The sequence below is a fragment of the Acomys russatus genome, chromosome 7, assembly GCF_903995435.1.
Source record: "Acomys russatus chromosome 7, mAcoRus1.1, whole genome shotgun sequence".
Classification (NCBI taxonomy): domain Eukaryota; kingdom Metazoa; phylum Chordata; class Mammalia; order Rodentia; family Muridae; genus Acomys; species Acomys russatus.
In genome coordinates, this window is record NC_067143.1 from 61,809,489 (window position 1) to 62,097,846 (window position 288,358).

At 47.8% G+C, this 288,358-nt stretch overlaps 2 protein-coding genes and 1 pseudogene across 2 annotated transcripts in view; all 3 read left to right on the forward strand.

The window, feature by feature from the left end:
- Mical2 (microtubule associated monooxygenase, calponin and LIM domain containing 2) overlaps nt 1–71,203 on the forward strand; it is a 224,421-nt gene extending 153,218 nt beyond the window's left edge. The window contains exons 18-31 of the mRNA XM_051149233.1: nt 2,528–2,714; nt 4,787–4,875; nt 6,435–6,537; nt 20,916–21,099; nt 24,592–24,773; nt 31,736–31,810; nt 36,042–36,214; nt 36,539–37,766; nt 44,987–45,087; nt 48,918–48,998; nt 51,667–51,760; nt 63,991–64,090; nt 68,129–68,202; nt 70,972–71,203. Coding sequence (XP_051005190.1) covers nt 2,528–2,714; nt 4,787–4,875; nt 6,435–6,537; nt 20,916–21,099; nt 24,592–24,773; nt 31,736–31,810; nt 36,042–36,214; nt 36,539–37,766; nt 44,987–45,087; nt 48,918–48,998; nt 51,667–51,760; nt 63,991–64,090; nt 68,129–68,202; nt 70,972–71,156 — 2,856 coding nt within the window. The 3' untranslated portion in view covers nt 71,157–71,203. The remainder of the gene's footprint in view (nt 1–2,527; nt 2,715–4,786; nt 4,876–6,434; nt 6,538–20,915; nt 21,100–24,591; nt 24,774–31,735; nt 31,811–36,041; nt 36,215–36,538; nt 37,767–44,986; nt 45,088–48,917; nt 48,999–51,666; nt 51,761–63,990; nt 64,091–68,128; nt 68,203–70,971) is intronic.
- Nucleotides 71,204–84,881: 13,678 nt separating this feature from the next.
- On the forward strand, nt 84,882–228,467 carry Parva (parvin alpha). The gene is made up of 13 exons (XM_051149238.1): nt 84,882–85,126; nt 184,430–184,519; nt 185,320–185,390; nt 190,028–190,130; nt 200,122–200,262; nt 207,752–207,867; nt 212,790–212,848; nt 215,343–215,362; nt 216,464–216,525; nt 217,003–217,071; nt 219,695–219,796; nt 220,993–221,065; nt 228,056–228,467. Exons 1-13 carry the CDS (start codon nt 84,991–84,993, stop codon nt 228,130–228,132), a joined length of 1,119 nt encoding a protein of 372 aa, XP_051005195.1. The 5' UTR covers nt 84,882–84,990; the 3' UTR covers nt 228,133–228,467.
- Nucleotides 228,468–251,318: 22,851 nt separating this feature from the next.
- On the forward strand, nt 251,319–251,489 carry LOC127192306 (40S ribosomal protein S29-like; annotated as a pseudogene).
- The last annotated feature ends 36,869 nt before the right edge of the window (nt 251,490–288,358 follow it).

Here is a 288,358-nt window from a genome sequence, read left to right on the forward strand (position 1 = left end):
TGACTGCCAGCTTCCTCTCTGTTCACCCTATGATATCTGCTTTGTCTGGGATCTGAAGAGTTAGCCTCAGATGCTCTTGGTTAGGGTACCTCTGCTCCAGGAGCTGGGGGTCCATGCTCGCTTGCAGTTCCCTGGGCCCCCTGCTTTGTTCTCAACTCTGGGAACAACCAGATCAGACATGGCTCCCAAGAGCAGTCTTGGGTCAGGATGGAAGTCATTGTTTTATCACTTAAGACTCAGTGTTACTTGAGGCAACTTTTTCCAGAGAGTCCCGGCAGCCTAAACAGCTGCTAGGTCTGGCCACTCCTCTCAGAGGTTGAATTTGGAAGGCAGCAAGGTCTTGGAGCCTCTCTGAAGAGCCTGGGGACCATAAACAGGACTTCTGGTTCTTGGGCTATGCTTTATTGCACCTCCCATCAGAGTAGGCAAAGCCTCCCCTGGGTGGTCTGTCAGCACTGCTGGAAGGAAGGGCATCAGCGGGGCTCGGCCTGGATGTGTGATTATTCCGTCACCTGTTTGAACTGTTCAGTGATGCTGGTCTGTAGCCATCCCTCCAGAGCGCTGTCTTCCCGGATGCTGGCTTGGCTGCTGAGCAGGTTACAGAGCAGGGCTAAAAGACCCAGCTCTACTCTAGACTGGTTCCAAGGCATGACACAATGCAATGAGCTTCTGGGCTTGCTTTACGTATTTAAGAAAATATGGATTGTTGCATCTTGGGAAACAAACCCCAGATCTGTTAAGAACATACTCTATCCCCCAACCCCTGGCTGTAATTGCATTGTCTGTGATGGTGGTGCTTTGTTTGTTTGTTTGTTTTTTGTTTTTCTGAGTTGGGGGCAGGACCTCGTTCTACAGTCCAGGCTAACCTCACTATGTCATAGATTTCACTATATCATTCAGGCTGGCCTCAGATTCATAGCAATCCTACTGCCTCAGCTTCCTGAGTGTTGGGATGCCACGCATGTGTCGCTGTGCCCCCACGATAGCTCTGTGATTTGACAACCCTCCATAACTCATAGGAGTAGAAATAAGCATTTTTTTTTTCCTTTTGCTACAACCAGCTTTGGGGTTCTTTCCTTCTGTCCATTTCTATAAGTCTGGCCTCCACTTCCTGGTGGTCCGGTTTACCTCCGGAGACTCTACTTTCCTATGTGCTGGAACCTTCTTCCACCTTGCCCTGTGTTCCTGCTGGGTGCTAACTGCCTTTCCTTTTGTCTGTTTCCTCACCTCTGCTCTTGGCTAGCTGACAGTAGGGAAAGTGTCCAGCGGAATAGGGGCCGCAGCTGAAGTCCTGGTCAATCTGTACTTGAATGATCACAGACCTAAGACACAGGCCACCTCTCCAGACCTGGTAAGGAAATGCACTGTCAGCTTCCGCCTGAAGATATTTGCCCAGAGTATGGGAGGATCGAGGTACCCCATCTCAGGGAACAAGGGGGGTGCTGGAGGTAGGTTGGATCCAGCAGAGACTGGGGGAAGCCGCATTACCTCAAAGACTAACTTCACTTGGGACCTTGTGGCTCATTGTCCGAGCGAGGCATGCACCCTGCTGTCTGTGCCTTTCCAGATCTGTTCGGCATCAGGCTCTGCCGGTCTGTCTGTCGGACAAGTTCCCTGCTTTCAGCATTTAGTGTTCAAGTTGAGCAGACCTGGGAACTGAGACATCTTCTTCTCTCTGGCTCTCTCCCTCCTCACTCTAGGTGGCATGTTGCCATTAGCAACCCTGGCCACTGACTGTTGCTCCAGGCCTTCCCTCCTCCCACTGCGAGTGGGGCGGGGAAGACTCAAGCACCCCTTCTCTGCACACTCTCAAATAGATTTGAGGTTACACTCAACCCTCACTTGATCCCCATCACTACAGGAGGGCAGGGACATGTAGCCCACCCTGTCTTGGTTTCTCTTCCTGTTGCTGTGAGGAGCTGCCCTGACAAACACAGCTTTAGGGGAGTTTAGCTCACAGTTCAAGCTCACAGCCCATGCTGGCAAGAAGTCAAGCAGGAGCCTGAGGCAGCTGGACACGCTGAGTCCACAATCAGAAAGTGGAGAGGATAAATGCAAGCTTGCTGCTGTTCCATCTATACAGTGCAAGCTCCCAGCCCGGGAATGGTACCCACTCATGGGGGGAGGGGCATGGGGTGGGAGGCTTCCCACCCCAGGTAAACTAATCAAGGTAATCCACCATAGGCATATGGACAGGCCTATCTCCCAGGTGACACTAGATTCTATCATGTTGACAACTAGCACTGGCCATCGCTCATCATCACTGTAGTGCCCAGTGACATTTACCCTCTAGGACAGACTACAGGAAAGCACCACTAGGTAGACACATTTGGGCAAGATGTCCGTCCACTCATTTTACTCAGCCTGGGAGAGTCCGTGCAGGACTGGAGGCTATGTGGAGGGTGACATAAGCAACAGCCAGGAGCACACAAGTCCTTGTGATTTGATTAAGAATGGCAACAAACCGAGGCCTGGCCTTTGGAGACTTATTCAGCCCTAGCATTTTGCTTTTTCCTCCTGGCCCCAGGAATCCGTGCGAAAGACATTTCCCCGGAGCCTGGGTGGCAGCGACACCTGCTACTTTTGTAAGAAGCGCGTGTATGTGATGGAGCGACTGAGCGCTGAGGGCCACTTCTTCCACCGTGAATGCTTCCGGTGCAGCGTCTGCGCCACCACCCTGCGCCTGGCTGCCTATGCCTTCGACTGCGATGAAGGTAACCCTGGGGCCCAGGACAGCACGGGCCTCTGGCCTCAGTCTCAGATGTGACCTTGCTCTGGGGTTCCAGTCCTCTGGAGGTTCCAGGATACCCAATCCTTACCAATAGGGAGTAGGGTATCATCTGGAATGCTACTTCGGGAAACTGGGAGATGTGACTGTAGAGAGCAGAAGCCACTGACACAGCGGCACCAGGCACCGTGACACCTACTGTCTGCTGAGGGCTCTCACCTATCTCACTCAACCCCACCACTTTCCATGATGCCTGTGAGGCCAAAATAACCAAAGCCAATCAAACTGTGTGACATGCCTAGCATGTAGTAAGAACTTAAATAATGCTGGTATACTAATAAAGTATGTGGGGCTGAGGAGATTGCTCAGGAAGTTACTTGATTCTCTTGCAGCCATGAGGACTTGAGTCCAATCCCAAGCACCCCTATACTGTTTTGCTTAAGTGGGGCCAGGTATGGTAGCACACACCTTGAATCCCAGCACTAGAGAGGCAAAGTCAGTTGGTCTCTGCGGTTTGAGGCCACCCTGGTCTACACACAGCGAGCTGCAGGCCAGCCTGACTACATAGTGAGATTCTATCTCAAAATAAGTAAATAGAAAAGAAAGAAAAGAGAAGCAATGTGTTCTGGTGCGTTTATAATCCCAACACTGAGGAAACCACACAGGCAGATCCTTAGGGCTCTCTGGCTGGCCACCCTAGCCTACTCGGTGCGCTCCAGTGAGAGACCCTGTCCCAAAACAGAAGCAGAAAGCCGAGGTAAATGGTACCTGAAGAACTATACCCCCCAACACCTACACACAACTACACACACACACGTACTGACCTGCTTACACACACACACAAAGTATGAATTATAAAACTGGCGTTGATATTAGCACTTCTTTGAGTAAGTGGCCTACCAGAGCTCATCAGCAAAGAGTTACATTTACTGTGCAAAGAGATCACTTCCTTTTCTTTTCTTCCTCCCCACCCCACCCCCCTCCAAGACAGGGTTTCTCTGTGTAACTTTGCTTAGTTTATGTGAGTCCTGGACTTGCTTTGTAGACCAGGCTGACCTCGAACTCACAGTGAGCCACCTGTCTCTGTCCACCCCCCAACACACACACACACACACACACACAAATGCTGGGATTACAAGCATGCACCACCGTGCCCAACTAAGAAATCACTTTCAAATAACCAGCCTTTGGTTTTATACTGTCATATAGAATGTGGGACGCTATGACACAGTGCTTATAATTATGTGCCTTAAAACTATCTTATCTAGGGCAAATTGGGGCAGTAGCAACCACTCACCACATAACCATGGGGCTGTTACTTAAAGCCTCCATCTCTCAACTTCCTCATCTGCAGAGGGAGGAAATGATAGGACCTGTGTGGACGTTGTACACCAACGATCCCAGCTCTCTAGAGGCAACAACAGTAAGACCCTGAGTTCCAGACTAGCTTGGCCTCCATATAGAGTCTCTGCCTCAGAAGAGCAAAACACAGAAATAACAGTTCTCAGTTCAGAAAGATGTGAGACTTGATGAGTTAAGTTATATGAAGTATTTATTCAGTGTTATCATCACCATCACCATTTTTATTGTTGTAGAAGTAGGAAGCAGCGCTATTCTAGAAGCTACCCAGTGGTTCTGGGCAGTGCCATTTTACCCAGCATGCATCTTTTACTCTGCCTGCATCTTTTCTCTCATCTCAGGCCAGCTGTCCCCACCCTCAAGATTCCAGAAAGGACTGAGAGGCTGATACTCACAGAACTACCTGGTTTTCCCCTGACAATAGGCCTTATGAAGAAATCTGACTTCTGTTTGGGTTGGGAGTCACCTGGGGGTCTTAGCACCACTCGGGGAGTCCCCCATTGCTGGCATTGTCTCTGAGGGAGGCAGCAGAATGTAGCTGCCTTATCTCGGAGCCACTTTAGGGCAGGCAAATACATCCCTGCTTATTTCTGAACAGTGCTTGCCTTATCTCCATGGCTGTTGAATTCTGACTGGACAGTGATTGATGCTTGTTCCAGTGGTACGGTCTATAGAGAAAAACTGTGTCTTTTCTCCCAGGCAAATTTTACTGCAAGCCCCATTTCATTCATTGTAAAACCAGCAGCAAACAACGCAAGAGGCGGGCGGAGCTAAAGCAGCAAAGAGAGGTATGTTGCCCCCCCCACCCCCCCGCAATGCTGGGAGAGCAGAGAAGTTCCCTCCACCTTGATGAGGTCTCTAAGGGCAACTGCAGAGTTAGACAGCTCCAGAAGGATAGAGCCCCCTACTTGCGTTCTAGCATGTTCATTTGTCTTAGTATGTTCGGCAGCCTCTGGCAGCGGGCCCTGTTTCAGACACCAGCTCCCGGAGAGGCGGCTGGCTTCCTCTGAGAAGTTAAGTGCTTGCTCTTGGGTCAAGACCGGGCTGTATGCTGAATTATGCAAAAGCCGTGTGGTCCTACTGTGCCCAGGAGCCACAGGGCACAGCTTGCAAGATGGAGGCCAGGTTTCCAGGTCCCTTCCAAGGCTTTTAAGGCAGTCACTGACTTTCTTGATGGTTTGTGGTAGCGCCCCCATCTGGCAGCTCTTGGGAAATACTTTCTCTCCAGTTTGAAGACTCACCTAGCGCCACCTGAAACCCACAATGACACAGTCGTAGGTTCACTATGGGAAAATAACTCCAGTTAATGTATGGCAGTTGTTCAAGACTACTGACATTGGGGGAGTTGACATGGGACTCCATCTCCTCCCAGATGCTCCCTATGTGAGCAGATCCCACCTCTGCAGCTTTCTAGGCTTCTTCTTCACCAACAGTATATCAAGAACCATTCTCCATGACATTGGGATTCTTTTTTTTTTTTTTTTTTTTCATTTTATTCTATGTGCATGGGTGGTTTTTCTACATATATGTCTGCGTACCACATGTGTGCCCAGTGCCTATGGAGGCCCGAAGAGGATGTCAGGTCCTCTGAAAAAGCAGCCAGTGTTTTTAACCACTGAGCCATCTCTCTGGCTCCTATATACTCCCAGCACTTGGGAGATTGAAGCAGGAAGGTTTAGATTTGAGGCCAGCCCGGTCTACAGATAAAGTTCAAGACCTGTCTAAACAACTTAGCCACACTCTAATGCAACAGAAGGGTCGCGGGAGTGGGGGGTGGGGGGGCAGGGCGGTGAGGAGAAGGTGGGGAAAGGAAGAGAAGAGAAGCAGGGGAGAGCTGACATTACAGGAATCAAACTTTTTTTTTTTTTTAATTGAGACAGGATCTCACTATGTAAACCTGACTGGCCTAGAACTCAACAGTTAGTTAGTTAGCCCAGTCTGGCTTCAGAGACACAGAGATCTACCTGCCTCTGCCTCCTGAATGCTATGAGCTAGGAGTATAGTTTATAGTGCTATTAAAAGATTGTGTTTTACCCATAGTCAGTAATCTATTTCAGTAGTTCCATCCTGGTAGGCTTTTACACCATTTCATACTTCTATCTTGGAAAGATTTATTTTTTACAATGAATATATTTGCATACAAATCTTAATCCCTATTTCTATTTTTCATGTAGTATATATTGATACAAGTAGGCATGCAAGGCGAAGGGCCTAGATATTTTGAAGGCTGGTAAATGGCATTGCGAGTTTGCCCCTAGCCACATTCAATACCAAGAAAAGGAGCTGTGTCTGCTCTGCTGCTCTGAGACTCACGCACTAAGGGCCCTTGCTTTACTGTCTTCCTCAGGAGGAAGGGACGTGGCAGGAGCAGGAAGCACCTCGGAGAGACACTCCCACGGAGAGCTCTTGTGCAGTGGCGGCCATCAGCACCCCAGAAGGCAGCCCCCCAGGTATCTCCACCTCCTTCTTTAGGAAGGCACTGAGCTGGCCTCTCAGGCTGACAAGAGGCCTGCTCGACCTGCCTCAGAGCCTGCTGAGGTGGATGCAGGGACTCCTCCAGGCTGCTGGCCACCATGTCAGGGACAATTCTCAGAACTACCGCTTCACAGCTGAGCTCCTGAGCCTGGGGCTGCTGCTGTCGTGGGCCTTCTCCGAGGTCTTGGCTGCCATGTACAGGGAGTCTGAGGAGTCCCTGGAGAGCATCCGCAGCTGGCTGCTCAGTTTCATCCCAGCAAAGCTGAAGTGAGATGCGCTGCCCCACGGTGCCTTAACATTTCCAAGTGTAGACTGCGATTTTTGTAGTTTGCTCAGACTCTGCCCAGCATCTTTAACCCATTAGCTCCAAGCCAAAGAGTCCCACACTGGCCACCTCCGCCTGACTTTGGCAGGATTAAGCATCTATTCACGGTGCTAGGGGCCAGGGACAACATGAAGGATTTTCTTGTTTGTTTTTTTTTAAACAACTTTATATTCTTTTTTATTTTTTTTTATACCAAAGTGAGCCATATTTCTGGGTTTACATTTCAATTTTTAACTTTTCTATGACCTGCCAAAAAGAAAGCACTATTTTTCTACAAGTATCAATATTTCTAACTGTTTCAACTTCTATTGCCAGTTTTACAAGGTCCTTGAACTTGGCAGTGGGTTGAGATTTATTGCCGCCAGCAAAGCTGGTGAGCAGAGACTAGAGACACAAAAGAAAGGCTGCCGTCACGTGACCAGTACCTTCCACTTTTCGGCATCCTGATGCTTCCCGTTCACAGTGGGTGCTGAGTTTGTTTGTTTCAAAAAACACATATGTGGGGTGGAGGGGACACAGTAAAGTTAAAAGAAATAAGTAGGAGAGTGGAATAACCCAAAATTTACTAACGCACACAGCGATGTGCCAATGCTATCTGTCCTCGGGATAGGGGAGAGGAATTTTGCTCATATCTTTTAAAATCAAAAAGTAACTTTGCCTCATGCCCACCAAATCGCAGCCAATGGCATAGAGTCACGTGGTTACCAGGTTGCAGACATACATTTTCCTCCCCGCTAATGGGCACTGCAGTGAAAGCCTATCGACCCTGAGTAGCTCTGCCAGGCTGATGCAATGCTCAGGACAAACTATTTCAGATGGTGTTGTTTTCACCCTCATCAAGTCCCCCCAGCCCAGGCTGCAGGCTGAGCCAAAGCCACTCGTGCCCGTTATGGTCCGGCTGCCTCTAGAAAGCATGGTCCTGGTCTGTGAACCTTGCCGTTGGCATCCTGGATGCCCAGTCACGTGGCTGCCGTGTGTATTTCATTGACATGGTCAGAAACTCTTCTTCCAGTGCCCCAGAAAAAGAAGAGTGGCTGGTCTTTGGGTGGCTTCAAGCTCACGGTGTTTTTGACTCTGGAAAGAGCCCCACCCCACTCTGTGATGCTCAGCTGCAGCAGCAGGTTGAGCAACTGGACGGCTGATAAGGGCCTTCTAGGTACTCCAGGTGTCTGCAGACACTGGGTACATGACAGCTATGGAGAGCTGCTACCACTGGCTCACCCTTTAGAGATTAGGAAGATCTGGTTTCAAGGCATCTTGAAAGCTTTGATATAAGTTTCTATAGGGTGGGGAAAGAGGGGGTGCATTTCCTAGAGACTCCACCCTGAAGTCATGGGAAAGACAGGGCATGGCTGTGACCAAGTCCGTGGGAACCAGCACCTCTGACCTTGTTGTAATTGTTGCCAGTGTGGTGACGTACATTGTATCTGCCCCGCTTACAGCTGGGGTTCTAATGGTCACGCGTGATGGAAGGAGCCCTTGAGTCCTATTATGTTTCATTGTGTCACATGAATTCTTGAGGTCATGTTATACTGATTTTTCTCCAGCTCTGGGTGGGCTGGGACACTTTGTGGAATGCTCTGGGAAGCCAGAGTGAACTCTCTTTAAAAAAAAAAAAAGTCATTTATAGCCATATGGAGGCTGGTTTGAATTATTTCTGGTAGACAGGGTGTGTCTGCCACAAGGCTGAGACCGCTGTGTGTTCTGAGACCTTGAACCTTCCTGGTGAGCGAGAGCAAGGGCAGGTCCTGGGAGACAGACACTCTAGAGATGAATTAGCCTCGAGGATGAGTTTGAGACCCCCAGAGTAAAATGGAGACAGAGGGGCTACTGGGGGGCAGAGGGTCCTGGGAACATTTGTGGACTAGAGTGGGCGTTCTGTTAATATGCACCCTGAGCCTCCACACTCGGAAACGAATAGCTGGCCACCACCAGGAAGGATCGTCTCTCCCTAAGGCAACAGTCCTCTGTGGTGGACAGTGGCTGCTCTGTTTCTCACCTCCAGTGCCTTTTCCTGTTGTCAGTTGGATTTGTTTTACCCCCTCGCTAAGGCCTTCTCTCTGTTTTTCTCTTTCCAACCTCACACTGCGGCCGCCAGTACGTTTCAGCCTTCCGGTCCTACACCCACTCCTTGGCTGACACTTCTCTGCTCTCTAAGGTGACTGATTTTCTTGGCAATTTTCAGAGAGAGGTACTAACCCCCTAACCCGCTTTCCGCACCCCATCCTCTGCGTCGGTGGTACTGGTTGCACTAACTCTGAGCGTCTTGCATTACTAACGGACTGCCTAGAGGCATGAGTGGCTGATAGCATGGGGGGGGGGGTCAGCTTGACGTCTGCGTTCTGCCTCCCCCTCTTATGGAGCCCAGCCAGCAGCCTGGGCCCACAACAAGTGCATGCCCCCCCACCCCCCCACCCCCCGCCACCCAGCCTGCACCCTGGGCTAGCCAGCCTCTGCATGCTTTCTCAGCTGCACTTTCAGAGCCTTTTGTCTTCTTGAGAGGGTTCCGTGTGAGACAGTATTGTAAAAGGAGGGCTCTGTCACCTTTGGAAACGTTTCCCCTCAGTGACCTCTTTTAAAAAAAGGACACGTCTAGGAGTATCTTCTTCAGTCAGTTCTCACACAAAGATCACCAATGCCTTTGATTGGAACCGTAAGTGACACGGTTTGCTGCTGCTTTAAAAGTATAATTGTTCCCAGACTCTGTGGCCAGCTTGACCCATGCTCTGTGCTGTGAGTACAGTGAAGCTACCAAGGCTTTCCTCTGGTTCAGCATAGTTAGTGCTAGGGGCTTGCTGTGCCTTTCACGTGCCTCTGGCTCTTAGGTCCCTACTGTTTCACAGGCTTTAATAAGAGCAGCCATGGTCACACACAGGGAGCAGGGCTGGATTTCAGAAATAACTCAGGCCAGCCACTGTCAATGCTCCTGTACATCTATCTAGCCTGCACGGTCTCTCTCTCTCTCTCTCTCTCTGTCTCTCTCTCTCTCTCTCTCTTCTGCGCTCCTTTACCTGGAGCAGCAGGATAGTCATGTGCTACTACAAGAAGCAGTCGCAGGAAGGGAAGACAGCAGATATGGGTCCCGCACACATCTTCAGACTGCAGTCAGAGTCTATCTCCCATGTAGCTAGAGCTACCCTGCCCTGCATGCTGCACTTGCTTGCTGCATTGGCACAGAGCCCAGCCAGTACAAATTCCTCTCCTCTCCTCTCCTCTTTTCTTCTCTTCCAGCATTCCCCTCTCTAAAATGTCAACCAAAGAGAGCCCCCAACCCACTCCCCACCCCCACTCGCAGCCTCCTCAGGCTCCCCATCTCATGGCAAGGCATGTCGGTGACCCTAGAGAATTCATTTACAGTGCCATATGGAACCCTGTATTTTACACACAGCAAACGATGTTTAGGTTTATTTATGATCTTTAATGCTGTAAATGAAAATAAATATGGTTCTTTATAAAACTCACCGTTTCCTCTCTTCTTTGCCGTGGAAGCTTCTAAAACCTCAAACACAGGGACCGGTTTAGGGGAGCCATCCTCCTCTAAACTGCTGGCAGGGGCTTGCACTTGTGGTGGTGACCCGGGACTCTATGGGGCTATGCCAGGGCAATCTGAAATATTACCCAAAGGTAATATTTGGAAAAATGTCACCAATACTCCGGTGTCAGGCTTTGGGGTCTTTTCCTGAAATGTCTGATACTTTGCTGTTCTAGATGCTGGGCAGAGGAGGAGAAGGCCATGTGACTTCAGCTCTTAGGACCAGGCTATGCTGACAGCTGTCCGGGCCCATTTTCCTGACACTTGCAAGTCATGGCTTTATATGAGGGCTTTACCAAAAGCCTCGCATGTTTTGGTTCTTACAGAGAAAAAAGAAAAAATGAGTCTTTCCATGGTTCGCACTGGTTCGCCCAAGTAATGAACACAAAGTAAGGAGGAAGAGGTGGGCATCAGTCCCTTGGAGGCAGTGAACCAACAATTGTGCTCACCAGCCTTGTACTATAAGGTCCTACCCACCTGGCGGCTGAGCACAGTGCCCAGCGGGCTCTGTCCAACTCCACTCTGTTTAGGGGAAGGACTTGGGGCGGGGGTGGGGGGCTGTTCTCCCTTGACTCGTCCAGGTGGTGCCAGATCTCTGCGAGGACTCCCTTTGCAGCAGCTTCTGCCCCTGCTAGACCAGATGTGGCTGAGCTTCTAGTACTAGCATAAAAAAACAAAAACAAAAACAAAACAAAACTGCTGTGGCCTCTGAGGGCCTGGGCATCTCCCAGAGAGCATTTCTGGGATTCCAGTCTCCGGCTCAGCTGCTGGTGCCCAAATCTGCTTTCAGTGCCACCACAGGTTGTGGCCCAAGGTCCCTACCTCCTTCTCTTCCATTCAAGGAAAGCTATTAGGGCCTAGAAATCAGGGACGCAGGGAGGGAAGAACAAATGACTAACCCTTTCCCTAGGCAACAGTTATTATTGTCCCAGGCAATTATCCCAGGTCCAAGAATGTAGCAAAAAGGCCCTTGTGCATCCTTGGTGTTTAAGAAGGACGCATCATCTTCGATTGGTGTTTTAATTCTGATTCATCTTATCTACGCTCCTGCTCATCTTCCCTAGTTTTCCCGAGCAGCTACTGTGTGCTAATGAATATGGTGCCAGTCTCTATTAAATCCTGAAGGCTCGTGTTAAGTCTCTGATAGAGTCCTCTGATAAATAAGCTTAATTGAACTGTTTGATTTGGCGTTCTCAGACCTGCTTGGAGAGTATCTTAGTTTGATTGGGTTTGACTATGATATCCTACATAATTGGTATTTGATAGAATATTTCTTGATTAAAAAACAAACCATGAAGACTTAAATGCTTGCGGTGGGGAGAGCAAATCTAAGAGTTTGGTAGGCAAGCATTCTACCAATGAGCTCCCTCCCAACCCTAAGACTGAACGTTTTTAAGGTAGTCTAATAAAATTAAATATTAGTCCCTGCACTACTCAGGCAAGGAGGCCACGCCTGCAATGCCTTCACTTGAGAAGTAGGGACAGGGGAATCAGGAATTCAAGGTCATCCTTGGCTACATAGCAAGTTCAAGAAAAACTTGGGCTACATGAGATCCTATCTCAAGAAAATAACTGCCCTCACCCACCCAAGAAGTTCCTAACAGGGCAAATTTGTGTTATACATGTATTAAATACAATTGAATATTTGTTAGATCATGCAAAAAATTCATATAGGAAAAACATGAAACGATTTTGACCATTTACATGTTAAATGTTTTTAAGTGTGTGTGTGTGTGTGTGTGTGTGTGTCAAAGTGTGGGTTTGTACACATAAATACAGTGTCTTGGGTACCAGAAGAGACTATTGGGTTCCCTGGAGTTGCAGCTAAAGGTGGTTGTGAGATGCCAGATGTGGATGCTGGAACCAAACTCTGGTCCTCTGGAAGAGAAATAGGTATTGTTAACCACTGGGCTACCTCTCCAGTCTCAACCCTCTACATTTTAAAAACAGAATAAAAACCAGGCATGGTGGCACACATCTTTAATCACAGCAGTCAGGAGACAAAGACAGGCAGATCTCTCTGAGCTCAAGGCCACTCTGGTCTACACAGTGAGTTCTAAGACAGCCAGGGAGACCCTGTCTCAAAATGCAAATAAATAAACAAACAAATAACACAAGCAAACCAATCATATAATTGTAAAAAATAAAATATTAACTAGGCAGTCAGACTGGAGGGAAAAAAATCTGAATTAAATACAGTAACGCGGAAGCTCATTGCCAGGTATTTAACTGGTTCACTTAAAGCTGCTGTTTCTAGGCACCTCCCACAGTGACCCTGGTGAAGTTAATCTTTACTGAGCCATGACCCAAGAGTGAGTAAAGGCTGTGAGCAAATAGTTCCCAATTAGGCAAATTCAGAAAGTAAACACTGAAGGGGGGGGGGGCGAGGAAAGCATTTGAGTAAATGTCCTCTCTTGGAGTTCAAAAGAATGTAAATGACTCTGTGACCCCACCTAGTCAGAAGCGAAACAGAGGAAGCAGTGATGGTGAGGGAAAATACCAGCTTAGGCGGACAGCAGAGACAGTCTCTTTCCTGAAAGGCAACATAGCAACCAAGATTGCCCTTCAAACAAAGACTCTGTCCTTTGGACCAGGAAGGAAGAAATCTCCGTGTCCCTTGAGTGGTAAGAAGAGTGAGCTCAGCCTCAGAGGAGGTGGCTGCTCCTTATTGGTGTGGACTGCTTGGTTTTTCACAGTTTTACACCATCACCACCCTGAAAATCTTTAAGTCAAAGAGCTTCTGCCTCCTTCACTGCCCTGGGTCAGCTGCTATCTGCCCAGCACTTTCCTGGGCCCATCCCTGGGTCAAGCTTCCACTTCCTCCTTGTAGCACCATGAGGTCCATGAAGAAAGGAAAGAGGATTTCTAGGAAAGATCACTGGTGCTAGACAGTGATTTACAGTGGTTTCCGCCACTGTGAGGGAGCAGAGAGCACCATGGCCCAAGTTAGGCCAAGACCCTGTGTGGTAAGGATGCAAGGACGTGGCTGGAATCCTAGCTTTGCCCCCTGGAACTTTGCTCCCGCCGCCGTGTCCCGCGTGAGCCCCCACCGTGCACCAGAAGCTAAGAAAGCCTCTTGCGCTGGGATTTGGAAAGGTGGAATGGATAAGTCAGCCCAGGTCAGTGCCTGGGACTCTGCAGTCGGGGTGCTCTGCTGAGCTCTGGGATTGCTTCTGGGAAGGCTTCATTTTGACAGTGTAGTTAATCTGGATCCCCTATAAGGTGGATAGACACTAGACAGAGGCCCCCCCAGAGCATGCTGGGAGGCACCATCTTTCCTCTCGTGTACTGTCATCCCCAGCCTCTTCAAGACTACCAGCTATTTCCCCTCAGACAGAGGACTCAGCTCTAGAGTTCTGCCTCCTGTCACCCGTCAAAGCTTTGCGTGGGGAATGCCCGGACCTCAGCTAAGAGGAAACACAGGCCCTGGCTGTGATGTTACCTGTCTCTCCCCCACCCCCCATGACTGCCTGCACATCCTTAGGCATCTCCATCTCTGATCCACCTCCAATATCAATGTTTTTACAAACCAGTCTCCCCTGTTAACTGTCTCCCTCACAGCAAAGAGCAGTCTCTCCTCGTTCCCCTCTCAAAAGCCGGGAGCCATGCTTGAGTTTGCCTTATCCTGGACCCACACCTAGTCCACTTAGAATCTTCCCTGAGGACAGAAAAGTTTCTTTGGGCTGGAAAGGTCTTGCTGGGGTCCAGCCACAGCTAATGACAGAGCTCTGTAGGAACTGCATGTATATACTGCGTGTCACGCCATCCCTACACAACACTTCCACGTCATCCTCTCCTTGCCTCCTGAGGGCTGTCACCCTCAACATGCAGTAGTGTCCATATAGCAGCAGGCAGGTTCGGGTGCCCCCCCACAACCCCACCCCACCCCTGCCAAGCCCAGATACACGTGAATTGGTAGCTGTTCCCATGGTAACTTTAACACCAAGGTGTCACAAGGCCACCAGGCCACACACATCCTCTCTCCTCTCTCACTGTCTAACATAGGAGTCCAGGTGACACTTGGAGACAATAGGGTCGCATAGGGGATGTCCCGCCATTATAATCCGGGCTCTGGGTGGGCCAAAGGCATTGACTGCTATCTTTGATCCATTGAGCGCACGTGTGGCTAAAGCGAAGGGCCCACCCAATTAAAACGGGCAGACTCTCAACCGTGCGGGAGGCCAGAAGTGCTATCAGTCCTGTCTCATCAACCCACACCAGGCCTACCCAGGTGTAGACTCCATTGTGGATCTGTGACAATGCCTACCACACCCTCTGCCCCGAGGGTGCTAGGAGGAGATTCAGCTTTGCCTAGCACCAGCCTGAGATGGAAGATAAACACAGCTCCAAGGCTGCATCCCTTCCTGACAGATGCCTGCGGAGGTGGGGAGCTACCCTGCAGAGACCCCAGGTCATCCTTCCCCATCTTGTTAACAGAGTTATTAGGGACATACACATAATACACACACGTGCACTTACACGCACTCAGACATGCATTCACACTCGCACACACGTATACTCTCACCCGTAAACACGCGTGCAAACACACTGGGTCTATGACACCTGGGAAAAGCACAGGAAGGCAGAAAGATCAGTCTTCCAGGTGGAGGCCAAACCCAGATGCTCAGGGCTACCTATCCATACCCTAGGAGTCCTAACAAGACAGGCTTAGCCATTTTTCCTCAGTAGGCCAATTAAATAGGCAAGTAACAGAGAGAGAAAGATGTATTCAATATGACTACATTAGGAAAAAAAAACACATCTAGTGAACCACCACCATCCACCTCACCCCTCACCCCATCCACTTCTCTACCCCTCCTCCCAGCCCAGTGCCCCCAACACACACTACCATCCATCTTTGAGGTCTTAATGGAGATCTGTGTTTATAGAGGCCAAGTGGTATGGAAGACTAAGCAATACTGGCAGAGGTGTGGCCCCACCTATCCGTGTCTTGGCTTCTGTCTCTCTGCCATGGTGACCTGCAAAGTGTCAGCACTGTATGGAGTCTCTTTCCATGAGAAAACCACCAGGTTTTCCTTACCCAAGCGTTGGACTCTAGGGAGAGCCCAGTGTCTTGAGATCCCTTGTCTCAATAGCGTAGCCGAAGGGGAGGGCACATGTGTCTCTTTTAGACTGTCTTCATGTCTGCCAGGACATGACAATGACTCTCAAAGAAACGAGAGCATTGGTCCTGGCAGCACAAAGCTGGAGGCTGAACTGACTAGGCACAGTGCCTGTTAGTGACAGGGCGGAGGTGGAAAAGGAGAGCCATAGTCCAAGACTATGCCCCGCCCCCCTGCAGCCAGTACACAACTGCCCACCCTGCTTGCTGCTGAGGAGCACACAAAGCTGTAAGAAAGACATTGCACCCCACCCCTCATCCTAGTGAAGGGGATCTGATAGGAACCTGCTCTGGCGGCTGGTGTCTGATCTCAGGATGCATACGAGGCTGGCATGTCCCTCGTGTCTGGCTCAAGGGTTAGGATGAAGGGTCTGAAATGAGAATAAGTAAACTCCGCTGAGGCCCACAGGATAAAGTTCGGCATAGTTCCCTTTCTCTCTGGGCAGAGGTGTGCCCTCCATCCGGGAGAGCACGGCTTCTCTTCCATGTCCATCTGTTAAATGAATGTGTCTCCTTGCTTAGGCTCTTGCTGGGGCCAGCCAGGGCCCTCTAAAGTAACACTATCTGTCTTGGTTTTATTCAGCAGAGGGTGGAGCTGTGTATACACACACATATATACACATATACACAGACACACACAGACATGCACACCACACACATATCCAGTCACATACACACACAGAAATGCACATACACAATCACACACTTACATATATACACACACTCAGACACATACACACAAAATCACACACACATACACACAGGCATGCACACACACTCACATACATAATCACACACACTCACATACACATACAATCACGCATACATATACTCACATATACACTCACGTGTATACACACACACTAAAGCACACAAGCACTAACATATACATACACATACTCAAACATGCACTCACACTCACACACATACATACACTTTCACACACACACATATATACTCTCACACATTCACAACACACACACACACACACACACACACGCACACACACACACACTGGGTCTATAACACCTGAGAAAAGCATAGCAAGGCAGAAAGATCAGGCTTCTGGGTGGAGGGCAGACGCAGATGCTCAGAGCTACCTCAGTCACCACTGAACATCCCCACATTCTCTACTTCCATAGGACACTGTGAGGAGTCATCACTCTCAGAAGCTAAGGACCTTGGCATTGCCAGGGTCGCATCTTCCTCCCAGAGCAGCTCTAACTCCCCTGGTACCGTGTGGAAGTACTGCCTGCCCGTGCCCTCTGTCATCCTGCCAATGCCTCATCTCCCCTCACTGATCAGAGCCCACCTTACAGGAGGCTAGGGAGGGGCACTCTGTGCGTAGCATCACAGACATCTGCCTGTCTGCGCTGGCCTGCGTGCCTGCCTTCCCTGCTCCGCACTGTTACAGAGGTGTAGCCCCTACCAGCTACATTGTCCAGGGTGCCTTGAACTAGCTCCCTGTTGGGTTTGAGACCAGGGTGCACTGGTGGAAGGGTGGGGTCTGATCAAGAGAGGAGCCAGGGTATTATTACTCCTGACACTCATACCCCTAATATTATGGCAGTGGCCTTGGCTTCTGGGGTCTGGTAAGGCTTGGCCCTTCATTTTGGCCCATCTAGCGTCGCCATGTCTCCTGGCCTGCCTTGCCCTTCCTCTGCTGAGCTCTTTGGCTGGGCTTGCATATTCTCCTTTGGATCCTGATGTTTTTAGTTCCCTCCACACATGTTTTATTTTCAACTTTTGTCCATCAGGGTGAAGGTACCAAAGGGAATTTCTTCAAGCCCCAAACCAGAAGTAACTCTGGTAGCCAGGACCTTGAACATGTCTCTCAAATCTCAGTGGTGTGTGCAGCCTCCTCTTCTTCCTCCTTCGTGTGTCTGGGACTTGCTGGGTGACTGTAAACTGAATGTCTAAGGATGGGATCCAGGTCTGTCCCTCTGTGTACCCTCTGCCAAGGATCCGGCTGACAGGGCAGCAGCCATCAGAAACAAGCTTTTTTCAGCGGAGACATGAGTGACAACTCAGCAAGGCCACTCAGACTCTTGGGTCACAAATATTCACTAGTCTGAGGGAGACAAGTGTCATATGACTGGGGCAGGGGTATGTTCTGCCAACTCTTGGAAGGGCTACAAAGTCAAGAACAGAGTGTCACTGTCCAACCAACCAAATGGTTCCGCCGTGGTCACAGATGTACAGACTGACAACGTGTGACCATCTGTGGGTGGCTTAACCTCTTCAATGCTTCCGTAATTGCAGCAATAAAATGGGAACCACAAAATGCTTTGCATGAAGTGTAACAGAATTAGTACAAGGCAGTGCTCAAGCTATTCCTGGCATATATTGGGGCCTAGTAAAAGTAAGCTGCCACTGTTCATATTACAACCATCACTATAAACACGATCAAATCCAAAGCCACCACCATCAGCACCCCACCATACCTACCGCCATCACCATAACCACCACCCAAACCACAACTACTGTTACCATAGCTACCATCACTATCATCTAACCCACAACCACTTTTGTCACCCCTATCAGCAAAACTACAACTACCATCCCCATCACCCCAACCATCACTACCGCCACGACCACCATCACCATCATCGTTAGCAAAGCAGCCAGTAATATTCCCCAGACACCTCACTTCCCAGTTGGGCTAGTATAAAAGCATAGGCAGCCTTACACAAGTAGGTTTGCATGTACACCAGGAGACTAATAGTCCGCTAGTTGAGTTGGCCTGTACTCACCTTTGATTTGACCTTGTAGTATTTTACAACTTACAGAAAGCTTAGAACTTCTTGAATTGTCTTTACAGGCAGGAAATGCAGCTAAGAAGCAGATAACTCTTCCAGAGAGAGAATGTGTGTGTGGAGCGAAAAGAGGGATTTGAGTGGAAACATGAAGAACACAGTGTTTAAGGGCTGAGGTGCAACAATGAGGAAACAGGGAAAGAACGTGTCTCTCAAAGTAAAGAAGAGTGAGAATCCAGGGCCAAAAGGGAACCTCAAAAAACAAAAAACAAAACAAAACAAAACAAAAAAACCAAACCAAAACAACCAACTTCTGTGTACTGGGTTCAGCAACAAATAGCCTTCAGGGAATTTTCTAGGAGTAAGAGGGTAGACAGGTAAAAGTCTCATCAGGATTGTAGGAGACTGATAAAGGGAAAAAGAAAGCTTGTCCAACTCTTCCAGGATTGGCTGGAAATGCGAGACGAGTGAGTGGGCTGGAGGTGGCACCTCCTGTATATTAAAAACAAATGGGACTGATCCAGTAGGCAAAGTCAAGACCACTGGAAAGAGAAGACAGCGAGCCGTATTGGGGGTGAGAAGTGAGGGGAGCTGAGTCCAGCTGAGGTTTAATTCTAGAGAGGAAACTGGACAGCTGCCTCCCTGTGTCCAGAGAAGGCTCACCACCCAGCGACTGGCCAGGCTGGAGGTGGGCTCGTGCTCCGCAGGCATCTCACGAGCACCGGCTTCATGAGACATGAGTCCAGCAGCAAACGAACCAGACAAAGCACCACCCACATCCTAGTCCTGTAAAGAGATGACAAAGAAAGTAAAAAGGAAATTAAACAGCTCATTAGAAGGTGAGATTCACTATGAAAAATAATAAAGAGAGCAGAGCGCTGAGTGTGTAGCCACATTGAGCAGGACAATTCAACACTGAGGTGACACTTGACCGAAGCTTCAAAGCTTTCCACCAGTGAAGGGAGTATCCAGGGACAGCACTAAACAGCAGACTCCAGGGCACCGTGAGAGGCCTGAGGTGGCGTTTGCCTAAAGTCCTGAGGGCACAGCACAGTGGTAACACAGTAGGAGCAGAGCAAGCCAAGGGACAATGTGAGGAGGTAAGGGAACAGAGGCCACAGAGCTGTGGGAAACCTCTTGGGGGATTTTTGAGCAGGGGTGGCATTCTCCAACTTGCATATTTATGGTTAATTCTTCTGAAAGGTTAAAGGGGTGGAGCTCAGCAGAAAAGGGTTGGGGCCCAGGTAGAGACTTTTTAAAAAAAATAATTTAGACAAGATGTGATGGGGCCAGGCTGTGGGACATGGCAGGGCATCATTCCTGGTGCATTTGAAGGAAGAGTCATTGGCGCTTGTAGAGGGCTTCGTGAAGGGTGAAATAAAGGGTGGTTAGCAAGGATGCCATTAGAGTGCCAACCTAAGCCACCTAGACTCCATACTTGTAGAGGGCTCTGTGGGGGATCTGGGTGGTGTCAAAGATGCCATGCCACCTTAGGTCCAGGAGGCTCCAGTTGCCAATGACTTAACTTGGGGTAATGATGGTGGAGCAGGTGTTGGGGAAAGTGAGGATGGACTTGTTGCACATGACGCATCTGCTAGACACAGGCATGGAGTCATCAAATAGACAACAAGAGACCCACATCCAGATGCAGGGGGATCATCTAGGCTGCTGATGCAAAGCTGGGAGTCCTCCCTGTCCAGGAAGACACTGGACAGAGTCTGGGAGCCCAGAGGAGACTTTTCTGGAAGAACTTGGCAGCTAGGTTACAGGTCAAAGAGATGAGGGCTGAAGGGCTGCAGGGATGACTCAGTGGTTCAGATCCCCAGAAATCCACGGAAACACCAGGTAGGAGTGGTCTCCCCTGTAATCACAGCCTTGGAAGATTACTAGCCAAGATTTAATGGTAAGATCCTGTCTTAATGAATAAAGCCCAAGAACAGTCAAGGATGAGTCTAGATATGTCAACCTCAGGCCTCCATATTGCAAATATACACACATACATACACACCCACACACATCTGCTCCCACACACGTAAGGCCATCCATCCATGCATGTGTTTACACACGCACGCACGCGCACACACACACACACGCGCGAAAATGGAAACATTTCAGGGGTGGGATTTGCCTTTGTTTTTGTTTTGAGGCAGGGTCTCACTGTGCAGCTCTGGCTAGCCTAGAATTCACTGTGTAGAGCAGGATGGCCTCATAAATTCACAGAGATCCTCCTGCCTCTGCCTCCCAAGTCCCAAAGACATGCGCTACTATGCTTGGTGGAAACATTTTTTTAAACAACACGTTGGTAGAGTTAGTTTGAACAAAGCAGTCAGAGGCTCGTGAGCCCGCCATGGATCCATCTCGGCCCCTCCCTCCAGGTTAAATGGGATGGTGCCTGCATTCATGCATTACACACATCAGGAGTGCCCTAAGCATCAGGGCATCTGCTGGGCTGAGAGGTGGCCCTTGGCAATGGCGCAGAGGATGGGGAGGCCTGTCCTTGAGCATCTGGATGGACCAGAGGCTCCCTTTCCAGCGTCCTACCCAGACACCCAGAAGAGCCGGCACCCTGAAAGAGACCATTTGTTCTGCTATCTGTATAGGCCCTACTCTCTTGGCAGATGAGCCCACCTCTCCCAAGAAGCCAAAGAGTGTCCCTGAGCCCACACCCAGAGTCATGGAAGTTGAAGCCACCTCTCCCCGACCCTCTGAATGGACTTCAGTGAGGATCAGCCCTGAGGAGGAGGATACAGTCGGGCAGGATGTGCTGGCTGTACGTGTCCTCGTCACCAGTGAGGACAGCAGGTATGCCCAGATTGCTGAAGGGATGGGTGGGAAGGCTGCATTTGGGATCTCTCTTCTCTTCCCTGGGAACTCCTGGCAGAAGAGACTCTCTGGGCCTGATTCCTCGTCTGTTAATGGGGACTGTGACAGTGGCTTGCCTCTGACGGAGCATAAGACTCAAAGAATCGACACATGCCAAGTACTGCTTGGTGCATAGTAAATCCAATAAGACTATGTAGTCATTATTTTCTTAGAGCAGGGAAAGGCCGCCATGGCTCTACTGTCTTCCGGAGGAGTCACCGTGATGCAGGCACACTAAGGGGCCACTGTCATGCAAGCATATTAAGGGGCCACCGTCATGCAGGCACACTAAGGGGCCACTGTCATGCAGGCACACTAAGGAAGGGCTGCAAATGAGTGACACCTGTCCCAGGGAGGCTCCTGGGCCCTCCCATGCTAAGACGGGTAAAGAATGCAGTTCTTAAGCACCTAGCATTTGATCCACACCAATCGTGGTTAGGAGGAGAGCAGCCTCTCCAGCCTCCACGCACACTGAGTGCACAACCAATAGTATCAACTGCTTATTAATGCCTACACTCTGAGTGTGTAACTGTGACTCATATACCAGGTGAGGTCCTTGCTATGAGACACTTTCACTACCTGGGTGGGCAGCTAGGGAAAACAAGGAAGCATTTAACAGGAAAAACACTACCCATGTGTCAGGCAGAGAAATATAGCACGGAGTTGTGTTATAAACGGGGTTGGGATGGCTACCCTAGACTGGATAGCCAGGAAAGGTATCAGTTACCGAGTCCCATGGTGAGTGCCAAAGCATCTCCAGAGTGAGTGGGTTACGGTCTTTCATCACGTGTGGGCCTGAGCTAAGGGGCCTCTGTGAGACTGTGCTGGTCATGCTAGGCTCACCCAGATGGCTTCAGGATCTAGCTGGGTGTCATCTAGATCAGCGGGAATGGCATATGAACAGAATGGAAGGTCAGTGTGGCCAGAAGCCAATAAGGGGGTAAAGGATGGATTATACTAGGAAGCTGGGGTATAGTTCAGTCATAGAATACTTACCTAGCATGTACAAGGCCTTGGTTCAATCCCCAGCCCCGGAAGGAAAGAAGAATAGAGGGAGGGAGGGTGGGAGAGGGAAGGAGGGTGGGAGGGAGGGAGGGAGGGGGAGGGAGGGAGGTTGGTAGATTAGTTATGAAGAGGTTAATGAATTTATATTTTATTCTGGGAATAATTGAAAGAGTTAAATTCTAGATGACTCATCATTAACAATTTTAGATATCTACAGGCTTTGGTGTGGAGAGCAGAGAAGACAGGATGGGTGACAGTGAAGGAGACCTGGTAGGAGCCTGTGGCTCCTGGGGATTGGGGGGACACAGGTCAGAGCCATGATGATGAATTTGCTGATAGTTTAAACATGAGCAGGAGAGGGAGCAGCAGGACACCTCCTCAGTCTTCACCTAAATTACTGAATGGATGGTCCAGACATCTCTAGGGATGGCTGGGGGTCAGGAGCATACAAGTTGTGGGAAAGCCGAGTGCTCAGTGCCGGACCCATTGGGCTAGATGGGGGTGCGTCTCTGCGGACACTGAGTCTGCATTAAGTCCACAGCTTCTGAGGAGCATCTTTCTCTGCCACTTGAACCCCTGCAGTTTTCTTTCCTACACACGCATCGACACAGCCATGCTGGTGGGGGAAAGCTGCCTGCCTGTTCTGTGCCTCCCTAGGGATAAGATGTTTGGCCTCAAGAGCTAAGCAGCTGCATTTTTGTTTGTTTGTTTTGTTTGTTTTGTTGTTTGTTTGTTTGTTTGTTTGTTTTGGTATTTTGAGACAGGGTTTCTCTACCTAACAGCCCTGGCTGTCCTGACACTCTCTTTGTAGACCAGGCCTCAAACTCACAGAGATGTGCCTGCTTCTGCCTCTGCCTTTGCCTCCCGAGTGCTGGGATTAAATGGGTGCATCACCACACCCGCCCAGCAGCCGAAGTCTTACTGATCTTCGTTGACATTTGTGGGTTTGGTTTGGTTTGGTTTCGGGCAGAGTCTCATGTGGCCCAGAGTAGCCTTGAACTCACTATACAGCTGAGGCTGGTCTTAAAATCTTGATGCCCCTCCAAAGTGTTAGGGTTACAGGTGTGTGTATCCACACCTAGTTTACAAAGTGCTGGGGGACTGAAACCAGGGCTTTGTGCATGCGAGGCAGGTACTCCACCAACTTACCTATACCCGTAGCCATAGAGCCATGGCATGGGAGGCAGGAAAGTGAGAGAGAGAAAGAGAGAGAGAGAGAGAGAGAGAGAGAGAGAGAGAGAGAGAGAGAGAGAGAGAGAGAGAGAGAGAAGTAGTAGTTCAGGAGGCCTGGTCTGGAACCCTCCCCCCGTTCTGTCTAAGACTGCAGCCTTCTTGGACCATCAGGGCAAAGTGCCCCAGACTGGGAGCCTCATGGAAAGTCTTCTCACATTTTGGGGGCCGGGGAATGCTGTATGACAAGACTTCTTCTGGGGAGATGCAACACATGTCTACTCACCCCAGATAGGAGCCATGACAGACTGAAGGTCAGATACCACCAAAGTTTAACTTGGTGAACCTTGGGTTTTATTGGAGCTGCCTACAGGAATATGGGTGAGGTGTTACTTCAGGAGCAGAAATGACAAAGACAGTTGCGTCACCAATGCCCACCCCAGGGTGGGTGACATCTCACAAATCTGAGAAGCTGGGGCACAGTGCACAGCCTGCAGCCAGCTCAAAAGGTTGGAGAGTGTTCTTTCCAGGTGCCTCGTTGGTCTAAGCCTCTCCTCAGCTGGTTTCTGTTCCATTCAGGTGGTCTGGCCACTGAGCCTTCCTTCCTGAGTCTCCTTGGCTGCTCAGCTCGCTCTCTCGTCTGAGGGAGACTCTTGGCTTTTGTTGCTTACTCTGGTGGGGCGGGGTCTTGTGAGTCTGGTCAGATTCAGGGACTTCCTGAAGCTATTTTGACTTGTAACCTTCCTGCTTAGGGAGTTTCCTTGCAGGATGGAATAGCTCAATAGTGGAGTAAACTCATACAAGTGTGAGATGAAAGAGGGGCAGAGGAGAATTCTACTAGGGGCTCTCAGGGAAGGGTCTGTCCCAAGCCTCTCTATGGCCTGTAAATGGCATCTTCCTGTTTGCAACGGCAGCCATCTTCTATGTACATTTTATGTCCCTGTTTCTTCTTATAAGGGCACCAGTCATAGGGTTAGGGCCCACCATATTGACCTCATTTTAACTTAATCACCTCTTTAATGGTCCTCTCTAAGAGCAGTCATGGGCTGAGGTATTGGGAGGGGGCTGCCCTCTTAGCATAGGAATCTAAGGGGACATAATTAAGGACATGACAGAGCTAAGTCTTCGCCCAGACACAGAGGTCCCTGAGCTGACACCCTTGTTCCAGCCCCGAGGGCTGTCAGAGAAGGTGATGCCATGCAGGTGGGAGGGGGGATGACTAGGACTTCCTGTCTACCTTCCTCTTCCTTCTTCCAGCTCTGATACAGAATCCGACGATGACAGCGTCACGGGCCCCTGTGAAGAGGCTGGTGAGGAAAGACCCCAGCTTCCAGAATGCCCACCTCCGTCAAAGACCCTAGCCCGGCGCACCTCCCTGCAGGAGCCCCTGACCCGGCCAGTCTCCCTACTACACCACAGGGAACCACAAGCTATGTCTGGTGAGTCATAGGCTCCACCAGGCTTCAATCAAGGACACAGAGAGGGAGCAGGGACTCTCAAATCCCAGGGGATGGAATCCCTGCTGAAGGAAGCCCATGGGGGGGGGGGGGTCAGGGCAGGGGGTGGGGCGAGGGCGGGGTCAAGATCAGACTCTATCTCCGGAAGCTTCAGACTCACAACAGGATGATGTCTAGTAGTTCTGGGCAGCTATTGGGGGTCGCTGGCTGTCGCACATAAGGAAACCCAAGTCTCCTTTGCCCCGTGACAGCCTCCTTGTGTCTCTGGGGCCCTCCAGCATTCCATAATCTCCAAGAGAAGAAACATGGGTCTGGGTGCTATGTGAGCCTAGGTAACTCAGTCTCCTAGGCCCACCTGAACATGCACCTCCCAGGGTGCCCCAGGAAACATTACCGGTGTGTGAGGGAGTTAGATGAAGTGCGCCCAATCTTGACCTACACTGTAATGAGAGTACTTTCTATACCTGGACCTTTTCCGCAAATGACCCCTTCCCATCTCAAGGCTGACCTGAGACGTGAGTAGTGTGTAGCTCATTCTGTGGGATATGCTATGATCTCCAGCCAGTGACCAGTGTGGCCAGGGCTGGTGATTCCACTCCCTAAGCTCAAGCCAGCTAGGAACATGCCTTTAGTGGCCAAGCTCTTGACTCAGCAACGTGTGAGCAAATCATTCGTCCCTCAACTTCCTGGGGACCCCCCCCCCCGCGGAGAAAAAAGGATAAAAGAAATCTGCCACCTTAAATAGCCTGTAAGAGCTGGTGCTCAGCCTGTGCTGCAGTGCCCTCTGGTGGCCAAAAGCAGAATCTCAGGCTCATCCTCTCACCAGGGTCGGGGTTTCCTAGAAGACCCCGCCTGGGGAGACCTGGGCAAAACAAACACAGAATCATGTATAGACTTTTCTGAGCCTTGGAAACTCTGAGTTTAACCTTCAGTGTGAGCCTTTAATAAGTAGGAAGTAGATGGCACGGTATGCGGCCTGAGTTAGCAGGATTGCTACAAGTTTTAAGCCAGACCAACCTGGGCTCCAGGGAAAGACTCTGTCTCAAAAAACAAAACAAAAATCTAAGCCTGTGCCTGAGCCTGAGCCTGAGCCTGTGCCTGAGCCTGAGCCTGAGCCTGTGCCTGAGCCTGAGGCTGTGCCTGAGCCTGAGCCTGAGCCTGAGCCTGAGCCTGTGCCTGAGCCTGAGGCTGTGCCTGTGCCTGTGCCTGAGCCTGAGCCTGAGCCTGAGCCTGTGCCTGAGCCTGAGCCTGTGCCTGAGCCTGAGCCTGAGCCTGAGCCTGAGCCTGAGCCTGTGCCTGTGCCTGTGCCTGAGCCTGAGCATGAGCCTGGGTGTGAACCTGAGCCTGAGCCTGAGGAGACAGGAAGTCTGGCTACCCTTCAGCCTTCTCTTCACTGCTCCTCTCTCCTCAGTGGAAGCTTAAGCACCTTACCCAGAAGCTGTAAATCAGAATTATGTATTTGTTTGTATGAAAAAACAAAGCTTCTAGATTAAGAATAACAAAGTCTATTTAGGAGATAAAGACTCCAGAGAGGCAGGCCATAGTTCCAAACAGCCAGTGGCATGAAGGAAGAAGGGGGAAAAAAAAACAAAAAACACTTTGGTTTGTAGGTGTGCACTGACACAATTGTTCTCCATGCTTGTCTGAATTTGTGTCTCTGCTGCCGTGATAAAAACACTGACCAAAAACAGCACGGGGAGGAAAGGGCTTAATGGGCTTACAGGTGGGTTATGGACTGTATGTAACTGAGGGAAGCCAATGCAAAGACTCAAGACAGGAACCTGGAGACAGGAACTAGGGCAGAAGCCATGGAGGAGCACTGCTTACTGGCCTGCATCCTCAGTCTTCACAGCTACCGTTCATAGACAGCGGAGGCCCAGCTAACGACGGCACCACCCACAGTACGCTGGGGCCCTCCTACACCAACTTGCCGTTGAGAAAATACCCCATAGACATGCTCATAGGCCAAGCTGAGGGAGGGGATTTCCTCTTCCCAGATATGTCTGTTTCTGTCAAGCTTGCAAAAACCTAACCTGCACAACGCTTAACTACAGAAAGCTTCTGGTTTACATCAAATGGCTGATGTTCCTTGTGCTCGCCCTGGGAAAGCTCACCCCACTGTGTGATGCTCTGCCTTACCACAGCCCAGTAGCAATAGACCCAGATGGCTACAGAGTGAACCCTCCATAGACCCAGCCAGCTACAGAGTGAACCCTCCAAAGCCCTGATGCCCAGGAAATCTTTCCTCCTTCAGTTGCTTTGCAGTGCTGTGCACTACAGTGGTGTAATAAGCCCATCACTTTCCAAATAGCACAAGGCAAACCCCCCTAGTGGATCTCATGGAGCTTCACCAGCCAAGATGCTCACAGACATTGCTGCTTCTTGGTGGATTCAGAGCAGCCTGGGTAAGAGCCAGATATTGCTTTCAAGACACCTGGTCTGTACAGCCATGACCACAGTGGTGTTATCCGTAACAGCCCCCAAGAGGAGCCAAAGCCCTCTCCATCTCTCCATCTCTCCATCTCTCTGGGCCTTTTTATTTGGTTGTCTCCAGGCTTGCCCTTTTATAATACACGAGTGAAATGTAGAAAGTTAGTGGCCTCGATGGTCCTTTTCCTGTTAGTACAGTTTACCATCTCTCAGCAAGAGATCACCACGATCGCCTGGGCATGGCCAGGAGCCTTCCATACCTTCCAGGCTCTTCAATATCGACCCTTCCTGAGGTGAGGGTGTAAAGCGATTTAAACCTCTGTGTTATGGTAACTCCAGAAAACACTCTCTTAAACTATCTGTGTCTTGATCAGTTTTCCATTGTTGTTGGGGGGAGGGGGAAATGCCTGAGACATACAACTTAGAAGCAGGCAAGACTCTGGCTTGCTTTGGCCAAGTGTCAGTCCCTGGCTTCTTGGCCCAGTTGCCTTTGGGTCTGTGGTGGCCAGTATATCATGGTGGGGGAAGAAACACTGCTCGCCTGGTAGCATCTCAGAGGTGAAAAGAAAACAAGGAAGGAGCAAGGGTTCTCGTGTCCCTTCAAGGCCACCATCCCAGTGACCTAACTTCCTTCCACTAGACCCAAACCTCCAAAGCATCCACCTCCTCTCCCGGCACCCCAGCTATTAACACAGTAGCCCTTTGGGGGACACTTAAAATTCAAAGCCTAAGAACCCAGTGTAGTGGTGCATATAAATCTGTGAAAAAAGAGAATCCCAGATCCCCACCACTGCAGAGCCAGGCTCTGTGAGTCTAGGGCAATACTGAGTATCTGCATTTGACAGAAGAATCCCAACTGCTTCAATGATGCAGGTCGGAAGAATACCTGTGCTTTGAGCATCACAGTACGGCTGCTTCCTGCTGTCATGTGACAGCAGCTAAAGATCAGGGAGAGCACTGCTAGTGTGTGCCCGAAAGAATCAGATCAAAGGCATCTGGCTCAATGCCTGCCCTTTACTCCTTTTCCCAAAGCAGGCTGTGCACTGTGAGCTCCTAAAGCACTCCCTTAAAATCAATGCAAAGTGGGGCCTGAGAGAGCGCTTGCTGCTTTTGCAGAGGATCCAGGATCAGTTCCCAACACCCACATCGTGCCTCACGACTGCCTGTAATGCCAACTCCAAGGAATATGACACACTCTTTTGGCCTCCGATGGTACCAGGCATGCACATGGTACACAGACATGCATACAGGCAAATACTTATACACATTTAAAAAAAACCACACAAAACATGAAAAAACCCACACACAGAGTTAATCAATACACACAGAGCACTAGCTGGAAAAAAGAGAGTCAGCTGAGCTGTTGAGAGAGCTCAATAAATAATTGCTATAAACGCTACTTAGAAACGTTTTTATTTTGCCAAATGTGGGTATGCACACCTGTAATCCCAGCAGTAAGCAGAGAGAGGAGGGCTGCTGCTAGCCTGAGGTCATCCTGCTCTGCACAGCCAGACCCAGGCCAGCCAGGGCTACATAGTGAGACCTCAGAAAACACAAAGGACTTGAAAGGGGAGGGAGACAGAGACAGAGACAGAGAGACAGAGACAAGAGACATACGGAGAGAGAGAGAGAGAGAGAGAGAGAGAGAGAGAGAGAGAGAGAGAGAAAGAGAGAGAGAGAGTCGCTGTTTCTTTTGCTAAGAAGTGATGTCCCCAAGGGGGCAGAAAGACTGAAAGAGCCAGGGGGCCAAGGAGTTTGCTGTGAGATCCTTTCTCCTAGTCATGTTAGATGATATACTTATAAGTCTCACCAACATGACAAGCTGAGCGAGGACATCAACAATTGACATGCCAAAGTGGAGCGGAGAAAGAGCATGTGGCCTCACCCCTACACAAAGAACTAGAGTCAACTGAGGGACACTGAGAGTGGGTGAATAGTCTTCCCCTGGGAAGAACATGATTGCCCAGTATCAAATGGTCAACCCTGAGACCTGTATAATACGCATACGTGTATTATACAGGCAGAACAGATTATATTTAGGAATCTATATGTATATGTGCATATATATTATTTGTGCATGTAACAACAGTTAATGAAAAAAGCAAGAGGCCATGAATTTGAAGAGAGCAAGGAGAGGTATATGGAAAGGTCCCGAGAAAGAAAGGGAAGAGAGGACTGACATAATTATAATTTCAAAATTAAAAGAAACACTGCTACTCCTCACTTGGGCCCACAGGCTACTATAGAGCAAGATAAACATCTGGCCTTTATGCTTGAATTTGCATGCATCTTTGTCCAAGCTTTGGGCCAGATCCCTGCATGTTGACCACTTCAGGCAAAAGGCCTGAGGATGAGAGTGACCCTGGCTTTACTTTTAGCCTTTATCATGTCCTGTTTGGAGTCCAAAAGGAAGCCTGCCAGTTCCTGGTCATTGTCCTAACCCTACAGTCACCTTTTCGATTCCAGAGCAGCAGAGGGGAACGGGGATCACCGGTGGTGAGGTCACACATGGCCTATCCCCAGGCAACTGTGACCATCAAGTGGGTGTGGCTTGTCCTCTAAGACTGCTTCCAGTCACTCTGCTGAGTCAGACAGAGCACCGATTAGCCAGACCACACTTTGACTTTGACCTCTTGCCACCTGACCCAGATCTTTGCCTGTTAAACCGGAGCTCACATCAGTGTTCCGAAGATGGGCTCAAAGCCTTGCTTTCTGCCCCCATAGGGATGTTGCTTAAAACTCTTCCCTGCATTTTCAACCATGACTCCCACTCATTTTCTCCGGGACAAGCTTGACATGTGGGAACGTGTCTGGGGTGACCCACCATGGCCAGGGAATTTAGAGGAGGAAGGGTTTATTTGGGCTTTGGGCTCTAGATGGCTGAAGAGTCCAGCCTAGCAGCCAGCAGCCAGAGCAAGAAGCCGGGAGCTCACACCTTCAGTGGCAAACACAAAGCAGAAAGTGAACTGAAAGTAGGGTGGGGCTATGTATTCACAAAGCCCATCCCCCTCAGTGATACACTTCCGCCAGCAAGGCCACTAACTAGGGACCATGTGTTCAAATACCTGAGACACCTGAGCCTATGAGGTTATTTCTCAATCAGGCCACCAGCCGTGGAGTCAGGCCTCTGACCTAGGACACCAGTTGTATTATGACCTCACTATTGTCCTTGCCATGGTAAACTTGTGCCTGGGTGCCCTGTTGTCACCGCTGGTGCATCTGAGCCATCGGGTCCACTATCCCACAGAGTTTAAAGCCAGGACCCCAAGGAGCCCAAGAACCTTGTCCTGAGAAAGGAAACCCAAGGTAGTGGCTGGCATGGTCAGCTCACAGGGCCAGGGGGTGAGGTGAGGGAGCCTTCACTGGAGAGGTCTTGGATTCAGAGAGTTCTGTGTTCAAACCTCCCCTGTCCATACTCCCACACCCAGACCCCTCCCAAGGGTATCTTTTACCCCCGTACCTCCCAGTTCTACCTCCTGCCCCTCCCTCCTCTGACTATGACAGCAGCACAGGATCCCACACCTGTTCTCAGGCTCAGACTGTCCAGTGCCTGTGCTCAAGGGTTAGCCAGGCAGAGGGGAAGCACCCAGGATGCTGCAGGCCTGCTTCCATTGGACCCCAACCTTCCGGAGTCAGTCCTCACCTCCTACTCTCCTGAGCAGGGCTATACAGTGCACTCCAGGCCAGGTGGGCTGTGAGCCTCCCACGACTCTCCCATCCACCACCACCCCCCTCACCGTAGGAGTGCAAGTGAGCAGTTGCACCCACAAGGCAAAGTGACTAGTGTGGCGTTGGAAACAGCACATTACGGGTAAAATTGTGCCCCCTGCAATTACATACATGTGCCTCTACAACCAGAATTTGTTTTTTGTTTGGGGTTTTTTGTTTGGTTTTTGGTTTCGTTCTGGTTTTGGGTTTGAGATTATAATTTAATTACAACACTTGCTCTTTTCCTTTCCTCCCTTCAAACCCTCCTATATATCCAACCCAGATATTCTTTGAACTCATGGCCCTTTTTTCATTGTTATTGTATGCATATAGGTATTTATACATATATTCCTAAATATAGCCTGCTGCATTTGTATGATGTTACTTGACCGTTTAGCACTGGAGAGCCACTTGATGTGCTCTTCCCTGGGGAGGACACCTTTCCCGCTCCCAGCTATTTGGGTTTCAGGGACCAAACTCAGGCTAGCTGCTGTACCATCTCCCCAGACCCCTGTATAACTATTTTATGAAGAAGGAGGGAGGGAAGAAGGGAGGAAGGGAGAGAGAAGAGAGAGAAGAGAGAGAGAGAGAGAGAGAGAGAGAGAGAGAGAGAGAGAGAGAGAGAGAGAAGGAAGTGGGATGGGGCTCAGCAAAGTTCACTGTGATAAGAGGAAGCGTCTCAGTCCATCCTCAGGGTTTGCCTTCTAACTTTTGGTGAGTAAGTCATAGGTGATAAATTCCTCCCCTGCACAATGAACAGACAGCTAACCCCCATCTTCCCGACCCCTTTCTGTTCTCCACCACAGCTCTGCAACGGGCCCACAGCCTCCAGTCCCCAGCCCCAAGCAAATACCAGAGCTGGAGAAGAGAGTTCCAGTCCAGTGAGTCATGAGGTGGGGGGAGGAGGGGGAGGAAGGGGGGAAGGAAGGGGGGCTGGGCAGTGGTTCTCACTCCTTACATGGTGTCTCTCTGCCATAGCCTGGGATAGGAGGGCAAGAAAAACTATTAGCTTGACTTGATTTCTACCGCTGACTAGAAGTATCGCCAAGGAATTTGGGGCCTCCCCATGCCGCTCCCTCTCTTCTGGCATCCCAGGGCCGTAAGATTCTATCTTTTCAGCAGACTAGAGCCCTAGCAGTCATGAGCTCCAAGCTTGAAATGAGAAAGAGAGAGCTGAGAGCCAGGTGCTGGTTCTGTCCCAGGAAAAGGACTAGAATCCCCCCCCCCTTTGGTTCCATGTTATTGTGACCAAGGCATAAAGGTAGCCGCTTACACTAGAATATGAACTAGAAATATGAGTGTAAATGCATTTGCACCTGTAGGCATGCATGTGTGTGTATGTCTGTGTGTGTGCGTGTGCACACACACGCACACACACACAGTTTGTTTCTTCAGAACAGATCTTGTCCTGTCTCCTGGGTGAGTTTCAGAGCTCCCACAAGTGGCATAGAGACGGTGCACACACAGTCACACAGCAAACAGAAATCTTCCAGAATTCTTGAGAGAGAAGCTGAGACTCCATCGTGCTTTGGGCCTCTCCCTCTCTTCTTCCCTTCTGCCTTGTACCTACATTTCTTCTGCCTCACTCTGCCCAAGGCTGACCCAGGATGGCCTCGGGCAGCATCCCTAACTCTCCCCCCTTCTGAGTCAGTATGATTCCTGGTCAGTGAGTCATTTCCTACCAACCCCCAGACTCACCACCTCTCACTGTCTACCTGGGACAAGAGCCAGCTCTGGAGCTAGACCATGCCTGGGCACCTGGGAGCAAGCTAAGATGACAAGCCTAAATCATCTGAGCTCCCCCAGGGGCCAAATGTGAGAGGACAGAGGGAGCTAAGGTTTCCTAGAGTCTTCCCACCTCAGAAGCATTATGGTCCTGCTGTCGAGCCAGTCCTCCTGGGTGCTCAGGCCATGCCAACATTTCTGAGTATCACCAGTGTCAGGGGCCTAGTCAGCCCTTAGCAAGCTCCCAGCATGGGCTGAGATAGAGTGCAAACAGCAGGGACAGAGGTTCTAGAAAAACGAGACAGAATTCCACCCCTCAAAGTTAGGGTTTGGTGCCGTACAGACTGACCTGGAGACGTCAATGTTCAGTTATTAATGAATATAGACTTCTGGTCTTAAGCCCAGAGAAACGCCGGGTGTGGACAGGGATTGAGCCTGTCATTTCTATGGCCTCGCGAGGTCTTCAAGGTCTGGTCCAAAGAAGATTTTGTTTGTGTGTGAGAGGGAGGAAGTTTGGAAGCTGGTTGGATTAGGCGCAATGAAACAGCATATGGGTTCGAGTTTGCGAGCCGCCGCCCCTAGAGGGCGCTCCAAGTCTTTGAGAAGGCTGAGTCCTTCATGGCTAGAAAGCAGTGGCACCTGCAATCTATGTCATCCTGACAATCCCCAAAGTCACGGACCCTTTGCCCCAGAGGTTTATCAGTAAACAGGATATAGAACATAGGCACCCACTCCAAGCTGAGCATGCTTAGAGTGACCTCCACCATCCGCCGGGGAAAAGGCTACCACTACCAAACGAGCAAAGAGGAGGCAGCAGAAGGAACTGCTCCAGGCGACACAGAGGCTGTCATCCTGTCCCAGGCCTGCTTCTCAACCCTTTGCACACATACACACACACACACACACACACACACACACACACACACACACACACACACACAGCCTTCAGCATCCAGACCCTATGCCCCACAGAGGACAAAGTAGCATGACTGGGTCGTCCCAGAGTTCCCCCTGCAAGCATAGGAAAACAGGATTGAGGTAGACTAAGAATGAGCTCCAAAGCCCAGAGCTAGAGAAACCCTGGCTGGGGTGGGTATCCCACTCCCTGTGAGGCAGATCGAGGGGCTAGTGGTATCTTTGCTGGGTAGTTTGTGTGCAAGGGGAGGGAAATGGGTGTGAATCATGCTAAGCGAGCATTTGTCTGCATGGTGGTATGTACCTTTTGGATAAGGACCCTGGAGGTAGGTAATTTGCTCATGTCAGCTGTAAACGTGAACAGATTGGGGTCCTGGGGGTCCCCTGTACCATCCTTTAGAGGAGCTTAAAGGCACCATCAGTCTCACAGGAGCAATGTCCCATCTCTCAGCTCCTCACTGGCCCTTTTTTCCCCTCCTGGAGTCGTGCTTGGCCTTTGGGCAATGACTTGGCCCAAGGACAAAGACAGGGAAGAGTCTGGGCCTCCCTGCTTCCCTTTCTCAGGCCCTCCACAAGTTCTGGCTTTAAGATGCTGGATAAGGATGCCGTGACTGGAGACTCCATAGCCAGGCCTGGCAAGAGAGCAGAGGGCAGCAGCTTCTGAGTCACAATCTTATAACTCCCAAGCCCTTGCTGTCTTAAGTTTGTGTCTCAAGGTGTCCCTGGCCCTGTGTTGCCAGGTCCCCTGTGACTCCTCAGAGGAACAAAGGGACAATCTGTGAAGCTGAGGGGACTTTTGAGGCTACTTACGGAGCCTGATTCAGCGGATGGCAGGGAGAAGAGAGTGAGGGGGCGAGGAAGAGGGGGAGAAGGAATTTGGCAGGAATTTAGTAACTGGGGGCAGGACAACAGCTGACTCACAAGCATCGCCTTTTTAGGCTGGAGCCATTATGTTGTGGGCTGAGATGGGGTGCGGGTGGTGGGCTGGAGGCCAGTGCCTCCCCTTTGTCAGCTCCTGGAAGCTAATGGCCTTTCTCCCAGGATCTCTCTGTTGCCCACCTTTATGGCACCTGTGTTCCCCCAGCTACTGTTTCCCTTAGAGACATCCTGGGGCAGGGGTGGGGTACCCTATGAGAACTCACAGACCCCCCTGTGTACAGCAGCCATCTTTTTAGAGCCCACGCCTGGTATGCACTGCCAAACATGTTAGCCTTTGTGTGAAGAGGGCAAGAAACATACTGAAAGTCTACCAGTGTCCCCCAAAAGATGTGTGGGGCTCTTTTTGGGTGGTAGTAAGTCAGGCTTGGCTTTTCTTTCCGACACAGAGATCCTTGACTCCATATCATTAAGTTCCTTGAATTTGCTCAGAGTAAAAAAAAAAGCATAGTTTGAGTGCCTGAGCAGGGGCCTATCACTTTGGGTAAACTGAGGCCTGGGAATCGTGTTGATCTAAGAAGGAAGCTAGAACACCAACCGGAAGTCTTGAGTGGGCTACCTGAGCCAATCAAAGCAGAAAGTTGGGGTACTAGGTGAGAGAATAAACTACGGAGACATACAGTGCCAGGATGTGGTAAAGAAGGTGGCCACGGGTCCAGTGGCTTGTGACCACTGCCTGAGGCTGAAGGACAGAGTATGCCCATGAAAGGCTGTGTGATTTTTCTGAATCTACCTGAGTACACATTATCTGAAATGCTCCATCCTGGAGATAAAATAGTTGATATCTCAGATTTAGGGTTACTAAGTTGCCGGGGCAGTATAAAGGCACAGGAAGTGCCTGCATATGCGAGCCTGAATGACCGCCCGGGCTACGGTGTAGAATACTGATTTTGCAAGACAAGATTTCAGCTGCCCACAGAGGAGAACTGGGCTCCTCCCCAGAGGTCAGGCACGCTCCTTTCTCATGCATCTCTGAACAGACACAGAGCTTCCTGTCCCTTCCCTGAGCCACATTAGTTTGGCAAGGACCCATCAATTCTGTGTGATTCGAACCATTGATATGGGTGTAACCCCCCTCCCTTGGGTTCCCATAAAATCTTAAGCTAACCACCTTTGTCTGAGAGTCCCTCCGGGGCACACGAGTGAGAGAAAGAGCACACTTCATTAGGACCAAGCATCTAGCCTGTCCGTGCCCACAGCTAATGGTCTGACATCTTGTGGGAAGAAACCTCAGATGATTTATTGACGGAGAGATTTAGTGCAACCCCAGCTCCTGACCACCTCGGCTTCAGTAAATGCCTGTCTGCAAGAAGCGCTCTGTCGGGTGTGGTCTGCCATGGAACAATCTTACAGAAGTCTGAGTCGCTGACTTGTGTGACTTCTCCTCCAGGGCCCTGCTGCCCAGTCCCAAGCTGTGGCCACCATGAACTTCTGAGTCCATCCCAGCATCTTCCTTCCTAAAACTGAGGATCCGCCACCATCTCCTCTCTTTATGCAACAACAAGGCAGTAATGGAATATGTTCTTTCCCTGATAGATTCGACATCCATGAAGCAAAGAACACCATCGCCTCCAGAGGAGCCTCCTCCTCCTCCTCCTCACCCTCCTCCTCTTCCTCCATCTTTGCCATCCTCATCTTCCCAGCCGCCATGTTCATTTTCTTCAGCCAGTGTACCTGGGCACACCACAGATAATCCCTCCCTTCCTCGGGTAAGTGCCCTCTAGGGCCCTGCACAGGAGATGGGAAAGCCATCTTAGGCTACTCCTGTGAAAGGGCCAGTCCACCTCCCAAGGGGTCATGAGCCCCAGGTTGAGAACCACTATTTTAGAGTGTATTTACAGACTGTAGATAGATGCCAGCAAGTTCCAGACAACCACTTAGAACAAAGAGTGGCCTTTCTGGGACTTCCTTCTGACTGGGTATCTAAGAGCAGGAGAAGAGAAGGAAGTGGCGTGTACAGTTGACACTTACCTTCTCCTAGAATAAACGCTAGGAGCTTTAAGTAACTGGTATTTCTGCCCATCCCCCCACAGGTGCCAGCTTACAACCTCCACTCCCCGCAAGTCTCCAGAGGTGATCTCAGCCCCACTCCAATCTACCTCAGACGTGCCCGGGCTCAAGGGATTGCAAAGGAAATTCCCCTCTATCTGCCTCATGGCCCCATGTTGGAGAACACAAAATACTCTCCGGTGAGCCCTGGTGAAGACCTCAGAAGCCCAGAGGGCTGCCAGGAAGCACAGGCTCTTGGGAGCACCAAAACCACACCCAAAGAGTCCCACCCCATTGCAGGGAAGGGCCAGAATTTGCCCAGTCAAAACCCAGGAGTGAGTGAGAGTCCCCTGAGGGAACAGACATGTGGCCCGGAGACGTCCAGAGAAAGGAAGCTGGGCTTGAAGAAATTGGTCCTCACCCAAGAGCAGAAGACCGAGCTGCTAGACTGGAACGGCTCTACCCCTGCGCACAAGGCGGCGGAGCAGTTCTCCCAGGAAAGTGCTGAGGATGGCAGAGGCCACAGCCTGAAACCCATCTGCTCCCCCACCCTCTCTCAGGCAGTGAAAGAGAAGCTGCTATCCCAGATGAGGACCCAAGGGGAAATGCAAACCCCAGCTGTCAAGAGAGAAGTGCGTCCGCCCAAGTCCCCCCTGAAGGCCATGGCAAATGCCATCCTAAGATCCTGGCTCCCCAATTCTGAAGGTGGAAAGAAGTCCTGCCCCAAACCAGAGTCAAAAACTTTGCCTCGCGGTCAGCAGCATGCTTTCACTCGTTCCTTTAGCTTCCGGAAACCCGGTTCCAATAAAGATGGAGACCAGCCGTCTCCAGGGAGACACATGGCCAAAAAGGCTTCTGCCTTCTCTCTGACTTCTCCAACATCCAAGGCTGCCCAGGCCTCAGACCATAGCCTTTCTGACTCCATCCTCCGCACCCGGAGTTTGTCCTCTCGTCCAAGCAAGATGTTCTTTGTAACCACGTCCCCTCCGCCCCGCAACAAGATTGAAGACGTCCCCACGCTCCTGGAGAAAGTGAGTTTGCAGGATGCCACTCACGCTCCAAAGAAAGGAGCCCCCAGTATTTCATCCCCCGGCCACAAAGATAAATCCTTTGTCCAGGAATGCAAACAAAGAGAGGACATCAGAGACTTCTTTAATAGCCACAGGGGGTCACCTGGGAACAGAGTCCCATCCTTGGAGAAGCTAGTACAGTCTTTTGGCAGCGGCTCCGTGGGGCAGGTGGCACATCCTTCCTCCACAGGGCAAGATGCACGTAAGTGGCTTTCCTAGTGGTCTAGTCAAGTTCATGCTGGGCAGCTAGTGGTCTCGCTGGATTAACAGCCAGACACTGCACTTTGATTTGCTTCTCCAATTCATTCTGACAGAAGTGGGAAAAGATGGGACTGGTGAGATGGCTCGGCTGGCCTTAAAGGCTCTCGTACCAGGCCTGATGACCCGAGTTCCATCCTCAGAACCCACATGATGGAAAGAGGGAACAGACTCCCCCAAGTTGTTCTGTGACTGCCACACATGTGCCTCCCTCCCCCAGTACACAAAGAAATGGATGTAACTGAGAATAAAAAAAAAAAAGGTTTAAGGAAACTTGAAAATTTTGTATGAGAAATCTGAAAAAAAAAAAAAAAGTAAATTATGTTACACAAATTAACAATAATCCTACCAGTTTCCTTCTATGTGACTATATGAACATTTTTACTGAGATATACATACAATTGTGTGTTTTTTAAAAATCAACTTTATATTCTAGGTATTATACAAATTACCACAAGTCTCATAAGTGTCATTTAAAAGAATGTTCTATTTAATGAGCCATTACTTGATTGTTTAACTTATAAGTATATTGTAATATATATTTATATATACATATACAAATATATTTGTAGATGAATGTATTTATACCATATGGATGGTGCTGGTTGGACATTTGTACACATGTACCTTTTTGTTTCCTTTGAATTACTTACCACTTTTCTGTATGTTTGATTACCAATGAAAATAGAGACTTTTATATTTCAATCTGGTTGTTGCTAATTATTTAATCAATATATCAAAGACTTAGAGTAATCAAACAGTACGGAAATATATAACAAAACCCAGAATGTGTTATTGTTTCTGCACCTTGCCAAAATTTAGTATATTTCTTTAGGGGTAGTTTAAACACATACACGATGTCCTTTTTTTTTTTTTTTTTAATGTGAGTATGTGGGGGGCTGGAGAGATGGCTCAGAGGTTAAGAGCACTGTCTGCTCTTCCAGGGATCCTGAGTTCAATTCCCAGCAACCACATGGTGGCTCACAACCATCGATAATGAGACCTGGTGCCCTCTTCTGGTGTGCAGGTGTATGTGCAGGCAGAACACTGTGTATGTAATAAATAAATAATTAAAAAAAGAAAAGAAAAAGAAAACAAAAAACCCCAAAAAACAATCAAACAAATAATGTGGGTGTGTGAGTGCATGGTGCACGTGTATGTATGCAGATGTGTGCATGCACGTGCACTCTAGGCACACTCTAGAGGTTGCTGAGTGTCCTGGCCAATTATCCCCTGACTAAGATAAGGTTTCTCACTGAAGTTGGAACTAGGCTGGTAGTGAGCAAGGCCCAACAGTCCTCCTGTCCACTCCCCTATAATGCCAGGAGTACAAGAGTGGAGGCAGCAGCCCTGTGCAGCTTTTTTACGTAAGGATTAACCCAGGTCCTTATATCTGCACAGCAAGCAGCATTCTTACCCTCTGAGCTGTCTCCTAAGACAAAGATTTCTTTTGTTACTGAATGTTCATTTGATTGCTTTAAACAAATTGTGATCCTACTATTTTCAGTTTTCAAAAACCATGGTTTTTTTTTTTCAACCTTTTAAAATATTTTAACTCTTAGGGGAAAATCAGTTTTCAAGTGATTAACTATCTTCTTTGCACACTTCTTTGCATGAATTAATGAGAGAACTTATCTGCAGCTGAGTTTGGAATAAGCATAGGCAACTTGAGATATAATGGTTCTTTTAAAGCCACACACCCATACAATTTCATTTGTTGTGTGTGTGTGTGTGTGTGTGTGTGTGTGTGTATATATATATATATATATATATATAATTTTTAATGTATTCATTTTTACTTTATGCATATGCATGCTCTGTCTACATGTATATCTGTGTACTATGTGCATACCTGGTGCCAATAGAGGCCAGAGGAGACTGTCTGGTCCCCTGGGACTGGAGCTACAGATGGTTGTGAGCCACTGTGTGGGTGCTGGGAGTCAAACCTGGACCCTCTGCAAGAGCAACAAATGTTCTTAGCTGGACCATCTCTCAAGCCCCATGTGAAATATTTTTAATAGATTTATCTGCGTTAAAACGAAAGGGCATATAGCTGGATGTAGCAGTGCATGCCTGTAATCCCAATACTCACATGTCCGAAGCAAAAAAAAAAAAAAGGTGTGAGTTTGAGGCCAGCCAGGGCTACATAGTGAGACTTTATCTTAAAAAAACAAAACAAAACAAAAAAACATAGCTGGGAACTTGATCTATTTTTATAAACATGAACTTATCCATCTGATTAGAAATCTTCTGCATAGCTGAAAAACAAAAAACCATGTCAACGGAGTAAAAAGGCCAAAGAACTGGGAAAATCTTTGCCAACTATTCATCTTTCCTCTTTGTCTCTGTCTCTCTGTGTGTTGGAGGGCAGGTGCATGTATGTGTGATATACATGAGTAAGTGTGTAAATGTGGGCCTTCACGTGCCATGGCACACAGATGGGGATCAAAGGACACCAATGGGGGTTGGGCCTCATCTCCTATCTTGTTTAAGACAGAGTCACATTTTTGAGATTTTAATTGTATGTGTGTGGGTGGGTGCTTTCCTTGCATGTATGTCTGTAGAGCAAGTATATGCAGTGCCCCAAAAGGGTGTCAGATCCTCTGGAAGTTGAGTTTTAGACTGTCATGTCTCGCGTGACAACTGTAGTTGTGAGCTCGCGTGTGGGTGTTGGGACCTGAACTCACATCCTCTGGAAGAGCAGGAAACAGAGGTGTTTCCTAGTTGCTCCTCACCACTGAGTACACCAGGCTCGCAGGCCTTCAAGCCTCCACAGGCTCTCTTGTCTCTGCCTCCCATCTCACAGTGGGAGCACGTATGTCTCAACACCAAGCCAAAGGAAGGAAGGAGGGGCAGGAGGGAGAGAGGGAGGAGGAGGAGGAGAGAGAAAGAAATGAAAGGAAGAAGGGAGAAAAGACGTTCACCATATAACACTACTACCTTTACTAAATTTACTAGTTCTCAAAGTCGTTTTGGTAGCATACTTTTTCTTGTTGTTTTTTGTTTTTTGAGACAGAGTTTCTCTGTGTAGCCTTGGCCATCCTGGACTCCCTTTGTAGACCAGGCTGACCTCAAGCTCACAGAGATCCACCTGCCTCTGCCTCCCTGAGTGCTGGGGTTAAAGGCCACTAAACCCAACTGGTAACAGACTTTTTAGCTTCTTGAGCACGTTTATAATAATTTTAAATACTTGCCTGTTAATTTCATTGTATCCGTCATTTTTGTTTTTAACTGAATTTTTCTCACTTATCAGACACCAAGAGAGAGATAGACTTTATGAATATTATGTTGAAAAGTATTTGGATCTTATTTTTAAATGTTAAACAGGGAATAAAGAATGTCCAACAACAGCTGAGCACAGTGGAGCACGCCTATGATTCCAGCACTCAGGGAGGCAGAGGCAAGTGGATCTCTGTGAGTTTGAGGCCAGCCTGGTCTACAAAGCAAGTCCAGGACAGCTAAGGCTACACAGAGAAACCTTGATCTAAAAACAAACAAACAAACAAATAAACAAACAAGAACATTTACAAGCAGTAGAACAACACTGAGATCACCCTGTTGTCTCCAAGCCTTGTCTTCACACTTGTTAGGTGTGTCTATGATAAGCATTACTCTAGCACAAATCTATTCCCTGTTAATAAAGTGAAAGTTCCCTGTGATCTCGGCACATGCCCCCAGGTATCTGTGCTCCTTTGACCAGGGATAATCTAAGCACTATCTGCCCTGTGAAAGAGTTAGAGGTTCTCAAACTGTGGGTTGCGATCCCTTTTGCAACCCTCTACCTCCAAAAACAATATGTACATTTATGACTCATAACACCAAAAAATGTTCAGTTGTGGAGTAGAAACAAAAATAATTTTATGGTTGGGGGTCACCACAGCGTGAACTGTATTAAAGGGTGGCAGCATTAGGGAGGTTGAGGTCCTCTGGTCCAGAGCCTGTTAAGCCTGCACCTTCTCTGCAGTTATATGCACACCAGGATGTTTCTTCTTCTTCTTCTTCTTCTTCTTCTTCTTCTTCTTCTTCTTCTTCTTCTTCTTCTTCTTCTTCTTCTTCTCTTCCTTCTTTCTCTTCTTCTTCTTCTTCTTCTCTCTCTCTTCTTCTTCTTCTTCTTCGCCTCTCTCCTCCTCTCTCCTCCCCGCCTCCTCCTCTCCTCCTCCTCCTCTCCTCACCCCCCTCCTCCGCCTCCTCCTCTCTCCCCTCCTCTTCCTCTTCCTCCTCCTCTCTTCCTCTTCTTGTTTTGTGAGACAGGGTTTCTCTGTGTACCCTTGACTGTCCTGGACTCACTTTGTAGACCAGGCTGGGCTCAAACTCACAGTGATCTGCCAGCTTCTGCCTCCCTAGTGCTGGGATTAAAGGCGTGCACCACCACGCCCGTCGAATGTTTCTTCTTATGCATCTTTGGGTTCCCCTTAAGGAGTAAATGCATGGGGACTTTTATGCTGATTTCTAAAGTTCTTTTTTCCCAGCATTCCCTCCCTCCTCTCCAGGGCTCCATCCTACACATTGCTGCTGCCTCTGCTGGGCCAAGCTGAACTGCCTGTGGTCAGGAGAGAACCTCAAGGCAGAAAGCATGTGTGGCCGTGGGATTTCCTGTGTGGGTGTCTGCTCTTTTGCTGCTTCTGCACTGCCTGCTAATATCTGGGAAATAATGCTTCATATATTTTGTCCTGAATTCTACTGCTTTCTGGTGGGAAGTCAGTTCCAAAGTCAGTCCCTCTAACGTAGCTGGAGGGTAGCAATTTGGCAAAATGTTTGAAAGTTGCAAATGAAAAGTCAACTTCAGAAAGACTAGAGGAGACTCAGTGGCCTGAAACTGCGAGGTGCCCTTCTTACGGAAGGCCGAGGAGATACACCACGCTTAGAAGCCATTTTACTCGCATACAAGTTTGCCTTTTGAAACTAGGAAAATGTTTCAACTTCCCATTCATATTTCTCCGATGAGGAAAGGTCAAGAGGGCAGTTTTAGTAACATAAAAGTGTTGTTAATTGGGTCAGTGATAACAATGAAGATGCTGAAGACAATTGCGATGCTAAGTATCCATTGTCAATTGGCTGGCTGTGCAACCACCTGGGGGACACACCTTCGGGTCACCTGCAAGAATGCTTCTAGAGAAGATTCTGTGGGGAGGAAAGACCTGTCCTGAGTGTGGACAGCACCATCGAATGAGCTGCACTCGTGGACAGAATAGTAAGGGCTCTAAAGAGGGACGCGGGGCAGCCCTCATCTCTGCTCGCTAGGGGTAAGCAGGTAGCCTTCCACCACCATGCTTTCCCCACCATCATAAACTATATCCTCACCATGAATAAATCCTCCTTCTCCCAAACTGCTTCTTTTTGAGACAGTCTCAGCTTGGGCTGACCTCAAAGCCTCTACGTAGCCAAAGATGACCTTGAACGTCTGGCCCTGCCCTCCGCTCCCAAAGGGCAGTGCTGGGATCTGATGTGGAGTCTTTTGTGCATGCTAAACATGTGCTCTATCAGCTGAGCTGTGCCTCCAGCCCTTAAGTCGTTCTAACATCAAATATTGGTCACAGCAATGAGAGAAGTAGTGAATAAAGCATTCTAAATGTTCCCATCCACTGGGTACCATTGGAGCTTTGATTAGTTCTCTTTGCTTTTCCGCAGCATGTAGGGATCATGGCGGTAGAACTCAAGGGTGTAAAGTCAGTCGGTTCCTCGAGCACCTTACACTCAGTGCTACACTGAGCAAACAGTGGTGATTTAGTGGCTGGAACAGGATGCAATCTCCGCCCAGAGAGAGCGCAGCAGCCTCCTCCTGAGATGATGCCACTCTCTGATTCTATCTTTACCTGAGCTTTCCCATCTGGCAAATTAAAGTGGAAAACAGCAAACTCCCTCCCCTGAGAGGCAGGGTTGCTACATGCATGTTTTGTATTATTTTGCTCAGAATAACAGCGTTATGTAAATGTGTTGCTGTAGGTTAAAATTACCCTTATTTTGTAACACTTGGCTGCTCCCACTGGGGTGAATAGTTGAAAATTATAGGGAGGCTGGAGAGGATGTTAGCTGACTTGGAATTGCTTCCCTCCCTTCTCCCCACCCACTCCATAGTTCTATGCAGACACAAGCTGCCACCATAGAGAGACCCTTTCCCAGCACGACATGCAAGCTGGTTCTGCTGTGCCGTGACCGGCACGGGTTAATGCTGGTATTGGCATAGGCTCCATCAGGTGTATGTGCAGGGGCATATGTTCTTGCTGGGGAAAAATGAAAGTCTCTTGTGGTACCTGGACGCCCCATCACACCTGGTCCCCAGCCAGATCACAGAAAAGTGTTTGGTCAACGTGGGCACATTGCTGTCCTCAGCCGTCCAGTTCATGTTTGGAATTGGGCATGGCCCCAGAGCTTTAGCTTCCCCAACGGGCCCTGCTTTGTTGGGCCATCCCTATCTTAAACTGCTTTTTCCTGGCATTTGAATCATCCCTTCCATGATGTGATAATATCTGCAAGTTGGGAAAATAAAAGTGGCATTTGTTTAGCCATAATTAATGAAATATTTATGTTGCATGAGGCTATGTGATAAAATCCTTAGGCTTAGAGCCCTTTTGCTTCTGATTACATTTGGGATTTTTTTTTTCTATGACCAGACATTCTGACGCCAGCTCTTTTACACTGAGCAGATGTCGTGTAGTAAAAATAGGTGCCAGATGCTGCAAGCCGCAGAAGGGCGATTTGTTTAAGAGCTGGCGCTGACTTTTTTTTTTTTTTTTTGCATTCAATTACTCTGTAGAACAACCTTACTGGAGCATTTAGGTAACTCAGCTAACTTCAGATATATGCATTTTCATAATAGATTTTGGATCCAAAAACCTTGTAAGCAAGGATCCCGCCCTGTAAAGGGTGTTTAAGGAGTTCCTTGATTTCTGCATAATACCTTGTTTTGTTTTGTTTTGTTTTGAATGTGAGAAGAGAACTGCAGAGCTTTTGGCAGGAATCCAGAAATGTAATTAACGTGGAGGGCCAACTTTTCAGTGGCCCTGAGGTCCTGCTTTCCCAAGCTCCTGGCAGGTGCAACGAGGGGTGGGCAGGAAGAAGCAAACGGCTGAGGGAGGGGGAGAGGCAGCTGTGAGGCACGGAGCGGGGGAGGGGGGGGGGGGGGGGGAGCCAGCAGTTTGGTGAGTTCTCTGGTTCTTATTTCAGGCCCTGAAGCTCCAGTGACAGAGGCCACCTCTTCTTCCTCTTCTACTGCCTCCTCCTCTGCTGAGGAAGACCTTGAGTCCCAGCTCTCCTCCAGGATAAAGGTAATATTACTTGCAACACCATATAGTGTCCTAGGTGTTGAGGGCTCAGTTCCCATCCAGGTTTCAGAGCCAATGTGGGCTCCAGATGCAGGCAGGGCGCTCCATGGGGATCAGGCCACTTCGCATCTGACAACCACCTTTCTTTTTATCTGGAACCCTCCAAGACTTTTCTGAAAGAGAGAGAAAGAAAGAAAAAGAAAGAAAGAGGAAGAATGAAAGAAAGAAACCCTCAGAGTCTCAAATAGAGGAAGGAAAAAAGAAGACATATTGACTTGAAACCATTTGGCGAGTGCAATGCTTAAAGTGGGTTTAATATGTGGTCCAATAAGCAAACCATTGAAAATTTCAACAAGCAGATGTGTAGCTCCCCAAGGGAAGCACGACTTCATTTAAGAAGCGCTGGAGGCAGACTGCATGGAAAATGTTATGTTTATTCTAATCGGAGCTATGAACCGAAGCATGCAGTTGCACAGAGACAGGGATGCACCAAGGCTCCTACTGTGGAAGGCACAGACTGCGTGCCCCTGGGAACGCAGCCACCCGCTTCGCTGACTGGATGTGAAGATGTCTAGAGAGCACTTTCCCAAACCAATGCAGAGAAAACATAAATGCCACAGCTCTGTAGATGTGTCTATATGTCTAACACACACACACACACACACACACACACACACACACACACACACACTGGCCTCGGAAGCCCAGTGCTGTTCCCCCACCCCCACCCCACCCCCCCCCCCCTACCCCGGCAGTATGGGACTAGAGCTTGTCCCTAGGACTAGGAGGAGTGGAGCACTACATGGCAGGTCCTCGCATGCTTCTGGGGTGGGCAGCGGAGCAGTCCACTGCTATGGCACTGTTTGTTTTTAGAGCAGCGAGCGCCTGGTGAGGGAAGGGGAGAACCAAACTTACTCACTCACACTCACCTTTCCCATATCTAGCAAGAGAAGCTCTGGCTTCAGTTTGTCATGAGGGGGTCGGGGTGAGGCTCCAACTCCCTAAGGTGCATGTGAGCAAGTGGGTGCTTGCTCACACACACACGGGGGAGGGGCAGGGATCTTTCTTTCTTTCTTTCTTTCTTTCTTTTCTTTCTTTTTCTTTCTTTTCTTTCTTTCCTTTCTTTTCTTTCTTTCTTTCTTTCTTTCTTTCTTTCTTTCTTTCTTTCTTTCTTTCTTTCATGTAGGCTTCTTGAGTTAATTCAATCCTCACCAGAAATGAATTGTATGCGAATTATGTTATGCTGATTTCTGAGGGTTCCTCACGGGCCCCTCATCCCCTCAAATGACCTCCGAGTTAATTCTACATTCAAATGAGACAGATCACAGCCTCCATTTTCTTCACCCTCATGGAGGAAGCACAGGTTAGCACTGGCATGTGGAAGTAGCAGAACTGACATATCCCCCAGATAGCCTCCCAAACAGCTCCTTGCCATCTTGCTGCCCTAGCGCATGGCCTTTGTCACTTCAGAGTGCCAGGTGGGAAAAGCACGCCCATGCCCATGCCACCTCCATCTAATAGGCCCCGCCCTTCCAGGAAGCCTTCAAGCAGGTGGGGAGGGTTTGGCCTCTAGGTCTCGGTTTCTTTGGCTGCATTCAGGTGGGGCCCCAGCACAACAGAGGCTGCTCAGCTGAACCAAGGCACAGGAAGCTGGAGGCAGGATGCCTGAGACAGGAGACTTGTGGCAGCTGACCCTTGCTTCTTCCTTCCTCTTCCGGGACTGCTGTCTTCTTGCCCAGCCCTTGGCCTCTCTCCTTGACTCTACACCACCACTGCTGCTGTGAACATAATAAAGAACCCACGTGTAAGGGTCTGAGTGCTTGCTAGAATGTGCTTTAAATTGAATGTAAGGAATTGCTTTCTATCCTTAACCTTGCGTTTTGCTCTGCTGACTCTTAAAAGAGTGTGTGTGTGTGCGCGCGCGCGCGCGCGCGAGTGTGTGAGCGTGCTCACATTGAGGATCAATGAAGATCAAACCCAGGACCTCACACATGCTCAGCAAGCATGCTGCCACCTAGCTACACTCCCCACTCTGGGGAGGGGATGCTTCTGGAAGGCTTCATGCACGACTGTGGTCTACCCCTCTCCAGATGTCCTAGTTTGCGTTCTTTTGCTGTGATGAACACAATGGCCAAAAACAGCTTGGTGAGGAAAGGGTTACAGCTTACAGTCTGTCATGAGGGGAAGTCAGGACAAGAGCTAAAGGCGGAAGCCTGCAGGCAGGAACCAAAGAAGAGGCTGTGGAGGAATGCTGCTTACCAGCTTGCTCTCCATGCCTTGAGCAGCCTGTTTTCTCATACAGTCCAGTACCAACTACCCAGGAGTGGCACTGCCCACAGTGAACTGGGCCCTGTCCCATGTCAATCATCAATCAAGAAAATGCCCTCCAGACTTACCTACAGGCCCTCTGTTGGAGGCATTTTCTCAATTGAGTTTCCTTCAGATGACTCAGCTTGTGTCAAGTTGACAAAAGACTAACCAGAACACCAGAATGTGCAATCAGGTGCTTCTCCTATGGGCCCTACCACAGAGCAGGGGCCCTTTACTGCCTCGGACCTGGCATAAGGAAAGGCAGGATTACCTCCTGGAAAATACTCACCTGGGCTCAGTTCCTAGCTCTGCCCATTTCTAATTGTGTCGATTTAGGGAGGTTGTCCTTTTGAATTTTGACGTCCATGTTTGCTTTTGTTTGTTTGGTTGGTTTGGTTTTTATTTATTTATTTATTTATTTGGTTGGTTGGTAAATTTGGGTTGTTTGATTGGTTGGTTTGGTTTTTTGGTTTTTGGAGACATGGTTTCTCTGTGTAGCCTTGGCTGTCCTGGACTCTCTTTGTAGACCAGGCTGGCCTCGAACTCACAGAGATCTGCCTGCCTCTGCCGCCCGAGTGCTGGGATTAAAGACGTGTGCCACCACGCCCAGCTGATGTGCATCATTTGTGGAGATGTATATTGTGAGGGATAAAGGAGACACCATAAAGTTCATTGTCTGACACACAACACTGTACAAATGCTAGGATTTACAGTGTGGGGTCATGTGCACCTGAGGTGTTTGTAAATAAACAAATCGGGTGTGTCTGTGTGGGCGGAGTGAGATCAGCTCGGGGCGGAAAGCACCAGTGATACCCAGCACCTCTCACCCTGGCCTCGACTTTCTCCAACATCCTCACTGATTAATAGAGGGGCCTCCAAGCTGAAGTCCAGAACCTGAGCTTCTGCCTGGAGGTTATCCCAGAGACAAAGGTGGGAGCATGCTGTGACCTAAAAGCCAAGATTTCCTCCCAAAGATCTTAAGGATTCTCAAAATTCTAGAAGAACAAAGTCCACCCCTGAGATGGAGCACTTGGGAGGCAAAGACAAGTAGATCTCTGTGAGTTCAAAGATAGCCTGGTCTATGTGGCAAGTTCCAAGCTAGCCAGGGCTACATTGTGAGACCTTGTCTTAAAATAATAAGGCTAATGCTACTGCTGCTTCTGGTGATGATGGTGATGGTGTTGACGACACAAAAGTCAAGTGGAATGTTGACTTCAATTTATTTTTAATTTTTTATTATTAATTTATTCTTGTTACATCTCAATGGTTATCCCATCCCTGACTTCAATTTTTTTATTCCCAGCTTAATTCTAATGCCACGTGTGGACAGTGACATATTTCACACAGTACAGAGACGGGTCACTGTCATCATTGCAGAAAGTTCTATTAGATGCCATTGTGCTAGACGCTCAGCAGTGACTTGGGGCTATGCCTGGAGAGGGCAGAGGGCTATGGTGAGGGTTTGTAAACTTTAAGCCCTTCTTCTTAGCTTGTTTTCCCCCCTTCTCCATTGGTTTGTATAGGAAAAGGTACTCAGAAGAAGGAGGAGGCTGGAGAAACAGCTGGCTAAGCAAGAAGAATTGAAGAGACTCCATAAGGCTCAGGTCAGGACGCAGCAAACAGAAGGATGGGTGAGGGTGGGAAAGTCTGTCGGGAGTCTGTCTGCACTTGGGGGGATGGGCCAGAGGAAAGTGCGCTTCCCTTTTCTAAGAAGGTCCTGGCTCAATCCCCAGCAGGGCTCCGAGGTGAGGAGCTCAGGGGCTGACCTATTCCCATCTGTTGTTTGAGTCCTGCAAAGTGAGGCTGGCACGTGGCCTTGGCTGTCATCACATGCCCCCAGTCCCTCTAAAGCAGTGGCCTTGGTGGTGTCTTCAGTGAGGACAGAAGCCATCCACCAACCCCTTGACTGGGTCTGTGTCACCAGTGAGGACAGAAGCCATCCACCAACCCCTTTACTGGGTCCCTGATAAACTGATAGCTCCTGGGCTCTGACTTGATTTCAGGATTAGCTGAAAGCATAAGCACCTAGCACTTCCTAACCTGGTGATTTGCTCCAAGCATTTCTGCCCATGCAGGGCTGACTGGCTCTGGCACAGATGAACAGCATGAAGTAGACGGCGTGAGCACTGTCCCCTCTCCCCTAGGGACTCCAAACCGAGCCATGAAGAACAGTTGGACATTAGTATGGAAGGATTTAGACCGATCACACCTGCTGATCCTCACGGCATTCTGTATCTTTCCCCACTGTGCCCTTTATCTGGCCAGGAACTCATGTGCAGTAGTCAGCTTTCTGTTACTGTAACAAAATGCCCAAGACAATTAACTGAAGAAGAGGGAAGTTTTGTTCGCATTTATACAGTCACATTAGTCCATGGTCAGCTGGTGCCATTTTGCTTTGGGCCTGTTAGGGGCACAGCACATCGTGGCAGGGAATATGGGGTGGAAGCAGCTGTTTACCTCATGGCTCCAGAAGCAGAGAGCCTGAGAGAGGGAGGGGGGGCCTCAGATCCCCTTCAAGGGCACACTCCTGGTGGCCTAAGTCCACCTTCTAGAAGCTTCACTGTCTCTGGGTTGCACCCTCAGCTTGGAACCAAGACTTTTAATTAAAGCAGACTTTTGGAGAACGAACAGTGTGTTTGCCTGCTTGGGCTTCCATACCCTGGGTAGCTCAAACAACAGATGCTTCTTTTCTGCAGGCTGAAAAATCAAAATGAAGGTGCTTCAGGCTGGGGCTTTGCCAATGCCTTTCTGCCTGGCAGGGAGACAGCACCTTCCCACTGCATCCTTACATGGTCTTTTTGAAGTGGGAGGACGAGGAGGGGGCGGGGGCTTCCTCCCTTCGTAACTTCAGTGGTCTCCTAAAACACTTTGTCTCTAATATAGTCACCCTGGGAGTTAGGGTCTCAACCTATGAATTTAGGGACAATTCATTTTATTCCAGAACAGCATGACAGTCAAACCGTATCCCTTCCTTAGCAACTCTACTCTTATCAGCAAGAAGAGATGGCTTGCTGGGCGTGGTGGTGCATGCCTTTAATCCCATCACTCAGGAGGCAGACGCAGGTGGATCTCTGTGAGTTCGAGGCCAGCCTGGTCCAGAACAGTCAGGGCTGTTACATAGAGAAACCCTGTCGTGGGGAGGGAGGAGAATGGGGGCTGGGGTGGGGCCTTTATCAAGACACAATACTCTTTCAAAAGCAACAAAGAAGAGTATGAATCAGGTGTTGTCAGCAGAATTCCCTTCTAATTTATGTTTTTGGGGCTTCAATACTCAGAGCTGGGGCATGAAGAGCCAGAGGTGGCTGCTCAGGCCCTGTTTGGGTCCATTGGTGCTAGGGGTGCCTTCACCGTCACGCCTGTGATTCCAGGGGAGAGTTAGAAGCATGGGAGTTGGGGGAGAGGGAAGCACACAGATGCACCACCTTCCGGATGGTTCATGATTTCTTTACTGTGCCCGTTCAGCTGTGTGTTAGGTCTGTCCTGCCAAAGGTTGTGCCGCTGGGTAGCCCAGTGCTTGAAAACACAGGGAGCTGATGGAGATGAGCAAAGCTAACCAAAAAAAAAAAAAAAAAAAAAAAAAAAAAAAAAAAAAAATTGACCTTGCTCAACTTTATTTCCTAAGAGACACCAAGAGAGGAAGTAACAGCTAGCAGGGAAAGTGAACACGCCCTCCCAAACCAAACGTGTTGTTTGTGGAGCTGTGAACCTTACGGGCTCAGCACCTGGTGTTCTGCCTTCATCACTGGATGATAACAGAGCCACGGGCACTTCTGTTGTGGCAGTGTCCTGGGCCTCACCAGCAGTGCAAGGCAAGGACAGGTGCTGTTTGTAGCTAGGGTGGGGTTCAGGGTGATCCAAAAAGGGTGAGCTCAGGGGTCCCTTTTCAGGGTTCTGCTTCCCACAAGATAGAACCTGAGCCCCCTAGCCTGTGATGAAGGGACAGCCCTGACCACCAAGCCCATGGCCACAATCCAGAACTCAGGAAGATCCCTTAGCCAGCCAGGAGCCTCTCCCTTAGGGCTGCAGTGTGGTGGGCCTTGTTAGAGGGCGGTTTTGACTCCTGTGGACATCAACGGCTCATAAACAGATGCTGTGCTCTGTGGCTCACCCTGAAGATGGAAGCATTAAGGCCCGGAGCTGGGGAGCTCCACGGTCTCTTCCGAGTGAATTAGGTTAATAACTACTCTAGTGACAGCTAGTAGCAGGTTCATCCCCTTCTTGGGCTTCGACATCTACAGAGGCCCTTCATGACATGTGCTCTTGGTCTTGCAGGCCATCCAGAGACAGCTAAAGGAGGTGGAAGAGCGGCAGATGACATTGGAGACCCAGGCCGTGGGGCTGGAGAAGGTGCTGAGAGGAGAAGCAGGTACCGTCGGCAGGTCCACGGCTGCAGGTCCACAGCTGCAGGCCTAGGTCTGGGTCTAGAGTCTGAGAGGAGCACTGGCCTTGCATGGGGGGGAGGACAAAGAACACTCAACACCTGCAGGGGATAGGTCAACACAAACAGATGATGCTAAGTCTGCTGCCTTGTCCTTTAGGGGGAAAAAAAGATTTACTTATTTTTTATTTCATGTATGTGGGTGTTTTGCCTGCATGTATGTCTGTGCACCATTGAGTGCAATGTCCACAGAGGCCAGAAGAGGGCCTCAGGGTCCCTGGAACCAGAGTTAAAGATGGTTGTTAGCAACTCTGTGGATGGTGGGAATCAAACCCTTGTCCTCTGGAAGAGCAGCAAGTGCTCTTAATCGATGCGTCGACTCTCCTGTCCCATGCCTCATGAGTTAAGCAAGAAGCTGCTGCTTCGCTCTGAAACTCCCCCTGGGATCCTCTGGAGACTTCTATCTGCATGAATGATCTTTGAAACTCAGAGGCTAAGAGAAATCCAGGAGGAGTATTCGAGTGTTCAAGCAATTTTTGTAATGAAGTAAAGCCCCGAGTTCAAATCCCAGTTTTTGGGAGTGGCTCAAATGGGTAAAGTGCTTGCTGTGTAAGCATGAGGACCTGAGTTCAAATCCCCAGGCCACATGTACAAATCTGGGCACGGCAGCCCATATCTATAACCCTAGTACTGGGGAGATTGAGACAGGATGATCCCAGGGACTTGCTGGCTGACCAGTTTAGCCAAAAGGAACAAACAAAACAATGGCTCCAGGTTCAGTGAGAGATTTTGACTCAGAAATAATGTGGAAAGTGACCTAGGAAGAGACACACCATAAACTTCTGGCTTTCATATGCATGAGCACACAAGTGAAGTGCAGGAGTATACATGAGTGTGCATGCACACACACACACACACAGGCACACACACACACACACACACACACACACACACACACACACACACACACCTATTCCTCAAAAGAGCCCTGGACAGGGTATACGGGATGACACAGAATCCCAAGCACAATGCGTTCCTTTTCTTACTGGACCACACTGTGGATGTCCTTATGCAGAGAGCCTGCACTGCATCACCTGGAACAGACTTTCTTTGCTATGATGATGATTGCTTCTTGCTGCTGCTTGGACAGAGTCTCTGATATCTCTCCAGCCACACTTGGCAATTCTGGTGGTGTGAGCTGCCCTCGTTTGGTGCTTTGTATAATATTCCCAATTAAGGAGGCTCTAGTATTCGTCTTTAAGAACCTCTTGTTGTAGTGAGAAGCCTGGGAGTGAAAAGAATTAAGCCAGCAAAGGTAGAATGTCTTAGGCGTTGCTACCAACACATCGCTGATATGAGGCACAGTGGGAACCATGACTCAGACATGTCACAGAGCCTGTGATGGGCCAGGGAGGCTGGCCAGCTGTGGTGCTCATGGCACAGGTATGAGCGTGGTCCCCAGAACTCACCAGGTATGATGACTCACACTTGTAATCTCAGGCCTTATAAAATGGAGGCAAACAGACCTCTGGGGCTCACTGAGCAGCCGAGCTTAACTGGTGAGCTCCATGCTCTAAAGCCAAGGTAGACAGCACCTGAGGAATGAGGTCCAGCGTAGACCTCTGCCCTCTCTGCCCTGCACACATGCACACACACACACACACACACACACACACACATACACACACACGTGCATGCACCTTTATGCCCTCACATACACATGGACTCTGTATTTAAATTTGTTTCCCTTCATGCAGAGTTAGCAGTGAAGGGATGGAACTCAGCCAGCATATTGCTTGCCCAGCAATTGATGAGGTCCAGGGATTCCTAGCACCACAAACAAACAAAAACCTATTACTCAGTTGGGTGGACATGGTCCTTTGAAAATCACTCACTCAACCGCTCAGATTCCTTACCTGAAAAGTGGCCTAACCCCCACAGTACCTGGTCATTTTGAGAACTCAAGCACCAGTGGCATCTATCCAAGTCTCCCATACATGTAGACAGCCAACAAACACCACCCATCAGTCTACAAAACATTCTTGTCTGCAGAAGATACTTTAAAGGAAACACCTGTCTCCACAATCTCTAGATCTGCCGGAAATTTGAGTCGTAGACACCACCAAACATTTAAAGTTCATTCAGAGCATCTTCCCCCTACCCCCAAGTCTTCAAAATGTGAGGAGAAGGAAGCCATTTTGAGCCATAATATGGTGGCTCGCTATCAGCTTCATCACAGGCGAATCAGGCCAGCCGAAAGATGGATTCTGTTTTTCCCCCTTTCTATCCTCAGGAAATGAATGACCTCTTAGGTTTATAGGCCTTCTTCTCATTGGGTGACCTTGTGATGGTGACAGGTGGAAACCAACAAAGAGCTAAAGACAAAAAAAAAAAAAAAAAGAGTCCAGTCACAGAGAGCAGCCTCAGAGGAAACCAAGTGGAGGCTTGGCCATCAAAACGAAGACATGCTAACTTACAGTAGCATTGGCGCAATGGCCACACTCCACTGCAGTTCAGTAGTCTGTGCAGTCAGTCCCTTGAAGAGATTGCCCTGCCGCTTGGAGAATGACCGATGCTTATTGGGTTAAGTTGTATTTGAGCTGGCCTCTGCTGCTCCCATTCAAGTGATTTAATGAGAATTATTTAATAGGTATTATTAGGATAATTAGACAATGATCACAGTTAGGCAATAATATTGAGCTATCAAGGTTGTGAATAACCAAATTTAGAGGCAGGCCTGCAAACAAGGAGTGGGCTGCGGCAGCTAGGCCCTCTGTGATGACTGGAGGCAGCCTCAAAGGGTCTTTTGTGCCTTGCAGTTATTCATTAGGGCCCATTGAATTGGAGGACTGTGCAGGGGTGCAGGGTGGAGGGGAGCAGACCAAGAGCCCTGCCATCTAAGTGAAATGAGCTCTTCATTGTCCTGACAACAATTCTGGCTTTCTTTTAATTTCTTTTTTTCCCAACAGCCAGAAATGAGTGCCCCCCCTGCACCCCCACAAGCATGGGGTCACCCGCCCCCATTTGTTCAGGAAAAGGAAACAAAGTGAAGCAGAGAGCTAACCATCCACCCCAGATGACAAATCCAGACACACAAGATGTCTGTGCCTGTGGTGGGCATCTTGGCAAAGGCAGCAGAGAACGCCTATGGTCTCCTGTACCCAAGTCACTGATGGAGCAGGATCCTCAGTGACCTGGACTCCCTGAGCCCCCACCAACTTTGTCAGCTACTTAGACTTGCCTAGGTAGAGAGACACTAGACAGTGTCAAATGTCATGATATGGCCCTACAGTCGACTACCATGCAGATTTAGGTAGGCAGGTGGAGTCTGAGATTTCTTCCCACATGTGGAGACAGGTGAGATTGATGGCAAGATGGCAAAAGAAAAGCGGCTTCAAAGGATGACCGGTTTATTCCCCACACCGCCTTGCTCCTTTCAGCCCGCTGCCTGCCTACATTGGGTAGAGCAATGCAGGTGCAGGAGGCTGCCAGCAGAGGGCAGCAGCACATACATGATGAGTGATTTCGGACCCAGCCTAGACAGGAAGAGAGAAGTAGTTTGGCTGCAGCTACTCTGTGGTTTTCATCTTGACTGCTGCTGAGGAACCCGAGAAATGCCAGTTTCCTGCCCCATGTGCCAGTGAGGGATTCTGGATGGAGCACAGGGATGAGTCAGGTGTTCTTGAGAGGATCTTGACATCACCAGCATTCTGCAGTTACTGCTCTGTCAAACTTTCCCATCTGTAAAATGGGACTAATAAACCCTCCTTCTAGAGATGATAGAGATAGGTCAGAGAGTACATGATAAGGTCGTGGAGGAGGGTGGATCGGTTGGTAAAGTGCTTGCCGAGCAAGCCTGAGGACCAGAGTTCAATCCCCACATCCTCATAAAAACCTTGGTATAACAGCCCAAACCCAGGGCAAGAGGACCCTGGCGCTGGCTGACCAGTCAGTTTGGCAGTACCATGAACCCTACATCCCAGTGAAAGACCCTGTCTTAAGAAGGTGGGACTGCATGTGGTGGTGCACGCCTTTAATCTCAGCACTTGGGAGGTAGAGGCAGGAGGATCTGAGTTTGAGGCCAACCTGGTCTACAGAGTGAGTTCAGGTAAGCTAAGGCTACGCAGAGAAACCCTGTCTTGAAAAACAAACAAACCAAAAATTAAAAAAATAAAAAAAGGTTGAGGAAGATGCCTCGTGTCAACCTCCGACCTTCATGAATGCACGTGTGCATGCACACGCGCACACACATACACACACACACACACACACACATACAGGATAAGCAAGATCATTTTAATGAAGCACTTGATAACCTGGCCTGTCTTAGAACATCAAATGGGTGAATTCTTCTCTTTCCTTTTGAGTCCCCCATCCTTATAAATCCCAGTCAGGTAGCCAATCATTGCTCACCCATCCATTCACAGTCATTTAGCTTTCTCTTCTCCAGACAGAATCTCAGCTGCCTTCCAAAGACATGTAAGGTCCATGAGCTTCACATGTTTGTCCCTATAAGCATCTTGAAAGGAGTTACACTTAGTGGCTCAGGCTTGTAATCCTTCTCAGGAGGCAAAAGCAGCAAGAGGATCACAAGTTCAAGGCCAGCCTGGGCTACACGGTAAACCTGACTCACAAAGGAGAAAGAGGAGGAATAATTTCAATGTAGATATTGAGAATTTGTGTTACATGGACATACTTATAAATCTCATGTGTGCATAAGGGCGTTCATGTCGTGGCACGCAGAGGGCAACTTGCGGGACTTGGTTCTTTCCTTCTGCCCTATGGAGGCTTAGGTTGTGAGGCCTAGGTTGTGAGGCTTAGGACGAGTGACATCTCACCAGCTGTCGGGTTGTTTTTAAAGCGAGTGTGTGTGTGTGTGTGTGTGTGTGTGTGTGTGTGTGTGTGTGTGTGTGTGTGTCCAGCTCCTCATGGAGGCCCAAAAGAGAGCATTAGGTCCCCTGGAGCTGACGTTAGAGGCAGTTGTGAGTTGCAGGGCGCCAGCCAGCAAGTGCTCTTCCCCACTGAGCCAGCCCGCCAGCCTCAGGGTCCACTTTCCTCCTCACTGCCGACAAAGCAGCACCTGGGCAGTTCAGTAAAGAAGACAAAGCCTGTGGTAGGGAAGGCTGCCCACTTGACAGCCAGCCATCACTTGGGCATGGGCTCTGGGGGACAGATGTCCTTCAGATAACCTCTACAACTTCTGCTTCTCTGAGTGGAGAAGCAGTGAGTCCAAGGGCAAGCTGACTTCCACGCGGCTGACTGTCCCGCCCAGCAGGACCAGTAATTACGGGGTCGAGAGGGGAGCCATACCTGAAATGATGAGACGAGAAAGGAAGAGGCGAGACCAAGTAGCGTTCCTATCAAGTTCTGTTTATTGAATCAAAAGCAAAAGCTTATGTGGTGTGGAGGCAGGAACTAAGCAGTAGGAGGGGCCCGAGAATATCTAGCTAACTATCTCTCGGGAAGTCCTGAGCTAACCTGCTAAACAACATCTGCAGAAGCTGAAAGGAAGTTATGCAGAGGCTGAAAGAAGGAAGTTAGCTTTGGAACGGGGCATCAGTATTTTTTCATAGTCAGTAGACTCTTTTAGCCTTGAATGACCCCGGGCTGGCTCCGAACAGCTGACTTCTGGGCCTCCCAGAAGCAGTAGATTGGAGTTAACCTTGCATTTAAATAGAACATTGTCAGAAAGGAACCAGACTCTTACAGAGGTTCTCCAGGAGTCATTCAAATCCAAAAGCTATGGAAGCAAGCCAACAGTTTGGCCCAGTTTCCCCCACATCTGTAGAAGCCATTGCTGAAGTTCAGCACTCCCAAGAAGGGGTGCTTGTCATTCGTTGCACAGCAGACAGCAGGAGCAGCAGCATGGCGGTACAAGACACCTGTCCCCAGGTCACAGGGTGTGACACAGTAGGTTCTGATAACACATCAAAGCTAGTGCCATCGCCAGGGAGCACAGGATAACGAGTACAGCAGCCTTTATCCCAAGCAGGAAATGAGTGGGCTGTCAGTCAGTGCAGCGTGGGCTTCTGAGCTACGCACGGCTCTCTCCTTGTGGAGTCGCAAAAGAGGCCCCGGGCTTAGGTGCTTAAGCCTTGTGCTTTGCATACTTGCAAAGACACACACACACACGTGCTCCCATTGCACAGAAGACAGCCTTATTTACAAGGATCAGTAGCCAGGTGTTACGTGTCCGTTGTCCTACCATGAAGACACAGGTGTATCCAGCGTATGACCCACGGCTGCTTGCGCCCAGGACAGCCCAGCACAAATCATAAAATCAGACTGTGGGACTGGGAGGTTGTCTGCGTGTTTGTTGGGTCTGTAACTCACAGGTGTAGTTCTCTGGAAGAAACTTTGTAAATGGCGACATCAATGTCGCAATGTCAAAAGGTTGGCCACTGACCTCTTTGGCAGGCTGTGTTCAAAGACTAGAGACAACCCTCTTGAGTTGATTGTTTAAAATAAATATGTACAGGAGAAGTGATCAGGGCAGACAAAGATATGACAGATGTTCAAAAGATAAAATAATTCAATGAATCATTCAGTTGATTATAAGTGTGTGTGGCACACTACCAGGCTAAAAATTAAGGAAATCCTTGTGATGTTTTCAATAGTGAGAGCAAAGACCATCTGTAAAATCTTAGTACCCATGGCCCAGTGAGCTGGCTCAGGGGTTTAAGACACTCACCACCACACTTTGTTCTGATAACCTAAGTTTAGTCCCCAGAACCCACATAGTAGAGAGAACTAGCTCCCACAAATTGTCCTGTGACCTTCACAGGTGTGTGTGCGCGCACACACACACACACACACACACACAAACACACACACACACGATAATAAATAAATAAATGTAATAAAAAGTTCAGTACCTACTAAGAACTTTAAAAAAAAGTCTTTCAGCATTACAACTTAGTCCCAAAATCCTACAGCAAACATCTCTGGAACATCATTGTCATATGCAAGGCCCTATGGGAGACAGTTACACTCTAGGCTCTAGGGCCTGGGCCTGATAGAGGCTTCTGTGAAGGCAGCCAGTATGAACTGAGCCAAGAGCTGATAAGAAATCAGGAGACATGGGTTAACATGTAGTACAATTGGTAAAGCACTTGACTACTGTGTATGAGGCCCCGATTTCAATCCCCAGCACCCCAAATAAACAAACACCAGAGCTCAAAAGACCTAAGCCACAGCCAGTCTGAGGTCGATGCCCCACACAGTGCACGGAAGGTTCTGTCACAACCTCTCTAAGGCCAGCCAGCGTCAGCGAGTGTGGCCAGGGTGTTACCGAAACTGCAGTGGAGATTAAATTGGGACTCCTCAACTGCAGTGGAGATTAAATTGGGACTCCTCACAGATTCTAAGGAGGCAGGGAAAAAAATCACATGCAGCAAACAAGCCTGGAGTTGGAAAAACCACACACCAATCCACGGTCATGGAAATGGCAGCACCTAAAGAAAACCAGCATGGGGCTGGAGAGATGGCTCAGTGGGTAAGAGTGCTACCTGCTCTTCCAGAGGTCCTGAGTTCAATTACCAGCAACCACATGGTGGCTCACAACCATCTATAATGTGATCTGGTGCCCTCTTCTGCAGATAAAGTACTCATATACAATAAATAAATACTTTTTTTAAAAAAAGAAAAAGAAAACCAGCACGACTTTAAACAGATTACACATCTGTTTGTTATCTCTCCATTCAGAAACAAAAAAACAAAAAAAAAACAAAAAACAACTGAGGTCTATATGCCAGCGCCCCAGGTCAGCAAAGACGAGGCTAGACCAGGCTTAGTGGCTTGAACTCAACCCAGAGAGTCAGGACTTTCAGTAGAGACTGTCATAATTTGCTTTGCGTTTTGAGAGCAATCAGGCAAAATTGGGTCAGTATAAATGACAATGAAGAACAAGTTGCTTTGTGTTGAGCATTAGTTTGTTTGGTCCATTGGTTGGCTGGTTTTTGAGACAAACATCTGTAGCCCAGACTGGCCTTGAACTTCTGATCCTCTCGTTCCACCTCCCGAGCACTGGGATGCCACCACATCCAGACACTGCATGCTGACTTCACTATGGCAAATGGAACTGTTCCACTGTGTCTAAGAAGTTCCAGAGCAAAGAAACTTGACAACAGGACCCAGTGGAAGATAAGAGGAAGGGCCAGATAATTGAAGTGTCTTACTCCTGGCCTTCTGACCACATCCCTCTAGCTGCAGCCTAGCCCCAGGTGAGAGGACTCACAGCCCTGTGGAGGAAAGGCATTGACTGTAACAGCTGCAGCCACTGAGCCAATGGCCGACATGGGAAAGCCAAGAGCCTGCGTGGGCAACACACACTCCCTTCTTTGTGGGCGATCCATGCCACTGCGGGCGTTTCCATTGTATGAGCAGGAAAAAAGTATTAGTAAGTTGCTGCTGCTGCTGGTTTCACGTTGATAGAAAACACAGTGCTAGCCGTACGCCTAGACGCAGGAAGAATGGCTAGGGAGTTTTGCAAAGGGGCAATTCCCAGAAGGATCACTGTGTATGGAGCATGTGCTGAGCGTTTCCCACGCACTGTCTCTTTTAACGTCCCTAAGCAATGTACGAGGTGGCGCTGTCAGCATCCTCACTTCAAAGCAGAGGTATGAAGCGACTCGCAGAATATCACAGGGCTGATTGAACCAGAAGTCCATGCCCTTTTCACTTTGCTGACAGGAGAGGAAGTGCTGTCTAAACTTCACAGGACCCACAAGGGCAGAAGGTGGTAGGACAGTCAGGAAGTGAAAATGGTGGACAGACGTTTCAGTGAGCTACTGGAATTAAAAAAGCAAGATATGCCGGCACTCGGGAGGCAGAGGCAGGCAGATCTCTGTGTGTTTGAGACCAGCCTGGTCTCCGGAGAGTTCCAGGACAACCAGGGCTACATAGGAAAAAAAAAACTGTCTCAAAAAAACAAAAAGAGAGGGAGGGAGGGAGTAGGAGGGAGGGAGAGGAAGGGAGGAAGGGAGAGAGAGAAAAGAAAAGATTCCCCTGTATCTGATGCTTCGAGAAAGCAGGTTCCCTGGTATCTCAGTTACTTTTCTGTGATAAAATACCTTGACAAAATAAACTTAAGAGTTTATAGTGGCCGGGCGGTGGTGGCACACGCCTTTAGTCCCAGCACTTGGGAGGCAGAGGCAGGCGGATCGCTGTGAGTTCAAGGCCAGCCTGGTCCACAAAGCGAGTCCAGGACAGTCAAGGCTACAGAGAGAGACCCTGTAAAAGAGTTTACAGTCAGAGGGATTGAGGACATCGTGGTGGGGAACGTGTGCGTGATGCTAGAGCAACAAAGGCGTGGTGGCAGGAGTAAGCCTGACTGGTCCATTTGTATCTGCATCCAGGAAGCAGAGAGTGAACAGGAAGTGCAGTTAGCCTATAAAGCCTCAAGGCCTGTCCCCAGTGACTCGCTTCCTCTATCGAGGCCTGACCTACCAGAGGTTCCACAACCTCTCAAAACAGGTAGAGAACCACGTGTTCAACTACATGAGCCTCTGAGGCACATTTTATGTTCAAACTATAACACCTGTAAAACTTAACAAGAAGCTGTATCTACAGATTTCCCCTACAGAAGGGACTTTGTGTACAAAAGAACAGACGGCTTTAAAAAATTGAACCAAAGCCCATGAAATCCCAATTAGTGTATTGATAAAGGAAAATTAAGTGGCTCAGTTCATCTTGAGCATGTTTGCTCTGCATGTGTCAGGGGGAGTCATTGTGACACGCAGGGAGGCCCACCATAATAAGACATAAGATGGGAGCAAGGACATAGCATCCAGGACACAAACTGAAGTAGATCAGGTGGGTCGGTGTAGCAGAGCAACTGAATTTGAAAAACAAAAGCAAAAGATTCCCTACAGACAGCAAAATAGTGCTTTAAATCTGTTTCTTTTGGACTGGGGACAAGGAAGGGGAAGCCCAGGGCTGGTGGCAGATGGTGCCATGTTAGACGATAAAGAGAAACAGCACTTCCAACTCGCAGCTTTTCTGTTTTCTCTATCGTGGAAAACGGTTCTTAATATAGAAACATTAAACAAACATCTAGAAGAAACTGACTCTGAATAGATGATAAAATGGGAGCTCTGTGAGTTTAGATTCTTTTTTTTTTTTTTTTGAGACAGGGTTTCTCTATGTGGCTTTAACTGTCCTAGACTCGCTTTGTAGACCACCAGACACCAGCCTCGAACTCATAGCAATCCACCTGCCTCTGCCTCCTAAAGTGCTGGGATTAAAGGTGTGTGCCATCACTGCCCGGCCTCGGTTTTGATTTTTCGAGACAGGGTTTCTCTGTGTAGCCTTGGCTGTTCCTGGACTTTCTTTGTATACCTGGGTGGCCTTGAACTCACAGAGATCTGCCTCCCCGAGTGCTGGGGTTACAGGTGTTGCACCACTGCACCTGGCTAAGAATTTACTATTTTTAAAGTTGAGTGTGTGTGTGTGTGTGTGTGTGTGTGTGTGTGTGTGTATACAGGTGCCACACTGCTCTTGCAGAAGACAGGAGTTTATTTCCAGCACCCGTAATAGACAGTTTACAACTACTTACAACTCCAACTACAGAGCATCCAAACTCCTAGACCCAAGCGCACTCACATATACTCATCCACACAGAAAAAAAAATTTTTTTAAAGAGAAGTGTCAGTTGTATAAAATAGTCAAAAAGATTTCCCTTTAACAGAAAAACAAACAAGGAGGTATTTAATTCCTTTTAGTTAGTTAATTGGTTAATTGTTAGGTTTTTAAGACAGGGTCTTGCTACATAGTCCAGACTGGCCTGGAACTTACTGTGTACCCCAGGTTGCCTTTGAATTAATTATTGGTGCTTTTCCTGCCTCGGCCTCCCAAGTGCTGGGCTATCGGGCGGGCGTCCCTCTCCACACGCAGCTTAACAAGATGGTATTTAATGAGATGCGTATGAAGTCTTGACTTGGGTTAGGAGAAGGATTCGCTACCTAAACAAAGCAGGGAGCACTGCTGCACCATCGCTGCTGTGGAAGCTGGGGTTTGTGAGTGATTTGAACTCCAGTGACCAGGGCTGTGCTTGGGAGGCAGCGGCAGGTGGATCTCTGTGAGTTCAAAGCCAGCTTGGTCTACAAAAGTGAGTCCAGGACAGCTGGGGCTACACAGAGAAACCCTGTCTCCTAAAACCAAAGAGAGAGAGAGAGAGAGAGAGGTAGGTAGGTTGTCTGTAACTCTGGATCACAGGACAAAGGTGGGAGAGTCCTCCGCCCTCCTCTATTTTCCCAGAGGATCACTTTGTTGTGGTCTGAGTTGATCTGATCACAAAGAGTATCAGACAGGATTGTTTGATAGATACACGGGAATTGTGTCCACTCTCTTGAGATAGCTAACATAACATACCCCCCTACCCCTGACTTTGGTATAAACCAAATTAACAAAATGCCTTTGCAATCTTGAATTAGGGGCTGAAGAGAGGGCTCAGTAATTAAGAGCACTGGCTGCTCTTCCAGAGGACCCACGTTTGATTTCCCAGCACCACATGGCAGCTCACAGCTGTCTGAAACTCCAGTTCCAGAGGCACTGTTGTCCTCTTCTGGCCTCTGTGAGCACCAGGCAAGCACATGGCACACGACTATGCCTCTGTTCAATAAAGGGGACTATCTGTGCCGTAGTAATTAGGAATACAAGCTTATCTCCCCCTGAGACTCAATCCTAATTGCACTTTTTTTTTTTTTTTTCACCATTTGGCTTTTCGTCAGGAGAGAGAAATCCAAAATGCCAATCACCAGCCTATGATCAAATGTGGTGTGAGCATCCCGGCCTGGGTAGGGACCACACAGCACCTGGGCACTCTGTATGAGGTTGATTTGCAGAGGGGTGAGGAGGATGAGGAAAGGGCACCAGCAGGCAGCTAGGGCTTCTCCGTCGCAGAAACATACCTCAGGTTTATGGACACACAAGTAGGCAGGAGATGAGTCCTTTATAGTAGGGCATTAGTCATTACAGGCATGTGACCTTGGATTTGAAGTAGCCATGGCCCTCGTGCCCAGAAGGACTCCCCCAGAGCAGGCACAGGTGGGTCTCATTTTCGATGCCCATGACCTTGAGGCATCCACAGGGTGCCAGGAACTGCTTTCCTGCTGAGCCCTGCTTGCCGCAAACATGGCCCGCTAAAGTGGCTTGAAAGCAGTTTGATCATGGGGCGAGAAATGCCAATCTAACCCATTTGTCCTTGATTTCTTAAGCAGATTCAGGGACACAGGACAAAGACCAGCTTTTGCAGGAATGGTTTGAGACGGTTCTGGAGAAGAATAGATTAACGCGATGTGAGTCGGAGCTACAGATCATGTAAGTAAGGCAACACAGATAGCAGTGAGTGCTAACAGCCCTGTGGCAGGAGTGGGAAGGCTCACCGTCCTTGGCTGGAGTCCCAGGGTTGTTCTCCTTTGTGCATACGGAACAGTGATTGAGGCAAATTGGTATTTTGTGTCTTGCATATCATGCTGGCATTAGTAGAAAGGCTCTTTAGTTGTCCGCTCTCTCTGCGGAGTTCGGTGGCTAACATAGGTTTCAGTAGCAGGTCAGGAGCTAGAAGGCTGCCTGGTCCATTTGCGACCCCCAATCACACACTGTCAGTAGAGAAGCTGTGCTTGGCCCCTGGGTGTGAGTGATGGGAAATTTGTTTGACCACTTCCTGGTAGTTTTAGCAAAAGAAGGGCTGAACCCTGGGTGCCTGGGATCTGTCTGTGTGTCTTCTTGGAGAAACAGCTGGGGGCCTGGTCAGAAAGAAGGAGCATGGCTCATCACGTGTTTCTACAGCAGACAAAGAGCACCATACTCACCAAAATTTGAGTGAGAGAGAGAGAGAGAGAGAATAGCATTGGGTATAAACCACCAAGCTCCAGAATTATGCTGGGTGTTTTCATTTACATTGTTTCATTTTCACTCCAACCCTGAGAGGTCATCTGGGGGACTTTAGACGGGGTCCACTCTTCCATGCCAGGGGTTCTGAACCAGAAATAGGTAAGCTATCCAAACATTCCCTTCATTATTAATAGTGACCAGTGGCTGATGATGAGACCCCAGGCAGGCTTGCTAACTCGTCTCTTAGGGCCCCTGACAAATTATTACCAAGTAGATGACACACAGCAATTGAAACATCTTCCTTTCAAAAGTCCACATGAAGGTATCGAAGAAGCCTCATGTCCCCCAAAAGTGTTCACAGAGACTCTTTCCTTGTCTCTGTACTTTCTGTGGCTCCGGGCATTCCTTTGGTGATGCTTGGGTCACTCCAGCCTCTGAGGTCTCACAAGACCTTCTCTGTGTGTCTGTGTCTCCTCTATGCCTGCCTCTTAGAAAGTCTTCACGTTGTATTTTTGGCTCACAGATATAATCTAGGATGTGACCATCTCCAGGTCCCTAGCCATGTCTAAGAGACCTCCTTTAATGTCACATTCGCTATTTCCAGGGCTCAGAATGTAGACATGTCTTTTCTCTTCAACCCATTACAATAGCCAAATCTTAGAATTGGATATCTTTGTTTTGTTTTGTTTTTGTTTTTCAAGACAGGGTCTCTCTGTATAGCCTTGACTGTCCTGGACTCACTTTGTAGACCAGGCTGGCCTCAAACTCACAGGGATCCACCTGCCTCTGCCTCCCAAGTGCTGGGATTAAAGGCCTGCACCACCACACCCGGTGGATGTATCTTATGTAATGAAAAAAGGAAGTGGACCTACTTGAACCTCAGGGGAAAGCCTTTTTCCTAGACCTCAGGTCTGAAGAGTGGAGGGGGGGGGGGTGCTATCCCCAGAGGCCATTCGGCAATGGCCAGGAAGTTGTGTTTGGTGGTCACACATGGGGCTGTGACTAAAGGCTAGTATATACCAGCCGAGGATGCCAAGCTTTCCTCCTGTAATTCCCAGGACAGCCCCTCCTCCCACCAACAAGGAAGCAGCAGCCTAGAGGGTTGATGGTGTCAGCACTGTGTCAATTTACCAAGGCCCACAGCAAAGCTCAGGGTACTTGAGAACACATGCTTCTGAAGACAGGCTAAGCCTGGGAGTGAAGGAAGAGTGACGTGAACGTGCCTCATCTACCTCAGAGAGGGGATGGGAAGATTGGAGGAGGAGGCTAGGAGTTACACTCTACCTTTCTCCACATACATGGAGGGGAAGGCCAGGCATGGAGAAAGGGGGCGAGATCCTCGCTAGCAATCACTTGCTTCTGAACTATATTTTTTTTTTTTTTTTTTAGCTGATGAGTATAGTAAGCCCCAGAGGAATTAAGTAATATGTCTATATCCACCTAACTACAAAGTCCTTATATGCAGCCATGCAGTCTGCACTGGGAGTAGGTCTGAATTAGAAAGTCTTTTCAACAAAAACTTATTAAGAACATCTTCTTTATAACAGGAAACTCAGCTGCCAGTATCTATAGAAATAGATGCAAGCCTAGAATCCTAGCACTTTGGTGGTTGGGGGGGGGGCCGAGGCGGGGGTGGGCCGGGGTGGGGTGGGGGCGGGGCATGCAGAGAAATGAGCACGTGGCACAGTGGCAACAGGGAAGCCCATCAAGGGCTCCGTGAAGGATGCAGGAGTCTGTCTTGGGGAGGAGGGAGGCCAGCTGTGGCTGCAGGCCAGAGCCAGCAGCTTCCCTAGAGAGCATCCTGGCCATGGCCCTCCTCCTCAATAAGAAGTCAAATAGGACAATCCTGGTGTGTCCACTGGGATAGAGGCACGTTGGAAGGTAGGATTTGGTTGGAGAAAGACCTGTATGAACAAGGAGAGGTATCTTAGAGTGACATATCCGTTAAGACTCTTTGGGATGCTAAGTGCAGACAGATGAGTGGTGTGTGAGATTCCTCAAGGCTGACACCTACGAAGAATGCGAAGACCAGCAAGGAGACGGGTAGCAGCAGAGTCTTGGGCCCTTCTGAAGTTCTGATTCTTTGTAAAAACAAAACAAAACAAAAACAAAAACAACAAACAGAGGAGACTCGGGCAGGAGAAGTTCCGGACGTGGTGTAGCTCCGAATCTCAACCGAGCCACAGGAGCATCAGCGTTGAGGCAACCCATCCGAGCTTCCATGTTTGGAAGGACTAGTCAGCCAGCTCTCCCATCTCTCCCAGAGGCTAGGAGTCACCCAGGAACAACAGGGCTTCAACATGACAGTGCAGCTGATTTGACAGCAGCCTCCATGTCACTAAGCCTCTCCCAGAGAGTTCTCTCTGCGATCATGAGCTGCCACCATTCAGAGCTCCTACAGAGGGCCCAGAGATGGTCAGTGTCAGTAATAAGGCAGAACTTCAGCCCAAACAACTTTAGAAGTGAACGTAGTGCAGGAGGGCTGGGGACGTAGCTTAGCTGATAGAGTGCTTGCTTAGCACACACAAAGCCCCCGCTTCAGTCCCCAGCACCACTGGTGTAGTGGCACACCCCTGTAATATCAGCATTGTATGTAGGGATAAAAGGGTGGGGGCGGGGGTTGGCAGGAAAAGCGGAAGTTCAAAGTCATCCTTGGTGGCAGGACAAGTCTGAGGCCAGCCTGAACCACACGAAACCCCCATCTCAAAAAAAAAAACAAACAAACAACAACAACAACAAAAAAACCAACCTAAGAAACAAAATAGGAAAACCGATGGCAAACAACAGGGTAGAGTAGACCGACTCCCAATACTGTCACAGGTGCACATGCAAATACAGGTTAGATCTGGAAGAGAAAGTCCCAACAGGGAGGGCCGGAGGGCCCTGCCCATTCCCAACCCTTGGCCTTTGTGGCTCAGGTACAGTGGCTCTGCCCACCTCTTCTCTCTCACCCTTTAGCTTCTGTGAGGGCGCATGTACTGCTGTGTGCTTTGAGCCCTCGGGGGACACTCAGTGCTTTCCCCCTCAACACTTTACTCTCTCTACAGTCTTTTCTTTAGGACCATGTGACTCTATCACCACATCTGTCAGGACCCTCATTTCTCTGGTGAATTCCAGAGTGGCATTTGGGAGTCCCCCCACCCCTAACAATGCCCAGGACCAGTATTTGGAAAGCTACTCAGCCAGAAATGCCTGGAGCATCCCCAGGCTTTGAAAAGTCACATCTCCAGTTGGCTTTCAAAGAGGATTCTGCCCCATTCTCCTCTATTCTGGTCCCCGCAGAGGCAGACCCTAAAGAGCAGTTTGGTAGCTTTCGACATCCCCACCTCCCATTTGGCTCATCTTCTCTCAAACCCAGCATGTCTCAGCCATCTTTCTAGGCACCTCTAGTGGTCCCCACAGTAGTGGTGCCCTCTATTTAGATATATTAAAATATGCCCGCTTTGATGGGGGACTGGGTCCCTCCATTCTCAAGACTCCATATAGTCCCTATTAATGGCTGGAACATTTTCTTGCACCCAGGGCCCAAGAACTAGAACTAGAAGATCGTCAGAGCCGGCTAGAGCAGAAACTACGACAGAAAATGCTCAAGGATGGTGAGTATGGGGCATATTTGGGGGCCCCCCTTCCCCCGCTGAAAACACACGCGCATCCCAGGACATTCGAACAAGTCATGCCACAGATACGAGTGGAGAACCCACCCCCACCCCCACCTTGCATAGGCACCAGTCTGAGACTCAGAGGAAAGCACAGAGCCTGCCTGTTCCTTGTCCACCCCTGAAGCCCCTTGCCCCCACAGTTGACGTCATTCACCTGTGAGGTCCACATTTCCTTCACCCCATGTGTTGATAGGAATAAAGCAATTTATCTGATTTTTACATTGATTTATATTATGGTATAACCTTGTGTAGCCCAATCTGGCTTTGAACACCCAGTGCTTCTGATTTTATATATTTATTAGTTTTCTCATGACCGTGACCAAATACCTAAAGAGGGTTTTATTTTGTCCTACAGCTTGAGGGGATGCAGTCCATCACAGCTGGAGGGCTTGGTGATTGGTGGTCTGTGGTAGGAGGAACACACAACACATATCTACTTTTAGCAGATATGGAACAGGAAGCAGGACCGGGTTTTAGACCTCACTTCTCCCCTGACAGTGACCCGGTTCCTCCACTAAGGCCTCGCCTCCCAAAGGATCAGAAAGCCTTCCAAAACAACGCCACCAGGTCAGGAACCAAGCGTTGAAGCACACGAGCCTATGGGAGAACATTTTCTATTAAAACCATACAGCTCAGCTTCCCACCTGCTGGCGTGCCAGGCATACACCACCGTGCCCCGCAAGCACACTGTCCATGTATTTTCTTAGTTATCCATTCACTTAGCAAACATCTTTGGAGAAGGTAGTCTAGGCTTGGCACACGGCAAAGACCAGCCCCTCCTCACTGGGAAGTTGTGATCTCAGTGGGGAGACCGATAGCCAGATCCATCATCAGGGGTGACTGAAAAGTTGTTGAGGCTACAGAGGAAGGCTAGCCTGGCGCCACTGGACAATGGAAATGGTAATAAGAATATTAAAAAAATACATATATATGTGTGTGTGTGTGTGTGTGTGTGTGTGTGTGTGTGTGTGTGCGTGTGTGTATTCATTCGCTGCTGTCATGGCTGGGACAGCAACATGGCACCGTGTATGAAACAACTGTCCCACCAGCATTTTATGCATTCATTGGCTCTAGCCAGGAGACTCTGTTGTGTGCCTGTGGGTGTGTGGGCCAGATATGTGAGGACTCCCTTACGCTGACATTGTACAGGTCTAAAGAAACAAAGATACTTCTAGATCTCTTAGAACCAGCGTTATCCCAACCTTACTAGGTGGGTTGCCTGGTAGTGTGCATGCCCATCACATATGAGATGTGATACCAGTTTTTAAAAGATGTATTTAGGTATTATATGTAGTGCTCTGCCTGCATGTGCACCTGCAGGCCAGAAGAGGGCACCAGATCTCATTCTAGATGGTTGTGAGCCACCGTGTGGTGGCCGGGAATTGAATTCAGGACCTTTGGAAGAGCAGCCAGCGTTTTTAACCTCTAAGTCATCTCTCCAGGCCTAGAAATAAAAATTTTTGTTAAGTATTTTATCCCCATTTTAATATGTGAAGGCCAAGTCTCAGTGAACAGAAATAATGAGCTCAAGGTGAGAGCTGGCCTCTGATTTAGCGACCTCTCTCCCTCCCTCTCTCTCTCTCTCTCTCTCTCTCTCTCTCTCTCTCTCTCTCTCTGTGCCTCCCACGTGCTGGGATTACAGGCATGCACCACCATACCCAGCTCAGACTATTTCATTTCTTTTTCCTCTTTTATTTAAGAAACTGCATTTTTATTTGTATATGCGTGTGGGCTGGGACCACGCCTGTCACAGCCTATATGTAGAGTTCAGGGGACAATTTGTGGGAATCAGTTCTCTCCTTATACTGTGTGGGCCCTAGGAACTGAGTTAGACGTGGCAGCAAACACCTTTATCTGCTGAGCCATCACTAGGTCTAAGAAACCCTAGAAGGCCACACTGTGTAGCACTATTAAGAAAGGCATACAAGCCAGCCATAGTGGTGCATGCCTGTAATCCCAGCAGCAAAGAACAAGAGAGATCTTGCCTACAATAAGGTTGAAAACAAACACCAACTCCTCAAAGTTGTCCTTAGACCGCCACACTCATCCCATAGTGGTGCAGGCCTATAATCCCAGTATTTTGGATCCAGAGGCCATAGAATGAAGAGTTCAAGACCAGTCTTATATACCAAGTTTGAGTCCATCCTGGGATACAGGAGATCGTACACATGCACACACAGACACATACACCCACGGACGCACATATACACACACATGTACATGCACACATATATACATGCGCGCGCACACACACACACACACACACAAAACAAAAGGTACAATTTATCATAATGTACAAATGACCAAAGTGTTATTCTCATTGGCATAGGAGCCCCTGACGCAGCAGTTTGCTTTGCTGTGGCTCAGATGTGCTTAGAAAAGCAGCTTTCTCCTGTGCCTCCTCCCCACTACACACACACACATACACCCACAGACACACACTTGCATACACATGTACATGCACACACACAAAACACACGCGTGCGCCTGCACACGCGTTCTCAAGGTGAAATCCGAGCTGACTCCTGCACAAAGCACCTACCTTTCTCCTCTGCGGCTTTAGGGGCCTTGCCTTGGTGTTAAATTCACTTCCTCGGAACCACAGGACATAACAACCCCAGAATCACGTGAACCCCTGCCCTAAGGACTCTCCTGGCCCCAGTCTTACCCGAGCACTGATTGGTGGTTTTTTCTCCTTTTCTTTAGAAAGCCAGAAGGATGCGAGCGACCTGAAGGAGGAGCAGGAAATATTGCAGGAGATGATGCAGGTGATTGAGCAAAGAAACGAGCTTGTGGATTCTCTAGAGGAGCAACGCGTCAACGAAAGAACCCAAGACCAGCACTTGGAAAACTTTGCTCTCTCCAGAGGCTGTCGGCTCAGCAGGACTTGAGGGGCCCCTCCCCCTCTGAAGTCAGGCAGCCAGGAACTCCACCCTGAATTTAGACTCTACAGATAAAAATAAAAATAAATAAATAAATAAGTCTCTCAAATGAGCTCTGCATGCTAATTCACATCTGTAATCCCTGCTAAGAAAAGCTGAGGCAGGAGGAGTGCTGTGAGTTCCAGGCCAGCCCTAGGTTGTACGAAGAGACCCTGGCTCAAAAAAATGAACATCCCTTAGAGTTTCCCAAGCTTCCCCCCCCCCCCCCCCCCCCCCCCCCCCGCCGAGTGAAAATGGTGACAATATATAACGAAACAATGACAAAGGTCCTTGGACTTGGCAGTGCCCAAGAGCCAGTCCTGGAGTGGAGGTGTTCTTGGCAGGTGACCAGTGTTGTTTTCTCCCTGGAAAGTCAGACAGACTTGACCCCACCCTCACCCCCTCACCTCCTCCCTTGCTGCCTTGGTTGGTTTTCTTTGTTCATTGAGTTGCATGTTTTAAGGCTTTTAAGAAATACCTTTTCATTAATACGCCCATATTTGTCTTTTTTGCATGGCTGACCAGTTTCCAAATGTCAGGGCGCAGCAGCAGCAGTTTAAAGATTAGCTTAATATTTAAATTGTGTTTCCAGAGAAAGCAGAGAAACCCTGAGATTACTGATTAAATAAAGCCAATAACTCATATAGCAGGTGTTAATTCAATCCAGGGTGAATTTAATTTATCAGGTATATTTATAAGCCTTAATATAATATACATAAGCAATGAGAGTTGAACAAAAACATTTGAGCTTTAATTTAATTTTTTTTTTTTTTTTAAGAAAAAAGGAAATGAAACTTTAAGTTCATGCCAGCAGGATGCTTGGTTTTCACCAAATCCACTGCCTTAGAGAAGCCTGTTGTTCCCACAATGCTCTGCTTCTAGCCCTGGACCACAATAAGTGCTTTTAGGAAATGAATGGTTTTTGAAGTGCTTTTTGAGTGAGTGGTGCTGGTGGCAGAAGGGACGCTTTCATTTGCTGATAAAACATTGGTGAGCTGACACTGCTACTAAAAACAAACACAGTGTGGGGCCAGGGGAAGGTGCTTCTCCGTGGTCACGGTGGTCATCAGGTAAGTGCAGGGCCTCCTGGAGACAAAGACAAACCACTTCTGACTTCCAGGTAAAACCCGAGGCAGCGCCCTCGTTTATCTAAATCCAAACTGAAGTGTGTGGGGGGGGGGGGGGAGGGAGAGAGAGAGAGAGGGGGGGGGGGGGAGGGAGAAAGAGAGAGAGAGAGAGAGAGAGAGAGAGATGGGTGGGAGGGAGTGAGCGAGGGAGGGAGGGAAGGAGGCAGAGAGCTGATTTAACCTGCTAGTAATGAGGGAGACTAAAGGATTCTTACCTGTGTATCCGGCCACTCATTTCCATGAGTGTTTAAATATTTCATTAGGCAAAGGTGCTTTGTAGCTGCTGGCTGTAACTGTTGACTGGACTTTTCTCTCTCTAGATTAACCTATTAACCACTTCCATCTGAGAATCTGAGATGCTGTCTGTTTGTCTGGTCCAACCTGCCTGGGAATAAGCCAGATCTAGGTGCATGTTGCTCTTGTCTGACCGCAGTTAGCCAGTGTTTGGAGGAGGACGACGACGAGGAGAACGAGGAGGAGGAGGAGGAGGAGGAGGAGGAGGAGGAGTTAAGTAGAACCCTCTATGGCACACCAAGGTTCAACAGTTGTCTTTACTCTTTTCTCCTTTTTCTTTTTTCATTTTTATTTCTTAGAATTAAGTCTTCTAATGAATTCAATTCTAACATGAGGGAGCAATGGGGGCATTTTTTTTATATCCCTACTTACATACAAAAATGACATTTCTGGCTAGTGATTATTTTCATGGCTAGTGAACATGTGACATGATTTCCCACTGTTCTGATGCTCCTGGGTTATCATTTGGAGAGGACCTTTCAAAACCAAGACATTACCGCATAAGCAGCACAATGTCAAGATGTTATTAAGATGAATTGATATCATCAAAATAATGTTTTCAGCCAGGCACGGTGGCCCACGCCTTTGATGCCAGCACTCAGGAGGCAGAGGCAGGTGGATCTCTTTGAGTTCAAGGACAACCTGCTTTACGTAATGAGTTCCATGTCAGACCAGGTTACAGACATAGACTTTGTCTCCAAAAAAGAATTTTTTTTCCAGCTCCCAGGCACTGAGACGGCTATTGGATGCACAGGAACGAGCTCATTTTGAAAAAGCGACGTATGTATAACTACAGTTTCATCCTCCCAGCTAGATGGGAGTGTGCTGCATGATATCTGTGTGTGTTTAACAGGACATTTAGGTTTGTGGTGCTTAGACTGTCATTGTTAAGAAGAATTGGCCCTTGCTTTAACTAGTTATTAAAAAGATTCTCTATGGATGGCAGGAAGAGGGTGCTTCTTGGTCCTCTGTTGGGTTATTAAGCTATGGCTTCAAAAAGGACTTGCCTTCCTTACAATGGAGAATGTTCTAGACCCTCAAAATATACAAGGAACATCTTGAAGATGTGTTGTTTGTTTGTTGTGCAATGGGCTAGGATTGTAAAAGGATTCTGTACTCTAGAGAAGCACCTCAGGGGGAAAGTCAAGAATAAAGGGACATCAAGCTCCAGCCTTGGGTCATATTTCACACTCAGTCTCCCACAGCTTCAAAATCAAGCCAAACCGGTTTTAATAGTCACAGGCTCAGAACTTCACCCAAGGTGAAACAAGTGTTCTTTTTTCGGTTTGGTTTGATTTTTATTGTTTTTGTTTGTTTGTTTGTTTGGTTTTGGATTTTCAAGACAGGGTTTCTCTGTGTAGCCTTGTCTGTCCTAGACTCGCTTTGCAGACCAGGCTGGCCTCGAACTCACAGTGATCCACCTGCCTCTGTCTCCCAGGTGCTGGGATTAAAGGTGTGCGCCACCATGTCCAGCAAGAAATGTCCTTTTTGTTTTGTTTTGTTTTGTTTTGTTTGAGACAGGGTTTCTCTGTGTAGCCTTGGCTGTCCTAGACTTACTTTGTAGACCTGGTCTCAAACTCACAGCGATCCTCCTGCCTCTCCTCCCAGGTGCTGGGATTAAAGGTGTGCGCCACCACGCCTGGCAAGAAGTGTTCTTAAGTGTCCAGCTGTTGATGTACTTCAGCATTCTCTGACGGCCGGTGGGGTGTGAATGCTAGGCTGTAGAACAGAGGCTACCTGTCTTCGTCTCCAGAGAGGGACATGGGTCACGAAGTCACTGCCGCCCCCAAGGAAAAGCACGACGAGATTAAAACAGTGTGGGGCCAGGGGTCGTGCAAAACACAAAATCTCCATCTACTTCCCTTAGAACAAGCACTTCTTTCCCTGACTACTGTAATCTGGCAATAAAAATAAGCTCGTGTCGCTAAAGCTGTGAAAAACCCTATCAGGTTGTAGCGTTTCCTCTAGGCCTCCTTGTTGGCAGCATCAGGCTGCTTGGAATCAATCAATGGTGAGCTACAGCAAGTTAATTACCGCTGAGAAAGGAAGTGGCAGGTGGTGCCAACTCTGATGAGCTGCGATGCAATTGATGTTTTCGGCATGGGGTGGGGGTAGGGGGGGGGGGGTGGGAGCGGGCGGCAAATGACAATTTGGTGATGTCTCTCTTCCCAGGCAGCAGATTGATAGGCTTCTCCTTCCAAACTGAAAATGGCAGCACGCCCCACCCAGGTGGCTGATCAGGAAAACTACCTCAGGGGGGCAGAGGTGGCAGGGGCCAGCTGGCGAAAGTTGCCCAAGGTGGGGGAGATGCAGTGTGGGAACTGATTGTCCTCAGAAGGTTCATGCAGGGCAAAGTCTCCTGTTTCACCTGCCCTTGAGATCATCTCGCCTCAGTGCTGACTAGCTTATAAAAGATTAATCTGCTGCAACAATTGGTAGCTATTCATGTTGATGGAAACGTGTCATGTGTGCATGGCTCTAAATACCGAAATGAGCCCTCAGATAAATGGTTTTGTGTCTCAGGAATCAAAACATATTCATGTGGGCTTGCCTGGCCCCTCTGAGGGCAGCATTCATTTCATCTCTTTCTTCTTGGTGAAAGAACCTGGACAAAGCCTTGATTTCGTGTGGGGAGCCTGGAAATTAGCATGGGACCTCTCGGTACACTAGGCACCTGGAAGGATTTGCCTGCTGGGCCTCTCATTGGATTCCAGTGGGAGAAGTGGCAGGAGCTCAGCTCAGGTGTGTTCCCTCAACAAAGAGAGCTATTTTTAATGTCATTGTAGGGGAGGGATGGGGCTGTCCTTACCAGCTTGCTTGGTCCTCTCATCCTCTTGCTCAGAGAAGGCTGGTTTTGAATCCCACTTACTCATCAGGGACATGCCTTTCTGCACAGAGCTGACCACTTCCTTCTACCCATGGTCTTTGAGGATCAAGATTCTTTTGCCTCCACTCTCAACCTCAGCACATGTAAATCTATATAGAATGTAACTAATAGTGGCCCTGAATGGCCACACCAGGAAATCAGTGGGTCAGTTTTGGGAGCACTCCGCATTCCCTCAAGCCCCCTGTATCATGGGAAAGCGGGAAAGTGGGAAAGCTTCGTCTGATCCACTGTTTGAAGGGATTTGCATTTCTCATTGGCAGCCAATGGGAAATGTCCACAGTCATCAGGGCCTTGTAGGCACTGACCTGTAAGTCAGTGACAGAGACAGAGACAGCGACGGCCACCTTGGAAGAGCTTGGCTGGTGGTGTTTGGGCATTTGTTGGGACTCAGCTGCCTTCTTGATGGTCCTGAGTTGCAGACAGACTGTGCCTTTCTCTACCTGTTACCTACAGAGTGCTATCCTGAGCCTTCAGGAGCAGGCAGGGCCATGTGCCCACTCCCTCTCCCAGCCCATTTTTGCAGAAGGAGTAGGGGGAGAAGACGGAAGAATGGAAGAAAAGAGGGAAGGTCCTGGGTTTGACCCTCAATGAGAGAGGGAGAGAGAGAGAGAGAGAGAGAGAGAGAGAGAGAGAGAAGCCATGGCAACACAGTTCCCTAGGGGAGCCCCTGGACCTGCCTCCCACTATCTTGACAGCCACCGTGAATTCAGTTTGTCCCACCTGTCGGTGTTATTAACTCTGCCTATATATTATCCTGCAGAAAAATCCAAATCTTAAGGTAAGCATTGCCTCAACTTTCAGAGGATGAGCCTGAGACACAGAGGCTCAGGCGCTCAGCTAATTGCCATTGTTTAGGTCTAATGTAGTGACCCAAGCCAGCTGTGGCCTCAGGCATCTGTGGCCTCCGGTGTCTGGGGCCTAAGCCTCCAGGTTGTGCAGCCCTACGTTGTATCTACCCAGCCTCCAGCCTCTTCTTACCTGCACTTTCCTTTTCTGCTTTTGGGAGGCGGGGGGGGGGGGGGGGGGTATCTGTCACCAGCCCTCCCAAACAACATGCTAGCACACAGTCAAGGTAAATCTGGGAACACAGCCCAAGCTGACACTTGATCCAGTATTTTGTGCTTCTTTGTGTGTGTGTGTGTGTGTGTGTGTGTGTGTGTTCCAATGTGCAAATGATGGTCCAAAACTATCAAGTTACCAAGCTCTGCTGCACCTCACCAAAGTCCAACCTGCTTGTCATGAGTTGCATGCTGTAACTAGGGTAACTACAGATGTAGCCTGACATTAGTCATGATCTCACTTAAAATACAATGCCCTATTTTTGTTTGTTTGTTTGTTTTCTTTTCTTTGTAACTGGACTGTGCTGTTCTCTAGCATGGACTCTGTAGAGGACAGTGTCATGTTACTTCCTAGGCTAAGGAGGTGACACGTGTTTATCTCACATGCCGACAGAGTTGTGAACCTGGGTTAGGATGCAGGTGTCTTGGAACCATACCGCATCCTAGGCTGGCATGATGGGCCATACTGTGGTCCCAATACCTGGGGGGTGGGGGGTAGAAGCAGAGGGACCAGGAACTCAGAGTCAGCCTCTGTCATAATGTAAGTTCCAGGACAGCATGGGACCAAAGGATGCTGTCTCCAACAAACTATGTGTGGTATTGAGAGGAGGAGCTGAACAGATGGCTCAGTGGGTAAGAGTGCTTGCTGTGGAGGCTTAAGGACCTGGGTTTGTAGTCCCAGCATCCATGAAAAAGCCAGGCATGGGCTGGAGAGGTGGCTCAGAGGTTAGGAGCACTGTCTGTTCTTCCAGAGGTTCCGAGTTCAATTCCCAGCAACCACATGGTGGCTCACAACCATCTGTGGTGGGATCTGGTGTCCTCTTCTGGAGTGCGGACACACATATGGGCAGAATACTGCACAAATTATAAATAAATCTTAAAAAAAAAAGAAAAAGAAAGAAAGAAAGAAAAGAGAAAGAAAAATCCAGGCATGGCTGCACTTGTGGGAGAGAGACAGGTTTACTGCCCAGCTGACCTAGTCAAAGGGCATGTTTCATGTTCAATGACAGATCCTGTCTCAAGAGAAAGAGGCTGGAAGTATTAGAGGAAGACACAGTGTCATCCTTTCCTGAAAGCATCGCTGCATGATCTCTCTCTCTCTCTCTCTCTCTCTCTCTCTCTCTCACACACACACACACACACACACACACACACACACACACAAAGCATACACACACACACATATACACACACGATGATAAATAAACAAAATTTAAAGAAAGGATCACATCCTGGTGCTAAAGGGCACAGAGGAATGTGAAAGGAGAGGACCTGAGAGAGGGTTTGGGGAGAGCGGGAGAGGAGGCGGCCCTTGCAGGCTTTTAAGGGAACTGCATAGAGGGTTAAGACATTCCAGAATGAGGGGGGATCTTGGTCATTGGAGAAGCCCCCATGGTTCTGTGCGACAGACACAGGAGCCAATAGCCTGATGTTGAGCCATGGTGGCACATGACTCCAGTCCCCTCCCCATTCTATATTGACAATAGACAATATGGCCACAGTAATTTGGTGTGCACGCAGGTATATGAGCATACAGCACTTGCATGCATGTGTGGGTAAACAAAAAAGACCCGAGTAGAGTAAATTTGGAACAATCCAGCAGCTCACTGTGTACATCCATTCTAAACACAGCCCTAAGGGAGAGGCCGCTAAGCCGGGACTCTACCTCCAGCTCAGTGCCGCTCACTGGATGCCCCAGAAACTCGGTGTGTCCCTGATGTCTCCATCTGTGACATGGGGCGGGTCCTCCCCCTCCCCTCCCCTCCCCTCCCCTCCCTCAAGGGTTCCTGCTGTATGTAGTCATCGGTTTTAAAATGGGAACGGGAGGGCTAGAAAGATAGCTCAGAAGTTAAAGACGCTTGCTACTTTTGCAGAGGATCTGAGTTTGATTCCCAGCACCCAGCTAACAACCATCTGTAACTCCTGTTGGGGGGAGCGGGGTCTGATGTCCTCTTCTGGTCTCCATGGGTATCTGGCATGCACATGGTGCACAGACATACATGCAGGAAAACAGTCATATACATAGAGAAAAATAACTCTCAAAAGAAAAAAAAAACTTTGAAAAGTGCAAAGGGCCAGCATTGAACTCTATAACTGGATTCGGTGGCTCAGGCCCAACAGCAGAGCCAGAAATGGGCCCATCGAGTCTCAGGTCAGAAGGGGCAGTTGTCTGTAAGGAAGACATAGGCAGATGCCAGGTCACGTGGTGCTCTCCTTCCAGAACTGCCCCTGGATAATGGTTTGCAGATAGACTGCTCTGGGCTCATCTCTCTGTCCTGGCCTCTGATGAGCTGCTGTCCAGCCCCCTCCTTGCCAGCTAGTCAGCAACACTTCAGGCTCACTCTTCAGGGTTTCCCAGCGAAGCCACCTGCAGGGTTAGTTCCATCTCACACACACTTCCGGCCTTCCTCCATGAAAGGCAGTGTCTCTGCTCTCAGTAGCTTTAGCCCAGCAAACAATGGGGCAGGCTCTCTTTTTTCTTGCTGGCCACACAAGTCTGGAGATGGCACATGGAAGGAAAGAGTTACTATCATAGCAGAGAAATCCTGGTTCCAAGTCATGGTGACCTGGGAAAGGGCAGAGGAGAGAGAAGAGCAGATAGGGGGTGGCAGTCCAGCCTACAGCGTGAGGCCCTATGATAAAGCAAACCAAGAAGAGAGAAGCCCAATGGCCTGTGACATGGACCACATGCGCACAATATCCGCCAGGATCCGTGTGTTCACCTTGCCTCACTGGGCCTATAGTGGCTCAACACCTGCTTCCTTCTGTCCTCAAAAGCTTGGTGCCGTATGTGTGCAGTTCATTGAGAGACTCCTGAAGGGTAGCTAAGAGCATCATCTGTTTCAAGAACCTGGAGCATATACCCCCCAAAGCCCATCTGTGTAACTCTCTGGGGGACAGTGTCTAAACTGTAACATTCACTTGTAGGGGACCCTTCCCCTGGCATGGGCCTTTAGAGGTTTATTACAGTCTGTCTTGAGATGGCTAGCTAGCCTTCAACCTTATGAAGGTTTTAAAGGAACATTGTAAAGCACAAGAAAAACACTGTAAACGTAAAAATGACAGCCAAGTGACAGGTAGAGATTATGCACGCAGTTGATGAACTCTGTCTGAACTGAGCTCCGAGATGCCAATTTTCTCCCCATTATCTTAAACCTTCGCTCCCTTCCCAGTGCCCTCCCGGTGGTGATGCCGTGTCGAGCTCGAGCTCTAACGTCAACCGTATTGTTTTACCTCTTCACAACAAAGGGCTGGACCGGAAGACATTCGATACTGCTTATTCACCTCCCAGTAGCAAGGCTTCCTCTTTGGTATATTTTAATTTGATTTATACGTTTTAAATCCTACAAAGACTTTTTTTGTTATTTTGTGTGATTATTATGCTTCCAGACCCATTTGTAGCTTACTCTTTTTTTTATTTACTCACTACATTTTAAATTTTAATTATTGTGGGTGTGGGTGGGTACGAGCCTCATGGTGCCAGTGTGGAGAGCGAAGAACTTCCTACCACATGGAGCTCAGGGACACCAGGAGCTCAGGGACACCGGGAGCTCAGGGATACCAGGAGCTTGGGTCACCAGGCGTGGCAATGAGTGTGTGCGTGCGTACGTACGTACGTGTATGTGTGTGTGTGTGTGTGTGTGTGTGTGTGTGTGTGTGTGTGATATGCATGCACGTGAGAGTTTGGACACCTATGTATCTACCTCTATCATTTTCCACCTAACCACCTTGCAAGAGGGTCCCTCAGTGCAATGGATGCTTGGGGCCTTGGCTAGGCTAATTGGTCAGCAAGCTCTTCAAATCTTCCTGTCTGTCCCTTCAGCCTCAGCGCACAGCCATTCCCTGCCTTTTATGTGGGTGCTTGTAGTGAGAATATTGGTTTCTTTAAAAACCCATTTATGTTATGTAAATACGTTTTTGTTTTAATCCCAGGCGTGGAATATGGGGCGGCTTCCGATTGTCCACAGCAGCTGACTATGATTTGTCTCATGCAGGCAACCAAGCTGCTGTGAGCTTGTGAGTACAGCAGGCCTCTATGTCAAGAAAACACTGTTTTGCTTTAATACTCTCAGGCCTCTGGCTGGTACTATCTCTCCATCCCTTTTTCTGCGATGTTCCCTGAGCCTTGGGAGGAGGGTATTTGGTCTAACCCTCCTTCATTCCTCATCCTTCTTTGCATTATTACCTTTCCATGGGTGATTAGGAAAATAAAAGCAAAACACAACATAAAAGAAAAGTTGGCTTTCCTTCTGTACACTCTATTTTAGCCTGAGTTGGTTATTAACAGATTTTCTCTGTGGATTATTATTATTATTATTATTATTATTATTATTATTATTATTATTATTATTATCTTTATTTTCCCTTCATCTACTAGAATGGTCACTATTTTAGAGCTCTAACCAACCCCTGGCCCCACCTTGGTACTACCCATACCTTTTCATTACTTATCTTTAGGAGGATGGCCACTCTAAACTTCTCAGCTGTCTTCCTGAAAGTGGTAGAGGCTCTGGGGACCATCTGTTATCTGCAGGCTCACCTCTCTGGGATTTCCCATTAGCCACGTAAAATCATGGCCTTTGCAATTCAGAACTCTGCCTCCTCGTCCCAGTCTGAGATTAGAGGTGTATACCACTACACCTGGCTGAGGTGAGAGCCACAGAGAGACTAAATCACTCCAGGATCCATTCACAGACATCCTGCCAGTGTAGTGATTCAAAGCCAAGTCATCTACCACTACATGAATCACCTTCTAGAACATACAGGGGACAAGACCACACAGAGCATGGCTGGGAGAAGCACAAGCAACCAAGACATATGATCCCCACTCAAAAAAAAAAAAAAAAAAAAAAAAGCTTGGTGATGGTTCAGGGCCTGTGGATCTTTGAGTAATATGGGCCACTCAGAGACCTAGAGAAGAGGCCCACAGAAAAGATCCTCCAGAGGACCATGACTTCATTTAAAAAGTTAATCAGGCTAAGGAGGTAGCTTGGAACCTGACTTCAAATTCTCAGCACCCACATAAAAATCTGATTTGTGGGGCAAGAGAGATGGCTCAACAGTTAACAGCACTGGCTGCTCTTCCAGAGGAGGGCTTGTTTGACTTCTGGCACCCATGTGGCAGCTCAGAACTGTCTACAGTTCTAGCTCCAGAGGATCCAATGCCCTCTTCTGGACTCCAAGGGTACCAGGCATGCTTGTAGTGTACCATACATGCATGCGGGGAAAACAGCCCCACACATTTTCTTTTAAAGCTGAGTGTGGCCATGTGCTCCCTAGCACTGTAAGGGCAGAAGTAGGAGCATTGTGGGGTTTGCTGCCACCCACAAAGCTCCAGGTTCAGTCAGAGATAGTCTTCAAGAGAATAAAGTTGGGAGACAAAGCAAGGGACCTGTGCTGATAGGGGTGACAATGGACAATTTACTGTCCAAAATGCCAAAAGCCTCAACATGCATTCTCCAATCCTAGTCATTCCATTATGATCCCTAGACGGGCAGACAGACAGACAGACAGACAGACAGACAGACAGACAGACACACACACACACACACACACACAGGCACGCACCACTGAGAAATACGTCTCCATCCAGATTCAGAAACCTTAGCAGCAGCCACATCTGATCCCACTCCAATACCCCATAGAGACGATGTACAAGCTCAGCCTTGCTGGCAACACAGCTGGTTTGGTGTTCTGGGAGGCAGCACTCAACCATCAAGATAGACCTTCCTTTTAGGTTTGCTGAGTGGCTTTCAAAGTATAAAGAAAGCCATAAAAAGTAACAAGAGGGTTGTATATAGATAAGCGCATACATGGGCAACTTAAAGATCTCCATGAATCACCTTGAGGATGCTATGGGCATCTCCCCTGCACACAGAAAGTTGTCAACAATTTATGAGAGACTCACAGAATGTTAGAGTCAGACGTAGCCTTAAATACTCAGCACCAACACGTGGACCACTTATATGAACATCACCTGATGTGAAGTTTTAGCAATCCTTATTCTTTGATTTCACTTCTCATTAATTGAGTCAGAACCTCTGAGTTCTGGTCAATACTCTAAAAAGGCGGTAGCATATTGCAGCTCCCCCAGGCCACCGTCAGACTCAAGAATCACTATTCCATTCCAACTGCCTCGTTTAGTAGAGGAAGACATGATGGAGACTCAGCAGGCTTTTGAGCTGTGTGGATTTGACACCGTAGTCAGAGCTTACAGCGCCGCAGATGTGAAAAATGTCTTCTTGTGTCTGAGATCCTGGAAAAGAAGGGTTAGTGGTATAGTCAAAGCACAACTTCATTGTGTCTCTTGAGTGTGTGTGTGTGTGTGTGTGTGTGTAAGAGAGAGAGAGAGAGAGAGAGAGAGAGAGAGAGAGAGAGAGAGAGAGAGAGAGAGAGAGAAGGCCCTGTGTCCCTATGTCCCTTCCAGTGCATGTTGTGTTGCTTAGTTTTTGGTCAACCTGACCAGAGTCATCTAAGAAGAAGGGACCAAAAGCGAGAGAATACCCCTATCAGATTGGCCTCTAGGCAAGCCTGGGAGGCACTTTCTTGATTAATGATTGATGTGGGAGGGCCCATCTCACTCTGCCATGTGCCACACCTAGGCAGGTGGTCCTGGGCTATATAATAATAGCAAAGTGAGGAAGGCAGGGAATGCAGGAGAAGCAAGGCAGTAGAGAGCTTTTCTCCACGCTCTCTGCTTTCAGTCCCCGCCTCCAGACTCCTGCCATGACTTCCGTCCATGGAAGACAACACAAGGGGTGAAATAAGCCCTTCCCTCCCCAAGTTGCTTCTGGCTCTCCTCTGGAGCAACAGGAAGTAAGTTAAGACACACGTGCCCCACCCTCATCGACATGCGTGTCACTCATCGACATGCCTCTGGCTGAAAACAGATGCCCCTGCCAGGATGCTGTGTGATCAGCAACCTAGTGCCCAACTGCTGGACCACGGTTTCTCCAGTTTAGTTCAAGCCCTTGCTCCCTTCCGGACAGCGGGAGTCCATCAGTGTGTGTAGTACACGTGTTGTAGAGCACCCTCCTTGGAGCATAGCAGCCACTGTCTTCATCTAAGTAGTGGTGAGAACTTATGAGGGACCCAGCCTGTTTATTGACTCTCCCTTATAGAAGGATGGGGCAGGGACAGTTACTGGATTCTCACTTCAGGTCTGCCTACTCTCTCTTGCAACCCGCATAAGTAACTCTGCCCTAATTCCACGTGGGCTGTGGGGTGCTAGAGTGGCAGACTGTTGAAAAATAGTTGACAGGGTTTCCACTTATACAGTTAGAAGCCATCCTTGCTGGGGTAGGAATTTGCAGGGGTGCGGCTGTTTCGGGGGCTACCCACACCCTTCACCCAGGCTCTGTAACTAAGTCTGATGAACTCGTTGGCCCTCCAAGCTTGACTTCAGCGGCAATTGTAGTTTGTTGGTAGTGTTCTGTTAAGGAGGGGCAGATATTTGCTTATGCCTCGCCAGAGAAAGAGCTGTGGAAACAGTCCGTAACTCCGTAACCCATAACTCTTCTGGCTGATGAACTGCCAAGGTGCCCTCCCTCTAAGTATGGGAAAGAGAGAGTGAAACACAAGAGCCCAAAGAAGCACAATAAAAGTAGGTCTCTTAGACATCACTGGCAGTCTGTAAAACCGCCCTGTATGGATCCAATGTCAGGCCAAGGGAGTCTGGAACTAACTCTATTGCTCTTGGCTAGGTAGGTTAGGATGAGTGTCTCCTGGGAGTTCATGTTGTGCCTTCTACAGCTGGTCTTGTCCTTCCATACAGTTACAATGCCAGACCAACAAATGCCTTGCAAGCATGAGCTGGGCCTCTGTTGTCATGGACTTCCAGCTCCAGTTGAGTGTGGAGAGAAGGTGGAAGTCTGCAGATTGATGCAAAAGTTGAACGGGGAAGTCTGTTGGGACCAGAGCCCATTTTGGTTCCTTGAGTTCTTTATGCGCACAAGATACTAGAATGCTAACAATGGAGAGATCATCCATGCAGTAGGTAAAGCAAGTGCACCCAGGCAACTGGCAAATAGGAAGATCGCAGGGTTGATGCCCTGCAGATCCTGACTTGTGCTGTGTGTGTGTGTGTGTGTGTGTGTGTGTGTGTGTAAAGTAGGGGAGAAGTGAAAGCTTCCAGGCTCCAGATTAGGCCTCACATCCCCCTAGCATGCACGTGCCCCTGCGTTCATAGCCCCCAGCAAGCAGCAGGCCAGGGCATCCTTGCAGCCGGGGCAGCCCCGGGCGCAGGGGCCCCCAGGCGCAGCAGCTCCTTGCAGGGCGGAGGGCGGCGCGAGGGAGGGAGCGAGGGACGGGAAAGGCAAGCGAGCTGCCTCAAATGCCTGGAATAATTCCGCTTCCGTTTGGAAAGCCGCAGCCTCAGTCCCGCCGCCGCCGCCCGCCGTGGCCGCCCAGCTCCAGCTCCAGCTCCGGGTCCTGCCGCCATGGCCACATCCCCGCAGAAGTCGCCCTCAGTTCCCAAATCTCCCACCCCCAAGTCGCCTCCGTCCCGCAAGAAGGATGACTCGTTCTTGGGGAAACTCGGAGGGACCCTGGCCCGGAGGAAGAAAGCCAAGGAAGGTAGGAACAGCCGAGGCCGCCGCCGGCGCTGTGGGGACCCAGGAGCCAAGGGGTGGAGGGGACCCCTGGCAGTGCCCGGGCGCACCTTGTAACGTCCCGGCGTCGCCTGCCAGGCCCCGACTGGGTCGGTGTCATCGCTGGGCTACAGGCATAGCCTAGGCTTCGGGTGGCTGTTGTCCCAGAGCGGAGGCCCAGCCAGTCCCCTGCACCCTCCGCTAGGCCGCTGTCCCCGCCCTCTGCGCGCCCGAGGGCTGGCATTTGCCAAGTTTCTGCAGCAAAGTTTTCATGGGCGCCGTCACAACCCCGCTCTCAGCCTTCATTGGTCTTTGCAGCGCCGTCGTTTCCCGGGCGCCTTCAGGTCCTTTACTGCTGCGGCGCTGGCTTCCTTGGATCTCTCGCGGGTCCCTGGGCTTGTATGGACAGTACTGATTTGTATAAAATGTTAGTTGACTGGATGAGAGAAGGACGGGACGAGATGGGGCGAGAGGGGGTGGGGGATAAACTCACTACACCTAAGGGCCGTGACCCTGCTGTGAACCCAAACATTCCATTCCAAGCTTTTTTTTTTTAAATCACTTTCTTTTTCTCAGCAGGATGAACAGGAGCAATCTCGGTGTTCCCCCCCCCCCCCCAGGATAGTTTCTGTGTAAAATACTTTTTTCCATAGGCAGAGAGTTTGCAACTGCTTTGGGGTGTATAAAATGAAGTGTTGCTTCTCAAAAATCAGTTTGTTTTGTTTGTTTGTTTTTGACAGGGTTTCTCTGTGTTGGCTTGGCTGTCTGAACTTGCTTTGTAGACCAGGCTGGCCTCGAACTCACAGTGATCTGCTTGCCTCTGCCTCCCAAGTGCTGGGGTGGCCTGGCTAAAAATCAGTACGATGATAGGTGTGTGAGTAAAAGCTGTAGGGTTAAAAATGTTTTCTTTTTGGTAGTGCTGGCGTTGAGTTGAGAGGAGCCGGGTCTGCTGCCCCGGTACCACCCTCTTGTTCCTTTTCTGTTTCTCAGACTAACCTTGAGCTTAGTCTGTGTGGTCCTCCTGCCTCGGCTTCCAAAGTAGTTGGGATTCCAGGCCTGCCTCATTTACTGTTGATTGATTGATCATTGGTATGCTACTGGAGGTTGATCTTAGGGCCTCAGTGATATTAGGCAGGCACTCTCCCACTGTGTGATAGCCCAAGCCCCCCAGATCATTTCAGGAGACTGCTTAGTGGGTCAGAGGTGATGATGGACTAGGAAGAGTCTCATGTTCTTAGTCTCTTGAAGTCTGGAAACCACTTTGGCACTTAATTAGCAAATCAATGCGTGAGCTAAGTGTCTTCGGTCTAGATTGCGGCATGAGTGCTCCCCCTTACTCTTATACCCAGTTCCCCCTTCTCTCTGGGGGAATTGCTCCAAGATGCTCAGCAAATGGTCAATACTGTGGGCCTGATATATAGCACGCTTTTTCTTGTGTATCTATGGTAAAGTTTAACCTGTGTGCTAGGCACAGTAAGAGGTTAACATGAGGAAGGAGGAAGTTGGGGTGGCTCAGTGGGTAAAGGGACTTGCCATTCCAGAGTGATGATTTGGATCCTTCATAAAGGTGGCAGGGAAGTAACCGGTAGGTTGCACTCAGTATTACAGGCATTGCAGTGTTGGGACAGCCAGGCTGATCCTTGAACCAATAACAAAGATGGCTACAAAGTTACCAATGCCTAGTAGCATATACAATGTGGTTCCACAGGACTCCTATGCCTGGCTGGAAGGTGTGGAATGAGGCAAAAGTTCATCATGCTAGTCAGCATGGTGTGCACCATAAAACTTCTGGAATTTTCCATTCAGCATTTTGCAACCACAGTTGGCCGCTGGTCTCTGATACCACAGAAGTAGAAATTATGGGCAGCTGTTCTGGTAAACCATTGATTGATCTATGTACAGTGCGTGAGTGATCGTGAGATCCTAGGTTGGGAGCTCCTTTTCCTAGCTTGTGTTTCTGATATTGGTGCATCCACCTGGTGAATGGCAGCTCAGAGTTACTGAGGCTCGTAACTGGCCAACAGCGCTCAGACCACTGTTACCAACTAGGAGAAAGGTTTATGTTAGCCCAAAGATGATCAGCCTGTGCCCGATGCAGACCCTTGGAGTCTGATGTGGCATTGACCCTTTTGAAATCGACTGTCCTACTTTCTGGAGTCTTCTCTTGACCAAGCCCAGGATTCTCTGTCCCTGTATGCAGCTGGTTCTCAGAGACATGATCTTAAGGCTCTCTGGCATCCTGTCTTTTCCGTTCAGCAGAGCCTTGAGAAAACAGAAGGTCAACTTGGATGGGATTTGGAAAATAATTAATGAAGGAGCAGAGAGAATGACATCCTGTGGGAGTGAAGTTCTGGGTTTTTTGTTTGTTTGGTTGGTTGGTTTTCTGTTTTTGTTTGTTTGTTTGTTTTGTTTCCAGGATAGTTCCTGTGTAAAATACTTTGTCCCATAGACAGAGTTTACAACTTGTTTTTGGGTGTATGAAGTGAAGTGTTGCTTTTCAAAAATCGGTATGGTGATAGGTGTGTGAGTAACAGCTGTGGGGTTAAAAACGTTCTCTTTTTTGGCAGTGCTGGCGCTGAGTTGAGAGGAGCCGGGTCTGCTGCCCCGGTACCCCCCTCTTGTTCTTTTTCTTTTCCTCAGACTAACCTTGAGCTTTTGTATGATGTTTGGCATGAACCCAGCCACTCCAAGGACCAAGGCCGTGGACCTATGGGAAAGCCCTACGTCAGGCTCAGAGTGACGGCAAAGCCATCTTCTGGTCTGAGTGTAAATATTGGCAGTATATACAGGTATGAATGTTATGAGCAATTGGCCAGTGTGTATGGAAACTAACAACCAAAGCTTCTTCCTCCTGGATGCTGAAGCCTGAGACTGCTCACCTACACACACCTCCTACCAAGCCTGGCCAGCCGCTCCCCCTGTGCTGCCCATAAAAACCAGCTGAAGTTCTGAGTTACCGAATAGGTGGGTCTGCTCCGCCAGAGTGCGCATGGCCCACCTGACCCCAGCTTCCCTATGAGTGAGACTGTGTGTCTGTTCTTTCTTCATTCCTTCGACACCCAGCCAGGTTTCTGTGACACAAGCAGCATGCGTTGCAGTAAAGGACGCAGTTATTTACAGAGCCACAGGCAAGATTGCCAGAGCCAAAAAGGGATGCTACAACAGCAGGCAGGGCTAACATTCCCATGTTGTGACATGATGTCACCTACAAAGCTGACGATTGAAAGCCATCATTGAGTTATCTCTATGATTTTTGTGTCAGGCAGCACTGTTAGCCATCCTTGGCTGTGTGTAGCCTAAGGCCACAGGATGGAGGGTTGGTAATAGGGAAAAGCTGTTGCTTACACACACACACACACACACACACACACACACACACACACACACCTATGCCCATACAGAAAGGGGCAGGAAAGGTAACTGGAACCCATTTGGAGTTAGAGCCTGATTTTTTTTTTTTCCTTGATTAAAAAAGTATGTGTGTGAGTGCTTTGTTTGCATGTCTGTACCACATGTGTGTTTGGTGACCATACAGACCAGAAGAGGGCATCAGATCCCCTAGAGCTGGAGTTACAGAGGGTTATGAGCCACCACATGGGCGCTGAGAGTCAAACTTGGGTTCTTCATAAGAACTTCAAGTTCTCTTAACCTCAGAGTTCACTCTTGATTTTGTGGTTGCCTTTTGTGGAGCTGGGACTCCAACTTAGGACTTTCTTTGTACATGCTAAGCAAGGCCTGTACCACCGAGCTACATCCTCAGTGGGCTAGCGTGTCCCCTCCCCCTGCCCTATACATGTATACGGTATATGTATAGGAATACATTTATATTTGCAAGTGTGTGAAGGACGGAGGCCAGTGTTGAAGGTCTTCCTCAATTGCTCTAGACCTTTCTTTATTTTTTATTAGTGTATGCTCTCCTGACGTGTGTATTGGGGAGCACTCTGCCATGGGCCTATGTGGAGGTCACCAGGAGGTCACCAGGCTTGCTGAACCATCTCCTTTCCCAGCCAAGCCATCTCAACAGCCTTTTACTTTACTTTTTAAAAACAAATCTCTTCTCTCAATGAGCCTGACACTCACTGGTTAGGGTAGACTAGCTGGCACCAAGCCCAGGGATCCTCTGCCTCTGCCTCCCTAACGGTGGGATTGCAGGTGCACGCTGGTGTGCCCTGCTTTTTAAGTGGGTGGTGCAGGTCTGAGCTTGGGTTGTCATGTGTGTGTGGTACACTCTTTATTGAGTCATCTCCCTACACCTCCTCGCTCTCTCTTTACTTATTTTTATTTTGAAACTAGATTTCACTTAAGGCTGGCCTTGATTTTTTTTTTTTTTAATCCTTCTACCTCAGCCTCTTGAGTAAGCAGGGTTCTAGGCAGGAGTTCCAGCCAGCTTACGAGAGCTTCAGACAGGAACTGTAGTCATTAGGGACAGCTACTGTTAGGAATGTGCAGACAGAAGAGGAGAGAGTGGAGCAAGGACTCATGGTCTTTCTTGTACTTGAACAGAAAGGGCTGCCACCCGGGCCAGAAGACTGAAGGACACAGAATGTGAGGGCTGGCTCTTACATATTCAGCAGCCGATGAGTTCCAGAGGAGAGAAGATGCGGGTAGGGGTGGCAGTAGGGGGTGGGGGATGAGGGTAGGGGTGAATTGGGCCTGATGGACCCCATCACAGTTCTCTCCCTGTTTCTAGTAGAAACATAGTGTCCCAGTAATCAGCCACAGGGCCACTTCACTCTGCCACCTGTACCACGCTGTCTCTCACTGAGCTTGTTTGCGGCTCATAAGCCCCGCCCTTCCTTACTCAGTTGAGGTTTTTGAAACAAAGCGCCTGGTCTTACTTGTATTTCTGTAAACTATAGACCTCCAGTTCTGCTCAGTCCATCAGTGAATCCAAGGGCCCTAAGTGGGTCAATAGGAACGCACATGGCTTCTGACAGCGCTGGCCAACGCCCACCCCAGCTGCTTCCTGTTGCCTGGGGCAGTTGTAGTCAAACACAGCTTGAGGCTGGCACGAAAATGACTGTTGTTGGTGAGTGTGTGTCTATGGCCCAGCAGCCCTCAAGCTTAGTAATGTTGGGCTGGGTCTTGTTCTACATCAAGTGTGAGCTCACAACTTTTTGCTGTGGAGAGTCTACTTCCCTCTCCTTCTTCGTGACCCTTTGGGGTCATGTGTACTGAAATGCTGACCAACTGTCCTAGAGCTTCAGCATGGACTTCTCCTGGGGACCACTCTTCGTCATTTGATACCTGCTCTGTCCCACAAATCTCTACGTAAGACACAAAGGTTCGAAAGATATGACGTGTGTTGGAATGTGTAGGCCAATAATTTCTATAAAAATGTTATCCTAAGGATACATAGTACATACATCATAGGATGTTTTATCTAGAAGACACGGAGAAAGTTTACCTGTGTGAGTTTTATTGTTTGTGTGTTTTGTTTTGGCAGATCCAGAGATCAAACCTAAGGTCCCCTGCATTCAAGACTAGTGCTCTATCACCAAGCGATTAGGCTATTATTAGCTGTTACTAGGCTGGGGTTCCAGCCTAATGTGTTTGGTTTTTTGGGGCAGGTTCTCGTGTAGCTCAGGCTAGCCTTTAACTCCCTATATAGCTGAAGATGAACTTGAACCCCTGACCCTTCTGCCTCCTCCTCCCAAGGTCTAGGATTATAGGAGTGTACCACCATACTCAGCCATTCTTGTGTTGTTGTTTCGGTTTAAAAAAAAAAAAGATTTATTTATTTATTATGTATATATACAGTGCTCTGTCTGCATGCACACCTGCAGGCCAGAAGAGGGTACCAGATCACAGTGTAGATGGTTGTGAGCCACCGTGTGGTTGCTGGGAATTGAACTCATGACCTCTGGAAGAGCAATTAGTGCTCTTAACCTCTGAGCCATCTCTCCAGGCCCCTCAGTTTTTTTTTTTTTTTAATAAGAAAAATAATAAAACAGACAAGGGGCTGCAGAGATGGTTCAGTGGTTAAGAGGACTGCTGTTCTTTTAGAGGGCCAGGGTTTGATTCTTAACACTCTCAGAGTGATTCACAACCACCTGTAACTCTAGTTCTAGGGGATCTAATGCCCTCTTCTTGGCTTCTGCAAGCACCAGGCACACATGTTGCATGCAGAAAAAAATATATGTATGTAAATATATGTATATAAAACAAAAATTTATATGTATGTATATAAAACAAAAAAACATTGTTAGATAAACAAGACATGAGTTTAAAATGTCTTTCATAGCTTACAGTTGAATGTTTGACTTCTGTCCTATCCTCTTTTAATGTCTGTGGCATAGGACAAGTTCCTTAAAGTATCTAAGTATCTCTTTCATCATCCTTACTAGGAAACTAAAATTCCCTTTAGTTCGTTAGTTTTTGCAGTGCCTTGATCATGTGCCTTGTGCGTGTGAGGCAAGGGCTTCACCATAGTCTCCCAGCTCCCCACTTCCCCCTGGAAGGTGTGAAGTTTACCAGACAGGCTATGCCATACTACCACAAGGCACAAGGGGCAGTAGCTGTTGACACTGACAAGTTACTTTTGGAGAGTCTTTGAAGTTTGAAATCGTCTTCATTGTGGGCAGCAGAACCTTCTCTACAGCATCTTTAAGTAGCTACTGACTGTATGAAGCCCCTGGGGACCTTGAAGGAAAGGCTAAGTGACCTTTTCTTGCAAGTCCTATCCTGTTCCCAAGATGTTACATGTCAGCTTTCAACCTGAGCCTGTGCTCAGAAATTACAACTCAGCTGGTTTCTGCTTTGCGATGGGGATCTGATGGCATTCCCAGTCCTGTCGTTGTGAGGCTCGGGCCTCTGCTCAGAGTGAGTCAGGAAGGTTTGGGGAGGTTCACACAGAAGATCATGGCTTCCCTCCTATGTCCATAGCAGTCATTAGTAATATTAAGTGACTGAGGAGCAGCAACAGAGGCAGGGGGATGAGTCAGGAGGCCTCTAGGGTGATCCAGGTAACAGTGTGTGTGTGTTTAGGGCTCAATTCTGGGTATTTTCTGAAGATACAGCAAGGAGTTATTGAAAGGCTGGATGGAAGGTGAGAGTCAACTCAAGCAACTGAGTTTTAGGTTTGAACAGCTGCAAAGATAGAGTTGGTTTGATCAGCGATCAGATCCACCTGGAAGAAGGGAAGGAAGGTTCTGGGTTTTGGTCTTGACTAGGTAATGGTTCCTGTTGTACTTCCAGGTAGAGACGTTGGGTTTGAGTTTGTCCTGTGAGTCAAGGAGAGGGCCAAGTCAGGGGTTCTCAACGTGTGGGGTTGCGACCCCTTTGCTAAACCTCTATATCCAAAAATATCTACATTATAATTCATAACAGTAGCAAAATTACAGTTATGAAGTATCCATGAAAATAATTTTATGGTTGCGGGGGGGGGGGAGTCACCACAACATGAGGGTCACAGCATTAGGAAGGTTGAGAACTGCTGGTCTAGGTGGAGATGTGACCACATGTGTCTAAATCCATGAGACTGAATGAGATTGTCAAGACTGGTTATAAAAGAGGAGAGGTCCAAGGACTGAGGCCTGTGGCGTCCCCGCATTCAGAAGCTGGGAGATGAAGAACCAGCAAGAAAGACTGAAAATGAAGAGGTCAGGAGCAGTGGGGAGAACTAGGGGAATGGAGAATCCCGTGCCTAAGCAGAGAGCCAGTTTTATTTGCTATTACAGTGACTCCCCAGGTCGGGGCCTCCTTTACCGATTCTGCCCTGCTGGAGATAATTCAGCATTGCTCAGCTTCGAGTCCTTAAATTATCTCTGGTACCTGGTTCTCTCTGAATTTGGTCCTGGTGTCTCTCCGTCTTTCCGATCCCTTCTCTAGCTGCTTTCCTGAGCAGTAGTCTTTCCTGCTATCCTGGGGCGTTGCCCCCCTCTACCCCCACCCCATCCCCCATGCACTGTTATCCTACCTGCTCCCTCACCTACCATCTGCCCATTGGTGACTCTCACATATCTCAAGCCCTGATCTTTCACCCCTGTTCCTAATACATCTTCCCACTTGGATATTTCATGAGATTCCCAAGTTGACAGGCCATCAGCGAAATTATTTCTTCTACTTGTCACCAATGTATGTCCACTTCATCATCGTTCATCGGCCACCGAGAGCTACAATGTGTTGGGGACTTCCTATCTCAGAAGTCAGTGACGTTTTGTAAGGGTCAGACAGCAAATATTGGCACTGGACCCGAAGCTTGCATAATTTTCACCTTCTTTTATAGTCATTAAAACAAACAAACAAACAAACAAACAAACCCAAATGCTTTCTCCGCACTAAGGCTGTGCCAAATAGATATTAAGCTGTGTGGAGGGTGGGTAGTGGTAGCCCAGGCCCAGCGTCTCTCATGAAGTCCAGCTGACCTGACCCTTCCTTCTAAACACCATGGCTTTCACTCAGGCTGCAAAGGTCATTTGATTTATTTTAGGCTAATTGTTTACCTTTTTTTTTTTTTTTTTTTTTTTTTTTTTGTATTGCGGTGTACACTCCACTAGTCTATCTCTGATCCATTTTTCTCCTTTCTCTATCCTTTGGCCAATATGCTGTTTTCTTTTAGTTTGGTTTTGGGTTTTTGAAACAAGGGCTCATCGTATAACTTTTGGCTGGCTTGGAACTTTGGGTGACCCTCCTGTCTTTGCCTACCATGTGCTGGGATGGCAGATGTGGGCCCCCATGCCTGAAAATACGTTGTCTAATTTCCTCTCTTTCTTTTTACTTATGTTTGTGAGTGTTTTGTTGGCACGGACATGTGTGCAGCATGTACGTGTGCGTGCCTGGTGCCCAGAAGGTCAGAAGAGTGGCTTGGATCCTCTTGAACTAGAGTTCCAGGTGGTTGCAAGCCTCCATGTGAGTGCTGGGAACCAAGCCTGAGCACTCTGGGAGCTCAGCCAGTGCTCCTGATCGCCAAACCACCTCGCTATCCCCTAATTTTTGGCTTTGTTTGTTTAGTCCTGCCTCAATTTAATTCCCTTTTAAGAAATTTTCTTTCTTTTTTTTTTTTGGTTTTTTGAGACAGGGTTTCTCTGTGTAGTCTTGGCTGTCTTGGACTCATTTTGTAGACCAGGCTGGCCTCGAACTCACAGCGATCTGCTTGTCTCTCTGCCTCCCAAGTGTTGGGATTAAAGGCGTGCACCACCATGCCCAGCCCAAAATCTTCATTTTAATCACAGCAGACACCCTTTGTTCCCTAAACACATCCTGTCCTTTCTTGTGTTCTTACTTTTGGGCTGAAGAGATGGTTCAACTATGTAGGCTCACAACCAAAATGCTGTATTCTTCTTCCCTGTTCATGCACTATTTGACACTTCCTTCTTGTTTGTTCATTTCTTTGGTTTGGTGTTTTGGTTTTTCAAGACAGGGTTTCTCTGTGTAGCCCTGGCTGTCCTGGACTCTTGTAGACCAGGCTGGCCTCGAACTCTGTATTCCACCTGCCTCTGCCTCCCTGAGTGCTGGGATCAAAGGGGTGCGCCATCATGCCTGGCTACTATCTGACATTTCTAAAAAGACCTTCTCTATCCAATAAACTCTATTTCTTCTGTAAGACCCAACCCAAGGGGGCTAGAGAGATGGCTCCGAGGGTTAGGAGCACTGACTGCTCTTCCAGAGGTCCTGAGTTCAATTCCCAGCAACCCCATGGTGGCTCACAACCATCTACAATGAGATCTGGTGCCCTCTCCTGGCTGTGTAGCTATACATACAGACATAACATTGCATACATAGTAAGTAAATCTTAAAATAAATAAATAAACAAACAAACAAACAAACAAATAAATACCCAACCCAAGGGGCTGAGAACATAACTCAGTTGGTAGCGTGCTTGCCTGGCATACATGAAGCCCTCCCCAGGTTCAATCTCCAGGCATGTAGACCAGGCCTGGCGTGGGCCTGTAATTCCAGCATTTGGGAGGTGGAAGCAACAGGCCCAGAAGTTCAAGGTCACCCTCTGCTACATAGCAAATTCAAGACTGTCCTAGGCTATATGAAAATAAACAAACCACACAACGTTCAGATGATTTCCCTTCTGCACGTCCCTTAGAGCACTCGGAAGATGACGGGACGCTTCCTTCTGTGTGCACCTCTGGCCTGCTAGTCTATTGTAACACCAGGTACATTGTGTTTAGCCCCCTATGTGTCTTTGTGTGCAACCCACTGCAGGAGTCTTCTCTCGGTAGCCCTGCATCCTGGGTAGTTAACACACATCAGTATTAGGCTTTGTGGGATGAATTCCCGCATATTTACCTTTGTGAAAAAATTGTCCTTTCTAACTGGTTGCGTAATCACAGTTAACATTGCTTCTCTTTTTCTGGTGGTGTTTGCCCATTTCTAAAATTAGGGGATTAGACTTGAATAACCTCTGGGGGCCCTCGGAGCCCTTCTATGATTTCTGAGCTCTGATTTCACCAAGCTTCTCTCAAACTCCAATTTTATTGTCTGCGTGGGGGTGGTCTGGAAATTACATCACCACAATGACTCTTTCTTTGCTTTGCTAATGAAGGCACTTCTGTGTCAGGAGGAGGAGATGAGGCCTGGATAAGTGGGCTCCAGCCCAAGGACACCTCATATTAGGGATCATTCTTGTCTCCTGGAATATCTTTATTTGGTTAACAAGCACAGTTCATAAGTGCGTTTCGGCCATTAGTGTTGGAGAAGAGACGGAGTACTCCCGCGGACGTTGGTGAGCACTAAAACCTCTGCTCACCATTGTGGATAGATGGGCAACATTTGAGGAGATGTGCACAACACATTCAATACTCAGTTACCTTTAAACGTAATAGTAAGGCGTAAAAAAAAAAAAAAAAAAAAAAAAAAAAGCCAGGTGTAAACTTTTGTGCAGTGTCCAGTGTGTTGTGGAGTAGGAAATCCAAGTGAGGGCTTCAGCTGAGAACCAGAGGCCTGGATATGGACCTCCCTCAGCCTGGGCCCTGAGCCTCACCTGTCCTCTGTTTCCTCTGCAGATACCGTGCACACATGAGTTGTGTGAGTTCTGTCATAGCACAGAGTACTAAACGCCCTCTCCGTATGTCTTGACTGGATGGGACCATCACTGTGCAACTTAGTCCCATCAAGGGAGTCCCCAGCTTAGCCCAAGTCCTCTTGTAATCTTGGGCGACTTTTCTTGTCGCTGGATTCCATTTAGCTCTCATCTTTTGAGGTGTGTGTGTGTGTGTGTGTGTGTGTGTGTGTGTGTGTTTAGCCTGTGAAATTGCCTCCTCTCCCCAGGAATATAACTTCATTGTGGGAAGACATTCTCAATTAGTCCTATTAATTTGACAGAGCTCTAGGAGCAGAGACCAAGTCCTAGGATATGTGGGTACTGAGTGTGTAGAGAGAGGCAGGGTGGGGACCGAGAACATTTCCTCTGCTCAGGGGCTCTGGATACATTCATGTTAGCACACTTCCATGAAGAACTGAGATGTGGTACCTCACTGGCCAAAACTAGGGGACGGGGATTGTTAAGACACAGGCAGACCAGACCTCTCTACAATTCAGAATTATTTCCCCCTAGTCTGTTTCTCCTCCCAGCCCATGGATCCTCTTTTGTCTGCCTCAACGTTTCTTTGACTGAAGTATAAAGCTTAAAGGAACAGCAAATGAACCAGAGGCAGGGCCACGTGTCACTCCTCAGCAAGGGCCCTACCTATCAGTCATGACAGCTAATTAGGTCATGTGGCACCAGCCTGTAACCCCAGCTACCTGGGAGGTGAGTCTGGAAAGCCTGAAGTTCAGGCACTGCCTGTGGTACTTTTAGAAACCAGTCTCAAAATAAAACTATAGTTCAAAGCCAGCCTGGTCTACAGAATGAATTCCAGAACAACCAGGGCTACAACAGAGAAACCCTGTCTTGAAAAACAAAAACAGAAAACAGTAAAGAGTTGATCAAAAGGCCCAAACAAACAACAGCAGAGCCCACAGGTCCTAGCCTTGGCAGGAAGGGTGTGTGAATAGATGGCCCTTAGGGCTCGCTGGCCAGCCAGCCTAGTCTAATTGGCAAGTTCTAGGCCAATAAGAGACCCTATCTCAAAAGACTGTGATTGGTGGCTTGGGGAACAACACTGTAAGCTGTCCCATGTCCTCCAGGATTGTAAGCACACACTATTACACCATTTTGGCTTTTATTGATATATGTATGTTCTGGGGATTGAACTTGGGGCTTTCTGCTTGCAAGAAAGCACTTTGCTGACTGAGCCATCTCCTCAGCTCCCTTCTTTTGACAAGTGGGTTGTACAAATGTCCTTCATCTGTGACAAGAGTCAATCATCAGATGTCTCATGTCTGCTGTGGACCTGAGCCCAGTGGAGCGCCTCTCCGTCAACACTCCATACCTCAGACCCTCAGGGAGTGTTTCTGGGAGTCACTTGGTAGCAGATTGACCAGAGCCTTTATTAACACCCAACACTCACTGTTCTCTTCTGTCCATCTTGTACCCTACCCCCATGGTATGGTGCCACCCACATCCAGGATGGGTATTTCCTGCTCTGCAAAAACCTTTCTGGACACATCTTCAGAGATGTGTTTCCATGGCAGCCCCAAATCCAGTTAGGTTGACAGTCAGGATTAACCATCACAGTCTTGAATCAGAGAGACTTGTGGGAATTCAGGGCACAGTCTTGGATGCAGGGTGCTCGGAACAAGGGCCAGCAGGACTCTGCAATGGGCTTTTGATGTCACTGCAAAAATTACAATTTCACTGGCTCCACAGGAGGCCAAGAGGGTGTTCAAGAAGGGACCTCGCTCCTCACCCACATATCCACACCTCAGGCTTGGAAATAAACACTCCTCTCTGATAGAAGGAATTTTCCTATTTACCATAAGGCTGAGCGTGCACAAGCTTTGAAAACACACACACACACACACACACACACACACACACACACACACACACACACACACTTCCTGGCTCTCAGCCCTAGTGGAGCAGCCCTGCAGATCACAGGTAGAAATAGTGACAGCTGGGAGAAGCCTGGGCAGCAGGGGCTGACAGTTTTGAGGCTGTTTGCAAAACGTGTGTGTGTGTGTGTGTAGCCCAGATCTAATGTAAAGCAAGTCTGAGGGTGCAGCCTTTTTGCAGGGAGCTGCAGCTGCATCTTGGCTGAGGGTTGCAAGGCCTCATGGTGGGCCCTGGTAGCCCCTCCAGCTCCTGTCCAGTCTCCTGGAGGAAAAATGGTGCCTCACCTGCTTTTCCTTCCTGCCTGTCATTATGGTAAATTGCAAGGCTCCCTGATGACTCTGGAGGGGAAGATTGATTTGTTCCTTCTGATTGTCACTGTGCTAATGTGACAGGGTGATGGGCACCTGGATTCACGCCTAGTAATGGCCCTGCCAGAGGTGGATGTTAACACAATTGGGACCTGACACTTCAATAAATCGGGGACATTCTACTACAGAGATCAAAGTTCAGAATTGCTTAAATTGGTGTTGAGGCAGGCGGGGAGGAGAAGTCTAGGGGCCGTGAATTTCGTGGTTGGCAATTGACTTTCAGGTTGGAGGCCCGACTGTCAGCTTTTCCAATGCTATGACATCAATTGAAGTCATTTGGGCTCCTGGCTACCTAGCCCTTTCAGGATTGCTGGTTCTGGAAATGGTGATTCATGGTGTTCTTGTGTGAAAAAAAAAAAAAAAAAAAAAAAAAAAACCCAAAATCTAACAGCCCTGCCTGTACCTCTGGGGTTGGAAGATTGTGTTTGATGGGGATGAGGGAGGGAGTGTGACTGACAGATTCATCTCCTGCCTGTTGTGCCGGTACCTCCCAAGCCACCCTTCCCGCCCAGACCTCTTAGCCTTCGACCTCTTGCCTTAACATGCAGGCTCATTAGCATGTGTGTATGATGCTCTCACACAGTAGTAACTTGTCTTTACATAGCTTCTCATGAGGTGGGAACATTTGTTTCAGGTCTCTGGTGGAAGTCCGAAGCCAGAGGAAAGGCCATCAGGTTCTCAGAGGGATGGTAATTAAAAACAAACAAACAAAAAACAATAATAACAACTGAGATATAACCCAACTTTAAATGGTGTCATCCTGCAATGTTTTCTGTTGTACAATCATTGCCGTAAGTTGCAGATGATTTCTATCACCTTTCAGAAAGTCTCTATGCCCTACTTCCCCGTTCCTCAGCCCCCGTCTACTGCTGGTTTCTATGGATTTGCTTATTGTCCTGGATAATTTTTTAATTTATTATGTATACACTGTATGCCTGCAGGCCAGGAAAGGGCATCAGATCTCATTATAGATGAGAAAATGAGATCTATGTGGTTGCTGGGAATTGAACTCAGGACCTCTGGAAGAGCAGTCAGTGCTCTTAACCTCTGAGCCATCTCTCCAGCCCCCTGTCCTGGATAATTTTAAGATTAGCTTGACATAGCTTCAGTTGAGGAATTGCCTGAATCAGATTGGCCTATGGGCATGACTGGAGGGTTGCCTAGATTGTAGGAAGGGCCAGCCCACTGTGGGCAACACCATCCCTAGGCAGGCGATCCTCAACTGTGTGAGAGAGCAAGCTGGTCCAGCAGCCTACAAGTCAGCTAGCAAGCAGTATCTCCATGGTTCCTCAGCTGTGAAGATTTCCTCTGCACAAAGTGCTGTGTGAAATAGCAAGCAGGCTTGCCTTCGGGTTCCTGCAGTGACTTCTCTCCGTGAGGTACTGTGACCTGGAAGTGCAACCTGAAATAGACCCTTTCTTACCTAAAGTTTTGGTCGGAGCATTTGATCACAGAAGAAATTAAAGTGCCTGTTCTAGACGTTGCTTCTGAGTGGAATCATCCAGTGTGATTTTCTGGGTCCAATCTCCTAGCATAATCTTGGCAAGGTACCCGTACATCAGCATGTGTCAGGATTTCATTTCTTTTTATGGCTGGAAATTTTTCTTCTAGGTAGAAGTACTTACTCATCAGCTGGCAGACAAAAGTTATTTTCATTTTTTTTTAACCTATTACAAGTGAGTGCTGTGAATTTTCACATGTAAACATTTGTGTGATTGTGTGTTTTCATTTCCCTTGGGTACCTAGGAGAGACATTGTTGGGTTATTGCCATGTTTGATATTTTGTGGAATTGCCAAACTTTTCAAATGTAGGAACAACAGGGTTAGGGAAGTTGGTAGTGGGTAAAGTGCTTGCTGTACAATCAAGGGGACCAGTGTTTGGACCCCTACAACATACATAAATGCCAGGTGGGCATGACAGTTTACCTGTAAGTTCAGCATTAGAGGTGGAAACAGGGAATCCTTGAGTAAGCTGAGGCTAGCTAAAACAGCCCATTCCAAGTTTAATAGAGACTCTGTCTCACGGAGTAGGTGGAAGGGTAACAGAAGAAGATTTCAGCGTCATCTTCCAGGCTCCCCACAGTGACACACATGTGAATGTGTATGCACATACAGGCACAGCAAACACATACATATGCAAAGGGGGGGGGAGCAGCTATGTTTCTTGCCAGCAGTGTATGAGGAAACCAGTTCCCTCATATCCTCGCCAACACTTGTTAGTGTCTGTCTTTCTCTAGCAAGTGTGAAATGTTTCTCACTTTGCTTCCTACTTGTGTTTTCTTTGTGGATAATCTTGAGTAACTTTTTCACATGCTTTCTGGCCACCTGGATGTCTAACTGGACACCAGTTCCTTAAATTCCAGAAAATTCATGAGCATCTCTTGAGTGTTAGCCAGAAAGCTGACCATTAAAGCCATTACCTCTTCTTCATTTTTTACATTGGCTGGGGGGCAAGTAGAGGCATGATTCACCTTGAGTTGGGCCATTTCATCTTACAGAGTTACCATATTCCTGAAATATCTTCTGTTAAACAAATTGCCATAATCTTGTTATTTTTTTTGGCTTTTGTTATTAAAATACAGGTTGCTTGCCTGGGCTATCGATAGCTTCATTCCCAAACTATATTTTTAAAAAAACCCCAAAACCAAGATCATGACAATAAGTGAGTAAAGATTAAGAATGAATACATTTAAGTGACCTGTAGAAAATTTGGTAACATGTTGTGTTGGTTAGCTTCGATGACTTTAATGAAATGCCTGAGGTAATTAGCTTATAAAGAGAAAAGGTTTAGTTTGGTTTATGGTTTTGAAGGTTTCAGTCCAAGACTGGGCAGACCTACTACAGACCTCCTCTGAGCTCTGCGTTGCTGCTAGATGTGCCAGGTGGTGATGATGGGGAGCCCCTAGCTCAGCAAACTGGCTACCCTGTGGTTAAGAAGCTAAAAGGAAGATGGTGGGCTGGGGTCTTACACTCTAGTGACCTGAGGATCTCTCAGTAGAGACGCCTTACCTCCTAGAGGTCTGCAGCCTCCCTGGAACACCCCTGGAAGGTCTGTGTCTTTAGCACATGGGCCTTGAGGATGCTCTTCTAAGCCATAGTCTGTGCTATTACTTTTCAAACAATAATATTGGCTGTGGGGACCATAATACAGTCCCAGTGTTGGGCAGGTTGGTGTCTTACGTATATTAACCTATTGGATCTTGGCAGCAAACCTACGAAGGGAGTTAACCTCCTTTCAGATGAGGACACCGAGACACAGAGAGGCCAGGGAAAATTTCCAAAGTCAGAAGTTCTGTGCTAGTGAAGGGACCATTAGCTGCTGTAACAGCTAGGCCCTCAGTTCTCTGAAGTTTAAGCACAGTAAAAAGCAGTATAAAGAACATTTTACATGCCAGCAGAATCCAATGTCATTGCTCCTGATTGGACTGTTTCCACGTGATCATTCAAGGATTCGAGCTTTTTATTAGACAGGATACCACTGTGTAGCCTGCTTCTGCCCTCCCTGGTGCTGGGCATGAGATGTGCACCACCATCCAGGCATGTTTTGTTTTTTTGTTTTTGTTTTTGTTTTTTTGTTGTTGTTATTGTTTGGGAGCAAATAAGAGCTGAACATGGTGGCATGTGCTGTAATCCTAGTACGTGTGAAGTGGAGGCAGGAGAATCAAGAGTTCATCTTAGATACATGGTAAGATTATCCTCAGACAAATAGCAAGATTGAGGCCATTGTGGGCTAAATGAGACTCTCTCTCAAAAAATCATGTAGATCACTTATTTGAGGCTTTTTTCAAGGCGTGAAACATTTAGATTAATTACAACAGGGCTGTGATTTCTTATAATGAATAAACACTGTAATATTTGTGAGCTCTAGATAATTAACTGCCTTCCATACAGCACACCATATGGCTCTTAAACAGAATGTCAGGTGATTTTAGCAGTGAACTGTCACACACTTGGTGAGACTAATTAGCAGCGCCTATTCAGACTAAACAGACACAGATCCGCCTTTAGACTTTCTGTTCTTTTTAACTTTGCTTCCCAAAGTCATTGGAAATTGATGCTTCTTTCCCATGTGGGATTCTAACATGCAACATGACATTTTGCAGCTGAGGCTGGGGCTGAGTCATCTTCAGTTACTTAACAAGTAGGAGCCAGCCTGGGCTATGTGAGGCTCTGTCTCAAAACAAAAAGAAAGTTTTTCAGGGCTAGAGGTAGCCTGGTGCTAAGCTTGTGCCTAGCACTCACAAGCCTCTTTGCTGTCTTCTAATCCTTCAGATCCTTGCTGCCCACCAGGAAGAGATGGGAGATACAGGGGAAGGTTTGACCAGTGCGTCCTAACACACTGTCAACCACACCCACTGGAGGTCAGTGAGAGCCACCATCAAGCTAGGGAGAGGCCGAGAAACACAACCTCATTGCTTATGAGGAGAGATGAGAAGTCGATTCTGTGGTATCTTAGTGAGGGAAAGGAAGGCATGAGATTTGAACCCAGGAGGTCTGGCTCAATGGCTTCCTCTCCAAGTCTTTATCATGAGTGATGGAGTTACAGTGACTCTCCAACTCTGGTATTGCTGACATTTTCAGAGTTATCTTTGTGTGTGCTGACACATGGTTGTGGTAGGGATTATAGTTGTAGGATTGGTGCCTATTGCTATTGCTACTTTAGCATGTATTTGCACTTTTCCACTCTGATTCTGAGAAAAACAGAAGGCTTTTGTGAGTCCTAAAGTTAAACATTCATTGTCCCCATAGAGAGTGAGATGCCCAGGTGTGTCAGCCAGCAAGTGTACTCACTGAAGAGGGCAGCGGTTTTGTGGACAGGTCTTCAGAGGATCCATGGGAGAGCCATTGGTGGGTTTTCGTTTCTTCATTCTGTTTCGTTTTGAGACAGGGTCTCACTGTGTCGCTCTGGCTTCCCTGTAACTCACTATGTAGGACAAGCTGGCCTCAGACTCACAGAGATCCACAGGCCTCTGCCTCCCAAGTGCTGGGGATTAAGTGTGTACCACCATGCCCAGCCATTGGCTATTTTGAAAATTCGGATCCTGAAATGCTCCCAGATAAGCCTGCCACACCTAGAGGAGCTCATGACGGTGAGTCCTGGAGCCACCCAGAGGTCAACACCGGCTTCTTGGGCAGAAGGAGCAGCCGGAGTCGGGGCTGTGCTCTGCCAAGTAACCTCGGCGTGGCCTACTTGCACAGCCTGTGACAGATGTCGGGCCAAAAGGGTGCAGCACTGCCCAGGCCCCAGCTGCACTTTAAGTTAAACTGTGAGAGTCCACCACAGACCTGGGATCCCCTACGATTCTCCTGTGTACCAGGCAAAGCCAGCTCAGGCCTAGCCAGGAAGGTGGACTTCGGGGCTGGAGTGGTGGCAAAGTCCCTGCCTAAAACCAAGAGAGGTGCTCATCTGGCTGGCTTTTGACCAGATGCAAATGAAGCCCGGCATTTGCAGATGGCGTTAGACATTGTGGGTCTCTTCAAGAAGGAGGGTTGGAGACAACTGAAAGGCAGCTCTCCCAGCCCAAGCACTGGCTCGCTTTTAAGATTGAGGTAGGCGGGGTGTGCCTGGTGGTCTTCTGAGGGTGATTTATTCCATCCCGTCTCTTCCTTTTATTTGTGAATGTAGCTGACATATGGGATGCATCTGGAGGCGTTTGGTCCCTATGTAAATCCTGGGAGGTCCCGTCACTCCATTTTATAGATAAAGAAGCTAAAGCTCAGAAAGGGATCCTACAAGGTGGGGCTGGAGACTGCAGCTCCTCTAGAGGACCCAGGCTGGGTTCCCAGCACCCACCCATGTCAGCTCACAGCCCCCTATAACTCCAATACAACGTATCTAATGCTCACTTCAGGCCTTCATGGATATCTGTGCTCATGTGCATGTACACATGTGCTTAAACACATACACACCCATGCACTCGCACACACACTCTTGATGGAATAAATATTTTAAAAGTAACGACAACCACAAAAGAGGTAAAGCAGACTTCAGTCAAGTCTCTGGAACCAAACCCCCAACTCTGCCAGCTGTGATGTCAAGGGCTTTTCTGAATCCTGTGTGATCATTCATCCATAACAATGAGCAATGGGGGCTGGAGAGATGGCTCAGAAGTTAAGAGCACTGGCTGTTCTTCCCAAAAGGTCCTGAGTTCAATTCCCAGCAGCCACGTGATGTCTCACAGCCGTCTGTAATGAGATCTGGTGCCCTCTTCTGGCCTGCAGGCAGAAAACTATAAACCCAAAAATAAAAAAAATTTTTAAATGAACAATAGCACGTCAATGGTATCCATGGCAACCACCTACTACTTTACAGTTTCCCTAGTCTTTCAAGATGTTGGCACTTTTCTAGTTCAAGTACTGAAAGGCAAGCCTGCCCAGGAGCCAGCCTGCCAGGGACCACCGCATGTTGGCTGTGCAACCTGAGACAAGTTTATTGTTGTCTCTGAGCTCTGGCCTTGGTATTTGTACCTCATAGAATTGTCAAGAAAAGGCCCCGTACTGGAGACCATGGAAAACAAGATTGGGCCCTCTCAGCTTTCCATTTATGTGAAATGTTTTCGTATATATTAAACTCTGCTCATATTCACCCATGCCCAGTGCAGTTTCCCATTTGCCCACCTTCCTTCTGCTGGTTTTAGGCCCCAACCATAAATTCTCAGAAGTAGAATTGCTGACTCAAGCTTCTTGGGTTTGAATTTAACTACGTACATCCAGCTCGGCCTCCAGGAAGGAGATGCCCAGGTGCAGGGGAGGCAGGCAGTAGGGTGACTATAAGCAAATATAGGCGTTAGGGCTAAAAAATTCTTTATTTCTTTCTATGCGTTCAGTCCTGTCCCTGCACTCAGGAGGCACAAAGACCGGCGTCTGCCGTAGACTGCATAGCAAGATTTTGCTGTTGACTTGGTTGAGAGAGAGCATCACTGTATGGTTTAGGCTGGTCAAGAGTTTGTCATCCTCCTGCCTCAGCCTCTGAAGTGCTGAGATTATAGGCACGTAGCACTCATAGCTGCTTTCATGTAGCAAAGTTTGAGGCCTGCCTAGACTACATAATGAGATTCTGTCTCAAAAAATGAAAATTAAATACACTTTACGTTTTCTTGTAAAGAGGGTGTGGAAATTGAGTCACCCTGAGCTCTGATTTTGTTGGCAGTGTGCCCATACATTTCTAGGCAGTGAATTCCCAAGATCCTGTCCCCAGCATTTAGTGTTCACAGAAAGTTCTGGAGTTCAGGACAAAATTCTACGTGTTCCTAGCCCTCTCCTGTCTCCCAGGCCAACTGCGTCTGTTTTCCTGGCCTTCACTGCTGGGTTCTTTCTTGACTTTCAGGATAAATATTTAGAGATGTTGTGCTTTTCCTGCGTGCTTGCCTTTGATGCCGAGGGCCCAGGCTTCTGATTGGAGGAGGTTAGTGTCTGCCAGCCCAGCAAAGCCCCTCTGAGGCTCCAGTTCTTCCAGGCCGGGAATGGGGCCCTGCGGTTTGCAGGTCCCTCCTTCCTTCTGCCCCCAGTGCACTTGGCTGTGGAGATGAGACTTAAAACTGATTTCCTTTTAGGGGTAAACGTGCAGCCAACCAGCAGCCGAAAACCAAGTGACAAAGATAATGAATGACATCCCGAGCCTCTGGAAGGAGCAGGGAGGGGAAGGGCGGAGTGACTCATGAGCCCCTGCATCCTCCCAGAACATTCCAAGAGCTGCCTTCCTGCTGAGCTCACACCCTGACAGCACCATCCTAGCAAAGGGAGGAAGGCAGGCTCCTGGGTGTTAGCCCCAGGGAGGGGACCGAAGACGCCCTGGAAGAAAACAGCCCTGGGTTTGAATTTTGGTCTGCTCTCTGGAATAGGTTAGCAATCCTGGCTGCTCCAGGAAGGAGACAAACCATGCTTCATTCAGCTCTTAAGAGACTTGCAGCCTAGCCTCTGGAGACTGGTCCTCTGTGCCTAGCCCAGTCCCTGGAGGGACACAGACCTAAGAGCTGGCTGGGCCTGGCCATGTCATTTGTTTCTTTCCATTTTAGTTACCCCCATCTACCAAATGGGGGTAAAAAGTCTTTGAAGCAATGTTGGGGTGCAACTGAAGAAGCGTATTGTTTGACATGAGCACAGCCATGGCAAGAAGAACCCCAGGGTCTCAGACCTGTGGGCGTGGCGAGCCTTCCCTGGGTGAGGCTCTGAGGGATGGCAGAGCCTTCCTCTGGTCTGTGTGTGGATATTGATAGTTAGTGGCTGTAGCTTCTCCCTGCCCCACCACGCATGGCCTGAGACTGCTCCCCTACACTGACTGCTCCTATGGAGAACCAGCTAAAGCTGCCTCCTTGTTCAGATGCATATTGTAAACTTGCTGGGCTTCTCCATCAGACACCCAGCTTTTCTCTGTGTGTTGTTTCCATGCAAGGATGCAGCAGTGCGATCCCTACCACCGCTAATAATGAATTCATGTCAGGGTCTTGACACAAAACACGGCACGCGTGCACACACATACACACACACATGCTTGCTATTACCTTGCTATTATTTCTACCTTTCCTTTTGACCTATTAGTGCCTGTGGCTTCACCCCTCCCCACACCTTGTAATATTACTATAGAGAGCTTGCAGGGTTCACAGTTGCATATAATATACATTTCATAGAGAGAGAGACCCATTCAATCCCATTAAATACAGCAACTAACTGTGAGAGGTGGGTTTTGCTATTTTTATTACACTTGATTTATACATATCTGCATGAGGGGGTCAGAACACCAAATCAGGCCAACAGGCTTGATGGCAAGCTCCTTTACCAGCTGTGCTACTTTACTGGCCTCAAGACTTTATTTATTTATTTATTTTTAATTTCCTTTTCTGTACTGGGTTACAGAGCCTGAATATTCAGCTCACTGTAAACGGTGGAGCCAGCATAGCATTCAAACAAGGCCGACAGCTCTAGAGCCTACTTTCCCCTAACCATTAGTTTATCCTGCCTCTCAGCATATCTGTGTTTCCATGGGAGAGTTTCCAAATATGGACCAGAAAAGGGTGTTTTTTATTGTTCTCTTACATTAAACCCAACTGTTACTTCTCTCATAATAACAAGGTAGCATAAAAACATGAAACTAAATGGAGGATGCGCCTATGCAGATTGACTTGGGGCAGCTTTGCTGCTCTTGCGTCTTGTGGACCAGCTGTCCTGGGTATATGCTTTCCCGGGTCTCAGGTTTGACAGTAGTCAAGCTGCTTTGCACCAAACTCAATGAGATGAGTCCCTCTGTGTGAGTGCGTGGATGCCACGCCCAACCAGGTTGCCAGAGGTTCCTGCCTCTTCTCTATGACGTTCTTTTCTTATCTGTCAAGGCTTCATCACAGACAGCTCCCAGGCAATGACTGTGTCACCCTGAGTCACTGTGACAGAAACTACCACAGTTAGCACTTAGTACATACATATCCAGCATTTTCCATGGGGTTTGCTGCTGTAGTTCTCCTCCTCCTCCTCCTCTTCCTCCTCTTCTTAATTAAATACACATTTCTGTGATTTTTCCTCATGGCATTTCCTGTTACCATGCTCCTGTGAATAGGAGTGTGACTTTTAATGACTGCAGTGGAGTAACGTTCTGCCTGGAGACATGCTGTAGCTTGCCAACTGCTCCTTCATTAGTTGAGTTCCCATGTATCTGCCATTACAGAAACACTATGGTTGTAGTTGTGTTTGTAGAAGTAGTCCCCATATGCAATGTTACTTCTGTAGAGTTGATTTCCTGGGATGGGATTGTTGAGTTAAACATTAAGAAATTAGAAAATTCCCCTTCTCTGGTGGTGGTGGTGGTAACCCTGGTGACTAATTTTGTTTGTTTGTTTTTGTTTTTAGAGACAAGTTTCTCTGTGTAGCCTTGGCTATCACTTTGTAGACCAGGCTGGCCTCAAACTCATGAAGATCTGCCTGCCTCTGCCTCCTAAGTGCTGGGATTAAAGGTGTGTGCCATCACCGCCCAGCATGACTAGTTTTTAAAAAATACTCTTGATATATAGGCCAAACTGACCTCAAATCAAGAGCCCTCTGTCCTAGGCTCCCAACTACTTGATTTGCCACCATGCCCGGTTTGCTTTTTGAAGCCTAGGATAGTTTAAACTTTTTTTTTTTTTTTTTTTTTTTTTTTTTTGTAGCTGATACTGACCTTGACCTCCTGATCTTCCTGCCCCTGCCTCCCGAGTACTGGGATCAAAGGCAGGCACTACCATGCCTGGCTTATACATTCCCCCAGCTGGATTTCTGGGCTGCTGGTGTGTCTCCATCAAAGCACATGGCTTACCTGATCCCAGCTTTCTGTGTGTATATCTGTCATTTCTCATTCCCTGTCACCCCAGTCGTGTCATTCCCAAAGCTGTTCAGGTTGTGGCACTCCACTGGGCAACTCAGCCCTCCAGAGCAGCTGCAATCCTGATTCTTAAAAGCTGCAAGAGGTGAGGTTTTTTTTTTTTTTTTTAATTATTGTTGTTATTATTTGGTTTTTCGGGACAGTTTCTCTGTGTATTCTTGGCTGTTCTGGACTCAGTTTGTCAACCAGGCTGGCCTTGAACTCACAGTGATCCGCCTGCCTCTCCTGGGATTAAAGGTGTACACCACCACCTCCCGGCTGAGATGAGGTTTTTAGAGGTGGCCCCACTAAAACAGCCAGTCCTAAGTGTGGGAGGGAAGCCTGGAGCCCACATGCTGCCACCATCACTGTTTTCTCTCTTTTCTTTTTTCTAGTACTGGGGATTGTGCCTGCTAGGCAAGTACTAGTCTCTGAGTGTCTCTAAGACCATCACTTCGGCCTCCTTTTATGACCTTTATAGTTGTCATATTTAGAGGCTCCCTCCTTCCCTTGCAAACAAAGCCCAAGCCCTTACTTGTGCTGAGCAAGTGCTCTGCTGCTGAGGCACAACCTCCATACCGTAGTACCGTTCCTCGTGTTTGGAACACCCCACCCAGGCTCATACCAAGTAGTCCTCATCCATAATGAGTGCAGCAAGCTCCAGGGATTTTACCTGAGTATTTCCAAAGATTTCCTCAGCCACCTCCTCCCTCCCTCACTTGTGGGATTTGACTTTTTTTTTTCCCGAACGTTAATTGCCACCCCTAACGAGTCCATTTTTGCTCCTACTTCTCAGTTGACATTTCTGATGTCAGGTAGGAGGGACATTTAAAAACTAGGTGGAAATCCTAAGTAACTGCATGTGGAGGGGCAAAGAGAGGCTTGGGGCGGCCCTTGAGCTAGGGGCAGAATCTAGCAATATACATTGACCTACATGCTCAATATATGTTCCCCTAAGGATATTTGTGGAAGATTCATTTGCTCTTTAATAATTAAAAAAAAAAACTATATGTCAATAAGACATGTTTTCTCAATGTTCCCAAAACACAGCTATTGAATGAATGTGCAAAGTCAGTGACAGGGTGTAATTGGGACAAGGGACCCAGAATACCATTTCATCCAGGTCTACCTTGGAAAGCATCCTGTCCCACTCCCTGGCCTGGTAGACATTTAATTTTAATTTTTAATTACTTGTATTTATTTGTGTGTATATGTATATATGTGTATGTGTGTGTGTTTGGTGTGTGTGTATGTATATATGTGTGTTTGGAGAGAGAGAGAGAGAGAGAGAGAGAGAGTGTGTGTGTGTGTGTGTGTGTGTGTGTGTAGCCAGAGGACAGCCGTGGATGTCATTCCTTTTTGTTAATTTGCCTTGATGTTCAAAAGAAGAGATTTTTATATGCTTATTTCATGTGGTTTTATACACTAAGCGACATCTTAGAAAATAGGGTAAAGGTGTCCAGGCTTATTTCTGCAGACACACACATCCCTTACTCTTACTAAACTTGAGGGTCCATTTGGGTTTGTAATGTTAGCTGGCCCAGAGCTGGTTTCAGGCTTTGTGGCATGGTCTCTAATGACGCCTTGTAACGTGGCCATAAACATGTCCCTCTGAAAGACTTTCAGAATGGACTGTGTCTTTCCCCTCCCTTCATAAATGCACTGTCTCATTTGACAGAAATGGCGTTGTTGACGACATGCGGGGGTCTGGCAGCACGGTTCCGTTCTGTTTCCAGGCTGTGCTAGCGTTTGGTATCATCGTCTGTTCAAGCAGCAGGCTTGTTAGCCCGCCCTTTAATGTGGACCTGGTTCACTGCCGTGGCTTGGAGAAGCACCTCAGTGGTATGGCCTGTGTATGTTCTGACCGTTCATTTGTTAGGCAAACACCAGATGTCCTTGGAACCTGCATTGCCTTGGGTTCTTAGAGGGGCAGGTGACAGCAGCACCTCCAGGTTGCTGGGGCAGAGGGCTCATGATGAGGGGAGATAAGCCTATCTGTTATAGGCACACTGGTAAGGGGACGCCACTCGCTGAGGATAACTGAGGCCATCCCAACCCTGAGCACAGCAGGTCGGGGTGGCCTGGAGGAGTGAGAGGGATAGCCTTGGGTGTCCACAGAGGCAGGACTACCAAACAGGGGTGCTGCTGAGTGTCCGGCAGTTGGGCCATCTTGCTGAGCATGGGGCTGGCAGCTGCCCAAGGTCTTGGGCCAGTAATTAGACGAGGACTATGGAGGCTGCTGAGTGTGGAAAGTAGGCTCTGAATCAGCCGGCCCGGTTGGGCAGTGTGGGTGGCCCTGCTCACTTCCAGCTGTGAGGCTTGAGTCACCAGGGCCACCCCAGAATGCCTTTGGTCCTGGCACATGACCCTGGCCATCATCCTGGTCCTTTCTGGAGCTTAGTGACTTATTGTATGCAGTCTTTGGAGAGAGAAGGCCTTGTAAGGTAATTGACATGCTTCTCCCACTGGCTTTGTGGGAACAGCCGTACAGATCACTCACATGTGTCTCCTTTTACAGTTTACGGAGGGAGGCCTTTAGCTACATCAACTACCAAGCTGGGCAGCCCGATGCTCCTCCAGCCTTGGGAGCCTCAGTTTCCTCATTTGGAAAATAGAAAAAAAGTCCCTTTGTTGTACCTGTCTGTGGGCTTTTTCTTCTGGGTAAGAATGAAGGGGTAGGAGGAAGATGGGACGAAAAGGAAGAAATTGGAGCTGGGCAGGTAGCCAGACTGCTGGCCTGGCAGCAGGTGGCGTGTGAGGCAGCGCCTTCACTCCTCAGGGTTGTCTGAAGTCTCAGGGCAGCCTCTCAGTGGACAACCAACGTTGCCACATTGCATGCAGGCCTCACAGTGATGATATATCTCCTAGCTACAAAAGTAGCATATTTCTAGGAAAAGGTTTAGAAAAAAAATTAAATATGAAGACAGATAATAAAATACACCATGGTCCTTTTTGTACTGTTTGTTTGGGATGTTTTCTTCTCTCGTTGTTTATGCGTCTGCTTTTAAATATTTGAATAGTATAGTTTAAATCACAGTGGTAAAGTTCTGTGTGTTCAGTCCCAGGACACAAGGCTACTTATACATTCATATGCCTTTAGCTTTGTGGGCCCAGAATGCAGGCCAGACAAGACTCTCCAGAGAAACAGACTGGCAGGCTGCATGTATGAAAAGATTCCCCCCATCCCCCGGGAGCTGGCTCAGATAACATAAGGGTGACAGGTTAAAATGTCACCCCACCAGTCCAGAAGTACTGGAAAGGTCCGACAGTATTAAGGTCCCATTCCTTCTTCTCCGAGGTGTCCTTTTCTACTACCCGGGACTTTGGGAGTTTGACAGGATGAAGCCCAGCCTCTGCTGTTTAAGTCACTTGATGTAGGGGTTACTCACATCACAGCATGCCTAGGTGCCATCTGATTAAGTAACTGGATGTCAGAGCCTAGCCAAGTTGGCACGTGAAACTAGCCATCACAATACTGCATACTCCCAGTGTGTGTGTGTGTGTGTAGGACCAAGGTGGAGATCTTGCTCAGTTACTTTCCATCTTATATGCTGAGGCATGGTCTCTTCCTGAGCCCACAGCTGTTGTTTAGGCTAGTCTGACTAGGCAGCTTGCTTGGGGGATTCCTGTACCCACTTTATACATGGGAATTATAGTTGGCTGCCATGTCACCTAGATTTTATGTGGGTTTTGGCGATGCAGACTCAGGTCCTCATGCCTGCAGGATAAGTGCTTTACCCACTGAGCTTTCTCTCCAGCACCCCCAACACACACAAACACACACACACACACTTTGTATGTCAAGATATCACAAACAATCCCCCCCCATCACTATTAATTCTAAATGAATTTGATACTGAGTGCCCATTTTGTGATGTCCTGGGGGCCTAAAGGCTTTACATGACAGATTTGTGAATTTCCATGTTGTTGGCTGTGGAAGTCCTGTCTGTTCTTTACGGTAGACACAACATTGATATACATCCCTTTGTTTGCTGCTTTTTTATGCATTCATTGCTATTCCCAGAATGCAGTCGTTAATGTATGATTATTGAAGACGTGAGGATTTTAAGCTCTTGATGTACTTGCTAATTTCTCTTGGGCTCCTGTTTCTCATGGTGAACAAGCAGACCACCCTTACCCCTGTTGCTTGGTAAGCAATGAGCACTCAGGTTCTAGAACCTCACCCTGAGCCTCCTGAATCAATTTGCATTCCAGCAAGATTTGCAGGGATGTGCATGTACAGTAAAGGCTTTGTAATGTATTTATTAAGTTAAAATACAATTATATAATTTTCACTTTTCTTTCCCCCTAACCCTGCCAGTTACCTCTCTTACTCTCTCTCAAATTCATGGCTGCTGCTGTCTCCTTTTTTCTTTCTTTTTCTCCTCCTCCTCCATCTTCTTTTGATTATTAGTGTAAATGTGTATAGTAAAGTTTAAGGGGGCCTGCCCAAGAAAATTCTTGCCAATTTACAGCCTGGCCAGAAGTACATACAGAGGCTTGCTTAGCTGCTTTCTCGTGAAGACTGGATGCTTTTGGTTTTCCTTTTCTCTGTTTTTATTGCAGCTGCTGCTGTTAATTTGTTATTATTGGGATGTGGCCTTACTCTGTAGCCCAGCCTGTCCTGGGACTCATCATCCTCCTGCCTCAGCCTCCTGAGTGCTGGGATTACAGTTGTGTGCTGCCACACCTGATTCATTGTTATCTTTCACCTTTACTGGTTCACCGACCATAAAGATTCTTTTCTATTCTTTTGATTTTAATTTTACAAGAGAAGTTCAGTGGTGGGGGCGGAGATGGGGAGGGGGCTTTGTTTTGTTTTTGCTTACCCACAGCCACACTGTAAATTATTTCAGCGACGGTGGTCTCACAGAGCACATAACTTCCAGGCCTCCTCCCGCTAGAGAAGCTCCTGCTTAGTCCTGTCTGGCGTCAAATTTCACTTTCCCACTCATTCCAAGCACCCAGCTCCTCCTAGCTCAGCCAGCCTGTGGCTCCACATCTGTAACAGCTGGGGGCTTTTCCTCAGCATCCTCTTCCTCAATCTTGGGCTATTTGGGCTACCTTAACAAAAATGCTTTAGGCTAAAGTGGCTTACGTACAGAAATTAATTTCTTTTATAGGTTTAGCGGTTGGGTGGTTGAACATCAATATGCCCACCGCTTGGTGTGTGCTGTGGATCCTCTCCAACACAGATGCCAGCTTGCCATGGCCTCACATGGGGTGCTGGGGAGGGGGAAAGGGAGCTCACGGGGCTCTTTAAAGAGGGCCCTCATCCCTCTTGTGAAGACCCCACCCTCATGACTCATCCTCTTCCTTATCATATCACTCTGGCAAGGCTTTAACATTTGACTTGGGGAGGCGCAAACTTTCACCCAGGATCCATATTTACAGTCTGGCAAGGGGGGTAGTGAGGAGGAGGGACAGATGTCCTCTTGAGTTGATGTCATTGTCACAGTCTTGGACCACTGTGGACTTGCAAGGCTCATGGCTGGTGACTTCTGAAGAGTCCTTCCCTGTGGTTAGCTCCCTTGGAATCCGTGGCATAGAAAATGCAGTCTCCAGAGCTGTGGGGGTGGGGTAGGGATGGGGGGGGGAGGGGCAGGTGGGGAGGGGAAGCAGAGCCGCATGCATCGTTTAAACTTTCACGTGGCCCCAAAGTTCTGACGTTTAAAATGTGCAAGGCTAGACCGTGGCGAAGGGTGACTGCTTAGAGGCTGCCAGCATCTTCTTAAAGACCCCCTTCCCAAAGCTTCAGTTCCCTCTCGGATGTCCTCAGGAAGCAATGGTGTGTGACACCACTTTCGGCTACAGACGTCATAGGTGAAGCCGAGGCCATGCGGAGGGCAGCGGCGGCTGTGGGTTGTTGTTCTTTGGAGTCGAAGCGTTGAGGAGATAAACCACAGGAGGATATTTTAACGGCGTTTCATTTAAAACATGCTCAGTAAATAAAGAGTTCCTTCCAGCGGGCTTCCCGGGATGCTTTGAGGGGTCAGGACACTGTAAGCACTCCCCTCGGGGCTGTGGGAGAGGCTGGGAAGCCCAGCTCCAGTTTCAGTTCTCAAATTACACCTCCCAGGTGTCGCCAGCTGCTCAGTCTGCAAGTGTTAAGGTCGCCCCCCCCCCCTTGGTCACCCTCGGGGCAAAGGGAGATAGATCCCGGTGGGGCTTTGAGGTGCAGAGGCATTTAGTGACCTGAGGTTTTGTTTTTGTTTTTGTCACACTCTGCTTGATAAGGAATAGACTTTACTGACTTTCGATCCATACAAAATGTGTCCCTAAAACACTCCCCTGTCCCCACTTTTCTAACAGAGTCTCACTGTGTAGCCCAGGCTGCTCACACTCACTCAGTTCTGCTCTCACCTTCTGTGTTCTGGATCTCTGGTATGTACTGCCATGCCCAACCTACCTCATTCTTTTGTTCATCTGTATGTGTGTGCGTGTGTGCATGGGGTGGGGGGCGGGGCATGTGTGTATGGACATAGGTGCACATGTGTGTGGAAGTCAGAGGTAAACCTCAAGTGCTGTAACCTTAATGCATAATTTATCTTGTTTTCTGTTTATTTTGGGTTGGTTGGTTGGTTGCTCTTGAGACAATGGGGGGTCTGAGGCTTGCCCAGTGGGCTAGCCTGGCTGTCTAGTGAGCCCCAGGAATCTGTCTGCCTCTACCTCCCTGGTGCTGGCATTACAAGCACACCACCACACCCATAGGTCCAGATTGGACTCTGGTCCTCAAGCTTGCACTACCCACTGAACCACCCTCTCTCCTTAGCTCCCCTTGTAAAACTGACTTAAGATGAGCCAATGGTGGTAGCGAACACCTTTAATCTCAGCACTGGGGAGGCAGAGGGAGGTGGATCTCTGAGTTTGAGGCCCACCCGGTCTACAGAGTGAGTTCTGGGACAGCCAGGGCTACAAAGAGAAACCCTGTTACAGGAAAAGAAAAAACAAAACAACCAAACCTGATGATTTAAGATGAAGCATGCATCCTTCCCTGAAGCGCACGCACCTCTGCTTCTCTTGCTTCTTCCACTAATTGCCTTTCTGGCTTGTGTCTTGATGGTTCTACAGTCTACACCTCAGTACAAGCCCCCCCCCCCCGCCCACTTCCCCTATCCCCCTGAGCACACCTGGTCCCGCAGCATCTCCCTCCCGCCACAGCAGTGAACCCCCCCCCACCCCCCGCATCTCTAGCTCATGTTTTGAATCGGCTCCCCAAGCATGATTGAGAATTCCTGGTTTGCAGTGACCATGCCCTGTCCTCTCCTCAGCCTTCGGGCTGATCACACAGACTGCAGGGATTCTGCTGATGCCACTGTTTCTCCCACTCCCAGAGCAGAGCACCACTGGGGGCTGGGCCCACCCTTCCTTCTCTGCACCTGCCAGGCACATCCTCTGGCACAGAGCATGGAGCCTGCGAGGTGTCTGGTGGAGGGTAGAGGTGCTTATCTCTAAGCCTGATGATGTGAGTTTGATCCTTGGGCTCCATGTGCTGGAAAGAGAGAATTGACTCTAGCACATTATCCTCTGAGCACCACATGAATGCCATAGCACATGTGTGCCCTACACAAACACACAAAAGAAATACTAATGTCATTTTTAAAATTCAAAAGTTGGGGATGGAGAGGTAGCTCAGTAGTTAAGAGCACTGGCAGCTCTTCCAGTTCAGTCCCCAACACCCACATGGCAGCTTACTGTCTGTAACTCCAATATCTGACACCCTCACACAGACATACTTGCAGGCAAACCACCAGTGCACATAAAACAAAAATAGATAAATTTTTAAAAATTTATAAGTCAGGCATGGTTCCTATGTCTTAAGTGAGAGGCTCTGGAAAGCTGGCTGTATCTCTTCTCACATATTTCGTATTTTCTCTTTTCACAAACATTAATAAAGCACCAGCTATGTACCAAGCCCTCTTTTTAGGAGTTAGGCATACAGGTTTGAACAGGATAACCTCGTAGATGAGATGGGCAGTATAAAACTAAAACTAGAAGAGGGTCGGGGGCCGCACTGGAGAGATGGCTCAGAGGTTAAGAGCACTGTCAGCTCTTCCAGAAGTCCTGAGTTCAATTCCCACCAACCACATGGTGGCTCACAACCATCTATACTGGGATCTGATGCCCTTTTCTGGCCTGCAGGTGACATGCAGATAGAGCACTCATATATGTAAAATAAATAACTCTTTTAAAAATATAGAAGAGAGGGACCAGGAGAGAGCTAGAGGGAGGTGTGACCAATGACAAGAGGTCAGAGAGATGTGACATAACAAGATATGAACATGGGGTCAAAGGCCATGAGCCAAGGCCTGGGAAAAGGGAGGGCAGGGATTCTCAGAGCTTCCAGAAGGGATCACGGCCCTGCTGACATCTTGACTCCAGCCCAGTGGGACCTATTGTGACTTCTGACCTCCACCGTTGTGAAATAATTTTTAAGCCACTAAATATGTGGTAATTGATTGCAGTAGCAAGGGGAATACAAACAACATTTTTGTATCAAATACCGTTAGCTGTAGTACATTGTGGTATGACCTCCAACTAGAAATTTTAAGTGTAGTGAGTGGTACATATATTAAATTCCAGTACTTGGGAGGCAGAAGCAGATGGATCTCTGTGAGTTCAAGACCAGCCTGGTCTACACAGTGAGTTTTAGGGTAGATAGAACTACATAGTGAGAACCTGTCTCAAAAAGAAAGAAAAGAAAAAAGAAAAGAATTAGAATTCTCTTTAGAGAGATTGTTTGCCAGGCTATGTGAAATGACATCATGCCTTTGGAGGAGTGATTGGAGGGGACATGTTGCTGTCTCTAGCCTCCAGGGACAAAGATAGTAAGCATGTTTCTAGGTGGCATGTTGTATGTAGCCTCCTAGGGCCCCTGATCTTACCTGACCATGAAGGGCATGGGAAGCTACACAGTTCAGGGACAGAGATTGGATTTCTATCCCCAGGACCCTCTCTCTGGTGGTGTGGTCCAGGGACTGGGTGGTTTGGGCTCTGTGCGAAGTTCCTCCATCTCTGTTCTGTCCTGGATCTTAAGGTGCTGCTTCTAGGCCTCCTACATGAAGCACCCTAGCTTGTCCCCGCTCACAGGAAACTCCCTCAAACCCCTTCACTTCTCTTGGCCAGAGCCTAAGCCAGCTGCTTTGCCTCCTGTGCTGCAGTTTTGTTTTTTGTTTTTGTTTTTTTCCCCTTTACTAAGCTGTCAGGCAGGTCTGCAGAGGGCCAGCCCAGTGCATCCAAGCGTACATTTGGGGCTTAGCAGTGGATACATTTGATTGGTTGTGCCTGGATCCAAGGGGTCCTACAGGAAGCCTTTTGCTTTCTCCTTTTAGGGAAGTTGCTTCTCTGCTTGCTTTCTCCTCCTCTCCGTGGATGCATCACTAGCAAATCTCAATAGGGTCCAGTGCCCATCCACAACCAGTCTGTGGTTCACACTGAGCCTGCCAGATTGCTCACTTCAAGACCCAGTGCTGACTGTGTCCCTCCTCCCAGGACACATAATCATCTTAGCTTCAAATCTGAAAATAAGATAGTAAAATGAAGTTAGCATGGAGCCTTCCTTTTTAGTGTCACATGGAACCTCGGTGTATAAAACTGAGAGGCTGAGGTGTGGCTCATTTGGCAGAGAGCTCACCTAACAACACGAAGCCTTGGGTGCCACCATCAGCACTGCATAGGCCTCAGCACCGCACTGTGGCACAGGCCTTGTGGTCCCAGCACTCAGGGGACCCAGCAATGAAGAGTGGAAGAGACGGGGTCAGAGGCTGCAGGTTGAGTCGACAACATGGCTCAGTGGGTAAGAGTGCTTACTTATTGTGAATGCCCATGGCCTGAGTTCTGCCCCCCAGAACCCATGGTAGAAGGAGAGAACTGACTCCGGAAAGTTCTCCTCTGACCTCCACGTGTGTGGGTACCTGGGACATCACATTCACATCATGTCAGTAGGGCTTGCTGGTTGCCAGCGTAGCCTGGAAACACAATTCCAGGTTCATTGAGAGACCTTCTCAAAAGTGTGTGCTTCTTTCTTTCTTTCTTTCTTTCTTTCTTTTTCTTTCTTTCTTTCTCTTTTGGTTTTTCAAGACAGTGTTTAGCCCTGGCTGTCCTGGAACTCACTTTGTAGACCAGGCTAGCCTCAAACTCTGAGATCTGCCACCTCTGCCTCCCAAGTGCTGGGATTAAAGGCGTGCACCACCACGCCCAGCTCTTTGTTTCTTCTTAAAGATCCCTTCCTTTTTTTCCCTTTAGATATTTAGATGAACAATAATTTTAAAATAGACTTTACTTTTTTATTTTGGCACAGACTTGAATTTCTAGAAGAAATGTGGGGCCAATACAGGGTTCCTGTTTATCTGTCATGCACTTTCCCCTTACTGTAGGCTCCCCTGTCAGTGGCATACTGGCTACAGTGGGGAGTCAGCGTTGATGCACAGTTGATCACTACTGGCCGTACCCCACACATTGTTCAGATTTCCTTAGCTCTTACCTAAAAACCATCTCCTCCCTCTCCTGGACCCCACTGAGGGTACCACATTCTCCGGTGGCCACAGCTTCCTTGTCAACATGGGTCGGGGATAGGCTTTAGGCTTTCCTTGGTTCTGGCAGCTCTTATGTTTTCTTTTTTGCCTTTATTTTTTTATTTTATGTGATGGGTTTTGTTGTTGTTGTTGTTGTTGTGTGTTTGTATGTCTGTGCATCATGGGCATACCATGCTCGCAACAGAGACCAAAGGAAGGGGCGAGGGTTACAGGTGGTGGTGAGCCACCATGCGGGTACTAGGAATCAAACCTGGGTCCTCTGGAAGAGCAACAAGTGCTCCTAACCACTGAGCCATCTGTCTAGCCCCAGAGCTTGTTTCCAGGGAGTTGGGACACGTGCACCATAGGATGCTTCCGTCCTGGGATTTGCCTTCTCATCAGGTTGTGGTTGAGATGGTGGGTGATGGATGGCCCTACGTAGCATCTGTGAAATTGGGATCAAATGTATGTATAAAGCCTGCAGTGTGGTTAGGAAAGTCAGTGACGCTGTACGACCAAGTCCCCTGGCTTTCATGAGCCTTCTGCATCTATTCCCGCACATGTCACCGGGCCCACCTCCCTCCTACTAGCTCCCAGCTCCCTGACAGTCTCTCAGCCCTAGCTTGGAGCCTCTCCATAGAATGCCCTTCATTCTCTCTGCCTGGCTCACTTCTGATGTCTAAGGAAAGATACCAAGGTCTGGCTGACTCTCCGCCTCCTCCCTACCTTTGTCCCCACTTCCCCTGAGGCGACTGGTGTAGTCCCCAGGGTTCCCTTGGAGTGTGGGTGTGATCACTCTGCTCTGTGCTAGAATGCCCCTTCAGACTCTCTGTCCCCCAGTATGAGAATGGGATGTGAATATGTGACTGGCCACCAGGGGGCTCTGGGAGGCAGTTAAGCAGTGGCGGCGGGGGGGGGGGGGGGGGGGGGAGTAATGGGGGGGCAGGGAAGGCAGCGGTGGCTTCTGCAGCAAGCCCTGGTCCAGCCAGACTCCTGAAGGAAAAGTATGTCAAAAGAGAAGTCTGTTTTGCCACTGATGTGCCAGGCTCTGTAACAAGGACAGGATGTACCAGGCTGTTCTGCAAACATGTGTGGGCCCCAAATGTCCTTTACCCCAGAGGTCTACAGAGAGGACAAAAGCTACAGAGAGCTGCTGGTAGGGACAAATCATCTTATTATGTGTATGATCAGGCCTTGGTGAGGATGCCCTGATTTCTCTTAACACTTCAGAGTTAAGGAGTCACCTTGGTTTAGAAATTCTTAATAGATATTCCCAGAGCCAAGATCACCAATGAGGAGTTGGTGCACCAACTGTCCTGAGTTCTAGGATAAAGGGGAGAGTAGTAGCCGTGGTAACAGAGGTGAAATTAGACCTTGCTCTATGAAGACCATACTACTGTTCTCATCATTGATGTTACTAATGGTGATAATAGCTGAGGCGTTTATGGATTTGGTGCCTACTCCATGTTTGTTCGCCTTTGGAGATGAGGAGAATTGGACCAGCATAATCCTTGGCTGTTCAGAGAGAGGAAACTTGGGTCAGGAACATTAAATGATTTGTCCAGGCCACAGGCAGCGCTTGCCTGCCTTTGAGATCTGAATTCTTTGCACAGCCCTGAAGGATCTAGTCAACTTGCCTGTTGTAAGTCTTTCCCATGTCCCGGGGCCGCAAAGGCTTATCACAGGAGGTTGTGACATATAATTGTTAAAGGTGAACCCACCATTAATAACAATAGTAATAAAAAACAATTGTATCTGCCCTTCCTGGGGCCAATGGCTTCCGAGCATCCAAAACACAAAGGGATATTTCTGCTAAAATTGAACACTGCGTTCAAAGCATTTGTAGTTTACCTAAAAGCAAGCTACATTACACCTTGTGTACATTTAAGAGGTAGAATTAGCTGGCTGTGGTGGCACACACCTTTAATCCCAGCACTCGGGAGGCAGAGGCAGGTGCATCGCTGTGAGTTCGAGGCCAGCCTAGTCTACAAAGCAAGTGCAGGACAGCCAAGGCTACACAGAGAAACCTTGTTAGGCTAAAGCTATACCATTGAGCTATACTCACAGGTTCGTGTGTGTGCATGTGTGTGTGTGTATGTGTCTGCTTTATGTGTATGTGTTTGTGTATGTACGTTTGTGTAGCTGTGCGTGCACATGTTTGTATGTGACAATCAGAAGTAGATGTCACATGTCTTCTTCAGTCACTCTCCTCTTTCTTTTTTTGTGACAGCACACCAGTTAGTTACACTGGCTATCCAGGGATGTAAGGGATGGGTCCACCTTCATTCCTATAGCACTAGGCTGGGGTTATAGTCATGTGCCATACTTGGCTGCTTGGCATCTATGTGGGTATTGGGGGTCTGAGCCCAGATCCTCATGCTTGTATGAAAGTCACCCATGTTCCCACCCTCAGCAGCATCCTCTTCACCTGTCTGCACGTGATTTCACCTGCATAAGACCCTGCAGTCTCGCCCACCTGAGCCCTTAGGGACAGGTGTGGTTTCATGAGATGCCACATGGACTCTAGCATGTTGGCACCTTCAGCTCCTTGTTCCAGAGGCTGCCTTTCCACTGTTTTTTAGGATGAGATCCTCAACAGAAAAGTCCAGCAACAAAATGAAAGGCCATTTGCCCAGCTGAAAGGCATTAATCCCGCCCTGGGCAGCTCTTGCAAACAGAAAGTTTTTCGTTTGGGCGCACAGCAAGTCTTCACTGGAGGGTGACCTAAGGAGAATGTTCAAAACCTCCTGGCCTTTTGCCCCACACAACAATCTAAAGCTCCAGTGAGGCCCAAATCAGGCGCACTCTGCCCTTGCCCGGGCCCGGGATCTGAGAGCTGAGTGGTGCCTGTGCCTGGCACACCTACTTAGCTGAAGCTCAGCTCTGTGCCAGCGTGGAGCTATTAATTATTTTTCTTTGTCAAACCTTTGTCAGCAACTTCATCCCAAAAGGAATGGCTTATTTTCCCTTTGGCGGTGTTTGTGACTGTAGTAAACAAGAGATAATTACATTCCGGTTCTTAAATTAAAACAAAAATAGCTAGAGGTGCCAGGCAGGAGTTATTTACAGTTTCCGAAAGCCCACCTCCCTAGCCCAAGACTCAGCACGATTAGTTTGTTGGTTTTTGAGCAAATCTGGAGCTGCTCAAGTGGTTTAATGTGAAATTTTTATTAGCAGTGCCCCCAAAGTTGTCCTCTCCGCTCCAAGTTAATATTAAATAATATTTCCAATTTCTTCCTTCTAGCGTTGCTGGAGACATTTGAGACCATGAGACTATAATTAAAATATGAGTGTTAAAGTTTTTTGGACAGAAGGGTTGTAGTTCAGTGGTAGAAAGCTTGCCATCAATGCATGCTGTCCTAGGTTCAATCCCCACAACTGCCAAACACAAAACAAAACAAAACAAACATAAAGAAGAAAAGGAAGTGAACACTAAGGAGGAATAAGGTTAAAAATGAGAATGTATCAGACAGCATTTGGGGGTTTCTTTTTTTCTTTTTCTTTCTTTCTTTTTTTCTTTTCTTTTCTTTTTTTTTTTTTTTTTCCACCCTGTTGCTTATTTGGGTATCAGCCTCTGATTTGACAGAGGGAAAAAGGCATTCTTGTGGCTGCTAAGAATTCCTTTCTTGATGCCTTAAGTTTGTGTTTGGAAAGTAAAAATACGGTCCAGTGAATCCTTACAAACATTTGGTCTTATCTTCCTAAGAGGTAAAAGAAATTATGAAAGGTTATATTTTAAATGGAATCCTAAGAGCTAGCGACAGCTCAATGGTAGTGCACTTCCCTAGCATGTTCAAGGCCCTAGGTTCGATCCCCAGCATCACTTAAAAATTGGGGAGGCAGAGTTGGATGCTTTGTCATTTGTTGTGTGGCGCTTGGATGGTGAGGAGCCTGTGGGTCATGGCTGACCTAGGTAGATGCTAGTGATGACTAATGGTTGGGCCTGGAAGGGCTTGGCAAAGCTGAATGACATGAAGGCCTCTGGGTGGAGGTGTGTTCTCTTCAAAACAAGAAGTCACAACCCCAAGCAGTGGTGGCGCACGCCTTTAATCCCAGCACTCGGGAGGCAGAGGCAGGGGGATCGCTGTGAGTTCGAGGCCAGCCTGGTCTACAAAGTGAGTCCAGGACAGCCAAGGCTACACAGAGAAACCCTGTCTCGGAAACAAAACAAAACAACAACAAACAAAAAACAAAACAAAACAAGTTAGACCACACAGAGAGAGGCCAGCATGCTTTGTCAATGGAAGGCTAGATGTATAGTGTCACAAACTGTAGGCCAGCAAGAATGGCCAGCCCCAGACAGCCTGGCTTCACTCCTTGCTCTCCCTTCCCTGAGCAACACCTTGATGGTGTAATTTGCTGAGGACAGTAAGTCAGCATCCAGGACTTTATCCCCAGCAGGTAGAACCTGCGAATGTCATCCAAAGACATTGGGTGTCTGAGAGCGAAGGTGGAACAAGGAGCTAGGAGCACACCAGAAAGGAAGGGGGAGAGACCACTCACACGAGCCTGTCATTTCTCCAGGTTATAGGAGAAAGCTGCATTTTGACAGCTCCTCACTAAAGTCCACATCACACCGCCCTCTCCAGCAGGCAGCAGCATTGCTGTGCCCTGTCAGTGCCCATGCCTAGTTGTGTTTTGACAACCAGACAGCCCTTCCTGATGTCATTGCTGCTTAGATTTATTTGGAGGGGACAAAGAGAGCATTAGCCAATGTTTATTCTCAGAGGGGGACTGACCTTTGCATCATCTGAACCTAAGACATCCTATGGACTGCACTGTATTTTATCCCAGATCTTAATTTGAAGCATGGATGTTAGAATAATTTCATTTTGAAATATGACAGTAGTAAAATTCAGCATTAACATGAGCAGTCAATAATTCAAACTTTTATTTTAGATCTCAAAGAAGTATCTTTCTGTTTCCATCCAGAAAGAAAAAAAAAAGGAGAGATTTAGCATTTTGCTGATAACAGTCCTTTTTCAATTTAATTTTTTCCTTACAGAAGCAGCCACAGGAGCTGTGACTAGCTCCCATGGTCCCCATGGAAAGGCGCAGTGCCTTCTCCACTTAGCTCCTGGCACTGATCTCTGCCTCTCTTATTAGGAACAGAAAGTTTGAAACTCTGTTTCTACTCTGTCTTCCCTTTTCAATGTCTTGATGCCTCATGCTGAACTGCCTGCTTTGGCAGAGAAGTCTCAAGTGGGGTCATGGGGGGGGAGTCTTCCCACTTACTGAGGATGATTGGACACCAGGTGATAACTTTTAGAAAGATTTTCGTCTGTAGAATGATTATGGCTTTGTCACCATTAGCAGGCAGATGGAGCATGTGTTTTTTATTATTAACTTGAAGCGGCCGTTAGGGCTGTTCCCAGCAACTCTTACGGTTACAGGGCTGGCTGGTCAGCATCTTGCTCTAGTTCATGTCTGTAAGAAGCCCTGTTCAGATTATCTCTGGCCCTGACAGCCACTTTGAAAGAGATGCTGTTATGACACCATCCCCGCGTAAATCGAGCGCTTCATTTACAGGAAATAAGTTAAAGAAAAGATGAGTCAGGCAACTTCAGAGCAATCCCATTTCCACAGAACTGCAATCACAAATACCCAACCTCAAGAGCTTACGGACAGCTGAAACCTTTGCCCAATTCCACAAGGTCACCCTGTGCAGAGCACCTTCATCGCCTCCCCCACCCCCCTGGGCTCTTCTAGAAGGGAAGAAGCCTGCCAGGAAGAAGGAACAAAGGGCAGAAAGAGAGAAGTGAGGGGAACAGGCTCGGGACTGTGGATGCAGCTCAGTTGGCAGAGCTCTTGTCTCCCCTGCAGGAAGCCCTGGGCTTGATCCTCAGCACAATCCAGGTGTGGTGGTGCACCCTGTAATCCAGCACTGAAGAGGTGGAGGCAGGAGGATCAGCTCAAAATCATCCTTGGCTACAGAGCAAGCTCAAGGCCGACATGGCATATGTGAGACCATGTTGAGAGGGAGGGAGGGAGAGAGAGAGAGAGAGAGAGAGAGAGAGAGAGAGAGAGAGAGAGAGAGAGAGAGAGAGCAGCCTGTGTTCCCTGCTGCTGCTCAAGAGGTGGAGGCAGGAGGGTTGCCTAAGTCCAGGTTTCTCAGGCCAAGAGGTTAAAGCTCTTGCTGAGCAAGTCTCATGACCTGAGTTCCATCCCTGAAACCCATGGTAGAAGGAGAGAACCAACTGCCAAAAATTGTTCCCTAACCCTCACGTGTGTGTCTACACTTGCCCCATGCACACACAGGAATAATATACACTCATATAACAACAACAACAATAACAATAGTAAATAAAAATAAATAAAATGAATAAATAAACAATATAAATAAAATAAGTAAAAATAAATAAATAATAATAAATAATAAATAAACAAGAAAGGAAAAGCAGGGGAAAGAAAAGATGAAAGAAGGCAGGAGACAATGAGGACAGAAAGACAGACAGAGAGTGAAAAGATGAATGACTGTGAGAAGGTGGGTAGCTAAATCTAATCTCAAAAAAAAAATTTTTTTTTTTAAAATGTGTGGCAAGTGTCCTTCCCAGTACATCTGCCACGTGGGCTTTTGTTGAGCAGACTACCAAAGTCAAAATAAGACGGTATGTCTTTTAAATGTCATTAGCTATTGGTGAGCTCACAGAGAAGACGCTTACGGAGTTCTATTTTGAAACTAGCTTTAGTGGAGGGTTGTGACTGAGAAAGCCAAGCACTGCTTTAGTTTCCAAGCCTGGTTCCAGGTCCGCCATCTTGAAGGAACGTGTAGCCTGATCGAAATAATTGATCTTAGAGATTTATGGATGTTGCAGGAAAAAAACTGATCCAACCACTGCAAATTTAAGATTTAGGAATTTATTCTTTTGTTCTTTTGAGACAGGCTCTCATGTAGCCAAGTTAGCTTTGAGCTTCCTCTGTAGCTTAGTGGCCTTGAACTTCTGATGCTCCTGTCTCTGCTTCCTGAGTGCCAGGATCACAGGTGTTCACACCACACCCAGCTCAAAGAATTTATTCTGAAGAAATAAATGGACCAGGTATGAGCTGTGTAGGTAACAGGATCATTCATCTCCTTCATGCCATCTTAAAAGAACTTACACTGAAAATCCCATTGTGGGTTTTTGAAATTGGTCCTTGTTTGAATTTATGTATTTGGTTAGTTAGTTTGGTTATGTAGTTATAGTTTTTTTGAGACAGAGTCTAGATGGGGTTGGAGAGGTGACTTGGCAATTAAGAGTACTTATTGCTCTAACAGAGGACCAAGGGATCCAACGCCCTCTTCTGGCCTCCATGTGCATTGCACTCAACGTGCATAGACACAGACACACATACACAGAATTTTAAAATAAAAATAAATCTTAAAAAAAAAAAAAAAAAAGGAGCTGGGCATGGTGGCACATGCCTTTAATCCCAGCACTTGGGAAGTAGAGCAGGTGGATCTCTGTGAGTTCGAGGCCAGCCTGGTCTACAAAGCAAGGCTAGGACAGCCAAGGCTATACAGAAAAACCCTGTCTTGAAAAAATAAAAAAATAAACAAAACAAAGGATGGGAATAGCTAAATAAATGGTGGTATATCATAATAAATTTGTAACATACTTAAAAACACAACTCTGTATTCTTATAGAGACTGATTTTTGTAGTATATTACCTATAATGTTTTCCAAAGAATGTATGTAATTACATGTGATCCATGTAAAAACACATTCCTGTACTTGCATTTAACAAAGTCTGGAAACAGTCCTTAGGGTATCATCAGTAATTAAATCTGGAAGAGAGGCTTTGGAGTGCTTAATTTTTGTCTTTCTTTTCACTTGTAAGCTCACAACACGCGAGGTAAAGATAGTAGGATCAATGACTCCAAAGTTATCCTTAGCTACAGAGAATTGGAGAGCAGCCTGGGCTGTGTGAGAGACCCAACTTGTCTCGAAATCCACTAAATATCAACTAAGTTTTTTTGGTGTTTTTGTTTGGGGTCTTGGTGTGTTTCGTTTTTATGTCAGGCACCTGGCATGAGACCTTCCTTCTCACTTAGGGCTGGCCTGAGTGGTCTAGAGATGACAGATGCTTTTCTCGAGGCCATTCTTGGTGGGGGCAGTTCTCACAAGGGCTGGTTTCCTTAAGATAAGACCTCCTACTGCCGGCTTTGACAGGAAGCATCCATGGCCATCCTCAGCCGGCTTACTAGTTTTAAGACCTTGAAGTGAGGTGGGGAGGCTAAATCACTGATTTCAAAGATAGTACACAGCTCAAGGTACAAGTAAGTCACTGGAAGGTGCTTTGGTCTGAGTCCTGAGGGCAAGCTGATGTGAAAAGCCTGCCCTAGTCTCGGACAGTCTCCAAAGAAGTTGGTGTGGGACAAGGCAGGCAGATGACTGGGGCACTGGCTGCCTGACTAGGCGCTGGCAGGGTGACAAGAGTTTGCTACCTTGCCTCTGCTTCTCCCCAGTCTCTTCCTTCCATCTGCTTCGAGGGAGGCTGTGGTGACCCCCAGATGAAGCTTCAGGCTTGGGCTTTCTGCTCCTGTTCTCTTTGTTGCTTCCAGCTGGTCCTCTCCCTGGGGCAGGATGGGTGTGGGAGGAAGACAGGACAGCTGGGATTGTCAGTGGGTGGGTTCTTGGCCTGAAGCCCTGAGGAGCTTCTTCGCTTCACCATCCTCCACCTCCAGAGCTCTCCATTAGGACTTAAGATCTAGTTCCGGAGCCAGTTTGAGGATCCCTCCCTGTCACTAAGGCTGGATACCACTGTCACTCTGTCACCCAGAGACCCAGGCTGTTTACTAACTTCAGTGTCCAAGAGCATAGATGGAGGCAGGATTAACCACGTTAACGCAAGGAAGTTCTCCAAATGGGACCTGCACACTGTGGCAGTGGTAACCAACACCAAGCACTCCTGAATACTTTGTGTGTGAAAATTTCTTGAGTTCCCACAGTGGCCAGGAAGGTATGGATTCCTAGTGCCATTTGCATAAATTGAAACCTGCAACAAGCTGCAACCAAGTAGTTGTCCTGTGGAGGTGGCTCTGTAGGCAAAGGGCTTGTCTCATAAGTCCCCGGAAGGTGCCCGAATAAAGCAGGAGGTAACATATAATCTGTGACCCCAGAAAGGAGGTAGAAACCAAATCCCCAAAGTGTGCAGAGTTGCTAACCTGGCCTACACTCTGGAAAACAACAACAGACCCTGCCTCAAACAGTGTGGAACACAAGGACTGACATCCAAGGTTGTCTCCTGACCTCCACATATGTGTGTTCTGCCTCCTTCCCCCCCCCCCCACATATGATATTTAAGATAAACAGCCATTGTCACAGAATACTCAAGAATAACTTGCAATCTGCCCTCTCAGCCATTTAAAATGTATAGTTCAGTAATTCTAGGTCATTCGCATTGTCATGGAGCTAGGCAGCCCTAACCCCTTCCATGTTCCAACCTGAAACCCAGCACCCATGAAGCAGCCTCAGTCCTCCTTCCGCAGGTCCTGGAGACCTACTCCACATTGCATCTTGATAAATCTGAGCTCTCTAGGTACCTCATAGAACGGGGCTGTTGCTACTGGGGATATAGCTCAGTGGTGGTGGTAAAATGCTTACCTGGCATGTGCAGGGAAGACCTGTGCTTGGTTCCCAGTGATAGGAAGGATTGTGTGCACGTGTGTGTATGTGCATGCATGTCTATGTCTGTGCCTGTGTGTCTATGTGAGGATCAGATGGCAGCCTTGAGTGGTGTTCCCCATGTGCCATCTGCCTTGTTTTGAGGCATGGTCCCTCTCTGAACTGAAGTGCAGTGTAACCTAAGATGAGTCATCTAGGATGGCTACCCAGCTTCAGAAATCTGCCTGTCTCTGCCTTCCCAGCTCTAGGATTATTGGTTGCCCTACACATGATATGACGTTTACCTTTTTTTTTATTTTTTATTTTTCTCATCTGCTGGTCTGTGGATGAACACTTGGGTTACTTTCACCTTTTTAACTATTGTCAGCAGTGCTGCCATGATCAAAGGCATGCCTTGTTTGAGGCTCCGCTTTCATTTCAAGTATGCACCCAGAAGTAGAATTGCTACCCACACCCAGGTCGTATGGGTAAATCTGTTTTCAACCTGTAAAGGAACTGCTGTGCCACTTTATAGTGATGACACCATTTTATGTTCCTGTAACAGGGGGAAGGTTTTCCCGTCTTTGTTAATACTTTATTTCCTTTGTTTGGTAGTAGGCATTCTAGCCAGGCCTGATAGTGTAAAAGCCTATAATCCCAGCTACTCAGGGGGCTGAAACAGGTGGCAGAGCAAAACTTTAAGACCAGTCTGGACTACAGAATGGGTTCAAGATCGGCCTGGGTAACTTAGTGAGATGGCTCAGTGGCAGAGTGTTGGCTGTGAAAGCATGAGGATCTTAGTTCTGATCCCCATACCCACAAAAAAAGCCAGCGTGATGTCAGGGTATAGGGAGCAGAGACAACAGAACCCAGGGGCTTGTATCCAGCCAGGCTAGCCTGTGAGGTCCAGGTTCATTGAGAGGTCCTGTATCAGGAAATAAATTAGAGAGACGGTAATCAAAAACCAACACTCAACCTCAGCCTCTGGCTTCCAGATGTGCACGCACAGGCTCTGACACACACACAGACACACACGTGCACGTGTATGCACGCACACATACCGGAAGAAGAGGCCTGAGGATGTATGCTCAATACGGGGTAGGGCAGTGACCATCCTGCTGGGACAGAAACCGTATCTCATCTTGGTCTTCATTCGAGGCTCCCTAAAGAATAGCAATGTGAGGGTTTTCATGTGTCCATTTGCACATCTTCTTGGGAAAACATGTATTCAGGTTCTTTGCCTTTTTAAAAACTGCGATGATTCCACGAGTAAAGGCACCACTGCTGAGCCTGATCACCTGAGTTTAATCCTCAGGAGCAAAGTGTTGGAAGGCCGGAAGCGACTTCTGCAAGTCGTCCTGACTTTACACGTGTTCCAAGGCATGTGTGTGGACCTCCCTCATATCCCCAAGTAAATGTGTAAAACATAGCGTGCTTTAAAATTAGGGTTGCCTTTTTATTTATTTATTTTTGGTTTTTCGAGACAGGGTTTCTCTGTGTAGCCTTGGCTGTCCTAGACTCACTTTGTAGACCAGGCTGGCCTCGAATTCATAGCGATCCTCCTGCCTCTGCATCTCAAGTGCTGGGATTAACTTGTAATCAATATCTATAGCTATAAACACACACACACACACACACACACACACACACTCTCTCTCTCATATTAACCCTTTAGTCACTATATAGTTTGCAATATTCTTCCTGTCTGGTGGGTCACCTCTTCACTCTGTCAGTGGCACCCTGTGACACGCAGGCTTTAATTTTGGTGGTGTGCAGCTTACATGTTCTGCCCTCCGTGCTCGGCTTGTGCTGGTGTTCTCAGACAGTTTCCCTTGAGGTGATTTAAGCTGAAGGAGGATGAGGGAAGATACTTTCCATTTTGTTTAGAAAGTAAGGTATGAGGTCAGAAGCCATTGATGAGCAGTTTGGAAAAACTTAATAAAGAAGATAAGAAAATACAATGGAGGGAAGGCAATTTGGGGTTGAATATGAGCCCAAAGTTGAGCAAAATTGCCCGAGAGGTCTGCATTACCAGACACTTAGATTTCCAGTGCTGAGAACCAGAGGGCTCAACTGATTTACACAGATAACACACACACACACACACACACACACACACACACACACACACACACACACACGCCCTTCATGATTTGACTTGGGGGGATGGGAGTGTGCATCAGGGAAGGCGTTATTGGACTGAAATTTGAATCTGGGCATTGATAAATCCTTCTGAGGAGGCAAAGCAGGGCCCATGCTGAGGTTTGCTAAGGGAGAAAGCCCAGGCTGCTAATTAGGAGAGAAGGAGGGCTTTTCAGAGCTCTAAGGAAGTGACTGCAGAGCTGACTGAATTCCTTTCAGCCCTCCACATCAGGGTTCCAGGACAATGAATGGGGCACAGTCGGAGCCGGCAGGGCTTCAGGAGGAGAGAGCGACCAGCAAGTGAGGAAATATCTGAAGCCCTAGACGGCCTTTGGTTTCCTTTATTAACTTTACAAATGAAGTGAAGCGCAGCATGGTAGGGGAACCGTGGCCTAGGGTGCTTGCTCTGAACCCCTGAAAGTCCAGGACAATGTAAGGTCAGCTGAGGCTGCCAGCAGCACCCCAAAGACCCCCTTGACCAGCCAGGAGGCAGGGAAGCTGCAAGCACACTGGGCTGGGATTCCAGAAGCCAGCAGTGTGGCCCTGCTGTGCAGGGCTGCTTCCCTGACTCCTCACTGCTCATCTACAAACAAAAGGCCTCACAGAGGACTGGATGCCAGCCGGAGCTCTGGAAAGGCGGGGTGAGCCAGGCCACAGGATGAGCTGCACTATCTTCCTTACAGGGAATAATGAAGGCCAGTCAGAACCCAACATACTTGAGCAGGCCTCTGGGCTGGAAGTTCCTGCCTGTGCCGAATCCACTGTCAGTGCCAGAACAACTGTTTGGCTCTCTCGCTCCAGGCTGGCTTCCCTGCTCCCTCTCAGGCCTTCTCTCCCGATGTCCACTTCTGCTGACCTGTCTGTCACATCAGGTTGCTGTCACACAGGAAGGCTTTTCCCAGTAGCTATCAGCCCATCCCCCCTTCCTGTTATCTCAGAGGCAGTAATTTGACTGCCTACCTCTCCTTTGCATGGTATTTTCCAGGTTGTACTACTAAGAAAGATGCTGTAATTGCCCAGCATGTCTTTAAGTGCCAAGCCTCGTGATAGGCCACAGGCACGCCTCCTGTTTGCCCATCTGGTCCAAACAGCCCGGTCTGGATTATGTGATACCAAATATGGCCACCTAAGGCATCCATCCCTGCCCTGTTGGAACACAGACTGTGCAGCACCTCTGACCTTTGTAACAATGTTGCAACGGCTCTTCCATTCTGATTACTTGTAACTGGATAGTATCGGTGACCAAACAATGGAAGGAAAGAGAGCGAAAACTTAAATTTTTAATTTTTTTAGTTCTTAAAATCCCACCAGCCTAACTCTGAATAACAGACTGGGCATTTCATTGGCTTGAGAGATGGAACATTAGCTTGAACTCAGCTGGGATCCACAGAATTTACCAGTTTTCTGATCTGACCAGGAAAACCAGCCTAGGTTCTTTACTGTGGCACTGGAGAATTGAATGTTTAGTTTACAAAAGGCAGAGTTGCCCCACATCCCTGGAACTGGTGAGATGAGATGGTGTCCATTCTCAGGAGCAAATGAGAGAGAGAGAGAGAGAGAGAGAGAGAGAGAGAGAGAGAGAGAGAGAGAGAGAGAACACGGACTACAGAGAGAATCCATTTCCTCATAGAAACTTCCAGACTTCTTTAGAATTACTGTTATCCTGCATTCGGGAGTGGACAGAACCCCAGGAAGATGATTCTGCCAGCCCATCATTTCCTATTCTCTGTTCTTGGCATCCGAATTTGACGACCAAGATGACACCTATCCTGGGTCACTTACAAGTGGCTCTCGCCTTCCTTGATGCTAACCTGAATGCTTTGTATGGGAACCTGTGTGGGGATGTGTGACATGGGCACCAATGCGGACACGTCATTCCTGTCCACGTTCTGTGTGCCACAGCGTTGAGTGTAGAGCTCAGGAGACAACTTTGAGAGTCTTTTCTCACCTTTCATGGATGAGAATTTTGAGTTTAGTGATGAAACTCGGGTCTTCAGACTTGGGCTGCAAATGCTCCTGCCTCACCCAGCCATGTCTGTGACCTGCCAAACTAAATCACTTGAATTCTTCTGATGTTGTCATGGGTAAGACAGCGATGTGCAGGTAAACACTGGCAAAAGTTGCTCCTGAGAGCCGTGTTTACTGCTGTTCAGCATGTCTCCCATTATCGCAGGCAAAGGTGTGTATGTGTATAGTGTAAGTTATATATATCTTGTGTATGGACAAATGTTAGCTCAATTCTGTTACTGTTGTGTGTAACTGTCTGTACTCCTACAATGCTCCAAATTTATACGTAGATAGTTTGCAGAATGTATTCCTTCTTTAAGTAATATTCTTATTAGTTCTTCGAGAATTTCCTACCATGTATCTTGATCATATTTACTCCTCCTTCAATTCTTCTTGCCTCTACTGTCTGTATCCTTCCCTCCCAATCCACATAACTTTGAGTTTCCTTCCTGCTCCCTCATCAAATCCAGCTTGTATTGGCCAATGGTCCCAGGTGTGCAGCCTGCTCTCGCGTGTAGTTACCACCAATCGTCTTCTGGCAGTAGGGCTTTGTGCCTCCCCTTCCTCCCTGCACGTGGGCATTCTTGTGTGGCCCGAGCTTGTGCAGGTATTGCGCATGCTTGTACAGATATGTGGGCTCTGTGCGTAGCTACCATGTTGAATCTGGAAAGCACTGTTTTCTTGAGATCAGCCACTGTGTCTGGCTCTTTCTTAAAGATCTTCCTGAGAGGGGAGAGATGGGATAGTTATGTCCCATTTGGGACTGAGCATTCCAGGCTCTTAAAATACATTTCCTAAAGTCCTTCGGTTTCCATGAATAAAGAAGTGTTTGGGACTCTAACAGCGACTTTGTTCCTGGGAGTGTAGTAGCCAGTTCTTGGAGACTCCCCATGTGGGCCCTTGAGAAGTTGTTGTACACACTAGTCATTGTCCTTTTGGGGTACTGGTAGCAACAGAGATCATGGGTCTGTGATGTTTTTTAAAAAGAACATGAAAACCACATATAAGATGGCTGTGTTATCAATTTTGAACCTGAATTTCACACATAAATTGTCTTCCAAGTGTTAACAAGGAAGATGAAGTGTAAACCCTGGCTGTCCTGGAACTCACTCTGTAGACCAGGCTGGCCTTGAACTCAGAGATCCGCCTGCCTCTGTTTCACGAGTGCTGGGAATGTATTCACATTATTAAAGGGAGAAAAAGAAAAGTTGCCAAAGAGGATCTAGTTTCATTTCTGTTGCTGTGATAAAGTATCCTGACAAAAAGCACCGTAGGCAGAAGGAGGTTTACCCTGCTTACAGTTCCAGGTATGGTCCATGGTGGCAGAGAGGAGGCTTAGTAGTCCATTTCCCAGTGTAAACAATGCAAAGAAGAAGTGATACTGTGGGGCTTAGGCTTGCCAGCTCTATTCCTCTATCTCCTTAGTTGATATCATGTCACTGATGGCAGTATGTGTTTATACCATGATATAAACTTTTTAAATTCTCTATTGGGGATTTAAATATCCATCATATGTATTGTGATTTAAAATTATGCTTGTGAGCCAGGCATGGTGGTGCACGCTTTTAATCCCAGCACTCGGGAGGCAGAGGCAGGCGGATCGCTGTGAGTTCGAGGCCAGCCTGGTCTACAAAGTGAGTCCAGGATGGCCAAAGCTACACAGGAAAACCCTGTCTTGAAAACCACCCCCCCCCAAAAAAATATGCTTGCTTTCTTTCACATTTGCTTTGTTGCTTTTATTAAAAGAGTCTAAATGCTTTAAAACATTTGAGCCCACTTGCCTCAGTCTTATAGTACTGCTCTGTTGTTTTCAGTAGCCATGAATTATCTCTTTGCTTTATTGGAGGTACATCATCCTTTCTTGTTTATTGCTTTCTGTGTTTAATTAGTTCATTGGCCAGTTTGGAAGGAATTATTCTATTTGGTGAGTTATAGATACAATATATTTTTTCCGCATATTGATATCCGTTTGTTCTATCCACATTTATTAAGTGGTAATCCCTTTATCCATTACTCTTAGTTTTATTTTGTTCACTATGTCCTAAGGACTCTTAAGTGCTTAAATTTATCTCTGAAATCATTATTTTATTAGTCTTTGTCCTGGCTTTGATCCAGCAAAATTCAGTTTTAATGAAGATCACTTTATAATGTGTCTTAAAATTTGATTGTTGTATCCTCTTCCACTCTTGGGTATTATTTTGTGTGTGCGTTTCCTTCTTAATTTTGCCAGTGATTTATCACATTCTAGAGTATTCTAGCAGGAATGTAATTGGTATTGTGTTAATGTATTTTTCATTTTACGGACTAGTCATAGTGGCATTCCCATGAATCTTCTAAATCGGGGTTAATGGATTTAACTTTGTGTATTTAGGATTGTTTTGTTCTTCCTCATCATACTTTTTTATTTTGTTAGATAGTTCATTTTTCTGGATAGATAAATTTTTAAGCACTTTATTTTTTTTCTAACTTTATGTCAAGGGTATGCATTTGGTGAGTTTGTCATTTAGCTAATTATATAAACTGCAAAAGAACAAAAGCACGGTTTCTGATTTTGTTTCTTTTATACTTTTCTCTATTTCCTGTTCACCTTAGTCCTGTCGTGTTTCTCCAGCTGAGAAGGGCGTCTGAGGCTTCTTCTGAGTTTGCAGAGTAGTCTTCTTAGTCCACTTTGGAAGCTGATAGCCAGTCATGATTATTTACACATAAATAAAGTATAAAAGAAATACGAATTCAGCTCTCCCGTCCTATGAGTCGTCTTACCTGCTCCACCAGTGCCTGTGACGAGTCACTAGAGCCTGCCAGTTGTCCAGTTGCACTGCAGCAGAGCAGACAAATGAGTATTTCCATGACCTCGGAAGGACCCAGCAGGTCGCCTGCTCTAGAGCTTTTAGTAGAGTGTTTGCTGTGGTGTCTGTGTGTCTCTGAAATCAAAGAGCTCATTAGGCTATTACAAACGCTAACCGTGAAAAGACGACCAGATCCTGGGACAGGTTTCTACAGCCAGCAGCTATGGTGCTGGGTGGTTGGAGCAAACACGTCAGACTCACAGTTTGGAGTATTCTTATAATGAAAATTCAGAGAAGGAAAGCAAGCCTCTGTTTGCTGTGGATAAATAAGGAGCCAATGAGCTGGCTATGGTGATGCACACCTGTAGTCTTAGGAGCAGGCAGAGCTCTGTGAGTTTGGTGACAGCCTGGTCTACCTAGTGAGTTCTAGGCCAACCAAGGCTACTGCACAGTGAGACCCTGTGGAGGGGTGGGGAGACAAAGCTGGGAAGGCTTTGGGGTGTGTGGGTGGCTCTACAGAAAACTGTAGCTGCTTCTAGAGTGGCTAGCGTGAGCAGTCTGAGTAAGCCGAGTGGAGTGGCACCTGCCTGCTGATCAACTGTAATGGGATTTTTAAAAGGTTAAGGTTTTATTTTGTGAGCTGCCTAGCTGGGTGCTGGAACCACTTGGCTCCTCCAGAAGAGCAGTATGGACCGAGCCAGCCGCAGTGTTGAGACTTAAAGTTTCAGCCTACATTCTGGAACATAAGTCCATTTTGTTGTTTGTCTGGTTTGGTTTCTGGTTTTAGTTTTTGGTTTCCCCTAAGCTGTTAGTCACCCAGTTTCCTTCATTTCTCCATCTTCTGACGGAGGTTACATTCATGTCAGAATTTTTTTTATAGGGATGCTGATCCTAGTGGGAAGCTGGTCCTAGTGGCCAGGAAGGTGATCAGATGAGGTCAGGAAGGCAGGACGCCATGAGGTGAATGGTGGGTTCTAGAAAAAGAGAAGGAGAGACTTGATATTCGTGCTGCTGGTCCCTGCTCCGTATGTGACCTAACATGCTGGCAGTCACCAGATGCCAGCACCAGAGCCCTGAAAGACAAAGTTCTCTATAACACGTCCATCTGTGGTGTTCTGTCATAGCAATGGAAAACAGACCAAGGTGCACATAATGACTACTAGTAAAGCTCATATTCAAATCTATAATCTTTTAAAATACTAAAATGTTTTTGTTTTATTTAGTGTTGGGCGTGGAGCATGTGGGAGCCATGTCGTGTGTGCAGGGCTCCGAAGACAAGAGTCTGTTGTCTCCTACCACCATGTGGGTCGTCAGGTTTGGCAGCAAGTGTTTTTAAGCCACTTCAAGCCATCTTGGTAGCCCAATTTTTCTAATTTTATAGGGGAAAAAAATCCTATCTTTTTATTTTAAAGAATTCTTCTAAAGAATTAACATTGAAGTTATAACTAAGGAGACTGAGGCAGGAGGATTGCAAGTTCAGGGCCAGCCTGGGCAATTTAGCAAGATCCTATTTAAAATTCAAATTTCTTTTTAAAAGGGGCTAAAAAGGTAGCTTTATGGTAGACTCCAGTATAGATGGTTATGAGCCACCATGTGGTTGCTGGGAATTTAACTCAGGACCTCTGGAAGAGCAGCTAGTGTTATTCACTGAGTTCTCTCTCCAGCCCTATTATGATTATCTAAACTATTAAGTAAGACAAACATGGTTTGTTCTCCCCCCCACCCCCGCCCTCTCTCCTTCTGTGTGAGTGTGTGTGTGTGTGTGTGTGTGTGTGTGTGCGCGCGCGCGCGCGCACGTGCATGCGTGCCCACATGTGTGTTTTTTGTATATGTGTACTGTCAGCAAGCACAGTTGAATATACATCACCTAGATTAGAAAACATTAGGCTAGGCTGGGCGTGGTGGCGCATGTCTTTAATCCCAGCACTCTGGAGGCAGAGGCAGGTGATCTCTGTGAGTTCGAGGCCAACCTGATCTACAAAGTGAGTCTAGAACAACCAAGGCTAACACAGAGAGACCCTGGCTTGAAAAAAGAAAGAAAGAAAGAAAGAAAAAAGCACAAGGCTAAGTGTTGGTGACCAACTATCCCATGACTCATCAAAAACAAAAATCCCTGAGTTATCTCCTCCCCTCTTCCTGGAGTCTTAGGGCCTCCCTGTGAGTTTTTAGCATCTCCTCCCCACACCCTCCACACCCTCGCATTAGTCCACCTGCAGAGTGACACAGCCCTTTCAGGGAACCTGCCCTTGTGACTTTTCTGCATACCTGTCCTGGTCCTGAGGACACCTTCCTCCCGGTGCCCCCCAAGTGATATCTCTCTGCTTTTGTCTCAGTGTTTTCCCTAAGTGTGTCACTCACCATGGCAAATAATTACCCTAGCTTTGTCCTATTATCTAATTGCCTCCTGTGTCATTATGTGTGTCTCCTGGGTCCTGTATCCCTGTGGGGACGGGGGAAGGAGGCTTCAGTCTGTTTATTTATTTAACACAAGCTGCTCTGTGGTTTGTGACAAACACTCAAATTCTCTCTGAGTAAGCAGCCGGTGACTAAGTCACCCTCACCTCATTCTTAGGCAGAACCTAGATTCTGGCCAGTTGCAGATTTGATTAGCTTCAGTGAACTGTAGTAACTCACAGGACAGAGAAACAAAAGGGTTTCCACAAGGGGCCAGTCTTCGGCTCCATGCTGTCTCATCCCGCCGTCCATCCTCTTCCATTCAATGTGTAGGGAGCCGCTGAGTGGCTCCTGGGTACAGAGTCTGGAAGCTTCAGGGATGGACAGAACATACGTGCCTTCCCTGGTTTCAGTAGCAGGAGCTGGTTTTAAGCAAATAAACTGACAAATAGTTGTCCAATTTCAGATGGTGCTAAGCACCATAAAGGAGAGAGACGGATTTAGATAACTAGTTAGCGTGGTCACTGGGCAGGCCTCTTCAGATGAGGAAGTGACAGTTTAAACTGAGACCTGAAGAGTAGGCTAAGCAGAGAAGGCAGGTGGGGGTGGGGGTGGGGGTTGGGGGGGGTTGGGGGGGAGGGTTGTTTTGTTCCTTAGAGAAACAACAGAAAGCCAGTCTATCCTGCAGCACGGTGAGTCAGGGCTGGGTGCGCGATAGGTAAAGCCATGTCCTGATGGGAAAGGTCCTGTAGTCCAGACCTGGGCATTTAGGTTCTAAGCAATTGATTGTATGTTTTCCAACATACTATATGTTAGCTTCTTTTCTATTTTCTATATCACTCTGATTAAAAAAAAAAAAAAAAAAAAACAACATAGAGGAGGAAAGATTGATTTAGGGTCACAGTTTTGACTGGCTCCATTAACTTGGCCCTGAAAGCTACAGTCCATGGCAGAAGAAGCTGCTCTCCTCAGAGCAGTCAGGATACAGAGAGATGTACAAGGGGGGGGGGGGGGTACCTCCTGTTTCCATCACCTCCTAGTAATGCCATCAGATTATGCGTACATCGAAGGGTTAACTTGCCGATTAGGATAGAACCCTCAGTTCAGTCCTGTCCCCAAAGCCCTGCCTCCAAATACTGCAGTGGGGACCAGGTCTTCAGCACATAAGTTTGCCAGAGACATTTTAAAAAATATTTATTTATTAGTATGTACACAGTGCCTGCATGTACACCTGCGGCCAGACGAGGGCATCAGATCACATTATAGATTGTTGTGAGCCACCATGTGGTTGCTAGGAATTGAACTCAGGACCTCTGGAGGAGCAGTCGGTACCCTTAACCTCTGAGCCATCTCTCCAGCCCGACATTTTTTTTTTTATAATTAAAATTTTTGTTTTATTTTTTATGATGACAAATAAGTTTCAAGTTTATTTCCTTTTTTTTTTTTTTTTTTTTTTTTTTCTATTTAAATACAAGGCTAAGCCACAAACAGGTACAAACAAGACATTTTTATCTCACAGTTATACCCTCCTGTCTGGCCACTACAGGTGTGAGGAAGGCTTTCTTAGGCAGCACCGTCATGAGGCTTGGAGGTGGTTGGGGACAAGGCAGCCCAGCCATGACAGCTTTTCCTAAGCTGGCTTATGTGCTTAATAGTAGCCCATCTAACTAACACGCATAAGCTCATTTAATGCTGAGGCTTCACATGGCATAGGCATTATTCTTTATTTGTGTTCTTTTTTTAAGGCAGAGTCTCACGTAGCCCAGGCTGGAATTTACTGTATATCAAAGTTGGTCTTGATTCTCCTTGCCTCTACATCCCGAATGCTGAGATCCAAGGCGTGTGCCACCACACCTGACTATATAGCTATTATTAATAGGCTCACTTCCCAGTTGAGTATGCAGGGCCAGTGATAACAGGCAAGTTCACTGGTGTCGCTAGGCAATTAATTCTCAGGTCATCATGATCCCACAGAGACTACACACTGGCTCCCTCCTGCCCATATAACTGTGTCGTTGGGGCCTTGAGTGGTTGGTGGAGTTTGTCAGTATGACAGCAAGCAGATGAACAAAGGATCTTTCCAAAATGTAGGTAAAAGGTCACAGCTTTGGACCCCACATGCTGTGTCACTGCAGAGAAATGGGCATTGTAGGGTGGCGGACGGATAGGGAAATTATGTGGGAATGAATAGATTTGATAGATTTAGGCTGAAATAAAAGGCTCTGAAGGTACACTTTAAAAAAAAAAAATGTAGAGTTTATACCAGAAACAAAAGACCCAACCTCTATCACAGCACAGAAAGGGAAATAAAGTCATCGTGAGAAACAAAATCACAAGGCAAGCTTTTTAAATTGTAAGTAACACAGTAGAAGTAGCAAACAAGAAGGCAAATGTTGTTTGTCACTTCTCTAGACCGTTACCCATAACTCCTTGCAGCATTAGCTAACCAAGCTGAAACAGAGACAGTGACAGCATGAGATAATGGAACTGGTCAGCAATTTATTGCCGCCGAGTCTGACAGGAGATCTTCTGCCCTCTGCGTGCCCTTCCCTTCCCTGACTGCTGAAGTTTGATCGGTCTTCATGACCCTGCTCAAACCCCTGCCTAGGGTGGAGAAATAAAGCCATCAATATAAATATGTGGTAGGTTTGGCGCAAACCGACAGTCGACAGCAGCCAGCGCTGGCCTTGTTGTGTGTGAGGTGTTTGCTCTGCCTTCTGAATGACACAGTTCAGAAATGAGTCCCACCGCAGAAGACCCAGTTTTAAAAAAGCAAATTTTGGTGCTTGAAGGCATTTTTTTTAAAAGTGTCTAGAATAGAGCCCCTTCCTGCTCTTCCTGAGGCCCTGAGTTCAGTTCTCAGCGCTAAGCCCCACCCCCCACTGGTGACTGTACTTACATGGCCCCACATATAGTGGCTACGGCTGAAAGGACATTGCCATCGGCTTCTCAAACTGCAACATTAAGTGACTTGTTAAGGATGTCTGAGGAGGACCTGTGCCTGAGCTAAGTGCACACCTAAGAAACTGGGTGAGGAGGAGGCGGGCAAGGCAGAATATGACATGTAATCCCCACATGTGCCTTCTCCTCCACACCTCCCCTGTGCTGGGAGAAATCTCACCAGTGATGGGACAGGGTTTCCTGCAGCTGGTGGGACCTCTCTTCAGGTGCCACTGCGCACCTTTTAGATGGTCTTGGAGGACATGAGTGTCTCCATAGGAATGGTCAAAGGTAGAGAAGAAGCTGGGCTGGGCTGGGCAAGGTGGAGTCTTGTCTGTCTCCTTCCTTCCTTCCTTCCTTCCTTCCTTCCTTCCTTCCTTCCTTTCTTTCTTTTCTAGACAGCGTTTCTCTGTGTAGCCCTATCTGTCCTGGAGCTCACTCTGTAGACCAAGCTGGCTTTGAACTCACAGAGACCCACCTGCCTCTGCCTCTTGAGTGCTGGGATTATAGGTGTGCGCCACCACCCGCTTGGCAATGCAAGGTGGGGTCTTTATCCATGCTCACTAAGCTTTTGGCAGGTCGTGACTAGTCTTCGGTACAGCATGTTCGGGCCACTCAGGCTCCTTCATACAGGTGTCCTTGTACTTTATAAGGCAAGAGGAGAAAGGTAGAAGGAAGCACTGAAGAGCAGAGATGATCAAAAGTCAGTGAGTACACCAGGCCCTTCCGTTTCTCATCCATGTACCCAGTCAACATTCCTAAGCCAGACCAGGGCTGGGGCCTGAAGATGGCAACCAGCAAGGCATAGTCAAGGTTTCGTGGGACTCTGTTACTAGGAAGATAATGTGAACAAACAAAGCCATCAACGTCCAATTTGGCGAGCCAATCAATGAGTGTTTATTGGGGGGGGTCACTAACAGAAGTATGGGTGAGGGGTTACTTACAGGAGCAGGAATGACTCAAAAGCAGCTGCATGACTAAAAGCCACCCCAGCATGGGCCGCAGCTCACGAAAGCTGCAACCCCAGAGCTCTCTGCACACCTTGCAGGCATCTCAACAGGACAGGTGGGAGGATGCCTCTTCCAGGCAGCCCATCTGGTCTCCCTCTCCCCAGTAGACCTTACTGCTCACGTCATCTGGGGGAGGGAAGGGCCTGGCACATCTGGTCATTTCAGGGAGTTCCTGAGCTGCCTGAGTTGTTTACATCTTGAATCATAACGAGCCTCCCCTCAGAAATGTCCTGAGTCTGTCTCAGGAAATGCTAAGGATTTTCTAAGACTAAGGAAATAACTGCACAAAACAGGGAGTCTCCGGGCCAGGAGCTACATACATAGACGGTAGTGTATCTGAGTATTGCAGGCAGTGGACCAGATAGCATCTGGAATGGCTTCAGTACTCAGCAAAGGGCAAACCATCCCCACATCAGCCTCATTGCTGGGAGAGGCCCAGGAATCTTGGTTGGATCCATGCCTGGTACCCAGGTACTCTGAGACTCTGTTAATGCAAGGGGAGCGGCTGGCTAAGGTAATAAATACGTTTCGAGCACATGTCCACGCAGGCACCTTTAAAAGCGTCAATGGAAGCATGGGTTGACTGACCCTTGTCCAAGTCAAGATGGGTCATTAGTATGAAGTGTCACTTGTTGCAAATCAACACAAGGGTTTCGTTTTCCTAAGCACTACGTGAATGAAAGTGGAAGGAGCCACAGGGACTGGAGGGAGAAGTCAGTTCTCTAGGGGGCAGGGAGAGCACATTTTGTGTCATCTAGTCTATGGTGGGGTCGCTAGTTTTAAACTGTGTTAGCCATTTGTCGCCTTAGCAATGAAAATGGGAGAACAGCCCTTTTCCCAAGGCTCAAAGTCTCTATACACCATCAGTCAGTTGCATGTTGGTAAATGTTCAGCCAGCTTTCCAGGAAAAAAAAGAAGCCATGCGTAGGAACAAGTCTATAAACTTATTATAACTTTCCTAACATAAAAGCTCTGTAGCATACATTTCCCAAGCAATAATAAACTCTCTGCTCCTACACAGAGTAATTCTGTGCAGACAGGCGACTCAGAGTGAGTACTTTTGCTGATTTCTGTTGAGTTCTTTCAGCCATAGTAGCTTATGCTGTGATGGATTCGACTGTTAGAATTTCCCCCTAAGTCTAGTCATCCTTCCCCAGTAGATGTATTGCTGTACCCTTGGTGTGTAGCATAAGACTATATAATCCCAGCACTTGGAAGGCTGAGCCAGGAAGATACTGTTTGTGATTAGACTGGCTACACAAAAAGACTCTGTCTCCAAAAAAGTCGCAGTGGAGGCACTTGGAAGATAGCCCAGCCAGGAAAGTGACATAAGGACAGAGACCCATGTAACAAAGCTGGGTACAGTGGTATATGTTTGTAATCCTTGTGATGGAGAGGTGGAAGGACACGTCACTGGTCAGCCTAGGGCTACTAGGTGAATTCCAGGCCAGTGAGAGACCCTACCTGTCACAAAACAAAAAACAAAAGTCTAGCTGACAGGATAGTTCAGGGTACAGGTGCTTGCCGCCAAGCTTGAAGACCCGAGTTCAATCCCTGGAACATACCGGTTTCATTAAATTGTCATCTGGGTGTCCTCTGACCTCCACACATGTCTGCACCCTTAGTATGCGCGCACACACACACACACACACACACATCCTCGTGACTGGAGATGTAGCTCTGTAATGAAGCTCTTGCCTCACATGTGCATGGCCCTCGGTTTGACCCTCTAGTACTATACACAAAGAGACGTAATAGCTTAACCCCTTCTACTTCTGACACTCCTTAAACTGCCACGCCTATCAGCTTCAGCACCAAGTGTGTCAGAGCTTAACTCGTTCACCCGAGGGACACCTGACAGCAGCTTTCAAGTACTGAGAGAGGGCGTTCCTCTTCCTGAGATGTATTCACAATACAGTGACTGCAGACATGACTCGCTCTGTAGTATAATCTGCCTTGACGTTTCCTCCATCACTTCCTTAGGTCTAGCTTAACAAAAGAAGAAATCAATCACAGATGGAAACTCCTCCCGATGCAGAGTTTTTCAATCTCTAAGGTGTCGGGACCCCTGAATGTATAATGAGAGGAGATCTATTTCTATTATGTTGATTTGAAAATGTATGCTCCGGAGTATAATAACAGAACGTTACATTGTGAGCATGTGTTTGCCTTCCTTTCAAAGTATACAATAATCTCCTGCAATCAGCAATTCTGTCTTCCTTCTAGTTTCAAATCTGAGTGGCCAATCACAGTGTGACTATGTTAAATGGGACGTTACAGAGATGAACAATTTCTACATTTTAAACTACCTGGTCTTCTAAGCATTGTGGCGAGATCACACGCCATCCTTTGCTGTCCTGCCCAGAGCCCTACTACTCATCTGTTGACCTACTGTGTCCACACTGTGCGCTACCTACACCCTAGACACTTCGCTTTCTAGATAATCAGACTGACTGCCAGGGTTACAGTGCTTTTAAACAAGTTCCAGAACTGTCTGTGACTCTGGGCCATCTACTGGAAGTCTTCAAGTGTAACCCTTAGCCCCCACCCCTCCTAGGTGAGGTGCAACAAGCATTGTAACTTTGTATTTTAGCTGGTTTACCTGACTTCCTAAGCATTAGAGAGGCAGTACAAGCTAGCCCAACACCTTGCCTTCATTCCCAGCGAAGGCAAAGCTCTCTTTAGGTTAAGAGTTACTAATCCTCACTGTACCCTCCTGGGCACAGGCTTAGTTAACAGAGGCTTCCCCTTTTCTGAATCCTGTGCATGCAGGGGAGGCGGGGAGAGCATTGATGGGAGGAATATGATTCTTTTTCAAATTAATTTAGTTACTTTTATTTTATGTGCATTGCTGTTTTGCCTGCATGTATGTCTGTGTGAGGGTGTCAGCTCTTGAAGTGATAGACAATTGTAAGCTGCCATGTGGGTGCTGGGAATTGAACCCAGGTTCTCTGGGAGAAGAGTGAACGCTCTTAACCTCTGAGCCATCTCTCCAGTCCTGGTAATGTCGTTCTGGTGTGCCCTTTAATCGTGATATTTAATGAATTCTGTAGTAACTGTACATTTCACATTCATTTCCCTTACACCAAGGAGAAAGAGAGCCAGACAGATTGGTTGTGTATCACTGTAGCAGAGGACATTAAAGAGAGATTCTGTAGGGCAACCATCAACTGATTTACCTCCTGACCCCTGACCTCACCTTCTCAGAGCTGTCCAAACCTGCTTGACAACTTTGATGAGCCATCCACCTTTCCCCCTCCCTGGTGCCGCTAGCACAAAGGAGCACAATTCCTCCCTGCAAATGGGCCAAACTTATCAGCAAAGCAAATGTTTATTGAGAAATTTGACCAGTACAAGCTCCTTCCAGCTCCAGCCTCCTCCCCCGCCGCCTGTGTTTCTTTTGTTTAAGCAATATCCCTTTCACATAGATTTGAGGAGTGGAGGGTGGAACAGCCTGTCTGCCCTGCTCCAGGGCTAACTCACGGCAGACTGTGTTATGTAGACAGTAGAGTAGATAAGTAGTTGACTGCCCAGCCAGAGCCCCCACTGCACCACCAGCCTGTGCAGGTCACCTCAGAGCCTTTTCCCCAGCAGGCAAGGACGGAGACCCTGGTATTTGACAGGCTGGTCGCCATTGTAACCCAGGTTAAATATTCACACCTGCCTCTTGCTCACATCCTCAAGGTCATGAGCTTCAGCCGCCGACTACCCTGTGCACTCAGCCCCCATCTGCAGTCCCTGCCCGATGTCACCAGCCCATTCCAAGGCTGTGGCATCCATGCTGTGCTCCAGCAGAGAAGAACTCACTGCTTAGAATCAACCCAGGATTTCCAAAATGCCAAGCTCTTCTCTCTGTCATGTCTTCTCCTCATTTCCAGGTCTCTCCAGCCTGGGTGGGTGTGGTGGTGGTAGGGGTCCCCTCCTGTCTCCCCATATTCCAGTTCCTTTAAACAGGTCCCTGTGGTGTGCTTTTGCCAGCCCTGGCAGGTATACCTGTCCCCTTGGGTCCCCAAGACCTTGCCAGGTGGGACAGCTCACCCTCACTCAGCTGCAACTCAAGGCCGTTTGGAACTTTTCCTTGTCCGCTGCTGTTTCCAACTTTAAACACTCTGACTCAGCGGGCCCTGGAAATTCCCAGCCTTCTCTGCTCTGTGCAGCCTGGGTCCTCGGAGAAGCAGAGAGATTAGCTTACCCTCGCTCGAGTCGCCTATGATGACCAAACCCACAGACATTAGACTCCTTTTCTCCAAAGGAATAAACTCTTCAGAGAGGCTGCACTGTCATGGCATCTATGATATATGTTCATAATAAAATCGTTTTTTCGGCTATCACAAAATCTTGCCTATTTTGCTTTGGGTTGTGAAACTACTCCCATAACTGAGTAATAGTCAAGTCATTTTTTTTCTTTTTCACTTGCTTTCTTGGTCACTTCTATAAAATATTGCTTACAGATGTTTGAAATTTTCTATTAAAAGTGAATTCCAATAAAAGGCCGATTAATTCAGAGATTTAGCCGGATTCCTTAACTCCTTTAAAATAATAATAATAATAACTTGTGCTTGGGATGGGGGTATTTTTTCCTGTTGTCATTTCCTGAGACGACCATGTCGGGAAACGAAGCGCGTCTGAACAGACATAAATATCACTTTACATAACTGACAGTGAGAGCTGCGTGTGGAGAGCAGTAGTAAAATGCAGTCCAACTTGCTCTGAAAGAGATTTATGGTCATGGGATCCAGTGCTTTGTCTCCCACGGGATCTGTTAGGGGCTGTTAACTCGTTCAACTCTGAATTATCTTGTGCAGCCAGGGTGAGGGCACTAGCTGGTAGCTGGGAGAGCAAGGCAGGAAGGTGAAGCTTGTCATAGCACGTCACCAGGACAACAGGAAAACCTACAAACACACAAGAGCAGCTTGGCCAACAGAGAGCCACATTCGACCATGGGGATCTATGCTTTGTTTTATTTATTTTTTTATTATGTGTAAACATGTCTGTCTGCATGTTTATGCCCGTGGGTATAGTGTCAGCAGAGGCAAGAAAAGGGCGTTAGGTCCCCTGAGACTGGAGTTACAGGTAATTGTGAGTTCTCTAATCTGAGCTGGGAACTGAACTTGGGTTCCTTGAAAAAGGAGAAAGCACTCTTAACTGCTTAGCCAGCTCTCCAGCCCTGGATATACCTATTTTTAAATTTGTATTTGTGTATATGTGTGTATGTCTCTGTGTGTGTGTGTGTGTGTGTATGTCTGTGTGTGTGTGTGTGTGTGTGTGTGTGTGTGTGTGTGTACGAGCGCCCTCGCCAGTGGACGCCAGAAGAAGACATCAGACCTCTTGGAGCTGAAGTTGCAGGCAGGTGTGAGCTGCCTAAATCTGGGTGCTGGGAACTGAACCTGGGTCCTCTGAAACACAGCAGGCACTCTGAAGTACCGAGCATCTCCCTAAACCTAATCACTTGACTATTGTTGGGGAGAAAATAATCTTGGTTTATTTTGCCAAGGAAGGCACAAACAAAGTGAAAATAATCCAGCAAGGCAATTTCTTTTCATAAAAAGGGTGCACCAGAAAGTCACCTGGGCTAGTGAACACACTTGTCAAGTTGGCCTTTTATCTCTGACTGTAGGTGGTGACTGCACCGCATCCCAGTGCTGGAAGCTGGACTTCACAGCGTGACATGCGACACAGGGGAAGGGAGAGGCTCTGAAAATACAGGCCTTTGTCAAGTTGACTTTGATGGAAAAAAGTTTCTCGCAATATGATGCCCCAGCAGGTTTTTGTGTTATTTTTTCTGTGTTTATTATCAAGATTTTCCCATAGTCTCTTTTTATTTTATTTATGTGTGTGTTCATGTGTGTGTAAATATGTGCCTCTGTGTGTGTGTGTGTGTGTGTGTATAAAAATGCAGTGCACACAGTGAATGTGTGTGTTTGGAGACCAAAGGAGTCTTCAGATACCACTCACCTGTTTTGGATACAGGTCTCTTGCTGGCCTGGAATGCACCAACTTCCCAGGGATGGGATTCCAGTGCCCACCACCATGGCCAAGATGGCTGCTGTTTGTTTGTTTCCTTTGACATGGGTTATAGGGATCAAATTCAGATCCTCATGCAAAGCAGGCAGAGTTATCTCCTTGGCCCAGAATGCCTTTAAGGGGGGGGGGGGGGAGAACTAGCTGGGTGCAGTGGTGGTGCACGCCTGTAATCCCAGCACTCAGGAGGCAGAGGCAGGCGGATCTCTGTGAATCTGAGGCCAGCCTGGTCTACAAAGTGAGTCCAGACAGTCAAGGCAAAAAAAAAAAAAAAAAGGGGGGGGGGGGCGTTAGAGCTAGAGAGATGGCTCAGTGGTCAAGAGCAGAGGACCTGGCTTTAGTTCCAGCACAGACAAGATGGCTCACAGCTGTCTGTTACTCCTGTTCCTGTGGGTCTCTACCCTTTTCTGGCCTCCATGGGCACAGACATGTAAGAATAAAATTTTTTTTTGTAATGGGAGAGGGCAGAATCAGTAGTTTCAGCAGTTAGACAACCTTGTTGGGGCCTTTTCATCCGAGCTTATTTTCTGCCAGCTCCCCAGGAAACCAGCTCCCACAACAGAGATTGCTTAGGCATTCTGTGGTTACACCGTGGGGAGGGCATGGTTGCACATAAAGGCTGTTGCGGCTGGCCCTGGAAGAGGTAACCTGGGTGGAGGATAACAAACATGGTTTTTAAAAGTAAAAGATGCGTTAACCTGACTGTGCTGCTGGTTTTAACATCCTCAGAGGGAGTTGGGGGAAGCTGCAATCTGAAGCACCAAGTGTGAAATACATTTGGACTTGTAGGTCAAAGGCCGAATTCCTTCTGCAGGTGGGAATCAGGGCATCTCAGGGAAACTACCATGCTCAGTTCCTTCAGTGAACTTACCCACCTGAAGCTTTTCCGGAATCTCTTATCGTCAGCCTCCCACCCAAAGGAAAAAAATAATAATTTTTTAAAATCCCACACCATCCATCCGAGTTACAAATTTTCCCATCTCTTATCTGAGTTTGTAATTTTCCTGGATAACAGATGGCCAGAAAAATGTGTAAGCCCAAATAAAAGGAAAGAACAGTCACATGCCGCTTCTTCAGTGCTGTGGATTGCCTTAGGAAATTAGCATTATGCAAATGAACCCTTTGGCTTGAAGGAGGAGCATCAGAGAGGAAGGGAATAAATAGCCCAGCACTTGAATGAGCAAGTCTCTGAATCTCTGAATCTCCCAATCTCTCTCTCTCTCTCTCTCTCTCTCTCTCTCTCTCTCTCTCTCTCTCTCTCTCTCTCTCTCTCTCTCTCCCTCTCTCTCTCTCTTAGGCTTTTAATGTCTCCTTTTAAAGAGAAAGAAGAGCAAAGGCATTTGGTAAGAAAGGTTTTACAAGTTGTTTCACCCGTGGCCAGCCTAGAACCTGTGGCAACATTGGAGTTGGCAGACCACGCAGAGGAGGTCCTTTCAATTGACAGGAAGACAAATGGAAAGGAAGGATCCAGACAAGGGCCCCAGCCCCTCTGCTTTGGCATCTTTCTTACCTCAAGGAGTTAAAAGTGTGGGGTTGGGCGTGATCAGCCAGATGGATTTTAACAGTAACATGGCTCTTATTGTTTAGATTATCCTGTTGCAAGTACCGTGTCTCATTTACCTTTTATGGAATAAAGTGTGGAAAATTGACCACAGATGTAAGAAACCAAGAATGATGGGGAAACTGTTGTCATCAGGCCTCTCTCCTCCCCTCTCCAACGCGCCCGATCCCACAGATAAAAATAAAGAGGAAAATGTGGGGCCGGCTGAAAACCGGGTCCCCTTCTATCCTAACACAGGCCCAGGCATCGGTAGCCCCAAGTTCTACAAGTGTGCATCTCTAGGCTTGGCCCTGAGACTCTGAGTGTGCAGGATACTGTCAGATTCTGATACCCAGCCAGCCTTAAAGTATGATGGGCATGAGTGGTTTGCCCGGCTGCGTTTGAGAGGCAGTGACGTTGAACCATCCATCCTGCACCCTTGCTTTCTGCAGCAGAGACAATGGCATGGGATCTAGAGAACACAGGGAATTTTGTGTTGTCATTGCTTTGCTTGCCATCACAGCTGCAGCATGGCAGACTAAACAGAGGTTAGTCCTGCCTGGTCCCCAGAAATAGCTGAGTACCTGGGGTAGACCAGCATAGAACAGGACATGTTATGACAGGCCCACACTTTAATTTACAGGGGCTTTCTAGGATTACGGAGGCATAAATACCCTTTTAAAGCCTCCGGGGTGGGGGTGGGGTGGGGGGAGTCATTAAAGTAGGCTTTATGACAGCCTGCTGTTTTCTCCTCCTTCCTTTCCTCCTCTGTCCTCCCTTGACCAGGCCAGGCTGGGCTTTTACCTCTGGTCCTTCTCTGGGGCCTGGGCCACCTCTGCCTGGACTATACCAACAGTCAGGTGTTCAGTTTCTGGACTTTTGGAGGAAGCAAGGGTTGTTTTCCCTCTCTGTGTGGCCCACCATCAAATGGGACCCTGCTTCTCTGGCTACACACAGTCTTTGTGTTCTTTAACACTCCCAACACACACCACACACACACACACCACACACACACACACGCACATACACCCACCCACCCACACACACACCATACACACACACACCACACACACACACACACATACACACACACCACACACACACACACACACCACACACACACCATACACACACACATACACACCACACACACACACCACACACGCACACGCACACACACACACCACACACGCACACCACACACACCACATACACACCACACACACACCACACACACACACACCACACACACACACACCACACGCACACCACACACACACACATACACACCACACACACACACCACACACGCACACCACACACACACCACACACACACACCACACACACATGCATGTGCGCACACACATACCACACACGTACACCACACACACCACACACACACCACACACACATGCATGTGCGCACACACATACCACACACGTACACCACACACACCACACACACACCACACACGCACACCACACGCACACGTACACACACACACCACACACGCACACCCCCACACCACACATATACCACACACGCACACACACCCCCACACACACCACACACACACACACACACACACGCACACATATGCCACACACACACACACCACACGCATACATGCACACACACACACACACCACACGCATACATGCACACACACACACACACAGGTCCATACCCCTCTCTAACCACTTCCTTCTCTTTGGAGTCCTGGCTCTGCCACCAGGAACTCCCGGACATGCTTAGCCCACTCCCTGCACACTTTTCTGGAAACCTGAGCCTGCCTTCAAGCACCTCATCTCTCCCAAGCTTCAGGTTTTTTCGTACATCCCCCTCCCCCCCAGGTATAAGTCTACCTAGGTCGGCTGCCCCACAAGTTGGGGTGCTTGGTGTGTACTCACATGGGACTTTTTGGAGCCACAGTGTTCTCAGCATTCACCAAACCCTTAGGTTCTTGGTTCCCATAGAGTACTCACCTTTGTTGCCTGCTGGATTTGACAGTCCACCTCACCACGTGGGTCCTTCTCTACCTTGCCCTGCCTGTGAGAGCCACTTGGCCAGTGACCTCATTGCCTAGTCACCCCGCATCTGAACATCAGTGTCCCTGGCCGCTGTCCTCTTTCTTATTCTCTCTTCTGTACCTTTCATGTGCCTTCTCTGGCCCCTGACTAATGACCCTCCTTTCTTCAGAGCCTTGGTGTCCTCCCAACCCAGCCCAGTTGACTGTTGTTTTTTCCAGCCACACATCACCAGGGTGATGACAAGAGTGAGTGTCCCCAGTTTCCCCTACTCCACCTCCAGTATCTTTTGTGCTCTTACTGCAAGAAGTGGGCATTCCCCATGTGAAGGAACTAGGAGATGCTCCTCCAGCCAGCTCCCATTCTGCTGGGTGCTAAGCCTGCTAACCTGACACACACACACACACACACACACACACACACACACACACACACACACACACACACACACCCTGGCCTTCCCAGTCAGCAACATTTCCTTCCCTTACTCATGTGCCTTAAAAACTTGTCCACAGCAGCCACATCTTTGCTTCCATTTGTACACAAGTTCTGGCCCCACTCCAAGGACTCACTTCCCACTTTCCAGATCTTTCTTCATCTTCCTGAGATCTCTTCTGGAGCGGTCTTGACACTCTTCTCTTCCCCCATCATAATGAGGACTACTCAGGCTTTCCTGTCTCTCTCCCCGGCTTGTTCCACTGCCCCGGGGGCTTTCTCTTTTCTTTTTGGTTTTTTTTCACAGTTATCACTTCCCGCAAAAGTGCAGCAGGTTGGCCACTCCAAAAGCTGCACCTGAAAGCTTGCTTCCAACTCAACCCGTGGTGGGACTGACTCCACTACAGGTGCCTGGTGAGGTTAGCAGCCTGTGTCTGTGATCGCAGTGGGAGTTGTAGGGTAACAAGTGATCCTGTGGTGGAGGTGGCAAGCGTGGGTGTCTGGGTCCATGGAGTTTAGAGCAGGGCTTGAGTGGCAGTGTTGGGCATCCATATTCTCACCTGCCAGGCAGATGGGCCTACAGTGAATCTGCCATCCGCAAGCTAGCCGGGCCATGGAAACTGGGGGTTTTGGAATTATTCATGGTACTTCAAGCCTGCTCTCCTCCCACCACGGTGTGTCCTTGGGGAGCCGGTTTCTCCCAGCCGTGTCTCTGTTATTATTTGTGAAATGGTATCCTCCTTTCCTGAGGATAAGAGATAATGCACTAGTGGGAAGACAGAGACATAGTTTAGTAGGTGATGGGGCTGGTATGTTGACGGCGTTCTGTTCTAACTGTAAACCTTACACCTGCCAACTCACCAGTGTTGAGAGTAGAGTTGGCCCCAGATCTCAGGCCACTGAGACCCCACACAACCCCTTTAGGTGCTCTTCATCAGTGACCCCCCTCCCCACCGAGAGTCCATGACATCAAGCAGATGGGAAGGCCAGCGGGGCTCAGGTAGGTAGGCGGGGACACGGCCTGAGAAGGCTGCCTGGCATAAAAATGTCATGCGGTATAAAATAAGTAACAAGTCACACAGGCTTTTGTGGACAGTAGTTAGGGAAGTCAAAATCAATACCAGAGGCACCAGGGAGCCATTGAGTGTTTTTTAATGAGGACATGATGAAACAGGATTGGAAAAAGATAAGTTCTCTGATTGAAACGATATTTTTTGACGAACTAAGGACGTGGCTCTGTTCGCAGAGTGTTTGCCTGGCATACGCAAAGCCCTGGGTTCAACCCCAGCACCAGATAAAGCCAGACAAGGTAGTGCGTGCCAATAACCCTGGCACTATGAAGGTGGAGGCAGGAAAATCAGTTCAAGCTTATCCTCATCTCTGCGTGGGCTATATGAGACTCTGTCTGCAAATGACAGACAGGTGTTTCGATTGGAGGAGGGAGAAGGAGGACACTCCTGAGGCAGCTGCAGGCTTAGATTGGGAAGGAGAGAAGGGACCCTCGGACTATCCCCAAAGGGAAAAGTTATTAAATATATCAGTGACAAATTCAAGATGAAAGAAAAAAAAAAAAAAAAGACTTAAAACTGACTTCAGAGTTTCCGTTGGAGACTCTCTAAAAACAAAAATGAAACCTCTTGGAATGACAAAATGTACACAGTGTGAGGACTCCCAGCCCAGGCCTCGTCAGTGTGGTCGGTTCACTTGGTGTGTTTCCGGTTGTTACAGTACCGTCGCCCCAGAAGAGAACTGTGCAACAACTCGACAGTGGCTGAACCAGCCGAGTGTGTGGTCTGTCCACTTACACTCTGCGTGCTTCCCTTTGGTGGTTTCTCCCGTGAGGGAGGGAGGAGCTCCCGCCTAGGCAGCCAGATTAGCCAAATCAAACTTGGCGATCAATGCGATGACCTGTAGCAGTGCGAGTTTTAATCCTAGCACTTGGGAGGCAGGGGTAGGTAGGTGGGACTCCGTGAGCTCAAGGCTAGCCTGGTCTATATAATGAGTTCCAGGCCAGGCAGGCACATAAGGTAAGGTCCTGGCTCTAAAAAAATAAAGACAATGGCAGTGAGTCTAGGGTGGAAAGTGGTCAGTGGACAGGGATTGTGGGGCTGTGGCGGGGGCTCTTCTGATCCCAGGGACCCGGGTGAACAGTCAGGTACTCTATTGGTGTCTCTTTGATGGTGTGAGATGAAGGTGCCCCAGTGTGTTTGCATGGGGGAGTGGGAGCAGTGACGGGGCACTGGTTCTGTGAATTCTTCCCCTGGCTGCATCGAGGGCCTCATTGTCTCTCAGAAGATTCTGTCCATGCCCTCATTATGGCTGGAGGACTTCAGTTCTCAGGCTTCCACTTTGCAAATGACTGGGGCCTTATTGAATTAGCTACAGTTGGCTTTGGTGGTACCCAGAACACCGCTGCTGCTTGAGCAGGCTTGGGGAGCTGTGCTTGTGTCTAACCTTTTGACATTGTGTCATGATGTTGTGCTGACGATGTTCAGGCTTGAGGGCCACACACACACACCCGCAAACCTTAAAATATTTCAAATAAATGTATGATTTTGTGGTGGGCACACATTCCTAGCTATCCTGGGGTACATGGCACCCATGGGTCACAGGTTAGACTTTATTTGATGGTAACTGAAGACCAGCACAGTCACTTCCGAGCCTTGGTGTCAGTTCCTCCTCTTCTTTCAATAGAACATCCTTGGTTCATTGTTTGATAAGCTGATTCAGGTAAACAGTGCCTCTCGATCCTGTCCACCTCCCACTCCGTTTTTCCACCCCTCAGGTAGCCCCAACACCTTCCTCCCTTCCTGTCTTCTCCATTTTTTTTTTTTTTTTTTTTTTTAACACACTAATGAGTCCGGTCAGTGCTGCCTGTTGGATTGCTGCCCGGTCGTGTTGACTTGATCTTGTGTGGGTCTTGTTCAGGTAACTACAGCTGCCGTGAGTACGTGAGTACAGTGCCCACATCGTATCCTGACAACAGCCTTTCACAACACTCCCCACTCAGCCTCCAGCTCTTCCATTCTTTCTGCCCTCTCTTCCCTGAGCCTTGTGGGGAGGGTTGCTACGGACTCTTCTTTTTTGATGTGCATTTGTGTTTTGCCTGTGTGTATGTTTGTGTGAGAGTGTCAGATCTTGAAGTTATAGACAGTTGTGAGCTGCCATGTGGGTGCTGGGAATTGAACCCGGGTCCTTTGGAACAGCAGTCAATACTCTTGACCACTGAGCTATCTCTCCAGCCTGATAGAGACTTTTTAGGATTGGACACTCAATTGCCACTTATTCTGACCATTTTAACCGGTTATGGGCCTTTGCATTAACTGCTGTCCACTATAGAAGGAAAGTTCTCTAGCAAGGGCTGAACGTAGCGCTAGTCAGTGGCTCCAAGCATAAGAATGTAAAAGACAGACTGACAGTATGTCCACTTCTTGCTGTCAACTCTTAAACAGTTTCCCAAGCTCAGCCCAGGGCATCTGGCCACTTGTATGGGTCCCATGTCACCTCTCTCACCTCCTGTTTTCTCTGCTCCAGACCCCTGCTCTCTTTCCTTTTTCCTTTCCCTACACCTGCAAAGTGTGTTGCTCCCCTGATGCCTTTGCACTTTCTGTATCTCTTTTGAATGTTCCTTCAGGAAAGAATTGTGTTTGGAGAGCTGGGCTCATCTCTTCTCAAGTCTCTATTCAAATCCTTTTCCCATAGAGCCACCTCCTCGGCCTCCATAAGCCCACGATCACCACTGACAACAGCGTTTCCAGGTTGCCTGCATCCCTTCATCCTGTCTGACATGTGGCTGCTGGTATCACACATGTGGTCCCCTCCCCACCACCTCTTTTTCATGTGCCCCTCCCTCCACTCAAGTATAAGCTTCCTATAAGAAAGCCTTTCCGGTCTGTGGTTTTGCCTAGACCAGCATCTAGAACAGTAGTTAGTGCACTGGCTCTGTGGCTCAGTTAATGTTTGGTGGGCAAGTGGGTCCCAGTGTCAGCTTCTTTCTCAGACACAGTGACCTCTTTTATAAGTGATAGGTACTGGCCCTGTGGGATAGCTGGATGTGGGACGAGAAGCCATGTGTAGTCACATGGACGCATAGGACGCTGGCCACACATAAGAGAGCTTTATTTCCTGGGGCTTTCTCTCCTTCAGACCTTAGGACCATAACCATGAACTTGTCTCAGTGTTTAAAACAACACTCACTTGCCACTGACCTCCGGTGTGGGCCGGAAGTCCAGGTGACCTCTGCTGTGCTTTCCATTTCCGGCTTTCATGAGCATCTGGGGAAGAGCTTTCTGCTTAGCTTGTTGGTGGGGCTAGCTCAGTTCAGTCCCCGAAATCTGAGGACCAAGGTCACCATGCGTTTGCTGGTGCTGGCCAAGATCTCTTCCTACCATACACAGGTCACACTCCTACCCCCTGAGCAGCAGCAGCAATGGTCTCCCAACTTCACTGCCTGCAGGGCAAACTGCACAGTGATTACGTCAGGCTTACCTAGATAATCTCCTTTGAGTAACTCAAAATCAAAACTAATTACATCTGTGAAATCTCCTTTCCCAATAACCTTACCACCAGCAGGCCAAGGGAGCCCAGTCTGGTCACAGCCCTGGGATTAGGGCAGGAAATCGTAAGGGGCCATTTTCAAATTCTGTCTACCACAGTATTTTGTTTTAATCTGCTTTAATTACTGGGCTTGGAGAAGGGGGGGGTGGGGTCTGTCGCTTATGACCAAATAGTAATGAGTATAAGCCTCCGAGGCCTCTGCTTTGGTGGGAGGTGGGTTAGAAACTTTGCCTTCCTGACCTCTACTGAAATGCCGTTCTTTAGTTCCCGTCTACAAAAGAGTTGAGAATGTAGAGATGTGGACGATAAGACCATCTGCCGGGCTTCGTGTGCCAAAAATAATGAACACGGCTCCTTGCCTCTAAAATCTCTTGCAGAAAACTTAACAAGCAAACAAAACCCGTCTTTCTGAGCTATGGATGTAGGGATGTAGAGTAATTGCCTAGCATGCGTGAAGCCTCGGGCTATAGACCAGGGAGTAATTCCAGCACTGAGGAGGTAGGGGCAGAAGCATTATAAGTTCAAGGCCATCCTCAGCTAAAATCCTATCTTAAAAAGGAAAAAAAAAAAAAAGGTCCTTAAGGGATCACTATCCAAGTGGGATCGTGGGTGATCCTGTGTCTTTCCCCATGACTTCATTGAAGAGCCAGGAGCTGCCTGTGAAACCTGCTCAGAAAAATGGGGGTGTGAGTGGCTGGAAGCCTCCAGGTAGTGATCAAAAGGGGTGACATTGGTTAATCAATGCTGGGAAGCTGAGACGCCATGACATGTCATTTGTCCTGAGGGTACAAGCAGGACCTTCCACATTGGAACCAACTGAGTTAAAAATGTAAGAGACAAGCACAAGACAGAGTATGCTGTGTTTCCTGCAGACAGAGATCTGAGGAGTTTCAAAAGCATTTCACAGCTCAGAGAGAGGTCACCGTCTGAATCTGCTGAGCTAGGCGGCGTGGCACAGAAACAGCACCTCTATGGTTTTTGCCTCCTGCTGCCTGAAGTCTGCTCTCTGTCCACAGTGCTGTGGGAAATTAGAGATTTGGGAATTGCTAAACAATTTACTGCCTTGCTTCAAAACATGTGTGGTCATAATAGAGGGTCAAAAAATAATGTGTGGTACGTTGGAGAGGAGGGGAGAAGCTTGCCTTAGGAGAGGTGCTGGCAGGTTGAAAGATTGTAATGTTACCTGATCAGAGAGACTTGGAACTGGGGAGACCTCCCTGCTGCCAACACCTCTGGCCTCTGCTGCTGTGTATACCAGCTCAAGGCACGAGTGACAAGAGTCTGTCACCTGCTTAGTCACACCTTCCAAGTGTGAGTGAGGAGAAAGGCAGACGTGGTAATAAAGACCAGAGATGAGGAGCCCTAAGCTGTGCTGCTCCTGGTACCTTAGGACCAGATTTAACTTTTTAAAAACGTATATATTTTCTGTGTATATATGTTCATGTATAAAATTGTATATGCACGTATGTGTATGAATACACTTTACACATGTGTGGAGTTCAGAGAGTAATTCCAGTTGTCATTATCAGGAACAGTGCTCTTTTATTTATTTTGGAGATAGGGTCTTTCACTGGGCCTACACCTCACCAAGTAGCCAGCAAGCCGGCTTCTGCCTCCCCAGCACTGAGATCGCGAGCGTGTGACGTCACAGACTATTTCATGTGTAGTGACTATCAAACTCAGGCCCTAGGGCTGGCAAGCACTTTATCAACCAGTTTTTCCCCCTCTCATCCCACGAACCTTGGCATCCATTCAGCAGAGACACATGCATGTCATATATACATGCACCCACGCACGCGCATGCGTGCGCGCACACACACGTACACACCGATTTATAGTCGCATGCACACAAAGAAAGCTTACATAGCATAGATGTGTACAGGCCAGTGTAGACTCCCAGCATCACAGGCTGGAAAGACAGTTCTTAGGAGCTTGGACCAGGCTTAGCGAGAAACCAGGGGCCACACTCAAGTTCATAAGCAGCGCACCTGAAGCTTTGCGGGGTAGGAAGCAAAAGACATGTGTGGGTGAGAGAAAGATACCTTTCCCATGTGACCTAGCTACAAAGAGGTGTTCAACATATTCACTTGGGTCCTCAAAAACAGCCCTCCTTAACTGTCTCCAGACTTCTTGGGTGACCCTTCCCCATGCAGATAAAGGAGTCAAAGATAGATAACTGAACTTTCAGCTTTTGACTTTTAAAAAAATATATATATGTATATATATATATATATAGTCTGGAGAGATGGGGCAGGGGTTAAGAATACTGACTGCTTTTCCAGACCATCTGGGTTTTATTCTCAGCACTGTCATGCTAGCTAACAACCATTTGTAGGTCAAGTTCAAGGTGATGTGGCACCCTCCTCTGGCCTCTACAGGCATTGAATGCACATCACACACAGACATACATGCAGGCAAAACACCCCCACACATAAAAATTTTTTAATTGTTTAAATATCTTTTCATTTATGTGGGGAAGTTGCACATACCATACACACAATGACACCCATGTAAAAGTTAAGGGGACAACCTGAGGGAGTCAATTCTCTTCTTCTCCCAGGGATTAAATGCAAGTCCTCAGGCTTTGCCTGTTGAGCCATCTCACCACAAGTGTAAGACTCAAAGATAGACCCTTTGCCTCTTGGTCATTAGAGGATTGAAAATATTAATGCATGTTTGTATTTGACAGAGCAGTTACTGCGGCTTACTCAACCATGTCGTGGGCATTCGGCACTCAGAGTTACAGTCTGCTGACTGAACAGGGTGTGTAGGTGCTTGGACACTTCAGTTGGTAGAGAGACAAAGCACACCATAAGGACCCACAAGAAGTGGGTAGACACCGAAGATGGCTGGAGGCTACTAGGAAAAGGCCATGATGACGATGATGGTGATGATTGATTTCTGTGCCTAATGACAATCAGGCCATTGTACAGCTATTGGCACATAGACAAACTCAACCCTGGCCTGGGGAACAGAAAGCACCAGGGATGGGGATAAAGCCAGGACAGGAAATGCAAGCTATAAAAAAAGAAACTGCATGGGCATCTGGATTACAGTGTGGACCATTCTACCCAGAGTGTAGCATTTCTGCAGCCAGTAGGTTGAACCAAGGGTCCTGGCCTGCAGAAAAGGAATGGACAGAGTTGAGAAGCAAGCTGTGGTCTGGGGGTGGGTTCTGTCTCTAGAAGGAACTAGACTTTTAACTACTGTGTACCCAAGACTACTCAGTGATGGAGTCTGGGGTATGAACGCTGCTTCGTTGTCACATGCATGTCTCTCCTCTGAAGCAGCCCAGAGGGCACCTGTCAGTCAGGATCCCTGCTGGAAATGTTAGTGCATCAGATTCTGGAGCCTGAGTAAAGTTTAATGAAGGTTGGTTACAAAAAGAGTGACCTGAACACACTTCATCTTGAAGGCACTACCTGAAGGGGCAAGCATGGGAAGGGTACCCAGTTGAAGGGATAGTGGTACGGGGAGGGCCCCCAACTGTCAGGACCTATTTCTTAGTTGCAGTGACCTCTTCCATCCCTCCCAAAGTCTTCATATACTTTCCCTTGATCCAGCTCTGCTCAGGGTGGAAGGCAGTGATGCCCTGTAGTGCAGCCACTTCTACACAGAGAACAGGGACTGGAAGGCGGAGATGGGAGAGCAAAAAACGGGCTTCCTATAATTTAGCCAAGCCTGAGTCCTACTGATACCCTGACTGTCTTAGTAAGACTGGGCACAGACTGTGGGTGAGGCTGGGCCTGAGGCTAGAAATGTCTGTTGCTTCATGTTAATGGAAGCTAGGAAGAGCAGGGCCTGGCACTGTACCTTTAAAATAACAGCTTGTTTCTTACATATGGGGGCCACATGTCTGCAATTTTCCAGTACAGTCTCAATTTCAAATATTCTGTCCCATTTTACCCATAAGAACATTGGCATTTGTCAGATCACATGCTCCAATTTTTGACTCAGAAAATATGGTCACTGTATCCTCTATACCACAACAAATGCCAGATGGCTTAAAGAGCTAATTTTTTTTAATGGTACACTTATCCCAATTGTTGAGGAAAGACAATTTTCTGACTATTGAAGCAATTGAAGAAATTATCAGTGACAAGTTTGATGGGTTCAATTATATATTTTTGAGAGGAAAAAAACCCCACCTTTTTGGTATATGAAGAAAATCAACAAAACAAAGGGCGGGGAGGAGAGGCAATAGGCTGGGAGCTGTTAAGGACGACAGCCAATCCTAATAGCCACATACTTTGGGGAGAATTTTTTAAAAATCTGAAAGGACACAATTAAATCTTTCTCATTTTGGGAGCTAGGGGAATGGCTCTGACAATAAAATGCCTGCCATGCAAGCACAGCGACCTGAGCCTGGATCCCCAGCATCCGTGTTCACAGCTGGGTGAGATGGTGTTCATCTCTACCCGCAGTGCTGGAGTCGAATGAGAGTCAGGCAGGTCCCTGCATCCAGTCCACTGTCCGTCTCGCTGACTCAGTGAGCTCTAGTGAGAGGCCCTGTCTTGGAAAATATGGTAGAGAGCAAAGGAAGAAGACAACCAGTGTTGACCTCCAGCCTCCACATGCATTCACATGCACCCATACATATGTGTGCATGTACTTACATGTACACACACACACACACACACAGAGTTTCATTAGACAAATGTTCAAAGGGTGACAGCAGACAGCTCACACATGTAAACTGTAAACAAATCTTAGGAGGATAAAATTACAATTCTCACTAGAGTTGGGAGTGGACATTCCATACCTACTACCATTATCAAAACTAAATAAAAGCCATCAAATCTAACCTGGGCAGAGCTTTGTGGAAACAAATCCACCTGTGCTTTGAAGAGGACACTATGAATTATCTTCTAATTTTTCCTCCTAGAGAGTAGTGTTACAAGAAGCAAAGAGATCACAAGTTGTTCCTTTCTGACCCAACAATTCTACTTTTGGAAATAGAGAGTCAAGAAAATAAATGCTTGAGGCAGACAGGGAAGGAAGGTAGGTTAGCTGGCTTAATTTTATCTACACTGACACAGCTCAAATGACCAACAAACACACAATGCCTCAAGTATACAATAGACCAGGGTAAGTGAATGTTTTAGTATCAAAAAGCAAGTGAATTTACCTTGTAAACATGTGGAAAGATGTTTCTTTTTTTAATGTTAAATGACAAAAACACAACGAGAATATCACAGTCATATTGTGACCACATGGAAGCTAGTCTGGTCCAGCTCTAAGGATCAGGTAAGAAGCTAAACTGTCATCTTTCCACTTCCGGTGGTGAAGTGTACCCTGCCTGCTCTGGCCCACTGTTCCTTTATCATTGGTCTTAGACATTCTCATCAGAGACAAGTTTGCCAAATGAAGAAAAATAAGAACCCAGAGCTCTGAGCAGTAGGTCTCAGAAGTGAACACCCACCGCTTGCTTAGACGGATCCCTCCGGTAAGGACAGCGGCTTCCTGCATGGTGCCGTATACACTGTCTTTCCTGACTGTGAGCCCCAAATGCTGAAGCACCTTGCTGTAAGAGGCAAGAAGATCCTTCTGTGTCCTGGGAACCCTATAGCCTAACTGTTTACACCTGACAGCTGAAGTGCTTCAACTCTGTCCAGCATCACAACACTCCTACTGTGGCGAAAGTCAATGCAAACTGTACTATAGAATGCTGTGGTATTTTTAAAACCTCAAATACCAATCTGCTAAAGGAAAAGTGGAAATGGATGACAACCATTCATAATGCAAATGTGAACTTTGGAAAACCTAACCTATGACCTTTTTGGTGGTGGTGGTGCGTTTTTGTTTTGTTTTGTGTTTTTTGTTGTTGTTGTTGTTGTTGTTTGTTTTGTTTTGTTTTTGTGGTGGTGGTGGTGGTGTTTTTTGAGGCAAGGTCTCATGTGTCCCAGGTTAGAACACTTTGAGGCTGAGAATGACCCTGAACTTCTGCCATTCCTGCCTCTACCTCCAGAGGCAGGACCAGCACCACATCCAGTTTTCAAAGTGCTGATAGCAAGCCACCGTGCAGGTGCTAGAAACCGAACCTAGGGACTCTGCCCGAGCAACAAATGCTCTTAACCACTGAGCCTTCCCATTTCTCTCTTTTTAAAAAATAACTGTTGGCATTCATTTACTTTCTGTGTGTGTATGTGTGCACACCAGAGGTATCTGGGAGCCATAGTGCGCTTGTGGAGGTCAGAGAGCACTGTGCAGAAGTTGGTCTTCCCAGTCTACCAAATAAGTTCTGAGGGTGGAACTCAGGTGTCAGACTTGGCAACAAGTGCCTGTGCCCACTCAGATGCCCACTGAACCATCTTACCTCCTCTCCTCTCCATCCTCCTCCTCTCCCTTGCTATGTAAATCAGTGCAAACTGACATTTGGCCACATGACTTTATCCAAATTGATGCAAGCAAGAACTGTTTAACAGGGAAGGGGAAAGGTGCCCCATGTATTACAGAAACCCTAATTTGGGTTTAGTCATGATGTTTAACTTGTTTTGAAATGTTAAATCTCAATAAATACATTTTTATGTTCATCGAAAAGGTCGTATATTATCGATGGTGGCTCACTCACTTTCACTCTTATTCCTCCCTTTGTCCTCTCTCCCTCCTCAAGCACGCTTCAAGCCACATCAGTTGTCCTCTCTAGGGACCATTTATGTGTCCTATGGCAGGGGACATTAGACAATGTCTAGGGACATTTTTTGTTTCCATGCTTGAGTGAGAGGATGTTAGTGGCATCGAGGCAGAGAGGCCAGGGGTGCTATTAAGTCCATCAGCTAGTGTGCAAGACAGTTCCCTGCAGCAAAGGCTCACCCAGGGCAGTGGTCAGTCGTGCCTGTGTCACCCAGGGCGGTGGTCAGTTGTGCCTGTGTCACCCAGGGCAGTGGTCAGTCGTCCCCGTGCTGAGCTTAGAGCTCGACTGTGAGTGGAAGGTGCCGACATGATACCGTAACAGCAAGGCTGCCCTCCAGATATTTTGCAAGTTAATAATCAGCATTATCAGCTACTATGCTACGTGTGGTTTCAAGCCATCATTTCTGCATATTCACTTGCTCATTAGGAGTCACTGTTACCTTTTTTTTTTTTTTTTTTTTTAACTAAAACCAAATAGTATGGGACCCAGGAAAGCCAAGATGTGTGAAAGTAAAGTAATGTGCCCTACGCTACACAAACCAGTAGCCAGTTGGGAAACATTTCTCATTATAAAAATGGTGAAAGATCAGAAATTGTATTAACTTTTAAATTGTGTACATATGTGTGCACATGTTTGTATATGTAGAGATGTGGATATCTGTGTGAGTGTGTGTGGATGCACAGTCCCTCTCCACTTTACTTTTTTTTTTAAGAGTTATTCTATCTGTAATTATATGTATCCATGTGTGTCTGTATGTGGGTATACACAAATGAACTCAGGTGTCTCAGAGGCCAGATGCACCAGATGCCCCTGGAACTGGAGTCAGAGCAATTGTAAGCCACCTGATATGGGTGCTGGGGACCAAACTCAGGTCTTCTGTGAGAGGAGTATGCACTGTTAAGCGCTGAGGCATCTCCCTGACACCCAAGCCCCGATTATTTTTGAGATAATCTCTCCTTGAGCCTGAAGCTCACTGATAAGTTTGGATGGATGGCAGGGCAGTGAGCTCCCATCACTGGGGTTACAGATGTGTGCAGCTGTGCCTGGCTTCTGTGTATGGGGTGAGGTGGGAGAGGGTCTGGGATTACAGATGTGTGCCACTGTGCCTGGCTTGTGGGGGATGAGGGAGGGTCTGGGATTACAGATGTGTGCCACTGTGCCTGGCTTGTAGGAGATGGGGGATGGGGGCGGGAATTTGGTATTAAAGATGTGCGCCCCTGTGCCTGGCTTGTATATTTGTGTGTGTGTGTGTGGGGGATCCGAATTCAGATCCTTAAACTTGAGGGGCAAGGACTTTTCCAACTGAGTCGTCTTCAGCCCTTTAATTTTTGTTCAATCAAGAGCTTTGGGCATGGTCATTTCTTTTGTCTTTCCTGGGACCTTGTGGACTAATATCCATGTAAGATGCACAGAAATTAAGACTCAGTGAGACTTGTCTTATGTTTATGAACTGGTACCATTTAAGATTGTTGTCAGTCTCCCCCACTGCACTGTAATCCCAAGAAAACAAAAGCCTTGCTGTTTTCCTACGCAGGTATGGAACCTCCACTCATCCTTCAGTCTGGCAACAGGGTACACCCTGTGATGGAGAGAGAAGAGAAAGAAGTGGCTGGGTACCGGGTATCCTTAGATCGACTAGTGGGAGCCTGACAGTGACTTGGCCAATGTGTCATATTTTCTTTGCTTGGGTGTTTTCTTGTGATTCCTTCATCCCATGGGCCCGCAAAGCTGCCCAGGAGAGAATTATCCTAGCCACTCTCCAAGCTGGTGTGAGGCTGCTTAGATGTCTGAATCTTCTCTTTGACTTTTATCAGGACAAGCAAGAAGGCATCTGATCTTGAGTGGTTTTAAACACATGCTAAGCCCCTAGATTTCCAGACAGATCCGAAGCTCCAAAAACTGCTCCCATAGGGTGGTGGATGTTCATGACCCTGCTTAATGAAATTTGATGACACACAAGACTAGATAGATCCCTTTTTTTCCCTGTCTGATATCTGGATATTTTCAGAACCTAGATAATTTTATCCTATTTACATCAAACACGTAGGTAATGCTAGACTTTGATATCTGTATTCTTTCTGGGGAGGCCTAATAAGATTATGAATGACAGTAATTGATATTACATGCTTTAATTAAATTTCCTTTGCTGTGGATCAGAACCTTTTAGCTCAGCCCTACAGTGCAGTCTCTAGGTTTGTCTTTTCCATGCGCTGATACATGAGGCAGTAGTGATGATACAATTCACTTTTGGAGAGTCACTGCCCTGTAGATTAAGTGGGATGATGTGTGCCAGCGGCATAGCTCAATGCTGGCCACATGATCACTTAATGAAAGACCATTAGGTGAATTTGCGCATATTGGGTCTTTTAGCTACTGGCTAGTTGGAAGAATAGTAGGCTTCTTATGATATGACCATGGATTCGGTAGGTATGAAAAGTGGCCTTTGTCAGCTGACTGTGCGTAGCATAGACACTACATCCCATGATCTCTCTTTCTATGGCTTCTAGAAGGTCAGTGGGAACTTGGAGTCCTGTCTTTTTTTCCAAAAAGGGAGACATTACCACCAGAGCTAGCCCCATGCCACCCTCATCTTCTACCCTGGCTCAACAAAAGCCTTCATCTATTGTTTAGAAGGACAAACCTGCTAGCGAGGAGGATCCTAGATAGCGGGTTCTTCGACCTATCTTCTTTCTTTATATAGGTGGGGAAAGTGCCCAGACATCAGAAGATACAGTCTCTGTGGCACAGCCTTCCAGAACAGTCCACACCTGGGCCTTCAGGATTAGATGCTACAGGAAAGGAAAGTCCTCTAGTTGGTTCAGGGGACAGCTTCCCCTGTCTAGAGACTGTTCTTCGCTCTCACTAGCAAGACCATTTTCATCCCCTTGCTCAGTCTGTTCCCATGCCTAGCAGGTGGACCTCTGTAGGGCCCCAAAGGACAGCCTTAGTGGTGGTACCTGTGCTGCACCCTGCCTCGGTGGTCCAAACATCTTGGGAACAAACCCTGAGTCCCCACAGGGATGTGCCATCAGAGGGCAGGTGAACTGGTCTCTGGACCGGAGTAATCCATTTAGCTCGGCGCTGATGCCAGTCATCCCACGGCCTCATCTGCAAATGGAGCTGATGCGCGGTCCCAGGCCTGCGCTTTGTCAGCTGACCATGGGTGGCATAGACAGGGCTCTGCATCAAACCAAGCAGGAAGCAAACTCCATGAGCCAGTGACAAACATTTAAAGCCAAGAGGGTTTTCTTTTCCTTAACACAAATCTGAACTGACAAATGTGCCTGTGGGCATTCTGTCATCTTCATTGTCCTATCCACAAGCTTCTTTTCTCCCCATAGGGCAGCACCCTCATAACTATTGAGAGAAAACTTCAGGGGTACCACATAGTCACTGCATGTCCAGGGCTGGGTGGGGTCACCCAGATGTACTTACACCTTGCTTCTGCCTACACTTACAACCTCTAGTCAGGAAGGGGCTAAGAAATTTTAGAAGAGCCTTTTTGAAGTGACTCCCAGCACTGACCCCTGGAAAAGGGCAAGAAGCCTTCCTCTGGTGCCTGCTCTGCCTCTACCCATCACTTGACATATATACCCCAACAGAGCAGAAACAAACAGGCAGTGCACATCTCCGTTGCCAAGAGGCAGGAGACAGGATCCTGCTTGCTCTTCAGCAGATCCACAGGTCTCAAGTGGCATCATATTAAATTATATAGGCAGCCACTTGTGCGCAGCCGATGCTGTGCTCTGAGTTGTAGCAGGCAAGCAACAGTCTCCTCAGGAAACGGTGGCGAGGGTCCTAGCCAGAGCTTTGCAGACCTCCGCACATCTGAAGACTGTCCCGGAACCAGACCCAGGGGACCCCACAGAGAGAGGGCAGCTGGACAGAAGAGATGATGATTGTGGCTGCAGTATTAGACCATGGGCTGCGGGGCACTTTGCCCTAAAGGTAGGACCAAACATGGATAGAGTTGAATGTACAAAGGTGGGGGGTAAATCTTTGTCAGCAGTGCCTTGGCCAGCTCGTCGTATTTGGGTTTCTGAGATGAGGATCCAACTCCCTCGTACTCTGGGAAGGGTGTGCTTGTATTATGCAGGGCTCTCTGTCTGAGAAGTTTAGACTGGTTTAGAGATAATATGGAGGGCTAGGGAAGGAGATAAACAGACAAGCAAGGGGGTGCAGGACTTAGGCAAGGAAATTGATACCTAACTGGGCCCTTGGCCTTTCTCTGCTCCCAAAATAAGCATGGACTTTTACATTGCACAGAGAGATATGTGCCCCTGTGAGCGGTCTCCTGCTAACTGCTTTTCCCAGGATCCGACCGCCAGCTCTCCTCCACAGCTGGGGCAGAAAGCATGTGTTGATTGTCTCTGGAGGCAGGGGTATGAAGAACACAAGGGTCTCATTCTTAAGAGCTGGAGTCTGATTCTCCAACCTGGTTTGGCATGACTCCATCCCACCAGGTGCTGCTGTGGGTTTGATTGATAGGTGTGTAAGGGTCGTGGGCAAGATTATCCACTCAGCTTCCATCTGTGGGTAAGCAGGGCTCGAAAATTCACATGTGAGTCTATGACTGGACAGATACACCACCTAGGACATTTGACAGGAGCATCAGTTAGAGCTTCTTGATCCGAGTTCTAGAAGACCGTGGTTAATGAAGACCCAGAGGGTCCTCATGGCCCCTTAAAGATGTGCAGGTGAATCCTGGCTCCCTTGTGCGTCTCTTTGCTCCCATCACTAATGAATTCCTCCATACGTGAAGTCAGCACCCCCACCACCACCACTCTAATAAGCCATTTGTGCTGAAAGTCCCAACCATAGAAGATGACAGCTTAGGGGGAAGGTGGGAGACAGGAGGTATGGAGTTTACAAGTAAGTTCCAGAGGTCCCTAAGCAGGCTAAGTGTCATCCTGGCCTTGGGATGGCCCTGGGCCAGACACAAAGGGAAGAAAGGTGGTGAGAGGGACCATAGCGCCACAGACAGGTAGCACTTTGCTGTTGGTTCCTCCAGTGTGTCCTTTGAAACCAGTAAGAAGCATTTCCTAAATATTTGCCAGTTATCTGTCATTTCTTTCATCACAAAAATGGCACTCGGTCTGGTGAGATGGGCTGGCTCGTAAAGGTGCTTGCTACCACGTTGATGATACAAGTTTAATCCCTGGAACCACATGATGGAAGGAGAGAACCAACTCCTACAAGTTGTCCTCTAACACACACACACACACACACACACACACACACACACACACGTTGCATTTGATGTATTTCTTAAACTTGTCTTAGTGACATCGATGGGCATTTATTATGCATTTGGTAAGCCATTAATGTGAAGATTACTGTTGCTGCTTGCTACCCTCATTGGTTTTCTTTCCAGGGTGGGATGTGTGTGCAAGTTTGGGTACACAACATACCCCAAGGCATCGGGTGTCTTCTGGATTGCTTTCCAACTCACTATTGAGGCAGCGTCTCTCACTTAAACTCAGTGCTCACCAGTTTGTCTAGTCTAGCGAGATTGCTTGCTCCAGGAAGCCCCTGTCTCTTCCTGTCATGCACTGGGACCGTGGGTGGGCCACAAAGCATCTTGGGGAGGGAAGAGAGGTCTTTGACTCACAACTTGAGCTATAGCCATTCATGGTTGGGAAGGCAGAGTGACAGGACCATGAGGCAGCAGGTCGCATTTCATCCAGCCACAAAGCAGTGAGCGAATGCTGAGGCTCACCTCAGTTCCTCCTTTTCACTCCCTCTGGTGCCCCAGGCCTTGGGATTGTGCCTCCACATTCAAGGTGGGTCTTTCTGGGAATGCCCTCTTAGACACAACCAGTGATGTGTTCCCATGGTAATTATAAATCTAGTCAAGTGGCCCAGGAACACTGCTCACCACAGTTGCCAAAATGTCTGCTTCAGTGGATGCATAACGCGTGGTACCAGCTATCCCACGCTCCCTCACGCAGGTTCAACGTAAGTTTCTTTGAAGTGGTCTTTGTAATGTGATATCCTATGGCCTTTGATGCTCTGAACCTCTGTTGTATGTGCTCATTTCTGTCTTTTAAGTTAAATCATGCCCTGTGCTTGGAAGATGCTACTGGAATGAGGTTCCCAATGCATTGCCTTGCACAGAGTTGAGACTCAATAATTATCCGTTGAATTGAATCAAATGGAAGGTTGTGCATAAGGCAGGCGCGGGGGAGGGGCAGGGCCTGCAATCAGTGGAACGGCAGGCAGTTAACGCAGCTCGGCTCACTACAATTTCTTTTAATAGATTTTTCTGTAGAGATTTGCTGTCAACATGAGTTGTTGGTTTCGAAAAAGATAAATAACCAGGGAACTGTGATGGCTCTCGTGGTACAGAGACTGGCAGCCTGTGCCATTTCTGGTGCCATGCTTCATGAATTTCCAGGTCTGGGCAGGACTTTAGCACCGAGGAGGTTTAAAATAATAAGCCCGATTGCCTCACACCAAATTAACTGAGCCACCAATGTTCTGGACAAGCACACATCACCACCTCTACTCCTACAAGGGTGCCTTGATCCTTCATCCTTTCCCGTCCCTCCTGGAAGCCCAGCTCTTCAAGGGATTAATCGTAGTGTAAAAAAGTCAAGCTGTTTATTTGGCTGTGGGTCTCTGCTGGAAGGGGACAAGAGCCCAGAGGCCCGCGTGGCCATCCTGTTCACTCATTTAACAAATGCATGCTAAGCATTCATTGTGTGTCGGATGCTGGCGGAGGCTGGTAGGCAATCCTTGGGCCTTTTGGATTCACTGGGGATACAGGTGTTCTTCAGATATGCACACAGGTGTGTAATTGCACACTGCTGGGTAAGATGGATAGGAAAACAGACCCCCCCCCCTGAGCACAAAAAGATCGGATGCTGCCTTTATTGTGAAGTTGATTTCTCTTTCCCCATCTGGTCCTTTCTGGACACCCTAGTGTTCTCATAGCAGCTGGAGCTCTTCCAGGTCAGCCCTTGGCACCTTAGACTTGGGGGGGGGGGTGTGGCTGAGCTTCTAGGCCTGTGGCTCACTCATTCTGTCCTAGAGAGATGTGCGTCACATCAGTGCACAGCCACAGAGGATGGGAGAAAGGAATGAGCGGACTTCAGTGCCTCCTGTCCTAGTTTCATTTCTCTTCCTGTGATTTAAAAAGCAAAACAAACAAACAAACAAAAAGAACTAACAAAAGCAACTTGGGGAGAAAGGTGTTTTTTTGTTTTTTTGTTTTTTGTTTTTTGTTCTCCCCCACCCCCCCGCCCCAGAATGGCAGGTTATGGTCCACTGTTGTGGAGTAGTAGTCAAGGCAGCAGCAAGAGCCTGAAGCAGCTAATTGTCACACCCACAGTCAAGAACAAAGAGAAATAAATGCACCCACGGTAGCTTGCTTGCTTGTGTTCAGCTAGATCTCCCCACTCCTATGCAGTTCAAGGATCTTACACAGTTCAAGAATCCCTGCCTAAGGAGTGGTGCCGCCCACAGTGGGCACAGTCTTCCCCCAGCAGTTAACTTAATTAAGACCATTTCACACAGACACACCCACAGGTAAGCTCAATGTAGGCAGTCTCTCATTGAGACCTCTTCCAGGTGAATCTAGCTTGGGTCAGGTTGACAAAGGCGACCAATCACAGACAGACACCATTGATGTTCCATCAGACCAAGGGTTCGACCCCTTCCTGTGGCTCTGTCCTTGTGAGAATGGGCTGAACTCTCTCTCTCTCTCTCTGAATTCTAGCTCTGTTCCCCCAGAGAGTTGTAAAGGGGAAACTAATATTTGGGAAGCAGCCAGCACAGGGCCTGGCCCTCCCTCCACCCACTCAGAAGCTTCCTCAAGAGGCTGTAGTACTCTGATGAGAGCAAGCTGCCTGCTCCATTTGACTTGGCGTCCTCTCAGATCAGCTCGGGTAAGGTCAGGGCACCCTGAGAAGCTCCCATGTGGTCATGCCATGGAGCAAGGACTAAGAAATGACATAGGCCCAGTGTCCTAACACAAAGAACAGGGTCCAGCTTCAGGTCTAGACTGTTCCTTATTGCTCTGTACTTGGAGAGAGAAAGAGAGATTTTTTTTTTAATGTGTCCTTCTTTAAATTTTTTTCTTAAAATATACTTTGTCTCTCACCAATTTCTTAGGAGACTGTCTTGGGAGGTGAGAGGTCTGGAGGCCCTCCATGGGTACAACAGAAGTTTGCGCCTCATACCTCCCAGCTACCTGCAGCCACCCCTCTTGTTGGCTCGCCTGTAGGAAGCAGTGTACGTTTCAGTGTAATAAAACTCCACTTTTCTCGCCACATCTAGCTCCTGAAGCCCCACAGTCTACACCTAGTACTGGACAATGTGGACACAGTTGGGGTGGGGAGCTTGGCTGACGGGAAGCTTTTAAAAGGTGCTTTCTACAAGGTCCCTGACTCCTTAATTCCAACAGCTTCCGTGGGATTCATTTCCTGCTGTCTGGTGAGGATCAACTGCCATGTAAGAGGAAGGAGATTATCACCCCTTGTGGTCCAGCACCTGTCCCCATAGCCTTTTCACACGGGGGTCTCATGCAGTCCAGGCTGACCTCAGATGCGCTAGGTAGCGAGGATGACAACATCTGAACCTCATGCCTCTACCCACTGACCGCTGGAATTACAGATATGTGCCCCGGGCCTGACGTATGCAGTGCTAGGGGTCAAACACAGGCTTTCATGTGTGTTAGGCTAGCATTGTATCAACTGAGCTCACCCCTCACCCTTCACAGCTGACAGGGTCTCCTGCTGCTGCTCCCCTAAGTCTGGAAACTACCCAGATTCCAGCAGCTACAGAATGGTTAAGTGATGCATGTGTGAGGCGCCTGGGAAAGACTGTAAGGAGTTACACCTAGCTGGAGGTAGTTCTCTCCTTCCATTCTGTGGGGCTCGGGAATTGAACCCAGGTCATCAGGCTTGGCAGCAAGCACTTTTACCTGCTGAGCTATTTCACCAGCCTTAGTTAGGTAAACATTAAAGCCAAGGCAGTGGTGTGGTTCTTAGTCTGAAGAGGCAACAGGCCATTGTCTGGAAAAAAACAAAGCCTACTGATGATGTGCTGTTCCCCTGGGCCCTCCTTGCCTTGTCCTGTTTAAATTAAACTCCCATGCCTTAACTCAAGACCTCAACAAATGTTTCCATTCACATTTTTGACTGCCTGGAGCCAACCAGTTCTGCGCTTGCTCGCTCGCCCTCCCCTACCCCCCACCCCTGCCCCAAGCTTGTCAGACGTTGGAGGGCAGCTGTACCCAGGGTCTTTGCTTGGCTACCTTCTAACTCTGCAGCAGCTACAAAGCCGACCAAATTAAAAACTGGTGGAAAATTTAAGACATGTGACTATGGTTCCCTCTATCTCTTCCCATCACAGTGCCAGCCTCTCCCTCTGTTTTTGTTTGTTTGTTTGTTTGTTTGGGGTTTTTTTTGTTTTTCCTGGAATGTGTGAGGGTGTTTGTGTGTGCATGCGTGTGTGCCTGCGTGTCTTCCCAGGACCTAATGTGAGACCTTTGTGACTAAATAGGTGTACAGAGCAAAGGAGCATGTGCTGCGACTCTGGCACTGTGTTAAGGCCACCAAGGATTGGCTCCTGCCTCATCTTTGTTGCTTATGGAAACAAGTATCTTTTGTTGTTCTTGTGGTGGTGGTGGTGAGGGGCTGGGTGGGCAGGAAGGACCAAGGCTTTGCATTTTCTTTTGGCAATCTCCCTAAGAGGGCCATGAATCCATACGTTAGAAGGAAAAGCAAGGAGAGAAAAGACTCTCCATGATCCATGGAAAAGCCATTGTAGACAGTATGATCTATTGAGCGTTACCCAGGCCCTGACTCCAAGGAGATCCTCCAACAAATGCTTTATGTGAAAAACAGTATTAAAGGTTGCCCATGGGATTTGGATGGGAAGTCCATGCCAGTTGCCCAGGTAGACCTAATGTAAGCACAAGGCGCTTGAAAGTGGATGAGGAAGAGAGAAGCAACAGAGGAATCCATCCTCTCCTCCCAGTCTTGGCTTTGGAGATGGTGTGCAGGAACCAAGAGACCAGGAATATGGGCCAAGAGATGAGTGCCCACGGAAGCATGCAGCCCTGCTGATGTCCTCTGTAACCCAGTGAGCCCCACATTGGTCTCCTAACCTCCAGCTCCTGCCATAAGCCACCAGATTTCTGGTAGTCTGCTTTTGTTGCAACTGAAAACTAGTACAAAAACTCTGGACACAAAACCCCCCATCTGGGGCTATAAAGATAAAATAAAATATGGTTGGGGGAGATGTGAGCAGACCACTGAGCCTTCAGTGAGAGATCTACCTGCGAGACCCACCCCTTTCCCTAGAAAATGAAAATACTCTCTTAAGCATCCTCACACAAGGAGGGAGCTCTTCATTTCCACCCCCCCCCCTTCCTGCAGCCTGTGTATTGGTTGCTTTTCTCTCTTGTTGTCATGATAAAACACCTGGCAGAAGCAACTCAAGGAAGGAAGCGTTTTGCCTCACAGTTGAAGATGCTGCCCATCACCACAGGGGAGGCTCAGTGGCTTGAACGTGAAGAAGCTAGTCATGTTGACTCAGGACAGGAGCAGAGATGAAGGCTGGTACTCAGCTCTCCTTTTCTTTTGTGTCCAGTCTGGGCCCCGCAGTGCACAGGGTGAGGCTGCCAACCTTCAGGGTGGATCCCTCTTCAGTTAAACCTTTCTGGAAACACCCCCATAGAGATGCGCGCAGAAGTGTGTTCCCATGGTGATTTTAAATCCAGTCAAGTTGACAGTGACATTGGACCATCACATCACAGCCCTGGACTGTGGGCTTTCTTCCTGGCTTCTTGGATCATAATGAATATACTCCTTGCTGTCGTGGGACTTTGTGATGATCTTGGTGCATCTAGAAAACTCTGTTCAGAATGAACAAGTCACCACCACCTTCCTGGGCAAGGGAATAAACCTATGAACCCCATAAAATTATGGATTTCTTTCTTTCCTCATCTCACATACACATTTTTCTACAGCAGTAGTGTCTCAGGGTTTCTATTGCTGTGATGAAACACCATGACCAAAGCAACTTGGGAAGGGAAGAGTTTATTTGGCTTACACTTCTGCATCACTGTTCATCATGGAATTCGAACAGGGCAGGAGCAGATGCAGAGGTCATGGAAGGGTGCTGTTAGTGGCTCGCTCATCATGGCTTGCTCAGCCAGCTTTCTTATGGAACCCAGGGCCACCACCCCAGGGATAGCACCACCTGTAATGAGATGTGCCTTCCCACAACTATCACCAAGAAAATGCCCTACAGCTGGATCTTAAGGAGGCTTTTTCTCAGTTGAGGCTCCCTCCTCTCAGATGGCTCTAGTTTGTGTCAAGTTGACATAAAAGTAGCCAGGACAAGTAGAAGATTTATATTAGCCTTTAAAAATAGTCCTTTTGGCATGGTGTTGGATTTACAAAAAAACTGCACAGATGTACAATTTCCTCATATCCTAGCCCCAGTTCCCACACTTACTAATATCTTACGTCATTAAATACAGTGGGTTTATTAGAATTACATTGAGTGCTATGGTGGTTGGCTTTGGTTGTTTTGTTATTTAATTTTTTACATTTATTTAGTGTGGGGTAGGAGTGCATGTCTGTCATGGGACATAGGTGGAGGTCAGAGGGCAACTTCCAGGAATGAGTGCTCTCCTTCTACTGTGTAGGTCCCAGTCAGCAAACGCCTTAACCTGCTGATTCTTCTTGCTATCCCTGGTTTGGGTTTTTGAAAACAGGACCTCATGTATCCCTACCTGGCCCCAAACTTGTTATGAGGCAAAGGCTGGCCTTGAACTCCCAATCATCTTGCCTCTAGTTCCTAAGCCCTGGGATCACAGGTGTGGGGTATTATGCCCAGCCCCATCCTCTCTTTAGATCCCCTTGGCTCTGTGTCTTCCAGACTTGGGGTTTGCTGACTTGATAGTTCTGAGGCAAACGGGCCAAGTGTTTGGGGAGATTTTGTTGTTGTTGTTGTTGATATTGCTGTTTTTATGTGTATGAGTGTTTTGTTGGCATGTCTGTTTGTACAACATCCACGCTTGATACCAATGAAGGCCAGGAGAGGGTGTCAGGTCCCTGAGAACTGGAGTTAGAGACAGTTGTAAGCCACCTTGTGGGTGCTGGGACATGAACCCAGGTCCTCTAGAAGAGCAGCCAGTGTTCGTAATTGATAAGTTATTTCACCAGCCCCTGGCCAAGTATTTTGTTTTGTTTTTTTAGGCTTTCCTTCTACTAAAATGTGGCTGACATCTTTCTCCTTGTTAGGCTTTTGGATGTGGCTTTTGAGGAGAAAAAGGCAAAGTAGCATTTTTACCTCATCATATCAATAGTGTGTGTTATCAGCATCCCTCATGGCTGTTAATGTTGACTTGGTCATGTGGGTGAGCAGCATGTCAGGATGCTCCAGTGTGAAGCCAGGCCTTGTCCCTCCTTTCCATACAGCACTGTAGAATGAAGGAGGCTGCTGTCATAGCCCACATGCAAGGACTGTGGAATTGTGCCCCAGTCTGAACAGTAAAGATTCACTAAATTATCTGGAGTTTTTTGTTTGTTTGTTTGTTTCTGACATAGGATTGCTCTATGCCAGCAGTTCTCCATTTGTGGGTCAAGACCCCTTTGGGTCAAATGACCTTTTCACAGGGATCACATATCAGACATTTACAGTTTGTAACAGTAGCAAAACTAAAGTTATGAAGTAGCAACAAAAATAATTTTATGGCTGGGGTCACGACAACATAAAGAACTGTATAAAGAGTTGCAGCACTCGGAAGGTTGAGAACCACTGCTCTTCAGTCCTAGCTGTCCTGGCACTCACTCTGTAGACCAGGCTGGCCTCAAACTCAGGGAGCTCCGCCAGCCTTTGCCTCCCGAGTGCTGGGAATAAGGGTGAGTGCCACTGAGCCCAGCAGCTGTCTGGAGTTTTACACCAAACTCTCCCTCCTCGGTACAGATGCCTAAGATATTTTATGCCTTTGCTTATAAAACAATATAATTTTTATTTTGTTGTTCAAATTATTCCAAATTTGGCTTATCTATTCTCGTGTTATGTGTGTTGTATGTGTGCGTTTGTGTGTGATATGAGTTCACATGTGTGCATGTGCATTCATGTGTATTTGCAAGACAACTTCCAGTGTCGTTCCTCACTCTCTACCTGGTTTGACATAGGATCTGTTTGTTGTTTTGTCACTGTGCGTGCCAGGCTAACTGCTCATGAACTTCAGGGAATTCTCCTGTCTCTACTTCCCATTTCCCCATAGGATCACTGGAATTACAGATGAATGTTACCACGCCCAGCTTTATGTGGGTGCTGGGGATTCGAATTCAGGTCCTCATGCTTGCTGTTTTATCCACTGAGCCATCTCATCAGCCCCTTTTCATTCATAGAGTAGATGTTTTAATAAGCCTCAATTTCTTTCATTGATTTTCCTTTTACTGTGTTTAATCCTAAAAATGTATTACCACAGGGGCTGGAAAGATGGCTCAGAGGTTAAGAGCACTTGTTTGCTCTTCCAGAGGTCCTGAGTTCAATTCCCAGCAACCACGTGGTGGCTTACAACCATCTATAGTGAGATCTGGTGCCCTCTTCTGGCGGGCAGTCACACATGCAGGCAGAACATTGTGTACATAATAAATAAGTCTTTAAAAATCTCTGTTTAAAAAAAATATTACCACACCTGAGGTCAGTGCCCCACCCTTTGAGGGAGATGGGGAGGCTAAGGTTTTATTCCTTAGATTTAGGTCTATGGTTATTTCAAGTCTGAGGAAAGGTTTGTCATCTTTCTTCATTGACTTTTCTGCATCTGGACACGCAGTCGCTATAGGATCCTTTGTTTAAAAGACTGTTTTCTATGGGAAATTGCCTTTTGTGCCTTCAATAGAGATGAACTGAGGTTGCCAGGATGGCGTTCAGTGGGTAGCAGGCTTGCCTGCATGCACAAAGCCATGGGTTCCATCCCCAGCACTGCATAAGCCAAGTGTGATGAAACACACCTATAATCCCAGAACTGGGGAGGTGGAGGCAGGAGGGTCAGAAGTTCAAGATCATCCTCAACTACATGATAAGTTCAAGGCTAACCAGAGATCCATGACATCCTGTCTGGGTCTGTCTCTGAGTTCTCTGTTCTTTGCCGTTAGGCTATCATCAGTGCCATCCTGTTTGACTGCAGTAGCTTTACTAGTGTCTTGAAGTCTGTGGTCAGTACGTTGTGCTGCCCTTGCACATGAGATTCAGGACCAATGTGTCAACGACAAGGAGATATCTCCTGTGGTTTTGACTGAGAGGTTTCTATTACCCATATGTTGATCCTACTCACATTTAGCTTGGTTTCTCCCTAAGCATTACACTTTGTGCTACACTGAAATGATATTTCCTTTAGTTTCAAATTCCAGTTGTCCTTTCTGGCATGTGAGAGAGCGGTCAGCTTGTGAAGTGATGACGGCACCTTGTGACACTCCCTTAGATCCTCCTCATTGGGGGCATTCTACCATTTCTTTCCCCTGTGACTGTGCCCAAGGCTCTGGCACTCTGTGCCCATCCGCTTCTCTGACGCCTGCCTGTTTCGCCTTTCTTGAACATGCTCACTCCACCATAGTGTTCAGACATCATGGCCACTGTCTCAAGCCCTACCCTGTTTCCCAAAACTTCCCTATTTTTACACAGATGTGCTTTTTGGGGTCCACCATGTTGAATGAAAATTTAGATGTTTCAAAGTCCTACTCCAATGTCCCTTTTTCTAGGAACCCGTCCACCCCGACCCCTACCCCCAATCTTCAGCATCAGAATCAGCCTTTGTTCCTGCACAAGTTCCTCTGGTTCCCCTAGGCCTGTCTCTCCCACTCCTGGGAGCAGAGTGAGGCAGGTCTCCAGACTCCAGAGGAGGCACCCAGTGGTACTTATCAGTTGAGTGAATATAATTATGGAACCTCGAATTCACTGTGTATGGTCTTGAACTGCTGATCCTCTTGCCTCCGTTGCCACCCTCTCCCCACCCCACCCCTCACCCCCTGTGCTGGGGTTACTGTGTGCACCACTTCCTGGGATGGATGGACCCCAGGGCTTTGTGTGTGCCAGGCAAACAGCCCCACCAGCTGAGCTCCACCCTAACCCTCTTTTACTTTTAGAAACGTTTCTCCATACTTGTTTCTCCCATGGGGTTTTTTGGGTTCCCAGGAATAGAACCACAGTGTCCTGTGGCTATCCTGTTCTTCCTGGGGAGAAAGAGGAGGTCAAGTTGCCATCAGTTACAAACCTGCGCTTTCCGCGTCATCCTGGTTCCCATGCTCTGATTGGGTAGACTGTGTCCCAGGTCCAAGAAAGCATCTGTCCTTCCAGCTTAAATAGTAATGGGTGGTTCCAGGGGTGGTAGCTCACCAGTATCAACAAAACCTCCTCCTCTTCCTTCATTCCTGTCAACTCAGCATTTTAGCTGCTTCTTCAAGCTAACTCACCTCTTGGCTATAAAATGGCTGTGGCAAAGTTACCCATAATAGCCTAACACAGTAATGACGGAGAAGGGAGGAAGGAGGGGGTGGGGGAGACTTCCCTTCCTTGAGATTCTTTCTTAAATGGAGAATGATTATTCCTAGAAACTCCTAGAACTATTTCCACTCAAAGCTCAGTGACTAGAGTTGCATGCAGGGGTGGGGACTTGAACCAATCAGGATCACACCCAGGACACAGGAGGGACAGGTGGGTCCCAGACTAAGATGGGGATTATTTTTTCAGAAGAATGAATGCTGGGGGGTAGCAGAAGCATCCGTCCACTGTGTTGTCCTTTCTGAGAGGATTGCTTTAGATCTGACTGCAGGAAGCCACATCATCTCCTACAGCTAATAAAAACCAGAGCAGCATTCGAATCTAGCGCCTTCAAATTCCCAAGCCTGCCTTCTGCTGGCCAGCTGGACCTCATTTCAGATGGCCTTTTCCAGAAAATAAAATGAAAGGGAGAAACCCTTTTTTCTTGGGGTGAGCTAAGGCAATCTCCAAGCCTTTGCAGCCCGCCCATAGGCTAACCATTTATGCTTTTATTAAGTTATGACTAATGGCCGGTGTGCTGGAGGCTGCACCCTCAGGCCGAGCAGGGCTTCAGACCATTCTAGAGTAAACAACATCTTCAGATTCTGCGCTGCAGCCTTTTGTCTTCCTGAGCTCAGGGATTGGCAAGCATGCTGCTGCTGGGCCCTGCCTGGGTTGAATAGAAAGGAACCTTCCAAAGCAGGCAGGCTGTTTTGGGAAAGTGGCTGCTAATGGGGCCTCGTGGGGCGGGGGCCAGGCACAGACTGAGCAGTTTGCATATTGGCTTTTACAAACAACTGGCTCTGAGTCAGCGGTTAATGGAACGGGAATGGGGTTCCTGCCCAATGGTTTCTTCCAAACACCCATTTCCAATTGTAAGCGTATCTCAGCCTTTCTTCTGGGGCTTGTTATGTCTCCATGAGTGAATTGAAGAGGCAGGCCAGAGGGCGGGGTTCTGACTGTAGCTGTGCTCATCTGAGAACATTCTGAACAAAGCCCTGAGCCGGGAGACCCCATTCAGAGGCACCTTTAGGAGTCCTGGCTGGGAATATCATCTTTCTAGTCAGAAGGAGATATTTAAAGACTGCTGGGTTTATACCCCGGCTCAAGCTACATTTGGGACAGATGTGGATTTTTTTTTTTTTTTTTTTCCTTCACAAAATGCAGACTGGTCAAGAGTAGAGCCTCATGCTCATAATCTTGGCACTCAGAAAGCTGAGGTAGGAGGATTGCTGCATTCAGTCCCCAGCACCATATAACCAGGGCGCTGGTGGTACACGCATCTGATCCTAGGCACCAAGAGGCAGAGGCCAGCACTTCAGAAGTTCAAGGTCATCTTTGACTGCCACTGAGGGACAAACCTTTTCCTGGGGAGATGCAATGCACACCTCTACTCACCCCAGATAGAGAACCCATGACAGACCAAAGCACAGATACCCCCAAAAACAATTTGGTGAACCAATGAGTTTTACTGGGGCTGCCTACAGGAATATGGCTGAATGGTTACTTACAGGGACAGAAATGACCCAAAGCGTACCCCAGCGTGGGTGACAGCTCACAAAGCTGGGAACCTGGGGCATGCTGCACAAGTGGCTTAGCAGGTTGTAAAGAGTTCTGTCCAGATGCCTCAGTTGGTCTAAACCTCTTCCAGGCAGCTCTGCTGGCTTCTGCTCCTTCCAAGCTGCTGGTCTGGTCTCAGAGCCTTCTGTGCCGCTCAGCTCTCCTTGTCCTGACGGGTGTTTTGGTTTTTTTTTTTTTTTTTGGTTTGTTTTGGGTTTTTTTTTTTTTTTTTTTTTTTTTTTTTTTTTTTTTTTTTTGAGACAGGGTCTCTCTGTGTAGTCTTGACTGTCCTGGACTCACTTTGTAGTCCAGGCTGGCCTCGAACCCACAGCAATCCGCCTGCCTCTGCCTCCCAAGTGCTGGAACTAAAGGCATGCACCACCACGCCCGGCTCCCTGACAGGCGTTTTAACCAGTGTTCTATTGTTATGGAGAGATACCATGACCACGGTGACTCTTATAAAAAGAAAACATTTAATTGGGGCTTGCTTGCAGTTTCAGAGGTAGGAAGAGAGAGAGCCACTAGCCCTGGCTCAGGCTCTTGGAATTTAATGCCTACCCCAGTGGCATACTTGCTTTAACTAGACCACACTTACCCAGACAAGGGCACACCTCCTAATCCTTCTGAGTAGTGCTGCTCTCTGATGACTAACATTCAAATATATGAGCCTATACGGTTCGTTCTTATTGAAACTACCACAGGGGGATTCTCAGCTCTTTTTTACCTACTCTGGCCGGGAGAGACATACTGGAACTGGTCAGTTTCTGGAACTTCCTGAAGCGGTTTTGAGTTGTGTTGTCTTACTGCTGAAGGAGCTTACTGCAGGGTGGAATGCTTCTATCGTGGAGGAAGCTGTTGCACAGTAGCTACACAGTAAGTCAAGGCCAGCCTGACACAGTAAGTCAAGGCCAGCCTGACACAGTAAGTCAAGGCCAGCCTGAGCTACACTAGCCCTCGTCTCTAACAAAGTGATCATCTTCACTCGGTCTGCGTTCTGATTTGGAGAATGTTAGAAACACAAATGGATGGCCATTTCTTCAAGTGATGACGATTCTGTGAGGAAACCCTGAGGGCAGCAGAAGGCTGAGGAGAGGTCACAGCCCAGGAGTCTGGTGTGTGATGAGAGACTGTAGGACAGCTGAAAGCAGAAGGGCGGGCGGGCGGGCGGGCTCCCTTGCATTTCACAGAGCATTCTGGCTGCACAGTGGCAAGAAGGTGAGGTGGAGAAACTCAAGAGAAAGCAATAGCTGGGTAGGAAGCCATTCTGGTGGGCAGAGGGAAGAGGAATGTGGCTTGAGCAGTATTGGGGGTGGGGAGTGTTGGTGAGGAGAGGCTGGACCTGGGGTCCTGGCTTGGCGGGGTGGGCCCTAGAGAACTCACCAGTCAGTATGTTTGATAAAAAAAAGTGAGAGAAAAGAGCCTTGAGGTGCTCTCCAGATTTTAGCTTTAACCATCAGGTAAACCAGGGTGCTTTGAAAGAATATGTATGTTTATTTCACATGGCATTTTGATGCATAGCTTTCATCTTCTAAGTTTATGCTCAAGCATCATGCAACCAAATTACCAACACACACACACACACACACACACACATGCACACATGCACACATATCCGTCCATGCATGTACATATATATACACACATACATCATGTTTTGAGTATATTTACAATTATATGTTGGGCCATATCTATAACTACATTGGGTCACATGTAGCCCATGAACACTCCTGAGCACCCTTGAGCACCAGGATGGACTTGGTATAAACAGTGGTACCGCCTGCTGAGGAGGAGAAGGAAAGGGGGAGAGGGTTTGCTTCTGCACAGCTGTGGTGGGCGGGAGGGTGTTGAGTCTCAAGTTCTGTTTTAGATGTCTAACCCTGGGATCTCAGTAGACTCCCACGTGTTAAACAGAGGCCCATCCATCAGGCCTGGCTGGACCTTTCGCGAGGGCATCCCTGACGTGTAGGCCAACGGGATTTCCTAAGAGCACATCAGACAATTGGATTTTCTGTGTGGGCAACGGTGCATCATGGTGCTGTAGGGACCGTAGACACCAAGGACCTTTGAGACTTGAAATGTATTTCCAGCTGGAAGGGTGCAGCGCTTCATTCACTGAAATTTAGACAACTGTGTAGAGCCCCACAGACCTAGGGAGGGAGAGACAGGCAGAAGAGTCAGAAGTCAGGAGCCTCCGCCTTCAGGAAGCCCAGCCTCACATCCATACTTAAGCATGGCTGTTTCCACCACTGCCTGTCAGTGTTGAGCTCATGTGTATGTTTCTGCTATGCTTTTATGGAGAACTATACAGAAGGGCAGTTGAATGAGTTTGAAGACAGGAGCTCGGTAGTATCCTGAGGAATGTTAAAAGCCTGCTGCTCACATGGCTGAGGACATGGCTCAGTGAGTAAGAGCACTTACTCCACAAGCATGAGGTCCTGAGTTCGAATCCCCACTACCCCATAAAAGCTTAGCTTACCTGTACCTGACTGGAACCCCAGTGCTGGCAGGCAGGGGTGGAAACTTCAGGCTCAATAGAGGAAGACACCTAGTATCCTCTTCTGTGCCCTATATGCAGAGTGTGCACAGTAATATATATAGATATATAGATATAGATTTGATGTTTATACGTGTTACATATATAAAACATATATATACATTATATGCTCTACACTTGTACATAGATTACATAAAGGAGTCCACAGGCCAGGGACTTGCCAGTGTGAGTCCCCCTTTAAGGTGACAGCTGCTTCTCTATCTTGGTGCAGCTGACTCATTCCCTTATCCAGCCATAAGCGGGTAAGTAGCCCCCTGTGTTTAAGTGTGTTTAAGAGTTCTCCTGAGTCTAGGCTGCAGTCAGGGAGGTCTGAGTCAATAAATAAATAAATAAAACGGAAAGATGGGTCACTGCTTTCATTAAGGTTGATTGCTGCTGCCGTATTGGCGCCCGCAAACCTCCCAATGACCAACACCGCCCTAGAAAAATGGCCCTTCTGTGCCTGATCGGCAGAAAGTGAGAAGGTGAGAGTTCCAGCTTTTGGGAGGAGTAAGCTGAGATCGGCACCATGTGCTCGGAGCACAACCAACTTGGGGGTAGGAATCTTCCCCCCCTTCCAAGGTTCATGTGGGGGTTGTGTGCTTGAAGGAGCGGGGCTCTAGGTCACTAGCCCGCTCTAACATTTCTTTTGCTATGCTGGGCTGTAGATTTTCAGTATTTGAAAAATGAAATGAAATCAGTAGTCAGGTTAGCAAGATGGCTCAGTGAGTAATGGAGCATGCTGCCAAGCCTGACACCCTGAGTTCAATCCCTGCGTTCCGTGATAGAGAGAGGGAATCCACTCCCACAGGTTGTCCTCTGACCTCCATATATTATGCAAACACACACACACACACACACACACACACACTCCAAATAAATTAAATGTAATAAAACATGTTTAAGTTAGCGGTCCCCCACTGGAAGTTAATTTTCAGCTGAGGATGCAGGATTGTAAAGTAGAAGAGCCTGGAACTGGTCCCACAGTTCACGAGACCTGAGGGGCCCAGACCACAGCTGAGATGTTCCCACACAGCAGCTGGAGTGAGGAGCGGGAGGGAGGAACAAGTGAGAAATGCCTCAGGGAAGACAGGGCTCCAGAGGTAACAGGATGAGATCCGTGGCCTCCTTCATCCTGTCCACAGCGAGGAAGCAAGGACAGACAGCCAGCAGACCTTGGAGGAAGGACAGGCTGAGGTCAAGGACAGCAGCCCTGTTTGTTCCAGAATCTTCCCTAGGAGAAGATGGATCTCTGATTTTATGATTCCCTCTTTCTCGGGAAAGCAAGAGGGATGACAGGCACAAACTTGAGATTAAAGGGACAATTAGGTCGACTTAAGAAAGAGCTGCCGTGGATTGATGGCAGGCTGGGAGCAGTTATGAACTAACTGATTCAGGAGGAGGAACAGTCTCTCAGCATCAGTATTGACCATGGATGTTGGAGAGAATCCTCCCTACCCTCCTCCCCATTCTTTCCCTCACGTGACCAGGCTCCTCCTTGTCTTTCAGTGTCCGAGTTCCAAGAAGAAGGAATGAATGCCATCAACCTGCCCCTTAGCCCCATCTCCTTCGAGCTGGACCCTGAGGACACCATGCTGGGTAACTGTCCTTCTTGTCTCTAGAATAGCCATGTGCCCACAGCTTAGACACCCCCACCAAACTCCTTTTCATTTTCTAGCTCTCCTAGTTTTATGATTTTTTTTTTTAAAGACAGGATTTCTCTGTGTATCCCCAGCTGTCCTGGAACTCACTCTGTAGACCAGACTGGCCTTGAACTCATAGAGATCCAACTGCCTCTGCCTTCCAAGTGCTGGGATTAAAGGTGTGCATCACCACCACCCAGCAGAATTTCTTTTTAAGAATTTATTCTTTGAGAGTTCCATATATGTATGTAATGACATATGATTATATCCACTTCCGTTTTCTTCTCCAACTTCCAAATTTCCCAACTCCCCCCTCCCCTAACCTCATCTGTTCCTCCTCCTCCTCCTCCTCCTCCTCCATCTACTGGGACACAGGCAACTCACAAGTGGGTACACCAGCAAAGAATCATCCCTCCTCCCTCAGTGACTACCAACGGCCTATAACTTATTAGCAAAGAGTGGAGCCTCCAGAGCCCCTCCTCCATCCAGGCTGGAATTCTGGCTGGCTTGACCGTGTACGCATCTGGTTCAGGTTGCCACAGCTGCTGTGATGTCCAGAAGACAGCGTGTCACAGCACTCTGCCCTCCTCCTTTGCCTCTCACATCGTTGCCATCCCGTCTTCCTCAGTGCTCCCTTGGGACCGAACACTCATAGTTTTTTTATTCCTGGCGCTTTGGCCGTTCAGGCCTGGGCTGCTCTCGACCTTGCTTTGCAGCAGGCAGCACTCAACGCACACACCCTGTTTCCTTTTACAGAGGAGAACGAGGTGCGGACTATGGTGGATCCAAACTCACGCAGTGACCCCAAGCTTCAAGAGCTGATGAAGGTAAGAGGAGATGAGGAGAGGTTCTGGGAAGGATTCCCACAGCCTCTGGGCCTTGGCAGGGATGATGATGGCGCCATACAAGGGCCACTGCAAAGGGGACATAGTCATATCCCCTTTCTTTGGAACCATTATATCTCCAAGTTAGGAGCAGCCCCATTCTCCAGGTGAGGGAACTGAGTCTCAGGAAGCCAGGTGACCTGCCTCTAGTCCAGCTGGTTTAGAGAGATGGAATTAAAAGCTGGGCATGGGGCTCAGTTAGTGGCGTGCTCTCCCAGCATGCACACATGCGAGTATAACTTGGCATAGTGGTACATGCCTGTAATCCCAGCATGTGAGGCAGAAGGATCAGAAACTCAAGGTCATCCTGTGCAACAGAGAGTTTGAGGCCAGCCTGGAATGCTTGAGAGCACGTCTCAGAAAAAGAAAGGAAGGAAAGAGGAGGAAGGGAGTGGGGGAATGGAGGGACTGTATGGTGTGGGTGGCACTTTGGCCACCATGCAGTGACTGCTCTGCCCATCCCTTTTCCCTTCTTGTCCCTTGACCTGTGTCCCTCCTCTTTGTCCCCAAGCCTCACTTAAGACAGAAAGGTGATTAACTAGTTCACAAGTCCACTTGTCTTCCTGCTCAAAGCCTGTCTGTGGTTTTCTGTCAAGAGCAGAGTCATGGTATTTGAGTCCTGCTCTGGCTTTCTCTTAATCCTCAGGTCAGCAACACGGGACAGCTGGCTGCTGGCTGCAGCACTCCCTGTCCGCAGACTTCTTCCTAAGCAGCTACCTCTACTTGGATTGCTCCAGTTTCCTGCACACCACTTCCCCCTTAGAAGTGCTCTCTAATGGCCATTGCTATGACTCAGCTTCTCTGTACAGCAGTGGCCTCTTGGCTTCGGTGTGTCAGTGTCATCTCCACATGTCCCAGCTCTCGGAGCAGGTGCTCACTCGCTCCTCCTCCTCTCTCTCCAGTGAGCTTCTTGGAGTTAGAGATGGTCCTCTCTTTGGAAGCATTATATCCCCAGAGGCTAGCACAGGATGCCACAGATAACAGGTATTTCATATGCATTGGCTGGAAGGGGGGTGGGGGGAAAGGAAGTGAAGAAAAAAAAAAAAGGACCTCTTATAAAAGCAGCCAAACAGGGTCCTGGAAGATGGCTTAGTGGTTAAAGCAAAGGCCATGCAAGCATGAGACTCTGAGGCTGGGTCCTAGAACCCACAGAATGGAAACTAGATGTCCTGGTATGCACTTGAAGCTTTTCACTGAGGGAAGAGGGGGATGGAGAAAGCTGGTCTCAACCAATGCTGACTTCAAGTTCAGTGAAGAGACTTTGCCTCAAAAAAAAAATAATAAAGGTGGAAAATAATGGGTGGAGATAACCAAAGTGTCTCTCTCTCTCTCATACACACACACACACACACACAGAGCCGCCAGACTATTCAAAAGTAGAGTCAGAATATTGTCCCTGTAGTTGATGCTAACTCAGTGAACAGTCATGTGAGAAACTGGAGGACTAAAAGTCTTCTCAGAGGAGCTAAATAAACATCCCTGATACCCTGGGCCTCACTACAAGCCCCACAGACATGTTGGGCTATAAAAGATGGGCAACTGGCCCTTTCTTGATCTCTTCTGTGCTGTACCCATTGATGGCTGCTGTGGTCCAGAAGGACCCGGAGCCCTCACCTTGCCAGGCAGGGAGAAGGTGGGATGGATGCAGTTGAGGTTCTGTCTGCTCTTCAACCTCTCTGGGGTGCTTGGTCTGAGGGGCCAATACTGGAGATGGTTAGCTCTGTGCTAGTATTAGTTCCTTCCCTACTGCCATGACAAAACACCATGACTGAGGCAACTTGTAAAAGAAAGCTTTCAATTTGAGGGGGCCCATAGTTCCAGAAGGTTAGAGAACATGACAGCAGGCCGGTAGGCAGGCATGGCACTAGAGCAGTAGCTAAGAACTTGTATCTGATCCATAACCATAAAGGAGAGAGAGAGAGAGAGAGAGAGAGAGAGAGAGAGAGAGAGAGAGAGAGAGAGAGAGAGAGAGAGAGAGAGAGAGAGAAGGAGGGAGAGAGCGCCACTAGTGACACACTTCCTCCAACAAAGCCACACTTCTTAATCCTTCTCAAACAGTTTGGAACCACCACAGCTGGTCCTGGCATAGTATACTCCTGTGCTGCGATGGGCAGTATTCTAATGGCCCTGGAGAAGTCCAAGAAGAAACAAATAGAATTAGCTCTGTTGTGTGGGCTCCAGTACTGATCTCCTAGACCAAGGACCTGGCTTGCAGAAAAGGAAGGTTGGAGGTGCACATTGCTGGGCATAAGCAAAGCGCAACATTGTCCAGAAGACTATAACCTCACTCCAGGGAGACCTGGGACTTTTCAGATCTAGGCTGCATTGGCCACCTTGAAATCTTAGTCTCAATGTCAAACGCCTTCATCTTCTTTTCAGAGACTCCTCAAAAACAAGGCTTTGGGAGAGCATCTGTTCATTGCTGCCTACTTCTGTGTGCTCTCTGCCTGGGTGGGACCTTGTGCTGGCTACTGTTGTTAATTTACAAGTAGGGCCTAATAATGTTTATTATTAGGCCTATAATTATTACAGCAGTATAATCTGCTAGCAATCAATCAAGACACAGACACCTGTTATGTTTTAAAATAGCCTTAGTTAACCAGGGGCGGGGCAGATATCAATCCTCTAAACTACTTCCCATAGTGGGCCAGGTATCCCATGCCATCTGCTTCTAATGATTTCTATCAAGCTACCTCCCACCCATAATCCCATATACTTGCTAATGTTCTTCATCTGGGCCAAATTCTCCATCCATGCCAGCCATGTGCTTCTCCTCCACCTAACCCATCTCAGCCTTCTTCTCTCTTCTCCTCTGGTATCTCTTCTTCCCAAGATCCTCTCTGTCTCCCCAAGCCTGAGAACCTTAACCACATCTATCTCATTTACCCTGCCTAGGTGTGAATGCCTTTTATTAATTAGCATCAAAATACATCAGACCAACAGACTACTCTTGAGTGTCAGTCAACTTGATGGGATTTAGAATCACTATGGGAACAAATCTCCAGACATGCCTGTGAGCCATTGTCTAAATTTAGGTAGCTGTAGGAAGACCCACCCACCGTTCTGTGTGCTGAGTCCTTAAAAAAAAGGAAAAGGAAGCGAGCTGAACACCAGCATCCACGCATCTACCTCTCTCTGCTCCCTGACTGTGGGTACAACGTGACCAGCTGACAGTAACTACCTTGCCAAGTGCCATAAAGAGAGGGTGTGTCACATTCTAAGAAGATCTGCCTTCCATGGAGTGTTTGGACATTGTCATGGGTAATTCTTTTCCACTGCCAGCACATGGGGTGCTTTGATCCACAGCGTTAAAGATCAGAAGTCAGAGCCTCAACAGCAGTAACTAGCTTGCCTCAGACTCACAGATGACAGAGATGAACAGGCACAAGTTCAGAGATGACAAGAGTGTATACGTGCAAGCCAGGTGAGGTGGCGCATGCCTTTGATTCCAGCACTCAGGGAGGCAGAGGCAGGTGGATCACTGTGATGCCAGCCTGGTCTACAAAGTGACTCCAGGACACCCAAGGCTACACAGAGAAACCTTGTCTCGAAAACCAAACCAAAACAAACAAACAAAAATGTGTGCAGGGGCTGGAGAGATGGCTCAGAGGTTAAAAGCACTGTCTGCTCTTCTAAAGGTCCTGAGTTCAATTCCCAGCAACCACATGGTGGCTCACAACCACCTATAATGAGATCTGGTGCTGTCTTCTGACCTGCAGGTGTACATGCAGACACAACATTGTATACATAATAAATAAATAAATAAATCTTTTTAAAAATGTGTGCATATGTACAGGGCTGTGACTAGACCACAGTTCACAGAAGGGCAGACATAAGTACGTCATGGACACCAGAGGAATGCAGACATGTGTGTATCCAGTTATAGATGACAGTGGTACACACTCAAGTCAGTAGATGGGGCTGGCATTTTGATCATTTGCATAACTCCTTGCCTGGTATTAAGCCTATCCCAGTGGGGAAAGGCCTGACAGACCGGGCAGGTCATCAGAGTCACCAGTACTGCCCACACAAGGAGGGCTAACCTTCATGTCTTAGTTGGGGCTTTTCATGCTGTCATAAAGCACCACGGTCATAAACAACTTGGGGAGGGGAGGGTTTATTCCAACTTACAGTTGGTGGCCCATCATGCAGAGGCCACGGAGAAACACTGTTTGTTCCTCATGGATTGCTCAGCCTGCTTTCTTATAGAACCCAGGACCACCAGCCAGAGGGTGGCCCCACCCACAAAGAACCCTACCCCTAACCCTGAACCTGGCCCTTTGCAGTTCAGTCACTAATTAAGAAAACATCCTACAGGCCTGTTACAGCTAGATCGTCTGTAGGCATTTTCTCAGCTGAGGTTCCCTCTCTCGGATGACTCTAGCTTGTGTCAAGTTGACAACAAACTAGCCAGCACACTCTGAGAATGCCCAGGGGTTCCGGGACTCAACCTACCACTTGGACCTAGGACTGCTTGATTAAGATCGAAGCTCATGTGGGTTTTAACTGTCCACCATATGAAAGCTAGTTTCCAAACAAATACGCGCAGCTTTTCCCTGACTCCCTCGCTCTCTCCGTAGGTGCTCATTGACTGGATCAATGACGTGCTGGTGGGAGAAAGGATCATTGTGAAGGACCTGGCTGAAGATCTCTATGACGGCCAAGTCCTGCAGAAGCTCTTCGGTAGGAGAAGGGGCCTGGGGATCATGGCTGGCTCTTAGCTGAGAGGTAGTCCTGGCTCACAGGGGTCCACCTGAGAGGGGTGGATGGAGTGGGATGGAAACATGGGGCTTTAGCTTCCACTCCACTGGTGCTGTTTGATGTGACAGAATCAGAATCGTGGGAGGAGTCTTGGGGAACCACATGGGTCTGCTCTGCGACCATCCAGGGTCATCAGCTGGGTGGACAAGAAGCCCCCACTGCAGAGATACAAAAGGCACCTCAGCCTCCAGGAAACTGCTCTCATAGCCTCACACACATGTGGATAGCCCCTTGTGTTTTCAGACTTTTGTGGCTGGTGTGTGTCTGTGTGTGTGTGTGTCTGTGTGGTGTGGTATGTGTGTGAGTGTGTATATGTGTGTGGTGTGTGATGTGAAATGTGTGTGAGTGTGTGTGGTGTGTGAGTGAGTGAGTGTGTATGTGTGAGTGTGTGTGGTGTGTGAGTGAGTGAGTGTGTGTGTGTGTATACCTGTGCACATGCATGCTGTGCCTGTGTGCTTTCCCAGATGTCCATGGGGAAATCTAAAGCCAAGGGGAAGAGAGGGAGGATTCGGAGATGATCTTGGTAGATAACGGATACAGCAGACTTCCTTTCTCATCCTCCTTGTCTCAGGCCCACAGCAGCCCAGGATTCTAATTCCAGGGTCTGGCGGCCTGTTAGCCTCCACATGGGTACACTCTGGACTGAGCACACCCTTTTAGAGAAGCTCCTCCCCTCCTTGCCAGCAGCCCCCCTGTGTACAACATTGCCAAGACTCCCTTCTTGCTCGGCCCTTGAATCTGTCTGCTTTGCTATTTTCTTTTCTTTTCTTTTTTACATTTTTTTAATTAATTTATTCATATTACATCTCGATTGTTAGCCCTTCCCCTGTTTCCTCCCATTCTTCCCTCCCTCCCACTTCCCCCCTTCTCCCTTCTCCCCTCCCCTATGTCTGTGATTGAGGGAGACCTCCTCCCCCTACATATGCTCTTAGAGTATCGAGTCTCTTCTTGGTAACTTGCTCTCCTTCCTCTGAGTGCCGCCAGGCCTCCCCATCCAGGGGACATGGTCAGAGATGCTTTGCTATTTTCACCAACCACTTTGGTGCTTGTCTGAACTACTGAAAAGCTCACGTCAGCTCTTCCCATCCCACCTCTGCAGGCCTGTCGCATATTAGCTGCAACACCTGGTTAAGTCACAAGTCCATCCACCCTGATCTAACACACTTCGGCGGCCCTCTCCTGCTGATCACCATCCACACCACGTAGCACAGCCCTCAGCACATCAAATCATCGTCCCCACCCCCACAGCTGTGTGCAGCCTTTGCTCCAGACACCCGAGCACACATGGCTCACATGACAGGGCGTGACAGGTGCAGTAAGCGACAGTCCTCGCTGTATGTTCTTCTATTTATGTCCACCGCAGTACATTATTTCACACGCGGTGTGTTCAGCCCGATACTTCACTCTCGTGTCTGCTGCTAAAACTGTCTTCCTTCTCCATCGACTAAGACACCGTTGTTGCTCATCCTTCTGGACTCAGGCATCTTTCTTTTACACCCTGTGCTCTAGGGTCAGATGTAGAGGACAGGGCTATGGATTCTCCTGTGTTCATCCCCACCTCCATATCTATCTAAGGGGAAAGTGTGTGTGTGTGTGTGGTGTGTGTGTGTGTAGTCAAACGTATATAATCTGAAATACCCAAAATCTGAAAGTGTGTTGAGTGCTGACATGACTGGAAAATTGCACACGTTGGAGGACATGATGAGTTGCAGTCAAAGATGGCGCCTTAGGACTGTTGTGTAAAGCCGCCTTCAGCGTAGGCACGGTAGCACATGCCAATAATACCAGCACTCTATGGAGGCTCAGGCAGAAGGAGCCTTGTAATTTGAGGCCAGGCCCAGCTGTATCATGACTTTATTACCAGTCAGGGCCACCTAGCACTACTATATACAATAATAACAAATGCCTGTAGTCTTCGTGTCAATACTGTAAGTATATATAAGCTATTAAATAATTTTGTGTTTAAGACTTAAATCTCATCCCTAAGATGTCATATTATGTACATGGCAGCATCCCAAAACCTGAAGAAAAAAATACATACATGTGAAATCTAAATTCCTTTGTCCAAAGAATTTGGGGTAAGGGATATTTAGCTTGTATAAGGCTGTATCTGTAGACATGTACATGTATGTGCATGTGTTTCTACATGCCTTTTCTTATGTGTTGCTCATAGCTGGGTATGAAAGCTCATATGGCCCTTTTAAAGTCAAGGAGTAGGTCTTATTTATTTTTCCCAGGCGTCTCCGGGTCTGTCAGGCTGCCTTGCACATCACCTAGCACTTAATCAATGTATATTAGGTAAATGAATGAACGGCTAATATAAAACCTAGTAATTTCTTGGAAGCTAAACTGATTTGGTACTCAAACATCAATATTAATGAGTATTAATATTTAAAGGTTGTAAATGCTAGCTGAATGCAGAATGGAAGGCTTTGGCACGTGTAATCACAGACAAGATGTGTGCCCCACTAAGCATGTCCCCTGTGGCTGCAGCTGTTGACCCCTCCAGCAAGATTTCTAATGAGGCTCGGAAGCTGCCTGGAACTGTCCTACACTAGGCTCTTGGAGCAAGGGTGGAACATGGCCATGGAGTCATCTTTGCCTCTAGCAAAGGGTTACAAAAGAGCCTGATATCACATCTGTGTAGCTCCAGAGCAGGCCTCGTGTATGAGCAGGTCAGGTGACTCGTGATGTCCATCTTCATGTCCCTAAGGTGACTCATGCTTCTCATGTGAACTTCAGTTCAGCCTCTGTAAGGATGGACATGTGTTCCAGACCTGTAGGCAGGATGCCCAGGCAGAGAGAACCAGTGTGCAGCATCGTGATGTCTTAGGAACCCCTGGGATAGACCAGTTTAGAGACAGGTTTGAGTGACCCCTGTGACCTTATGCTCCCTCTAGCTAGTCTTCTTTCTGTCTTCCTTCTTCCCCAACCCAGTTTTTTGAAAGAGTGCTTGGTGCTCCCTGCGTCTGCTAACAATGGTAGCTACTCCCCAATGCAGTCACTTCCCCACCTTGGTATCAAGTGTTCCTGCCAAGATCATCAATGGATTCAGACAACGACTTCCTCCTCCTTCCTCTTCCTTCTCCTTCTCTTCCTCCTCCTCCTCCTCTTCTTCTTCTTCTTGTACTTCTTCTTGTTGTTCTTGTTCTCGTTCTCCTCCTCCTCTTCTACTTCTTCCTCCTCTTCCTCTTCCCCCTCCACTTCCTCCACTTCTTGCATTTGACCGAATACTGCACTCCTTCCCTGACACATAGCTTCTATGTCTTGGTGTTCTCCTGGTGGCTTTCTCCTGCCACTGACACCAGCTTCTGTCTTTTTGCTGGCAACAGATTTTTCTGTAGGTTTTCCTTAAAGCATAGAGACAAAGATTTGATGGGGGAAAAATGTATAGATGGTCTTAGAAAATACAAACACACAGAGCCTGAGGGTATGACTCAGTGACAGAGTGCTTGCCTAGCATGTCCAAGGCCTTGGGTTCAATTCCTACTACAAATAAATAAATAAATAGAAACAAACCAAGTAAGTAATATAAAAGGAAATGCTGATAAGATTATATCAAAGAAGTCAAGTATGGTGATGCACACTTTAAGTCCCAGCACTTGGGAGGCAGAGGTGGACAGACCCCTGCAGGTTCAAGGCCAGCCTAGTCAATATAGAAAGTTCTAGAATAGTCAGGGCTACATAGAGAGACCCTGTTTCAAAAAACAGTCAGAGAGAGAGACAGAGAGAATATGAATTAGTGACAGGCTGAGGCTGTAGCTCAGTTGGTAAAGTGCTTGCCTAGCATGCAGGAAACTCTGGGTTCCATCCCAGCACATCCACAGGGCACCGAGACACCTATCTGTAAACTCCATCACTCAGGAGGGGGAGCAGGATCAGGATTTTAAGGTCATCCTCAACTGCCTATGAGTTTGAAGCCAGCCTGGACTACGTATTAGACCAGTGGTTCTCAACCTTCCTGATGCTCTTCCTGTTGTTATGCTCTCCAACCACAAAGTTATTTTCATTGGTACTTAACTGTAATTTTTCTACTATTGTAAATCATAATGTAAATATCTGATATGTTACCCCTGTGGGGGTCATGGCCCACGGGTTGAGAACTGCTGTATTAGACTCAATTTTCCCCCCCAAATAAAATAAATAAAAGGTATATTAATAAATACAACTGCTCTGATTGTATCCTGGGCTCTTGGAGCCACCAGATGACAGTTTGACCTAAAACCACCCTCTCAAGGACATTGAGGAAAGAGCATTTATCTTGAGGTTCTTATCACCATTGCAGGAAATAAAAGGTGTCAGCTGGCTCTCTAACCTGTGGAGGGAAAAGAAAGAGCCTTGGGCTGGAAGTGGGAACAGGAAGCAGGTGAACAGCAGGGCTCAGGGAACTCTGGGAAACACATCAACATCACTCAGAGGCAGCAGGAGGTATAACATCTGTACTGTGGTGGCCCTTGCTGACACAGGCCGTCTCTGTGCTGGTTGTGCCTCTCCAGGGGAGACAGCAGACAGTGGCCCGCTGCTGCCTCTTTGTGAACCCCACCTTGTCCTTTCATGGGAGTAGCATCAGCCCTTTAGCACCTCAGAGCAAGAGTGTCCTAATCCCAGCCAGAGGAAGAGTGCCTTCCTGTTGTGTGACACTATTCCCAGGGAGATGTGAACATGCCTTTACTCACCCCAGACAAGGAAACAACAGAGGACCAAAGTTTGGATAGCACCAAAGTCCATTTGGTGAAGCAGTGAGTTTTGTTGGAGTTTCTCACAGGACTAGACATTACTCAAGGATGGCTGTATCACCAACACCTACCCCAGCATGGGTGAAAGCTTATGAAAGCTGCGAGCCTGGAGCATACTGCACAGCCTACAGGCAGCTCAGCAGATTGGAGAGTGTCCTTTCCAGGAGCTCAGTTGGTTTCTGTTTCTTAGAGACAGCTTAAGTTCAGGTGTAGTGCAAGTGAACCCTACTTCAGGTGAACCCTACTGCAGATGACCTCCAGTGCAAGTGACTCTTAGAACAGGTGAACCCTAGTAAGGATAAAGCCTAGTGTGGGTGACCCTAGTGTGAGCGACCCCTAGTGTGGGTGAACTCAAGTGTACTGCAAGTACAGTCTATGGAAATTGGCGTTACCCATTTTTTTTTTTTCAATTTAATGGATATGTCCCATATGTTTGAAAACAAAGGTAGTTTTGAATAGTTAAACAGCTGGGGAATCTAAAATTCTGGAAAGCAGGTTTTACCATTCCTAATTCTTTGGGGTTATGATATATGTTGCAACTCTATGAATTAAAGCAGTGGGTCTCAACCTCTCTAACGCTGCGACCCCTTAATACAGTTTCTCTTATTGTGGTGACCCCAACCCATAAAATGATTTTATTGTTCCTTCATAACTGTGATTTTTTTTCTACTTCTATTAGCAACCCCTCAAGGACCACTGAGTTAAAGCATAAGGATCGTTTCATTGTTGAGAACTGACTATATCTGCCCTGCATTCACACTTCCTGAATTTGCTGCATGCCGTTCCATTGCTGTATAAAGCCAATCTCTGCAAGAACACCTTAATAATCTAACTAACAGCAAGGAAATAGCCACAAAGTAATCCACCTGAGAGCAAATTCTAACTCACACCCTATCTATTTCACAATCATATTAGCACTTCCTAAAAATTAGGACCAATTATGGACAAATTGCAAAAGTATGGAAATGTGTAAGAAATGGCTTCCTTGGAAAATAATTCTTCAGCAATGGATTTGTAAAGACTCAGCAAATATTACCCTAGAAACAGAAGAAGAAAATTAGAAGTCTAGAAAAAGGAAGTATCTTTAATTCCTTGACACCATGAAGGAAAATCACTATGTAACTGTAGAAGTAAGTGAGCGGGGAGGTAGCTCAGTTGGTAACGAACTTGCTGCACAAGTATAAGAACCCAAGTTCGGATCCCAGCACCCATGTTAAAAGCTGGTTGTATTGGCATATGTGTGTAATCAGCCCTGGGGAGGGGAGGCAGGAAGATCCCCTGGGGGTCGCTGGCAGTCTAGGCAAACCAGTGAGCTCTAGATTTAGTGAGAGACCCTGTTTCAGATATTTATGATGGAAAGCAATTGAGGAAGATACTCCTAGCCTCCACACATGCACACGCACGCGCACACGCACACACACACACACACACACACACACACACACACACACACACACAAGAAGGGAGGGAGGAAGGAAGGAAAGAAAATCTTACTGAGGTAAAGTAATGAAAAAAAACCAGTGAGGGGAGATTTGGAAAGATAGATAACCAGATAAATACAAGAATAAAATGTGTGAGGCAGGACTTTTACTCCTGTCAGCAACCACAAATTACTTGTATATATGGGATGGTTTTTTTTGCAAACAGGGAAAGTGAGGGATGGAGCCTAGCTAGATGCCTACAGAGGATGGTCAAATGTGCAATAAGCTCTATATAACACATATGAATTTTTCAAAAGGATGACTTTAGCCTAGAAGGATACGCAGGATATAAATGAGTGCAGAAAAGGGCAGTAGAAATACACACCCATGTATATATACTATATTCTCATTTTTAAATTTTACTTAGATGTTTTTAAAAAATTGTATATGCATGTGTATGTGCATGAGCACACACACCCCTGCTGCTGTGTGTACTTGGAGGTCAGAAAACAACCAGTGAGAGTCTGTTCTCTCCTTCCGCCTTTACGTAGGTTCCCAGCACCTGGGAGGCAGAGGCAGGCCAATTTCCATGATCTCAAGGCAAGCCTGGTCTACCTAGTCAGTTCAAGGTCAGCCAAAGCTACACAGTGAGGCGCTGTCTCAGGAAGAAAGGAAGAAGAAAGGAACAGAGGCTCAGAAGTGGAAAGTGTTCACCTTAATGCTAGCCAGCAGGAAGTGGTAAAGGATAAAGATCCATAGACTGGACCAGCAAGCACGGAGCCGTCATACCCTCATCCTCCCCCCCCTCACTCCCCTCCCCCCCCCCACCCCCCCTCACCCCCCCTCACCCCACCCCACCCCGGCCAGCCCTCTCCTGAGACAGTCAGCAGTAATCTAGCCAGATTTTCCTCTGGGTCAAGTTCAGGCTTTGAACTTTATCACCACAGTGTTTGGTGCAGCCCTTCCCAGGGCTTGCAGTTGCAAGGTATGGGGAAAAAAAAAATAGCTTGCTTCTAAGGACAGTTCCAGTGTCATCGAGATATATGGGGAATGGGGGACAGATGACGAACTTTCTCCCTTTCTTTAATAGGAAAGGATTCAAAATAACAGTTTATCTTAAAAATGGAAAAGGTAGACTGACGAGGGATGGCCTATTTGGTAAAAGTGCTTCGGGCGTCAAGACCTGAGTTTGATCCTTGGGACTATGTAGTCAAAGGGGAGACTTCGACAAGTTGTTCTCTGAGCTCCACACAAACTAATTCTCTCTCTCCTCTCCTCCCGCCCCTCCCCTCTCCTCCCCTCCCCTCCCTTCTCCTCCCCTCTCCTCCCCTCTCCCTCCCCTCCCCTGCCCTCCCCTCTCCCCTCTCCTCCCCTCTCCTCTCTTCTCCTCCCCTCCCCTCCCTTCCCCTCTCCTCTCTTCTCCTCCCATCCCCTCCCTTCTCCTCCCCTCCTCTTTTCTCCTCTCCTCCTCTTCTTCCTCCTCCTCTTCCCTCCCTCCCCCCTCACTCACTCACACACACACACACACACACACACACACACACACACACACACACACACGCTATCTAAGGTCTGCTGTACGCTTGATGAATCCCTGCACTTCAGACGTGAGGGATGGCTTGAATCAACGAAGACGGGCAGAGAGATACATTTGAGGCTGCTGCACTTACAAATAGCCCGCAGTCATCCGGCCACGACGCTGACAATAATTCATGAATCTTCAGAAGCTGCGCACTCTCCGGTGGACAGTCTCACACCGAGGGGCATGTAACTTGTATAAGCTGTAATTACCAAAAATAAATAAGCACTGGTCAGAGCACTGATGGAGAGTTGAAATATTTATATGGCAGCCTTTAAAAATGCAGAGAAAAGTTATTTTAGACACATTCTGAGTCGTGGGTTCTGTCAGTCCCGAATGAGCAGGGCAGAGTGCATTTAGGTGAACCTAGAAGCAGGTGCTGCCGTTTCCACCAAGGAGGCTACCATTGCCTTGTCCTTTGTGATAGGTTAAAATACAAATGTAGATAAGTAAAAACAATCAAGCTGCCTCCTGTGTCACAGGAGGACACAGGCAATGCATTGGGTTTGAAGCGCACCACACTGTGAGCAAGCGCTGTCCAGGAGAGAAGACCCTGCCTGTCTATTGCCAAGGGCTTCCTTCTGGCTTCAGATTTGTAGTTGACACTGTGCACAGGTGCTCCTGTGCATAGGTGCTCCTCTGGGCAGGTGCTCCTGTGCGCAGGTGCTCCTGTGGGCTTATTCAAGCATGGAAGTAAACGGTCCCATGAGAGGACCTTCTATCTTCCACCTGACTGGCAGTATTTATAGGATGCCATCAGGTTTAAGACATAGTCTGATTTTAGGGATATGAAATTTAAAAAAAAAAAGAAACACATATACCTTGAAACTGATAAGATATGTCCCCTTGGGCTGGAGAGGTGGCTCAGCGGTTAAGAGCACTGACGGCTTTTTCAGAGGACTGGGTTCAATTCCCAGCACCCACATGGCAGCTCACAACTGTCTCTAACTCTAAGATCTGACAACCTCACACAGACATACATGCAGACAAAACACCAATGCACATAAAATAAATAAATTATTTTTTTAAAAGGTATGTCCCTGTCTGTGGTGAGGGCGGGGCTAGAGGGAAAGAGATGCTTGCATCAGACTGATGTGATTGGGGCAGGGGCGGCGGGTGGCACCCATACAATAGTAGACAGAAGGCTTCTAAGATGGACACGACTGGCTCTGACAGACGGCTGGTCAGTTGGGACACAGTACTGTCCTTGGAAAAGAAGAGGAGGAAACCCAGAGCGAAGGAAGAATACTCAAAGGCGGCCTGTTAAATTCCCCACCTCTGTGGTCCCAAGGGTCTCCAGCCCAATCAAAGGGCTTCCACAGGACTGGTGCTGCCATTAGACAGGAGCAGTGGTTCTCTTCTAGAAGGGTCCTCAACACAGCTGGTCCCTAGTATCCGAAGGTTTCATGTCTGCAGGTGCAACTGACAAACCTAGAATTGCCTGGGAAGACGCTTGGTGAGGGGTTGTCTGCGCTCAACACAGGGAGGGCATGTCTGTGAGAATTGTCTTAACGAGGCTAGCTGATGTCGGAAAGCCCAGCCCATTGTGGGCAGCACCAATCCCTAGGTGGGGAGTTCTGAACCATACGGGTGGGGAAATGGAGCTGAGCAGAAGCAAGCAAGGGAGCATGCATACCTTCAGCTCTCTGTGTGATGTCATATGACCAACTACCTCAGGCCCCTGCCACCAGGAATTCCCCACGGCGATGGAATGTAGCCTGGAACTATGAGCCAACATAAGATTTTTCTCTACTGAGTTACTTTTTGTTGGGTTATTTTATCACAGCAGCAGCAACAACAACAACAAAGAATTAGAGTGGACTATAAATCGAAATTTTTGAGTAAAAATTACATTTATTCTAAAAATATCCATACTTTTCATGTCATGATTCTATAAACAATATAGAAAATCGGTATGTCGTGGCCTTTATGTTGTATGAGACATTTAACTAATACAGAATGATTAAACCATACAAGAAGATTGCATAGGATTGCAAACACCCTGCCACTTTTGACAGGGCACTCAAACACCCCAGATTTGATTTTCTGGGGTAGGATCCAAGAACAATCCTAGCTTGACTGAGTGACTGAGTGTTGCCGTAATGTCTGAAGGAATAGGCGTGAGTTGGGTTTGGGGGACTCAGGATAATGGCCGCTCTTTGTCCCTGTCACCCCAGAGAAACTGGAGAGTGAGAAGCTCAACGTGGCAGAGGTCACCCAGTCGGAGATCGCCCAGAAGCAGAAGCTGCAGACTGTGCTGGAGAAGATCAACGAAACGCTGAAGCTTCCTCCTAGGAGCATCAAGTGGAGCGTCGACTGTGAGTGGCGCAGGGGACGAGGAAATGATGCCCGCTGCTCACGCGTCCCCGCCATTTCTAAGCTGTTATGCATGGGATACAAATTCGTTTCTTTGAGAAGCACCTTTCACGGGCAAGATAGCCTACCATATAACCCTTGGCAGGTCAGGGGTATATAAAATGTCTGTGCCACTGTTCCTTTGCTGGAAGGTTTTCTGTGGCTCCAGGTCAGCTTGGAAAGGAAATGACGAATTCCTGGAGCCACTTCTGAGACCCACGTAATCTGCTAAAAGCACTGCTCTCTCCAGTGTGTGAGACTTTGGGAAGCTCAGGGCCACAGGGCCACAGGGCCACAGGGCCACAGGGCCACAGGGCCACAGGGCCACAGGGCCACACAGCCAAGAGGCCAAGAGTGAGGCTTCCATTCTGTCCAAAACCCCACAGCCTTCACTTCTGCTCTGTTTCTTAGAAGGACCAAAGAGAGTGCTGAAGTCCAAAGCACTAGAAAAGGGTTTGTTTTAATGTTATTTTGTGTGTGTGTGTGTTTGTGTGTGTGTGTGAGAGAGAGAGAGAGACAGAGAGAGACAGAGAGACAGACAGACAGACAGACAGGCAGAGAAGAGGGAGCAGGGAGGCCCATGCCCTGGTTCATGGAGGCAGCTTTGTGAAGTCAGTTCTCTCCTTTCACCTTTACAGGGATTCGTTTGCATGATTGCTTCTACTCAGCCTGATTTCTCTGCTTATACAGCTCAGGGCCCTTGCCTAGGGGATGGTGCCTCCCACACTGGGTGTGGTCTGGCAGCTATGAGCTCATTTATAGGGAGAACTTACAGGGAGAAGGGATTTCTTTTTCTTTCCTAGGCTTGGAAAAAAAAAAAAAAAAACTCTCCTAAATGATGGGTCTATTTTAAGTCCTATAAGTGGGATGGGTAGCCTCTGCCACATTGACATTGTATCAGTTAACTTAAAGACAGTCTATTACAAATACCCAGAGGCCAATGCAGTGTAAAGAAACAAACACAGATTTTTTTTTTTTTTTTTTTTTTTTTTTTTTTTTTTAGTACAAGTAAAATGGTTAGAAGGTGTGGATCTAAGTATTAGGAACTTTGTATTATTGTATCCCATTTATAGGATATAAATGGATCCACCCCCTAGAAAAAAATTTTTTTTCAAATGTAGAAAAGAAAAAAAACACCCCCTCCCACTTTTGTGACCTCATAGCTCCCAGGGGCTATCTCCCCTCCTCATTTCTGACATCTGGCATTGGAGCCAAAATGCCCAGTACTTCCCTCGGCATAATTATACCACTGCTGGCATAGAGCAGTGTGATAAGCTGGGAACAGGGCATCCTCTGCTTAGGCAGTGTCAGCTGAGGGTAGAGGACAGGACGTTGCTTTGGGCCCCAGAAGCTACCCTGCTAAGGAACCCTATCTCCCTGTACCCCTGTGAAAATAATTAGTGTTCAGAAAAGGAGACATGGGGCTTGGGAGATGGCTTCTTAGGTAAAGTGCCTGCCTCAGAAGCGTGGGGCCTTGGATTTGAGCTCTAGCACCCACATTTAAAAATGTATATATATATATATATATATATAAAATATATATATATATATATAAGCCCATAGTAGTGCTACTTACCTATAATCTCAGCCCCAATGAGGCAGAGGCAGGAGGAGGTCCAGGGTTCACTGGCCAACCTTGGCTAAGTAAATCTGTGACATCCAGGTTCAGTGAGAGATTCCATCTCAAAGAACAAGGGTGCCCAGTTGAGGAAGACACTTGACCACCTGATATTGACCTCTGGCCTGACACAAATAGACCACACACACATACACGCACGCACGCACGCACGCACGCACGCAGGCACGCACGCACGCACGCACGCACATGCACACAAACACTTTGTAAGCCAGTTGCTAATGTCAGAAGGCTTTAGTTGGATGTCTTTGCTGTCTGTCTGTTTACTTCCCGTGGATTACTCTCGCTGGCTAGGGCTCCTGGACAGAGATGGATTGGCGGGTCAGAAGGGATAATTATCCTCTTGGCTGCTGCTCCCTGTGATGCCTCGGGGCATCAGGAAGAGCTGGGGCTTGTTTACAAGAAGAAGCTGTATGTTCTAGAAGGAACAGAGCAGGAACAACTGCAGCAAGAAGTTTTCTCCTTTCTCTCTAATCAGCCCTGGCTGTGCATTTGGGGACATGGTGTCGCCTTTGTGCTCAGGACAAGGGTGACAGGGGCAGGCTGCTGAGATCCCAAGGTCTTTGATCTAGGATTTCAGGGATTTTTTTTCCTTTTTCTGTTCACAAATAGATTTTTTTTTTAATTATTGAAAACTTAGAAAATGCCAGTGTATATTAATGTCTATTTTAATCCTTACAAAGCTCACTCACCCACTTCGGGCAATCCTCTTCACCACCCTCGTTTCACAGATGGGAAAATCACGGCACAGAGGTGTTAAAGGACACTGTGAACGTGACCATGCCAGGGTCAGGGATTCTAGCTTTTCACTGTCGTTCCCCAGAACAAGGAAGAGTGACTGCTACACTTGGTGTCCTCTAAAGTCCGCTGAAGGAACTCCACTGTCCTGGTTACAGAGTGATGAACAATGAATGAGGCCGGGAACCTCTTCCAGAGAACTGGCTGCTGAGCCAGGCTGTGTGCTGAGCCTGTATGCATGGCCTCCACACGCTGCCTACCTAGAGGTGGGCCCTGAAGTTTTGGAGTATTACTGCAAGGTGTACATGTGCATGTGTGTGTGTGTGTGTGTGTGTGTGTGTGTGTGTGTGTGCATATAGTAATGAGTGCCCAGGGAATGTTCTCTTACTTATTCAAGTATTAATGCACACCTATGCATTCATAGATAGTAATCTCCCTGTATCCAAAGGGCATGTCTTTCAACATCCCAGGGGATGCCTGCATCATGGATAGTGGTAGTATTTAATTTTTTTTAAGTTCTTTATAGATACTGCATATTGTGGCATAGAAGCTGGCAAGGGTTTTTCTCCTGTTCTGTGGACTGTTTCCTCACTCTGGTTGATGATTTCCTCTGCTCTGCATGCATTTTTTAATTTGATCCAATACCATTTTTCAGTTCATGGGGTCATTTCCTGAGCCACCGGGTTCTCTGTGGGAGGTCCTCGTCTGTGCCTGTATACAAATCTTTTACTTGGGTTTTCTTCTAGAAGCTTCAACTTTCCAGGTGCCACATTAAGATCTTTGTTCTATTTTGGTTTCTTTTGAGACAGAGTTTCTCTGTGTGGCCTTGGCTGTCCTGGACTCGCTTTGCAGGCCAGGCTGGCCTCGAACTCATAGCGATCAATCGATCCGCCTGCCTCTGCCTTCCGAGTGCTGGGATTACAGGCGTGTGCCACCATGCCCAGCCTGTGATCTCTTTTGAACTGATTGTTACTCAGAGTGAGAGATATAGCTTCATTCTTTTACATGTGGGTATCTGGTTTTCCCAGCACCCTTTAGGAAGGCGCATTTTTTCCCTCCAGTGTATGATTTTTACATCCCTATCGAAGATCAGGTGGCTGCAGCCATGGGGGTTTATTTCTTGGCATTTTAATCTCTCCTATTGGTCTACAGATTTGTTTCTGTGCTTCTGCCACTAGCATCTTTTCCATCCTAACAACATATTCATCCCACACAATTACCATCACTCTGATGCCTTAAAGTGCAACATAAGAACTAACACGAAGGGCTGGAGAGATGGCTCAGTAGTTAAGAGCACTGGCTGCTCTTTTAGGGGACCAGGTTCAGTTCCCAGCACCCACATGACAGCTCATAACCATCTGTGACCCCAGCAACAGGAGAACTGATACCTTCCTGTGGTCTCTGAAGACACCAAGCACACACATGGTGCATACGCATGTACAGGCAAAACATTCATACACATGAAATAAACAAATCTAATTTTTAAAAACCTAGCATGAATATTCTTTGTTCATAATTACATGGAATATTCATTCTTACTGTTGATCCTGGATTCCCAGTACTCAGATTTTTCTCTATTATTGAGTCCTCTCCCTTTTAACTTAAAGGCAGCCCTTCCTGCCTTCACTTTACCATGTTCTCATGCCCTGGGGCTATCAATAAGTAAACTAGCACAGTCACTGTAGTGCTGAGGCAACCTGACACCTGACATGGCCACCATGTGACTTGCCAGAGGAGTAGCATCTGAGGCGTGAGTACACTGAACAAGGAATAGTTCACGTCTTGAACAGGACAGAGTGACACAGCTCAAGATTTCATCACACAACCCAGAATGGTTTTATATTCCTTTTCAAGTGCTGATCACAAATACTTATTTGTATGCATACATGTGTGTGTATACACCCACAGGCGGATGTGCATGGCTCATGCTCTTGCATGTGTGTGTATACACCCACAGGCGGTTGTGCATGGCTCATGTTCTTGCGTGTGTGTGTATACACCCACAAGTGGATGTGCATGGCTCATGTTCTTGCATGTGTGTGTATACACCTACAGGCGGATGTGCATGGCTCATGTTCTTGCGTGTGTGTGTATACACCCACAGACGGATGTGCATGGCTCATGTTCTTGCCTTATTCCTGTGGACTTTTCCTTCAGCATTGTAATATTTAGGTGGCATTGTCTTGACCGTGACTTTTGTGCGTGCAAAGGTTCTGTTAGTTATATGGCTGCACCGCATTCTGGAAGGCTGTGCCTGGTGCCATGGTTGGTGCATATGCTTGACCCAACCTGAGGATTTCGAGCAGAAACTCAGATAAAGCTGGAAGAAAAGAAACAGAAATGGGTGGGCGGCAGTTGAGACTTGAAGGCCTTCATTGTCCTGTCTTCTTGTCAAGAGCACTGCCATTGGCTTTTAGAACAAAGGGTTTCTCTGTTTAAGAGGGAGAAAGAGAACAGGGGTAAAAATGAAAGCTAACCTTCAGGGGCCAGTGAAATGGCTCAACAGGTAAAGGCACTTGTGGCTAAACATGACAACCTCAGTTCAACCCCAACAACCCGGCTCCCAAAAGTTGTCCTCCGATCTCCACATATATGCCCCCTATGCAATTAATCAAGAAAAAAATTAAAGCCAGGCATGGTGGCATATGCCTGTAATCCCAGCACTCAGGAGGCAAGGGCAGGTGGATCTCTGTGAGTTCAAGGTCAGCCTGGTCTACAAAGTGGGTCCAGAACAGCCAAGGCTACACAGAGAAACCCTGTCTCAAAAAAAAAAAAAAATCAAAAAACAAAAACAACAGCAAACAAACAAACAAAAAACCAATTTTAGGATCTTAAGGTACTAGGGTCACAAGTTAAAGGCCAGGTTGGAGCTACCCAGAACATCCTGGACCCACCAGAACTACCTGGTAAGAACTGCATGGGTTTGTTTTCTCTCAACAACAACAACAAGAAGAAGCTTGGAGGCCCCAGATCTGACCACGTTTTTCCTCCTGGGTGTGGGTGCTTCTTCCCAGGGCTTTGCTTCTGGTGCCGATGTATTGACACAGAGGCTGGCGTCTCTGTGCGTCTAAATGGAACCCTCTCTTTTGATAAAGATTCCCTGGAGGACACGGACACCTGTCTGATTCCTTTGATGTCACTTACCAAGGTGGTGTACGGTGACACCAGGCAATAAGGACTTGACTGACCTGAACTTTTCTAACGTCAAGTTTGTCGTTAAGAGCAAGAGGGCCTCAAGTGTGCTTACGGCCCCCAGGATCCAGCCTGGGGTTATATAATAATCCTGTCCAGCAGCTCAAACCCTGGTTTGACTCTGTCCCGCAGTGACAGTGCCATGTCAGTGGTCCAGTCCCAACCAGGAGCTGTTCCATAGGCTGCCACTGCAGGTCAGGGTCAGTGGGACGGTGATTTCCAGACTGAATCTTCTGGAAATCCAGGGCTGCTGTTTGGTGTCATGTTAAGTCACCACTGGCCATCAGGAGATGCTGCCTGTGGAACAGCCATGATGAGGGACAGTGCCAGTGGTGTCAAAGGACCATCTGAGTCAGTTCCTCTCTTCGTGGCTTCTCAGAACTTCTAAGCCGGGCGTGGTGGTGCACGCCTTTAATCCCAGCACTCGGGAGGCAGAGGCAGGAGGATCACTGTGAGTTCGAGGCCAGGCTGGTCTACAAAGCGAGTCTAGGACAGCCAAGGCTACACAGGGGAACCTTGTCTCGAAAAACAAACAAACAAGCAAACAAAACAAAACAAAAAACTTCTACTGCAGACTCTTTGATCCAGAGAAGGTATTCTGACAATGAGCTCTGTGCAGGTGGCATACACACGTGGTAATCCGGATTTTCCCTTGAACATCCCTGTAACGAAGAGTCGTGAAGCTAGTGGTACCACAAAGGCAGGCAAGGAGCCTGGCAGGTCTGCCCTTTTAAGAGACAGGAAGGAGGGGGGCTTGGCATGGCCTGATTGCCTCCATGCCAGGTACTTTCTCATAAGTTATAATGAAAAATACCAGTCGTTCCTGGCCACCTGCAGTGTCCTGGGGCTCTGCCTTTGTTATCCTGAAAGTCTTTACAGTGTGCATGTGCCCACCTGGCACCTGTCATCCTTGTTTGAGGAGATGGCCAGAGTGGCCCCTACCCAAGGCTATAACCAGTTAAACAGGTAACAAAACCACATTCAAGTTCTAGTCTGCCTGGCTCTGTCAGCCTCATAAGTCAGTCTTTATCCCATGCACTGAGAAAGCTAAAGACAGAAGGGCCTAGCCCTTCAGCAGCATAAATGGTTTGGTACAGGCACAGGGCTTGGCAACTGTGGAAGACACTGGGGTTTGCTTGGGGACCTGCCTTATAAAGGTGTGTGTGAGCAGCCAGGCTTTCTGGGTAGTCTCCATGGCTCCTCCAGGGAGGTTGGCCCTGGACAGAGGAAGAGAACCAGGCCTTCTGACTGAGTATCTCTCAATTAAAGAAAGGTTTGTGAACAGCCTTGGACGTGGGAAGTGGTAACAACCCAGTGCTCCCTCAGGTGGGGAGGGAGTGGGTGCAGATGAGAACAGGGGCTTGGGCAAGGAGGGTGGTCTGAGCTCTGGAATCTGTCATTGCCTGGGGAGCCTCGAGTGAAAGTAGAAACGCCATGTTGGAAATCTACCAATCATGGTGCCCGAGAAGGAATCCATGGAGCATGGCTATATGTTGAGAGGATTGTGGGTGGGGAGAACAGGCAGTGACTGAAGAAATTCTCTGATGCTTAGGGTGCAACGAGGAGACACTGAGGGGGTGTTGCTGTAATCTCAGTAGATGCCTATCCTTCCTAGAATATAAAGACTCTTCTTTTCTTTTTTTTTTTTTTTAATTTTCTTAATTTTTAAGTAAGTGTAAGTGTGTACATATAAACAAGCAATTGTACAATGTTTCGCCTGCATATACACCTGCCGGTCAGAAGAGGGCACCAGATCTCATTATAGATGGTTGTGAGCCACCATGTGGTTGCTGGGAATTGAACTCAGGACCTCCAGAAGAGCAGTCAGTGCGCTTAACACTCTGAGCCATCTCTCCAGCCCTGACTCTCATTTTCTTGTATTTCAGCCGTTCATGCCAAGAGCCTGGTTGCCATCCTCCACCTGCTGGTCGCCCTGTCTCAGTATTTCCGGGCACCAATCCGACTCCCAGACCATGTTTCCATCCAAGTGGTTGTGGTCCAGGTAAGATGCACGCTACCATCCACACATGCACCCTTAAGTCACAGAGGCTGAGCTCAGCAACAGTCAAAGCATGTTGAGCAGATGCTTAGAAGGTCAGCTGGGTGACGGCTAAGAGGACTTGCTCGTGCTGGAAGGCATCTAGCACCTGTTGTCTTCTGGTTGGTAAGCGTGCAAAGAGTGAAAGAGTGTGTGCTTGAGTGTAGTGTAGCTCTGTGTGAGTGTGTGTCTGGGCTTCCTGTGGCTCTGCTGAGGGAGGCTCTGTGCAGTAGATAGCTGAAGGTATTGAAGGTATATGTGGATACGTTTGTGAGGTAAGTACAGTTGAGCAGGAAGGAAGGTGCTTGTATGTGTCATGCGCATTCCCTGCAAGCTTTGAAAGATCATATTTTTGGTCAAGTGTGGTACAAGTATTGTGTGTGATGGAATGCATATTCTAGAGAGTGTGTGTATATGTGAGAGTGTGTGTTCAATTGTATATTTACATGTGAGGTAGTGTGTGTTCAGCCATATGTATGTGCATGTGAAGAGTGTTTTCAAGCGTGTGTGTGTGTGTGTATATACACATGTGAGGAGTGTGTGTTCAAGCATGTCTGTGTTCAAGCGTGTGTGGGTGAATGAGTGTGTGTGTATGTATGTATGTTCAAGCGTGTGTATATGTGTTTGTAAATCCCTGTGTGGGGAGGGAGTGTTGTATGTTCAATGATGTGTATGTGTGTGCGTGCATGTATGTTTGTGCCCCTTGCTGCTGCTGCTTAGTCCCTAAACATAACCCAGCTGAGATCTCAAGTCATCTCATCCAGGTTGTTGGATGGAGTTTCCATTCACATATGGTCGTATAATTTCCACAATACGGATGTCATCTCTCTCCCCATGGCTAGCTCACTCTGCTCCTAACCCCATTAAATACACAAATGCAATTTTATTTTCCAACTTTATGCCCACTTAGCAAAAGGTCACCATTGTGTTTTCTTGTCTCTGGCTTGTTTTTGTTTTTGTTTTTGTTTTCCAAGTACATATACAGCGTAGCACCCAGCCCCCTGACTATCCAGGGTTTGGCAGCAGACAGCAGGAGACAGCTCTGTCCGCAGTTAGGAAGAGAAAGCTTTAGGGCTGGTTAACTGTGCCAGATCAGGTCAGGCCTGTTTACAGGACAAAGGGCTGCGAGCTGAGCTTTTGGGTCAGGTGGTAACCGGGGAAGGAGCATTCGACAATTGTGCTCCTAAGCAACGGATCTCTCCTGCCCTAATGAGAAAGTCCTTTTTCCACACCGACTGGCACTCAACCCTGCAAAGCATCATAAAGCTATAATAGGAATGGGATACGTGGGCGCTGCCTTCAAGGAGACAAGGCGACACAGAGGGGGCAGAGGGCTCTCCTTGACAGGGATGCGTAGTTCAGACCCTTAACTGTGGCTGATAGGCAGGTACTCAGAGTCCTTGTCTTTGAGCTCTGCCTTGATTGCACTCTGTGCCCAGCATTTTGTGTCCAGCCCAGAGGACCCTGGAACAAGTGTCTTCCTAAGGAACCCAGACCACCTCTGCTTTGTTATCCTTACCAGCCAACAGCACATGAGTCCATCTTGTGTCTTGAAATGCTGCCACAGGGAAGAGAGGGGGGTAGATCATGCATGGTGGAGCGCAGAGGTCAGTTCGACTGCTCTGTGACACGCAGACCTCGATAGTAGCTATGGGCTCTTGGGAGTGACTGATGGTTCACCGTGGTCAGCTCAGTTGTGAGCGGTGTATCCCTCTGCCACAGGGTGCAGGTGGTGAGGCTGTGTCGGGTGCTAGAGGTGGAAAGCAAGGGAGAGTCCTCACCCCTCCTCTCAGTGATGCTCTGAACCTAAAGGATTCTGACCAAGGTTAAAACAACAAACAAACAGAGCAACAGCAACAAATTACTGGACCTCTACTGGAAGTGCAAGAGTGCTTTGGTGACTCCTAGCACAGGCCCTGGGGAGTCCTTAATTATTTCACAACTAAACGGGCAGGCATTCCATTTGTGCATGGTCTTTTCATGGCTAGTAGAGAGATTTCTGAGTAAGACGGCCTTTTACATCTTCTCTGACGACTGTGCCTTCCAGTTCTTTGACTGTTCATTTATTGAATAGTTTAGTTGTCTTTCTGACTAGGTAAGATAAACCGCTCTCCAGTAGAAATTACAAAGCTTACCTGTTGCTTTACTGCAGACAAAAGGGAAAAGAAAAGAAAGAAGAAAAAAAAAGATTTGAGCAGCAGAGTCGGTGGAGACTGCTATTTTGAAACAGTGGTCCCTGCAAGCTCACATCTCAGACCTTATTTTGAGCTCAATTATCAGCCATCAGAGGCAGTTGCTGGTTTAATTTCTGCTGCAGGGACTTTTGTTTGGGTGAGGGCATAGAAAAGGGGCTATACAAAATGAGGTGTGTGTGTGTGTAGGTGTGTGTGTGTGTGTGCGCGCCCATGCGCATGTATGTTAGTGTTTACAGGGTAATTAGCTTTATCAAGAGAGGCTCAGGAGCAGGACTCAGAACTGGCAGAAAATATCTGGTGTGATAGTGCACAACGGTACTAGCATCTGGGAGGCAGAAGCAGGAGGATTGCTGCAAGTTCGAGGCTAGTCTAGACTATTAATAAATTCCATATCAGCCTGGGCTACATAGTGAGGCCCAGTTTTGTTTTATTTGTTTGTTGTTGTTGTTTGGGTTTTTTGAGACAGAGTTTCTCTGTGTAGCCCTGGCTGTTATGGCTTTGTAGACCAGGCTGGCCTTGAACTTACAGAGATCCACCTGCCTTTGCCTCCCAGGTGCTAGTACAGTGCTGGGATTAAAGGCGTGTGCCACCATGCCCAGCGAGGCCCTGTTTTAAAATAAAAACAAACCTGACAGTTAAGTGAGCCACTAAGCTCTATCTTAGTAAGCACTAAGCCCCAGGAATAGAGATAGAAGCTTTGTGGGCTGCAGCGAGGCCTCCATAACACCCATTTCCTTCCCGCCTATAGAAAGGCATTTTATTATGTATGAACGGGAAAGGAAGAGCTTCTGTCTGCCTGCGGCGTCCTAAGACAAGGAGTCTACGAGCCTCGTGTGAAAACTGGACATGTTTCAAAACTGGATCTTGAACAAATCCTGATTTCTCCTCCCAGTCCCTTTCCACATGCATTTCCTGTTCTTCCTCTTCCACCTTGCCTGTCTCTTCCTCCTCTAATTCAGAGACTCTTATGCAGCCTGCCTTTCCTCCTTCAGAAGGTTTGCCAGGACACCAGTGTCTGTGGCTACTGAAAATGAGAGTGGTTATTTCTGGAGGTTTGAGGGGGAAGCTCTAGAAGACGTGTCTCAGCTGCTCCTCCTGAACACGGAGCTCCTTCCTTTATTTGATGGGAGACAGGTTTGGACAGAGACGAGGTTTCACTATGTAGCCCGGGCTAGCCTCGAACACTCAGTCCTCCTGCGCTAGCCTCCAGTATGCTGAGATTAAATGTGTAGCACTACAGCCTGGCCCCTTCTTAGCATTCATTTTGGCTTTGGGACAGTGGCTTTGTTCTCCCAGCCTTTATGGTGCCCAGACTGTCCAGCAAGGGTCTGATGCTGGCTGTAGAGGGACCTGGTGGAGCGAGCCTTCCTCCTGGAATCCATCAGAAGGCATTAGGGAACCCTGTCCTCTTTCACTGGCCCCAAGCTTGACTCTCCAGCCACCCCATCCCACCACTGAGGTGGCAGCCACCTCCCCCTAGAATGACCTCTCCCCAATGGCTAGACTTCCCCAAAGTTTCCTCTTCCTGGACAGTACCTCTGACCATCCACCTGGAAGCCCACATAGTATTGAAGGCCAACCTGGGCTACAGGAGTCCCTGTCTTTGAAAAGAACAGAGGAAGAGGAAAAAAAGATGAAGAAAGAAATTGGCCGGCCGGACAAGGCTCAAAGTGGTTGCTTTTCTCAGCGTGAGCCATGTACCTAAGTGACATGTGTACTACTCACGTATAGACCCCATGCGAGCAACTGCACCAGCGATTTGCTTAGTAGATTAGTGCTGCTCGAAACGTTGGTTCTGGAAGCTTCTTTCCGCAGCGGGCAGCAGTCAGGGCAGACTCATAACTAATCAGTGTTGAAAATGTGCAACAAGAATGCGTGGCTGTTGAGTGGTCAGCCCTAAATGAGTCATCTATGCCACCCCTATCAAGACTCGGGGACTGTCACCAAAGAGAAGGCAGAGAGAGTCAAAGGGCCAGAGGATGACGTGAGTGCTATGGAGCGCTGGCCTGTGGCAGACACATGGCCTCACCCACGTTTGCATGCAGACAGTAGTAATGGACTCAGTGGGATAAACACATAGACATGACGATTCGAGTGGGAATTATTTAGGGGGTTCCCCCAGGGGAGGGAAGAGGTAGACAGGATCAAGATACATTGTACACACATGTAAAATTATCAAAGAATAAATTTAAAATATTCAGGCGATTAAAAGAGCTCTATGGTTATTGTGTAAAAAAAAAAAGAAGCAAAACAAAACAGAAGTCCTCTTTGCTTCTGTCTGAATTCTCCGAGCTACCCTGCGCACCTCTACCCAGCTGCAGACCTCTGCTGTACACAGCGGCCTTGCTGTGGGGGCCCAGCTGGAGGCAGACACACCCAGCCTTTATTTCCACTGGGTTTGCTGTGCCTCCCTCCCCGAGGCAAACAGCTGGCCTCCAACAGAAATCTTCCATAAAGAAAGGCAGGCTTCCCCATCCAGGAATCAGCCTACTTGTTTGGACTACACACCAATTCCTCTCCGTCACGATGGCACAGCCAGGTGCCCCCAAATCACTGCATCTCCCATTTCTGCATCTTCTCATCTCTTGACCCTTTTACGAAGCACCAATAGCCTTCTCCATGTCTGCAATACCAGCCAGTGGTTTCTGTGTTGCTAAAGCCTGTTTTCTTCTCTTCTCTGCCCCATTTCAGAAACGAGAAGGGATCCTCCAGTCTCGACAAATCCAAGAGGAAATAACTGGTAACACAGAGTATGTCAACACCATTGTTGCCAGCCAGTCTGTAATGGAACACAGATGTTTCTCTGAAATTCACCCATTTGCTGATATTTAGTTTTCATTTATTGGGATTACAGGGGGGATTAAGCTGCAGCCCATGATTACAGCTTAGCCTTTTCCATGTATTCAAAACGTGCCTCTTGCTGCTTAAGGTACGGCCTTGGGTGGGGGAAACAGGGAGAGAGGAATTAGCCATGACTGAAAATTCTAATTCTGTGGCACTCCAGGAAAAAAGTCTACCCACCCCCCACACACCCCCAAAAGCTAACCAGCATGAAGTCGGCACGTGGGAAACACAGGGCCAACCTGAATTGTTAATCTTCAAGAGGACAACGTGTTTGTTTCTTTCTTCTTAAATCTGATTTATTTGGTCCTGTGCCATGGCCCAGAAAGCCCTCTCTACTTTACAGATGCCTTTTGAGTTTAGGGTTGGTTTTGTTATCCTATTTATTTTTAGAAATTTGAAGATGAGGAACTATAAAAGGTTTGCCAGGAGGGCAGAAATGGTCCAGTTGACAAAGTGCTACACACACACACACACACACACACACACACACACACACACACATGAGTGAGGACTTGAGTTCAGGTCCCCAGCACCTGTCCAAAATGCCAGGCATAGCTGTGTGCACCTGTTATCCCACCACTGGGAGGCAGGGACAGGAGGTTCCTGAAACTCACTGGCCAAATGAGCAAGCTCCAGGTCCAGTGAGAGACCCGTCTCAAAGCTAAGGTGGAATATGTTGGATGTTGGCCTCGGGTCTCCAACCATGACTGACATGAGGTCTCTGCTTATGGTGACCATAATGCAAGTGGTTTCAAAACGGGCTGGGAGTGAGTAGAGGTGGAGATGGACCCTTCCCATGATGCCTGCTATGTGACTGTGGAGACCCCATCATGAAGCCTCCTGGTCTCTCCCAGGACCCATCCTAGTCACCAATAGTTGCATGGGTGGCAGGATACCAGGTGTCTTTGGCATGGCTTTGAGGGTTAAGAGACAATGCTGTCTCAGGTCCAGCGTCACTGTCCTACCTGGATGTCCCATCACACGAGGGCTGCTTTGTACCCACTGTTTCATCTTCTGCAAAAGAGAACGGACCAAACAGGGGAGTGTCCTGGGAGAAACTGCTGTATTTGTCATGGTCGGGGAGAGGAGGTTTAAAATTCTAGAACAGCCTTTTCAGCTGTATGTTAGGGTTTTATGGGCCCCGTTTCTCTGCCACAAAAACACAAATATGGGTGAATCCCAGCACAGTTTGTGCCCCTCTTTTCTATATACTGGTGCAGCAAAGACTGCCTCCCCGCCACCGTTCCAGGGCGACGAAAAAACAAAACCCATGAGCTAGTCCATCGAGCTGGCATCTCTAGCTTTACAACCTGTGTAGGAAAACCACCCACAAATGGTCATTTAGTAGGTATTATGTGTGCAAATGAATGAAGCATATCCTTAAATTCCTACAAACAGAGATGTACTGGGAAAGAATGGGGCGAGCCAGATGGCTCAGCAGGTTAACGTGCAAGCTTGAGTTAGTTTCCCAGGACCCACATGGTAGAAGGAAAGAACCAATTTCTACAAGTTGTCCACACACACACACACATACACACACAAACACACACACACACATACAGAGTGCAATAATTTTTTAATATTCAGGACATTTACTGTGCACCAGGAATTACTGCTGAATGCTCAAAGCACCCCTTATTTCATTTTAGAAATTAAGAGAGATCCAGAGATCAGAGAGGTTCATGAACTTGCCTGAAGACACACAGTATCTAAGACAGGTGGAAGGCGGGACCTCAGTAGAACTTAATCTAGACCATGTACCTGTCACATGTCTCTGCCTGTCACATGACTGTTCCTCTGCCTATGCGTGAGGTTCCAGTTTCTGTCCTCTCTGAGACACTGCCCTGGAGCAATGGCAGCTGTCACTTGGCAGCACCACAGGATAGCCAGGAAGAAGACAAAGCTGACCTCCAGGCAGTCAGCCGCAGAGCCCTGGACCCTGAAGTCCCCCGCAAGTGGCTCAGAGTTCCTGTCCAGGCGTCTTCGGCCTCTGCGGCAAGGTTCTTCCCGAACCACAGAGAAGAACCAGCACTTAGGCATCACCGCAGTCGGTTCTGCGCTAACATCAGCGACCTTCCTGAAAGCGACATAAGAGCCTCCATAGTTGGAGACAGCCTGGGACCAAATGCCAGAGGAGGTAGCTCTTTGAGCTTGACCAAGGCCAGGCTGGCAGCAACTAGGGAGGCTGCAGCCCTCACAGGAAAGGGTGCCACCCTAAGGCCAGCCACAAGCGCTCTCTCTCTCTCTCTCTCTCTCTCTCTCTCTCTCTCTCTCTCTCTCTCTCTCTCTCTCTCTCTCTCTCTCTCTCTCTCTCTCTTTTAATATAAGGTCTCATGTAGCCCAGGCTAGCCCCAAACTCAAACCTTCTATATAACTGAATTCTTTCTCCTTTTCTTTCAGGGCCCTTTCCGGAAGACATGGTGAGTATTGTGAGCTTGTCTGGCTTTTGGTGCCCTTGGTGAAGCTAGTTGGTTCTGTTGTCTGATATATGTCTGTCCCAGCTGGGGACACACTGGCCAGATGGGAAGGGATACCTTAGTGGCTTGAAGAACACTCACTCATCAACACAGATATGGCCCCAGCAGGGCAGACTTGCCCTGTGCCTGGCGTGGAAGTTTAGGAAGAGGTGTTTGAACACACTTGGGAGATATACTCTGCTGCATCACTCCCTCTTAGTCCCTATCACAGATCCCATCTCCCAGAATTGCACTCCCTCCCCTCCTCTCTCTCTCTCTTTCTCTCTCCCTCCCTCCCTCCCTCCCTCTCTCTCTCTCTCTCTCTCTCTCTCTCTCTCTCTCTCTCTCTCTCTCTCTCACACACACACACACTACTTCCTAGCAGTCTTAGCTTTACCCATCACAGACCCTCCCCAGCCCCACTTGCTGCTGGAAACGCTCCCCATGCCCTTCTACTAGGTCGCCTCTGGTTCTAGGAAGCTGGCACCACATCGAGAAGATGCCCTGCCAGGAGTGTGACTTGTCTATGTTCTGTCAGCAGCCTGATGCTTGGTGACCTCAGGAAATAGTTTTATTATACTAAAGACTGTACTGGGAGAACAACATTGAAATGTATCGAGCGTGTGTCTTTCCCACTTACCACCCCCCTAGGGAAGGCTTAGCTTCCAGATGATATTTAGTAGGAAGGGAAACTGAGGCATAGAGGGATTGACAGACTAGGAATCCCTCAGGAAGAGACTCTTGTTCTATCCTGGAAGGCACTGGGCCCTTGTCCTTCTCCTCTGCCTCTGCCAGGATAATTGTCTTGAAAATGAGCCAAACCAATTTTGGTATTTGGATAACAAATGACCAGATAATGTCAGAAACACTTGAGAACTGTGACCACATCGGGCTATGGTGGCACAGAAGTGAGGAGGAAGGACCAAGGCCAGGTCAACATGCTTAGAAATACATGACACCTGGTGAACACACACAAACCAAGGCCCTGTGCTAAGAACCAGCCAGAGATTCCCTATGGAAGCCGACTGCATGCTTCGCCACATGGTGCGTGTTTCCCTGTTTCAGAGCGTGATGCCTTTGACACGCTGTTTGACCATGCACCGGACAAGCTCAACGTGGTGAAGAAGGTAGGTCTGTGGTGTCTGGGGACAGCAGAGGACAGGGTCCCGCAGTGCATGAGGAAATCCCAGCTTGTACCTGGGGTCTCGTGGCCACTGTCATCTAGGGCCCGAGTGCTCCCAGCAGGATGCCCAGCCTGCCTCCCACTCACTGACTCTGCCTCCTCTGCTCCTCACCCAGAATTCTTCCTCTCCGTGGGCACAAGAGGTGGTCCTAAAGTGGGGATCAGCAAGAGGGACCCAGAGAGCCATTTGGTCTCTTGCCCTCTTCTCAGTTCCCCTTCTACCCCCCCCCCAGGTCCCCACTCCAATTCAGATACCTCACGTGTCACCCTGTCTCTCAGGGCTCTCCTGTCCCTTTCAGCCAAAAGCCCTGTGTATTGATCGCTTGAGCTGCCTAACCAAGAGTCCATGCCTTTCCCTGTGACCCCACGGCTTTCCACACACGGAGGTCTCCACCTCGATGCCTTTGCCCTTCTCTTTCAGACCCTCATCACGTTCGTGAACAAGCATCTGAATAAACTAAACTTGGAGGTCACAGAACTGGAGACGCAGGTGAGTGACAGCTGCAGGGACCCAGAGCTTTCCCTGCAGAGGCGTGAGGTATGAGATGTATTCTTCCCAAAGAGGTGAGCCAGATGGGAGGGTTTTTCCCCCAGCTGATTTTAGAAAAGTTGCAGGAAAGAATTCTCTCTCTCTCTCCATCTCTGGATATCTCCCTCCAAACAAGTACGCTGTCTTAGGTCACCGTTGCCCACTGACTAAATGCAGGCAGCTTTAGCACTGGTACCCTATATTTGTCTGTTTACAGGGGGATTGTGAAGTGATCTTGGCTGGTTTGGAATAACTAAAATGGGATTATCTCATGGTTATAGGACAGTCCCCACCCTCCTGTCCCCTGCCCTGTGCTTAATTGTCTATCCCATCCCTTCAGCCTCTCTTTAACCCACAGCCTTTAACCCACTCACCCTTTCTTGGGAGAACATCAGTGGGGTTTTTTGTCATTTTATTCTTTGATGATTTCATCAAAGAATATATGATATATTTTTAAATCTGTATCTGTATAGAATATATTTAGACTATATCCACCCCTATCACCCTCTTTCCAGATACCCTCATCCTCCTCCCAACTTTGCGTCCTCCTTTTTTTATTTTTATTTTTTAATAACCTACTGAGTCCAGTTAGAACTGCCCAAATGCACATGGATATAAGGCCGTCCTCTGGGCCAGAGGCTACCTACCAAAGAACCACCCCTCTGAAGACAACTGTCCCCTCTCCCAGCAGTAGCCACCAACTGCCAGGAGCTCCAGCTGGAGCTCCCTGCAGGCTGGCACTGGTGATTTTGAAAAGTACCAAGCAGATGATCTGTAGCCCATGCGGACTGTTCACTGTCCAGCCCGGCACTCTTAGGAGACGCTGTTTCTGGTGTTCGCCTTATTAGCCCCACCATAGTGATAAAAGAGACTATCAAAGCAGTATCTACTGGACTCTGGCTGGAACCCACTACAGTCATTTCTACCCAGCGCTTATTGGCTAAGCTGTAATTTGTGTACCTCAAGTCCCCCAGCCTCTCGTCTGAGTGAACTGCTGCTGCCTGACTTGCATCTGAGCGTGGGCACCTCCTGTCGTCTACAGAGCCCCCTCCAGTCCTCACTGAGCTCTGCCCTTGTATATCTGAACTCAGGGACTATCTGGACCGTCTTCATGACTCAGGGCCAGGGCTGCTGTGTGAGAGGGTGCTGCTTGGCACTCTGGCATCTGTGCCCAGCTTCCACTTCATTCCCACCTAATCTGCAGAGTCAGCCAACAGGCAGCCACCATCTGTCTTGCCCTCTGAGCAGAGTCATCCTAGCCCTCCTGGCTCACAGACTGGCTTCGTTCCACCTCAGCCTACTCCAGCCACAGCCAGACCCAGGCTTGCTACTCGCCTCCCTGCAGAGGGCTCTGACCTCCACACAGAGTCTGAGCTCTGCTCTCCAGGACTCACCCAGGTGGCATGGGATGCCACACACAAGCCTTACCTGCCTGAAGTGACCCAGGATAGTGTGGAGGACTGCTCTAGTTCCAGCTGGGCTTGAGGCTCCCTGTGTCATATTTATCACTGTAGGAAGTTAATAAAGATGCTCCAAACCCAGACACTAGCATCCTAGTTCATTTTATTCTCTTAATAGGGCGACAGTAGGAAGTATAGCTTACAAACTCCAGCATCTATGATCGACAGACATATGGTGGCCCAGCATCTTTGAAGGGTGCTAGGATATCAGATAAGCATCTGACTGAGACATCTCTGCTCCCCTGAACACCGAGTCCTTCCAAAATGCACCCCCCAGACCACTACTGCACTGATCACCCCAGTTCTGCAGCTCACCTCCCTAGAACAAAGGGCTGTGTACTTAGCCTGAGAGTTTGGTCCTTTGACTCAGTTTCCCAGCCCCAGTTACTCTACTTTCCTGGAAGGGACCAGACCTCAAGCCCCTTTCTGTGGTCCTTAAAAGAGTTCTGTTCGGCCAGCAAGGATCCCAGTCGCTTTGTCATTTTTCCAAAACAGCAAAAGCAATAATGCTTAGTAGCTGCTACCTACATACCAAACAGGTCCCCAAGAGCTGTACGTACATTATATATAGTCCTTATGCTAGCCCTATGGAATAGACACCACACTGCTGCACCCCTGCTTTACAGGAGTGAGAAAAATAAGGTGCAGAGATGGCACGGCCCTGCAAGTAGGGGTGGAATCTGAGGCTGTACTTCTGACAGCCACGCTGGGCAGCCTCTGGGATCCCAAGGAAGGGACACAGAAGCCACGCCCACGTGATGTTATTATGTTCTCTATTCCGAAAGCAAAAGTAACTGAGGACCCTCTCATCATCTGCCACTCCTCCTGGGACCTCCATGCAGGGGTGTCTCTTCCAATAGGCAGGGTAGCCTTCTCCTGCACCTCACTTTTCTCACCTATGAAGTGGGGCACATCAGTTTGGTATCTGTTTCACAGGATTAGCTGAGGACTGAGCCTGGTAACACATGGGGCAGCTTCCATATTGCACACACACACACACACACGATGGGGCCTCTTGCCCCTGCTCCTCACTCACACAGCAGCCTACCTACTGAGGTGACCTTGGGTGGATTGACACCTGGCTGATGAAGGAGACCCATGCTGACCCCTGGATCTCCCTGCAGTTTGCAGATGGGGTCTACCTGGTGCTGCTCATGGGGCTCCTGGAAGGCTACTTTGTACCCCTGCACAGCTTCTTCTTGACCCCAGACAGCTTTGAACAGAAGGTAAGGGGGAGGGGCCTTGCGGAAGCCTGTAGCCCACATTCAGCTCACCTACACTGGGCCTGTCTAAGGAGAGATGGAGGTGGCATCCTGGCTAGGCTTTTGCTGGTTGGAGATGGAGCCTCTGTAGTGCCAGAGCCACCTGCAGACTCTAGACATCCTGAGCACTGTTCCTTGCTTTTGTCTGTCCCTGCTCCCCTAGCCATGTGCTCCTGCAGATACCCAGCCAGCCTTGTCCCTGTCAGAGGTGACAGGGAAGGTAGCTCCCAGGCCAGTTAACCCTGAGGCCCGTAGCCAGACTGGGTCTTTTTTTGCAATGTGTATGTGTGTGTCTGTGTCTGTGTACATGTTTTGGTGCCGTAGAAGCCAGATAAGAGCACTGAATCCCCTGGAACTTACACTTGTGAGCCTTGTGGGTGCTAACAACAAAATTCAGGCCCTCTTAACTGATGAGCCATCTTTCCAACCCCTGCTTCTTTTCTACTTTGGTGGAGGGAAGGGAGGCCATTTGAGACGAAGTCATACCATGGCCCAGACTGGCCTGGAACTTACATTATAATAAAAGCTGGCCTCTGACTTACAACAGTGCTCCTGCCTTAGCGTGCTAAATACTGGCATTATAGGAGTGTGTGTGTGTGTGTGTGTGTGTGTGTGTGTGTGTGTGTGTGTGTGTGTATGCATCTGTGTGTGTGTGAGTGTATAAATATATGTGTGGGTGGGTGTGTGCACTTGTGTGTATGAGTGTGTCTGTGAGTGTGTGTGAATGTGTGCATGTGTGTGTGTGTTTTGCTAGAAAGTGAGCTGAAATACATCTGCAGCCCTTTTGTAAACAGCTGGGTGATTTTGTTTTGTTTTGGGCTAGCCTGGTTCTGCAGCCCCTCAGGGGCCACGTTTATCCCACTTGGCTTGACAGAAGGCATTTGGCCCGAGGTGGAGGTCCCCTTACCATCTAACCCTGACAAATGTATGTTCTGTTATCCCTGAGTTTGGAGCCCTGACAGTGATGCAGGGATAGGGTGGGGCAGAATGAGCCCCGTGATAGTGGTTAAGATCAGCCTGGCCACTCCCAGCCCAGTCCTCTGGCCACAGACAGACATAGCCTCAGGCACAAGGCTGCTAGGCTCGCCGGGGACAGGCCCTAGGGTCCTGGAGACAGGAGTGGGCATGCAACGACATATCCAATGCATCTGTTTTGCCAGGTCCTGAATGTCTCCTTTGCCTTTGAGCTCATGCAAGATGGAGGGCTGGAAAAGCCTAAGCCTCGGCCAGAAGGTACGTTGCCCTTCCTTGGGTCTGTGACAGTCGGGTGGGACTTCCATTTATGGGATCTGGGTGACAATTATAGTTATCTCTCAGTGTATATGGGCAGTTTGTTCTAAAATGCTGCAAGGAAACAGAATCTAAGGACACCCAAGTCACTATGAGAGACGATTTGGAATGTGCATAGAATCCAGGCACATGCGCCCATGTTCGACCAGACACCTGCGCACTATTAATTACATCTGTTGCTCTGTGAGTGCAATGAAAATAGTTGTTATGTGGCTTTGTTGAGGAAATAATGACAAGGGGGAAAGTCTGACCTGTTCAGTACAGAGGAGTTCTCTCTCTCTCTCTCTCTCTCTCTCTCTCTCTCTCTCTCTCTCTCTCTCTCTTCCTCCCCCCCTCTCTCTCCCTCTCTCTTTCTTTCTCTCCCCCCCCCCCCGTGTGTGTGTATGTGTGCCTGTACACACACAGAGGCCAGAGAAGGATATTGAGGGCCCTCCTCTATCACTTTCCACCTTATTCTTTTGAGGCAGGGTCTCTCCTTGAACCTAGAGCTTTTCAGTTTGGTTTGGTTCAGTTTATTTTTCCTAGCTAGGCCAGCAGCCAGCAAGCCCCGGGAATCCTCCCACAGCATACAGGACCACTCCAAGATTGCTGGAGATATAGATATAAACTCGGGCCACTGAGCCATCACTCTATCCCTGAAAACTTTTTAAAAATACATTTTTCTACACACAGTTGTCTGAATCCACACATGTGGAGCCTATGGGTACAGAAGGTTGACTGTGTGTGATCAGGGGAAAACAAAACAGAAGTGCGTGCTCGGGCACACCTGAAGTGCCAGTGCTTGGCTGCAAGTGTGCATTTGAGAGTGCAAGGCATGTCACCATTAGTGGTTATCCTGGTACACACTCTCTGTGTCACTTGCTGCAGTTTTCCATGTAATTAGTACTGGCAGGTTGACACTGGGCTGCAGATAACATCTGTCAACTCCAAAAAGGCTGTCTACAGGGCCTTGGCTTGTACTTTCCTGGGTGCCAAAAGGCAAGGGGACCAAGCAAAGATGGTACTTTGTTGCCTCCAATGCAAGATCTGCCTTCCAGACCCAGCGCCTACAAGGTAGCACTTGCCCTGCCAACCTGGGACCCTGTGCATCATCATACACAGCAAAGACAAGATAAGCCCTACCCTCAAGGCTCCTGCCACCAACCAGAGGGAGGAAAACATCATTAGCTGCCCAGATAGCCCAGAGTCACGAGAGTGGTCAGGGCGGGGTGCAATGCAGGCTGTGTGGCTGGAGGAGGGGTCCCTTTCTGTCTGGGTGCAGTAAGGGACAGTGTGATGGACAAAGGAAGTCAGAATATAACAGAAGGTCTGGCAGGAGCTATGATAAACGTCAGGGTGAGGGAATGAGCCACAGGCCCAACAAGGGACAGGGCTCCTGGTTTGAGACGCCTACAGGCCCAGCTGCTATCAGCTCCAGTCGGTAAAGTTCAGTGCTTTATTTTCTATTATTCCCGCCTTGTCCCATGGCCATGGTTACCTCTAGAGTGACAGTGTCCCCCAGGAATGTTCTCCCTGGCAAGGCTGGAGTCTCCATCCTGATGCCTCTATGGATGGCTCTAGCATCCTGCAGCAGCCGCAGGACCTGGCTTGGAGTGCACTGGCTCCGTTTTCTTGTATTGGGTTGTGAGCGTAACTTTGAATGGCTGAGCCATCACTCCAGCCCCAGCTTCCCTTTCTATGGTTGGCTCCTTCAGCTGCTTCGTAGAAACTTTCAGGCTGCCTGCAGACCAGAAAGGCTTGTTGGTGTTTGGGTCTTTGTTTCCCTCTGGACAGGGAGAGTTTCCCCAGGGTCAGTCTATAGGACTGTTTTGGTCTATAGAGGAGCGTTCGAATGTAATTACTGACCCACTTAATCTGAAACTTCCCAAGCACTGGCAGTGGAAAAACACGTGTATCTTATTTGTTGTCAGCCTGGGCGTCGTGCCCATGCAGAAAATTTCCAGTGCATAAAGGGGTAGGGGGGCGGGCTGAAGTGGTGTTCTGTGAGGCTGGACTTCGTGAGCAGCAGGTCCCAGCATTCCCTCTGGCTTCCTTGCTTCCAGCCGGAAGTTGAGGTTTCCTAGTCTACACTGCAGACATGGCAAGTTCTTCAACAACGTCTCCAGGTCCAAACAGCATGATGGAGGCATTTCTTGTGGCAAGATGCTAAGATCAGGAGTTCTGAGAGCTCTGTAATTCCCCAGGTCTTAGTCTGCTGCCTGGGCTCTGGAGCCTCTGGGTGCTCTAACAAGCTTAAGCTGAGGGTGAGCATCACATTCATAGCTGATAGAATGGCTAAAATACCAGGTGAGGCACAGGCCTGTAATCCCTGGAACACCGGGATCACAAGAGGCTGAGGTAGGAAGGTTGCAGGCTCAAAGCCCTTCTGGGATTTAGAGAGTGATTCAAGGCCAGCCTGGGTTATGTAGCAAGTTCAAGACCAGCCTGAGCAACTTAGTGAGACCATGTCTCAAACTAACATGTAAAATGAAGGCTGGTGATATAGCTCAGTGGTAGCTAACTTGTATAGGACCTGGGTTTAGTGCCAGCATGAGTGAGAGAGGAAAGGAAGTGAGGAGAGGAAGGGAAGAGAAAGAAGATCAAGAAGGAGAAATGAGAATGGGGAATATTGATAGAAGGCTAGCGGTTTGTTATTGATGGGTACATGTCTTCAAATGCACATGCCTCACTGCTCCCACCAGTCAGGTGGACTCATCCTTGAATATGGCCACGATCCCGGTGTGCCAGGCAGGTTGAGACTCAGGATAAGAATCCCGGTGCCGTCAGGATGAAACTGCGAACAGCCAGCAGAGGGGTGGCATATGCAAACCACAAGGAGTCTGCCTGTTGAGACAGGCACCAGCTGCTGGCAGAGCAGTTCCCCTGGTCAGCTCAACATGAGTGGACTTGGTCTGTGGCCAGAAATGTGAAAGCTGCCTCAGCCACCTTTTCCATAGGCCTGGGTAACAGTGTGCAGAACTGACAGTAATAGCTTCCTCAAAGTCAGATCACCACAAAGGTGCGAAGCTGTGGAAACTGCAGGGGCCAGCGTGAACAGCCACAGCCATGTTGAAGAACTGTCTTCATCTCTAAGACCCTGCATGGCCAGCAAGCTATCCCATGCCCCAAGAGTCCCCAGCATACTCTGTATAACTGTACACATTACCCTGGCAAAGGGAACTTGGAAGACGTTGAGACGGGAAGATCCTTCCAGACCATTCCAGGAGCCCCCACATCATCACTGCTATCCTGACAAGCTGCAAGAATGGCAGAGTGATGGGGCATGAGAAAGGCCTGGCCATTGCTGACAGGAAGGCGGAGGGGCCACAAGCCAGAGCATGTGGGCAGACTCGGTGGCCAGGAAAAGCCAGTGGGAAAGGTTCTGCGCTGAGTCATGGAGGCCAGGTCAGCGCCTTGACTGCGTCCCGGAGAGACCGACTAGACTTTTGATACCTAGAACTGGGAGGTGACAAATCTGTGTTGTAGGTCACCAGATCTGAGATTATTTGTTACAGCAGGAACAGGAAGTTAGCATACCTCCCACAGCCCCACAGCTCTGTTCGCAGGTATGCACAGCCACAGGCCAGGAGAGAACTCCAAGAAGAACCAAGCAGGATCCTTTCACATTTTTAATGGCAGTGTTCATCACTACTGTCACTGTGGAAAATGGCAGGGGGTTATCCTCAGAAAAGTATAAACGGAGCTTCTGTGCAATGCAGCGGTCCTTTGGCAACATGCACAGGCTTGGAAGGTGTGATCTTAAGTGAAATAAGCCAGATGCAAAAGACAAATATCACTCCATCTTTGTCATCTGCAGGGTCCAAAGGAGGTGATCTCACAGAAATCAAAAGTGGGGTGATGTTCATCAGAAGCTTAGGGTGCAGGGACCAGGTATGAGACAGATTTTGAATGATTTTAGCACAAAGAAATAACCAGTGATAATAAACATATGAATTATATTGATTTAACCATTATGTAAAATATTCACAAGCAGAGATACCTCATCGAAGCCCACAACTGTTTAACACTTTTTATTAAGGAAAGAAAAAAAAGCTGTGTGGTGGTGGCACACACTTTTAATCCCAGTACTCAAGAGGCAGAAGCAACTAGATCTCTGTGAGTTTGAGGCCAGCCCAGTCTACAGAGCTAGTTCCAGGACAGCCAAGGCTGCATAAAGAAACCTGTCTTGAAAAAAAAAACAAATTAATTTTTTTTTTTAAGAATAGGATTGGCAAGATGGCTCAGCAGACAAAGGTGTTTGCTGCCAAGCTTGACAACTAAGTTTTCCTCGGCCCCGTGTGGTAGAAGGAGAGAACCAAGTCCCTAAGGTTGTCTTCTGATTTCCAGTCCTACACACACATGGATGAGGATAATGATGGTGGTGGTGGTGATGATGTGCCCTTGATATCCTCAATATGGATGGTTCTCGAATAGGTGGAGTCCGTGGCTCCCAGGGGAAGGAAGAGGAGCCGAGGAACGCTTCCCCTAGTCCCAGGGCTGTTTTCTCCTAGAGTTGTATGGCTTTGACCTGGTTCTCCTTAGCCCCATCCCTGACTATGTGTTTCCAGAGAGTGGTCCTGGACCAGCCCACACAGGTCACTTATCTCAGTTCATTTGGCTGGGGCTTTGGTGGACTCTGTTTATGTAGCACTAAGAGTCTGTATATTCCCAGGCACCCACAGCCTTCCCCCTCCTGAGATAGCTCAGTCTCTGGGTACTCTGCTAATCTGCCTGGGCCAGCCTGGATGGACAGCAGTCGGCTTTTTCAGTGAGAACATATACTAAGCAGTCATCCCTTCGTTCCTCCGTTTGCACATGTACCTAATAGTACCTGGTGACAGGGATGAAGAATCAACTCAGAACACCTAAGGAAGCAGGGCTTCTTCTGTGTGAATGGCGACCCCTACCATTGCACATTGTGTGCGTGGCACAGCTGTATGCAGTAGCTCTGCCAGTGAGCAAAGGTGGGAGAACCAGAAGGTGTTATTAAATGTGTGCTTAATGTGTTCTAGGCATTCTTCATAAAGCTGTTGCCCAGTTTTATTAATAAGAAACTGGGTTCAAGCCGGGCGGTGGTGGGGCAGATGGATTGCTGTGAGTTCGAGGCCAGCCTGGTCTACAAAGTGAGTCCAGGACAGCCAAGGCTACACAGAGAAACCCTGTCTCAAAAAAACAAAAAAAAAAAAAAAAAGAAAAGAAAATGGGTTCAGAGTGTTCAATGTGGAACTCTTGGGGCAGTGGAGATGGGCATCAAACCTTAGTGGGCATTATGTTAAAATGGCCAGTTAAAATGCATATGTCTCCCATGTTGAACACTGGCTTTCCCTGTCAACTTCAGAACTCACCTGGCTCTAACAGGCATAGGCAGGGCCTGGACAGTTTCAAGCACTTGATGCTTTTCTAGAGGTCCTGGGTTAGGTTCCCAGCACCCACACCAGGCAGCACAAGCATCTATAACTCAGATCCCAGGGACCTAGTACCCTCTTCTGGCATCCATGGGTACCTGCACACATGTGGAACACACACAAGTATGCAGCTACATATACAAACACCCAAAGTTAAGAGGAGGAGGAAGAGAAAAGACAAACTCCCAGAGTCTACTATACCTGCCCTTGCAGAGCCGCCCCCAGTGTGCAACCCACAGCCTTCTGCTTCACTGTGTTGTGAGCACTTTCCCCGGCTCTTCATAGCCCCGCATGAATATAGAGAACAGAAATCAGCCCAGATTGCATAAAAGTGTACCAGGAAGAAGGTGATTCTGGTAGGACTTGGGGCAGCACAAGCAGGGTACCATGGCAGGACCCTGCCACCAGCCAGAGTCTCAAATGGAGGCTAGAATGGGGTCAAGGGGGAAGCCTGGGGCTCCATGCCTCTCAAGATGTCCCAGCAGCCCATCCTCTATCAGAACAGAATTTTGGTGTGCATCTGGACACAGCTGGGGTAGAGTACGGTTAGTCTTGTAACTAGGCTACCAGAATCAGGCACAATAAAAGGGCTCTAAGGCAGCTCAGGACCCTCATCTTGCAGCCGTTTAGTGCTTGGAGTCTGAATCTGGACTTCAGTGCATGCGGCTGTTGGAACTGCAGTCACAGCCACAACAGTCTTAAGGCCAAGGGGTCCCCTACCCTGACTTTCCCACCCTGCCCGTCTTGGTGGAACTTTGGTCCTGTGGACCAGTGCATAGGCATAGTCCCACCTTCTCCCCAGCTGCTTTGTCCCATCTTGGAGCCCACGTCATCTATTGTCTTAGGTCACGTGCCTCATGTGACCCTCACACTTACACTTTATATGATCCTCTCCCCACCCAACTTCCCTCTCTAAGAGAACCTGCTGCCCTGACTTCCCTCTCTAGCGCCAGCGGCTGCCCAGCCTTTCACAGTCACCGTGTTTGGAGGGGTTTGTTGTTCCTTAGTCTGCAGCCTGCCTGTGCATTCCTAGATGGCAGAATTCCTTGTTCTTCCTTTGTTTGCTCTAGTTTGAAAGTGGAGGAGTCCACCAAGAGTAGACGAGCATCCAGAAAAGGGCATGACTGGGAAATGGATGGATGAGTGTGTGGAAGGAAGAAGGAAGTTAGTGCCTAGCCCCGCCCCTCCTCTGCTCTGTGCCCGCCTGTGCCCTCCCTTGCTGAAGGACCTCCATGTTACTCTCAGAATAGCCTAAGTGTGGTTCTTTTCTTCTTCCATCTTCTTTCTTCTTTTCCTCCTCCTCTCTTTCTTCGACTCAAGCTCCCAAGTGCTGGGACTAAAGGCACGGGTCACCACACTCAACCCAAGTGTCCCCTTCTTCAGAAACACAGCTAGCACTGTGGTGGAGGGAGAAGAGCCTTAGGGACAGATGAGCTGAGACGGAGCCAAAGCCAGCACCCCTCTCACCTGGAGCTGCTGTGTCCATGGCAAAGTCACACTCTGGGGGTGACTGCCTTATTTCCCACTGATGAGCTTTGTCTCTCTGCAGACATTGTCAACTGCGATTTGAAGTCCACGCTGCGAGTGCTATACAATCTCTTCACCAAGTACCGAAATGTGGAGTAAGGGCCTGGGCTGCCTGCTGCTGCTGCCCCGGCCACTCTCATGCAGGCCGTCTGGACCAGCTTCCCAACCGCCTTGCCCTGCTTGCTCTTGCCTCTTCCTCTACGCTCTCCCACAAGCCCAGCAACTACCCAGAGATAGTGGACATTGAAATCAGTAAGGAAGTGACCACTAACCCAGTGGGCTAGCAACATCTATAGGCCCTGGGGACTGAGCCAGCAAGTGACCTGGGAAATTCTCCCTGTCCAAATTCAGTCCTCAGATGTTCCTACGTGTGCTGTGGGAATTGACACAGCCTAGAGACAGTCCCCCAGAACACAGAAACAAAGATCAGAGCTAGTCCCCATACTAAAGGGGGTCTCTACTGTGCTCAAGTTCATTAGTCTCCTGCCCCCATTAAAGGAGATATTAATTCTCCCCTTTTATAGATGAGGAAACTGAGGCTCAGAGATACACAGGTTTGCTCCTCATTAGCATGTATTTTTCCTCTCTGGGTAACTTACTGATTAACTGGTCAACTGCATTCCATTCTGTGTGTATCTAAAGAGTATGTGTGCCCGCGCAGACCCACCTTACCTGCACACACCTGTCTCCTCTAGCAGACAAGACGCTCTGATCTCACCCTAGGGCAGGCCAGGTCAGGGCTGGGTGATTCACACTAAAATTGCCAAATTGAATTTAACTCAATTAATACTGTGTGTGGTGTGTGGCAGGAGCCTCGTCCCTCAAATCCCTTGTACAGATGAAAATTACCCTTAATTCCTTCATATTGGTAATAAGCCCATGCTCCGGTTGCAGGATGACATTTGGGAAGGGTTCTGTTTGGAGTTAATAGAGTGCCCATTTCGTAGCCTTTTTGCTTGATTGCATGTAATGGATGTGCCCTATATTTTCTTGCAGAGTAAGTACGCAATTCATTATCGTTAGGCAAATGTAGGGTACACTCGCGCAGAGAGCTGGGCGCAGACCCATTGGAGCATCGCCTGAGAAGTGGGGCTCATCAACAGGGACCCTTGAACTTAAAAAAAAAACACCTCCTTTTTGCCTTCTAATTGGTCATTTAGACCATTCTGGCTAAGTCTGCCCACATGCAATTACTGGCTAATTCCAGGCGAGGAAAATGTCAGTTATTTAAGCCAAAGCTCAGCGTCTAGTCTCCTCCCTCGGGTGACTTGGGGGCTTCCGGTCATGCATCTCCTCATGGAAACCTGACTTTGAAGGATAGAGTTCTGCCGCACCACTCTGCACTTGAGGCCCTGGAGAGAAAGCAAAGAGGCTGATGGGTAGAGAGAGGGGTCAGACCTAAGGGAGCAAGAATTGGGGTGGAGGGGCCTGGAATCTAATGTGCTTCAAATTTAGGGGATACCTTCAGAGACGGAACTGCAGGCAGAGTACTTAGCCCTCGTGCTTTTCTACTGAGAAGGCCTTGGAAGAATGGCCTGTGCTACTGCTGTCCTCTCCGCCCCCTAAAGGTTTCGCGAATTTTCAAAACAATGCCACCAGCTGATAGCCAAGTATTCAAAATGAGCCCATGAGGGACATGCCCCACATGTACACTGAGACCGCTAGTGAAGCCTTCCCTGGCTCGAGGATTCCTAGACTCAGGCGTCCTGGTTGCCCACAGCACTCCCTGCGCGCTCTTGTGTCTTTTTGTATGGACCATCCAGGGCAGCTCAGAACCCAGAATGTGCAGATCCGCTGTGCATCTCCCGGCTGCTTAGTTCTAGGAATCGGTACTCAGCGCAGTGGACATCAAAGATGTGAAGACAGTGTACCGTCTTACGCCGATCTGTGTATGAGCCCAAAATTCCTTTTTTTTTTTTTTTGCATAATTAATGAAATATCATATTTTTCATTAGGATTAATGTTGGTCTCGTGCGCCTTTAAATTCCTGCTAGTAAGCTGAGATGAGTAACTTCTTGGTCACTGAAGCAGAATGACTGTGAACGCGCTTTGCTGTCGGAATTGCGCCTCATGGTTCCCCAATACTCAAGCCATTTGTGCACAGTACCCTCCTTAAGGGGTCCCTCCTTTGGGGCTTTATATTATCGACAGTAAGAAACCACATCAGAACCCAGAAACTTTCCAATAAACCCCCGGGCGTCAAGACTAAGGGCTTTGCCTCAGTCCAGCATGCTGGGCCTTATGTCTGGCGTTAAAACTGTCGTCTCATGGAGATGGGTGTTTCCTTTAGATTCTAGGATCGCATACTTAAGACACGAGCGTGGTTTTGGGGGAAAAAAAGACATTGTCATTATAGGTAATCAAACAGCTTTCATCTAGAAACTGAGACAATCATTCTGGCTCACAGTTTAAGGGTACAGGGACTGCAGGGGCGGGGGGGAGGCAGGGAGAGGGGAGGCATAGGCGCAGGCAAGAAGCAGAAAGAGGTGAATGCCGGTGCTCAGACAACTGGTTTTTCACTGAGTCTGGAACCCCAGCCTAGGGAGTGGTGCCACCACAGTTGGGGGAATCTCCTCCCTTGGTTAATCATTATTTTTCAATAGTTGATGCATAAGTAACACAGAACTCAACAGGAAGGAATGACATCTGATTAAAACCCTAAGTACTTCCAAGTGGTGGTGGCGCACACCCTTAATCCTAACACTTGGGAGGCAGAGGCAGGTGGATTACTTTGAGTTCAAGGCCAGCCTTGTCTACAAAAGTGAGTCCAGGACAGTCAAAGCTACAGAGAGAAATCCTGTCTCGAAAAAACAAAAAAAAAAACCCTAAGTACCCATCTCACCTCTTTCCCATCAGTCTCCACACTCCATGGAGATGACTCTCTTGATCCATTTCTTCCACATGATTCCAGAAATACTCTGTCTAATAAAGCCTCAATGTACACATAAAATCCTTGCTGTATTTTTTCCAACATAGATAGCCTAATATATAGATTTATTCCTGTGTTGTTTTCCATTGTGTTAAATCTTAGAGATTGTCTTCCATGAGACATTAAATGAACAGTGCTAAATCTTCCAAACTCTTTCACATAGAGAACTTACACATTTTTTAAAAATGATACCCTGGCCGGGCAGTGGTGGCGCACGCCTTTAATCCCAGCACTTGGGAGGCAGAGGCAGGCAGATCGCTGTGAGTTCAAGGCCAGCCTGGTCTACAAAGTGAATCCAGGACAGCCAAGGTTACACAGAGAAACCCTGTCTCGAAAAACCAAAAGAGAGAGAGAGAGAGACTCTGAGTGCTTTGCTCACCCAAGCACATGGCTCTGGTGTGCTTGAGTAGGGATGGAAACCACAGCGCAGAGGACAAAGGCAGTGTCCTCGCAATAGGAGCTGGAGACATCATCAGAGGCATCTCACACGCCTGGAATGGAATTTTTCTAAATCTTCCTACAGAACATAATGGTAAGTTGTGTGTAATTTTTTTTTTCTTGTGGCTGGTGATCTGGGCAGGTTTTATACATGTTAAACATCTTCTACTGCAGAGCCCCTCCCCCCCAAACCACACACACACACACACACACACACACACACACACAACCCAATTGTGTATAATTTGATTAAGGTTTCATTTTTTTTTTTTTTTTTTTTTTTGCAAGCAATTAGGTCAACTAATTGGCAATTGACTAAGAAAGGCTTTTTAAAGGTTACTGCATCCCCTGCCATCTTGTGAAGAAGCCCCGCTGCCTGCCAGGCTACAAGAAAAGACACCTCTCCTGTGTGCAGGTAGACCTGATATATCCCCAAGTCAGGGAGGAGGTTTCTTTAGTGGCCACTCATCAGCGTGGCTTTCAGTTGTTTGCAGTTTCCAGCCACTGCCATAGGGACTTTTTAATTATGAATCAGTGTTGTCATTATCAGCTCATTTTGTTGTGGGCTGCTTGGTTAACCCTACAGAGGATATTGAAGCTTATTTACATCAACAGACTGCCAGGGCTGTAATTTTCCAATAACTAGGCTCTCCAACATATATACATTGTGGTTCCCATATGAATCATCCAGCACATGTATACATCATCCACTCCCTGCACCCCCACCCCAAATTAGTGCTCATTTATTTTTCCACTGGAAAATGGAACTAGATAGAGTCCATAGGTCGGAGGGTTTTATGCTGCCTGAGTAGCAAGCTGTTTGAACTCACTGCCTTTAGGACAGCCCCCACAGGAATCTAGGCTGGGTGCCCCATCCTCCAGCCTTCTCTGATCCAAGCGGTGATTGCATAGAGTCTCGCCCACCAGGTTCACTCGGCTGTACTGGAAAACACAGGACAGTCATGCAGACACCGGGACCGGGAGAGCCACACTGGGGTACAACACTGCATGGCTGATTGACACACTCACTGACTATGGAAGGACCAGGGCCCCAACTCTGCCACCTCAGAGGTCACCTGCTTCCTGCTCATGTGTCTCAAGGAATGCTGTTGTTCATCCTGAGTGGGGTGCACGCTAGCCCACAAACATCAGAATCTTCAGATGCTCAAATGTGATAGAAATGGCGTGCTATCTACGTAGGATCCTATGCAGTGCTCCTGTGTGTTACCGTCTTGCTGCTTTCAGGACCTACTGTTCCACAGGCCATGTGAGGAGGAGTCATGATGTATTACATGGGGAACAATGGCAATAAAAACATCTTCCTGTGCTCAATACAGAAGCACAGTTTTTCTGCACATTTAAAATGTACATGAATTTAATGCTTAATTATACAGAAGGGACATAAGAGCCTGACACAGCATCCATGTGGGAGTCAGAAGACAACTTGTGAAAGTCAGTTCTCCTCCTACCAGGTGGGTCCTGGGGACCAAACTCATGTTGTCAAACTTGGCACCAAGTGCCTTCTCCTATTGAGCCATCCCCCAACCCCTCTTCTGCACATTTTCAAGCTGCTATTGGCTGAATGCAGGGTTGCAGAACCTACAGGTATGAACAGTTGACTTAGTAAGCTCCTAGGTGTGGGTTACACAGTTTTCTTTTCAGGGTGGCGAGATGGCTTGGGGACCAGCCATCAAGCCTGATGACTTAAACCTGATGATTCAAGTTTGACTTGCAGGACCATCGGAGTGGAAGCAGGGAACTGACTCCCCCAGGTTAGCCTCCGACGTCCACACACATGCTGTGACACACGTGCCCATGCACAGACAATAAGTAAATGTAGTTTGAAAAATAATTTGATTTTTCTGAATTCATCCTAATTGGCAATCATAATTTTCATGTTGCTGACACCTTAATAACATCAGCCAAAAAGGGATCCCTAAGCCTTCCTTCTCAGGGTTTTGTGAAGATCTGTTTTTTTCTCTGAGAGGATTTATTTTAGACATGGTAGTCCAGGCTGGTCTGGTATAGCTGAGGATGACTTCGAACTTCCAATCCTCCTCTCCCTCCCCAGCACGGAGATTATAAGCTGTGCACCCCCACAGCTGGCATTATACAATGCTAAGTAAGGAACCCAGGACTTCATGTATCCCCCAGCCCAACCTCTGGGAGCTTTGAAATGCTGGAAATATCTCTGTGAATCTCTGGGTGGAAGCGAGTCCAGTAGTGCTGGTCCCAGAAACCCTCTATCCACCTCCCCCCTCGTAGATTCTTGCCTCACCCCATACTTCTGAGAAGCCTGCAGGCAAGCAGGTCCTGGCTTTGATGCTGCCCTCTGAAAGGGCACTTAGGGGAATCTGAGACATACCCCTGAGTAAGATAAATGATGCTTTATCAGTGAAACAGACTTTTCATTTCTTTTTATCGATTTTTATGTTTTCACATCTTTAGATATGATCCGATGGCCCAAGGCGGCATTCCAAGGCACACAAATGTCATTAAGGCAAGAGCATGAAAGAGCGTGATGTTTTATTGAGGTGGACAGGACAATAGATAAATATTTAATCTGTCACACATTTGCTCAGTATGGGAGCTGGGGCTGGGGCCCACATGACTCCCCAGCTGTTCTGTGACTTCCTGGAAACCTCAATAGCCTGTTGCCCACCGTGGGTGCCTGCCCTTGGCAAATATTTGTCACCGTTTCTGAAACCAGCTCCTAGAAGCCTGTCCTTGCTCAGGTAGGTCACTGGACTACCACATCTTCCCTTATTTGTATATTGAGGGCAGACATTCTCACTGAACAGCAGACCTGGGTTAAAGCCAGGAGCCATGAAGCGGCAAGCAGTAACCATGCGCTCAGCTAAGATGTAGGCGGCCATGGCTCCATCTCTTCTCTCTGAGCATTCTGATGAATATAATAAAGATGGAGGCCGTGATGGTTAGTTTTAACTATCAATTTGACAATCTAGAATCATCTGAAGAAAGAGAAGGAATCAACAAGGGATTGCTTAAAGAAGTTTGGCCTGCCTGTACCCACACCTGTGGGGTTGTCTTGAGTTAACTGATGTAGGCGGACCCAGCCCACTCTGGGCGGCCTCATTCCCTGGGCCGACAGGAGAGAGACACAGCTGAGCACTGGTCTGCATACACTCACTGCCCTCTGCTTGCTGACTACCCATGCAATGAGACCAGCTGTATGAAGCTCCTGTTGCTTCGACTTCAGTTATAATGCACTGTAGCTGAACAGTAAGCCCTTTCTCCTGTAAGCTGCATTTGTACAGAGGTTGTTTGTTTGTTTGTTTTTCTAGACAGGGTTTCTCTGTGTAACAGCTCTAGCTGTCCTGGAACTCACTCTGTAAACCAGGCTGGCCTGGAACTCATAGAGATCAGCCTGCCCCTGCCTCCCAAGTGCTGGGATTAAAGGCGTGTGCCACCACCACCCGGCCTTTGTATGGATATTTTGTCACAGAAATAGGAAAAGAAACTCAGACACTCACTGTCCTACTTAGGAACTGCATCTCGTCACAAGCGCAAAGACCTGAGTTCATTCCCCAAATCCCAAGCTTTAAAAAAAAAAAAAAAAAAGGCAGCCGAGTAGGCCATATGTACTTGTAATTTTAGAGCTGGCCAGTCAGCCAAGCCACCCGGATTCCAGGCCAGTGAGAGAGCCTGTCTCAGGAAGGGGGCGGAGGGGAAAGAGGGCGGGAGGAGGGGAGGAGAGAAAGAGGGAGAGGGAGAGAGAGCGTGAGAGCACAGAAGAATGTTTACTGCTCAAGCCTGTGGCTGGAAGTTCAAATCCTCAGAACTCATGAAAAGAGCCAGGTGGGGCCATGCATTCGTGTAGCCTCGGCCCCGTGGTTGATGGGGGGAGAGACAGGAGGCTCACTGGGGTTTGCTGGCCCCTTATTCCTGTCTCAAGGAAATAAGGTAGAGAGCAATAGGGCAGGGCTTATTCTCTGGCCTCCATACATCATGTGAGTATACACGCACACATGCTTGTGCACACACATAGACACAGAGACATACATACGCATGCATGTATGCACACACAAATGTGGTAAATATATAAATATTTACCAAGGGTGAGAGTGGGGACGAGGAGGGTTGGGCAGAGATGATCTGTTATGCAGGAAGCTCAGGGTCAAGAGAGCTTCATTCAGAGACAGGGCTGCCTGCTCTGGCAGCCTCAGCAAAGGGACTAGGTGAAATCAGTCACGGTCCCTCTGAGTCCCACTAGGTCACTTAGTCCCACCAGCGATAAAGAAGGGGGCATAAGAACACCATAGTCATGAATCAAGCTACACACTGAAGGAGACAGCACCAGAGGAAGAGTGATGGTCTGCCCAGAGGTAGCCAGCATGGCCGGGCCCTCCCCACTCAAGTCTGCCCCAGAGAGAACCCAAGGGCCCATGTTGATGAGAGTGATGGCCATGTTCACCCATCAAAAGGGCCGGAGTCCTGAGGTTACAGTGCTCTTCCCCACCTCCCTCTATCCCCAGAGCAGGTCTGGACGTCCACACCACTGCTGCTGTGGGCCACCAGCCACACAGAGGCCCTCTGACCCCTGCACCCTCACATAGCAGCCATAAGTGCTGACTGGGACCTGGGAGTTCTTGGCAGGTTCTAGAAGTGGACGAGGAGCCACAGTGAAATCCAGAAGGCTCCTCCAGAAGCCAGAAGCTAGGGAACAGTTCTGCTAAGTCATAAATGCTTAGGAGTCCTCAGGTTTTTTGTTTTGTTTGTTTTGTTTTTTGTTTGTTTGCCTTCAGAATCACTGGCAGCCCCCAGACAGTGGCTGAGGATTCATGGAAGCATTGATTTCCCCTGCTCTGGGAAAGGCCAGGCACAACAGGAAAGGCCTATGCAAGAAGTGCTGTGGTGCCTCCCTGAGGATCATGCTTTAGTCCTCCCTCTACCCCCTTCTCCCCAGTGCTGCACCACACTCCCCTAGGGCTCTACAGAAGACAGATGTCAATCAACATGCCCTCCCCCTAGAGACCCCAAAATGGCGGCCATGTTCCTTACAGGTACTTGTGCTCCCAACAGGTATTCCTATGACCTATACTCTCCACAGGTCGTTGTCTTCCCACTGGTGTGATGAGTGCTCCCCATAAATGTCTGTGCTCCCCCCACACACACACAAACAAATGTCCCTGGGACCTATGCTTTCCATAGGCTAGGTATGCTCCCATGAGAACTCATGTGATGCCCTGCTCCTTATAGGCAACTATGATCTCCACACATGTTCCCAGGACCCATGTTCCCCACAGGTGACTGTGCTCCCACTGGTGGTCCTGTGATGAGCAACCCACATATAAACCTATGCCCCCCACAGATTTTTCTGGGGCCTGTCTTCTCCATATGTGGCTGTATTCCCGCAGGTGCTCCTGTGATGATGTTTCCCACAACTGGCTGTGACCCTGTAAATGTTTCTGTGACCTGTGCACCACTACTGGTGGCTGTGCTCCCCACAGATGTTCCTGTGGTGAGTGCTCCCCCCAGATGGCTGGGTGCCCCGTTAGTGGCTCACTCCTCAGCAAGCTTTTGATGACGGCTTCATCTTCCAGCCTACTGTCCTGGAACACGGGCTGATCAGTAAGAAAGCAGAGGGGACGTTTCAAGGACCCATACAGATGACACAGCTAGCCTCAGGTGGCAGAGCTGATGGGTGAAGAGGCAGGTAGTAGAGTCATCTGGCTCTGCTGGCCTCTGTTTGGGGGCCAGCACTAAAATCACAGGCCTGTTGGACAGCTTCTTAGTGTATAAGCATGCTCCCTGCTCTTTGCAGCCACCCTGGGAGGAAGAGCTACAGCACCAGCCCTCCATGCACTTCTCACAAATAGTCAAACCTCTCTAGAGGTGAGTGGGCAGGTAACTGCGTGGCCTGAGGACACACTACATGGCTTTGACAGAATGAATTCAACACAGGTCTCAGTGACCACAACCTGCCCCAAGCCCATGTTCTTCCATGACACATTACCTCTGTCTCTTTGGGAAAGATGGGGTCTCTGGATTTCTTATCACCCCAATAGATCCATGTGGGTCAAATCTCCTGCCCTCTCATGGTAGGAACACCCAGAGGGGCCCTCTGTGGAGGAGGCCCACATCTCCTGAGTCACTTTATATTTATTTTTTAATTTTATGTGTATGAGTGCTCTATCTGCATGTACACATGCAGGCCAGAAGAGGGCATCATATCCCAGTATAGATGGTTGTGAGCCACCATATGGTTTCTGGGAGTTGAACTCAGCAGGACCTTTGGAATAACAGATAGTGCTCTTAACTGCTAAGCCATCTCTCCAGCCCCACCCCAACCCTTTTGTTTTGTTGTTTTTCAAGACAATTTCTCTGTGCAGCCCTGGCTGTCCTACACTCTGTAGACCAGGCTGGCCTCAAACTCACAGAGATCCACCTGCCTCTGTCTCCCTAAGTGCTGGGATTACAGACAATGCACTACCATTCCCAGCGATGAGTCACTTCTCTTTCAGGTCAGTTTCCCATTTGTTTCTCAAGCCAGTCCTGTCAGGCAGTCACTGTAACCTTGGACTACTGAGGATGGAGGAGCCAGGATTCAAGCCAAAATGTCCAGTTGTCCCCAAGGGTGTGCCCAGAAATTTCAGGAACATGTCCTATTTGCGTTCTATACACTAGACCCAGAATTGGTGAGCACTGAGGCACAGGTAGATGAGGAGGTAGAAGGAACCTGGCAGAATGATTGATGATACAGAAGGAGACATGCATGTACCACACACAATGGGGATGGCACCGTTCACAGAAACCTGTCACCCAGTTGTGAGTAGTTAGAAGAGAGGGGAATGACAGCTCCAAACATCAGGACAAGGAGGAGGCAAGAATGCTAATCACCCTGATTTGGCAGGACATGCCACACACGTGCATTGGAATGTCACACTGTATCCCACAGGTATGAACCATTACAATCCGGGTAGCTAAAAACTAGATGTTTAAGGACATGGAACTATTAACTATTTGATCTGATGTTAAAACATGGACATGTATCAAATCATTATACCGTATTGTAACGGTTGTAACGGTTTGAACAGATCATCCCCAGCATCAGCTCATGTGTTTGACTTGGTCCTCAGCGGGTGGCACTGTCTGAGGAGGTTTAGGAGGTGTGGCCTTGATGGAGAAAGTGTGTCACTGGAGACGGACTTTGAGATTAAAAGCCTCAGTCACTTCCAAATCACTCTCTCTGCTTCCTGCTTGTGGTTGAGGATGTGAGCACTCGGCTTCCTGCTCTGGCTGCCATGCCTGTTTCCTTGCCAGTACAGACTTGTATTTCCTCCAGAACTATAAGCTAAAGTAAACTCTTGAGTAAGTTGCCTTGGTCTTGGTGTTTCCTCACAGCAACAGGAAAGTAACTAATACAGTGCTGTGAGAAACACCAAGAGCAGCCTGGGGAGGAAAGGGTTCATTTGCCTTACACTACCTGTTCACAACCCAGCATTGAGGCTAGTCATACCAGGAACCTGAACCAAAAACCACAGAGAAATGCTGCTTAACTGGCTTGCTCTCTCACCTCTGCGCTGACTGTGTGAGTGCGCATGCGCACATATCCCAGGAGCCCTGCACAGTGATGATACTGTGGGTTATACCCTCCTATGTCAATTATCATTCAAGAAAAACGTCTCAGAGACATGCCTACAGAACAGCCTGATCAAGGCCGTTTCTTAAATGAGACTCCTTATGAGCCCATTTCACAAGGAAGCTAAGTCTGAGAACACCATCTTCTCTCAGAGAGGCTTCCCTGGGTTCTATAGGTAGATCTATGTGGTAATACGCTATATGAAGTAAGTTTTGAAAAATGGAAGTTAGGTTGACATTAAACTACAGGACCAGTTTTTGTCCTGTATTTGGGAATCACAATTATCGAAGACTCTCCGGTCTTGCAAGTGGTGATGTCAAGTGTGACCATGCGGGGAGGAAAAGGAGCCCCTGCCTGCTCACAGCACCCAAGTTGCTTAGGGTGAGTAGTCTTCGTTGTCAGCCTGACTAGATTTAGAGTCACCTAAGAAACACTTGTCTGTGTGAGTCAGGGTATTGCTTGGCCATTTCTCTCAGAAGGGAAGATACACCCGAAATATGGATGACACCATCCTGCGTAGGGGAGTCAAGCTGACTAAAAGTGGGAAAAGCAGGAAGGGTTGTAGGCACCAGTGTTCGTTCATCTCTGCTCCCTGACTATGCACGCAATGAGACCAGCTACTTCACTCTCCTGCCACCATGACTTCCTGCCATGATGGCCCCTCAGCCCTCACGCTAAAATGAACCCTCCTCCTTAAGTTGCTTCTGGTCAGGTTTTCAGTCACTGTGATAAGAAAAGCAATACATTGCCCAGGGCCACCAATGCTTTACCACTGGACTTATTGGGATGTCAGCTTCTCCTGACCCCAGGGTTCAGTATGCATCATGGCCACCTTGCTTACTTCTTCTCACAGTGCTCTTTTCTTCCCAGCATGACTGAGAAACTTGATGGCCTTGTTGAAAGCTCAGGAGTCACTTAGATTTCAGAGGGGGTGAAATGTTAGTACACTAGCCTTGGACACAGGCAGATGGACTCTGCAGGCCAAATTTCCTTTGTGTGACTTAGGAGGAGGAGGAGGAGAGAAGGGAGGGGAAAAGGAGGGAAGAGGAAGAGAGGGGAAGGGAGAGGAGAGAAGGGACATCCTTAATTGGGAAACTACAAGGGATCTTCAGTGTTCTGTGGCCATATCAGGCATATTCTAAATGCAAGGGTATCTCTGGGGTGAGAGGAGCTTGGGCTCCATCCAAGGATTTAATGGCTATTAATAGCTGATGTCAATAGGTCACTGTCCAAGGGACCCTGTGGCCTTTCCCCTCTAAGTGCTGCCTTTCAGCAACATGCAGAAAAGAGTTGTGCTCTTAGGCACAACTGACCAGAGAGTGTGCACAAGCTTGGCCCTAAGGAAAGTGCCACTGTCCCAAAAGTGTGTTCATTTTCAAAAATTCCCTTATGGCCAGGCATGATGGCTCATGCCTTTAATCTCAGCACTCCGGAGGCAGAGGTAGGCAGATCTCTGTGAGTTCGAAGCCAGCCTGGTCTACAAAAGAGAGTCCAGGACAGTCAAGTCTACACAGAGAAACACTGACTCAAAAAACCTAAACAAACAAACAAACATGCCTTACACTGCATGTCCCTTCCAGCAAGACAAGAAATGGCCTTCCTTCTCTGCTCCTTGTTTACTTTCATGGGTTTGTTTGTTTGTTTGTTTTTGAATGCTTCTCTGTTGGAGTCTAACCAGAACCCCATTTACTTCTATAGCGCCCCCCACACACATATAGAAATGATTATCCATGAACGTGCTGCTCCACCAGCCAGCGCACCTCACATGTTTACGGGTTGCCACTATGTGCCAAGCCATTCGTAAAGCATTAGGGTGCAAAGATGAACAAGACACTGTTCATATCTTGGGCTTCCACAGCGTATGCGTGGTGCCCCTGTTATCCCATGTGTTGGGAAGCTGAGGCAGGAGAATTGAAAGGTCATGGAGGACTTGGACCATACAATGAGACTTACCTGCCAAAGAATATACTTGCCCATTTACAGTTTTACCATCTCTGCTTGATACTATTTTTAAAATTCCTTTTGTAGAAGTATTTATTTTGCGTTATGTGTATGAATGTTTTGCTCAGATATATGTATGTACAGAACACACGTGCCCAATGTTCTCAGAGGTCATAAGAGGGCTTTGGATCTCTGGAGCTGGAGTTACCTATGATTGTGAGCTGTGGTGTGTGTGTGGGAAATGGAACGTGTGTCCTCTGCAAGAACAAGTGCTCCTAACTGCTGAGCCACCTCTCTACCCCTGGTTAGCACTATTTGTTTTTAAATTTACATCTATTTGTTTGTTAGTGAGTGCACACATGCCATGGTGCACGTGTGACTGTCAGAGGACCGCTTCCTGGAGTTGGTTCTTTCCTTTCGTGGGTTCTGGAACTTGAACTCAAGTTGTCAGCCTTGATGGCAAGGACCCTTACCTGCCAAGCTATCTTGCCAACCCTGGTTATTACTATTTTCACCTTCTCTATTTAATCTATATTTCTCTCCTTATTCTCTCTCATTTACTCCATACACATAATGTATTTTTAACTTTCAAAATGTACGCAGTCCTGTCAAGATTCAGGAGAGCTTTTTGTGTTTGGCGGACAGGACAGTGAGTCTCAGGGAGGGGTAATTTGCCCACAACTTATGAGTTTCTTGCTGAGAACAAACTATTGGGTGTCTCTAATTTGGAGCCAACCACCTTCCTGTAAGTCATGTGCTCTGTATCTCTTAAGTCACGAAATGTTCCACATTACGATAAAAGATCCACCATGAAGCCAGTACATGGCTACATAGATCTCGGAAATTATTGTCCGTAGATCAGGTTTTGTCTATTTCTTTGTCTGTTTCATTCCACCCAGTGGAGACTGCTCTTCCCACACAAAGAAACACAAAGTTGGTGGATGTCTATTCTTCTACTGGCCCTTGCCTTCATGTTAAGTTCCCAACAAATAATTCAAAGATAGACATGCTCCCCATCTCTTTGCTAGAATCTTCTTCTAGGGAGAGCCCAACCAAGAGGAAGGGTGGGACCAATCTTCTCTCTTGACTTCGTGTATGTGTGCATGTGTATGAGCCCGTATGTGTCTACACATGCATGTGCCCATGGAGGCCAGAAGCCAACCCTAAGTGTCATTCTTTAGGTGTTGTCCACCTTATTTTTGAGGCAGAGGCTCTCGGTGTGGAGCTCGCCCGTTAGACTAGGCTGGCGAGGCTGGCTGGCGAGCCTCAGGGACGCTCCCTTCTGTATCACGTCAGCACTGAGATTACAAGCCTGTGCCACCATTCCTGACTCCTTTACACGGTTCTGGGGAATCAGGGCCCATGGTTGCATGACAAGAGTGTTAATCAAGTGAGCCATCCCCCTAGTTCTCTCTTGACAGTTTTGAGACTAAATTTCCCTCAGGATCCCTGATGAGTCATTTCCGCATCCTGCCTTGCCACTACTTCGAACATCAGGCCTTTGTCACAAGCCTCACCTAGGTAGTTCCAGGAAGTAACTTCTGGGACCTGCAGGCCTGTGGAGCCTTGAGGATCAACAGAAGAGACTAAAATACCACAGGCAAAAATGGAAGACATTGGTGTTCAGCTTGGCTCAGTGGTCCTCTCAGGCCTGTCATGGTGCTGGGTTGAAAATCCTTCCTGCCCTTAAAGCATATTTTCTGTCACTTTCTTGTCAGCTCATCATTGAGAGGTGGGGACAAGGCATCAGAGTCACCCGTTCTTCACAGAAAACCCATTTTAAGGGCTTTACACCACAGGTCTCAGGGCCCCAGGGCATGCCTGGGATACTGAGACCCCCCTGTAGCACATGAGTTTATTCATATTCAATGTTTGCCTTAGGGGAAAGAGGGACCCTGCTCAAAGTTCCTGCAAATCTGGCCAGTCATCTCCCACTGGGCTCCAGGTCCCCCAAGATCTTCAGACGTTGGCCCCAGGATCAGCGCAAACCCAGCCTCTGCTGCATTTCCACACATCCTGTCTGCTTTCCTCCGTGTTCTCCAACTTGGTCTTTTCAGAGACAGAGTTGGATGTGGTCCAGACTGGCTGGAATTCACTCACTGTGTATCCCAGGGTGCTGTTAAACTCCTGCTGCCCTTACCCTCACCTCCTGAGTGCGGGAGGATCACAGATGTGCACCCCCATGTCCAGTTTATCTAGGAATCAAACCCAGAGCCTCCGGCATGCGAGGCAAGCATTCTACCTACAGCTGTACTTCTAGCCTGGTTCCTCCCCTCCACTCAGCTTACTGCTCTCTGCCTGGTCTCTACAGAAGGATTTCTTTGATTATGGGCATGCTTACAGCATAGTACAGACCAGCAGAGGGCCGATCTCCAAACTACAGCCAAGTCCAAATTGTGAGACTTCGGTTTGCCAGTGGTTCATCCTAAAGAAGAGCCTGTCTCTCTGAGCTCAGTTATCCCTTATTCCTCTGAGTGATAATGGTGAAATAAATAAGGTCTGTGGTATAGGGAGCTCCCCCTTGGTGTAGCAGCGCATTACACAGCCCACCTAAACACACTTCCTTGGTGCTTAGCAGTTTGCAGCTTCCTGGGCTGCCCTGAGGAGTTTCCCTGTGGTCCTGTTTTTTATAGTAAAAAAAAAAGTCAGAAGCCGAACAGTCCGTCAGCAGGGACTAAAGAGAGCTATGAGGTAAGCCGGATGCTTACATGGCTTTTGGCTCTGTCTGGAGTGGAGGGAAACCTGGAATTACTGCAAGTTCATCATAGCAACTGGTCCAAGCAAAACCCGCCAGACCCGCATAAAGGCCAGTTCTGGATTGCAGCGATAGCTGCGGCCTTCTGAGAGGCAAGAAGAAATTATTTATCTAACGTTTTTTTCAATCCCAACCAAGAATTTTCTTTGGCTCGGGGTGATGTTAAGGGCCAGTTCTCACTTGCATGGAACTCACGTGAGGTTCCGCGTCTCTGACAGCATTTGAAGACTTCTTAGAAAGACATGCACTCCCTGTCTCCATGGGTCCCTGTCTCATGATTCAGGAATAATTATTCATCCAGGAAAGCTAATCCTCGGGTCTCATTTGTGCTTGGATTGTGCCAGGACTGCCCATATAAGCATGGTATAATTTCCCACTGCGTGCAGTCTGGGCATCACGAGGAGAGCCACCAAGGGCCATTTACCCTCCTTCCAAATTGGCAGTCTTTGTCTACTTGAACCCATGTTAACCAATGTGGCACATTTTAATGCATCGCACTGTGTCAAGCTGTGGCAGCAAATTAGAGTGCAGATCTTAGCAGCTGCTTCTAGAGCGACTGTCTGGAATCGTCTCTGCATCCCTGACACTTCATGCCAGCCGCAGAAAAATGTGCCTATTAATTATATGTCCTGGAGAGGTTTCAAGACAGCCATGCCTGGCTTTAAATGTTGCCATTTGTGCATTCACGTGTGCTCACAGTCTCGGATGTGTACAGGTTCACACCCGGGCGGGTGCCTCTACATGTGTACACACCTGAGAACAACCTCATGTGTTATTTCTCAAGTGCTGTTTACCTTTTTCTTGACATGAGGTCTCCCACTTTGCCAGGGAGCCCCAAGGACCCACCTCTTTCTACATCCCCAGGCTGTGATTACAGATGCATGCTATGGAGCCTGACTTTACAAAAATTTCATAATTTTATTTGTGTTTTCTCTCTCTCTCTCTCTCTCTGTATGTGTGTGTGTACACATGTGTGGGGTTGGGAGAGGCACATGAATGCTGCTGAACTGGAATAGAGGTCAGAGGACAATGTGCAGGAGTCAGTTCTTTCTTACCATGTGGGTTCCATGGATTGAGCTCAGAATGTCAGACATGACTCTAAGTGCCTTTATCCACTAAGCCAACCTCTCTGCTGGCTTCTTCTTCTTCTTCTTCTTCTTCTTCTTCTTCTTCTTCTTCTTCTTCTTCTTCTTCTTCTTCTTCTTCTTCTTCTTCCTCTTCCTCCTCCTCCTCCTCCTCCTCCTCCTCCTCTTTTCTTTAAACATGAGTTCTGGCAATTGAACTCTGGTTATAGTGTCCAAGCCATCTCCCCAGCCCTAAAATGCCATAATTTTTATATTGTTATATAACAAGCTTTAGAACAGGTAGTTTTGGAGGTGGTGTGAGCGAGCAGTCCTGGGATGGAGTAGTGGAACGTGCCCAGTCAGATCAACATCTGCTGTGTACAGGCAGCTATCATTCTAGAGGTGTGGCCAGCTCTGGTTCAGAGAGCCTATTGCGTTTCTGTGATTGGCCATTCTTCTGCGAATAGAGGTAGTCCAGGATACTCACACACACAAAGTGGCTGTTTCTCCAGCTCCCAAATCATGGAGTTTCATTTGTTTCTTGTTTCTTTGGTTTGGTTTGGTTTTGGTTTGTTTGTTTTTGTGACAGGGTCTCACTCTGTAGCTCTAGCCACCCTAGAAAATGATATGGAGACCAGAGTGGCCTTAAAACTCTTAAGAGATCCACCTACCTCTGCCTTCCAAGTGCTCGAATTAAAGGTGTGTGCTATCACACCCAGCTAATATCATTTAAAGTCCTCAAAGGTCAGAATAGATATTTCCCCCAAGAAGAAATGCAAGTGGACAAAAAGTATATGAAAGGGTCCCAGGCATTAGAGAAATGCTAGTCAAAACTGCCATCATCTATTACGTCACACTTGTTGGGATAATATCAAGAAAATATGTGTTAGATGTTGTTGAGGCTGTGAATAAAAGAAAACCTTTATCACGAGGCCATTGTGGGAAGCTGGTGGCAGATAAGGACTGTAATTCTTTCCCACCTGGAATCTGCATTTACATGACAAAGGGAGCATGCTCAAGAAAAGCCTGGGCTATTCAAGTATGGGAGAGAGGGGTGCTGTGTCAGTGTGTGCAACTTGTGGCCCAGTGCTTTGGGAGCTTTTTCCCTCAGCTCACTAGACTACAACCAAGCTGCCCTATTTCAATTTCTAATGATGTTTTCATGGTTTAATTCTTTGCCATGTCTCCTAGTTAGCTTTAACTGTCAACGTGACTCAGCCTGGAGTCACCTGAGAAGGGAATCTTAATTGAGGGATTGCCTAGATGAGATTGGCCTGTGGAGGGTTAAGTGATGTGGGAGGCCCAGCCCACTGTGGGCAGCACCATTCCCTGGGCTGTATAAGAAAGCTAGATGAGCATGAGCCAGCCAACAAGCAACATCTTCCATGGTTCCTGCCTTGAGCTTCTGCCCTCAATGTCCCCTAGGGATGGACCTCGAAGTGTAAGCCAAATAAATCCTTTCCTCATCTAAATTTCTTTTGGTTAGAGGGTTCCATCACGGACCAGACAGGACACTAGAGCACTGTGGGACACAGGAACCTGGATACTACAGGAACTGGGCCTTCCAGGTCCACACTGATAGCAGTTCTGTTTCCAGGGTCTAGCTGGGCGCTTGGCTCACGGGGGTTGTCCAGTAGGTGCTGGGTGAATGGTGCAAACCCTCCTGGGACTACCCGTTCCTCATCCTTCTGTACCCAGAGTTCCTCAGAGTGCTCAGTACACAGGAAGTGCTTCATACGTGCTGCACAGATGACAAACCGAAAGCAATGCCATGAGTGCAAAGCAAATTTCCCAGAAGGGAAGGTGACAGGCGGTCCCACATCTTGGAGTGAGCCAACAACCCAGTGAGACTTGTGGGTGACAGCAAGCATCATTCAGATGTCTATATTTTGGTATGTTTACTTAAAAAAAAAAAACCAGTCACACTGCTTTAGTCACACCTCTCAAAGCCTTATAACTTGAAAATGCCTTTCGGGTGGCGGGCAGTTTCATAACAAGCCGAGGAATGTGGTTTCCATTGGGCTACCCTTAAGAACAGTTGTTTTCCAGATGGTTCTATGAATACATAACTATCCCTCCTCTATTTTACCTTCAGTTGCCGGGAAAGTCCTAAACAGTGCTAGGGCCCAAACAGTTAAGCAGCCAGCCAACTTGGCCTCCTCTTGGCCTCCTCTTGGCCTCCCCTGCCTCTGGGCCAAGGAGAAGAATGGAATGCACATGAGGTCGCCTGGCAGGCAGCCACATTCCTATGGGAACCTTGCAGCAGCTCGAGCCCTGGGACATGAAGAAGCAAATGTGTGGGAGTAGTGGGGCTCGCTGCAAGTGACCCAAGGCCCTGGAAAAATGTGTGGAGTGGCTTTGACCCAGAGCAGCAGCCCTAGCTCTGTCCTTGCTCAAATCCAAGCCTGAGTGGAAACTGACATTGTCCCAGTGTCTCCCTCCGTTCAATAGAAACGCAAAAAAAAGGAAGGGCTGGGCTGAACAATGATCTGGGCCCCTAGTTCTCCTACAGGAAGGACCACATTGTCAGGGGCTTTGGTTATTTGGGGGGCGGGGAGAGGTGATGTCTTTTTGTTTTAATCTTTTCTTCATTCATTAAAGTAACCATTTTGATTGGTTTCTATTTAAGAGTTACTTTAGTTTTTAATTATATGTATTCATCTGTGTCTGTATGGGGAGTATGTGCATACAAATTGTAGGAGCCCTCTCCTAGCCTCACCCCACAACAAACCAGTTGTGCAACTCCAAGCCATTGTCTGCCTCGGGTTTCTTCATTTGTAACGTGAGGGTGGTGATGATGATGGTGGTGATGATGATGATGATCCATCCATTTTACAAGGATATCACTGGGCAAGATGAATTAACAATCGCAAAGTCACCTCACATGGTTGGAAGTGATGCTAAGACAAATGAAACAATGGAGCCCTTAATTTTTTCCTGCATTTTCCCTACTCGCCTCCTCACTGTTTCATCTCCTCCACATAAAAACTGGCTTGTTCCTGTGAAAACACTCTTGACTTAGCTAGGCTCAGAGCATGCTGCACCCCTCCCCACCTGGTCTCCACACAGCGCTGATTGTCTCATAGAAACCACGCCTGCTGAAGAAATTGCCTTATCAATAAAGGAATTTCCAGGCTGGAGAGAAGGCTCAGTAGTTAAGAGTACTTGCTGTTACAGATGACCCAAAACCCAAGTCCAGTTCCCAGCACCCACAGCAGGCAGATCACAACTGCCTGTAACTCCAGCCCCAAGGAATCCGCCCTCTTCTGGGTTCTCTATGCACCTGCACTCGTAGGCAGCACAGGCACACACGTGCACACATAATTTAGAAATAATTTTAAAAAGATAAAACTAAGAGTAAAAGAATTTTCAAGGCATGCATGAAGAAAACATGTAACTTCTGCAGAATATGGAAGATCTGCCAAGAAGAAAAGACAGAACTTAAAATGAGGAAGACTTTTAATTTTAAGAGACCTAAAGCCACCAATAAAGATTGTTAAATTTGACTTCCGTGAAACGGAATAAGTAAAAACTTGAGGCAAAAACACAAAAACAAAAACAAAAAACCTATTATAGCTGAAGTCGAATTTAATTTATCAAGTTGTCAAAATAGCAGAAGATAATGACAAATAAGGAAAATGCTTGCAACTCATTTGAGAGCAGAAGAATAATGCCCTTCGGTATAAAATGTCTTATGTCTGGAAGATGGCTCAGCTGTCCTGCGGGTCCCATACCCTCATGAAGTAACTCTCAACCACCTGCAACTCCAGCTTCTGGGTTCTGAAACCTCTGCAAGCCTCTACAAGCACCTGTGCTTATAAGCACACACCAACACACACACACACACACACACACACACACACACACACACACACACACACACAAATAAATATTTAAAAATTCAATCTCAGCCGGGCGTGGTGGCGCACGCCTTTAATCCTAGCACTCGGGAGGCAGAGGCAGGCGAATCGCTGTGAGTTCGAGGCCAGCCTGGTCTACAAAGTGAGTCCAGGACAGCCAGGGCTACACAGAGAAACCCTGTCTCGAAAAACCAAAAAAGAAAAAAAAATTCAATCTCATCTTGATCATTCTCCTAGCCCTAACAGACTCTTTAAGAAGTCAAGGATGAGCCAGGCAGTGGTGGCGCACACCTTAAATCCCAGCACTTGGGAGGCAGAGGCAGGCAGGTCTCTGTGAGTTCTAGGCTAGCCTGGTCTACAAAGATAGTGAGAGAATCCAGGACAACCAAGGATACACAGAGAAACCCTGTCTCAGGAAAAAAAAAGTCAAGGATGCATAGAAAGTCAGTGGGCTAGGGTTACCGCCTTAAGAGAGGCCCCTGCGATACCACCTTGTTCACTTTTTACTGGCCTCAGCCTGTGGTGATGGGTTCCATCTCTCATTCTCCCCTGTTCTGCAGTTCTAAGAGCTGGGGAGATGGTTCAGTGGCTAAAAGCATTGGCTACCCTCGCAGAGAGCCTGGGTCCATGTGGAAGTTCATAACTATCTGTAACTCTAGTCCCAAGGGAACTGCCTTTTCTGACCTCTATGGCACATGCATACACATATATGCAGGTACACACATGAACATAAAATAAATATTTTTCTTGGAAAGGAGTTGCTCTATAGATCCAAACTGCCTAGTAGTTTCATGTATATATATAAACATTTATATATTTATATATATAAATATACATACATTTGTGTGTGTGTGTGTGTGTGTGTGTGTCTTTGTCTTTGAGTGTGGATCCATTCGTGTGGTTGTGGCAGCTCGTTATAGAATAGGTCCAAAAGCAGTGTTGGCACACTAAAGCCAAATCTTCTCCACAAGTAAGAACCCAACCACATCAACACCTCCACATTTGCTTAGGGTCACGTCCATGCAGCACAGACCGTGTGGATTTCAAAGCCAAAGATATATCTACCGTGTAGAATAGTTGCTGAATCCTGCCAGGAGAATCCCAGGCAGGCTTGCTGCCACTCAAGCCATGGAGGACCTTTGTATCGGACGGTGGGAGACGGGAGTCACCCCTTTCCCTCTGCAGATGAAGAATTAGACAGCCACTCAAGAAAGACACTGACTGTGAAAGTCACCAACGTAGACCATTTGCCTGACAAGTACAAAGCCCTAGGTTCAACTCCCCAGTCCTGTATACACTGAACCTTGTGGTGACTGACAGGAATCCCAGCACGATGGAGGCTGAGGGTCAGCAGTTCCTGGTTCTCCTCAGCTATATGGTGAGTTTGAGGCTAACCAAGGCTACATGACACCCTGCATCTGAGAGAGATGTGGGGAAAGGGGGAACACAGACAGACCCAGACACAGAGAGAGAGAGAGAGAAAGAGAGAGAAAGAGAAAGAAAAACCGCACGCCTATCTTTATGCATATTTGCAGTGACCGCAAGTATCATTCGTCTCAGGGGGCTTCTCAATATTGGAAACACACTTGACGTGGGCCGTTTTGCAACTGCTGTCAATCTCCTATTATATTTAGCAGCGAAACCAAATGTACCCTCTAAAGACGTTCAGTATCACATAAGGAAACCAGATTTCTGAAGCGCGGAGTCTGCTTCCTTACAATCCTTCTCACACTGTGGGATTTCCGCCCCTTCTGATGCGTCCCAAACAGAGCTGGCTCCGGAAACAGGCGTATTTGCAGCTCTTCTGTCTGTTTGCACTACTGCGCCTTGCTTGTGTTTGGTGAGGCCAAGCCTCAAAGCACGGCTAAAAGCTTTCAGCAGAAACAGAGCCGCGCTAGTCTGGGAGAAGAGTAAAGTTCTGTAGGAACGTGGCCGGGAGCGTTTCCAGTCCGCTGGTTGGGAAAGAGTGTGCCCACCCACTGCACACCCTGAGCGAGCTTGGGTTGTGTGACCAGCCTCGTTGTTTCACCACTCTGGGAATATGGGCTAAGAAGCAATTTACATGTAGGACCAACTAAGAGGAGCAAAGGGGGAAGGTGGTGGTGGTTGTTGTTGTTAATTAATTTTTAAGTTGTGTCATTTTATCTTATCAATTGCTCCCCTGCCCCCAGGTTGCCTCCCCCATCTAGCTGCCTTTTTTTTTTTTTTTTTTTTTTTTTTCTTTTAGACAGGGTTCCTCTGTGTAGCCTTGGCTGTCCCGGACTCACTTTGTAGACCAGGCTGGCCTTGTAGAGATCCACCTGGCTCTGCCTCCCGAGTGCTAGGTCTAAAGGTGTGCGCCACCACGCCCTGCTGCTTTTCTGCCTTCTTACCGTATGTATTCCGTTACCTTACTTCCCACTTACCTTAAAATCTCTTCCTCGCCTCTCCTGAGTCCTGGCTTAATAACACACACACACACACACACACACACACACACATACATGCACGCACGCACGCACGTACACACACACACACCACAACTTAAATTCAGGGTTCAGCACATAAGAGAAAATGTGGTGTTTGTCTTTCTGGAGTCAGGCTTATCTCATTTAACATAATAATCTCCAGTTGCATCTGTTTTACTACAAATGTTGGAAGAGCGCATGTGTGCGCCAGCTCGCTCCTTTTTCCTCGTTGGCTGTCTGAAGACAAGATGGGTCACCAGCAGCTCTACTGGAGTCATCCACGGAACTTTGGCCAGGGTTCTTGCTCCTGCCGCGTTTGCTCTAACCACCATGGTCTGATTCGGAAATACGGACTCAACATGTGCAGTCAGTGTTTCCGTCAGTAGGCGAAGGACTTAGGCTTCATTAAGTTGGACTGAGCGATCTTGAGTGGATTATTCAAGACTGTCTGCCCAGTGAAACTGACCATGCTAGCCTTACATAAAGAATAAAAAAGTGAAGACCTTCAAACAAAATGTCATGGGGTTCATCTTCTTTATGGCTACAGAAAAATTCCATTCTGTGTATGTACCACATTTTCTTTTTTAGATTTTTTCTGTGCGTGTGCATATGTGTACTATGGAACTGGAGTTATAAATGGTTGTAAGACATCATGTGGGTGCTGGGAACAGAACCTGGGTCCCTGGCAACCACACCAAGTGCTCCTAACCACTGAGCCATCCGTCTCTCCAGACCTTGTATCGTAATGTCTTTATTCACTCATCTGTTGGTGGACATCTAGGTGGGCTTGATTTCCTGGCTATTATGAACACAGATGTGCAAGCGTCTCTGTGGCATGTTGGCCTAGAGTCCTTCAGACCTATCCCAGGAGAGGTTTACCCGGCTGCCATAATACCTCTACCAGTTTAAGTTCTCCCCAGTTCACCTGCCTTTGTTGTCCTGTAATTTCTCTCCCTGTCTCTGTTTCTCCTTTCTTTTTGTTTTTTGGTTTTTTTTTTTGTTTTTTTTGTTTTTTTTTTTTTTGCATAGGTCTTAGTTTGTATTCCTGGCTGCTTAGAACCCGCTATGTAGACCAGGCTAACTGCTCTCTAACTCACAGAAGTCTGTCAAGGCAATTTTTTCTTTCTTTTTTTTTTTTTTTTTTTTTTTTTTCTTTTTTTTTTCTTTTTTTTTTTTTCTTTTTTCTTTCTTCTTTTTTTTTTTTTTTTTTTTTTTTTTTTTTTTTTTTTTTTTTTTTTTTTGAGACAGGGTTTCTCTGTGTAACCTTGACTGTTCTGGACTCGCTTTGAAATTCATAGTTTAGGGCAGTGGTTCTTAACGTTTCTAATGCTGTGACTGTTTAATGCAGTTCCAATGACCTCCAATCATAAAATTATTTCCATTGCTACTTCATAACTGTAAGTTTGCTACTGTTATGAATCATAGTGTTAAGACCTGGTATGCAGGGTATTTGATATTCAGCCCCGTGAAAGCGTCTTTAGAACCACAAAGCGGTCGCAACCCATAGTTTGAGAACTACTGCTCTAGGGATTTGGGGATGGTGGGATAAGAGGACAGAAAAGCCTCCTGCGGTGCTGGGAGTTACCACAGAGATGTCCACAGGAAGCTTGGAGCCTTCTGGGTAAATATGGGCTCTGGGCTACAAAGAAGGGACGGTTTCTCTTGACAATTTGAACGTACGAAACAGCACCTTCTGCAGACTTAGACTCTAAATCCAGACTCTGTGTAATCTGAGGACATCAAAGATACCCAGAGTGGGAAAGTGGTATTTCATGCGTGCTGTGAGCCTGGCTTCGCATGCGTGCTGTGAGCACGGCTTCGGGCAGTTTCATATGTGGGGGTTCCACATAGCTGAAACGTTACTGAAGTCATGTAGACAGGGAAACAACGTTACTGTGGCGTAGTGTGTCTTCAAACCAGGCTGCTCCAGATTCTGACATGAGAGAGAGAAAGGAGCCAAGTGATGGTGAATTAAGAATAATGACAACACTAAACATCTGATAACCTGCCACAAGGGAAAACGAACATGCACCACATAAAATACAACAGACACAGCAAGAATCCGACATGGAGCCTTTACCTATAAAGTAGAAGCTGATGGTGGGGGCGGGGCGATAAAGGGTTTCTCTGTGTAGCCTTGGAACTAGGTCTGTAGATCAGGCTAGCCTCAAACTCACAGAGAGCAATCAGAGGCAGGCAGAAATCTGTGAGTTCAAGGTCAGTCTGACCTACATAGTGCTGCATAGTAAGACCCTGTCTCCAAAACAACAACAAAAAAGTAACAGATTCCTGATATGTTAGCAATGGACAAGTAAAATTAAGGCAACTATAGGAAGTCATAAATTAGCTAGCAGAAAATATAACAAGAAATGCCTGGTACTCATAGGAATTTTAAATTTCTACTAATAGTAAACCTTGAATAAGTAGAGGGGGAGAGCTTATTGTTTTTAATTGTGTATGTGATGTGTGGGTGTGGGGGGGTATGGAGGCGCAAGTACCATGGTACGCACGCGGAGGTCAGGGGGCAGCCATCAGGAGCTGGTTCTATTTCACCAGTATAAGCCTTCCCTAGTTTAAACCATAAATTTTATGCTTATAATTAAATCCTAATAGTATACTTAGAGGAATTATTTTTAAAGTTTATATTGTTACTAATTTCTACTGATAATAGGTTTCACTGTAACTTTTTTTTTTTTTTTTTTTTTTTTTTTTGGTTTTTTGAGACAGGGTTTCTCTGTGTAGCCTTGGCCATCATGGACTCACTTTGTAGACCAGGCTGGCCTCGAACTCACAGCGATCCGCCTGCCTCTGCCTCCTGAGTGCTGGGATTAAAGGCGTGTGCCACCACGCCCGGCTTCACTGTAACATTTTTCAATGTGTGTACCATTGTACTTTCCTCCTATCACCACTTGGCTTCCCTTGTATTCTTTCCTCCATATTTATTTAATGTGCTTTTTCTGTTTCATGTCATACACACAAAACTTAGACTTTACTCAATCAGGTACTGGCCTGGACGCTTCATCACTACTGGCTAGCTCGCATAATGCTAGAAGGTTCCATCACACACTACCAGAGTAAAGAAGTCATCATCAGTCTCACCCAGCTGTGAACCCAGCAAGCTACAGTAACATCTAGACTGGTGAGATGTGCCCACTGGTACAACAGTGGCACACATACACTCTTTGGTTGTCTTTAAAGCCCACTCCACAAGATGGAACCCATGTCTGGTACCAAAATCCCATGGCTGGCTAGGTCACAGACTCTGGGAAAGAGCCAATGGGCATGGTAATGGGGTGTCCCCTAAATTCTTATTTTATACCCAGACAATAATGGGTCTCTCCACCTTCATCCGAGCAGCTTTTTCCCCCCAGTAGATGGCAGTTAATACAGACCCCACAAACAGTCCACATATAGAGAATAAGAGACCTGGGTGCTCAGCTCTGAAGGGGACATCCATATCACACCTCTGCCTTCCTAAGACTCAAAGATCAGGAACATTCTGTAGCAGAACTCCATCTGTCAGAGATGACAGTGCAGTTGCATACACAAACTCTTAGCCGCTGTAACTGCATGCACACGACCTACGCAAGATCAAGCCAGCGCTCTGAAAGTCTCACATCTATCTAAGGAGCTAGGGTAACCTGATGGCTGCTGGGGAGAGGTGTGGTCCCTGGGAGGCTATCCACGCACCAGGAGATGGTTCCACACTCAGCTCATGCAAGCAGCACTAGAAGGACCCAGGCAAAGAATGTTATATAAAAATGTTTTTGAGTCTCATTCTGTGACTCTGGGTGGCCTGAAAGTTGCTCAGTAGATCCATCTGGCCTGTAGGTCTCAGATGTCTGTTTCTGCCTCCTAAATTCTGACATTAAAGGTGTGTACTACATCTAGCTAAACAAAGTATTTTTTTAATATTTTATATTTATTTATTTATTTTGGTTTTTTAAGACAGGGTTTCTCTGTAATAGCCCCAACTGTTCTGGAACTCTCTTTGTAGACCAGGCTGGCCTCCCTCTGCCTCCCGAGTGCTGGGATTAAAAAAGTATGTGGCACCATTCCTGGCTAAAAAATATTTATTTAATTTAGATTTTTACATCAAAATCTAGATTCCCAGTGTGATAGAAAATATGCAATATTTCTCTCTTTACTTTCTCTATCACCACCTCTTTTTTCTTTTCTCTTTCTCTGTGTATCCTTGGCTGTCCTAAATTCACTTTGTAGACCAGGCTGGCCTCAAATTCACAGTGTCCGCCTGCTTCCACCTCCCAAGTGCTGGGATTAAAGGCGTGCGCCACCACGCCCCGCCAGTACGTCTTATTAAGGAGAAGAGATTTGAAAGGGGGAAAGAACCAGCTTTATCTAAAATTATAAATATAAAATTAAACAGGGAAGTCCTCTGACAAGAAAGAGCACACGATGGAAATGTCCAGCAACACTTGACTGTACTAAAGCCGTGACCCTGACCCAGCACAGCAGAATATACGCAGACTCCCGTGGACACACAAAAGCTAATAAATTATCAGATAAAGACACAAACCTGCTCTGCTATAAATCAAACTTCAAAGCAAACAGAGAAGTATGAACTATTGCATACGTGGTGCTTGGACGGGTGTCAAGTCATGTAGGAAAACATAAAGCATGGTTCTGACCTCATTTCTTACGGCAAAATCAGATCCAGATGGGTTCTATTTTTATAATAGCTGAGCGGGGAGGACGTTTCTAAGCATTTCACAAAAGACTAGCGTCTGTGGGGGGAAGATTATAAATTGAATTGCTTTCCATCCAGCAGTACTTGAGAGCTTGCCCCGCCCACGGGGTACCCTTTCAGCATCTTATTTAATCTAGGGCTTTAATACAAGCGATGTATTCAGTTGTCACAACCCCATCGGGCTAGTACTGTTGGTAGCCCGGTCAACTGACCTATCATGTCCTCCTCGTGCTCCCTTAGCCAAGAGACACTGTTGCTCCAGGCTCATCAGCTGCTCTGGCCCTCGCACAATCTCCACAATGTTCTTCCACAGACCAAAGCAATCGCTGCCCATCCAGAAGGGAGGGGAAGTCAATCCCAGTGGAGTAGACACTGAGAGGAGGCGGAGATGCCAATTCCCTTGTCCTCCCACCCACCGGCCTGGGGTTGTGTGGCCTCTCTGCAGACGTGGGTGTGGCTGAGTGACCCACCTGCTGAGCAACCAGTTCTGTCTTTGTAGCCAGGGGCCAGTGTGGTGAAGCTGTCCGCAGCATTCTTTCTGGTGCTTTCCTGCCTCACTTTGCTTTGTACTCTTTCTTGTTAGTTCTGGGATTTTGTCCCTCACCTAGAACGTAAGCATTTCATATTTGCCCCAGGTGTCTGTTGCTTGTGGAATCTCAAGTAAGGCATTCAATTTTTCTCACCCTCATAAATGAGATTAAAAACAAAACACAACCCTCCTGAGCACCCAGCTAGCTCCTCATGATGTTTGACTTTGCACATAAGCCACAAATCTTATAAAGCATTTATAAGATGACGAGGACTAAAACTTTTTTTTTTTTTGAGACAGGGTCTCTCTGTATAGCCTTGGCTGTCCTGGATTCATTATGTAGACCAGGCTGGCCTTGAACTCACAGCAATCCACCTGCCTCTGCTTCCCAAGTGCTGGGATTAAAGGTGTGCGCCACCATGCCCGGCGACGAGGACTGAAACTTAACAGCAGACGTGCTCCTCGCTGTTGACTATGAAGCCAACCGGCCATCACCCACAGGCTTATCAAACATTATCAAGAGACATTAATCACATTAATGGTTGGTGAGACTCAACAGAATAACAATGTATCTTCCCATCGCCATCTACAGACCAAGCGATCAGAGTCAAAGTCCTAGTAATTTGGGGTACCCAACCCCAGAGATCCTCCTGTCTCTGCCGCCTCAACATGAGGCTTACAGGTGTGGACTGCCATGCCCTGTTTTTACAGGAGTTTGGGGCCTTGAACTCAGGTCTTTACACTTACCCAGCTGCTGTGGTACCAACTAAGCTGTCACCCTTGCCCCTTTTTTCTTTTCTTTTCTTTTTTAAACTACAGGACAGCTATATCAAGTTTTCTGTACATAAAATATCAAAAGTCCATCCTCTAGTCCCCCAGGATTAGCTTTTCCAAGGGTCAGACTGGAGTAAGCACAGGTCACTAAGGGTTAAGTTTTGTTTTAATTTCCATTTTTTAACACAGCCCCTCACAACTCCCGTGCCTTAGTCCGAACTCTCTGTTCAGCTTAGGACTGACTATGCTAGTCTTGAAGTTTTGGGTTTCCCTTCCTCTTCCTCCAAAATATTGGCACTACAGACCACAGCTTGCCTCTTTTTTTTTTCTTTCTTTCTTTCTTTCTTTTTTTTGGGGGGGGTAAGGTGGAGTTTTGGGGGGAGGGTTCTGTTTTTTGAGACAAAATTTCTTTTCTAGTCCTGCCTGTCCTGGACTCAGTTTGTAGACCAGGCTGGCCTCAAATTCACAGAGATCCACCTGCCTCTGCCTCCCAAGTGCTGGAGTTAAAGGTGTGCACCCCCGCGCTCAGCCTTTTGTTTACTTTGTGTGCACACTCCACAGAGCAGGTATGAGGATCAGGGGACAGCCTACGGGAGTCTGCTCTCTCCTACCACGTGATTTCCAGAGATCAGACTCAGGTTGTTGGACTTTTTTGTTTTTCTGTTAGCAGGCGCCCATCTCACTGGCCCACCACTGGTGTCTTAACCTGCACTGTCCTTTGCCTTTTGACACACTTTTGACACACTTTTGTGGACTTTAACCACTTCCTGGCAATTAAACCAGGAGCATGCAAAGTTGGACACAGTGGCTTGTGCCAGTAAATCTCAGCACTCGGGAGGCTGAAGCAGGAGCTGCCTCAAGTTCAAGGTCAGCTTGGATTACATAGGAAGTTCTGGGCTAGCCTGAACTACAAAGCAAGATGCTGTCTCAAAACAAAAACAGATTCTATGAAGTTGGGAAGCATGGCAACTCGGAGGTAGACATGATGCTGGAAAGGGAGCTGAGAGCTGTACATCCTGATCTTCAGACAGCAAGGAGAGACTGCCCAGTGGCCAGACTTAAGCTTATTAAACCTTAAAGCCCGCCCCTCATGACACACTTCCTCCAACACACGAATCTATGGCGGCCATACCTATTCAAACCACCACAGTGAACACACTTTATGTTTTGTTTGGGGGGGATTATTTGTTTGTAAACAAGGTCTCACTCTGTAGCCCAGGTTGTCCTAGAAATCACTTTGCATCGTAGGCTGTCCTGGAGCCCAAAGACCTCAGACTCCCATATGATTATAGGTAAGAGTCACCATGCCTTGCTTAACAAGCTTAAGTTTTATTTATTTATTTATTCTGTATGTGTGTGTGTACAGTGTGCACAGGCCATGGTACATGTATGGAGGTCAAAGGACAACCTTCAGGAGTTGGTTCTCTCCTTCTGCCATGGGTTCTGGGAATCGCTCTCAGGCTGGCAGGTTTGCGTGGCAATAGCTTTTACTCACTAAGCCATCTTGCTGGCCCCCATGATCTTTAATAATGGTTGTGCATAACAACCAGTGAACAAAATTCCAGAAAACCTAGCAATCAGCCCTTGTAAGCTGGCACACCAGCAGATTCAGCCTGCCTGAATTTCCAGTTTGGGTTTAACTTCCCACAAGGACTTCCCTGGGCTCTTGGCAGCTCAGGGATACAAACACTCCTCGCAGGACTGCCCCTCCCCGGATCTCTACTTCACTTATCTTCCCCCCACCCCCATAGGCTTTCTGTCAGTCTCAACCTGAGTCTTCTTTTTCCTTCTTTTCTTCAGGCTAGAAAACAGGAGAAAGAGCCAGCAAGATGGCTGGGAGGACAAAGGCAGATGCCAACAACAGCCCTGATGGCCTGAGTTCCATCCCAGGGACCCACCTCATGAAAGGAGAGAACCAACTCATAGGACCATCACATGCACAGGCACTATTTACATACACACATAATACAAAAAACAAAAACAAAAAAAACCCAAAAAAACTAAAGAAAAGGGGGGATGGGACTGAGAAAGTGGCTCAGATGTTATAGTGCTCCCACTCCTAAGCACACACAAGACCCTGGGTTCAAACCCCAGCACCACATAAACCAGGTTTGATGGCACATGCCTGTAATCCCTACACACAAGAGGTGAAACAAGAGGATTAGAAATTCAAGATCATCCTTGGCCACATGTTGAGTTCAAGGCCAGCCTGGGTTAAGACCCTGTCTCAAAAAAACATGTTTTTGAGGCATTTTTTGAAAGCAGAGGCAGAACTGATGCTGACTGCTGACCTAAACCCCCAGCCTTCCTCCTGGCTGTACCACTTATGAGCTCCAGCTGGTCCTCCGGTCTCTCTGCGGTCCAGGCTCCTAGTTAATAAAAATGAGACGAGCGGCCTTCTGGGCGGTTGTGAAGATGAAATGAAATCATGTCTATAAAACAGAGCAGCGTTGGGCATGGCTAAGTGTCCAATGAAAGGTAGGCGTCATTATCTGCTTCAAAAGGCCACTTTTATGTGGCTGCGTACGCGATACAGCTTAAAAGAGTTTAAGAGTAATAGCAGGCCCTGGTGTCTCAGCTCACTACCCAGCAAAGGGCCTTCCATAGAGCCACAGCCAAACCCCAATATCCATGCAGATATAAAAGTCAGAACCATCTCCTTTAGCCACTGAAACACCCACCTGATTGTCACACACTGATGAGCCGGACAGGTGCATCCACTTAGCCTTCTAGCCTTATATGCATGGGGAGTGCATTTGACAAAAGAGACATGATTTGTACCCTCATGGAACTGATGACTCCGGTGGGGACAGGGGCACAGAAAGAACATGGTCACATGTACCCATGATTTCAACTGTGACAAGTGCTGGGTAGAGGAAGGTGAAGACGGTTGAGAAATGATGTCAGGTAGATCTTCCGTAGCCGAAAGTGGAAGGGAGACATTTAAGGAGCTGGAGGTGTGGATCCGTCGGAGGAGTGCTTGCCTGGCATGATCCTCAGCATGAAAAAAACTAGGTGTAGAAGAACACGCCTGTAAATCCTAACACTCGCATGGCGAAGAAAAGGACCAGCAGACGTTCAAGGCCATCCTCAGCTCTGTAGTAAGCCAGAGGCAGGGATAACTACTACCCAGTGGCTCTCCTGTCGCTGGGTCTTCCCAGGTAATTCCAACCCCTTCCTGTAGAGGGCGACTCCCTCGGGCCAGGCCCCGGAGCTCCCAAGAGGCAGGCAGTCCAGGACGCCACAGGAAGCAAAACAACAGTCTCCTCATGTTCCTTCAGCCCTAAGGTAAGTTGCAATTTCCGCCATAGTTAATCTCCAGATTTTTCGGCTTGCTTCTCCAGTGTCCTACATGTTCAAAAGTGAGCTAAAGTTGGCTGGGCAGTGGTGACCCGTGCCTTTAAATACAACACTCAGGAGGCAGAGGCAGGCGGATCTCTTAAATAACAGACTGGCAGACTGAGGTACTGAGCGAGTTCCAGGACAGCCAGGGCTACAGAGAGAAATCCTCTGGGAGGGTGGGGCAGTGGGGGGTTGGGGGAAGATGTCGGGGTGTGGGAGGAAGGGGGGCAGTGGTCTGGATGGCTGTGGTTTTTTCTAGGAAGATCTTGAGATTGGGAGTCTGGGCTCCATATCCACTCTACTGGACTGAAATCGGCAGCCTTAAAAGTCTGCGGGGTGGGGTAGGGGAGAAGGGGGGGTGTGTACCTGAGGGGAGGAGCACTGAGGCTGTTGGTGTTATTCCCTCACCCCCCACACACATACACACCTCCTGCATTACAAGAACAATGTTTTAAAATCCAGTATAGTTTGAATACGCTTTAAAGTCTGAGAGACAATGCTCCATTTGTGTCCCTAGGGAGAGCATCTCGTAGATGATAGGCAGCCTGTAACACGTTCCCTCATGACATCAAAAGGTATTGGTTTCCCAAGCCTCCTGGTTCAGTCATCACACTCAGATAGTCACCCATTTCCAAGGGTGAGCACAGACTATTTTAACCCTATACCACAGTTTAACTTGTTCCGGTTTTGTTGAGACAGGCCTCTCTATATAGTCCAGACTGACCTTAAACTCACTAGATAGTGAGTTTATATCAGCAAAGCCTTGAACTCACCATTTAGCTCAGGGAGAACTTGAAATCCCTATTTTTCCTGCTTCCACGTGAGGAGTGCTGAGGTCAGAGGCAACCACATCCACTACCCTGCCCTGGCATTCATGTAGGAATCTGTCAACAGTGGATGGTTCCTGAAAGCATAATGACCAATTTAACATTCTTTTTTCGTTGTTTTTGGGTTTTGTGACAGGGTTTCTCTGTGTAGTCTTGACTGTCCTGGACTCACTTTGTAGACCAGCCTGGCCTTGAACTCACAGTGATCCTCGTGCCTCTGCTTCCCAGGCCAAATTAACATTCTTGACTTTACTTAGAATCATCTCTTCTTTCGTTTTTGACCAACTCTTGGTTCACATTTATTCCTTCAGAACTTATATTAATCAATTTTCCCAAAGAGACATCTGCTTGGGTCATGAGGAATTTGTCAACAGAGGGTGGTTTCTGAAGGCATAATGACCAAAGGCTAAGCAGGAAGCAAACGCTCAATGGATCTGGTGTCCTTGTCAGCCCTCACCCCTGGTATGGTTGGGGACATCGCTGACCTTGGCGCTTAGCACATAGCACACCCATTTTACATCCTGTCCCAACACGGTGTCAGCCAACACAGCCTGATTTGCCCCAGTCGCTTTAGAAACTATGTTGCAAATTGTAGTATTTTCATGCTACGTATAAAGTTTTCTGCTGCTAGAGAAACTGAGGTGTTTAATGACAGGAAATAAAGACAATATTTCTGTAATTGCTCAACATATGAACATCAAGTTAGTGTGTCAAGCAGTAGGTAGTTTTGTTTTTGTTTTGTTTTTTATTTTTTGTTTGGAGTTTTTTTGGGTTGCTGTTGTTGGTTTTTGTTTGTTTGTTTTTGTTTTTCAAGACAGGGTTTCTCTGTGTAGCCTTGGCTATCCTGGACTCACTTTGTAGACCAGACTGGCCTTGAACTCACAAAGATCCACCTACCTCTGCCTCCTGAGTGCTAGAATTAAAGGCGTGCACCACCACGCCCAGCTCAAATTATTTATTTGTATTTGTGTGTGAGAGTATTTTTGCCTGTGTGTAAGTGCATCATATGTGCAGAGCCAATGGAGGCCAGAAGAGGGCGTTGGGTCCCTGGAGTTAGATTGACAGATGATTATGAGCTGCTATGTAGGGGCAGGTCCTCTGCAGAGGCAGCAACTTCTCTAAACCACTAGGCCACCCCTCCAGCCCTGCAACAGCAGCTTTTAAAGTTATGATTTTACTCTGAAATCAGTGAATATTTTATGATTATTCTGTACTAATTTTATATGGGTTTTTTGGTTGTTGCTCTTGGTTGTTGGTTGGCTGTGTTTTTGAGTCAGGGAGTCCTGGAACTCCCTCTGTAGACAAGACTGAACTCAAACTCAGAGATCTGCCTGCCTCTGCTTTCCAAGTGCTGGGATTAATGGTGTCCACCACCACTGCTCTGCTTTATATGGTTTTCTTTCCTTTTAAAAATGTTATTACAAGCCAGGCATGGTGGCACACGCCTGTAATCCAAGCACTCAGGAGGCAGAGGCAGGTGGATCGCTGTGAGTTCGAGGCCAGCCTACTCTACAAAGAGAGTCCAGGACAGCCAAGGCTACACAGAGAAACCCTGTCTCGAAAAACAAACAAACAAACAAAATTTATTTATTACATTTGTTTGGTGTGTGTATGCTTGTGTGCGTGTTCACATGCACACATGCCGTACCATGCATATGGATATTGGAAAACAACTTATCAGGAGTTAGTTCTCATTTTCTACCATATGGATCCTGGGTGTAAAACAGCTTGTCAGGTTGGGTGACAAGCACCTAACTGCTGAGCCATCTTCCTGGTCCGCATTCTATGCTCTCTAAGGGACATCACCAGCCTGGGTGTCCTTAACAGCCCTGTTATTTCCCTTGGGAGGGTCACTTGATCCTTTTGTTAATTAGAAGAAGGAAGCATTCGGAAGGAATTTCAATAAGACACATTTCAATTTCAGTACAGGCGTATGGTCTTCTCATTAGCACCCAGTGTTGGTATTTTTGCGTATCTTCATTGGTGTGTTCATGGTAGAATACCAGGTAATATCCAGGGCTCTGTGGACCTGTTGTGTGGAGTCCCATGTTTACTGTACCAGGCCCTATAAATAGTGCCCACCTCTACACCGTATGATGAATCTTGACTGTACATTCAGGGTGAGAGCTCTACAGTTGAGGAGAAGTTTCAGACTCTGGATCACCTCTCATTTTCCTTAGGGGAGATCATATCCCATTGGTTAATTGGGAAGAGGAAACCAACTTGGATGAACCACTTCTTGCCCTGTTCTTTGGTCTGCTTGCCTAGAAAAGGAAAGCGCTGTGGCCTCTCACAGAAAGCTTAGCAGAATAGGTCTGACTCCTGGGGGAGGCCTCTAGTCCCCATTTCTGCCTGGGCTTCCTAAATATTAGTGTTGAAGAAATGGAGCAGGAAGCCCAGCATTTATTTATTTAGCTTGGGGCGGGGGATTCTGTTTTTTGAGATAGGGTCTCACTTCCCACCCCTGGCTAACCTGGAACTCCTTTGTAGACCAGGCTGGCCTTGAGCTCACAGAGTTGCTTGCCTCTGCTCCCTAAATGCTGGTGTGTTCCACTATGCCCAATGATTACAGACAGGTATGAAACATCATGTGGGTGCTGGGAACCAAACCCAGGTCCTCTGCAAGAGCAATAAGTGTTTCTCTTGCAGTTCTAGCTGTCCTGGACTCCCTTTGTAAATCAGGCTGGCCTAGAACTCACAGGGATCCGCCTGCCTCTGCCTCCCAAGTGCTGGGATTAAAGGCATGCGCCACCACGCCCATCACAATAAGTGTTATTAACTGTTGAGCCAGCTCTCCAACCCCATATGTTTCCTAAAAAGACTCCTAATGCTCTGGGCAAGATGAGTAGCTTCACCCTTGGTGTCCTCTGGACAGTCTTTTGTCCTCTGTTAGCTACTGATTGATTCATTTGTTTCTCTATGCTTTGCAACCAACACAGGGCCTGTCTTTGTTTTCTTTGTGTTTCTGGGTCTTAGTTCTTGGGTGATTTTTTTTTAACTTTTTTTTTTTTAGACTTATTTATCTTTATGTGTATAAGTGGTTTTGCCTGCGTGTATGTCTGTGTACTGTGTGCATGCCTGGTATTCACAGAAACCAGAAGAGGGAATCAGATCCCCAGGAATGGTAGTTACAGATGCCTATGAGGCACTGTGTGGGTGCTGGGGAGTGAACCTAGGTCCTCTGGAAGAGCAGCCAGGGCTCTAACCCTGTGAGCTCCCTAAGTTTTGTTTTTGTGTTTTTCCGTTCCATCTACTCTGAAATGTTTGTGGGAGGGAGTTAGTCAACAGCTTGGACACAGCTGTTCGGATGCGGATACAGTACAGGGACCACGTAGAGGTCAAAGGACAGCCCGCAGAAGTCGCTTCTCACCTTGCTGAGACAGGCTTTTCCTTGCTTCTGCCGCTTCACTGTGTGCCCCCTGCTAGCTGGCCCACAAGCTTCCTGCAATTCCCTTGCCTCCACTTCTCGCCTCACCACAGCAGTGCTGGCGTTCCAGATGTGCGGCAACTGCATCCAGTTTTCAGTGGGCCCCATGGATGGAATGCATGACATAAGGCTTGTGTGGCAGGCACTTTTACCCACTGAGCCATCTCCCTCAGCCCCATTAAGACTATTTTACCACGCAACTTGACCCAGGAATCCAAGATAATCACATGATTGAAACATGAAAAGGGTAACTTCCGTGGCCTCCACGTATCCTGTCCTCTGCCCGTCACAGTGCTGAGTGGTGTGACACCGTGAAGGTGCCTTCCAGGGGAGGGTCATCAATCCCAGCGAGAACTGGGGGCTGGGAGCATTATGCCATCTACCTTCCAGCACATTCTGGTAAAAGGCAGAGCAGGCGCTGAATCTGTGTGGTGTGATCGCTCCCCCTCACCCGGTGCCCTCCAGAATACGCACCAGCTGGTGTGACATTAGCAAGGATAATGGGTAGGCAAGTGCTTGGAAAACTCCACCACGGAGAACGAGGCGTGTTGGAAATTATGAAGACTTGCTGAGAGCTTTGGCAAAAGTGCTAGGATAATAGCCCAGGGAGGGGGCACGAATTGATCTGGCTGAAGTTTAGGGGCATTTGCTCTGAAATTAAAAATTCTTACTCCGGCACCTCTGAAACGGGCCCTCTCCTGGTGGCAATCCCCGCCTCCAAAGGATGACAACCAGAGCTGGCAGGATCTTGGTTTGGGCTCGCTCTTTCCTCTGGTGACAAATGAGAGAGGGTGAAGGGTGAGGCACGGTCTTAGCCACTTGCTGTTGGGTCATAGATATTGATTGACTCCGGCCCCTACTGAGGAACAGCAGTAACTTACAACACATGCTGCACGCTGCCCATTCTGAATGCCTTTAAAAAACAGAACTGGCCCCGTGTGTTTGCTCTCTGAAGCAGAGCTCAGCAGAGTGCACAGATTAGTACATATGTTCTGAATGTTTTGCAGCACTCCAGAGGCAAGAAGCGTCTTTGTTCCCTCATTTGCCCAACAAAAAACTTATTCAATGAGTTCTATATGTCAGGCATTGTGCAAGACGCCAAAGAAGACAGGGGCCTATTGTCAAGGAGCACAGACTACTGTAGGCAAGCAGAGCTCCAGGCAGCCTTTTAAATATTATGACACAATGTGGGTGTGCATGGCATAGAGAAACACAGGGAAAGTGGAGAGGAGTGAGCTGGGCTTTCAGAGGCTCCTCCCAGTAAGATGTGTAGGCTGAGATGCCTTCTGATGGTTAGAGACTACACTCTCAACTCCCCTCACATTTTTTTCTCTCTCTCTCTCTCTTTCTCTCTCTCTCTCTTTCCACACACACATGAATACATACAAACACACATAAGCAATAGATCCAAACAAGCATAAACGTGTTTGAAGCACTGTTTTCGAGACAGGGTTTCTTGGTGTAATCACCCTGGCTGTCCTGGAACTCTCTTTGTAGACCAAGCTAGCCTCAAACTCACAGATATCCACCTGCCTCTGTGTCTGAAGTGCTGGGATTAAAAGCGTGCATTTGAAGCTCTTTAAAATATTGTTGGTTAAGCTGGGAAACCCTGTCTCGAAAAACAAAACAATAAAATAATAATAATAATAATAATAATAATAATAATAATAATAATAATAATATGCAATATATAATACATATATGTGTAATATGGTTGGTTATTTTAATAATTTCTTAAACTCTCAAAGAAAAGATAAAGAATAGCTCTGCTTAAGTTATCAAAATAGATTAGAAAGGGGGTAGAGAAATGGCTCAGCAGTTAAGAGCACTTACTGCTCTTGCAAATACTGGCTCCCAGTATCCAAATGGCAGCTCAAAACCATCTACAGCACCAGTTCCTAGGGATCTGATACCTTCTTCTGACCTCCACAGGCTCCTTCATGCATGTGGCACACATACATACACTCAAGCATGCCTACCTACGCATAAAATAGACACTTGAAGAACATAGATAACGCCGGGTGTGGTGGCACAGACCTTTAATCCTAGCACTCTGGAAAGGCTCAGGCAAGTGGATCTCTGTGAGTTCGAGGCCAGCCTGATCTACAATGTGAGTCCAGGACAGTCAAGGCTACACAGAGAAATTCTGTCTTGAAAAACAAAAACAAAAAACAAAAAAACAAAAACAAAAAAAAAAAAGAAGAAGAAGAAGAAAAGAAAGAAAGAAAAGGAAAAGAAAACAAACAAAAACTGAAGAAAAACCCATAGGTTACGTTAGAGAACACAGACTTGTTCAAAACAACTGTAGTCTGTCTTCATTGCAAACTGAGCTGGATGTAGAGTCACCTAAATCCAGGGTACATCTCTTGGGGTGTCTGTGAGGGCGTCTCCAGAGAGTTTCAACTAAGGAGGAGAGACCCACTGTAACCATGGGTGACATCATCTCATGAGCTTGGAGCCCAGCGTGAGTAAAGGGAAGGAACAGTGGAAACCCTCTCTGCTTTTCTGGGTCGTTAAGATATGAGCAGGCAGCCATGCCTTCCTGCAACAACAGGCAGGGCAGACGGCACAGCCCAAAAGGAGGCCTACGTACATAGGATACATTTGGTGGGGTTTTTTGTTTTGTTTTTTTTTTTCAGGCCAGGGTCTTGTATAGCTTTGGCTGGCCTAGTTTGAGGCCAGCCTAGCCTCAAACTCAAAGAGATCAGCCTGCCTCTGCCTCCCAAGAGCTGGAACTAAAGATGTGTGGATCTACACCCAGCCTGAAAAGGCCTTTTTAAACAAGAAAGAAGTAGCCGGGTGTGGTGGCGCACACCTTTAATCCCAGCACTTGGGGAGGCAGGCGAAGTCTGTGAGTTCGAGACCAGCATGGTCTACAAACTGAGTCCAGGAAAGCCAAGGCTACACAGAGAAACCCTGTCTAGAAAAAAACCAAAAGAGAAAAAAAGAAAAAGAAAAAGAAAGAAAAACCAAGAAAGAAGTATACTACAGGAGATAGATGGTAGACGGTTGCTGAGATAAACTTGTATCTCAGGAATGTGACCTTTCTTGATCGCTCCATCCTGTTTTCCTGCTGTCTACTAAGGTCTGCCTGGAGCAGAGTAAATTTACATAGGCTCATGGGCATCCATGGACATCCATGCTTAGGCTCAGTACATGCACTTGACAGGGCTGCAATAATATTACTTGTCTCTATATAGCTCCGTCAGAAGGAAGGGAAAAAAAAAAAACAAACAAACAAACAGAAAAGCTGTTGTGTTTCTAAAAGATGTTCAGGCAGCCTTTGCATCCAAAGAGTCCAGGGCCAGTAATTGCGGCCCTGAGCGACAGATACGGCCCACAGACGGTACTTTTTCTTGCCTGGATAATCAGACAAAACACAGGAAACTGTGGCTTGGCAGTGGTTCTTAGATAAAAGGAAGGGCTTGTAGAGCAAACCACCAGGCGGGTGTCAGGGAGAGCCCAAAGGGCATGGCTGGGAGGAGGAGGAGGAGGAGGAGGAGAAGAAGAAGAAACAGCAGCAAAGCTGAAGAAAAGAAGTTCCATGGTTGATGATGTCTGTGGGTGGAGGCTTTTTACTTCTGAGACACAGAACTTGCCCATGCCAACTCTTCCATGTACTTGCTCCATCCTTGGCAGGAGATGCCAGCTGAGTGTGTGTCTGTCTTCTTTCCCCTAAGCCGAGGATCAGGACGGTCCAGCTTGCAGGATGTAATAATACTCAGAACAAACTTCCTCCCAAACCTGTGCAAGCCCTAGGGAAGGGGTTCTGAAACTCTAGTGCTTCCGTGAATGCCTGACCCAGAATAGGTCCAGGCTCACCGAGCTCAAAGCCATCCCTCTGGGGACAGGTCTGGATTGTTCCAGAATGTTTCTTTAGCCAAGCTGGCTATGATCACTGTAGCCCTATAACCACCGTCCAGGGGGATTACTACTTAAGATGAAGTAGGGTCAGAAAAGTCTTTGGCCCTTTCTGCCCCGTCCATCAGCCCTTTCCTCCAGAGGCCCTGGGTTCTGTCCCATGTCCCCACTGTTTATCCTCCTGGCCCTGGAATCCCCCCAAGCAGAGAGGAGTGTTCTCCCTTTCCACCCCCTCCCCCAGGGGAAGGATTGCGTCACAGATGGGGAACATTCTGTGAAGTGTTTGTTCCACTCGGATTTAGTAAATATGAGTGGCTGCCACCCTGTGTTCTTGGCCCGGTCTCCTCCATCTGAGCCCAGGTGCCCTGACCCACTTGGCGCTGGACGGGTCTTCAGAGCAGCCACTAGGGGGAGCCTGCCCGGAAGAGGGTGGAAATGGAAGGTTTGGAGGCCTTAGTTGTGCTAGCGTCTTCTTGATGTGGTCAGTACCTAAGAGGATCGTGATTACAATAAATAGACTCAGCGTTTATTTGGGGGATGTTGTAGAGATAATGAAAACAGTCCAACACTAAAGCAAACGAGCCAAGGAACACGCACATCGTTCCACGTGGCCTGCCTGGGCCTTCCCTGGTGGTCCTCGGTTTCAGACCTCTGTCCTATAGTCACGGAGTTAAGGTTAGTTCTGACTTTCTTAGCCACAGGAACCTAGATGTGCCTCACCCAATGAAGGCTCAGGGAACCAATGCCTGTCATCACTGATTGGCTCTTTCCGTGTCATTGAGCCAAATAATGCCATACTAAAACTGGAGTTAAATGCTTGCTGCCCTTCCAGAGGACCTAAGTTCAGTCGCCAGCACCCGTGTCGGGCAGCTCACAGCTGCCTGGAACCAGCTCCGGGGATCTAATGCCCTCTGCTGGCCTCCAGGGGAACATGTACACATGTGTGTGGCTAACTGGCAGACATACACACACACCCCTTAAACAAAAAAAACTTTAAAAGAAGTCTCACAGTTATATGAAGGGTTTATTATTCCATTTTTTTTTATTATTAAAAATAGAGGCTAGCAAGATGTCTCCGTGGATAAAGCACTGGCCACCTAGCATCTCCACGTCCTTCCAGGCCCCTCAATTCTCTGAGTCAGGGGTCACCAACTCTCCAATAAAGAGACCCATGACTCAGCTTTGTAGGCTCAGAGTTGCCCTTTGTTGGTTTTATTCTTCTTTTGAACACCAGTGTTTCTCTCAGAAAACCTGGGCCCTTCCATGTACCCAACATCTTCCTCCCTTCCACCCCCTGGGCCAACCCCAGGAATTACATGACTCATAGTGACTGAAATTCAGACAACATAACTCTGTAGCCACAGGAGGCAGAGTCAGTGAGCTGTGTTACGTTCTCTCTATTATTAATTATCCATGTAAGATTCAATTGCTGTTAAATAAACAGAACTCAAAATCCCCAAAGCCACAAGAAGTGTTTGTTGGGTCATGTAACTGAAAGCGTCAATGATCTACTACCTACAGGCACAGAGAGATCTAGGTATTAACTGAAGCCTGGAGCCTGCCTCTGCTGCCAATGCGCTGGCATTAAAGGCATGAGGCACCAAGCCACTCTTGGGGGCCATTTCTTACCCCTTCCAAAAGGAATCATCATCATCATCATCCAAATAGCCAGGTATGGTGACATACGCCTTTAATCCCAGCAATTAGGAGACAGAGACCAGGGGATCCTTGAGTTTGAGGTCACCCTGGTCTATAGAGTGAGTTCTAAGATAACCAGGGCTACACAGAGAAACCCTGTCTCAAAAAACAAAACAAAAATATATAGCAATGAGACATGCAAGATTTTTACACTAAAAATAAAAAATAAAAAATAAAATGCTAAGACAAATAGAAAGCTAGCCAGGTGTGGTGGTGTACACCTTTAATCCCAGCACTCAGGAGGCAGAGGCAGGCAGATTGCTGTGGGTTTGAGACCAGCCTAGTTTACAAAGTGAGTCCAGGATAGCCAAGGCTACACAGAGACATCCTGTCTCAAAAAAAAAAAAAAACAAAAAACAAAAAAAGAAAGAAAGAAAACTAAATAAATAGGAGGGTACATGTCAAGTTTATGAATGAAAGGTTTAAATATTTTAAGAACAGTAGATTTTTTTTCCGAGTCTCCCCATAAGCTATGTGTAATCTTGATAAATTTTATGTCAGCAATGTTTTATGGATGGAAACTGACAAGTTGATCTAAAATGCATATAAAATATAAAAATGCAAAAGCCAAAAAGAGCCAAATCCAACTTGGGAAAAGAACAGAAGCACAAAGTTGGAAGACTTGGAGCTGAGACCCTGGCTCAGTTGACTGAGTGCTGGCTGGCGTTCATGAGGTCCTGGGCCCCGTGACCCCGCAGGATCAGGAAGTCAAGACCATCTTCAGCTACGTAGTGAGTTCAAGGCCAGCCTTGGTGGGACACATGATATCATGTTACTCTGTTTCAAAAATGGACGTGGGCGTGCTTTTGGAGGAATTAACCAGGCATCAACAAAAAGTTTAAAATAAAGTAAAGCTATAGAGGAATTATGTTCCCAAACTGGAGTTGGAAAACTTCCCTGCAGAGAGAAATCCGGATAGGAATGTCGGGCTGGAGAGATGACGGCTCAGTAGTTAAGAGCATCGGCTGCTCTTCCAAAGGTCCCGAGTTCAATTCCCAGCCACCACATGGTGGCTCACAACCATCTCTAATGAGATCTGGCGCCCTCTTCTGGCCTATAGGTGTACATGCAGGTAGAGCACTGTATACATAATAAATAACCGGGACTGTCACTCAAATCCTTATCACTTCCTGCTCATGTTCCTCAAAGAACCCCAGTAGTAATGGGGGGCCTGTTGATAGTAAATGGAAACACAGGGTGCCTGGGAAATATCACTGACTTCACTTTAATAACCCAGTTCTATTTGTAACCTTTTTCTTTAAATAAGAAATACTACCTCATCAAATGACTAAGACCTTCCCATAGCCATCCATTGGAGGCGACTTGGGGAGTGGGCAGATACTAATGATTGGATTCTGGAGGAGTTTCCTTGTTCATTTCTATTACATACATGTATACATACATACACACATACATACATATTTTTTTTTATCATATGCCCATATTCCCTATCTTAGTTGACACTTTTATTGCTGTGAAGAGTCACCATGACCACAGCAACTCTTACAAAGGAAAACATTTCATTGGGACTGCCTTACAGTTTCCGAGGTTTAGTCCATTATCACCATGGCAGGAAGCATGGCAGCACACAGGCAGACACGGTGCTGGAGGAGGAGCTGAGAGTTCTACATCTTGATCCACAGACAGCAGAAGAAGATGTGTCACACTGGCCAGACTTGAGCTTGTAAGACCTCAAAGCCCACCCCCAGTGACACACTTTCTCCAACAAGGCCATACCTCTTAATAGTGCCGTTCTATGGGCCAAACATTCAAACATGAGTCTGTGGGGGCCATACCTATTCACGCCACCAAATCTCCTATTATTATCTCTTCTCCTCTTCTCCCTTCCACTGAATGTCCTCTTCCTCCCAACAAGCTACTCTTGTACTCCCATGTTCTTTGCCTGTGTGTGTGTGTGTGTCTGTGTCCTGATGCATTTATTGGGGGTGCACGTTTGAACATGAGTTGGGGCTATTTACTTGAGCAGGGGCAGGCACCCCACTGAGAAATGCAACCCTCCCCCCAAGCTGCTTTCTTATGAAAGGCTTTTGTCTCCCCTGTGATCCCCAGGATGAGCCAGTGATTCTGCTGGAAACTAGGAAGCGCCTGGCCAGCTGGTAACTCTCACAGGTGAGCCTGTCTTTAACAGCAGCACCTTTATCTAGGCACCCGTCCTCTGTGGTGACTGAACAAACAGCACAGCTTGTGGGCTCAAATCAGCTTCCTCTGCAAATAGTGGCTCTGCGGGGGGGGGGGGGGGGCAGCAAGGGGCGCTTATCTTTCTGTTCCCACTCCTAAAATGAATATTTATTTCTGCCATAATGAAAATGGAACAACCTTTACTGACTGCAAAAAGAAGGGTGATGTCAGAGCTTAGTTGTTTTCAAAATAAACTGAACACAGCATTGTCCAGTAAGAATTACCGTGTTAGAGACTAGTATGCAAGAGAGAGGCACTGTCCAGTCAACAAGCAGTCCATGGTACTAACCCAGTAAACACAGTTAGCTCTAGTTTTATCTTTTGCTGTTATTGTTGCTTTGGGTTTTGTTTTGGTTTGGGGGCGGGGATTGGCTTTTCGAGACACAGTCTCTCTGTCTTACCCTTGGCTGTCCTGGATTCACTCTGTAGACCAGGCTAACCTTGAACTCACAGCGATCCGCCTGCCTCTGCCTCCCGAGTGCTGGGATTAAAGGCGTGCGCCACCACTGCCAGGTTTGTTGTTGTTTTTAAAGCTATCTAACTGGGTATGGTAGCACACACTTATAATCCCAACACTCCAGAGGCAGCAGCAAGAGGAGTTCAAGGCTAACCTGGGCTACCAAGCAAATTTCAGGCCAGCCTGAACTCTAAGCAAAATCTTATCTCAAACAATAAATTTATACACACACACACTTGAAGGCCAGGCCAAGTCACTGCCATGGGAAGCTGCAGTGATGGCAAGAAGCGCTTCAAGCTGCCCTGGGTCTCAGGCAGGCAGAAGCTCAGAGAACGACAGGGGTTTTGGCCTTTTGTTTTGTGAGACAGGTTTTCTCTGTGTAGGCCTGGCTGGCCATCCTGGAACTCACTCTGTAGACCAAGCTGGCCTCAAACTCAGAGAGATCAACCTGCCTCTGCCTCCTAAGCACTAGGATTGAAGGTGTGCGCACCACGCCTGGCAGGAAAGCTTTTCTTTGCCACTGCCTTCCGCTTTCATTGACATAAGCCTTCAGGTCTTTCCTTCAGGTTTTACCTCTAACCAAACCCACAGTCAAACCACCTTTTTATTAAAAGCCACCCCTTCTTATTCCTTATGCCAGCTCCAGTTGGTTAGATCCTGCTAAGGCCACCGATCTCCTGATCTTAGTGGCTTTCCATAGCCATTTAGTTCTTGCTCATGGAATTGCTCTGTTTGGCTGGCGATGAGGCTAAACTCTGTGTAGATACCCAGGTTTGAGTGGAGGAGGCTTGGCATGGCTCCCCACAAATGAAGGAAGGAAGCCCAAGGCAAAACATATGTTCGAGTCCACATCTTCAGCTATAACACCAGAGGAAATTAGCACTCAGGAGACAGAGGCAGGCAGATCTCGGAGTTCGAGGGCAGCCTGGTCTACAAAGCTAGTCCAGGACAGCCAAGGCTACAAGAAAGACCCTGTCTCAAAAACAACAACAAAGTGAAAGAATGACCCAAAGAACAGGAAGAGCACAGGAAGCCAGCCACACATCTGGAAATGTGTGTTTCGTGTAAGATGCATGGAGCTTTAAGCAGAAAGATAGGGAAATCAATCTAAAACCGGGCAGTGATGGGCATGGTGGTGACATGGTCCTGCAATCTCAACATTTAAGAGAGTGAGGCAGGAGGATCATAAGTTCAGGGCTAACCTGGGCTATACAGTGAACACCTGTCTCAAAAAAAAAAAAAAAAAAGGGGGCAAAGATATTACTTTCAAAAAGTATGGGAGCCAGGCGTGGTGGCGCATGCCTTTAATTCCAGCACTCGGGAGGCAGAGGCAGGCAGATTGCTGTGAGTTCGAGGCCACCCTGGTCTACAAAGTGAGTCCAGGACAGCCAAGGCTATACAGAGAAACCCTGTCTCAAAAAAACAAAAACAAACAACAACAACAAAGTATGGGGGTGAGGGTGCTGAAAAGATGGTTGGTACCATGGTTAAAGGTGCACACTGCACTGGCAAAGGACAAGAGTTTGGTTCTCAGCACCCAAGGCAGATGGTTCACAACTTCCTGTAACTCCAACTCCAACACTTCTGACCGCCACAAACACTGACACTCATGCGTACATGCACATACATAATTTTAAAATAAAATAAATATGATACACACATACACATGACCAACAGTAACCAAAAAGATAGTCAATATCCTTCACGGTCACTAAAATATCTACCATGAAAAAGACAAATAATCATATGTTGACAGTGCTATGATAAAATTGGAGCCCTTGTATATTGTTATTGGGGATGCAAATAAATATGGGGTGGCTGCTTTGCAAATCCATTTGGTAATTCCTCAAAAAATTCACCACAAAATGATCACATGAATTGGCAAGCGTATTCCTAGGTAGATGCCCAAAAGACCTGGAAGCACATGTCCACACGAAGGCACGCATGCTGGTGTTTATAGTGTCTTTAGTCATGACAGCCCTGAAGCAGAAACAACCAAAACTTCCATCAGGAGATGAACGGATACAGAAAGATGCACTGCATCTATATCAGGGTGCATCATTGAGCCATCGACATTGATGTTATACCTGGACCACGCCTGGGGCATCTCATTACATAAAAGAATCCAGACACAAAAGGCTATGTATCACACGGTCCTATTTTTTATGAAATATGCAGAAAAGGCAAGCCAATAGAAGCAGCAGAATACTGGTTACCAGGAGCAGAGAGGGGAGATTGGGTAGTGAGCATCTCTTAGTGGGTACCACGCTTTCCTTGGGGTGGGGAGAATGTGCGCCATATGCTTCTATGTAGGCATGCTTCATCCCACTGAATGCCAACTTCAGTAACTTCTTGTGGATAGAATTAAAAAAAAAAAAAAATAAGGAGCAAGAGAAACCGCTCAGTAATTAAGAGCACTTGCTGTTTTCCCAGAGGACCTGGGTTCAATTTCCAGCACTCACACAGGGCCTCTCAGCAATCTGTAACTCCAGCTGTAGGATGCCCAGTGCCCTCTTCTGGACTCCAGGGGCACCATATGCATGTGGTGCACAGATAAAACATCTATACACATAAATATTAAAATAATTAAGAATCTAGAGAACACACCACCCTTTGGAAGTAATTGTTAGGATTCTGCTTCAGCCTGCCTACCTGTGATGTCACTGCTTACCTGCCACAGGGGTGTGGCCCTGCCCTGCGCCATATAAAAGACACCCTCCACATGGCTCTCTCTCTCTACTTCTCTCGCTACCTCTCTCCACTCTTTTTCACCCTCTATCCTCTCTTTATATTCTCTCTCTCTCTGTCTCTCTGTCTCTCTCTCTCTGTGTGTGTGTGTGTGTGTGTGTGTGTCTCCCTCCACATGCGTCTCCAGAGACAGTTTCTGTAACTCCTCATTAAACCTCTTAAGTGGATCTGTTATGTGGCAAGGGAGAGGAACGGGGAGCACTCACTGGGGTGGGGAAGGGAAGGAGAGAGGGCAGGGAGGTGGGAAAGGGGCAAGGGTGAGGGGACCAGTGAACCTAAAATGTCTGCTTTATGGAGTGAGTCTCTGGGAGAGGGGGAATCCCGCCCCTAGGTAGAGGGTAGGCCATGCCAGCCATGCTCTGCAGCCCTGCAGCAGGACCTACCAATTACTATAGAGCCAAGCATGGTGGCACACACATTTAATCCCAGCGCTTCGTAGACAGAGGTAGGCATAGCTCTGTGAGTTCAAGGCCAGCCTGATCTACAGAATGAGTCCAGGACACCAAGGCTACACAGAGAAACCCTGCCTCAAATAACCGAACAAAAGAGTATAACTGAAGGCTGGCCGCGGCGCAAGCCTTTAGCCCTAGCACTTGGGAGGCAGAGGCAGGTGGGTCTCTATACTTGGTGGTCTACACAGCAAGTTCCAGGACAGCCAGAGCTAAGCAGAGGAAAAACCCTGTCTCAAACACAAAAACAAAAAACAAACAAAAAGAGTATAACTATGTAATTCTGATGGGCCTGAGGTCAAGTCTGCCCCTCAATTTTTGGGATATCTCCAGAAAGTTCTTCCAGCGTTGAAATTTCAGTTCTTTGTTGCCAATAGGAGACAAAATAGAATTGTGGAGCGACTTTGAAAAGTAAGTGAGCCTGGGTTTGGTAGTAAAGGCTTCTGGTCCCAGCTACCTGCTTGGAAGGCTGAGACACCCAGGAGAACTTACAAGTTTGAGGCCTGACTGGGCTACAGAGTGAGTTCAAAGCCAGCCTCGGATGTAGCTCCGTTGAAGCTTATTTGCCTGGCATGTGTGATGTCTTAGGTTCAATCTGCAATGCTGCAAAGAAGCCTAAAACAAAGGAGCAACAATGCAACCAAAACCAAGCAACAAGTTCAGTGACATATGCACATAGCACAGATCCTAAATGCACGAAATGCTCCATAATTGCTAAAGCCATCGTTGTTCTGCTATGGAACTAATGGGGGGTCTAAATTAAGATTCAAAATGAGATTTGTGGGCTGGAGAGATGGTTCAGAGGTTAAGAGCACTTGCTGTTCTTCCAAAGGTCCTGAGTTCAATTCCCAGCAACCACATGGTGCCTCACAACCATCTATAATAAGCTCTGGTGCCTCCTTCTGGCCTGTGGTTGTTACATGCAGGAGAATATTGTATACATAATAAATAAAAAAAAATTTTTTAATGAGATTTGTGGCATCCAAGGCCTTTGCCGCTTCCCTGTCTTGTCTCTCTTTCCTCTGGATCTAGCCAAACTACTCACATTATCAGCAGATAAATAAAATGCCTATTAAAAATCAAGTCGGGGGGGGGGGGTGTGCTAGAGCTCCATGGTGTTTTTATATTGTTTGTTTTTTTATTTGGGGATTTTTTTTTTTTTTTTTTTTTGGTTGGTGGTGGTGGTGGTAGTGGTGGTTTTTCGAGACAGGGTTTTTCTGTGTAGCCTTGGCTGTCCTAGACTTGCTTTGTAGACCAGGCTGGCCTCAAACTCACAGCGATCCACCTGCCTCTGCCTCCCAAGTGCTGGGATTTGCTGCAAGATCTTACAGGGGATCAGAATTTGAGTCCCTGCACCCACACACCAGCTTACAGCAGTCTGTACTACTGTTCCAGAGGACCTGATGCCCACATCTGACTTCACATGGTGCATTGACTGACACACATGGTGCACTGACTGACACACAAGGTGCACTGACTGACACACATGGTGCACTGACTGACACACAAGGTGCACATATATACACGCAGGCGACACACTCATACACGTAAGATTTAAAAATATTCTCAAGTCTTTCTTTTTGTTTTTTATTTTGTTTTGTTTTGTTTTTAGAGATAGGGTTTCTCTGTATAGCCTTGGCTGTCCTAGACTCACTTTGTAGACCAGGCTGGCCTCCAACTCACAAGAGCTCCACCCATCTGTGCCTCCCAGAGCACTGGGATTACAAACATGCACCACTGTGCCCAACCACTTTTTTTAAATTTTATTTTTTAAATGTAAGTCAGCAAGGATAAAGAATGAGAACAAATTGTAAACAGTCGTCAGCAACCACTCGCTACAAAACTTGTCCCTCGTTTTCTTCGTGGCAATAAGCACATACAAAAGCTCGTACGAAAACATGCACTGTGCACACATGCACGGGTTCGAGACCTCTCACCTCAGTAGCCAGGACTTGCAGCTTCGTGGGAACATGGGGTCAGCTTGAACCCAATTTTCATGGAGCATTTCCCACCCTCCACCCCCGCTTCTCACTTCCTTGACCTTTCACAGAAACCCCAAGAAGCATTAGAGAGCTGCAGAGTTCTTGCCGCTTTCCTTGCGTGGTCTGTGCGCTCTTTGGCTTCTGGCCTCTCCTGGCTGCATCTGGCCTCAGTGGAATGTGCTTATCAATCTCACTCCAGGGGAAACGAAGCCAAACAGGCCAGGCCCCTGGTAGCTAAGAGGCTTGTACAAGCTTGTGACATGTCATCAACCAGTGAGCTGACACAGATCTCCGAGTCCTTATCTGCTGGTAACTTCTATCAGACCATCTTACCTCCCCACGTGCACTTCCTCCTCCACATTCTGCCTCCCACCTCCACTCCACTTCCTTCTCTGCTCAGTCTATCAGCATCCATTGACTAACTCCAAGTGACAGTAATGACTGGGCCAGTGGGGCTCCCCCAACACAATGTTGTCAATAAACTTTGTTGTCCCATGAGGCGACAGCATGGGGTATTAGGAGGACTTTGGTGTTATATAGAGCTGGCTTTGAATCCAGCTTTCTTTGAAGAGTTTTTGTTTTGCTTTGAGGTTTTTGGTTTTTGTTTTTGCTGTTGTTCTTTTTCCTGAGACAGGGTTTCTCTGTGTAGCCCTGGCTGTACTGGACCAGGCTGCCCTCAAACTCACATCCATCCTCCTTGCCTCTGCCTCTGGAATGCTGGGATTAAAAGAGTGTGCGACCACACCTAGCTTCTCTCTCTCTCTCTCTCTCTCTCTCTCTCTCTCTCTCTCTCTCTCTCTCTCCCTCTCTCTCTCTCTCTCTCTCTCTCTCTCTCTCTCTCCCTCTCTCCTTCTTTCCATCCTTCCCTTTTTTCTCCCTCCCTCCCTCCTCTCTCTCCTTCTCTCCTCCCTGCCAAGGTTTCTCTGTGTAGCCTTGGCTGTCCTGGACTCGCTTTGTAGATAAGGCTGGCCTCGAACTCACAGAGATCTATCTGCTTCTGCTTCCCCAAGTGCTGGGATTGCAGGCATATGCCACCACAGCTGACTTCATGCTCTTTTTGAATCTGTAATTTGGTTGGTTAAATAATTTTACTAGCTGGGTGGTGGTAGTGGCACACTCCTTTAATCTTAGCAGGGGCAGGGGGATATCTGTGAGTTTGAGGCCACTCTGATCCACAGAGCGATTTCCAAGACAGCCAAGGTTACAGGTTATACAGAGAAACCCTGTCTTGAAAAACAAAAAACAAGCCGGGCGTGGTGGCGCACGCCTTTAATCCCAGCACTCGGAAGGCAGAGGCAGGTGGATCGCTGTGAGTTTGAGGCCAGCCTGGTCTACAAAGTGAGTCCAGGACAGCCAAGACTACACAGAGAAACCTTGACTCGAAAAACAAAACAAAACAAAAAAAATAATAATAATAAAATAAAATAAAGAAAAACAAAAACAACATGGTGGCTCACACCTTTAATTCCAGTATTTGGGAGGCAGAGGCAGGCAGATCTTTGTGAGTTCAGAGGCCAGCCTGGTCTACAAAGTGAGTCCAGAACAGCCAGGGCTATTATACAGAGAAACCCTGTCTCAAAAAAACAAACCAAATAAACAAACAAACAAACAAAAATTTACTGTGTGGCACTAGAGAGATGGCTCAGCTGTTAAGAGTAGTAACTGATATTCTAGAGAGCCCAGATTTGAGTCTCAGCATCCATATTGTGGCCCACAACCACCTGTAACTCCAGTTCCATGGAATCCAATGCCCTCTCTTAGCCTCTGTGGACACTGGACACCCACATAATGCACAGACGTACATGCAGGCAAAACACCCAAACACAGAAAATAAAATAATATAAAAAATAACTATGGGCTGTAGAAACATGAATCCATGTTTTTTTAATACAGTAACACAGCCTGTTGACACCTTTTAGCTATAGTTCTCTCGCTGAACAGATTGGCTTTTTTTTCCCCCACCTTGAAGATTAATATAGCCAAAAGTAATCTGTGCCCCCTACTGTATGTGTGTGTGTGTGTGTGTGTGTGTGTGTGTGTGTGTGTACGCGCGCGCATGAGATTATCACATACCATGACATACATGTAGGCATATGAGGTCAGCTGGGGTGTCAGTCCTTGCCTTTTGCCTTGTTTGGGCCAGGGTCTGTTTTGTCTTTCTACTGTATGCGCCAGGCTGGCTTGCCCATGAGATTTGGGTTTTCTGTCTCCATCTCGCTAGGAACACCAGGACCACAGATGTTCATACTCTGGCTTTTACATCGTTTGTGGAGATCTAGACGCAGCTCTTCTTGCTTACACAGAAGCCCTTTGCACAGAATCATCTCCTTAGGCCTTGGATCAGTACTTCACTAAGAATTTTTGATGGAAAACAGCATATATTAATTATATATTTGGGTAAGTTTGCATGAATGTGCATGCACATGCCTACAGACAGACATATACACTACATCGCGCACACACACACAAGACACACACACCACACAGAGTGCCAAGAACAGGAGCGGTCAGATATGGCCCATCACACAATCTTGCCTCCCAAGCTGGGAGAGAGCACATGGGGCCATTAGTCAGGACTGAGCACCACGGTCACTGGGGCAGGGAGGCCTGCAGGGACCGGCTGCAATTTCTGCTTAATGAAGCCTCTAGTCTCAATAATTGCTTTGAAATCCATATATTTTACCAGGTAGTTCTCAGAACTGGGCAATCCAGAAACCCAAATGTGAGGCCCACCTAGGAAGTGTCTTCTCTGTACATCCAAGGTACAAGGGAGGCCCCTGGGTTCATCTCCCGTGCAGCATTTGTGAAGATCCAACTTAGATACATATCTTTCCAGTACAACCCTTTAGTCACCTCCAGGAGACAAAAAATTAACAATTTCCAGCTACTTGGGAGAGAAGTGTAATTTTTGTTTTGTTTGCTTGTTTGTTTGTTTGTTTGGTTGGTTTTTTCGAGACAGGGTTTCTCTGTGTAGCCTTGGCCATCCTGGACTCACTTTGTAGACCAGGCTGGCCTCGAACTCACAGCAATCCGCCTACCTCTGCCTCCCGAGTGCTGGGATTAAAGGCGTGCGCCACCACGCCCAGCGAGAAGTGTAATTTAAGGTTTGATGTAGGAAGTGTTCTAAGCGATCGCAGACACTGGTAGCCTCACACACTGTGGATTGTTTGTTTGCTTGCTTTTTTAAAAAATTATATATGTGTTTATATATGTGCTTGTGTGTGTGGTATATATGTGTGTGCACACGTGTGGTAGGGTAATATGAGCGTGCATAGAGGCCAGAGGAGTATGTTGGTATCTTTTGTATCCTGCTCTGCCTTGGTGCCATGGGACAGGGTCTCTAACTGAACTTGGAGATTGCCATTTCAACTGGACTGGCTGGCTAGTGAGCTCCCCAGGAGTCACCTGTCTTCATCTCCCAGTTCTGGGGTTACAGACATATACAGTGATTCCCAGATTTTCCGTATAAAGATGCTGGGGATTTGAACCTGTGTCCTCACACTTGACTGTAAACTCTTTTACTCACTGGGCCATCTTCTAAACTTCTTTTTCGTTTTTGGGCACGGGTCTCTCACCTAGAATGTAAAGGTCTGATCCTCCTGCCTCTGCCTCCACCTCCTGACTATTGGCGCATGCTACTGTGTTCTGCTTAGGCAGTGCTAGGTAGGAAAAGCCAGGGTTTCATGCATGCTGGGCAAGCATTCTACCCACTGAGCCATGTCTTCAGCCCATGATTTTAAGCCACTAAGTTGAAGAGTCAGTTATCACACCATCAACAATGCAGTGTCTCGGAGTTCTAAGCTAGAGTACTTCACTGTTTTCATTTCTATTTCTCTTTTCAGTGAGGTTAGTTCTTCCCCCTGCATTTAAGAACATTGGGTGGGGGGACCTGGAGAGATGGCTCAGTGGTTAAGAGTACTGACTGCTCTTCCAAAGGACCTGGGTTCAATTCCCAGCACCTACATGCCCACATGGCAGCTCACAACTGTCTGTAACTCCAAGATCGGACACCCTCACACATACATGCAGGCAAACCACCAAGACACATAAAACAAAAATAAATCATTAGAAAAAAGGAAGAAGATTGGGGGGCTGCATGCAAGAAGCTTTGGGTTCCAGTTGGAGAGATGGCTCAGCAGTTAAGGGTACATCAACAGTGAAGAGCATCCACTGGCTGGAGAGGTCCCTGGACGTCAGGTCCTACTGCCCAGAGTGGAGCATTGACCACAATGGATGCCTGGTCTCTTTGGCTCTAATTCTGCAGATTCTGTCATAGTTCAGACGCACAAAGGTTCTTGTCAGAAACCCTGTACCCAGATGGGGTATGGAAAATGTGGGTGCAAACCTCTTTACTCTGGTATATCCTTGGTTTGCATGGACTAAGCTGTGAACTTCAGAGCTGCCTTCAAGAGAGACAAAAGAGGGAGGGAGGGAGATTCCAGGACCAAAACAAAACAAAACAAAACACCCTAAATTTTCTCTTCCTGCTTTGTTTGTTGTTGTTGTTGCTTATTTGTTTTTAGTTTTCCAGAGCTCAAAAAGTTCCAGGCTAAAACCCCACATCCAAGCAGCAGTCTTTGCTGGGATTCAAGCATGGCCCCCCACACCCGTAACCCCCCAGCCCCCTCCAGGAGCCCCCCTCCTGTGTGGCTGGGCATCTGGTCTCTTGCTTTCTTATCTAGCATTCCTGTCCTGCCCTGGACACTGTCACCGGCTCCTGCCAGCGCTGCTCTTGCTGGCCCAGCTTGCAGCATGTGACAGATAGTTAGCCTGCTTGCCTTTCTCACTCGGAGCTGGGGTGCAGAGTCCTGCCCACGATGCTGCACTATTATTAGGAGGCCCAAGACCTCACCTCCAGCTTCCCACAGGCTAAGCCAGGGCTCTACTCTCCCAACACAGTGGCTGGGAGTCGGTGTCTTCACACCCTCATGTTCAGGGATAGCATGACACAGACAACCCCAACCAAGATGCCTAAATAACATGGGTATCTCTGGGAATTTTGCCTGTTTGGTTTGATTCTGGTTTTCTGTTTGTTCATTTGTTTTTGAGACAGGGTCTCATACAGCTCTAGCTGGCCTTGAACTATTGATCCTCCTTCCTCATGTAGACCACCACACCTACCCTTTCTTCCTCCTCCTCTTCTCCTTTTTCTTCTTTCATTTCTGATTTAAAAAAAAAAAAAAGTAACCCAGTCAGGTCTAGAACTTGCTACATAGCCCAGGCTGGCCTTGAACTCCTGGTCTTAATGTCTTGGTTTTCAGGATGCTAGGATGTGAACAATACTCAACACAACAATGTGAATCTTGAACAGCCTGCACTCTCTTTTATCCACTCCTACCTCCATGGCTCTCTACTATAGGGAAAAATAGCTGTCAATCAAGTGGGCGGGGTAGCGTGACATACACCTGTACTCCTAGCATATGGGTGGCAGAGAGTGAGAGATGTGATGTCCTTCTGGGCGACTTAGGGAGTTCCAAGCCAGTTAGGCTACTTCAAGACCCTTATCGTCGACTTGATGATATGTAGACTCATCTAGGAGACACACTTCTGGGTGTTTCCGGGAGGGTGTTTCCAGAGAGGTTTAACTGCCAAGGAGGGCAGGCCTCCTCTGAATATGGGTAGGACCATTCCATAGGCTAGGGTCCTGGTATGAATAAAAAGGGGTGGGAGGATGAGAGAAAGCTGAGCATCTCTTTCTTGCTTGCTAATGTGACTGAGCACATCACACTTGTGCAGCCATGCCTTCTCCACTGTAGAGAACTGTATCCCCTTAGACTGAGAGCCAGAATAAAACCTTCTTTTCTCCCTTAAGTTGCTTTGTCTCACAGGTCCACCAAAGAAACAAATAATAAGATCCATCTTCTCGACGACTCCCCATCCAATGCCATCAGCCTAGTACCAGAGGCTCCATTCTACAGCAAAACGGCCAAGAGGACCACGGTTTTCCTTCTCATTCAGCATTTATTTCCATGTTAGGCACCATCCCGCACATGGTAAGTTACAAATACTATATCAGTTGCCACTACCCTAACCCCACACCACTTCTAGTTCATGTGCTCTTAGGGTGAGCTTCCCGTGTTGGAAAGGCTAGAGTGGGAAAGCAGGGACAACTACCTTCCTGTTCCTTCTCCTCAGACACATCAGGGTCCGCTCACAAAGAAGGTCTCCACCCCCAGTTCTGGGGCAATAGGGCAGAGGTTACATGTGGGAAGAGGAACGCTCTGTGGGCATTATGTGGGAGGAACTGTCTGGAGTAGGGTGGAAACCTCTACACCTATCTTAATCACTGTTTTGTCGCTGTGAAGAGACACCGCAACCAAGGCAACTCTTATAAAAGAAAGCACTTAACTGGGAACTTGTTTGTGGTTTCAGAGGGTGAGTCCATGGTCATCATGGCCGGGAGTAAACAAGCAGAGGGGGGAGAGAGGGAGAGAGAGAGGGAAAGAGAGAGAGAGAGAGAGAGAGAGAGAGAGAGAGAGAGAGAGAGAGAGAGAGAGAATAGCTCTGCTTTTTTTCAAACCTCAAAGCCTACCCCCAGTGACAGACCTCCAACAAGGCACAACTCCTGAGCCGAGCCAGGAGTGGTGGTGCACACCTTTAATTCCAGCACTTGGAGGGCAGAGGCAGGAGGATCACCATGAGTTCTAGGCTAGCCTGGTCTACAAAGTGAGTCTGGGACAGCCAAGGCTACACAGAGAAACCCTGTTTAGAAAAAGCCGAAAGAAAGAAAGAAAGAAAGAAAGAAAGAAAGAAAGAAAGAAAGAAAGAAAGAGAAACTACATGAGCCTAAGGGGGAATTCTCATTCAAACTGCGACAGCATCTGAGAACACGAAGACCCTGAAGATGAGGTGGAGGATGACGAGGCCGTTTGCTCAGTAACATGAACAAAGTATCAGAACAGACTGAAGTTGGGCAGAACCAAGGCAAGAGGCGTGCTGTGGCTGAACCAACACTGAGAATCCTGGAGGCTGTGTGCACGATCAAGGCTGCCCCACACATGGATGTGGGGGTGGACTTGAAGGACAGCCCTGGCCTTCACATAGGCCATCAATACAACAAGGTGAGGGTTTGCTTGAACGAGCTGCTTAAAGCCAGCCTCTGCGTATATATTCACTGAGTAATAGGTTTCCCTGCCCCAAAGGGGCAGCAGATTAAAAACAGACGTCACACCCAACCACTGGAAGTCTGGAAGACTGTGTCTACTCACACAGGGCTACAGCCTCTCTGGAGCCCTCAGAGAGGAAGCTTGCAAGTTCTGAGCTCCTGGCTGGATATGGGGCAGTGTAAACTTCCTGAACTGTGAGAACAGACTAGTTCACACAGGCAGCCAACAGTATAAGATCCGTTTCCGGTCTGGCATATAAAAAGCTGGAAACCACTTTTCCCTCCTAACAATAATGAAAAAGCTAAATAAACTGGAAATTCAACCTCTTCTTCCAAGGTCCATTAGAGAAGTGAGGTCATACAGCAAGCCTCTGCCCCCAAACAGGCGACACAGAAAGTCACATCTTACCAGGCCTGTAGCCCACAGGCCGAGGCTTCCCTAGTTGCTCTGCCAGCACACAGCACATCTGCACCGGGTTGATAAAATACTGCAGGCTCCCACGTGGGCAAGCCTGGGAGATGAAAACCTCAGGGGCACCCGGTTCTAGGGGCTCCCACACTCCTGTGAATTTTGCATCCTGGAGCTCAGGTAGGTTCTCATGGTGATTTGTCCGAGAAATGCCATCCCCACCCCCGGTGCTTCTGGCAGAGAGAGAAGAGAAACCATGTTGAAATACCAAGCACATTCCAATCTTCTTAGCAACTTCTGCCCCCGGGAGGAATGATTTAACTAGAGCTGAACCAGCTGGAGGTTTAGCAGAGCAGAAATGACAGGGCAGAGGAAGCCACTCAACTCCAGCTGGCTCTGGCCTTTCATGGGGAAGAAGAGAACCACTGTCTCTTGCCCAAACCAATGGGGACTGCTGAGACGCACTTGTGGCATTCACAGCCTAAGAGTGCAGGCTTACTGGGAGACTGAGAACTAAACCTCCAGCCTAAAGAGTCAGCATCATACCCAGCTCCTTGTCACGACCTTCAGAGAGAACTATTGGTGACATCATATGCAACTCCAGCTATCAAGGAAATAATTACAGGGCCGGAAGAGATGGCTCCATGGTGAGGAGCACTGGCTGCTCTTCTAGAGGACCAGGTTCAATTCAGATCACCCACATGGCGGCTCACAGCTGCCTGTAACTCCAGTTCCAGGGAATCCACCACTAGGAACAGACACGATGCATGCATATGTGCATGGAGGTAAAATACACAGAAAATAAATTGGGGTGTGTGTGTGTGTGTGTGTGTGTGTGAGAGAGAGAGAGAGAGAGAGAAAGAATGTGTGTGTGTGTATGTGTGTGTGTAAATTACAAATTGGGCATATTGCTCCATAGCTGTAATCTCAGCACTCTGGAAGCTGAAGTGGAGGGATTATTGTGAGTTCAAGGCTAGGGTCAGAGTAAGACCCTTTGTCAAACACACACACACACACACACACACACACACACACACACCATACTAAAAGTAAAAAAGCAAGCGGGCAGTGGTGGTACACACTTTTAATCCCAGTACTTGGGAGGCAGAGGCAGGTGAATCTCTGTGAATTTAAAGCCAGCCTGGTCTACAAAGCGAGTCCAGGACAGCCAAGGCTACAGAGAGAAACCCTGTCTTAACAACAACAGCAACAACAAAAGATGGAGCTTGGTGGTGAGTGCTTGAATAGCATGTTTGACGTCCTGGTGATAGCTTGTAATAGCAGCGCCAGTACAGCATTGCCCAAATTTCTTAAACTGTACACATAACAGTTTATGTAGCCAGACATGATAGCTCATGTGTGTAATCCCAGCACTCAGGAGGCAGAGAGGATGGAGACCTGTCATGAGTTCAAGATCACCCTGGACCACATAGAAATCTTGTCACAACACAAAACAGAAAACTGTCAATCAAGGCCAGCCTGAGCTATCTAAGACCTTGTCTCTAAACAAACAAATAAATGACGTTAGTCCAAATAAATTAGTTAACATAGCATCAGGCATGGACCAGAGAGATGCTCGTCAGTTAAGAGCAGTTGAACATAGCAGCTTACTACAGATCTGATACTGTCTTCTGATCTCCATGGGGACACAAGGCAAAACATACCATAAAATAAAATTAATAAATCTAAAAGCAGTCAGTAAAAATCAATACATTAAAAAAAAAAATCAATACATTAAGAAAATTTAGATTGCCGGGCAGTGGTGGCGCACGTCTTTGATCCCAGCACTTGGGAGGCAGAAGCAAGCAGATCTCTGTGAGTTCGAGGCCAGCCTGGTCTACAAAGTGAGTCCAGGACAGCCAAGGCTACACAGAGAGATCCTATCTCAGAAAAAAAAAAAAAAAAAAAAGAAAGAAAGAAAGAAAGAAAAAATATTTGAGAAAACTTAACTCTCTACAGATTACAAGAACTTCCTGATTGTGCCAGGCAGTGCTAGCTCATACGTTTAATCCCAGCATTTGGGAAGCCAAAGGCAAGCTTAGAGTTCAAGGCCAGCCTGGTCTACACAGTGAGTTCCAAGACAGCCATGGCTACACAGAAAAATCCTGTCTCAAAAAACAAAAACAAAAGCAAAACAAAACAAAAAAAGAACTTCCTGATTGTGAAGAGAAGATCATTACACCCTGATTTCCCTGGAGCCAGAGTGGGAGGGGGTAGAAGGACAGGACAACCAACCTAGAATATATAAAGTCAACACCAAGCCAGGAGGTGGTGGCGCACACCTTTAATCTCAGCACTCAGGAGGCAGAGGGAGGCGGATCACTGTGAGTTCGAGGGCAGCCAGGTCTACAAAATGAGTCCAGGACAGCCAAGGCTACACAGAGAAACACTTTCTCGGGGGAGGGGGGGAGTCAACACCGTAGGCTGTGGAAGTATGGGGCATTTGATACCCATATACCGCTTGTGGTAATTGGAAACAGCACTTTTTCTACATAAACTGTTTTAAAGGTTTGTATAAAGTTAGACATCGACCTCATCTATGAACTAATAGTCTGCACTCTAGGTATTACCCCACAGAAATAAAATTTAGGACTTGTGTAGAAGTGTGGACTTGCTCAAAATTCTAACAGCTTAAATGGTCGTCAGATAGGAGAATAAAAATTTATATCGCAATAAAAATATTTTGCTGGGCTTGAGATCTAAGTTGTCAAGAGTGCTAGCCTCACTTGCATAAAGCCCTGGGTTCAATCCCCAGCACCATATAAACCAAGCA

Excerpts from the sequence above, each read along its gene's own strand:
- Parva (XM_051149238.1), top strand. The coding sequence starts at position 84,991 with ATGGCCACATCCCCGCAGAAGTCGCCCTCAGTTCCCAAATCTCCCACC. Across the intron at positions 190,131-200,121 it reads AGTCCTGCAGAAGCTCTTCG|AGAAACTGGAGAGTGAGAAG; the intron begins GTAGGAGAAGGG and ends CTGTCACCCCAG. Across the intron at positions 215,363-216,463 it reads GGCCCTTTCCGGAAGACATG|AGCGTGATGCCTTTGACACG; the intron begins GTGAGTATTGTG and ends TCCCTGTTTCAG.